Consider the following 227,904-nt stretch of genomic DNA (forward strand, 5'->3'; position numbering starts at 1 on the left):
ACACACCCAACCATAAGATGCACCTAGTTTTTAGAGGAGGAAAACAAGAAAAAAAATATTCTGAATCAAATGTTGTACTAAACTATTTAATAAACATAGGGGCAATGGGAGTTGTAGTTCAACAACATCTGGTTGAGAAAGGCTGAATTATGAGAGGTGGGGCTTACCTGCCCCCCCCCCAATATTTTATTCAAGTTGGAAGAGGGAAGGAGGGGAGGGAGAGCTCACATTTGTGTGTGCCTGTGGCATGTAAGCGGTTCTGCTTGCTCAACAGTCAGCTGGGACAAGGGGCGGAAGGGGCTGCCGTCCGTCCCTCCCGCCTTGCTGTAAAGCAAGCATGTAAGCGACTCTCCCTTTGCTTGCTTTACAGCTAGCCACGGAGGAGGGAAGGAAGGGAAGCCATGGCTCCCGTCCGTCCCTCCGTGGCATTCGCTTCATAAGACGCACAGACATTTCCCCTTTTTAGGAAGAAAAAAGTGCATCTTATGGAGCGAAAAATATGATAATTTGCTGTTTGTATCCAGGCTCATCCCTTGTGTAAGAGAGAGACACTCCTCTATTTCTGGACTGCTAGCTTTTATGGAGGCAGTAAATCTGTGTCAGGGCTTTGCTACTTCAGATCGGGGGGTGGGGTGTCACATGACTGAATTATCTGTATCTTCTGGCACACAGAAAATGATGCTGGGGACTGGGGGGAATCTAACCTATCCTTCATTACATACTAGTTTTCTGTCTGGAATTACTGTTTCATAGGGAGGATTCAATCAGAAGATTCCCCACCTGAAATGGTTGAGGCCTACTATCTCTGTGAGACCAAGGCCTCTTATTGCCTAAAACAGGGTTTCCCAAACTTGGGTCTCCAGCTGTTGGACTACAACTCCCATCATCCCTAGCTAGCAGGACCAGTGGTCAGAGATGGTGGGAATTGTGGTCCAAAAGCAGCTGCAGACCCAAGTTTGGGAAACTCTGGCCTAAAAGAATCTGGCCTGGTGTCATTCCCTGTCTACTCTGCTCAGGCCTGGTCATGTTTTAAAGAGCGATACTCTGCCCCGTCCTCTACCACCCCAAATCCAAATTACTGATCAATTTTTATTATACTAGAGCCGTGAAAATATAATCTAGATGAGAAATTTGTAGAAATCAGCATTTTGGATAAGTGTATTTTAAATACAACTTTTCTACTTTTGCTCACTTGACTATACTCGGGAGGTAATAAGAAGTTTAGGTAGGAAATCTTGAAATGTAGCCATGGCTGACAACAATTACCACAAAAGCTACGATTGGAGTTTTGTTGCTCTTGGACCATGGAAGTGAAAGGTCATCCAAGTAAGATAACATGTCCTGTAGCAATTTCAGATAATTAGGCTACCATCCTGATCCCACCTGCCTGGGAGTAAGACCCATTCAATGCAATTGGAGTTTCTTCCTAGTAGACATGGTTAGGATTGTACTGTTACTCCAGCTTTCACACTTCTTGTCTACTTTGCTCCTCAGGGTGGCTGTGGGAGAGATGTAAGTGTACAAGCATTAAATCCTGCCTCTAAACATCTTTTTATAAGCGGTTTGTCAAAACTTTGTCACACTGAATTTTTCTATCCTTAGACTAAGAAAACGGATAGTAGCCCAATATATTTGACACGGCATTTTGCCGGTGGTGCAATCCAAACCAAGCAGGTAGACATTTGAGCAGGAAATTAAAACACAAATCATCATTACCTCAACTCTGGTTAGATCAAATGTATTCCTTTTTTAAAAAGACTCAGTTAAAATATGGTGACCTTGGACAACTAATGAGGATAATTGGAAACCACTTATTGAATAGTTGTGGATTCTGAACTCTCTGCGTTTACTGGGCAGCCTGCATCTCTAGCCTTGTGGATCCATCACAGCATGCATAATTCAGGAAGGGCCTTTTCCAGGAAAAGCATCTCCTCTGTTTGTACAAGCAGTTCAGGCACACATGATGCATCACAACTAGCAGGAAATCAGCAGAGCCTGCCTAATCCCTCACTGCCTGTGGGTCTCCCTTACCTGTATTACATGGAGCCTTTATACTGTGAATGTAATTTGAAACAGCTGTAATCCAGCATTTGTGGACAGAGTAATCCTAGTATTTGGCCCTTCGATTTCCAAATGTGTGAAACTAATGTATTGGGACACGGTGTTGGAACGATTACTGGTGGAGGTAACTCTGAAATGCAATGAGAGAGCAGCATAGTTTTCTCTGAAGACAGACTCTTTTCCTGTAGGTTTCATTAGACAATTTAAAATCTTGAGAGCTCTGCAAAAGAGACTTTCTTTCAATAGTTATCTTTTGGGTGTTTCAGTTCAGAAAGTTCTTCAGGGTATCCTTCAGTGCAATATACATTGGAAGTGATTACGGTGTGGTATTTTGGAACCCCTTGTAGTATTTCTGGAATTTCTTTTGTGTGTGTGAAATGTTTTTATCTAATGGAATAAGACACAACACATACAAATATTTCTGGAACGTGACAGGAGTAAGGGATTTTACCAGGGGCTTCTGGGGGTAGTTAATGGTGGAAGAGGTGCAATGAAGCCTACACACTGGGAAAAGGGTGTCCTTCCCATCAGCTACTCAAAGCCTTATTATGAAGTTATTGGCCAGAAATGCAAAGGCTTGATTTTGCCCATGGTAGGTAGGTACTAGCAACGATAAGTAGGGGTTTAAATAGGATTCGGTAAATACTTGAGAAATTACTAAATCCCATTCAAGTATGGTATTTTGATAAATCATTTTCCCACAATCAAAGACTTCAACTTTAAAGGTAAGGGGTTGCACTTAATTTATTTCATTTATATTCCAGCTTTCTTCTGTGATGGAATTTAAGCCAGTGTCCATCTGCTTTCCAGCAAGTCTCCCTCCCTCCCTCCCTCTCTCTCTGTCTCTCTATCTCCCTGCCCAGGCACTGATGAGGAGACCCGGATCTGCTTAGTTCTGGTAAGGATGCAGCGCCAAGTACCTTCAGACCTTGATCTGGGGATAGAGAGCAAGTTCTTCCTGATTCATGTGAATGAACACCGTCCCCAAAAGAACAAGGGACTTTGCATTCGTTCTCAAACCTATACGTACTCTCCATCTCCTCTTACCAAGATGCTTTACCAAAGGAAAATGATGGTTGTCGTTGTGTTACATAGAATTGTGCTGAGACAAAGTCATAAACAATTTAAGCTGAAGTAGGAATTCTTAAAAAAAAATGTATATCTGAAATATCAAAAGAAGATCCATGAACCTGTGGCCCTGGGCTAAATTTCTTGCAAGAGGAAAGAACCTGGAGGGAGATAAGGAAGGCAGGAGGGGGGAAATGGAAGCCGGGTGGGAGGAAGTGGGAATGACTGCCCACTGCAAGCAATCAGTTCATATCTCTGCAAGAGCAATCTGTCCTTGTCTATGCAGCTGTTGGCCAGGGAAAGGGGGTGTCATCACACCACTGTTTCTGGCTCTGCTCACTGCAGGTATATGCCCCCTGCTTGCTTAATCCCAGTGGAATGCAGCCCTTGAAAGAAAATAGACTGCTGCAGTCTAAAATAACTAGATGCTTTGCTTCTTTCTTAGCCTAATGCATTCCTGTAGCTATGCAATGCTGGCACATCAGCACCTAATGCCTAAAAGCAACATTCCTTGCTGAATCACAGTGCTGCAGGAATTGCCTCAATGCCTTAGTGTTGGCATGGCATGTTCTGCCACTGAGCACAACTGTTGCTGGAAAATGGAGGAGACGGGAACAGCCACACTAATTATTACTATTAGTTTGTTTAAAAATATGTTGTCTACTGCTCTCCGTTTTGAAATCCCAGGACAGTCCACAATAGCTTAAGACATGGGAATACAATGCAACTGCAATGAAACATTATGGACAAAGCCACATTCAAAGGTTAAAATTCCAGTGCCTGGGTGAATGAAGGAGATTTGCCTGGCAGCTTGAGGATAAGAGGCTCAGACAAGCCTCCAGGAGGGTATTCTACAGTTGCTATTTCACTTATTGTTAATGACAAAATGCATGCAACCAACACACTTCTAAGGAGATCTGACTGAAGAGGTGTGGATCTGCTGCCTCTCCATTCTGTTTTTATCCCTGCGGTTCAGTTGTATATTTATGTGTAGCCCAAGTACAAAACGTTCACTGCACAACTCCTTGTTCTTTCTCAAATCATATTTATAAATTTATATTTATTATAGATAGATCATGTGTGCTTATGCAAATTCCTTTAAATTATTACTGCATTAGAATTATCAACAAGGTAATTTTAAATATATCTGTACTTATTACACTTTACACATATAGTTCACAACCAACTAAATTTCAAGTTACAGTGTGGCTTGTGTGTTAACAAAGATGTGTACATTTGCTCTTAATACAGCTGTTCCCACCAGAATATTTCTCCTCAAAAACAGATTTTAGGGATGTGTGATTTGCAATAGGATCTTCTCAACATCCTATTCTTAGGAAGTGCAGTGCCTCAGTTCCAAATAAAAGTTTAAAGGATATTCTTCTTCAGATTCTAAAAACTTCAAAACAAAGGCAAAATAACCACTGCCTGCCCACCCAAGGGAGTCAAATTTCCACCTGCTTGACAGTCCTGGGAAGGCTTCAATTTCTCTTCTATATTTACTCCGGCGATCAATGGAAAACTCTTATTGGATTTGTGGTGTCTGAGCTTTGGAGGAAAGTAAACCCACATATATCCAAGAGTGGGGATGCTTTGTGTCTGGCCAGAACAAATGGTATTCTTAGTGAAAGAGGCAGGTCATTTTGTTCCCTTGAGTTGGTCCGTATGAGATTCTTCCCACTTCCATTATCAAATGACTCTTGAAATGTTGCTATGTAAGAGGAATTGGACAAGGGATGTTTGTCACCCGTGGTAACTCTTAAAAGGAAGTGTGTGTGTGTGTGTGTGTGTGTGTGTGTGTGTGTGTGTAAGTATGGAAGAACAAGACACTGCTTTGCACCACTGCAGTCGTTGCTAAGCCAGCTTGATAGGTTACCACTTCTTAATGTGTTTGCAAATGTCCAAGTCATTGCATCCCTGTACCTTTCTGCTGCATCTTGCTATTACCCTGTTTTACTTTCTATTAACCTCATCTTCAATGCCTTTTTATTTGGAGTTGTGTTCTTGCATTATGTGGAAGGGAGTGCTGCATTTCTCCTCATCCCCAGAAGCAAGAGATGCAGTACAGCCATCTACTGTATATACATTTGTTCATTTTAGATATCTGCTCCCCCTCCCCATTCCCCAGCCCTTTAAAAAAGAGGCATTCTAACTCTTAGAATGCATTGATAAAAATGGAGGGAGGGGGAGAATTATGGCAGGCCAATCAAGTCTCATAAAGCGACTGAGATGACCCCAAGGATTTTGCTTTTACATCTCTTTGGTTTCTAAACTCCTTTGATAATATTGAGGGATTGGCTCTTAACTATATGAAGGTATTCCTCTCAATGGCCTAAATTATGTCTAGCTGGACCACTTTGTGGAATTGGATGGAGGGGTCAGTGAACAGATCGTTATATCAATTTCCTGCTATTCACTTCCAGCGGTTCTCAACCTGTGGGTCCCCAGATGATGTTGGACTACAAATCCCATCATCTCTGAGCTCTGGCCTTGCTAGCTAGGGGTGATGGGAGTTGTAGTTGAACAACATCTGGGGACCCACAGGTTGAGAAAGGCTGCTTTAAGCTATCTACAGGTGATCATGGGCCCCCGTCCTCAACTGATGGAACAACAGAGGTGGCTATTGGCTGCCATGTTGGCACAATCCAATATGAAGTGACAGCAGGGTGCCAAATTTGGCTGCTTCATCCTGTGAAGGTCCTGTACAATTGGACCCTGAAGCTCAACTAATCAGAAAGGACATTTCCCCCCATCTAGAATTGTTTCCTTAAACAGCCATCACACAGAATCAATGGCTTTGTAGATTATACCACTTGGATAATGGGTGCAGCCATTTTACAGGTGGCTCTGCAATTTCTTACTACTGCGTTGCTGCACGATAAGGCATTACAAACCTAGACCAGGTAATACATTTGTCAAGATTGGTATTTTCAGAGCTCTTCAGCCCAAGCAAGGACTGACGGTCAACTACTGGACAAACCAAAGGCTACTTTTCCATGACCACACCCACTTGCTGAAGCTTAAAGTCTGGTAGGAAATTGCAATGGAAGGACGATTCCCTTTCCTCCTTGCCACCCAGAATGAAACTACACAGAAGGTAGTTGCTAGTTAAGTGCCGCTTGTTCTTTGCACATAAATAGCATTTCCCATAATCTCCCTTTCTTGATGTCAACAAATGACAGTAATAAAGAAACTGAGATAACTGGAGGTCCCTGGGAGCACAGGGGCATGTCTGGGTCTCAGATGATGGACAGTTGAGTAGTGTCTGCCAGATGGCCTTAAAACCTGTGCTTTGGAGCTTGCAGCTTTCTGTGGCTGCCCCCTGCCACACTATGCAAATGGAGAGCACTTGCGCAGGGAAGGGGAGGCACTGGGGTCTGCATAATTCCTTTTGCTCCCTTTCCTTGTGATGAAGCCTCTGTGAAGCTGCCATTGGATCAGAGATGTTAAAAGCTTTGGTTATTCAGCTGCCTGCAAACAGATGTTTCCTCTTCGTGGGCTATGGAAATCTGTGAGCGTGCTTGCTTTCATAACAGCTTTAGAAGAAGTTATATCAGCTGCCTTTATTTGTTTTTTTCAAAGGCACAGGAAGGTGGGAGCTCATTGCCACTTCTGTCTTCACCAATACATTTTCATGGAGATCGATATCCTGTTCACTGAGTCAAACTGCGCCAGCCCAATCAATCTTGGGTGCTGAATCTCACACAGAAGTGAGAGTGATGCACTTTCAATTAATGACATAGATTTTTGTTAATTGCAATCAAACTCTATTTTCTTCCCCTTCTTAATGGCACGTTTGAATGTATTAATACAGCTTTGCCAGGGGGCAGTTTTTCACCACTCAAAACACCCGCTCAGCTGCCAGAAAGATGTAGAACCTTAACCCTTTGCAGTATTGTAACCAAGTCCCTTTGTCTGCCTGTCTCCTCGCCTTCAATTCTGTGCAGGGGTAGCCCTCCATGTCGTTGGACTTCAGCTTCCACCAACTACAGCCAGCAAGATCAATTGTTAGGCATGATGGGAGTTTGAGTCCAGCAACTTTAAGGGTAGCCCTTGAAGTTCCCTGGGTGACCCTTAGAGGCCTGATAGCTGATTGCTTGATTTAGATTTTAAGCTCTGTATAGACATGACCAAATGGCATTAGTAGGTTTTGGGGTTGTTTGTGATTCCACCAAAGAAAACATAAATGGCTTGTTCTACAGAGTGGATTCATACCCCTGTTACGATCATGCAATGAGCAGGACTAGTCCTACCAAGCTGCCTTGGGCAAGGCCAAATTTTCATGAGGTGTTGCCAGGAGGAGTCTTATAACCACAATTCCATGTGTGCCTTATGTTTTGAAGCATAGCTAATGATGATTGTTCGTAAAAGGGATGCTAATAGCTCCAAGGTGCCGTAAGAGGGCAAACTCATATTTATCAAGAGCTTTCAGACCTTCTGATGAAAGCTGCTCCTGGTCTACGTGGGATTTTAGTACTGTACTTTGCTTGCTGCTCCTTCTCGAAACTCAAGGTTAGCACTTTCTCTTCTAGATGTGTTGTATTGCAAAACAGAAACAAAGAAGTGGAAAAGGAGGATCAGAAGAACTGGAGCCGAGGTGTGTTCAGTAGACAAAAGTCCTAGCATTCTGCCTCTTAATGAATTGAGAGTTAATTAGTGACTGCCCTGAGAAGAAGAGGCGATCTGAATTGCAGGCGAAAGGCCTGTGTGGTTAAAAACAAAGCTGCCTGGATGCAAGTGAACTCCAATTGCTAACAGCCTGAGCCTGTCTCGCCAATAGTCAGGGATATCAGGCATAATGGAAGTCGTATCCAGTAATACTTGGAAGAGCTAGAGGTTCCCCACTTCCAGTTCTATTTTTCTAGAAAAAGAGGTGCCAGAGCTCACTATGAACACCTACCTTGTTCTCTTATAATGGTAATGGCGCCCTCCGGCTGAAAAATGCCTTGCCCACTCCAGCACAAAAGCATCAGGATAACTAACAAACTAATACAGTAAATGTCCACTAAAGTTATAAAAACTAACCCAAGCCAAGTAAAAATGGTGATATCATATTATCTAAAGTTGTAAATTATATAAAATCCATAAAGATTTTAAAAAAGAGAGAGGCACCTTCAATATTTCCTAAAAACCTAAATATATGGACTATGACAAGTGGTTCATTTTGGGTGTTCCAAAGCTCGAGCATCACTGTATAAAAAGTCATACTCAGAATCAATGTAGAGTTTAGATCACATTGGTTTTCTAAGAGGAGTTCTTAGTACACTGATTCCCCAATCCAAGACCATAGAACCTTCTGCTTTAGGCTGCCTTGCCTCAAGCACACACTTGTCTAACCATGCTCTAACATAATTCACATTAACAAAAACCAGAGTATACAATAATACAAATCCTAAATATTTTCCAGTCTTGGTCATGCTCAGTTCCAAAGGTAGCCCTGCTTTACTGAAAATGGCCAGCCAGCATGATGAGAGGGCTCTGGCTTGGTAAACCCCCTCTCAGGCACAAAGCTCACTGGATGACCTGAGGTCAAGCATTCCTTCTCAGCCTACCTTATCTCATGAGGTGGTTGTGAGGACAGGAACACCCTGAGTTCCTTGGGGGAATGGTGAGATAAAAATACAGTACACAAGAGGGACATGTCTTCTTCTTCTTCTTTGGCGATTGCTCATAGCCGATTAAGTTTGTCTTCCATAAACACGGTTTTAACAGAGAGTCCATAAGTGACTGTGAAGGCCAATTCTGGATCCACATGTCCTTCCACAGTGGGGACATAGGTTTCCGGGCAGGAACTGATCATGGTGAGGGTTTGCCAAGCATGCCTTCCTCTTAGTGTGTTTCTCCCTTTCGTCCTGAGTTTGAGCGTCTTCAAAGTCCATAGTTCCAGTTATAGATAGGTAGCCGTGTTGGTCTGCCATAGTCAAAACAAAAAAATTCCTTCCAGTAGCACCTTAAAGACTTCATAGTGTGCATGCACACGAAAGCTCATACCAAGAACTAACTTAGTTGGTCTTTAAGGTGCTACTGGAAGGAATTTTTTTGTTCAAAGTCCATGACACCTTTGGTAAAGGCTGTTCTCCAACTGGAGCACTTGCAGACCAGTGTTTCCCAGTTGTCGGTGTTTATACTACATTTTTTAAAGATTTGCCTTGAGAGAGTCTTTAAACCTCTTGTTGACCGCCGGCCTTACGCTTTCCATTTTTAAGTATGTCCTCACTCTCTCACAGGTTCCTGATTGAGGTTCCAGGCAGCTGTTACTTCCTTTTAGATACTGTTACATGCTACCCTAGACCTGTGCAGAGCTTGTGCGAGGTCCAGGGAGGGAGTATTCTTGGCATGACAGCATAAGTCTGTTCAGACAAAATGGCATGGTGCAGTTAATCAAAAACAGGAGGGGAACTTCCTAGGCACCTTGTGGTTGCAGTGGGAAAGTAAAGCCAAGGCTCTGAACTTAAGACTCACTGCAGCTAATTACCATCATGGTAAACTAGCCTTTCCTAACCTGAAGCCATCCAGATGTTTCAACTACAACTCCCATTAAGCCCCAGTAACGTCTGATAAAGCTGCAGCAAGGCATGTTTATGGTGACATTAAAACTGATCCAAAAGTCCCATTTCTGTTGACGTGGCCCATTGTCTTTTTTAATTAGACGGATTAATAAATAAAGAACAGGCTTCTTTGGCATTTTGCCCCCTAATGCCCATGATCTAGCTGCTTCACTTCATTTTATTTCTTATCCATTTGCTCTAAAATGTGTATCTCACCAACTGGACAGGAATGGACCTTGTAGTGGCTTAATTCTTTTTTTAAAAAAAACGACAGGCAAACCGGGACATCCTCATGTTGAGAAACATTTGAAAATATGTGGGCAGTGTCTCCTGATGTCTCTCCTGCTAATTTCCCGGATGGTTATGTTTCAGAAAAACATAGCTAAATACGTGATCTGGCCGTAGTATATCCTCACCCCTCGCTCATCATGCAGAGCACAAGGACCAGGTTAGGCAAGCAGCAAGAATGGATAAATCATATCCGAAAGGTTCATGAAACTAATAAAGAAGATGCATAATTAGAGGAGCTTGGAACGACACAGTCTCTGCATTTTTAAAGGGGGCGTGTGATCAGCCTGACTCCAAGCGGATTGTAGGGGTCTCTTCTTTGCAAGCTTTCTTCCCCAGCCACCTGCTGCCTGCCTCATCCTTGGTGCAGCAACTCTGGGCGAGTTGCCTCCGCTCAAGCTCAGCTTCTGCTAAGCCTGGAGGGGGGGGGGGACAAGGCTGTTTAATGATGCTAGTTATGCCATACACGGCCTTGCTGTTTCTAGGAATAGATATGCTCAGACATCAATTAACATCTAATTGCTGGAATTACTCTTGTTACTCTGCTATAGATGCCACAGAGATCAAACCAGGCCTATTTGCAGTTCTATTTTTAATTTAATGGAACTTCAGCTTTTTCTATCCAGCAAAATATAATATAATATAATATAATAAATAATAAATAACTGACATACCATTCAGAGAATATACAGTTCAGGGATCAGAACGTTCTTAAGAAAATGACATATACAAGATCACGTCTTAATTGTTTGTGCCAAAGGGGAGGTTTGATTGTCTTTGCAGGAACTTTTCTCCACCACTTTGTCCTTGCTCCCCCCCCCCCCCGCACATTATATTCTCTTTTCATCTTTGCCTTGTTTGTCTGTGTGATCTTTACCTCAGAGAGATGGGGTGGAGGGAAAGGAGAAAGGGTCTTGAAATTACTTGCTTAATTCAATGGGTTAGATGCTGCTCCAGTCATCTGTGGGATCACCTTCAGGGAAATGGCTTTTCACAATTTTTTAAAAATTTCATTTGTGTGTGTGTGTGTGTGTGTGTGTGTGTGTGTGTGTGTCTTTAACCTATTGAAGGAGCCAGCTTGGACTCAGAGGTGCAATAAGAAGAAATAAATGTGTGTGAGAGAGGTTAAGTAAATTGAGAAGGGACATCAAGACGCGAGGTGATGTTTTAAGTGCTGGCACAGGGACTATTCTCACCTACAACATTACATGTCCTCCCACTGGGCCTACATTGTCTTCTACCAGCATTAGGCTGCTTTTGGCCATGCCTGGATCACCACAGCTGTAAGGTAGAGCAAACACTCGGTATGCACAAGGTCCCAGGTTCAATTCCAGGCATTTCCAGATACAAGGATCTCAAGTAACAGATGTCTCTTGCAGCCTCAGAGAGCCACGGCCATCAAGAGCAGATCAGATATTGGGAGCTGAGCCAGTGCTCAGTATAAGGGCCACTCTCTATGTTCAACCCACTGCACAAGGCTCAGATAACAGAGACAAACGTCAGCTAGAGGGACCCATGTCTTTCTTTGGACAGATATCAGGTACCTGCCACTTCTCCATGTGAGTCATGGAAATCTCCAAGGACAAATAGAAATTGCTGCTAGGCAAATACATTTCCCACAAAATCACAGTAACTCCCATGGTGCAGAGCAGTGCATTTAGTCTCATGTCTACATGGCGTTCCCATGCACATGGATTTTCCCATTCACTTCAGTGGGAGGGAATTATTATTATTATTATTATTATTATTATTATTATTATTATTATTATTATATTCCGCCTGTTTGGCTGGGTTTCTCCAGCCACTCTGGGCAGCTCACAGAATATATAAAGCATAATAAAAGAAAAGGTAAAGGGACCCCTGACCATTAGGTCCAGTCGTGGACGACTCTGGGGTTGCGGCGCTCATCTCGCTTTAGTGGCCGAGGGAGCCGGCATACAGCTTCCTGGCCATGTGGCCAGCATGACTAAGCTGCTTCTGGAGAACCAGAGCAGCGCACGGAAATGGCATTTACCTTCCCACTGGAGCAGTACCTATTTATCTACTTTGGGTGTGCTTTCAAACTGCTAGGTTGGCAGGATCAGGGACCAAGCAACGGGAGCTCACCCCGTTGTGGGTATTCGAACCGCTGACCTCCTGATCGGCAAGCCCTAGGCTCTGTGGTTTAACCCACAGCGCCACCCACGTTCCATAAAGCATAATACAAGCACATAATACAAGCACATGCATCCCTTTTAGCACATACATCTGAACCCTCTTTTGTGGGCACACTCAAGCCACTCTGGATCACACTTCTCCTGTGCAAAACCCCCGTGAGTTGATTGAGACTGACCTTTAGGAAGGAATGAAATCCAGTATTCTGTGTCTTTGAGATGGCTGTGGGATGTGCAAACTTATCATTTTGGCTCAGCTGCTCCATCTACAGATAGTTTAGCTACCCTGCCACCTGCTTTCCCATTCCCGAGTGGCAGGTGAGACATTTGTATTAGTATATTTATCATAGCAATTTCTTTGGTATTCATCACTAATATGTGAGTGCTTCACTATTATGAAAGATAAAAATGCCTTGTACGTTTCCGTCACCAAGGGCTTCTCTGCTATTATGGCATCACTTATTGTGTTTGTCCTTGTAGTTACTTTGGTGTGTGCCATCCATCTTTTGAGCACGTATGAGGCACTGCAGAGACAGGTAGTGTGTGTGCTCTCACTGTGTGTCTTTGCATCAAGGTGGCCATTTATATTTCCACTCTGAAACTAGCCCTTTGATTTTTCTCTGCATTTCTAAATGTTAACAGGACCTTAGCATTAGCTCAGGTTTCGTTATCATCATAACGTAATGCTCAACACTCAATCATTGTAACGCTCCGCTGGTGAAATGCTATTCCACTGAAGAATGTTTTCAGTATGACAAAAAGTGCTGTGTGGAGTGAAAACTCCACAGTGAGCACTTGAGAATATGTAAGCAGAGCTCACTGAGGCTTGTGTGGATACGATGCACACACAAATGGTTAGCGCAGCTTTGAAAATGCTGGTTGCTTGTTGGGTATATGTGAAAACTGAATGAATGCCCTCCAAAAGGTGGCACATGAAGTCAACAGTGGCTGTACATATTGTACATGTAGACCTTTGCTGAGAGTAGTGGACTGTAACATGGTAGCTCAGCACTGCGTTATGCCTCTGAATACTGGTCGCAGGGAATCACAGGTGGGCAGAAGGTTGTTTCACTCATGACCAGCTTACAGGCTTCCCACAGGCATTTGTGAGAACAGGGTGCTAAACTAGATTGGCCATTGGCTTGATCCAGCAGGCTTGTATTATTATTATTATTATTATTATTATTATTATTATTAGGTTTTATAAACAAGAATAATGTTATACAGACAAGGATACCAAGTTTTCTCATGTCATTTGTATATCACAAAAATAGCAAAATAAATGTGGAAAAATAGCTACAACATGTTTAATTATTAGTGGTCAATGTATAAGTCCTTGGTTTAAGAATTGGTTTAAACAATTAGGAAGAAGAAGAAGAAAAGAAAGGGGGAGAGGGGGAGTGGCAAAGGGGGTGGGGTCGGGTGGTTATGCTTCTATTATTCTACTTAAGTGCGTGTGAGGGGTTGTGTCAGTGTTACTTGTACGGATTCTCTTACTATTCACTTGTTGTATTGCCTTGGTGGTGAGAGAGGTTGGGTGTGGCCACCAGGCTTGTATTCTGTTTTTAATGTATTGGACATTTTCCAAAAGGGTCCTAGAATGTAGGTATGGGAGACTTCCATCCCCATCCCCAAATGAGTGTTGTTTTTTTTAAAAAAATACAATTTGGCTTCTCACCACTGATACCAAAAAAGACCTTTTTCCCTATGGCTTTTAGCCAGTCTCTCTCTCTCTCTCTCTCTCTCTCTCTCTCTCTCTCTCTCTCTCTCTGTGTGTGTGTGTGTGTGTGTTAGAGAGAGAGAAACTCATTCTGATCATGGTGGGTGAATGATGAGAGAAGTATTCCCTCATCCTGTGTACCACCTCCTTCTAAGAATTGCCTCTTCCCCCACCCCAACCCACTGCCCACCCACCTATAATTTTAAACAGAAAAAAATAAGATGTGTAAAATGTCTGGTTTAGCCCTTACTGAGTTTCTTTCATATGTCTGAAAAGGTAGACCCTGTGAAGGCATGAAAGAAGGGAAGTAGGTCAATAGTGCCAGGTGTGATTATAATAGGCAGTTGGTGAAGGTGGCTCCCTGTTTGACACTTAATCCACAAAACAGGAAGCAGTATGGAATAACAGCAACCGTTGTGCAATGTCCATCAGACTCAGCACCCCATCATCATTGGGAACCATTGTTTGACAGCTGCTTTCTTAAGGCTTTTCTTCATTGCACACCACATGCCTAGGAGAAACTGCACATTTAGCTCCTTGTGTGCTGATGATGGAAGTGGTGCCGTTTTCTGGTAGTTTTCTGGTCTTCCTAGTAGTTGCAAGACACTTCCTTTCCTTTTGTTGGGTGCAGAATACGACTGCCCACTCTTTGTTTGTTGAAAGGAATTCTTTCACTCATTTATTTGTCGTTTTATGTCAAATGATGTGAATATAGTCAGATGGCTAATATGCAGGGCTGGTCCAAAACACTTTGTGGCCTGAGGCCACTGCTCCCATTCCTTGTACAGAAACCAACCAGCTGCGGAGTTGAACCTTATTTCAATACTGGAGACAGAGGCTAGCTTACACCCCACTCTGCTCTCCAGCACTTTGCCACACACCCTGCCCCTGTCATCTACTGCCTGAGGCAGCCACCTCACTTCATCTAATGGCTGGACTGGCTGTGCTAATATGACCATGAGGGGGACATTTGGGTTAATTTGGAAGTTGCCAACTTAGTGGCCCTTGGGTGCCATGGTGCCCAGGAAGCCTTCATTGGCACCCTCAGGCAGAAGCCCCAGACTCAGAGTTTTCTTGTTTTAAAAAGTAGGTCTCTAGCCCTCCTAGAAAAAGGGTTATGAAGCAAAATGTGCAGGTACTCTTCTAAGCAATTTCTGTGAAATGTAGCAGCCCAGCTCCTCTCACCTGTCAGTGTTTTTAGCCAATGAGTGAAGTCACAGCTGCGATTGATAAGTGAGTTGTTTGGACATCCGGTGATAGGAATCCCTGGGGTTCTAAAGAGTTGTTTTCCTCTCTTTATTGCACTTCCCCTGCTTCTTTCTTACTTCCTATTCCTTGGATCCACCTGTTTTGTTTTCCTCCCTGATAGGGAGCAGGTGGCAGTCAGCTTCTTGACAAGCCTCTTTTTTTAAAAAAAAAAAGTGTGTTGAGGTAGTGGAAGAAGCACAGGAAACCTTCATTTTGCTGCCTTCTGGCCATGTGGAACACTGGGCAGACAGCTGCTTGAGGAACTTTTGGAAAAGTTGAGGTGAGGAAACAAATGCAGGAATCTTCCCACTCATGCTGTGTTTTGTTTTGCTACCTACTGGTACATGGAGCAGGCAGCTGCTTGGGAGAGGCTTCCATTGAACACAGGGGTGGAGCTGTGAGTGAGAGGGTAGGGCATCCCTTTTTCTTTTCTTTTCTTTTGTTTCTGCTGCTTGCCCCACAGCAGGGATTGCTCCAAGGTTGTCTTTTGGAGGCAGGGGAGAGCTCAGTGGAAATGCAGAAACATTACAAGTATTGTTATTGCCTCCTCATACAGAGTTTTGAGAAGCTTGTAGATGACGTTCCGCCTCAAACTTCACACTACTCTGGGCCAGAATTGTTCAGCTACTACTCCGGTGAGTATTTTCTGTGTGTTTTCATTGTATTTATGTTCATCTTTTTATTCCACAAATGTAGTTTAAAAAACCCATATTGCCAGCATGAATATGTATTTTTATTTCATAGAATCGTATGCATGTGTATGGCTGGCTGTAGCAATTCAAAATTATACCTGGATTCAGTTACCTTTTATTTTCTAGCTCTAAACGACACACTTAAAAAAAAGTGCATAACAGCCAAGACTTAACAGTACATACCAGTATATGGAAAAGAAGAAAGTTTTTCAAACATGTTTTGTTTTAAAAAATAAGAATAGGTTTTTTATTTTCCATATTTGAACCATTTTATGTTCTGGTCCCTTTTCCTCTCATACTCTTTTGGTGGTGGCAGCCATTTCGTGATGGCAGCAGCCATTTTCTGACTAGTGCCTTTAGGACCATCTCAGAATTCCAGGTTGGCAATCACTGGATAATAGATAGTTGTTTTGAGGAGGTTTTGTTATAGAGTTGACTGAAACTCCTCTGTGGAAAGCTGAATTCATATTGAGAGTTACTGAAGGCTAACATGAGGTGGGGTGAATAGGGGGATTTGTGGTTCTCCAGAACAGCATTTAAGCTTTTAGGGCTCTGCTAATGTTTCAGTCACTTTGGAGTGGGTTTCATATGCTACATCCAGGCTTTGTGCAAGAGAATGTCTCTGGGTGACATGTAAACAATTTTGTGCTTATATATATACCTTCAGTAGTAGTGTATACATTAGGACCCAAATATAGACGTTTAACTTTTTTTTAAAAAAAACTGATGCCAGGAAAGTTAATGGTCTCTCCTTTCATTCTTCAAGTACATGACTTTCTGTTGCTTAAAGTGCTCGGTAAGTTGTGTGCCTGAACATCAACAAAAGTGCAAGTTCCATTTCCAGGAAGCAACAATCAGTGCATCTGGACTCAAAGACAAAAATATTTCCATTTGTTAAAATATTGGAGAAAGGTGCTACTTTATTGGTTGTTGTAACGCAGTAACACAAGTAGGATGGCAGATGGGAGAAATCTTCCCCCGACCCCTTTAAAAATGGTGAAAATCAAGGTTTTTCAGAAGGTGAGAAAGGATTGGAAAAGGCAGGAACACTATACTTAGCTCTGTGAGCGCCAGCAATATCTCACAATTAGGAACTTGCAGGAGTTGTGTGCACTGAGAGGCAAGTTGGTTGAGGGGCAGGGTGATGTTAATCATCCTGAAATGCATGCATAGGCAGCCTACTGAACTAACTGAACTTTTGATCTGATTTAGGCTGGCAGGTTTTATGCACTACACATATGACAGGTCTTTAAAAGGCAGAGTGTTCCTTCCTTTTGGCCAAACTAGACCATACACATTAGTTCTGTGTCTGTGTCCTCAATTGCAGGAGAAAGGGTTAACATGTGGGACACCTGTTAAGGATAATGGTTTAATTTTCTGAAACAGGAATGTTTGCTTATGTTGAATTGCTGTGTATTTTTAGCATAGGTTTTTTTCCTTTGACAGAAGCTCTCCTGTGATTGGCTGACTGTGAGTCATATGAGAGAGCTATTCTATTCTGTTGTGACTGTTATTAAAGTAACTGTCATTTTTACTGCTTTCTGTTCTTCTCTCTGTGCGCATGTGAGGGGTAATGGCTGCTGTGAGAGGTTTCTCAAGGTACTGCTGAGGACAATGTGTGTTAGTGTGATCTGTCTGACGTGAAACAGACAGAGGACATCCCTAAATGTTAATAGGGAGAAACCCAGGCATGAGATTGTAAATATATTCTTCTAAGTTATATTTTTGAAAGTAAAGGTTTATTTGGAATATAATATATAATATAAAGTGTCCGGACATTGCATATCATCAAAATTTGATATCTACACACAACAACACCTGATCCAGATTTGGACCGCACGGTGGGTGGTAGGAGACTTTAACCTGAGGTGGGAAAACCCAGACTGTTGCAGGGGGCAAATGAGACCCTTCATGGCCCTTGTATCTCACCCTTGGGCTTCTGCCCAGCCACATCTCTCACTGCCCCTGCTGTGAACTTTCCTCTAATGATTTTATCTGACAGGAACCTGCCATTCAGCTGTGGTAATGCCTCTGGCTTGCCTGGATTAAGTGATGTGTGTCGGTATGTGGCCCCCAGAAGGTCACCCATGAAAGAATATGGTCCTTAATGGGTTTAGGTAAAGGGACCCCTGACCATTAGGTCCAGTCGTGACTGGCTCTGGGGTTGCGGCGCTCATCTCGCTTTACAGCTTCTAGGTCATGTGGCCAGTATGACTAAGCTGGTTCTGGCAAACCAGAGCAGCGCACAGAAACACTATTTACCTTCCCGCCGGAGCGGTACCTATTTATCTACTTGCACTTTGACGTGCTTTCGAATTGCTAGGTTGGCAGGATCACGGACCGAGTAACGGGAGCTCACCCTGTCGCGGGGATTTGAACCGCCAACCTTCTGATCGGCAAGTCCTAGGCTCTGTGGTTTAACCCACAGTGCCACTTGTGTCCCCTCTAATGGGTTTAGTCCATGTTTAATTCCAAACGGAGTCCGTTTTTATGCCTCTAGTCACTTCAAGCTGCACAATATTAATATCTGCAATACTGACAATTTGCATAGGGGCAGGAAGCTTCCATCGAAGCAAATTCTCAGTGCAGGGCTCCCAGCCCAAATCAGTGCCATGGGAAGGGGAGGGGAAAGTGTTGAAGCACACTCTTACACACATCCACAATGCTGGTAATTTATGTTGTTAGAAGAACAACCCTGCATTTAAGAGCACAGATACGGAGCTAGCATACCATCTAGTCTGGCCTTCAGCCACATTTACTTTTACTTAGCTAGTTCCTCTGAATTCTTTCAGGACCTAAGCTTGCTAAACAGAAACAACTTACAACATAGGGAAACTGTTTTTCTGGGACTGTTCTGCTTGAGCCTGAAAGTGTGGGAGGGGGATAGCATAATTGGATGTTGCTCCCAATTAACAATTACTTGCTGTATCACCCATCCCCAACCTCGTGGCCTCTAGATGTTATTGGACTCCCATCAGACCAAGCCAGCATGGCCACTGGTCAGGGATGATGGGCATTGAAGTCTAAAACATCTGGAGGGCATTTGTTTGTGGGAGGCTGTCCTTTTCATAGAAAGCTAGATGTTAAGCGAGAGGGTTCTTGCCTGGCCTTCTGCTAGATTTGCTAACTTTGTACATTGAGGTTTCCCCCACCCCATTCAAATATGCTAGCCCTCTGGAGTGGTATAGCTCCGGAGGAGTATTACTATGTGATGACCTGTCCTGTTTGACCAGGCCTTACTGTAAAGCAAGTGATCATACATCCAAATCTCTGCCCTAAAGGAATGGAAAAAAGAACGAAGGGCTTGCCTTACCTGTGTCCTTCCATTGTGGTTTCTCTGAATTAAAAAGTAATCAACGGTTATGAAAAACCATGATTGGAAAAGCAAAGATAACCACCGATAAGAACTGAGCAAATCACAGGGCAAGAACGCATCTTGTAAATAAATGTAACGACAATGGAATTACTGTCAAATCAAATTATACAAATTACAGGTCGTAAACAGCCTCTCCGAAGCAGCCCAATTGATTACTCAAAATGAAATGAGAAACGCCAAGAGGGAGCTTGCAGCATACTAAGCACCTTCTCATCAAAGACAGGCACCTCATCAACCTCCAGCCAGCAAAACCCATCCCCAACACTGGCTTTTCTGGAGGTCTTGCTAGCAGTCAAATTGCCTAAGCAGCAGCCAACAATTCCCCTTCCAGGGCAGTGACTTCTATGGCCAAGATCCCTCAAATCATGGAGGCAGTAGTGCTTAGATTTAATACAATTTAGATTCTCTGATAACTGGCCAAAGGTCAGCCTGAAACTAAAGATACACTAAGGGTGCTTCTAGCCAATCTGTTTATTGAGCATTTTGCTGATTTGTTTGCAGGAAGATTAGATAATGTTGGCTATTTAATTAGCATTTGTTCTGATTTGTTTGCAGCAAGGTTAGATGACCTTGCATCAAAGTGAGTGTTGTCCCACACTTTTCAGGGCGTTTCCCCACCACTTTCCTTATTGCAAAGAGACTGGCTGTTTGGGGAATTGGGTTTGTTGCACAAGGCCTTACAATCAAGTATAATTTCTCAACCTGAATTTGCTGGTATGTGGTGGACTTCCACCCCAAAATAGCAACAGTCTGGAAATGCTCTAAGGCTTTGTACAGATATGGATGCACATTGATATGTAAGGTGTTTGCTTTTTCACCCAGCTTGGATGTAATGCATTTGGCAGCTGTAGTGGTGAGTTTTGATTCAGTGCTCTACTTTGCTCCTTCCTTCCACGGTGTATGCTTCAAGAAGGCTGTCCCTACTCTACTCTTATTTTTAAGGTGCTCCATGGACATTTATTTGCCTTTCCTGTTGTGTCTGCTACAATATTTTTAATTAGAGAGACCAGGACTTGAACTTGCTACCTTCTCCAAGCAGGGTATATACGCCACCATTCCCAGGAAGAGTGCCTTCCTTTCTCCCCCAGATTATGGGTTTGTCTGGGAATTCAGGAGCTCACACACCAAGATGAGAGATGCTCCTTGAACATGATGGCACTACATAAAGTTTATGATGCTTTGCACATAACTCTAAACCAAATTATTGCTTAGCATGAATATAGAGCAAAAATTGTGGCCACTTCTTCCTCAGTCCTGCTGCCACTGTATTACACAGAGCTAAGCCCTGGTTTGGCTTCCCATTACATGTCAACAGCGTCTCTATTTGCAGCCTCATGGGGAATTAAAAAATACCCATTGTTTGTGGCCTCTTCTCATATATTTATGGGAATGTCTGATGTCCTGGGGCAAAGCACCATTCATTCCAATGGACCAACCTCCACTGTGCACAGGGCTATAGTATCTCAGCAATCTTTACAATCATACCCCTACAGCTCTATATGTGTTGTGCTTTAATTTGACCCCCCCACCCCACCCCAATTCATTTCATGACTATAGGTCCCTGGCTGCTCGTGCCCTCTGGATATGGATGAGAACTTTGCCTTTACAACTTTCAGAGGAGATGAATTCTGCAACTCCCCTAGATAGCTTGTTCAACAGTTTCCGGCAGTTTGAAAGTTTGTTCTCAACCCTAATATTTAATCTAAATTGACCACACCACAACTTAAATCAATTCCTTCTTGTTCTTTGCTCGGCCACACAGCCATTTTCCATCTTCATTATGACAGCTTTTTATTTGAAAAGTGTTATCCTTTCCTCCCTCAATCATGGTTTCATTGAGACTGCACATCCTCACTTCCTTCTCTTGGTAGGACTTATATTCCAGCCAAGAAGCCCGACTACCTCCTCCTCCTGCTGTTGCTTACGACTTTTCATCTGTAAGGATTTCCTATTACCAAGAGCTGTTTGTCACTTGTTTCTCTTTACTCCTAACAGGTTTTATTTATGAAGTCCTGTTTCATCATTACAAATGGCAACACTCCTTGTTTCTCTGACTTTATCTCCTGTCCACAGAGTTGCAATATTGTGATGTCAAGAGGTAACTGAGGAGTCCAGCCTAGTATAAAAGCCAATCCCCACTTCCTCTTGCTGCTGCTTCCCACCCCCACCCCCAGGGAAAACCACTCCTTAGCGCTCAGTCAGAGCAAAGAACAGTTTTTTTTCTTTCTTGTGGATTGCCGCTTGTTCCGAAAGAGCATGTTTTCCCTGGGAAAGGAGCAGAGCAAGCAGAACACCAGAGCCACCTTTCCCAATCTGGTGTCTTCCAGTTGTTGCTGGACTACAACTTCCATTATCCCTAAGCATTGGCTGTGCAGTCAGGGACCGATGGGAGTTGGAGTCCAACTGCATCTGGAGGGTGACAGGTCTGCAGACACATCACTTCTTTTTAAGAGACTTTGAAAAACTTTGAAAGAGGAATGGTTGCTTATGGTATATGTAGCCATGCCTACTTTTCCAGCATGGAATTGCAGGGGGTTGAGGTTGTACAGTATTGGTTTCTCCCAGCCCTGTTCCTTGATAAAACTGGTGGTTTAGACGTTTTCAGAGCCCAAATAAAAACCGATTTCTTTCTTTACTGCTATATTTATCCTCTGTGTTTTTCCCAACTGGGGGAAAAACAAGGTATATTTGGCACCTTATGGGGCAGCAGCTTGCTGCTCCATTTCTAACATTGGACATATTTGTAATTATGGTTTGAATAAAACTGAAAGCATTTTTAGTTTTAAATTACAGCACATAAAGTTTTGTTGTTGTTGTTGTTGTTGTTTAGTCGTTTAGTCGTGTCCGACTCTTCGTGACCCCATGGACCAGAGAACGCCAGGCACCTCTGTCCTCCACTGCCTCCCGCAGTTTGGTCAAACTCATGCTGGTAACCTCGAAAACACTATCCAACCTGTTTGCTAACTAAGTTATACATAAAATATTTTATGTTCTTGACATAGTAAATGTAAGTTTATAACTGATAAGAGAATCCTAAGTAACGTGTATTTTTACTCCCTCCATTTTTCCATTTATTTTCTGGAAATTGTGGTGGGGCAAACATTTCCTATGGCTTCAGTTTTTCCAAAAAAATTACTCCTCTAGGCTAGCCACTATCTCTCAACCAGATGCAAAAGAGAACAGGGCTTACGCATCTTAAGAAGTTGTGTAGAAGAGGGGATTTCAGCAAATGATGTAGTTACCCTATCTCACAGGGTTGCTGAGCTCATAAAACGGGGAACCATAGATGCTGCTCTTTGGCGGGGGGGGGGGAATTGGGGTGTAAATGTAAATAATAAGTGTCAACACTTAATGACCAGGGGGGAAATTAGCTAGCTTTAGGATGCAATCCTCTGTTTCCTGGTGGGTTTCCCCAGGGACCGCAGGATTTTGCAGATCTCCGGCTCCATGGATAACGCCTTGCAGCCATGGTAATCTCTGTGGAGATGACAAAAAGGAGGTGTTCCTTCCTGTACTATGTCTCAGGGGATCAGGCAAAGCTATGGATCTGCCAGATTCAGAGCCCTGCCATTCCTCTAACATGCTTCTGAAATGGAGATGGCCTACTGATTTTGCCTCCCATTGGGATCAATGGGAGGATAAATCTTGAGGTGAGGGAAACGCAACTTCCTGGAAACCCACTTCCATTTCCAGGCTTACTTGGATGCCTTTAAAAGGATTAGACAAAATCCTTGGAGGATAAAGGCTCTCAGTGGCTACTCTGTTGGAGGCAAGCTGCTTCTGAATACCAATTGCTAGGAATCGCAAGCAGAAAGAGTGATGTTGCTCACAGGCTTCCCATGGCCAACCAGCAGAACTAGATGGACCTTTGGTCTGATCCAGTAAGTCTCTTCTTATGCTTTCTTGTTTCTTAAAAGAAGAAAGAAAGTCGAGAAATGCCGCCTTCCCCTTCTCCAATGTGCTTGTGCAATCCCAGCAGGGCTTTGGACTTAGTAGAAAGAAAGGCAAAGGCGGAAGAAACTCCTAATTCCTTTGGACTGCTCTGTTAGAGTGTCTGCCCCTCAGCCGGAAGAAGTCTTGTTCTAAGCACATTTCATAGAGGCCGACTGCCATGGTGTTTACATCAGGTTTCATCTCTTACTTGATGAGGGTCACAGAGCAAACTAATAACACCTAAGTATATGAGGATATTAAATGAACAATGACAGGCTCACTCATCACCCTAGCCTCTTGTCCTAGCCAGGGGTGAAAGGTTCATAAAACTTAAATAGTAACCTAATTGAAGGGGCTTCCCCCCCTCCCATCCCCTCCTTTTTTTGCCTGCCTTCTGCCAAATTTACACTTTTATCTGATGATCTGTAATAGATGCCATTGAAGAAAGCAAGAATTTCTCAGTCACCTTCCCTCATAGTCCAGAGCTTGCATCTCACCTAAATCTCCCTTTTCTGAGTCCAAGACTGGACAGGGTATTATTTAACTCACCTGTTTTATTATTATTTTTTAATAAAATTGTCTTTAAAATGTATGAGACGCATCGTAGAGGACAAGGTGTACCAAAGAAGCAAGTGCAGAGTCAGCTGAAAATGTTTCTAAATGCAATAAATAAGTAACGAGGGGGGAAGAAGAGGGCCTTGGGAGACAGAGAGAGACACAAGGGGGAAGTGTGTGTGTGTGTGTGTGTGTGTGTGTGTGTGTGTGTCAGAGAGACACAGAAAGAGAGAGGCTCTTGCTCATATATCAATTCAGAAACCTCATCTTAGAGGCTGAATGTTCTCCTTTTTGCTACAAGGCCTCATAGAGTTGTGGATAGATGCTGCACACACACCATACATTTAAAGCAAATTTTCCATGCCAAAGAATCCTGGGAACTATAGTTCACCCATCATGAAGCTTCAATTCCCAGCACCCAGGGAAATGTCCCAAAGACATTTTGGCAACTGAGGTGAACCACAAAATGGTGCGCCCCACCCCACCCCGGGAAGAATGGGTAAGCGAAGGTCTACATCAGCAGCAAAGGTAGGAGGAGACCAACAGCACCTCTTATCTGCCAAGAGGATGCTGTAGAGGAAGCCTATGAAGGTGGGCAGATCTGGCCTCCAGTGACTGTGCTGCAGCTGTCACTGCTACCGTGGCGGCAGCAGTGGGCGATGCATTCCTTGGAGGCCAGCTCTGCCGTGCCTGTGGATCTAGCTGCCTGAGGCATTCGCCTCACCTTGCCTCGTGTTGGCCAGCCCTGCTAGCACCCTTAACAAAATACACTTCCCAGGATTCGTGTGTGTGCGTGTGTTTGTACGCTTTAAATGTATGTGGTGTACTTGGCCAGAGAGGGAACGTGGTTTCCTTTTCCATCCATAAGGAAGCCTAAATACTGTCAACTCCAGAATTGGCCCCCTCCTGCTGTTACCCTCTCAATGACTTCAAGTACATGACAGGATGGTAGGCGTAATTCAAGGACTTGCTCAAGCAAAAGGACTGGAGGGGGTAGGGGAGCAGGGCTAGAGAGGTGTGTGGCCTGGGGAGGAGGCAGGGTCTGTGGAGAATACTGAGGACCAGATAAAGCAGCCTGGAGGGATGCATTTGGGGCCTGGGCCTGAAGTTCCCCATCAATGTAGAGAGGGAATCTGAGTACATGGAGCTACTAAGAGAGCCCATAGGATGAGAAATAGAGGAAATGTGAGAATGAGAATAGCTCCCCTTCTAAGTTGCTTCCAAAGCTCCCCACTTCTCCTTAGCACCAAAAGAGAGCACCTATTTGGCAAGTTTAAAATGGTTTACTTACAAACTCTTTGAAGGTCAGATTCATGTGCTTTTCCATAAAGCAGCAAGAAAAGACAGGCAATTTAACTTAGTTTCAAAAGTGGTAAACGTTTCTAAATTACTTATATAGAAACATGAATATGGCTTGCTTAAGTCATGTGTTCTGGGCTTGGGACAACCAGCTCAGATCTCCTTCCTGGTAGGATTCACATGCTGGAAAAAAAGAAAGAACAAAGACTTTGGTGACCTTCCTCCCAAGGTGAGGGGGCGTGACTTAGCTAAGCCTGGTAGGACATCTTATTCTATGGTCTTAACCCCTTCATGCATTAATTAGAGTTAAGCATGTTGGTTGTATGAAGCTGATTTATCCCACAGCCTTTAGTGTGGCTCTGGTGATGCCAGTGCAGTGCAGAACTAGCAGAGAAAATTCACTGCTACAAGATGATGTGATGATGCCCAGTAGTTTAATGCCAAAGTACGCATTACATGCAGAACATGCCTCCCACTCCACAGTGGGAAGAAGGGAATGGGAGAGAGAGAAGCAGAAGGTAGATTACGTGTTCTCTCTCTGGCACTGTTTCTCTGCTACAAATTGACCCTTCCCAAAGCTCTTTTCCAATAGCCATTGGAGTTCTATTGTGCTTGTTTGTGTGTAACATGCACTTTGGCTCTTAAATGGCTTTTTAGAAGAGACAGGTAAACTCTCTGAAGAGAGGTCAATCCATTGCTATTAGCACTAATAGCTAAATGGAAACTCCTTGTATACTTCTGAATAGTGAAGCGGAGGGCAAGTAAAGGTATATAATATAGTTATTGCCTGCATGCCCTTCTTCTGATCAACTAAATGTATCCAGGGAGCCACTGTTGGCTTGGCTAGGGTGATATTTGTCTGATCCAGCAAAGTAGTTCTTTTTAAATAAAGGACATTGTGCTGCACCCATTGGGCTTCTCTGGCACACAGGCAGCATGGAGGACGGATATTGCTTATTGTAAGGGAAAGCAGATAGGATCACCAACCTTTTTGAATCCATGGGCACATTTGGAAACAGTCACGGGTACCAGCACCTCACAACCTATTCTACTGGCTACAATGGAATGCTTCTTTCAAGTTTAATTTTAGAGAGGGGAGGGGACCCTATGAACGCTAGGGAAGACCCCTGCCCGCAGGTGCCATGTTGGTGACCTCCATTTCCTGGCAGCCTAGGCCCATGCCCAGTAGGTTTTGCCATACTTTCCAGGAATAAGGCTGGCACTTCAGCTACAGTAACAGTACAGAGTTGCTGCTAATGAGCGTGGCTGCTTACGTCTCACCAAAAAAAGAGAGGCCGAGCAAAGGCATCAGTTTGCATAATTGGTAATTTATATACACGGTTGCAATTTTAGAAATAATTGCCAAAATTTAAATAGAAACACAAGGGAAGGCCGTGACCAGGTAATCGTGTCCCTGCTCATGGCTGATGGCCCAATTTAAGTTTCCTGCTGGTCTCCTTTATTTGGTTTTTTTAAAAAATCTTTAAACCAGGCTTGGACCAGACAGCCTTGGTCTGTAAAACAGGACATATGCATAGGAATTCAACATCATGCTGTCAAATGTTCTGTCAGTGCAAGCATTTCTGCTTGCCTGATGGAATGTTCTCCCCTTTCCTCCCATGTGTGCTGTTCTGGGGGTTCTCCTGATCCCCCCCCCTAAGTAAAGGAGGTTGCAGGGGGAGAAGAGGGGGGAGCCTCATGGTGCTAGAAGAAGTCATGGCACTCCTGGTAGGATGTTACAGCAGTACCTTGGTTCTCAGACACCTTGGTACTCAAACAACTTGGAACCCAAACACTGCAAACCTGGATGTTACTGTTCTGGTTTGCGAACCTTTTTCGGAAGCCGAAGATGCTCCGTTTTGAGTGTTACGCGTCCGTTTTGAGTGCCACACTTCTGTTTTGAATGTTAACGCTGAGGTCTATCTGTTTTTGCTATTTATTTTGCGTTTTTGCGGCTCTTTTTTGTGACTGTGTGGAACCCAGTTCAGCTACTGATTGATTGATTTGATTGATTGAGCGACTGCAGTACATTGTTTATTGCTTTCATTTTATGGATCATTAGATAGTAAAATTGCTGTTAAATTGCTGTTTTAGGGGTTGTTTTTAAAAGTCTGGAATGGATTAATCCATTTTGCATTATGAAGTTACAGGGAACCAGGCAGAGGGCCTTCTCAGTAGTGGTGCCTGCCCTGTGGAACGCCCTCCCATCAGATGTCAAGGAAATAAACAACTATCTGACTTTTAGAAGACATCTGAAGGCAACCCTGTTTAGGGAAGTTTTTAATGACTGATGTTTTAATGTATTTTTAATATTTTGTTGGAAGCCGCCCAGAGTGGCTGGGGAAACCCAGCCAGATGGGTGGGGTATAAATAATGAATTCTTATTCTTATTATTTTTGTATGGGAAAGCAGCGCACCTTGGTTTTGGAACGCTTTGGTTTTGGAACGGATTTCCGGAACGGATTAAGTTTGAGAACCAAGGTACCACTGTAGTTGAATCTTGCCTAAGACCACCCTACAGCTCATGCCACTCTAGCTTATTCCATTCCATAGGACCAAGGGGCCCAGCTCATGAAAGCAAGAGCTGGCTGTGATTTCTGCAGAAGGGAGCATGGGGTCAAGAGCCTTCTGGTAAAGGAGGAGAATTGTTGCAAACATGCATGTGATACAAAATAAATGGATGTGTCTTGTATTCTGAATCTCTATTTATGGAAAGCTCTGACATCAATGTCGGAAATACTTATTGTACCAGTAAATGATGGAAATGAGGGTGTTCCTTGGTCATTGGCCAAAGGCATCTGGTTTGGTCTTGACAATTAACAAATAAATGTCAGACATATGAATGAGCTGTCACAGAACAACATTTCTGTGTAGGCTGACTTTATGTACTAGTTGTGAGCCGCCGAGTGTTGAAGCAAGTGATATACATGCATGAGTGTGACCAAGCCTTGACCTTCTCACAATGCACAACCGCTTCTTCTGGTGCATTTTCTGTCTGCTACCAGTAGAATGAGTGTATACTAGAATGTCACCTGCAGAAGTTTATGAATGGGTGGACAAAGTCAAAGTGGCTATTCAGCAGAGTATTACCAACCGGTTAACAAGCAGGTCTTTCGCTGCTGCTTTGCTGAAGGGTGGATACCTGAAGGGGCCATTACATGTTTAATTTTCACCTCTTGAGCTCAAACACCCAGCCAGCTTTTTCAGTCACATTGGTGTGGATCTATGGCAGGCTTCAGCTGCTGTGAAGCAGAGGTGGTGCAATTGCTCTTTCATTTCCCCATTAAAAAGTAAAGCAACAAAGCTTTGCTTCAGCTTATTTTTGTCAGCACCTTACAGTGCTCAGGAGATTAATGGGGCTGCTCTGTTATGTTAATACCTGGCTACTCATTAATAGAGCTGTCCCCTTTCCGCACAGGGGGACGATTGATAGTTGAAATTCTGACACTGGCAATAGAAAGCCCTTTTCTTTTGTTCCTCAAGAGGGGAAAGTTTCTAAATAGATTTATTTTACCATGAAAACACAAAAGAGCCTGTGGTGCATTAATTTTTCATATGGAGAGGATATAAACAGGTTGCATGTTTAAATAATTTATTTAGAGTCCTAGAATAGGTAACATCTCTTTTTCCCCACCCCCACCCTCCTCACCTAAGTCATTCATCATTTTGAGGAATAGGTATTTGCCAACTCCCGAGTGGTTTCGGATTGGTGTAGTTTTACAGGCTTGGCTGAGATGCCAGCCAATAAAATTCTTGCCTTCCATCCACTGGAACAGGTTTACACTGGGTGTTGATGTCCCAAGAAGAGATGGATATCTTTAAGACAAGGATGAGAGAAACAACAGCTCCCATCATCCCTGCTGGCAGGGGCTGATAGGAGTTGGAGTCCAAGAGAATTTGGAAGGCTACAAGCTGCCCATTCCTGCTTTAAGATGATGTTGCATAAATAATGGAGTATTTCGTGGCATAAGGCCTCAGCTATATTCTGTGTTCAGAAAGTAGGACATCCATTTGCAAGCCATGCTACCTCATATTTCATTGTTTCTCTTTAGATTGCCTAGATCAGTGGCTTTTTATGTGCCAGTTTAGCCTGTGTGTCCAGAGTCCCCTATCCGGGCAAAACTTGCAAATCCCAGCAGCTTGAACTGCTCAGCGGCAACCAGTCTTGCCATGTCCAGTACTTCTGAGCCAGGCCCAATCATGTGTAACTGAAACATCCAAAGAAGCAATTTTTGAAGAAAGAAAAAGCTGACGCATTCGTGGAAATTGTGATCCGTCTGCAGAAAAACTTAGAAGCACTACGCTCAGCGGAGGAATCAATCCTTTCTTGTAAATAGTTTGTCAAGCACTAATTTGACAGCCTGGGGCAACTGGCCCCACTTCCCTTTGTACCCAGAGAATGCACCTGGCTATAAGGACACCTGCAATTGATGAGCACATAGTCCCAAAGCATGGAGAACATAGTTTTGGGAATAAAAACTTGGAACTACTGTGCTGCTGCTGACTGGCTTAGAAGAAGAGAAGGGAGGGAGGGAGAAGGGAGTGCAGAGATGAACAAAGGTTGTCAAAAGGGCAAGGCAAGCTCTCTTGAAAATTTCGAAAAGAACAAGCACATGTATTTTTCCAAACAAATCTGCTGTCCAGTGAGATCTGTTTACCACCTGCCTTATCTTTGAGTCACAGCTGAAATAACAACATGGGCTTTCAGTCCTGGCAGGTAGCTTCTATCTGACTCATTTAGAGCCAAGGTGACTTGGAAACCAGAGATGTTTGCTATTAAAACACATTAATGCTGTTATCAGCACACGAGGACGTATAACAATGCAGTCTGCCTGGACCAGCTTGGAGTTGATGGGTTGAGAAACAGTTTGAGTAGCTCACCCTTGGGGCAGAAACAGTCACTGGGAGCAGAAAGGAAGGAGGTCTGCGTACTAAGGGCACAATCTAGCACATTTAAGCCCCATTGAGCCTTTCGTTGAAACAGAAGGGACTTTGAAGTGCTGATTTCTCATTTCATTTCATTTCATTTCATTTTTCTTTTCTTTTTTGCTGTATTGGATGAATTGTTAATAACAATAAGCACAATTTAGCATTTCCTTTGTGGTTAAGAAACATTGCTTCACATCCCCCATCTCAGCAATTCTTACAATAATCTTCAGCCTCTAACTATAAAAGTAAGAATGTGCACGTGAAATGGCTAGATGTATTTACTTCTGCCTCTCTTTCCTTCCCCTTCTTCTGTTGTGTCTATGTCATGTGCCAAATTTTAGATAGTATGCTCCTTGAGGCAGGGACCTGCCGTTTTGTACTCTGTAAAGCAGGCTTCCTCAAACTCAGCCCCCCAGATGTTTTTGGCCTACAACTCCCATGAATCCCTAGCTAGCAGGACCCAGTGGTCAGGGAGGATTGGAATTGTAGTCTCAAAACATCTGGAGGGCTGAGTTTGATGAAGCCTGCTGTAAAGTATCACTGACACTGATGATACTATGTAAATAAATAATATTTTATGGTAGGTCCGTCTTTGTAACTTCATGCTACAGTGTGAGGTGGAATGGGATTGAGAAGTAGTAGTTGGTGAAAGCCAAGTCAGTGTATTTATGTGTAAGCTCAGATTTAAATCGGGGGTGACATGTTCACATACACAATAGTTAAGCTAAACAAAATGACCAAGTTTGCACATGCCACTAATACATATGATGGCTTAGTTTGAGTGAAGACCTTTACCCCGTGCTTCCCTGCTGACCCTGCTGCAGCCACACTACCTGAGGCTAAGCCACGTTTGGTGTGTTGTTGCCAGACCCAGGGCTATGGTTTGCCTCACTCCAGACAAACCCATGAGCTGTAACCATGTTATTTTTTTATTATTTGTTTAGCACTTGTGTGGAGGAAGACAGAACACAAGATTGGGTTCAGATGTAACACACAGCTATACCATAGTGCAGCAAGACATGGGGAGGAGCACGGCAGTCACAATCTTCAGTCTGGAAACCTGCTCATTCATGCTAAGCCATGGTTTGACTTAGAGTTGTGTATGAGTTATGTGTTGAGTCCAGGTACATCCGGCTTGCTTCCACTTCCAACGAGAAAACTTTAGTGTCGGCCAGTGGGTCACTCACGTGGTGCACTTCCCCCAGGGAACACAGAAATGATAGCTCCCTATTCTTTTGGTCTGGCTTTTGGTGCAAAGCTGGGAATAGGATAAATGTTTTATATGAATCATGTCCTACCTGTGGGGCTCCTGCAGTTGGACTCTGTGGGAAACAGGATGCTAAACTAGATCTTTTGGTTTGATCCAGCAAAGATCTTACATTCTTATGCAAGAGCTTGTATATTTCCCCCCTGGGACATCCTTCACAATAAATGGCAATAGCCAGTCGCGTAGATTAAATAGTGACTTCACTGATCCCACCAGCCAGTTCTGGAACTTAGAGCAGACTGGCTGTCATTTTACTGAAACATAAGCAGAGCTCAAAATATGATGCCTATCCCTCAGTCATATAAGTGGCAGCCATGTTCCCATTTGTGGGAATATTAATGACACTGGAATCCTAAAGAAGAAGAACTGTGTTATTATAGCAGCATAGCTGACCAGAATGAGCAGAATTGACTTTTTTTCTGTGAGTTCCTTGCTGACCTGAAAATGGTAAAAAAAATACAGCCCTGTATGTATGGCCTTTAGTGCAGCCAATAGGAGACAATTCTCTCCTGCAAAAACGTCTTATTACCTCCAAGTGTATTTGCATATATGGCTTAAGTAAGCAGACAAATATTTTTTGTGTGATCCCATTCTGTACAGCTAGCAAAATCCCACATCCCTGCCTCCCCCACAGCCACTTGTAGATGAATTGCTTCAGCTTTGTCCCTGAAAAAGACCTATTAATTCATTTATCATTAAAGCGGGTGGGGGCTGAGGAGAAATATAGGGTTGGAATCTTCTAACACTCTATCCAAGGAGCTTTGGCTCCCCAACAGGCTGTTGAAGGGATTTTCTCCATCTTCTAAAGAGAACTATGCTGTGTGTACACACAGTGGCAGAGCTGGCACATATAATTAGCTTTCCCCCCTTTCTTTTGCTCGACATTCTTCCTTTTCTGTTCTGCGATATCTCAGGGGATTATATCCTCTCTGACTTTCTCAGTCTTTCCTTCCAGTCTTCTTTGCTGTTAAGGCTGCCAAAGCACCCTGAGAATATTATTTGTTATAAAAAGCTGGGAGTCTCTCCGCTGCATCCCTCACAGGGAAAGGCTAAACCCTTTAGTTAAACCATGTAGAAGCCTGTCTTGGCATTAAATGGCATACAGTATAACAGTAGCCTTCCAACCAAAAGCAGCTGCAAGGCAGCAACCCTGCTTTCAGCCAACACAATGCAACTCTTTTGTTTACTTATTTGGGGGATTTTAATCATTTTTTAAAAAACAACCCACTCATGATATCTGACTTAGATGATTTTTTTAAAAAATGATCAGTTTCAATAAACAGTAGGTCATATAAGGGCATAAAGCCAAGCTGTTCATTAAAGGGGAAATACAATAATCCCAGATAGTCCGTAGTAGTGAAGCTGCCTGGCGAGACTTTCTAGGGAGGGTCTTCCAAAGCTGCTACAAGGCACGAAAGAGCTTGGCTCTTTCTTGTGCTCACCAATCTAACTGATGGTGGCAGATGATCCTCAGAGGAGGACCTCAAGCTGAAATCCTGTAGCATTTTCCTGGAAATAAGTTTGCTTCTGAGTAGAGAAACATCATATCACACTGCCATCTTAACTGATAGGCAAGCTCAGCTCTGTAGATCCTAGGTGAGATACATTATTAGGTACTGTTTAATTTCTGTATTTAATTTTAGTTCGATTTCACTAGCCATTTGGCTGTGACTACCATCTGGAACTGAACTCAAGGTCCAGGAGATAAAAATATGCCATATGGGCATTCTGCATCTAATATGAGCAACGTATGGCAAGCAGAGGTGCTATATGTCTAGCTCTACCTGTTTGTTTTAGAGAGGTGCAGCTTTGGAGTTGCCAGATCCTCACTTGTACTGTAAAATGGACCAGGGCAACCAACTAGGTTGTGTCTGCTGTGCTTCCCATCCTGTTTCTGCCTATAGCTGGTGGGCAGGTGGATGAATGCAGAGGAACACTGTACAGGACACAGGTGGAGAACCTCTGTCCCAGGGGCCAAATTTGGCCCTCCTGTACTCTCTCTTTGGCCTTTGGGACTCTCTTCTGAGCCTCATTCCTCGCTGGCCTTGCTTTCCACCTGCCATGAATGGTTTTGCCTGGCTGGTATGTGCCATTAAGCTCTAATAATGCTTCTTGCTTGCTTGGATTGGGGAGACAGAGAGAGAGGTATGTGAGTAGGAAAACACTAGACTACAAAGGTAAAATTCACATTCCCCCTCCCTACTTTTGTTTCTGGCCCCACCCACCACTGGCATGTGGCCCCTGGAAGGTTGCTCAGAATGGAATGTGGCCCTATAGCTGAAGAAAGATAATTGTGGAGCCCAGGGCAGCAGGGATGCTGGATGTGTTGAATCCCCTCCTGCTGTCCTGCCGCTATTCTCGGTGTGAGCTCCTGGCAGCTTTGCAGTTCTCCCTCCTGCGTTGAAGAAAGAAGACGGTCTATTACCATTGCTGGAATGGAAATATTGCTCTTCCTTGCCAGGCAATATGTAAAATGACAAAGCAGCTGCTTGTAGTAGCTGGTTGCTTATTAATTTTAATAGCTTCTCTTCCTTTCCTTACATGAGGTTATCTGATGGTGTTTTATGTTGGCAGAGAAGGGGGGGGGGGCTATTCAGAGCACCGCCGTCCTTGTAGCCTGAGACATTCTCCCCAGGAGAGAAATGTATGCCAGAGACAAATGTAAACTACATTTTTTGTCTCTAAATATCTGAATACGTGTGTTTGTGTGTGTGTGTTAATGCTTTAGTCATCATAGCTGCTCAGCTACCTCAGCAGCAGTCCATCTTTCTTAAGAGGCAAACCTACCATGAAGCCATGTGAAGCAACCACCTCAGGCAATGGGTTGCAAGCACAGAGCACAGGCGAGTGGGAGACAGTTGGGCCAGCCAAATACATTTTGCTGCCTGAGGTAAAGGACATGATGGCATCCCCATAGAAGAATCACTGGACTGGCAGCTGAATCTCTCACATTAGGCTAGTGCTCTCCATTGCACCCAAGGCAGCAGGCTAGTGTGTGGCGCGGGGCGGGGCTAGGGGAGACGGACGAGGCTGTCTGGTATATGCAGCTCTGTCCTTCAATACAGAACAGCCAGGGTGCTTCTGCCACAGCCCCCCAGCATCTACTGCCTGAGGTAGTTACCTCACTCTGCCTAATGGTAGAGCTGGCCCAGAGAGGCAGAGTAGTCTGAAACCCAATTGCCACTTTCATTCACATTGTCATCACCACTATGAATTATTATGCAGCATTCACCATAAAGTCCTAGGATGGGTTATAGCAACACAAATAATACATTTTCTTAAATAAAAAAGCCATACATATACAGCAAAAATAATACATGAATGTTGGTGGGGGTAGGAATGAGATCACCTCCATCAGCCCCACCTCTCACCCTCTGTGAATTCAGTGGATTTTGTGAAGGCAGCTCTCCACACATAAACTGTATATCCGTTGTTTTTTCATATGCAGGTTGTAGAATAGTGGGTAGACATGGCAGATGACACAGCGATTTCTCCAAAGCCGCTCTTTATTTTGTAAGCTGGAACAGAAAACTGAACAGCAAACAGCTCAGCCGGCCTGCTTTTATAGGCAGCCAGCTGTCAACATTGTAGCAACAACAACCCAGAGTTTCCCGCCTAAAATAACTGACGTGGACCTGAGTGAAAACTATCTACAGACCTGAGTGAAAACTATCTACAGTATCTCCCTGCTGGCCCAGGGTGAACTTCACTACATAACACAGGTGGACCTCTGATCCAGCTTCTTCACTGCAAGGGAGGCTGGATACAAAGAGGGTGGGGCCAGGATCTGTGATCCCATTTCTCCCTCCATGTGTTGAGTGAACACAATATGAAGGGGGGCGTAAGAGGTGACCTATAAACCATAGTCTGCCATACTCTTGCACAGCTCAATCACTGAATCGTATCCCATGTTGACTAATGTGATGGGTGTGTCGACTGGGTTCCCTTCATCTCATGCACCAAAATGTATTGTCCAATGTAGGAATGAAAATCACGGGAGACGAGTAGTAGGTGTCATGTGAGAGGCGTCTGCCGGGGAAGCCCCGGGAACTCTCTTTTATTGAATATTACAAACATTGCCACAGGTGTGGTTGTGGCTGATTGGTTGATACAAACACAAAGAAACTCATTGCCTATTGGTTAATGCAAATGCAAGGCGGGAATTACATGTGAGGGGTGGGAATTACATGTGAACATTAATCACCGGTAGATTAAAGGCTGGGAAACGAGGTTGGGACTAGACAAGCATGAAACCTGACAGCCATGATTGATCATAACATGAAAGAATACAATAATCAAGTTCTATAGATGTGGTCAGCTATGCGTGGAGAACAAGTCACCATGAACTTAAGGTGAACGGAGCGATGAGGGAATGTCTTGGTGTTTGGAGCAAGTTTGTACAGTGTGTGCAGAAACAGAGAGAAGATTATAAGCGAGACTTCCCAGAATGCAAGAGAAAAGAAGCAATACTTCCCATAGTAAGACTTCCCATAAGGCCACAGTTATGTGTAGAAAGAGATGCAATGCTTCCCTATAATGCAACAGTTATGTGCAGAGGGAAAACATATGTGCAGAGGGAAAACTTCCCTTTAGTCCAACTCTGGCATTCACAACATCTGGAGGACATCATATTGGGATAGGGTCTCCTAATTTATTCCAGCTTGCTCCATCCCTATGATTTAGGCTGGAAATCCACGCACACTTGTTGTTGTTTAGTTGTTTAGTCGTGTCCGACTCTTCGTGACCCCATGGACCAGAGCACGCCAGGCACACTTACCTGGGAGTAAATCCCGCTGAACACAATGGGACATAAAAATGAACACACATAGGATTGACTGTTAGGGTTGCTTTCAACAAAACGGTTCAGAATCTAGGAAAATATATTGTTACAGTTTGGCAGGTGGAGGAAGTAGGCTGTGTGTTGAGACCCCTCCAATCCCTGGATCCAGCAAGTGTTAAAATTTATTCAAGGCTTCTAATTATTGGAACAGCCAGGCTAGCTTCCTGATGATATGTGAAGAGAACAAAGTGAGATGGCAAATGGGTGGGGCCCCTTCCTCAACTTGCAGATAGCGAGAAGGACAAAAGCCACAGGTGAGAGTTAAGAGTTCAGTGATGTGACATAGAAGTAAACTAGCAAGCTGAAGAGGGATGTTTGAGAGCAATGGTTGAGTTCTGTTTGAATCCAAGGCTACAACTGTGGGAGAATCAATACACTTTTGAGGTGTTAATGATGTGAGATCAGGTTGTTTATATGGAGTGTGCTTTTTTCCGGGGGGGGGGGCGCAGGGGTACACATACCCCTAAACATCTTTGTACTTTTGTCCACTTCCTGTATTTATTTTTCCCAATTTGAACTATAAAATGTTTATTTTCTTGAGTCAAAATGAGAGTACTCCTAAACATATTTTTTTAAGAAAAAAAGCACTGTATATGGGTAAATAAACCATATGCCATAAAGGCACCACAGTCTCTACTGTGCCTCATTTCAAAAAGGAAAACATGAGCCCTAGGTAAATGCCTGGAGCCCCTGGAATCTCACACTTCTCTGAGATTGGGGTGGCATGCAACAATAAGATGTGCTCAAATCCGATTCCAGGTTAAATTTCTTATACCGTATAAGAAATACTTTGAAAGCTCTTTTTGTAACCACTGGGGAAGCTGCCAGTTTCCAAGGAGTAATTTACTTCATCTTTGCTCCTGCCTGGTTTCCGATGAGGTAGAGATATGTGAACCGAATTCTCTTTCTGCCCTTTGGCAGGATATTACAGCCAACTGGCTTGGAGAGGATCTACATTTACTCACAGTGGCAAATGACAGCATCTGCATTTGCCCTGGGATGCTGCTTAGCCGAACCTCTCTGTCGCTGATATCCTCCTCCAGTGTTGCAGCTGATGTTCAGTTCCTTCCTGCAAAGCCTGACATGCTCAGGCTGTTGTGGGGGAGGGGGGAGAGTAACCTCCAGCTGAGCAGGACATTCAGCTTCCCACCTCACCTTAAATGTCTTCATTGTTTCCTTAGCAAAGCCCCATTACAGCAACTCCAAATCCTATTATAAGAGACATTAGGAAGGAATAGGAACTGAGCCGCAGATAAGTATTTGAAAGGCAGCCGTCATAATCCCTTTGCCTCTAGGTATGAATGAAGAAAAACCCTTCAGCGGCCCAGTTAAGTAAGCACAGTTGTTACTATGCAGCAGCTGCTCTGTATGCAGGGCCAGCCAGGTGTTGTGTACACAGGCGGCTTTCCTTAAAAATTGAATTGTATCAGGTTGTGTGGGTTTTTTTTTTTTAATGTGCTCTGAAATAAGAGATTGTTTAGTGATTCCCACAGTCAAGAAACATAGTTTTGGGTGAAACGTTTCACCTTTTCGTCACTCAGCTTCAACAGCCAACGTATTTTTTTTGCACAGGTGGCAAATTAATGTTTGTCATTTGCTCAGGGCCGTCTCCAAGCCTATGAAGGCCAGAGTAGCTTCACTGGCTTTTAAAACATATCTGTAAGTGCCTGCTTTGAGGTCTTACTGTCCCTTCCATTCCCTGTGCCCAGTGTTTGTTCCTGCATACTTCTTCATCTCAGGGCTCATTAAGCCACTACCTTGCTAAAGCTAAGTAGGGCTAGGTCTGGTCAGTGCCTGGATAGGTGAGCACCCCTAGAAACTACAAGTACAGAACCTGGGGTTCCAGGATGGAAGGAAGGTGGGACATAAACTTAAGGCAAAATAAGCAAATAAATTAAATAATATGTGAAGGTGCCAACTTTCTTCCTTACCAGGGTGGTGGTGGACGGCCTCTGTGTTTGTAACCACTATTATAACGGGCACAAATTCAATAGATGTAAATAACATGATGGGGAAAATACATGTTGGAGGAAAGCTTCATCTCTTTAATGTATTTATTTTGATGTATCCACTTATATCCTGATCCCCAGTTCACATATCTCAAGGTGGCTAACAGAATATCTATAGAACTACAATAATCATTCCTGTGGGTTATCTGTGAGAGGTCTAGTACTGTGGCCCTACCTTATTTATGTACCCCTATGATGTTTTAGTTTATAATTCTGTATTACGTAATGTTTTTATTTCTGACTATCAGTCGAATAAAGGAAATTGATTGATTGAATAATCATTCCTGCTGTTAACATACAGTAACTGTTAGGGAAGAAACAAGGTAATGAATCTATTAGCATCCTAATTTAAATTATTTAGGGTGGACAATCATAGCATTTTAATAATTGAACTTAGCGCATATGGTGTTCTGTATTTACAGGGGGTCACCAACCTCTTTGGACAAGTGGGCTTACTGTATTTTGAATTTTGAGAGTGCTGTGGGCCCAGCCCAATGTCTGTTGGGCAGAGGGCATGGCATAGCACAAAATTAGAGAGTACGGTCATGGTGAAGCTTTCCCCGTAATTGTATTGCCATACTAGAACATGTTTAAACTGTTGGATTTTTTCTAGTGTTAACAGCACTAGAACTCTGTTTTCCCCAGTGCCAAACTTAAACCAAAACATAGGCTGTAGCTCCTATTAACCACAAAGTAATTTATTCCTGAGTGGGCATGTATACAATTGTACTGTAATTTAACTTTACAGTGAACTCTTAATGAGTGCCTAGACTTCAGCTCCTGCACAGCAGGAGACAGGCTTAAGCCTCTTTGGAAACTTTTCATGTTTGCCTTTTGTGATAGAGGGTTTTTGGGGTTTTTTAACATCCACCCACTGTTAGTGTGTAGTACTATTTGCAGAAAATAATTTTTAGGGACTGCTTGATCTCAGACTAATCCACCACGGGAAAGATGTAACCTGGTTGCTAGGGGAAAAGGAAGGGCAAAGTATGGGAATTCCAAGGGCTAGAAAATAAATCAGAAACTGGAAAAGTGCATTAAAGGAGAGAGGAAAACAGCAGGTCTTTAAGACCTAGGGATTCCTATTGCCTTGTATCCAAAGAACTAGCTTATCAATCACTGCTCTGACTTCACTCATTGACTATAAACACTTCCAGGCAGGAGCAGTCAAGCTGACTCATTTCATATAAATTGCTTAGAAGGGTACCTGCACATTTTGCTGCATAACTTTCTTTCTAGGAGGGCTGCAGGCTTAGGGTGGTCCTCAGCTAAGTTTTACAAAGAGTAGGCCCATTGAAATTAATGACTGTGACTCATTTCAATGGGCCTACTCAGAATAAAACTTAGTTGACTTTCATCCATATTTTTATTTTTTTAAATAAAGCTCAGAATGTGGGAGCCCTACCTGGAGGTGCCAGTGAAGGCCTTTGCAGGTGCAACACTGGTGACCCTTGCTCTAAAATAAGTACCGTATTTTTCGCTCTATAAGACGCACTTTTCCCCTCCTAAAAAGTAAGGGGAAATGTGTGTGCGTCTTATGGAGCGAATGCAGGCGGGAGGCTCTGCTCAGCGTTCCCTTTAAAGAGCCACATGGAGCGTGTGTGTGGCTCTTGGGGGCTTTTCCTCAAGGACGGAGAAGGGCTGCCCTTCTCTCTCCTCAGGGAAAAGCCCCCAAGAGCCTCACACACACTCTGTACGCTCTTTAAAGGGAGTGCGGCTCTTGGGGGAGCCTTAGCTGCGCGCAGCCTCTCCTGGGCAGGGGATGATGGCTCTCCTTGCCCAGGAGAGGCTGCGCGCGGCTATCCCATAAGCCAGGACAGCCCGCGGTATCGCTGCGCAGCAATCCCGCTTGCTGTCCTGGCTTCTGGGATTCAGAATATTTTTTTTCTTGTTTTCCTCTTCCAAAAACTAGGTGTGCCTTATGTTCTGGTGCATCTTATAGAGTGAAAAATACGGTGATAATTAAATGTGAACACACAAACAAACACTATCGTTCCCTGCAGAAATGTTGATTCCATTAATTTTCAAGCTCATCAATTAATTCTACCTATTCTCCAAAATAGATCACCCCAAATTCATTCCATTAACTTCCCAGGTCAAGATTTAAATGTCTTCTCCCAAAATTATTTAAGTAACTTCTTTCATCTTCCAAAGTCATTCCTTTTCTCTCCAACTCATTCACTTTTGTTCACAGCATTCAGACTGCCCTCTTGACTACCAGGCCAAATCAACAGACGCTTGCTCATCAGTGCTTTTATTATTAACTGATAAAAAGGTGCTGCTGACTGCTTTTATTATTAAGTGCTGAAGTCCTGCTGCTGAGCGTGATGTGTGCCCTTCTGCAATGCTTTAAGCAGGGCTCCATCCAGATCACGGAAGACCGTCGGTCTTCGGCTGCAGGCAGCAACCAAGTAGCACTATTAATAGCACTATTGGAAATTAATGTGCTAGCAACACAGGAGCTAAAAACGAGGTGAAAGCAGTTTGGGGGCTTACACAGATAAGAATTGCCCGGTTTAAAGTGGAAGGTACTTGGGGAGCCCATGAAATGAAAAGATCTGCAAAAAATTACTTGTCCTGAACATACCATGCATTTAAAGCACCCACCCTAGCCCTCATAATCCTGGGAGCCATAGTTGGTTAAGGCTGCTGGGACAGGTAGCTCTGCGAGGGGTTAATTCCTAGTATTTTTGGATGTGGGTGTGTACTAGTGTTGTTTTAAATAGAAATCAGCTGTAGTGGAGCACTGATACTAGTTTTTCTGGTAGTGTTTGAATTGTGAAATAAACTTAGCTATGAAACCAGGCTGAGTAGGTAGAGGGAGACCAAGGTATGATATACCTAAATTCTAAATCCATGTTCCAGTGAATCCCTGCAGATTAGAAGTGTGGGTGTCTGAAAAAGATATGAGCAGGCTCTGGTAGATTATATTGCTTTAACCATCAATGTCCCACTTTACATGTACTGGAACTGAGCACTTGCCTGGTTTTCTCCCACTTTAGGAAAAGTAGAATACAAACATTAACCACTGTGGGAATAAGATTCTGGACCAGATGGACCATTGGTGTGATCTAGCAGGGTCTCCTTAAGTTCTTAAAAGGGCTGTCCATGAACAAGGACAGAGCCTCCGCAAGCAAGCAACAACATTATGCTTTTGGAAAGTGCCTTTGATGTATGCAGTGTTTATGGATATGCACATGACACATATTCTAGTCCCATTCAATTGGCCAGAATGTCAAGACAGTGTATACTGGTATGGGATCACTGGTTGTTGCAGGTAACTAGGGGTGAACTTTGGTAATATGGCACTCTGAGCAAGGACAAACTTTGGCGCCCTAATTATTTATTTGGCACCCTCCTCCCTCTTGCCTTCCATTCTGCGCATGTTCTCAAGCACCACGTTGATACTTTTTGAACCTCCCCCCTGTACGCTGATTCATCTCCACCTGTAATTAGACCCATAGTAAGCATACATCCCTAGAATATACGGTTCAAGAAGATCAGGGCTGGGAAATGTCTCCTATCTGAGCAGGGCCCAAGACATTGGAGACCTGTAGACATGACAGTACTGGGCAAGATGGCCAGTAGTTTAACTCTGTATAAGGGAACTCTATAACACTGAAAAAATGGTCTGCAGTTGTTGCATCCACTAGAGACTGTGTAGTTCAAGTCATTGTAAGCATGGGGGCTTATGCATCATTGTTCCCTGTGGATTATGCTTCCTGCCCTCTTACTCTTTTTCCATAATAGCCAAAACCAAGAGGGGTCAGTACCGTGACTGCTTTAGGCATTATATGGATTTCAGTAGGTGAGTCCCAGCTCTGAGTACTCATAAGATCATCCCCAGGCCTTACCCTAAGTCTAGCTGTCAAGCATGGTCTCTTTGTAGGAAGCTACCACTTCCTTTTTTCACAGCATGTTTAGTTTTAGATATCCCCCCTTTCCTTTCTTTTTTTCCTGCACTGCTGAAATGGATATTGATCTGGTCTCAGCTTTTGCAGTTCTACCTTCATCTTAGCTCTCTAATCTGGCTTGGTATTTAAGCCATTCATCTCCAGCATGGTATGTATTCAAGGGCTTTGATAGGAAAACAGATAAGAGGTTTTCTTGAAGATTAAGCAAGAAAGTAATGAAATGATCCCGCGGTTACAATGAACTCCAAAGCTTCCCAGGGATTTTTCATGCTAGCTCTTCTCAAGCCACTTTGACCTGGAGTCAAGCAGCAGCAGCTGCAAGTGGCTGCCCAAACTGTGCTAGGAAAAGTTAGACGCTGCCGGCGCCTTCCGTGCTATCTTGTCTTTCACGGAAGCAGCAGCACGTTGATCATATCTGCTGCCGGCGGATACTCCCCATAAATATCAAGGCTACAGGCAAGTGGCTGATGTTGCAACTTCTTTGGAGACATGTCTGATTTAGTGTGTAATATAGCAGAGGTTATGGTGTAACTTTTGTGTGGAACTCCAGGATTTACGGTACATACAGCGCTCTGCAACTTTGCTGCCAAACTCTCTGATTTACGGTGATGCCATTTGTGGTTTGGACTAGCAGAGATGTTTGTTTCAATGAGTCCAGAGCATTTTGGCCACCATTTGGGAAACCAGGGGAGGCTGAATATGAGAAAGGCCTCTGCAGTGGTCTTCAAGCATACAGGTGAAACTCGGAAAATTAGAATATCTTGGAAAAGTTCATTTATTTCAGTAATTCAACTTAAAAGGTGAAACTAATATATGAAATAGACTCATGACATGCAAAGTGAGATATGTCAAGCCTTTTTTTGTTATAACATGACATACAGCTGATGAAAACCCCAAATTAACAATCTCAGAAAATTAGAATATTAAATGAAATCAGCAAAACAAGGATTGCAAATAGAGCAATATTGGACCTCTGAGAAGTAGAAGCATGCATATATACTCAGTACTTGGTTTGGGCCCCTTTTGCATCAATCACTGCCTCAATGCGGCGTGGCATGGATGCTATCAGCCTGTGGCACTGCTGAGGTGTTATGGAAGACCAGGAAGCTTCAATAGCAGCCTTCAGCTCTTCTGCATTGCTCAGTCTCATGTCTCTCATCTTTCTCTTGGCAATACCCCATAGATTCTCTATGAGGTTCAGGTCAGGCGAGTTTGCTGGCCAATCAAGCACAGTAATCCCATGGGTGTTGAACCAGGTTTTGGTACTTTTGGCAGTGTGGGCAGGTGCCAAGGTCCTGCTGGAAAATGAAGTCAGCATCCCCATAAAGCTCGTCTGAGGAAGGAAGCATGAAGTGCTCCAAAATCTCCTGGTAGACAGCTGCGTTGACCCTGGACTTAATGAAGCACAGTGGACCAACACCAACACTTTTCCACGATATTTTAATTTTCCGAGTTTCACCTGTATTGATCTCCAGTAGATGAGAAACCGTGTGCAAAGTTAGGGCTGCTTTAGCTTTTAGTATAATATTTGTACCTCATAATCTCTGAGGCAGATGCAAGCACCTATTTTGGCACATGTACACTGCAAAAAAAAAAAAAAAAACATGCCAGGGAATTGTGTAACTTTTCTTATTTATTGAGAAAATCACTCAGTTCTTTCACATTCAGTTCCAAACCTTTTATGGATCTGTAAAATTCAGTATTTTCATGGGGGGCACAACTGGCTCCCTCAACCCCACTTCCCATAGACAGCCATCACACTCCTCCCCTGTTTTTCCTCCAACTTCCTTCCTTCCATTTATAAAATTATTTATAAGCTGTTCTTTTGGGTACAACTCATCCAAGGTGGCTTCTCTCTCATTAAAAATCACCAAAAAACCAACAAATTTATATAGCAGTGTTTTGACATAGGCCTGGGTTTATTGATTTGTACATTGCTTCCCACTAAGAAAAGCCCAAAGCAATTTACAGCCAAAATAAAAAATACAACAATAAAATAATGGAAACCTTAATAAAACAGATTTAAGAGTACAATCACATCATTGGTGCTCCTCAGATCCCCAGGAAAACAACAATGAATTTTGCCTGGTGTTAATGCAGTGACAAAATTGGTGCCGTGTGAGCCTCCCTGGGGAGAGCATTCTATAAACGGGATAACTGCAGAGAAGACCAGTTAAAGTAATGAAAATAAAAGAGCAAAATAAGTTCCAGCAAAATAGAAATACCATCCATTCTAGAATAGCTTTCTGAAATAATTGTCTTACAATTAAGAACAAGCAGGCCAAATAAATGTGTTTTTAAAATTGGCATATCTTTGATAGAGGATTTCTGCAATATGGGGGCCACAGCAGTAAAGCCCCTGTCTTCTGTGCCTCCCAACCTTACAGGAGGACTTGCACACAGGCAGTGGCGTAGTGTGGGTTATCAGCACCAGGGGCAAGGCAAGTAATTTGCGCCCCCTAACCCATGGATTTGCGCCCCCTAACCTATGGATTTGCGCCCCCTAACCCGTGGATTTCCCTAACCCCCAGATGTTGAGCCCGGTGCGGCCGGCCCCCCCTGCACCCCCCACGCTACGCCACTGCACACAGGGCACCTGAGGCAGATCTTAATGCATTGAGAGGCCCATACAGGCATTAGTAGCCCTCCATATAATTTGGTCCCAAACTGTTTAGATTTATATTTAAAAGTGAAAACCAGCACTTTCCCCTTGTGCTTGGCTTTGTTGTTCTGGTGGAGGCAGTGGGAAAGGGAGGGAGTCTGGTACACTGCTATGGCTGTATAGTAGTAAATACCCATGTAAATAGTGCGGGGGGGGGGGGACCTGATTCTCCATGCATCTGTCATACAAATTACCTGACTCTCCCTTGGCTTTTTGAGGTACCTCTTCAGTCTCCACTAGTGAAGTCTCATTCTGCCTTCAGCCAGCCCCCACCTACTTCCTTTTTTACTTACATCTGGTCTGGAGTGGTGGTGGCATTGAGTGTCCACTTCCTCCTCCTTAGCCATAGTGCTGCCCTTGAGGGACTCAGCAGGAGGATGGGGACAGAATCAGTTGGCTCCATATTCTGTTAGTCTTTCTGCCTTCACACTATCGGCTCCAGTTGCCATCAGCCACCACTGGAGCAAAATAAGAGAAGTTTTCTTGTTCCCAGAAATCAAATACATTGTTATTATGGATTACACAAAGTCGACTACTCAAGGAGTTCATGGAAAAGGTGAGATTGAACCAGGGTCTTTCTGTTGCACCCCTTTTGCTCTTTACTGCCACATTATGCCAGCTTTTCGAAAGGATAGTTGGTCAATGAGAAATATCGTTTTGCTACTCTGTGCTTCTAATTCTACGGACTCTGGGGACAATTAAAAAACAACGACGATACTCTTGGAAAAACATTCCTTACAGTGGATATATAGGGAGTGTTGAAAATGGACATGTAATTCTTTTTTTACTGCATTTGATAAAATGTTCAGTAACATAGCTTTGGATTTCTTTTGAACAAAAGGTCAATTATGGACAGAGGGAAAACTGTCATATCACATGCCTAACCCCTGCTTCAAGTAGCTGTTTCAATAAATTTCAGAGTAACAGCTCATTATTTTCACTCCTTGGTAATTGAGAACCAGGAAACAGAGCAGCTAAACTTGTTTGTTCCTGCCAGAGAAAACTGTTTTAAAACCTTCCCTTTATGCTGGTTTCTTCTCCTTGGTGCGCTGATTCTTCGAGACAGTCTCCCACAGTGCATCTGTTTGTTATTAGGCATTGCAGTGTCTATTGGTGGATCTAAATCCAGTCACATCAGTTTGCCAGATATGATTTCATGTAAAAGACAGGTCCTAATCTATCCTCTTTGTCTTCTGTCAGCTGAATTAAATTGACTGAATGGGAAGGACACAATGATAATCTTTTGTTGGTCAAATCTGGGGTGACTGAACATAGATCCTCACTTTTCCTGCTCAGGCAAACAAGATGATGTAAAATATTGGTGAAGCTGCTGTAGTTCAAAAATATTAGGCTCCAAATAGAAATTTATGGAGGTTGCAGTGCATGCGTTTTTTGAGATGAGTTCCCTTGTCCCTGAAAAAGGTCTTCAGCTCAGACTTTCAACTAAGGATATTATCAAAACAAAAAAATTCCTTCCAGTAGCACCTTAAAGACCAACTAAGTCAGTTCTTGGTATGAGCTTTCGTGTGCATGCACACTTCTTCAGATACACTGAAACAGAAGTTTCCAGACCCTGGAATATTATATTATATTATTCATTCTTAAGATGGCCGCTGCTGTGTTGGTGCATGTTGAAATCGCCTTACATTTTTAAAAATAAGTGACTTGAAAGATTAATTTGGACAGAAATGCCTAAGTTAGAAAAAATGACATTTGCCCCAAGAGCAGGACCTGCATCCTGTATAAGTGACTTGTGTAGCAGTTAGATAGTTTGAACTAGACCTCAGGAGGCTGGCAGCAGGACTAGCAGAGCTATCCCTAAATCTGGGGTCACTTTTTTTGACTTGGACAGCTGTGGGAGTGGAACAGCAGTTAGTGCCCACCAAGGAACAAGGCATCATTGAGCATGAACTACTCAGGAAAAATAGGGAACACGTTATGAGCTTTTTTTGGTGGGGGGTGGAATAGGCTGTATGCATAAGCCCCCTTCTAATTCCTGGATCCAGCATGGATTCGATTCCTGAAATAGCCAGGCTAGCTTCCTTGTGTTGTAATGGCCATCTAAGTATGAGCCAGGGAGAGCAGGTGTCGCTTTGGTCTAAACCACTGAGCCAATTGGGCTTGCTGATCAGAAGGTCGGTGGTTCGAATCTGCATGATGGCGTAAGCTCTCGTTGCTGTGTCCCAGCTTCTGCCAACCTAACAGTTTGAGAGTATACCAGCACAAGTAGATAAATAGGTACCACTGTGGTGGGAAGGTAAACGGCATTTCCATGCGCTCTGGTTTCTGTCACAGTGTTCCATTGCGCCAGAAGCGGTTTAGTCATACTGTCCACATGGCCCAGAAATCTGTGTGCGGACAAACGCCGGACCCCTTGGCCTGAAAGAGAGATGAGCACTGCAACCCCATAGTCGCCTTTGACTGGACCTAACTGTCCAAGAGTCCTTTACCTTTTACCTTATTAAGGTAACAAAGGAAATGGTTCTGTGCCTGACAGCAAATGGGTGAGTCCACCTCCCTCAACTCACTGATAGTTAGAAAGACAAAGGCCAGAGTTGAGGGTTGAGGTGTGTGTAAGATAGAAGCTGGAAACAAGGCAGCAAGCTAGAAAAGCAGGAGGTCAGAGCCAGGCCTAATTTCTGCTAGGATCCAAACCTGTGGCTATGGGAGAAGCAAGACCCTTTTGAGGTGTTGATGCTGTGAGCCCTTCCATCATACACTTGGGTTGCATACATGTGTAAAGAACCCATATTATCATAAAGACACCACAGTCTCCCCTGTGCCTCATTTTGAGGAAACCGAACCCTGAAACAGCTGAAATCTCACACTGCTTGGAGATTGGGGTGGTGTGCATCATAGAGTAGACGTAGGTGGTGTGCTGTCTTTCCGCACTGCCATCCCCACAATGTAATGTCTGCACTTTTTCAAATAATTATGAGCCAATTTCAAACTCTTGTGAAAAAATATTTATTTGCATATAGCATTCTCCAGTGCTGCTTCTAACTGGCAATCCATTTTTTATTTGAGTCAAGGGGAATTCCTGTTTTCAAAACCGATCGTTCTGTCCTAGCGAGGAACGAATACATTTCCCTTTGGATATAAAAGTCGTTCTTGCACACATAAAAAGGACAATTAATGACACAAACACTACCCACCCGCCCCCAAGCATTCAACAACTTGGTGCATGCATAGTAAAACATCGGTTTGGGCCTGCTTTGTGTGGAAACAAGGATGTGACTCAATGGCCACATGCCTGTCATGTGTAATGTGTAGGACAGGGATGCCTCATGTAGTTGTCTTCAGAAGGGGAAGGAAGGACATTCTCCTCCTGTTATCTCATAGTTGGTCGTGACATGGTGGGGTGGACTCCCAAGTGTGGCGCTTTTCTTTCTTCCACATTGCTGAATGGCACCATTACATTTATACAGGAGGAGGAAAGTAAAGGGATGCATTCAGGGACACCACTAGCATGGACACAAGAGACAGTTAAGCAACAAGTGTAGCCTGCTAAAGAGGAACAGAACTGGCTTAAATATACTACTGTATTGTTATTAATTCATTACACAACACATTCTTCCCTTGCAATCATTTTCGATTTTCGTAAAGATCTTCAGGCTGATCGCATGCCGTAAAAAAAATGTCCCAAAATCAATTGTAAAAGGTATGAAAAACACAATATTGCTAATACTTTATTGACTGCGTTATTAAATGTCACACTACTGATGATAATGATCTTCCTTATGGGCTGAATGTGTCACAGTAACCTTCTTCTTGATAGCATCAATGAGCCCACCAAAACGATGCCACGTGATGCAACTCTCTCAAGCAGTTGCACAAACAGAAGTGAGGGATGCTTCTTTGATGTCGCCTATTAGCTTGGGCTTAGAAGCAAGCTGCATCCTGCAATATGCCGTTCAGCCACAAGGGTGAGCCAGCAAGCATTTTCCACCGCATCTTAAACTAGCCAAAATAAAGTCTCTCGCAAGGACAAGCCGTTGCAATAACTCAGCATGCCACTCAGATCCTGAAGTTCTTTAGATGATGAATATTTCCTTAGGCACCTTTGTCTTAGAGCTGTTGGCCAGCGTGAGCTGCAAGCTTTATTGACTGTTATTCTCTTCTGCTGCATCAGCTTTAACCAGGTTTGTGGACACAATCGCTCTCAGCTCTATCAGAATTAATGGCAGAAGGTCAGGCTCTCTCAGCAGGGCAGTTGCCTGATTTGCTCCCTGACTGACTCCACTCCAAAGGACCTATCAGAGAAAAAAGCCATATTGTCCTCTGGGAAACAGGTGCCAAAAAGAACAGATTTGCAATAAGCCATCAGTACTCTGTATTTGACCTTCTGTGAGTAAACCACACGGTCATCCCTTGTGAGTCTTCACTCTCCCATCCTCCCCTCCCTCTCTGAATCTATATTGTAAGCTTCTTGAGGTGGGAACTTCAATTTCATTATTTAACATGGCTCTCTAAAGTGCCATGTACACCAGGGGTAGGGAACCTTAGGCCTGGGGGCCAAATCTGACCCTCCAGGCATCTCTCTCTGGCCTTTGGAACGCTCCCCAGGCCACACCCCTCACTGGTCCCGCTCCACAGCCTCCTTCTTTCCTTTTGCCTTGCTTGAAAATGACTCCCTGAACAGTAATTATGCCTCTTCCTTGCCTTAATGGAGCAATGTACATGGAGGTCTATGTGGCTGGACAGTAGCCTACTGGACATAGACAAAGACAAGGTATTAATTGCCCTACTCACCAATGGCATGTGGCACCCACATGGTTGCCCACTAGAAGATGTGCCTTTGCACCCCCAAGCTCATTGCTTGTCTGGGGGCGGGGAGATAGAGAGAGGTGTGTGAATATGTGCAGAAACCAGCCAACTGTACAAAGGCAAAATGTCCATTTGTTGCACCATTCACTTTCACCTGTAGCCATACCCATCAGTGCATATGTGGCCCTCAGAAGGTTATCCGGAAGGGAATGCAGCTGAAAAAGTTGCCATTCCCTGATGTACATTGAAGTGGCTACAGTCATAATAAATAGCATCCCCAAACTGTATCCAGTTGTGCCTTTCCACTGAGGGAAAATTCTTTGGTCCATCAGAAACTGTTAGTGGAAGGGAGGGGAGGAAGGGGTGGGGATCTTTGCTAATCCTATTTCCCTCTGAAATCTCCCGAGTCCACTCCACCCCAAATCACCTCTAAATGGACCCTTTAAAGTCGTGTGGCAGCTGGTGCAGGGGAATGCAGGAGAAAGGAGGAATTTGCTAGCATCATTTCTCTTTTTGCACCCTCTTTGCACTTATGGAAGCTGAATTAAACAGCATTCCACCAATTGATAACAGCAATAGCACCCTGTTTTCAAAGGGTTGCCTCTAGTTCTGAAAACATTGCACTCCTATACAACATGGGACTATTTTCATGGGCATTTGGCATGGGCCCTGTATAGGTGGTTCTCTGTCAGGTTTATCTGGCTGCCATAACAGCACTGGGTGGCTGGCTGGCCTACTTACCCCTTTTAACTTCCCAGGATGACACTAGGACAGGGGCGTTGTAAGCACATAAGAGCCCTGCTGGATCAGACCAAAGGCATATCTAGACCAGCATCCTGTACTCACAATACCCACCAGATGCCCATGGCAAGCCTGCAAGCAGGACCTGAGCGCAACAGCTGTGATTCCCAGAAACCGGTATTCAGAGGCCCTGGTGGTGAGTGCGCATTGACAGTCTGATCCTCCATGAATTTGTACAGTCTTCTTTTAAAGCCATCCAGGTTGGTGCTCATCGCTGCATCTTATGGGACTGAATTTCATGGCGTAGTGTAGGAAATTAAAAGAGAGGCTAGATCAGGTGGACCCAGGACAGGTATTAGCAGTGGCCCCTGCTTTAAAAAGCCAGGGCCCTGGCAGCTGTCCACGGATGTCAGGTGCTGAGGCCTGTTCTGTTAGTCTTTGCAGGTCGCCATATTGGAAACTCAGAGTACGCTTGTACCAAAGTTCTAAGGAGATAGACACAACCTAATAGGCATGTATGCATTTTTATAGCACATGGGAATTGCTCCCAGTTGTCTTGTTCTGGTGTTTGCCAAATAGCCTGAGCTTTGTTTTTTCCAGCTGCTTTATAGGGGCCAGACAAGGCATTTTGTTACAGAAGCTAACAGGGCTAGCACTTGAAGCTTCCTTCAACACTGTCCATAGCACACTGCCCTCAGCAACCTTGCTTAGAGGTCAAAGGGCTGGTCACATTGCATACACAGTTCTAGGCTTCAACATCTCTCCAACGTAATGGGGGAGCCAGTCCTAGTCTCTCCTGATAAACACTTCTAAGCAGGCGCTGAGAAAGGCTGGACAGAGGTATCTGCAATTAATGAAGGAGTAAAGAAATCGGCTCAGGGTGCATCATCTTTCAATACAAGAAGCCTTCTGTTCTCTCTCTGGTGTTTATGCAGCTTTTGCTGCTCAGATATTCAGCTTTTAAAACCCTCAGCAATTTAACACAAAACCTCTGATGCATCTCTAATGAGCGAGTATAATTAGACGAACCAGGCTCACAACACTGTTCTGCGAAGGATTGTCTCCACGACAAACCTTTGAAAGGCAAAAGACAAACCCCACCGGAATACACAAAAGCAGCAGCTACAAAATACCATATGGGGATAGTGATGCTGAATATATCAAAGAAATCAAGAGAGAGAAAATATATCTCGGAAGGAGTCAACATATGGCAAGCATCAGGCAACCTGAGAGAATGTTTATTCTGTGACCTGTGTAAGAAGCACAACAATAATGCTGGATGTGGGGGGCAGGGAGGGTGTGGTGTGTGTGTGTGGGGGGGAATCAGTTTACACAGAAGTGGAAGGAGGAGGCACTCCTCACATATCTCCTGCACAGAAAAGCAACCTATGGAAGATGACAAAAGAGCTACCCATGGTGCTTTAGCTGCCTCTGACTCAGCTGTGGCTCCTGAAAATGTGTGCTAAATTTCAGAATACTATTTTTTATCAGTGACATTCATTCAGACAGAGAATCTGTCGCATCGTGGCCTTCATTAATTATACAAGACAACAGAATATTTTGCGTATCCTCACACCCTGCCAACAGGAGTATGTCTGTTCAGGGTTCTGGTTTCCCCAACATTCTGCAAGGCAGCCTTTGCCAATGGGATGCCCTGCAGATGTTGGCTGGGGCTGGTAGGAGGTGTACTCCAGCAATGTCTGAAGGGCACCAGGTGAGCAGCAACCCCTGATGTAATTAGACAATAGACATGCATGTGAAAAAGAGTCCTCAAAAATGGAAGGGGGGCAGTTGTGGGCAGTTTCTACAGGAGCTTGAAGAGATGTTGAAATCCTGTATCAGATTTTAAAGACTGTCTTTCAGCAGAACCCTATATACATAGGCTAGCACTGCTACTGCAGGTGTAGCCAATGTGGGGCCCTCCAGATGTTGGTGGATTACAGCTTCCCTCATCTCTGAACACTGGCCAGGCTGATGAGCCCAATGTCGCCTGGAGGACACTGTGTTTGCTGCTCTGGACCTACTGCAATAATCACTGTAATGCATATTTATGCATATCATCAGGACTGGACCTTCATACCAACCAGGTGCTCAACACTAGTTCCAAGACGCTTTGGACTCTTCTTCAAGCTGAGTTGCTTGATGTACATTAAAAAATACATTCCACTGTATTTTCCCATCAGGCACGAATCACCACCAGAGATCTGATTAACCTGTAGTCCAACACAGTCAGTCAAAGCTTTGCAGTTCCTTCCAGTGAGCCAAAATCGAGGCACGATCCATTTCAGGGTCATTTGGGTTAGTCTGTATCTGCCCCTGCTTTTTCTGCAATGTTCTTGCACAAAATAAATGTATGGCTAACAGTCACCTCTCTCTCTCTCTCTCTCTCTCTCTCTCTCTCTCTCTCTCTCACACACACACACACACACACACACACACACACAAGCTAGCTTCTCTGCTGCCAGTAACTTTAACAGAAGTCCCCAGGGAAATAACCATTAAGCAAACATCTGTGCTTTCCCTATACATCACAATTTCAGCTGCTTTTCAGAGAGGCGGCTGACACAAAGGATCTGCCAGTTTTGCCAAAGCCCAAACTCAGCAGCAGCAGAAACCTTGAGTCAAGAGTGATGCTGCACAACACAGCGTTGCTAAATGGGTTATGAGCATCCGGGTGCAATAGATGTCAATTTTTACAATAAGTATCTCCCCTGAGAAGCTGCTGTAGGATTAGTATTGTCAGCCGTCGAGTGTCATCTGTCTGGGAATGGTACTTAGTATTGTCATCTGTCAAAATGATTAAGTGAGCCAAAATGCTCTGTTTTTAGAGCTTTTATGATAAAAACAAAAATCCATCACACAAAGGGTCTCCTCATCATCTGTGTTGCACTCGGGTAATATGTCTGTGGAAAAGAATGCAAGGAGTTTGAGGGACAAGGCAGGGAAGGGGAGAGGAAAGTGGGCAAAGGGATGTCTCTTCCTTAAGGAAACCAGACGACTCAGCAGGCCTTTTCTTAACGGCCTCAGACTAAAACTCCCATCAGCAAGGATGGGCAATTGGAGTCATTTCCTAAGATTGGACACCCTGACTTGTTAGGAATAAAATTAGCTAGAATGACAGGTCGCAAGTCTTCAAGAGAAGTGTATGTACAGGATCCACCAAGTGACAGGGCTATTCACACTATCGCTTCAGCACAAGATGGCCGATTCATGTCCCCGCTCCTCCACATGCAGCTGTTGCCTGACCTTGGGCTAGTCACACTTCTCTGAAGTCTCTCAGCCTCACTCACCTCACAGAGTGTTTGTTGTGGGGGAGGAAGGGAAGGAGAATGTTAGCCACTTTGAGACTCCTTAGGGTAGTGATAAAGTGGGATATCAAATCCAAACTCATCCTCTTCTTCATTCAGCACACAGGAAGTTGAAAACTGTATAGTGAATAGTGGCGTTCCAAGTTCAATACTATTTGCACACATTAAGTGCCAGTTGGGTCACCAAAAGTGGTTCAGATTACAGTGTGGGTTAGAGAGGACATTCTGCATTGGGGACAACCAACATGGTGCTCTCCAGTTGTTGTTGGACTACATCTCCCATAATCTCTTATCACTGGGCATGCTGGCTGGGGATGATGGGAGTTGGGAGTCCTTGTTCTACAGCATGTAAGCTGTGGGGTGGGTTTATTTGGGGCTTGCCATTGTTGGCACAGTGTTGACTTTCATAGCTGAATCCCAGTATGATGCATTCTGGGGACAGCATGAGAGGTTCAAATCATCACCCCCATCACAGCAGTGATGAGAATGGGAAAGGTCAATGCTTTGAGCCCTATGTGCAGAATACCATAGTGTGTCTTCATTTTCAAGGCTATGAAACATAGCCCACATTATAAAAGTCCCAAATACTTGGGGAAACCCATCTGTTACATGGTGCTGGTAGAAGGGCCTCAGTGCTATGAGAACAAGCCAACAGAATCCTGCTCTCGACAATTTTGAAAAATCTGGTGCTTCTCTGCTCTTATCTTAGCGTTATTTCTCTCTTCCTTGTTGGGAGTGTGGGTTGTGGGGGGGGGAGTGGGGAGGGCTCCTCACATACAATATTTCCTTTTACCACAAGCCTACAAAAACCTGGAGCAGTTGCACTTTAAAGTAACATGACCATCACATCAGGCTCATCCTGAAGCCACAAATGCCTCCTCAACACAAAACTGAGCTAGAGCACTTTCTAAAGAATTGCCTGGCCTAACTGTTTCTTTTGCATTAATAGATGCCTGTCAGGATACAGCTGCCATTAGTGAGATGTATTAGGCTGTGGAACTGTCGCTTTAAGAGGAGTGATGGAAGGCCTGTCCCACAAGACATTGAAACCTGGGAGAAGGCACCCGCAAGGACACATCTTGCACCGTCTCCTTGAGGGAAGGGGTTGGGGGCCCTTTCCCTAATTGGCAATGCATCTTGGCTTCCCAGCCATCAGCTGCCACATGATTTGCAATGGGGTGGATTTTGGACACCCTTCCAGCAGCGCAGCACCAAAAGCAAAGGCATTTTTTGCAAGAGGGGCAGCCTGGTGCACCCCCAGCCCAGCCCAGCCATTACTTAAGACAGACATCTAATATGTTTGGATTATTAAACGGCTTGATACAAGTCATTCTTCAGACTCTGATGCTGACATCAATTATGTTAATTTGTCCCAATGATGCAATGATAATTTAATGCCTCATTAAACCGAATGGACTTATAAAGCTGCCAGTTGAGAGCTTCAACCTTGCCCTGGGCAGTCTTCCACTCTGTTCTTTATATCTATATATTAATAGCAACACATGCACCAGTCTCCACTGTGTTTGTGTCACCCAGGCTGCTGTCATCGTATTTGTTAGTAGCAATATTGAACAGAAATCCAGCATGTCAGTATTTCCCAATAGAAGCTGTGGCAATGACGCTTCCTGTTCCCCTTGCCAGAGGAGGCATCTGTTGGAGCATGCTCAGTAGGTAGCATTCCAGGATGGGCTGGCTGCTTTCAGAAGATGCCAGCAGTCCAGCTTGGCCCAAGGAGAGAGAAAATTTGCCCCAGAAAATTTAGCTAGGCTGGCAGAGTCCCATTAACCTTTAAGTCTGCAGGGATATGCTGGGATCAAGCTATCAATTAGAGGCTCCTTTTAAGGCAATGGAAGTTACTTGTTTTGGGAATGGTTAGATGTTGCTTTGGTTGAATTAACAGGAAAGCTGTATTAAAATTATATTTATTAGTTATTGATAAATATTGTCAGGTGTTTGAATGGTACGTATGTGAAGAGGAGGAGCTTATTAACTTAACGACCCTGGTTGAAAAGCCAGAACTGAACTGAACAGTTCAGCATGGTGTGCTAGACATCCTTGAGAGCAATATTTTGGTATTCATATCATTCCAATATTATACTTTTAATAACCCCTTCACACCGAGGAACCATCCAGAACAGAAGGGAATTGTTCCAGTTACAGATAGTATGTAATTATGTATGTAATTTAATAATTACATACGCGTGCATGCACACGAAAGCTCATACCAAGAACTAACTTAGTTGGTCTTTAAGGTGCTACTTGAAGGATTTTTTTTTTTGTTTTGAGAAGGGAATTGTTTAGCTAGATTGTAAGTTGCCAGTCCAACCTGTTCTGGACCAGAACATGCAGGGGGGAGGGAGGGGTTTTGCCTTCACATGTAGACCTGTGGCTGCCCACTCTGCACTATGGGATGCTAGACTAGATTCACCAATGACCTAATCCATCTGAACTCTCTTTATATTTCTTATCTTTAAAGGCCAGGGAGAACCATATTCTACACTCTGGCCTGATAACGGTGGCAGTCTTTTCTTTCTTTCTTTTTGCAGGCTCATAAATCAGTCAACCACTAGTTCTCAAGAAGGAAAACACCTTCAGGACAATAAAGTGCTGTAGTTAGTGCTGCACATTCCAGACCAATAAAATAAAATAAAAATAAAAATGTCTTAGGGACAAACTAGATCCTTGAATTTTACCCCCCTTTTCCTTTGATTAAAAATTGCCATCAGAGGGCAAGGATGATTTAGAGCACAGGGAGGGGTGGGTGGGTGAGGGTTAACCCTTTGTATGGGCTGGCACCAACTTTGATGAGTTTTCAGCACCTTTTATGGTGATTTGACTATGTGGACTAGATTTGGTTTGCTGCTGTTGCTGATCTTGTGCAATTTTATCTGCCGTTTTATTATGTGGCAGTTCTGTTTTAAAGTTCTAAAATTTATTAAATTGTGTATTTTTAATAATTACATACATAAATATGCCAGACCCATTTCCTCTCTGCTATTACTGCCTGTGGGCCACTGTGTGCACAAGTGGATCTTCCTGTCTGTAAGATTTCTGTGCCTTGTATTGTATTGAAGGGCAGCCACATTCTCTTGCCAGAGAAGATGCTAGCTTTGTAGCAGTCTCCCAGAAGCTGCAGTGAACTAAATTAAGTATGTGTCGCTCCCTTTAACGTCACCATTTGAGTTAAATTTTGTTCCAAACTGGAAGGTAAAATTGTGCTTTTGAGTAGCTCTGCCCCTTCAACCTTTCTAAGCAGCATTCAAATGACAGGATGTGATAGTGTTCTAAGATTCAAGCAGCCACCTGCTTAAAATAAATAGTTTTGCCCTTTGGAATTACAAACAAGCAATAAAAGAGTGCTTTGTGTTGGAATATAAAGCTGATGTCTCATCACAAGACTGCTTGGTCATACTTCCTCGTCAAGACTGTATTCCCCCAATTAGCCAATCTATCAGCTCTCATTTCATTTAAATGTGCAGGGCAGGATTCACCTAATGAATCTCACTAGTGGAAACCCTGCACTAGGACTTTTGCTTGTGCAATGGGAGTCCCCCCCCCCACTGCTTTTGTGGGATCAAGAGAACCAACAGTAAAATGCTTGTGCTGATGGAACGTTAGCACAACAATGAATTCACCCCACAGATTCCACCACAAGGGAATTTCCAGGTCTGCTGTCCATGAATTGGAGGGCAGTGAGAATGGCAACAAGGGGGCAAAGCTAGCACATTCTTCTCTGCTGCCTTCTCATATAATAATAATAATAATAATAATAATAATAATAATAATAATAATTTATTATTTATACCCCGCCCATCTGGCTGGGCCTCCCAAGCCACTCTGGGCGGCTTCCATAAAAGCCAAAAATACAATAAAATATCACACGTTAAAAACTTCCCTGAACAGGGCTGCCTTAAGATGTCTTCTGAATGTCAGGTAGTTGTTTATCGCTTTGACATCTGCTGGAAGGGCGTTACACAGGGTGGGCGCCACTACCGAGAAAGCCCTCTGCCTGGTTCCCTGTAGCTTTGCTTCTCGCAATGAGGGAACCGCCAGAAGGCCCTCGGCGCTGAACCTCAGCGTCCGGGCAGAATGATGGGGGTGGAGACGCTCCTTCAGGTATACTGGACCAAGGCCGTTTAGGGCTTTAAAGGTCAGCACCAACACTTTGAATTGTGCTCGGAAACATACTGGGAGCCAATGTAGGTCTTTCAAGACCGGTGTTATATGGTCTCGGCGGCCGCTCCCAGTCACCAGTCTAGCTGCTGCATTCTGGATTAGTTGTAGTTTCCGAGTCACCTTCAAAGGTAGCCCCACGTAGAGTGCATTGCAGTAGTCCAAGCGGGAGATAACCAGAGCATGCACCACACTGGCAAGACAGTCCGCAGGCAGATAGGGTCTCAGCCTACGTACCAGATGGAGCTGGTAAACAGCTGCCCTGGACACAGATTTGACCTGTGCCTCCATGGACAGCTGTGAGTCCAAAATGACTCCCAGGCTGCGCACCTGGTCCTTCAGGGGCACAGTTACCCCATTCAGGACCAGGGAATCCTCCACACCTGCCCGCCTCCTGTCCCCCAGAAACAGTACTTCTGTCTTGTCAGGATTCAACCTCAATCTGTTAGCCGCCATCCATCCTCCAACCGCCTCCAGACACTCACACAGGACCTTCACTGCCCTCACTGGTTCTGATTTAAAAGAGAGGTAGAGCTGGGTATCATCCGCATACTGATGAACACCCAGCCCAAACCTCCTGATGATCTCTCCCAGCGGCACAGATATATAATAACACTATAGTGTCTGGAGAGGGCTGACTAGCTATGCCAGATTCATATCAAGACAGAATTCCATAATTAAAACAGCAATGTCAATCCCCGGCAGCATTTCTAAACACATTCCTGCTTTTCTCAAAACAAAAAAAAAATCCTTCCAGTAGCACCTTAAAGACCAACTAAGTCAGTTCTTGGTATGAGCTTTCGTGTGCATGCACACTTCTTCAGATACACTGAAACAGAAGTTTCCAGACCCTTCTATATAGTGAGAAGGTGGGGAGGGGTATTACTCAGAAGGATGGTGGGAATGGGTGGTTGGCAGATAGCTGTGATGAGCCTGTTGACGACTCTTAACGACTGCAATAGGTCTTACAGGGAGAAGCAAGGGGTGAAAAGGTGAAAAATGGCTTTGTCATGTATAATGAGATAAGAATCCAAGGTCTTTGTTCAGGCCAGGTTTCTCCATGGTTTTAAGTTTGGTGATAAGTTGTAATTCAGCAGCTTCTCTTTCCAGTCTATTTCTGAAATTCCTTTGTAGTAAAACAGCTACTTTGAGATCTTGTATAGAATGTCCTGGGAGATTGAAGTGTTCTCCTACTGGTTTCTCTGTCTTGTGATTCCTGATGTCCGATTTATGTCCGTTTATTCTTTGGCGTAAGGTCTGGCCTGTTTGTCCAATATAGAGAGCTGAAGGACACTGTTGGCATTTGATGGCATACACAATGTTAGACGATGAGCAATTAAATAGTCCCGAGATGGTATGTGTGATGTTGTTGGGGCCAGTAATGGTGTTGTCCGGGTGTATGTGGCAGCAAAGTTGGCATCTGGGTTTATTGCAGGCTCTGGTGCCAGTGTCCGTGTTAGGTCTGGTTGTAGTATTATTGTGGGTTAGGAGTTGTTTAAGACTGGGTGGCTGTCTGTAGGCAATGAAAGGTCTTCCTCCAGAGCTTGAGAAAGAGAACTGTCATTGTCCAGGAGAGGTTGTAGATCTCTGATGATACGTTGTACTGTTTTAACTTGGGAGCTGTATGTGATGACTAGAGGTGTTCTGTTATTTTCTTTTTTGGGTCTGTCTTGCAGCAAGTTCTCTCTGGGTATCAGTCTGGCTCTGTTGATCTGTTGTCTAACTTCATCTGTTGGGTATTTTAGTTGTAAAAAGGTTTGCTGTAGATCTCTTAGGTGAGAGTCTCTGTCTGTAGAATTGGAACAGATGCGGCTGTAACGTAGTGCCTGGCTATATACAATGGACTGTTTGGTATGTTTGGGATGGTAGCTAGAGGCATGTAGATATGTTTGTCGGTCAGTTGGTTTACGGTATAAGGTGGTGTCTATGTGCCCATCCTGTATTTTTATAGTAGTGTCCAAAAAAATGTATTTCTTGCATAGATTGATTCATAGTTAGGTTGATTGTGGGGTGAAAATCATTGAATTTCTGGTGGAAGGTGTTCAGGGTCTGTTGACCATGTGTCCAGATGATAAAAATATCGTCAATGTATCGCAGGTACAAGAGAGGTTTGAGTGGGTAGGAGTTTAGGAAACGTTGTTCTAAATCTGCCATGAAGATGTTGGCATACTGTGGGGCCATGCGGGTGCCCATGGCTGTGCCGCTGATCTGAAGGAACAGGTCATCACCGAATTTGAAGTTGTTGTGGGTAAGGACAAATTGGCAGAGTTTGGTGGCAAAGTCCGCTGTGGTTTTATCTGAAATGGTGTTCCTTATAGCTTGTAAACCATCGTTGTGTGGGATGTTGGTATACAGAGATTCCACATCCATAGTAGCTAGTATAGTATTGTTGGGAAGATTATTTAAAGATTGTATTTTCCTCAGATTATTTAAAGATTGTATTTTCCTGCTTTTCTGTTAGCCAAACGCACTTTCCTCGGTTGTGGAGGCCAGGGTCAGAGCAAAACAGTGCCCTGTTCAAGGTGGGTGGCTCTGCTGCCCCTGAGTCGTCCTCTCCCTTCCATGCTGCCTTGCCTCCCTGCTTACCCATAAACTCTTTAGCTATTAGTTGGAAATTATCACAACTAATTTCAAACCAGAACTTCTAGCCACAGAAGCAAAGCAGTAGTAGTCATAACGGTACTGTTCCTGGCTACCTTGCCCAGAATGCTTCACTGTGAGGAAGGAGTCTTCTTTCCTCAGAGCAACACAGCATGGAGGGGGAGGACGAAAGGCGCATAAGAGTTTTGCAGGATGGGTAGCCAGAGGTATAGCAAGTGGCAAAGGTGGAGCTGATCTGCCTCCGTGTGTCTAAAGATAGGCCTGTACTGACTGATGCATTTAGAACTTTCCCCCTTTTTCCTGCCATATATTTACCATTCTGCAAAGCCCTCAGGGAGTAAAAGGGGCAATGAAAGCACAGATATATTCCACCTTCTGATAGCGGTACTTAAAATTCTGTATTAGAACAAAGGCCTTGACTTTGGTAGGGACTTCTGCCCTACCAAATGGTAGCATATGGCATCATTTGTGTGCGCTGGTTGTTAAAAAGACAGGCAGAGAGAAAGATCAGGAGTTAAGCACAAAATATCAAGTTTATTCCTAAAACCACAGCCACATCATCTATACAAGGTGCACACCTAATTTCCACCATGTGATATATATATATTACCTTGCATTACATATTACAATGCAAAGAAACCTCATATGAAATAAATGCAAAGAATATAATATCTTTTCCACATTTGCTCATAACATTGTTCGTTCTGGCAGTGATTCGGGACTTCAGTGGTCTCTTTCTGCTCCCCGCCTCCCAAAAAACCAGAGAATGATCATTCCCATTTCCAAATTTTGTTATTCATCCTTTTTTATTTGTTTTTATGAGAAACTGTTACAGATTTTGGTAGCATGCTTAGATTGTCTCATACCAGCACAGCAGCCCTGCATATTTTCATCTGAACACCAGCAGACATTACAAAGGGACAATTTTGAGGGTGTCATCTGTGGAACTTTTCCACTTCCTAAAAGTTCATAAGAATTGCAGGGTAACTAGTTGCTTAGTAGAGCTATCTCTGCTGGTGAAGAATGCTCAAAGCAGCACGTTTCAAAATAGAGAGGTCCACTGACTTACATGAACATTCTCTAAGGCCAGACAAGAGAAGGGGAAAAGAACAGAAAGACCCACAATACAGAACCAATCAATCTAGCCAGTCAAAATGGCTGGTGATGCAGATAATGCTATAGTACAAAATAGGTCAGCAATGTAATCACAGCATGCTGTAGGGAGAAGTGTTCTTACACAATAGGCACAGTTAATTACAGATGCACAGCTCTTTTAAATAGCCAGGCATTGAGGACTAATGCGGCAATTTGTAAATGGTTTTCAGTTAAAGATGGCACCAGTACAGTGATTTTGTTTTAAAATAGAAAGGAATCTGGGGAGGCGGGACACAAGGGGCTATGCTTCTTGAATTGCAAAGTGCCAGCTGAAAAAGGCACCACTAAAATGGTAGATGATGACAGGATGAGCCTACAGTTGCATCACGTTTATCTGCACAGTTAATTACTTAAACTAATGGCATTACAGAGAGCTCAAGTGGTGTCTGAAGAGCAAAAAAGGTTCTCTCATCATCCAAGTATTTGAGTTGCAGCCCATCTGTGTTCACAATGTGATCTGAGGTAGTTTAGAGTAGGTAAAGTGAACCAATTTATTATACAAGGGGGAAGCAGGAAGCAGAGTCAATGCAAAAAGTCATGACTTGGTAAGTAGTCTGAGGTGAGCAGGGAAAGGCAGAAAGTATCTGCTGGAGGTCAGGAATGAGAACCACTGATAGAGGTTAAGCGGAGAACTCTGTATGGCCCACTGGAACTGACTAAGGACTATGATCAGAGTGTACATCAGACATGTCTGAATACGTTAAGGAATGATGGTAGGGCAAAGTAGGGAAGGAGATCATATTGTAGAGCTGGAGAAAGCACAGTGGGAAAAGAAACAGAACTGAAATGATCGAGGGAATGGAGTTTCTTAAAAGCTGGGAAATTTTAAGGACAGGGTTGAGAAACAATGCTGTTGGACTGAAACGTCCATTATCCTTGAACATGGCCTTGAGGCTGGATTGTTGGGAGTTAGAATTCAACAATGTTTGAAGGGGCCACAGCTTCATAGCCAAAGTACCACACTCATTACATATAGTATGTACAAAATGCACGAACTTCAGCTGAGGGGCAGGTTTGTGTTCAGGAGTGACAACAGGGAAACAACCCCAAACTTCCAAGTATGCAACAAGGATATGGGACTTCATAGATCAGAAAAAAGACAAGTAAGAGGTGACTTGATAGATGCTTATAAAATTATGCATGGCATAGAGAAGGTAGATAGAGAAAAGTTTTTCTCCCTCTTTCATAACACTACAACTCGTGGACATCCAGTGAAGCTAAATGTTGGAAGATTCAGGAAAGATAAAAGAAAGTCCTTCACGCAGCACACAGTTAAACTATGGAACTTGCTCCCACATGAGGCAGTGATGACCACCAACCTGGCTGGCCTTAAAATAGGATTAGAAAAAATCATGAAGGATAAGGCCACCAATGGCTACTATGCTCTGCCTCTATGGCCAGAGGCAGTAAAGCTGAGTATCGGATGCTGGAAACTCCAGGAGGGATAGTGCTCTTGTGCCTGAATCCTGCTTGCAGGTTTTCCACAGGCATCTGGTTGGCCACGGAGGGAACAGGATGCTGGACTAGATAGGCCGTTGTTGGCCTGATCCAGTGGCCCCTAATTTGTGACACTCTCCCCAGAGGCGCACCTAGCATATTAATTGTACAGCTTTTGCCCTGTGGTGAAGATGCATCTCTTTACCTTGGTCTTTGACAGTTAAGGCATTTCTCTTTTGTGGGACCCACTTCTTTTGCTGAATATATACTGTTGGGTTCCACTTGAAGCTCTTTTACTTGTTTTTATAATTGTAATGGTTTTATTTGTTTCTGTAACTGCATTATATGGTTGTAAGCTGCCCTGTGACCTTATGATGGAGCGTGAATGAGAAATCTTGCAAACAAACAAACAAATGCTCAGCGCAATTCCCATTCCCCAAATTGCTTTACTCCAAGGCAGCTTTAAGAGAAGCCCATTGGAATACTGTAGTGGAAGAAAAGATGCTGGATGCAGTTCTTTATAATGCACCCCCCCAGTCTGATACTGCATAGATCTTCAGCTAATTATGTATAATTCACTGGTTTGTGGATGAGAAATCAAAAGCACAGGGCAGGGCAGGATGCAACCTGAAGGTTGACAGGGGCTCAATTGATGGCAGAGTGAGCAAAGATTCAGTACTAATCATATTTAGCTTTGAGTATTTCTGGTAAAAGTTTTCCTTTTAATTAGGAGGCACAGGACAGATACACTACCCAAGTGTAGGACAGACAGCTGGAGAGCCAAATTTCCATAATGTTATCATCTTTCAGAAAAGCAAATAGGAAATGTGATCAAACGCTGAAGGTAGAGCAGGTGGAGCGAAGGAGGACAAGAATGTGAGCAATAAGTGTGGAAAGGGAAAATGAGAAGCAGTTAGGTGTGGGGACAGACTGATAAGAGAGCGTTCTGGGAGTTCGGGAACATTATGCTAATACAATTCTCCAGGGCTCTAGACACACTTTCATTGCTGTCCTTTTTATAACACAGTGTAGATTATTCAGATCCATAAATTAATGGTAGGATGGACAAGAATGCATAACTAAGCTTTGTGACTTGTTAAACAGCCTGGGTGCGCTTTCTAAACTATAAATGTCACCATGCCACATAGGATGAAAAGAGGAACCTGTTAACTAGAAGAATTCTTTTCAGGATATATTAGGTCCTAGCCACATTGAAATCAATATAGTTCATCTTTACCAACAGTCCTGCCACCATACACACTTCATTTTGTCAATACAAGGAAAATAATTGGTCTAAATTCTGGATTTGCTAGCACTGTCCCTGTTACTACAACTAAATAAAATGCCAGATCCAGTTGTTGGGTTCCGTCTCTCTGACTTGTTAGAATGGGGGCAGGGGATAGGTTAGCCTTTAGATGTTGTTGGACTCATCTCCCACCAGCCCCAGAAAGGCCAATGATAAAGGATGGTGAGAACTGGAATCTAGAAAGGCATAGAGTCGGTATATTTGCATGAGCATGACTGAAAAAAATAGAATCCAGGGCAGGGGTTGCACTCCTCACAAGACACTTTGGCCACAGGAAAAAGGCCGAATGATTTCTTGAGCACACTTTAATGTTTCCCCTATAAAAAGGGACGCTGCTGCATGCCCCTCAGAGTGGTAGCATGGCTGGCCCAGTAAAGTGGGATGGGTGTGTGTTTGCAATGCATTTCTGAGAGCAGACTACACTTGTCCTTGACAGGTGCTCATTCCGTTTCCTCCTTTCTGTTGATTTGATGGCATTTCACCAGTACAGTCGTACCTCGGAAGTCGAACGGAATCCATTCCGGAAGTCCATTCGACTTCCAAAACGTTTGAGAACCAAGGCGTGGCTTCCGATTGGCTGCAGGAAGCTACTGCAGCCAGTCGGGTTCCAAAAAATGTTTGCAAACCAGAACAATCACTTCTGGGTTTGTGGTGTTTGGAAGCCAAGACATTTGTCTTGCAAGGTGTTTTACTTCCGAGGTATGATTGTATTCTATTTTGAATTTCTGAGTTGTGCTAGCAGCATTTGAACAAACTTTCTCCCTTTGAGACTCCAGAATAGCTACTTTGTATGCCTAGCTTTTCATCATTACACATCTATTTTCATCCTATTGGCATAGAGCAGGACCAACCCCAAACATTCTGCTGCCTGGTGCAGAGCATAAGTTGATGCACCAGCACTGCCCTGCTCTAATTCCGAGTGCATGATATAGAAGACTAGACAAGTCATTGAGGCAGAAAATTCTGTAAGGCTCCTGGCAGGCAACAACAACAGTAACAAACCAAATAACTGTTTCCTACCCTTTTCGTGACACTTCAGGTCGGCTGCCTGAAACAATCACCGCACTCTGCCTAGTGATAGGGCTAGCACAGACTCAAAAGCAGGTTTTCAAGCTTGTTTCAAAGCAATCCTTGTGTAACCAATTAATTATAAGGTTTTAAGATGCTAGCTTAAAAAAATTCAAAGGGTTTTCAAAGCACATCCTCCCCAATGGCATTGAATGGGATCTTGCAAAATCCATTTACCAACATGGTAATTTAAATACTAGATAATTATAATAAGTATTGGTGGCAGCTCAAGGGAGAGGTCAAAAGTGGGGTTTTTTAATAGCGTCACTACCCGCTAAGCATTGCTTCTGGCTCTTTGCTCCTTTACCTCTTAACCAAGCTAGAAGAGCCCTCCCTTCTCTCCCCCACCGTCATGGTTTTTAGTCACCAGCTATAGTATTTCATCTGATGTAATCTGAACTGTTGACCCCAGACCTCTCCAGTAATGGACACAACTCAGTGATCTGATAGCTATAAATAACACACTTAAAAACTGATATAGAATGGAAATGTGGCTATTGCTGGATACACAGTAGGATAATAATGATTAATGTCAGCATGGAACCTTTCAAAAGCATACCATTTCTTTATGAGTTACCCTTAGCCATTGCTCACATATGTTAGAGAAATAAAATATGAGAAGTAATTAATTCTGAGTGACGTATAAGTGAACTGCCATGTGATGAAATTTGTAGTCATCGTGTGGAAACATGGCAAGAATTTCCACGGTCCCACCAGAGATCCAACACATTGCAGCTGTCAGTTTGCATTCATTCTGTTAATAATTTTTAAAGCCTCTTTTCCTACTGGGATGTTTTACAATTAAAGTTTTAAAAAAGCTAAATCCTCCCCTAGGATACCACACAATTCTTACTCAACAGATTTGCAAGATGCCCTTTGATAATGTCATTTAAGATTATTTTCTGAAGATATAAGCTGTGATCCAAAGAATTGAGCTGTGCCTGTGACGAACCCAGGCAGAAATGCACTTGCTGTTTCTGTTCTCCTACCAAAGATGAGCCACTGTTCAGTTGAAAAAGTACATGGCTTCTTCAGCAGTGGAAACTGTTGGAACAGAAATAGCTAGGCACGTTCCAGATTTGAATAAGAACGTATCACTCAGGATCACAGCCATAGACGCTATTTTCTCAGATACACAAAATGGTTACTTAGAAGCTGTAACGTTTGCAACACATTTCACAGCACACACCATGCTTGCTTCTAATGTGCTCCCCTTGAAACTCTTGTACTGAGTTGGTCTGCACAACACAGGAAGCCAATCTGTGGCTTAGCAAGACAGTGGGACTCTGTGGGCTCCCCAGGGAGGATATTTCTCTAACTTTTTTTTCCTCTTTGGTTCTTTTTATTGCTGTGACATACTGAGCTAAGCCAAGGTTTGGTTTAGTGTGCCTTCTGCTCCATGACCTATTGCTAAGTTCTTTCCGTACTAACCGTAAGTTGTAGCAAAGGTATTTCCTATAGTTACAGGTCATGGTTATAGAACCATGTGTATCTGAAGAAGTGTGCATGCACACGAAAGCTCATACCAAGAACTGACTTAGTTGGTCTTTAAGGTGCTACTGGAAGGAATTTTTTTGGTGATGGTTATAGAAGTTAGACCTTACACATGACCCCAGGTTCAGATGACATACTAAGTCAAACCTTGGCTTAGCTGCTGTTTTAATAAGCCTAGGGAGGAGCAAAGCAGCTGTGATCTGCTCCTCAGCAGTCAGCAAGTAGTTATTATTTCATTATTTATTAAATTTATATACCACCCTTCATCATAAGATCTCAGGGTGGTTTGGCTTACTGCATTGTGCAACCCTGGTCAGTGTCTGTCTGCATTTTGTGCTACTTCACATGCAGCAAATATTCAGAACACTGCAGGCTTCGCATCAAACAGAAATAATTGGTGCAAGTCAAACAGTAATGTCCACATGCATAATGTAACTTTTACTATTGGGCTCCAGTTACTCTGGATTATTTTTGAATATTCTTCCTAAAAGCTTTGCACCAGGACACACTGGTGAACCAGTTATAGGTACCGATTTTGAAACTATTTTGCTTTAGCATTTATAATCATGTTAATTGCCAATTATAATGGGTGTGAAATTTTGGACCCATCACAATTAATTGCATGTCGCCCAGTGAAATTAATAAGGTCAAGATTTCCCTCTAGATTAATGAGAGCCTTGAAAAGTCATTAGCATCTGCGTAATGTAAAAGGCCAGTAAGGAATTTCTCACTACCCAAATCCTCTGAAAACTGAAAATTTGCATTTCTAAGAATGTGGCAATGCTGTGGCAATAGGGTTGCCTTATATACATATAAACGCATAAGCACTTTCAGAAATAGCATTTGACTGTCTTAGGAAAATTGCATGGCTGCTACATCTCCATGAAATATACTAAACTGTCTTTAAACCAAATACATGGAAATGTTATTTACAATCTGGTTCAGGATAGTTAACATATACTAATTTGGTGATTTTGGGAAGGGACAAGGTGGCATTACTTAAATGTCCTGTTGCTACTGGACATCGATGCACATATCTGTCTTCACAATGGATGTGGTCAGCCTACAGAGGGACAGACAGTATTTTGCTGTGCAAACTATGCATCTTAACACTGTAATATATTCCTTCTTGCATTTCTAGGTTTGTACTAAAGCACTGGGCTGGGAATTCAGGAGATTGCAGAGCAGTCAGCATACCTAATTGCTCTTTAAATTGTACCGTTTATTTTTCTCTTTAAAAGCAACCAAATCTGTATACTACCCCTACAGGTTTAACAGAAAACTAAACAAACCTTTCAGAAGCACCTTGTTGTGATAGTTTGACTATGACTTCACAAAAGAATTGAGTACTCTGCTCAGTTTCCTAGCAGTTTTAAGACAGTAAAGACCGCTTACTGTTATGGCTCGGGAGCAGCAGCTGTGGCCTGGCTGAGCCATCAGAGGTCAGGGGTTGGGTGGTCTCCTGCTTCCAGTGCAGCCAACGGATGACGTTGGCTCCTCTGTTGGCCACTAGGGTGGTTGGGATTTACCCAGGAACTTTAAACTAGCCTATCATGTCCAAGCAAGGGGGTGGGGTTACAAGTGCAGATCTGACTGGCTTGTCTTCAGCCAGGTCTGCCACTAGAACACAAATCCCCAAAACAGCTTCCTGGAGGGATGTGTGTCAAGGAGGCTGTCCTTAACCCAAGATGCCTAGGGATTTTTGTCAGGTATTTCTAGGGGATACTGCAAGCAACACAGCTGAAAATTCCACACAAGGAGAGATAAAATAGGAAAACAACTTAAGTCACAGCAGTGTGTATGTGTTTCTTCTGTGAAAAACTCATATCTAATTACTACACAGTTTTAAAGCATGGGTGGGATGTGGTTAAAAAGCAGCTTAAGGAGTCTGTGTTAAGATACACATGCTACTTTGTGGATGGAGGCTACAAAAAGCTTTATAGCTACAAATGCAGTATAGTTGTATTGTTTCCATGTCCTGATGAGGAATACATTCAAATTTCTAACTGAAGAAAAAATATTAAAAATTAAAACATAAAATACACACTAGGTAAAGGTAAAGGTACCCCTGCCCGTACGGGCCAGTCTTGCCAGACTCTGGGGTTGTGCGCCCATCTCACTCAAGAGGCCAGGGGCCAGCGCTGTCCGGAGACACTTCCGGGTCACGTGGCCAGCGTGACATCGCTGCTCTGGCGAGCCAGAGCCGCACACGGAAACGCCGTTTACCTTCCCGCTGGTAAGCGGTCCCTATTTATCTACTTGCACCCGGAGGTGATTTCGAACTGCTAGGTTGGCAGGCAAAATACACACTAGTGACACTCAAAATTGAAAACGAACTGTCAAAAGCTTCTTTGTGAATCCCGGACCTCTCCAAATTTATTTTTGTAATCTCTGCTCTAATAGGTTTCCATTGTAATGCCCAAAAGATTTTTTTGTGCCTCCCCAAAATATCCTTAAAAAATATTAACAATATTAATATTAATATTAATATTAATAATAATAATAATAATAATAATAATAATAATAATAATAATAATTTTACTGATTGCTCCCACAGACCCCTGGCTGTGATTGAACAATGTGCTTTTTTTTTTTAACTTTTCAGCTGCCAACACTTGACATGGAATCCTAGAGGGTCAGGGTTCAGCCCTAAATTGTTGAGCCACGCCGGATTATGGTATGGAATTACAGATGACAATTTATATATAGATTTTGTTGGTTGTTAGAAAAATGAGCTAACAGCATGAGTCACTATAAGTGTGTAACTTCTATATCAGCTATATCAGTGGGGGAAACATTGGAATTTTTCTTACTATGAATTTCTGTTTTAAGATGCCTTCTGGAGGTCATTCCCGAGGTTAAGGAATGCTTTCTGGAAGACTCTTAAAAAAGAGGTTTGTCTCAAATACTTGGAAATATGGTATCAACATCCTTCATAGGGAGCTTGACGAAGTATATCATTATCAAAGAGGGGGCTAAAAGGCAGGAGAAACAGTATGCAGAATTGTATTTACTGCCTAGAAGATTAAGCTGTTATCAGTTATGATTTATTTGAATTCTTGCATTGTCTTTAAAAAGTTATTAATAGCCTTTCAATCAAGCTCTTGATTTATTTAGAACTTTAATAACAACAACACACAACTGAGTGAAGCAAAGGGCAAAGTCAAAAACTAAAGTATTATAAGGTTGATATAATAGATGGTAAGGTTGATCTTATTGCTTACTGTTCACAACAGTGATCCAAACATTTCACCACCCCCATTCCAAAGTGGGGAACTCTGGCACTCTCCTCAGTTTACCCGCATGTGCTATAAACTGACTGTTTGAAAAGAGAGATCAAAAACAAGTTATGGGCAATCTAGATTATCTCCATTCAAAATAAGAACAGACACAAGGCTACTTAAAGGTGAGGCTGCACTTCTTCACTGCTCAACACCTTTTATCAACAATAATAATTTATTTGGGCAGGAAGAGACCATTCACATTCTCTCCCAGATCTTATTTTTCTGTTCTCCAACTGCAGTTCATCTACAAGCTATGTTAGCTGATGCCTTCTAGCCAATATATCTAGAGCTTCCTACATATCCAACAATCAGAGCAGCACTAGAGTAAGAGTTGGAAATCCTGTGGAACAAGAGTGAAATAAATGAAGGTTTTCACGATAGCTACAGAGTACCTCCAGGCCCTTTGCCCTGGCAGAAGCATCTGATGCTTTCTTCACTTGATAGGTTAGCCATCTTCAAATATCTCAAGGGTTGATACATGGAAGATGCAGCAAGCTTGTTTTCTCCTGCTCCAAGAGGGTGGACTCGAACCAATGGATTCAAGTTACAAGAAAGGAGATTCCGACTAAACATCAGGAAGAACTTTCTGACACTAAGAGCTGTTCAACTGTCAAACAGAGGTTTTTAAGCAGAGGTTGGATGGTCACCCATCATGGATGCTTTAGTTGAGATTGCTTTAGTTGGACTTAATGACCCTTGGAGTCCCTTCCAGCTATACATTTCTATGATTCATTTGCCAATCTCCTGATTTCCTCCAAAGGTTGGTCACTGTGTACCTGCACTTCACTTCACACTGCAGTACTCTGGCAAGCTTGGTTTAGATAATGGCAGATGAAATACCAAAAGCAAGAAAAACTGAAGATGAGTCATGGCCAACTTAGAAGTCATTTTCTTTTACTGCTTTGCAGCCACAATGCTGTCTATTCCTTCCCACATTTATTACAAACAGCATTCAGTAGAATGCAAGCACTTAAGCTTAAGCACTGTGACAACAATGTTATTTATAGGACACCATGGTCAAAGCAAACAATTTGCATCAAACTATATTACACCACTTAAAAAAACAACAACCACAAGTTGACAATAATAATATTCTCCAAAGTCACATACTTCATGACAAATGCATCTTTCCCCCCCTAATTAGATGGGTCGATGGCATTGACATGTGTGCGTAAATGCATAGCCTCTTTCACTCCAGGAAATGCAGCAGGATGTAAAACAATTGAATGTGAGGAATGCTGCATGTGAACACATTCCGAATAATCAAACAAATAATCTGATTAAGTTACAAAGGATAGCTACTACTGAGTTGTAAATTACTTAACACACATACCAAATCCAACTATAAAAGTCAAATCTGTATTTATGGAGATTATGTGAAAAGCTTCTTAGAAGTGGGTTTTTTAAAATCCCTAATGGAATAGTATAATCTTTTTAAACAAAACAAAACAAAAAACCTTTACTATAAATTGCCAGGATTGTACCACCGGCTCTGATTAATACCAAAGCCAGCTGAAATGTTGATCAGATAGATTTCTGTTTTCCAAAGCACAAAAAAAGATGTTGGAAATCAGTTGATGTAGAAATTAAAGAATGATTTAGTAATTTCTAAAGTAGCCAATAATTGTTCCTGCACCTGAGAACCTGATGGATAGTTTTATATGGGAGTAAAAAGTGACAATTTTGTTATTCATATCAAATAGTCAGAATTCCAATACAGCATCCTTGGACTGCATTGTTTTATGCACGACCTCCTTAAGGGTTTTTCCTTGTCGAATGGAGTCATTATCACATTGCCTACCACTATTAGGTATATTTAAATGATACAGAATGATAAACAAGAAAGCATTTCAAGAAAAAAGGAAAATGATAAGCGAATAATATAGGTATATCAATACATACACCCACAGACTTCCCTATGAGGAAAGTTTGGAGCATTTGGGACTTTCTAGTTTAGAGGAAAGGTGAGTAAGGTGTGACTTGATAGAAATTTATAAAATTATGCTTGACATGGAGAAAGTAGATAGTAGTTTTTTCTCCCTTGTAGCACTACAACTTGTGGACATTCAGTGAAGTTCAATGTGGGAAAATTCAGGGCAGAGTATTTTTTCACACAGCACGAAGTTGAAGTATGGAACTTGGTCCCACAGGAGGCAGTGATGACCACCAGCTTGGATGGCTTTAAACAAGGATTGGACAACTTCATGGAGGGTAAGGCTATCAACTTGCTACAATGGCTATTGTTCTGCTTCCACTGTCAGAGGCAGCATGTCTCTGAATACCAGTTGCTGAGAATCATGGGTGGGCAGAGTGCTGCTGCACTCATGTCCCATTAGTGGACTTCCTACAGGCATCTGGCTGACCACTATGAGAACAGGGTGCTGGACTAGAGGGGCCAATGGCCTGATCCAGCAGGCTCTTATGTTCTTAGACTTTGAAAATGGCTCGCAATTTACAAAGAAATGTGGATCAAGAATAAATTAAATAAAAATATGGTTTCTGTACACATTATCTTCCATAAACATTCTAAGGAAAGACCCATTTCCTAGGAAGTACCTTCTGCAGGCACATGTAATTATCTCTTTTCCATACTGTTCACATGGTATGTTTATGTTACAATTGGGCTCGGCTTTTTGTTGGTTTGTTTCCTTCGATTCAACCTGATTTGGTTCAGTTAAAGAGGTAGGGTGTAAATAGGAGAGTTGGTGAAAACTGAAAGCCTATTTCTTTCCCTTGGAGAACATCCTGATTTGAACAAAAGGGAAAGTGTGAAGCCACCCCTCAAGTCTTTGGGCGGCCTTTTCCACTTGAACATCTCCAGCCGCCAAGTACGGTCCCCTCTGTCCATTCAGAGAACAAGAGGTGCCTACAACAAGAAGATGGTGAACAATTTTATCATGGCACTGGGGTCGTAAATACTTTTATTCATGCTCTTTATAGGCTTGGTGAGCTCATGGGTGTGAAGTGGATCCTGGGAGAGAGTGCACAGAGCTGGCACTCGACGCTCGAGGTGGACGGGATGCCAGCTGCTGCCCACTTGTGCATATGTCTTCCTCGCAGCCTTCCTCCTTGTGGGCAGCAGTTTGAGCTGGGCACTCAAAATGTACACAATGAAACACCTGAAAAACAGAACAAAACAAGAGAATGTCAACCAATAAAATGGGAACACAGGGTAGTATAGTTAGAACTAAACGACCTTCTAAATGGAGCTTAGAGAAGTTGCTCATGATAAAGGACCACAAATTTATTCATGCCTTCATGTAAGCCCCACTAAATATCGAACATGGCACTCCAATTTCATCTATGCTGAATACTACTTTGTTTCAAGGATAAATTTAAAGCCCTAAATGACCAGGAACTATAGAAAAATGGTCTTTGCCCATCAAATTCAGCTTGATCCTTAAGATTGTCTCATGGAGCTCTTCTACTCAGTTTCCTTATCAGCATCAAAAGGGTGGAAAGAAGGGATGGGGCCTTTTCTGTGGTGACATAGAGACAATGCAACACCCTGTCTGCCAGGTGCCATGACTGATTGCCTTTTGATGAGCAGCTATGACATCTTCTGGCAAGCTTTCACAACTATTCCTTGCTAAAATTATTTTGTGACCGCTTCTGTTTTTGTATTCTCTCTAAAAAATTTTTTTCTTGTCTTAGTTCATTTATGGATTTTTTTTTATAAGGTTTCACACATTGCTTTAACTTGTTTGTTATGCTTGCAGACTTTATTTATTTATTTCAGCATGGTTCAGCGTCGAATAGTGCTGAAATAGAACAAATCACCACTCTAGCAGGTAAATCCCGTAGACAGGCTTGTTCTTATGAACAGCACTAGGCTGCAAAAGGTATAGTTCTGCATTTCACAGCTTTGTGTTTATAGCCCGTTAAAAAACAAACACCATAGAAAGATAAATATTGTGTGATGGCTTTCGCTTATAAGCATTTATATTTGATAACTTTAAATATGAGGTACTCTGCTTAGAATCAGAGACTGCAAAAACTCTTTGTTTCTCAGATGAAGGTACCAACTACATTCAAAGAAACACTCATGCACCTTAAAAATCAAGCTAGTTTATAAAGCAGAAAACAGTTTAGTGATTTCAAAAGTATAAGAAGATTCCACCTAATTCTTATTTTTAAAAGTTACAAGGAATGCTCTCTTGTGCATAAATTCTGGAACAAGCCTCTGCATCTAAATGATTTTAAAAATCCTTTTAAAAGTGTTTTATGAAGTTGTAACATTATTATTTTTGTAAGGTTTTGTCTCTGAAAGATTTAAGCTTATAGAACTATTAGGAGGAAAAACTGTTATAATTAAACATTAAAAGTAAGATACAATAATTGATCCATGTGCCAAAGTTGGCCCGTGAGGTCAGAGGAGATAACAATCTGGCCCACAAGGCCAAAAGGGCCCCACCCCTGATTTAAAGCAAGCCCTACTTTCTACATATGGTGTGTGGGGCCTGAGAGGAAGCACACATTTCTGAACTCAGATCACATACAGGTGAAGGGGCAGAAATACTGTCTGAACTGGCCCACATGCTTGTAGCTCAACTTTACAAAAGAAAAGATACTGCTTTTGCTTATTGTTCAAAGGGTTTTAATGTTATAGTATGCAAAACCAAAGCAAATATACAATACTAATATGAATAATTCAGATGATAACTGCTCTGTAACATTCTTCTGTAAAAATTATAATATAAAAAAATGCTCCTCTGTGTTGATTTGATAGCTATTGTCAATTAACTATGCTGAGTGACACTAGCAATGAATAAATAATAACGGTGAAGTTTTTTAAGATAAAGCTTTTGCCGTGACCACTATTTTTTACTTTATTTGTATTTACTTTATTTCTTCAGATTTTTAAAAATCTTTTTCCAAACCTTCTTTTACATTGACTGGAAACTCTTATGATTTCACTTAGCTTTATCCAGGCCCTGTTATCTCTCTGGGAGTGAAAAGGCTAAAAACAAGTTACTGACATACCATTGATTTATACAAGACTATTAGAATATTCTCCCTCCTCCACCACAGCCTAGAATTCGATTAGCCTTTTAGAGAGTCACAGTACACTGAGCAGATATCTTCAGTGAATTGTCTACCTCAGCCCCTGGATTTTCTTTGGATAATTCAGTCCCCACAGTATGTATGAAACCAATGCAACTTCAGTCACTATGTTCTTTGAATTTTTAAAAATATTTTGTGGCAAGCATGGTCTCTGGATATGCAAAACGACCTGAAGGCTTGAAAGCTTATTTAAGTGGCATTTGACGGCCAGTGGATTCCCAGAAATGTGTTCTCTGACTTGGGGATGAAGGAAACAGTTTCGTAGTTTGAATTTAAGAAGAAAGAGGCTGATGGGAATGTGTAACTGCTAGGTTTTCTAAAATAAAAACTAAATAACTGGCATTGGGGGGGGGGGAGAGATCCTTTCACTGTAAACAGTGTGATGGCATCCAATTCCAACTGGGATTGCAGAGGGGTGAAGGGTTAAAGTTCACCAAAAAAATTATCTGGACCAGTCTAAAACCTGGGTCAAAAAGTCGAAGTAAATAGATAGAAGATGCGAAGAACAATTACATATTTAATTGGTTGTTATATAAATGGGAGGAAAGAGGTAGGGGATTGGATGTGTGTGTGTATATATATATATATATATATATATATGGGGTGAGGAAAGGAAGAAAACAAACTAGCTAACTAATCAACAAAAGACAAACAAACAAAGGGGGAGGGTAATATGAGAGACTGGAGGTTAAAATCGGGAGCTGAAGTAAGGAGTCCAATTGATATTTTAAAATAAATTTATATTATGGTATATTTATAATAGTGGGACGCAGGTGGTGCTGTGGGTAAAACCTCAGTGCCTAGGTCTTGCCGATTGTATGGTCGGCGGTTCGAATCCCCGCGGCAGGGTGAGCTCCCGTCTTTTGGTCCCAGCTCCTGCCCACCTAGCAGTTCGAAAGCACCCCTAAGTGCAAGTAGATAAATAGGTACCGCTTTATAGCGGGAAGGTAAACAGCGTTTCCGTGTGCTGCGCTGGTGCCGGCTCGCCAGAGCAGCTTTGTCACGCTGGCCACATGACCCGGAAGTGTCTCCGGACAGCGCTGGCCCCCGGCCTCTTGAGTGAGATGGGCGCACAACCCTAGAGTCGGACACGACTGGCCCGTACGGGCAGGGGTACCTTTACCCTTTACCTATATTTATAATCTAAAAAGGATCAAAGGTCAAACTCTGGGGTCAATTCAGTGTTAAAAATAATGAGGAAGAGAAATAAAAATGCAAAAAATCCAACAGCGTAGACCTGAGGGTGCTTCAAAACACGGCAGCAAAAGAGACAGGCTCATGGGTCTCTGTTATATGAGGGAGATGGCAACGATCTCAGGGAGCGAAGTTTGTGTAGCCTACTCTCCCTAACACAGCAGTGGCAATGGAATGGCAACGTCGCAAATGGTTCCCTGTTCAGCAGGCGACCACCATTTTAATGGTGATGGCCATTTTGCTGCACCGGAAGTCCCCTCTTGTTTGCTTTCTAAAGGATCCTCAGCTGTCCCTTCACTATTTTCTTGGAGAGATCTATCTATATTTATATGATAGCTTTTCCTGCAATTGTCAGGGTGATTTCCACATTTGCACATGTGCTGCTGTGATGCTTTGATTAAAGGCACTTCTCACAATACTGCAATTATTTGAATTATTTGTACTTTCCATCCCCCCCAGCAACAGCTGTTGCCATTTTTTCAGTTACCATGATCAGCAACACAATGGGGGGGGGGGGGGGAGACACACAAAACAAAACACCAGAACAGCCCCAAAACCAACCCCTGAATTTAGTTACTGGATCAATTGACAATAATACATTACTTTCTGGGGAAGGCAATGTAATTGAGTACACCCCTGATATCAGAAGTCAAATCTGAGTGGCTCTGTTATGTTATAGCATCATTACACTCACTGTTGTTATTGTCCCAAACAGCATCTTCCATTAAATGCTTCTCAAAGTAATAAAAGTTATGTATCATATACACAATAAAATAGAATCATACAAGGACAAAGTACCAGAATAAAAAAATCGGAACACATGTGCTGCAAAGTCAGGGTATTAAGAGACAGTGCTACCAACTATAACTGAAGACACCAGGTAGAACTACAAAAGAACAATACCAAGCAAACATTTTCAAATATGTAAAATGATCTGGGGATCTATTTTGGGTGCAGGATAAAGGTGTCTGTACAGAGCTTCCATGAAGAGAATGCCTTCGCTATCCATTTCCATGGAAGGAACCATTTCATGCATGTATTTGCTTGAACAGTTTAAATACCTTAACTGAAGGACTGTATGTTTGCGTGTCCCCATATGCCTTCATCTGGGGACTGACAGCCAAAAAGGAAAATGACTGTTAAGGTATTACTAGATGAACCCTGCAAACACGGAAGAAAATGGGAAATATGTGCTGCTTTGCTGTGTGTGTTATTAACATAGATTTTGGTTGAAGCAGATCAGGAGAACAAGATGGGTTTTAGCTTAATTAGAGGATGCAAGTAACATTTTAGAAAACTGCAAGGGAAATCAAACAGAAACAAAAGAAGGTAAAGATTGGATGCGCTAAGTGGTACATGTGACAAGCAAAATAAGAATGGAACAATCTACACTCTGTGTTATAACAGAATCCAAAAGGAAATGTACAAGTGAGATGCCATCAACAAGCATGCCAAAGGTTAGATGAGAGGGATAAAGCACAGATGGTGAAGAAAAGGAACATTTTGTAAGCAGTTAAGAAAAGTAATGAAAACTAGTTTTAAAACAGTTGAGGAAGTAGAGGCTACTACAGAAGGCAGCATTAGCTTGAAAAGGTAGCATGAGGGGATTTTTATAAGCACCATAAAATATTGCTAAAAACATAATGCATTCTTTATTTCACCATTCACAAAGAAAGATGAGAGGCAGATGGTAGAAGTAGACAGACTTCTCCCAAAGGAGGCTGATAAAATGCTGAAGGAAATCAAAATCATGCTGAGCAAGTGATCAAGAAATCAAAACATCCAAAGACTAACAAAAATTTCAGAGTCACACTGGATAAAGAGCTTAAACACCAGAGGAACAGGAAATGATTAATATTCCACAAACACTGTCAAACTTTTTGGAAAGCAGAAATGCACAGTTAATAGCTATAATTAAATAGGATCCAGGATTTTTTAAAATTAGCCTTTGAGATACCTTATTCAAAAAGACAGGTGGCAACCAGACTACTATTAGACAGAGAGGAAAAATATGAAGAAACAGAAGCTTGTTAACGGCTAGCAATTAGCACTTCTTCAAATATGATTGGCACTACAAAGTCAATCCACACAAACTATTGCATGATGAAGCCAGAGGACACAAAAAAACAAATAAACCAACCCTGCTTCCTCTGCTTTACCCATCATATGTATTCTTGCAGTTCTGAAATAACAGGATGAAAAATGTGTCCAAATGCACCCCTAGAACATTCAGAAATACCACAGAATGCTGGGACAGCTACTGGTAGGAATGAATCTGGTTTCTTGCATTAAGTGTGCTGAATGTAGGAATCCTCACTTTAACAGCCTCTAGTTGCTCCCCATGTTAAATAAAGATGGAGTTGATTTCTGAGAGGGAAAACAAGTGATACTGAATGGTAAAGTTCATTATTGCGCAGGAAAAGACCTAAACTCCTCATTTAATTTAAACTGCCCCTCTAAGTTTGGGGCAACTTGGCAAACAGCTGGCATAGTGTTACAAAAGTTAAAGTTCAGGTATTATGCCAATACTAATGCACTAAGCAACAGATGACTCCTCGCTGTACAGCAGATACTTTAAAATATCCCATTAACTCTAGTGGCTCTAGCAGCGTGAAGAGAATGTTGTCTGAAAACACTGGACACAGGTGAGATTAGAAGAGCAAGTATAACACCCACAACTTTGGAAAAGAAAGGAATGTAATAGATGCATAGCCAGAGCTTACAGATATCACACTATGGGCACATGGGAAGTCCCAGTTGATATGCTTTTGAATAGCAATGGCATGATGTCTGTTTCTGCCCTGAGCTGCATAACTGGCATACTTTTTTCCATCACAAGGTTTGGGCTGACTAAGGATCATGCCCCACCTTAAATCATAGTTGCAAAAATATCTAGCATTTAAATTTGCGGTAGTACCTTCTATGGAGGACAGCCAGTACTTTAATAAGGGCCTCTGAAATACAAGACCTAATACAAACCAGCCTGTATAAAATAGACTGAAGCACAAGTTAAGTAAAAGCCTCTACCTGTGGACTTCCCTTAGCTTAGGCAAAATACTGGACTAATTAGGCCTTTGGTTTGACTCAACAGAGCTCTTAAGTTCCCCTTTCCTTCTTGGGCCTGGCACATGTTAAATGTTACCATGTCACGTAGTCAGGTCCCGGGAACCACTTTTTCCATGGATTCATTCCACAGTTCATAAATAAGATGGGCAGAGCCAATCATACATATCTTTAACATGAAATCATAGACTCTGGATTCTGCCCACAGACTATTTGTGTCAAAGGCCTGCACCTTTGACACTACCTACAGGGAGGTTGTAGACCTTTAAATGGTACAGCTTCAGCATGGGATGTACCTACATGCCTCCCATGACATAGATGTAATGGTTAAAAAGTAAGCCTACGATTTCATCTGGAACAAGAGAGCAGTGTGTTATTTGCGGAACTTTGCATGAAAAATGTTTCAAAATATTACATGGGTATCATTGCACTTTTGAAACACTGAGAATATCATCGTATCACTCAAAAGGCCATTAGGGCTTAATTTCACCACTAATAGCAGATTATGAGAGCACTTTCCCTAGCAGCGGGCTATCCTGTAATTGTCTACTATGCATTTAGTTGCATATTCACTCAAGCATTTGATAATGATCACTGCTGGCGACAGGCTGCTGAACTCAAAATGGAACACTATTCTGGTTTACTATGATCCTAATTACTACAAACTGTAAATACAGGCAGATATTGTATTTAGTTAAATCAAGTATGGAGGGGAGGGGCGCAAAGGAAAAACATCCCATAATAAGCATTTTGTGAAGCATCCTTGGTACTGAATAAACCTTGTAGCAGCAGTAAGCACTGATTAGGTTAAAAAATGTATACCTTTGAATCTGTAACGAGTTTATTACTTTAGCCCAGGAAACAGCATAGAAACTGGTTGAGAATCAAACAATGAATGGTTAATACCATCCAAGGCCATCACCAAGTTTAATTTATGGACTTATTTATAATTTCCCATTGTATGAAATATGTATGCAGGAGCATGTAATATCTTTGGCTTTAGAGACATTAATCTGCCCACATTTAAGCTTCTAACAGGTTAAAGTGCTGCCTTGGTTCTCTGGTGGCAGGCGGGTGCGGGGTGGGGTGGGTGAGACTCAACACATACAGTTTAAAGGGATGAATAATTTACCTACCTGCATTTGTGGCTTCTATTTTAATGGAGCTATTATTTATTCTGTGAAATGACATGATTCACTTTTTACAAGATTAAAATATATCAGCTCTCTTTCAGTAAAAAGATCTTCTAATGTGACTGACAGGGATATAAATATGCTAACCTACATCAAGAACTTGGCTCTAATCTCCAAGAAAACTCAGCAACATGACCAGATTTTTTAAAATAAAAAAGCAGTTTTATACATTTCTTCGCCAGGCTCTTGAGACCACAGCTTCATTTCAGTTTTTTGCTTTCTCTCTCTTATTCTTCGCCTAGGGTGTATGCTGATATTGGTGTCTGTAGGCTTAGAAGTGAAAATAGGATGGCAAGCACTGGGCCTTGTGTTCCCTAAGTGCCTCTTACGTTTAAGTCAAACCCTGGCTGCAAGTAAGTAACAACTGATGCAACAGGAAAAAGCAACCATCCTACTCAAGGGATGCAGTCCTACAAAGATATGTATGCCCAATTGCTTAGATAGCTGATGAAATGAAAATGAGCAACAAAATGCAACGACTTGTCCTTTAGTGGTACCAGCAGGACAAAAGAAAGATTAAAAGATCACCCACAGCCAAGAAGTGTAAAAAAAAGGTTTAGAAAATAGGAACATGTCACGAAGAGAATATAATGCAAGGATATAGGAAATATTTACTCTCCTGAGCAACTTTTGCATTCAGAGTTACCTATAGTTTCAGGTAACTCATACTAATCGATTAGTAGAGCCTGTGCAGTGTGATAGCTGGACTATATAATATTTTGACCAAGTAGATCAAAGTACAAACCCTAACTTAGCCAAAAACCTCACTGGATAACTTCAGATAACCACCTCTCACTTTATTCTAGGCATCTACCTGAACCTTAAGATCTTCTTCAGAAGCCATTCCGTGAGTGCTTCCACCAAATGAAATGAGCTAAATAAACAGCAGGGAGAGGGCCTTTTCAGTAGTGGCAGTTGCAGAGGGGGCATCACCACTTCATACATCCCCACTGGCTGGCAACCAGGATTTGGATTGCACCCTAAGTTAATAAATAAATAAGCTACCCCTGCCTGCCGCACTCTAAAGCAGGGGTGCACCACCTGTGGCCCTCCAGGTGTTGTTGGACTATACCTCCCATCATCCCTGATCACCGGCTATGCTGCTTGGGGCTGATGGGAGTTGTAGTCCAGAAACATCTGGAGGGCCACAGGTGGTGCACCCCTGCTTTAAAGGAATCACTAACTGGCTAGAATCTTTGTATTCAACACTGTGGGTTAAATTAGTCTCTCTCTCTCTCTCTCTCTCTCTCTCTCTCTCTCTCTCACACACACACACACACACACACACACACTTTTAAAGAAAATAAGGACTAATTGTGTTTTCCTCATTTATGGACCAATTGCAGTGCATTAGCATCATGTGATCATTTTTAGAAAGGTGCACAAAGTTCTAACTGTATCCTCAAGCAGCACTCAACAATGCACTAGTGAAGGCCAATGTAACACGGTAATGATAAATTTAAACACATGACTTCAAAGAAACAGTTATGGGCACCAATAAATTCCCCGTTTAGTGAGTTAGAGGACGTATTCTGTCATCTTTACGAAGCTATCCCAACAAAAGAACAACGTTAACCTTTGGCAGCCTTGAATACGGAAAACTGGGTGACGTTATACATCATCTTAGCATCAATCAGAGAGCAGACCTTCATCTATTATGTTACCTCATTAGCTGTGTTGTGAGTTCCAACAATTCTGATAAAAGATGCTGCTTGTCTGTCAAAAGTTATTACTTGCCAAGATCTGCAAGAGAAATCAGAAGCACAAAGAAAATTAACAATCACACTAACAGCACAATCATAACTTTGTTTACTACGTACCCTACTGAATTCAGTGGGGCTTACTCTTGGGACTGGTCATGTTGTTCAGAGGCCTGATTATCGTCTTCCAAAGCAACTTCTCTATTCCCAACTTAAGAATGGAAAGGAAAAAGCCAGTGGACAACAAAAGAGGTTTAAAGACACTTTCAAGGCAGATCTAAATAAAATGAAGTGTAAGCATGGTTAATTGGGAAACACTGGCCTGAGGGCGCTCCTATTGGAGAATAGCCTCTACCAAAGGTGTCATGGAATTGGAGGAGCATGAACTCAGGATGAAAGGGGAAAACGAGCTAAGAGGAAGGCACGTTTGGCAAATCCTCACTGTGAACAACTCCCACCCAGAAACCTATTTCTCCACTATAGAAGGATGTGTATATCCAGAATTGGCCTCCACAGTCACTTACAGACACATTGTTAACACCATATTCATGGAAGACAATCTTAGTCAGCTACGAGTGATTGCCAAAGAAGAAGAGAAGACTCCTGGGTAAGTGTGGTTAGGATTTCAGTGCATAGTCAAACTACGGAATGTGCTCCCACAAGATGCAATGATGCCAACAAAGAGAGGATTAGACAAATTTATGGAGGATAGGGCTAGCAGTTGCTGTGCTCCGCCTATATTGCCAGATACAGTATGCCTCTGAATACCAGTTGCTAGGAAACACAAATGGGGAAAGTGCTGTTGCTTCTGAGCTTGTTGGCCACTGTGAAAACAGGTTGTTGGACTAAATGGTCTGTGGCCTGATCCAGCAGGGCTCTCTTTATGTGCTTATCAGGACAGACGAAAGAAAATTGTTTGAGATGCGTGCTTTTTTTAATTCAAAGAGAAAAACAAAGCAATTAGGGCATTTCCCTTCTAATAGTGATTTAATTACATGTTTACATATTGATATTCAGTATGCTTTTTAATTTATTCAGTGTCTGAGTCACCTTTATATGGGATACTCAAGGAGACTTACAAACGTAAAAAAATACAAAAGAAGAAGGTAAAATCCTTAGAACAGTTTAAAAATTGAGCAATATGGCAGCACTTCATGCTACGTGACATTATTCTACAACTAGTAGGCTGGGACACAAGTGAGAAGCGCTTGACCTCAGTTGAGCCAGTGCCATCGCCACTTTCTTTTTATAGTTCTTTAACTTACAAAACAACAAAAGAAAAGAAACAAACTACCAGATTCAAAGGAGGACATGGAGTTTTGCTTCTCTAATACTTGTACTGCAGAGGCAATTTCAGAAAGTGCGCCTTTTCTTACCCCACAGAGAAGGCTGCACTTGTTGAAATTGGCACTTCTCTATAACTGCTAAAGAGGCAGGAGCCCTGCTGTCCTCCACTGTATCTGGTCATCTGAGAGGGACATTGTGGAAAATAATAAACAGGGCCCTATGTTGTGAGGCTCCAGAAACATCTGGCTGGCTGCTAGGAAGCAGGATGCTATACTAGATGGATTTTTATCTGGTCCAAAACTCAATGCTTTAAGATTTTTGTACAGTTTTTAAAGGAAGGGAGGAAAACTGTAGTTTAAGTGGATTACAGTATGCTTTAGTTTTAATAATTAATTTTATTTGTATGCACCTTTCCATAGTTAAAACCATACTCAATACGGCTTACAACATGAAAAGATGTGCATAATTACAAACATAACAAAAGTAGTCATAAATAATAAAATTCATCAAAAAGTAAACAACCAAACTGAACATTTCCCACATAAATCTAAAAATATATAAAAATAAATATACAAAAAATTAATACCAACAACAATCCTTCTCCCAAGTGTAATTTCTTACACTATAAAAGGGCCACATTATTTCTAACGCTGTGCCGTATCTGTAGGTCATATGTAAGCAAGGCAAAGGGACGCGGGTGGTGCTGTGGGTAAAACTAGGACTTGCCGATCGCATGGTCGGCGGTTCAAATCCCCGCGGCGGGGTGAGCTCCCGTCGTTGAGTCCCAGCTCCTGCCCACCTAGCAGTTCGAAAGCACCCTTAAAAGTACAAGTAGATAATTAGGTACTGCTTTATAGCTGGAAGGTAAACAGCGTTTCCGTGTGCTGCGCTGGTGCAGGATCGCCAGAGCAGCTTCGTCACGCTGGCCACATGATCCGGAGGTGTCCTCGGACAGCGCTGGCCCCCGGCCTCTTAAGTGAGATGGGCACACAACCCTAGAGTCGGACACGACTGGCCCGTATGGGCAGGGGTACCTTTACCTTAAGCAAGACAATTTGATGACCCATTTATTATCACCAAACAGGACACAGAAATAAAATCTGGATGTCTTCATATAACAGCATTCCTTCATTTCTTTGGACTAATGCTTTATCAGATTAGTGTTTTTCCCTCTTGAACTCGACTTGAACATCAGATTTAAAAAAGCACCAAACTGACCTCTTACAAACTAGATTACAGCAACAAAGAATAAAAGAAACGATTAAAAAAACACCCAGGTAAGATGACCTTCTGGATAAGGGGTTAAAAATTCAGATTACATCACAAAAGCATTTAGAATAGCCTTGTATACTATAAATTAGCAGAAAGGAAAGCACCAGAACAACACCTGTCTATTACAATTGCTGTATAATTTGAGCAGAAGTATCGACCTGTTACAGAGCTTAAATAATGTTTTAGTTGATCCAGGTGAACTTGTTCCATTAGTTGAGCATCACTCTTTACTCATTTAAATCAATTCTTATGGGCTGCATTGAATGATGGCTCTGCCTTAGCAGAAAGTGCTTACAGTCACACAAGTCAGCAGCACCTGGTTTCTGCCCATCCTCTCTATTTACTGCAGTCCTCTTTGCTGTGCCCCTTTCTGCTCTGGAGGGTCCCACAACCCTCCCAAGTAGCTGAGCTTTTATGAGTAGAAGGGTCAACAAACACTGCACAAATGGAAGAGCTTTCCACAAAGGCACAGCTTCCCTGCATATAACCCAATGCAATCCACCTCATTCTAAAGTTATTTACACCAGCTTTAAGAAGACATTCTCCGGTAATTTTGGTAGTCTTACTGCTTTTTTAGGTAAGACTTGAGCAGGTTTGCTAGAGAAGCATCTGAGAATATGGCATTTTCTCTGCAAAAAAAATGTAGAAACAGCTGCTAATTTAAAAAGCCTAACTTGCAAGTGACTTTTCTGATATGGTTACTGCCACAGTCTTGTTTTCCTGCATTAGTTTCCATTGCTTGCACAAAAAAGCCATGTTAATTCAGGGGTCCCTAAGACACAAATAAGACTGTGCCCATTGGCTCTGACTAAGAGAGTTTTAGCTTTCATTGCAGATCTCCACCCATGAAGAGAATAAGCAATGAAGGCTGTCATCTGTCATATTAAGTGAAGACTTGAATGTGTCAGCAGAAGGATACAACTGACATTAAGAGGCTTTGATCAAATGGAGTATCTTTACTGAATATCGCAATGATAACCCTTTAGAAGTTTGCCTCCTGCAGTTGACCTTACAACTGCCTCCATCATTTGATGAGGAACACTGCAATCTTCTTCTGAATCTTGCATATGTCATGGCAACGAATGCAAGGCTGTGATTTTGAGGACAAGGATGCAAATTTTACTATGGGATTATATTGATTGTGTATTTGCTATACACAATATCTATAAGACACCCGCACACACTCCAGAAGTATTTACTCGTATTGCTTTTGGACTAGGAGATTATAACTTCTAACTGGGAGACTGGAAAATTCAGACAACTGACATCTAGCATTCAGGGACCAGTTGTGAGCTCTGGTGAGGCCTGATGAATTGAATTCAACAGGAAATGTTACAAATAAAAGATGGAACATTCTCCTAACTTTAAGAGTTTCTGCTCTGTGCTACTTTGGTCCAGGAATATTCATTAACAATTAGAAATAGTTGCTGGACTTAGTAAAAGCAATCTGATAGATAATAACAGATTATTATAACCTGCAACAGGTCCAAGGAAAATACATAGCAAGTTAAGGGTGGGGAGAAATCAAACATACTTCCACAGGTTCTAACAAGTAGCTTTGTTACCATGGCTTACCATTCACACAGTACTCTGCTGAAATTGCCCCTGGAAGCTGTTAAGTGGATATTTTCTCACTCCAGCATCACAACATGAATTACTGCTAGAAAACGAACCCAATTTTCTTGCGGCAGTAATTTTTTATTTTTAGTAATGCCAAGAAATCTCAGCAAGGACCATTGGCCCTCCTGAGTAAGAGGATATAAATGAATGGAAGACTAAGAAAGAAATATAGCACTGATACATATACACAAAAACACAGGCATTATAATTTGGGGGGGGGAGAATATAATCATTGCTTCCAGCTGAGGCTTACATCTTGAAGAAAAGGCCTGGTACCAGCAGCCTATACTTAGGCTTGCATGAGGGTCCTCAAGCTGAAAGGCAACAGTGCATGCTGCTTGGCCAGCAAAGTCCCCTGGTGCCACAGCTTCATCTCTTAAAAGAAATTAGCCTTGTTATAGCCCTAGGGGTCTTATTTAATACTCCATATCTCACCTCAGCCATCCCCTCCCAACTTTCTCGTTCTGCCTGAGTCCCCCAAGGAGAGCTGTAATTGATGATTAGCATTCCAAAGCCATGCTTGCATCCTGTGAGCCCGTCATATTTAATTACATTTTAACTATATTCGTCTTCAATAATAGCCTGAACATAATTTAGATAATTATCTCACGCTCTCTCATTCTCAGAGTCTGTCTGTTCCAGAGCTTCCTGCGACGAATATTGCTTTCTCTGCTCAAACACATAAACAGACTCTTGGGCTAAGTACTTTCATCTTTCCAACAGCAACAGCTGTCACTAAGAAACTCAGTAGCTTTGAGCATCCCACAGTCAATTCAAAGACAAGTTTTCATCCTTCTTCTTGCTCCTTTATTTTGGAGGCAGAGGGAAGGGAAAATACATTATTATCCAGGATACAAATTGCCTATATTACAGGCACCCCCCTCCCACTTACACATGGGTTCTGTTCCTGGTGCCCACACAGGAGCTGAAATCGTGTAAAATGGGGAGCAACCTCTAAAAAGCCTCTAAATGCTCATTTTGTCCTGCTCTCCAATCCCCCCCCCCCACTCAACTCTCCCTTCAACCAGAGTTGAAGCGCTGGGGCCAGTAGGAGGATGAAGGATGTACAGGAAAGCACTTGGTACTGCTGGGCTATCCCACACATCAGCTCTTACGCAGGGAGGCTGAGCAGCCGAAACAAAACCCCATTGCACCTCCAGTGTCTTAGGGGCTTCCTCTGCCCTCACTGATGTCCTCCTCAGCCCCAAGGAATCTTCAGGTCTCTCCTGCCACTTCCTGGTATGATTCCATTTACTTATTTCTTGGCACTGCAGGTGCATAGAACACACATAATGGGGGGGGGGGATGCCTGTATAATGTTCTACTTTTCTTCCATCCTTAAAGTAATAGCCATTGTTAGAACATGTCTTTGTCTACATCTGTACAGTTAACACATATGTATATCAAATGTTATCTGTTAGGTCCTTGGTGTACCATGGCAAAAAACTGGATTTTCTAAGTGTGGGGAATGGCAACAAGACAATAAACTAGAGTTTAAAGCAATCAAATACACAATATATTACAAAAATAAGATTCAGCTCATAGGCGGCATTCAGATTAGACTGACAACTATATGTTGTCTATAGGAGGCTATAGGCGGCAGGAGATCAGGGGCAATAGCATGAGAAGTGGGGGGGGAGAATCAATGTGTGGGTGGTGTAGAAAGGTTGATAACATATAATTCGATGGGAGGAAATAGATGCCAGTTAGACATGTGGGGTTAAGGAGAAGGGAGTCAAATGTAAACAACACATTGCTTGAATTGGTGTGAGGAATCTTACTTGGAGAGTTAGAGAAGCAAGTACCTAAACAAAATGAGAGGGCAAAAGGTGATGATGCACAAAATCTGAAATGGCAAATAGGAGGTAGAAGCGTGGACCAACCTGTAGGGATTGCGGCAGGAGATGTGTGTGCTGTGTGCTAGAAATTGTATGCCAGCTGCCGAACTTGAAATGGTGAGGCAACCAGGTGGAGGAAGGGATGAGCAGCTAGCAGAAAGGGCTAGAGGCCTTGCTTTTCTGGGTGTTCCTGTATACAATGGTGCCCCGGGTTACCTATGCTTCAGGCTACATACGTTTCAGATTACAGACTTCGCTAACCCAGAAATAGTACCTCGGGTTAAGAACTTTGCTTCAGGATGAGAACAGAAATTGTGCTCCAGCGGCGCGGCGGCAGCAGGAGGCCCCATTAGCTAAAGTGGTGCTTCAGGTTAAGAACAGTTTCAGATTATGAACGGACCTCTGGAATGAATTAAGTTCTTAACCCGAGGTACCACTGTAATAGCTTTTTTTACCATTTCCCCAATTCTGCCCCACCACTACTGAGAATACTTGCAGTTGGGAAGTTCTCAAGAGTGGTTGGCAGCCACAGTGGAGAATTCAGCATCCCAGAAATTAGATAAATGCTTGAGAAAGTTATCTCCCAAAGTAACAAACAGAAGCTCATGAACTGAATTTGGTTCTCATATAAGAAAATAATACATTTATCTTGATTATTTGAAAACAACCAAAACTCTGAGTTCACATGGGAGGGGGTGGAATAATTGCTCTGGAAAACTGAAATAATGTAATTTGTGCTATAGCTATGGCGAGGGAGGGGAGCATTATCACAGCTGCTATAGTGACAGTCGAAGTACATCCACAAACCCTCGTATGAGAACAGCATCTGGGGAAAAACTAAAGCCACAGAAGATACATGAGTTTAAAACATGAAACACTGATACATGCAAGATATTGTCACTTACAATTTTATAATTAGGCATTATTTATAATCTTTATGATAAATAAATATGAATTAGATACTAACTGCTATACTTCATTCAAATTAAGTTAAAATAGTGTTGCTGAGTTATTGTATTTATAATGATTATATTCCACTGGATCATAATTATATTCTCATTGTGGTGTATTTGATTATTAACCTGGCATGCCATGGGAGTTGAGCTGGTGACAAGGATTGGTATTTTCTATGTAAAGGTAAAGGTACCCCTGACCATTAGGTCCAGTCGCGGACGACTCTGGGGTTGCGCGCTCATCTCGCTCTACAGTGGCACCTCGGGTTATATACGCTTCAGGTTACAGATTCTGTTAACCCAGAAATATTACCTTGGGTTAAGAACTTTGCTTCAGGATGAGAACAGAAATCGTGCAGCAGCGGCGCGGCAGCAGCGGGAGGCCCCATTAACTAAAGTGGTGCTTCAGGTTAAGAACAGTTTCAGGTTAAGAACGAACCTCTGGAACGAATTAAGTACTTAATCCGAGGTACCACTGTATAGGCCGAGGGAGCTGGTGTTTGTCCACACACAGCTTCCAGGTCATGTGGCCAGCATGACTAAGCCACTTCTGGGTACTAATCTATAATTAATCTGATTAAGGAAATATGAAGATGAGATGACACTGGATAACTTATGGGTTTGATCAGGCTTTTAAATAAATAAACAAATAAATAATGTAACATAAAATACTGAAATGAATCTTTCTTTTTGATGTATGTGTGGATTAATTTAATTATTGTTCTCACTGATTACAGATCAAGATGATAATATATAATCCAGATATGTGTTTTTATATATAAGCACACATACACATATATCTACATATACAGAAAGATAACAGTTACAGATAGGTAGCCGTGTTGGTCTGCCACAGTCAAAACAAAAAAAATTCCTTCCAGTAGCACCTTATGGTCAACAGACCCTGGACACCTTCCACCAGAAATTCAATGATTTTCACCCCACAATCAACCTAACAATGAATCAATCTATGCAAGAAATACATTTTTTGGACACTACTATAAAAATACAGGATGGGCGCATAGACACCACCTTATACCGTAAACCAACTGACCGACAAACATATCTACATGCCTCTAGCTACCATCCCAAACATACCAAACAGTCCATTGTATATAGCCAGGCACTACGTTACTGCTGCATCTGTTCCAATTCTACAGACAGAGACTCTCACCTAAGAGATCTACAGCAAACCTTTTTAGAACTAAAATACCCAGCAGATGAAACAGATGGTATCTGAAGAAGTGTGCATGCACACGAAAGCTCATACCAAGAACTGACTTAGTTGGTCTTTAAGGTGCTACTGGAAGGAATTTTTTTTGTTTTGACTATGGCAGACCAACACGGCTACCTATCTGTAACCAGCAGATGAAGTTAGACAACAGATCAACAGAGCCAGACTGATACCCAGAGAGAACTTGCTGCAAGACAGACCCAAAAAAGAAAATAACAGAACACCTCTAGTCATCACATACAGCTCCCAAGTTAAAACAGTACAACGCATCATCAGAGATCTACAACCTCTCCTGGACAATGACAGTTCTCTTTCTCAAGCTCTGGGAGGAAGACCTTTCATTGCCTACAGACAGCCACCCAATCTTAAACAACTCCTAACCCACAATAATACTACAACCAGACCTAACACGGACACTGGCACCAGAGCCTGCAATAAACCCAGATGCCAACTTTGCTGCCACATACACCCGGACAACACCATTACTGGCCCCAACAACATCACACATACCATCTCGGGACTATTTAATTGCTCATCGTCTAACATTGTGTATGCCATCAAATGCCAACAGTGTCCTTCAGCTCTCTATATTGGACAAACAGGCCAGACCTTACGCCAAAGAATAAACGGACATAAATCGGACATCAGGAATCACAAGACAGAGAAACCAGTAGGAGAACACTTCAATCTCCCAGGACATTCTATACAAGATCTCAAAGTAGCTGTTTTACTACAAAGGAATTTCAGAAATAGACTGGAAAGAGAAGCTGCTGAATTGCAACTTATCACCAAACTTAAAACCATGGAGAGACCTGGTCTGAACAAAGACCTTGGATTCTTATCTCATTATTCATGACAAAGCCATTTTTCACCTTCTCACCCCTTGCTTTTTCCTGTAAGACCTATTGCAGTCGTTAAGAGTCGTCAACAGGCTCATCACAGCTATCTGCCAATCACCCATTCCCACCACCCTTCTGAGTAATACCCCTCCCCACCTTCTCACTATATAGAAGGGTCTGGAAACTTCTGTTTCAGTGTTCTGAAGAAGTGTGCATGCACACGAAAGCTCATACCAAGAACTAACTTAGTTGGTCTTTAAGGTGCTACTGGAAGAAAGATAACATATTTTTTTTACAAGAGCTCCGTACATGATCAGTCCATTTTTTAAAAACAACAACAATTTTTTAGGATTTCCTAAAATTTATTTATTTATATTAGATTTATATAGCAATGATTTTAGCAAATACTAGCAAATAATTCTCTATAGCAAGATTACTTTGTTTGACACACCTGTAAGGTAACAGCTTAAAAGCATATGGGAGGGTTGGGGGAGAGCAATTACCACATTTTAAGTAATATGAAAAAGGATGGATGCAAAGCTGTCTTTCAATGAACAGAAAGGCTCCACTCATTTGTAAAATAGACAAATAATACAGTGGAGGCTATTCCCTCTTCTGCCCACTGGTAATTCCCAACACTGTTCTGGAGGATTCCATAACCTCTGGAGCAGGTTTTAGGGGGCACAGGAAATTGGTGGGTGAGCTGGTGAAAACTGCCACTTCCCTCCACTCATAAATAATGTGGCTCCAAACCATTTCCACTAAAACGAGGGAGAGGGCAGTAAGACCATTAAGTTTAGGGTATAAAATTACCTAACTGCACCACTGGATGACAGTCAAACCATATATTTTGGAAAGCAGCCGGAATACATATATTGATCTCCCTTTTGAGCTGTTAAGAGAAACTGGAAAATGTTGTCTAATGGGAACATAAATATACATTTTATTGATGTGACAATGAACTAATATGACTCCCTGTACTAATTAAAAATACAGAACAGAAGATCATAAATGATAATAAAGGTAACTAAAGATGCATAATCAGTGTTCTGAAGAAAATGTAATATGAACAAGCATCTCACATTGTTAGAGGTGTTATACTTACATGACTGGCTTATGCATCAATTATTAAGATAGTTGCTTAACAAAAACAAAAACCTAAAGAGAAATATTCAGTTCCCAAATGACTCCAAGTGTTAAACATGCCAACAACTGTGGCATTCCAATAAATGTTACTTCTTCCGTCTCTGGCAATGAAACCAGCATAGCAAAATCTCTGCCTATATATTCTCGGAGGAGTTAGCAATTAGTCTTTCTTGGACTAATTTATTTTTAATACATTTCTATCAGATTCATGCATGGAAGCGGCTGTTTCTCTTTAAAATACTCAGAACAACATAGGGAAGTAATTTACTTAAAATGAAAGAACAAATAGGCAGCTAAATAATTACAGCTGAGGTATCTGTTCACCTAGGCATTTACTATGCATTTGTGTAGCAAATAATATCATGGTCTGTGGAGATCTTGATGTTACCCTGGGCCCTAGTTTTTAAAGGTTTTCAATGAGAAATGTCTGCTTAGAAACTTGAACTCTTGCTAGATACAGACAAAAATATTCAATGTCAGATTCCCGACTATCAATCAGGTACTGATTAATGTATTTTTATACAGCATCATTAAAATATATGGAACTTTAAAACATAAATAAAACAAACCAATCACTGTCCCAAGTGTCTAACATTGGGGAAGATAAGAGAGGGAGGAAAGGGTAAGTTTAGATTTCATTGCATTTATTTATTTGATTATCCACTTTGTAAACTGACCTGCATCACATCAGTGTGATCCCAGGCCATTTTCCAATGATGAACAAAATCCAATGATACATAAAATTAAAAACAACCCTATTAATATAAGCAAACAACAGAACAGCAGCAGCAGCAGCAGAACAATAAAGCCCCAAAGTGGTTAATAATCTGATCCAGCTGGCAATGAGGGGGAAAGCAAAGACTTTCAGAAAAGGGAAGCTTGGGCAGAGAGCACTGCAGGCAAATAAATTGGGCTCCCTTTTCCTTCAGGCCTTCATGGAATCATAGAACTGTAGAGCTGGAAGGGACTTCAAGGGCAATCCAGTCCAACCCCCAGCAATGCATGAATCCTGTCCCTCGGTGGGCTTGAACCACCAACCTTTTGGTTAACAGCCAGACACACTGATCTGTTCAGAACTTGCAATGCACCAAGCCAGAGAGAGGAAGACCACCAGCCAGGGATTGTGCTCCATCAGGGGCTTGCTTCTAAGGCAAGCAGAAAAACAGGAGCCCATGCTGGGCCACTGCACCTAACAGTGTTTGGTTTAGTGAGTCAAAGGTTGTGTGGGTGTAACTTTAACTTTTGTCTAAGTTGTTGTGCTAATGTTTTACAGAAGAAAAACTCTTACAGAAACGCTCCCTCTTTAATTCCTGCATCTCCCATCTCCTCATAAGATATCTCTCATAATTTGCACATGGATTCAAAGCTAAATGTTTACATTTTTGTAAAAAGAGGGAACCTACAATCATCAATAACGTACTTTTTTGTGTGAAACTGCCACAAAGTTTTATGGCGCATGATTTACAACAGAAATAAAACGTGGAACTGATAGTGCATATTTATTACAACGGAAAATCCAACATAAAAGATTTAATGAAGTCTATACTGACTTCCCTGGCATTTTTTAGAAAGCTGCTCATGTAATAATAATGATGACACCATTTTAAAATGGTGTTTTGATTAATTCAGGAAAGAGAAAAATGTGTAAAACACAAAACTCATAATGAACAAAATTTATACACCCAAATATCAGGACCTTTTGATACTAAATGTTTTACAATTATAACTTGGACCTTTGAAATTGGGAGCATCTTGGAAAAACCATGGTTTTACACAAACATAAATACATGTATGAAATCTTAAATAAATTTAATAATGTAACCCTGGAAATAATACAATTCATCACATTTTCTGCCACAAGAACTCAAACAAATCAATTATCTGAGCATATATGCAAATACAAATACAGTGGTACCTCAGGTTACATATGCTTCAGGTTACATGCGCTTCAGGTTACAGACTCCGCTAACCCATAAATAGTGCTTCAGGTTAAGAACTTTGCTTCAGGTTGAGAACAGAAATCGTGCTCTGGCGGCGTGGTGGCAGCAGGAGGTCCCATTAGCTAAAGTGGTGCTTCAGGTTAAGAACAGTTTCAGGTTAAGAATGAACCTCTGGAACGAATTAAGTACTTAACCCGAGGTACCACTGTACAGCAGTATAAAATAGTCATCCACCTTGTGCTTCAGTTGAGTCTCTTTCCTGAGAGTAAGCCATTGTGAAGAAACTGGAGCTTACTTCCATGTACAGGATTGTGTGGTAAAACTAAACTAATTGCTCAGACTAAGTAACTGGTTTCAAATTTTGCAGGTTTAGAGGGGGCAGTACCCTCCCACCCTTTGACCAGTTTCCATGTCTGTGGTCTGCTGAGAATGACATCATGCATGTCAAGTCAGAACAGTGAGAGAACTGTTATGGCAGCTCTCCTTCAGAGGCTCAATGATGCTCATGTCAAGTTATCTTCTGAAAGTGATCTGTTTTAATACACCATGTATTACTGTATTTTGATGCCATTACCCTATTAGAGGCAGATGGGGCGCGTCAACCTGGGAAGGTAGCTGATCTTGGAGAAAGCAAACTCTGATCCTAAACCTCTGCTGCCTTGTGGGATCTCTTCATGAGAAGAAAAGGCTAAGGCAGTGGTTTTTTTTCAAAGGGCCAAATTTGATGAAGTGAAGGACCATGAGGGCCGACCAAAGGGACAACCATAGTTGTTGACCTTTTTTTAGGGTTGAAGTTGTTGAGGTTTTTTTTTAGGATTTTAACCCAGGAAATAAACTGCCACAGAAGCCAGATTAAACCAACCGGCAGACCGGATTAGGCCCCTAAAATGGACTTTGGACATGCCTGGGCTAAGGAGTAAACCCTACACAAATCCAGAGTGGAATCCCTAAGAAAGCTGGACGGCACCTTATATGCCTCCTTCCAGCAAAGATGGCACCAAACGTATTGCCCTGCTTTCCTTTGAGCCACATCAGCGAGGCCAAGAGCAGAGTCTTGTCACCTGGGCAGACCAGGACCTCTATATACACACCCCAGAGAGGTCACTTCACTTTTGGAAGTGCACTCCATTGTCTCTTGAGACAGACAAATGCTGCTGCCGCCAACAACAACACTATTGGCCTTTGAGGATAAGCCAGGTAGAAATATAAATACTGAACCATGTTGCTTTTTAGTCTTTCGTTAACTTGTTGCTCATTTCCCCTCATGCAGCCAGCAAAAAAAAAAAAAGTAAAAAAAAATATTAGGGAGAGTTCTTCCTCATTTATCTGCAACTAGGGTAAGTAACACACGATTGTTATAAATCTAGCCCAAGTGATCTCCACTACAATTAAAACAAAAGATATAGTTGCCACAAAATGAGCTGACTGACAGCATTTTAGATGGACCTACCCCACCCTTTTAATCAGTCTCCTTTGTTGTTTTGCCAGGCTACATGTTATTTATCAATACTTTCTTTTACATTCCCTTGGGGTGCTATTCCATAGCCTGGCCATAAAAACTTCACAGTGAGAGCAACTGCCCCTCCATTACTGTTGGTAGCATCTAATTGATATGTCAAACCACTAAGGAATGCAGTAAATTGTAGCACCGCCTCCAAATGGAAAATAAACAAGTCAAAAGATAAACAAGCACCTGAATTTTGCAAAATGTGTAACACTGTAGTTTGTTAATGATTCATACCCAAGCACTGGTTAACCTAAACTTAGGAAAGACGACAACTCAGTTTATGATACAATTTTCATCAAGACTGAACGGCACAAATGGTGACCCGAGGAAGCATTCTTGGGACTGCACCAGAGCCCTGAACATTTCTTCCCATAACTTCATACAACCTTAGTTTAACATCTTTTTTATGCCCACACAGGTATGTCTGGTGGTATGTCACATATGTTTGGGTTAAATATATGAACACGACACCTTATGTTCACCAAACCTATGTGCTTATGTGCTGACATAACAAATCTTGGGGCTACTGCAGCTACTAAAAAGCTTTTGGTCCCTAAATAAACCTCCCTTCTCTTACACAACTATCCCCACCCCCCTTTCCAAGGGGCACAAATGATTGTCACCTTGCTCATTCTATCCCCTCAGCAACCCTGTGAAGACAGTGTGAGGCACCAAAATTACACATAGTGAATACTAACTAGTTTGGAGAATTCAAAATGGTTTTGAAATTGGCTCAAACTGTGTTAATCATGGAAAACAGAAAGTGTGGATATAATTATTTGAAGGCATTCCTGTTTGTCCAGGCCTTTGATGGCTTATAGATAACACTGAAATTAGTAAATGTGAGAGTATCTGCTTTTAGATGTTTCCAGATGTTCTAAATGTTTTAGATATATTTAAATCATCTAAAAACCATTTAAAACTGTTTCATTTTCATTTTATTTTAAACTGTATTGTTTTTCCATTGAAAGGGAAATACATACATGGGAGGGCACAGAATGTAGGGGGCGAATGTGCAGTCCTTACAGTAGACTACAACTTCCCTCAGCCCCAGCCAGCATTGGCACTAAGCTGAGGAAGGAAGGCCTAACAGATGCGAATGCGAAAGCACTTTGAGGATGTCACCACACCCCGATGTAGAAACTTTTCCCCATTTTGGAAGAGGCTGTAGTTCGAATATACAATTTTCTGAACCGCAATAAAAAGGATATACATTGAACTGGAAGGCTATGGATAAAGGGGAAAAAATGATTTAGAGTCCAAGGTATGAGAAAAGATTAAAAACTAAATAGTGCCTTCAATTTGTTAAGCTGGTGGGAGGAACAGGATGAATGTCTATAAGTTCAATATTTCAAGAGTGTGAATTCAAAAGGGAAGAGGGACTGCTGGAGATGCAAAGGAAAATAGTGAACTGCAATAAGGTGAAGGGGGAAAATCTACTAATGACAGCTATCTTTTAAATTATGGAATAGTTTCCCACGGGAAGTAGTGAAAGCCATATCGTCTGAGACATATGAAACTGGACTGACAATAAAACTCTAGAAAATATACTGTAAGGAATAATCTCAGAATAAACCCACAGGGAAAAGTTGAAGACCTAATAATTCTTTTACTTCTCTGATTTCTATGATTCATGTATTTAATTTGTCCTGGTAAAACCTACCTAGAATGAATCAATAGTTTAATATTGTGTAAGTTTTACTACATTTTGCCAGACAGGTGGATGGTGGTAGGAAAGCCGCGGAAATTACACAACAGCAGTTAGTAAAACAGAGTGCAAATAATGTCCTAATTAGAACAAATACTGTTTAATGAAATGCAAGGCCTTGCCTAAAAGATTTCAGAGCTTTCATTTGATATTGAGGACAGACTTTGAATGAAAAATCTACCTAGCATTTGCTCTTTGGACAGCTGCTGCTAAAAATGATGTTAAATAAAATGTAACCATTACCATAACATTTAACATCCAACATTCACATTTGAACACCGCCTCCAATAAACTGAAAGGTAGCCCTACTGGATTGTTAATATGTGGAGCTGATTTTTGAGAAAAGAAGGTACACTCTTTGGAACGAAGTCCTAATAGATGCTGATGAAATTCAAAGATGTATAATTAAAGATGCCCTACTCATATTATGCTACTTCTGTCCAATTCCATACAGAAGTTCTTCCACAGTCAGATAAATGAATTATGTCTCTACTCTAACTTTCAGGTACTATTCTGGTGGCTGGCTCATTTTGCTTTACAAAAGGGGGTCAGGGTTTTTTCCATGCTGACATTGGGATAAAAGGTTTCAGCTTTTGAAATTATGGGGATGATACCTAACTTTGAAGGTAATTGTTATTCTGAAAAATTGGGTCATTTCAGATTTAATGCACATAAATGAATCCCATTGTTCATGCATTTCCTTGCATGCTCTGTATGATGATAATTGGTTTAGAGAATGGTTTAGAGAAACCATTGTATGGATTAGACCAGTTCCTGAAGAATATGGTTACTAAGTATGATGGTTATGCATTTCATTCAGCATAAGAGGCACTATGCTGGAGGACATGATTGGGAGAGTGCTATTGTGCTTACGTTCTGCTTCCAGTCAACCACCGTGAGAGTAGAATGCTTGAATAGATGGGCCTTTGGTCTGATTCATCAAGGGTCATCTTGTTTTCCTGGTTGCTGCTACATCTGAACTGTCAAACTTTGACTGCATGTGTCCTATATAAACCAGGAGCATGCAAGCGAACGATTCATTCATGGGCTTGGCCTTTCATCCTGAACTGACTGCATGGGATCAGAGCATATGAGCATCAGAGCATATCAATCAATTAAATGGATATAGCTATTGATTGTAAAAAGCACAGGTATGTTGTAGTATTAAGTAGAATGAAATGAAGGTGAGTTGAACGTTAAGGAAATTGAAGAACTACGAATGCAGATCTTCTCTGTAGTGAACTGTTCCCCCAAAAAGTGTCTTCCTCTTCACTTCTAAGAACAGAAAATACCCTTTGGGAGTATATGGTTTAACTGAGTGTTTTTTAATGTAGGAAGAGAGAATTTAAGTGTGCCTGTCCCTTGAGCCTGGAAGATGGATGATTTGCTGTACTTGAATTTATTTCATGCACATTTCTCTAATTTTCTACCACTGAGGAAGACTAGCAAGCTGAAATGCATCCAGCAATTGAGGCTTTGATGAGAGAGTTCTACAGTGACAATTCTGCTTACCGGTACATGTTAAAATAATAAATGTGTAGCTTGCCATTTCTGCATCAGTAGAGTTCTGAGTTGACAGCCTTAATCTATCTTAGTCTGACATATAACAATTTACAACATTGTATTTTATATGTATTTAACTTTTTAAAGAATATTTTTAAGGGTGTATTTTGATTTTTAAAAAGACACACACATTCTCTGCATTTTATGTTCTGTGTATAGTGCATGGTTTTTGTTGTTGTTAAGAACTTATTTACCTGGTATTGGCAAAAATATTTAGAACATTTAAGTGATGACACATGCATTTTCCACTCATTTTTTGCTCAGAACTATGTAGTAGTCTGTGCAGTCTATGGGAATAATACAATCTCAGGTAACTGTTAGAATATTTTTATATATATAAGCTGGCAAAAATAAACTGATTACAGTAAAATATATTTTTTATTACCTTTGGATTCTTAATGTATTGAGATGTTCAAATATCATGGATGGTGCTGATGAGAAAGTTGATCGAGAATATAACGTACTTACTTCTGATTAGAAAGTTTGTTTTAAAAGTTTGGGTATTTATTATGCATTTTTGAAAAGCCATAAAATAAATAAAGCGTGCTTACTCATGATTGAGGAAAACAGAAATTGGTCTTTGGAAAGTCTCAAAATATGGATTTAAAATTCCTGACCATTTGAACAATGTATTCAGATTCCTTATTATTGGTCTAATTTATTCCCTACCTTTATGAAAATTGCTCATCTCTGTGAAATGTTAAACAGGCAAGTAAAACCAAAAGCTTCACTTAGCTCAAATAATAATAATAATAATAATAATAATAATAATAATAATAATAATTCTTTATGTTTGCAGAGATGAGCAATTTCCCATGAAACCAGCTCCAGGGCTGCGCCCATTTGCATGGAGCCATGAAAGATTATTATATTTTTTTATAATGACATATTTGAAGTGAGACCAAAAAACCTCAATTCCCTCCAAGTATATATCTTAATATACTTTAATAAACTATATGCCTTTACATTATAGAAAACTCCCTAAAATATGTCATTTCTTTTATAGTTTTACAGACTTGGTTGAACATCCATTGTCCTAATGGTCTTGCATCTCTTTACTTGAGTTCTATGTATGTAGGAATTGATGCCTCTAAGTTATGCATGTTAATAATTTATTCCTAGTGAAGGAAGTTGTATGAAATTAGATTCTCATGCAACCTTAACAATGACAGTTGCTTTTAAAATGCCTATAAAAGTTGAGGAAAGGTACTATAGTCAGACATACTAAATACAGGTATTACACCACTCAGAAAAACATTTTAACATTTGGGACCTCACTATGGGTATTCAGGTTCACAAACCCTATAATTTACATTGGTTAACATTTATAAATATCAAAAGAACAAACAGAAGATAAAAGGTTTTCAAAGAGATCACCTAATGTTGCAAATGTAAAGCGTCAATTACTCCTCTAGATGGATGTTTCAACTACAGTTTGTGGGATCTTTTAATTTTCTACAGGTGACATTTAGTAGCAAGAAGTACCACAAAACTAAATAATAAAAAGCAATTTGGTTGACTTTTGAAGCAAAGCTGTCTGTTTTTTTTTAAAGAGTACAAATGCTAACCTTTCACAAGTGTAACTATGCATTTAATTGGGCACCCACATTTAGTCAAAAGATCTGCTTGCTTAATTATGATTTATTGAAGGAGCTTTCATTGTAATGGTCATCACTTATAAACAAAATTACTGGAGGGGGACAAATGAACATGAAAACCATGCATTGTGCTGATATTTAAAATAAAATTAAATGAGAAAAATCAGCTTCACTAAAAAGACATCAATTCCAGAGATCTAAGACAGGGTTGCTTTTCTTACATAGATGTAAAAAGATTAGGAACCTGCTAGTAACTGTAGCTTTAAAGTGTGCACACACATGGCAATATATATCTGCTTCCATTTTCACATGTAATATGCAATATGTACATAGGTTTTCTACATCTAGTGAATACCCACATCAGAAGATCAATCCCTTATCCCAGCTACTTCTTGGGCATGAGAATCTATGGATGCAAGCACACCTTTCACATTCACAAAGGAAAACACATGCACTTCAATGGGGTTTAATCCAATATAAAGTACAGACACAGGTGTGAATGTATGTCTCAGCAAACCCAACTCTTTCTTGAGAAAACACTTCATTTGGTGTTCAATTTTCCCTTTGTTTTCTTAAAAACTCATACAACATGTACCATTGGCGATGAATGCTTTGGCAAGAATTGGCTGGGCTGCCGTAATGTGCAGATGCCCATTGACAAGAGTTGCTCTGATCCTAAACAGGAGCTGGGCAGTAGATAGGCCAAAGAAAATAGGGCGGGGGTGGGGGGGAGATCACAGGAGTAAGAAAGCTATAGAATGGAATCTAAGAGGGGAGAGAATAGATAGAAAACTACATATGGCCAGGAACTGTGAAGGCAAATAATGTTCAGGTTTACGTATTGATTTGAAATAACCAGTTACATATTTCATTCTAATTATTTTTCAAGGCATTTTTCTTTCCACTATAGGAATAGAGCTAACTGTGAACCTCTACGGTTCTCACTAATAGTCCAGCACTCACTATAAGAAAGTTAATTGAAAAGAATTCTCCCTGTAGTTATGAGGAAAAATGCACCTCTCCCAGAACACTGATTTAAGGCTGGTATTTGATGCGAAGACACACTTTTAGTGCATGATATTTGGGCCTGTCAACTCTCTTTTCTCTGTAGAATATCAAGATTAATAATCCTATAGCACAGAAGGCAAATCATGTTTTGAAATTAAATCCATTCTATGGCTTTCTGTCTCTCTCTACACATGCACACACACACAACAGCAAGTCTTCTTTGAAATTCTCAAATAAAAATGTAAAATGTAACTATACATATAGTCTCAGAACAGTCACAGGTAGCAGCCTCTCTGTGAACCAAGAAATCTTCTATGTAAAAAAAAACAACAAACCAACTTCTTTTAATATATAGAAAAGCTTCACATCCCTAAGGGCCATTGGGCATCTGTACAAACATAGCAAATTTTCATAAATATGACAAAAGTACAAAGAATGTCACACACAGAAATACATCTCCTACAGTCTAGGATAAGCCAACTTTAAAAGGATAGCCCATTTTCTCTTTCTCCAGTATCAGTACTTGATAGGCCAGATTATTATATTACTTTGTTATAATTTATTCAATTTATTAGCTGCCTTACAGAGTGGACTCAAGGTGACCTACATCCAAGTTTTTTTGAAAAATGAAAAAACACACATAGAGTCCTCAACAAGAAACATCGCACCACTGTCGACAAATAATGGAAAAATCATCACCAACAAGCAAGTCAATTATCAAATGCTCAGCTGACATAATAGTGAGTCATCATATACCACCAAACGCCTGGAAGCAAAGGAAGGTTTCAAAAGATAAACAGAAAAAGTAAGCTTAGCCAGGGGCAGGGGAGACAAGAGAACAAAACATGTTTCTGAGCGTTCTCTGTCTGGATGCCCATGTGTGCCCCCCACATGTGTGTTTTCTCTTCCTTTCTAAATTTCTGCATGTTTTGGTTTTCCCTCTTTGAGCCTGTGACTGTTTCTCTCACTCTGAGGCTGTCTGTGTTTATGTATTCTTTGGGTCTGGGAGAGAGAGAGGGAGAGAGCAGGAACGAATGCACGCAGAGAGCACGTCCATTGTTTCTGGCAGGGCACACCTCCAGCGGCAGCCATTTTGTGAGAACCCGTCTTCTCACTCCAGCCATTTCGTGGTGCTGCTCACAACACAGTTTGAAAATTTCAAGTGTCCCCGCAGACCCAAAAAGGTTGGGGATTCTTGCTCCAGGAACTCATATGCCGATCAGTGGACCACTGGACTTGATTGATCATATGTAGCCAAATCCCGTAAGACAACAGAGCAGCTCAGTATGCAATTAACAGTATGCGTTTCATAGCAGAACAAACAAAAAACTTCAAAGACCAACCTTTAAACTGACAGTAATGTTTCCTGATTGTTCATAGTGTCTTAGGCAGATGCTCATTTAAAGAATTAATCATAGCAGCAATCTGAGCCCTACTAACTGCATTTTTTTAGCCTTTAATCCAAGTTCTAGACTCTTCATCCGCAAAATCTTTTAACAAGCATACATGTCTATTGTTCAAGCTTAACAAACCAAAGCAAACTTATCAGAAATATTTGCCCTTTAGACAGAACAGAACATGAATCGATTTCATTACTGTCATACTGCGTGGTAAACAGAAGTTAGCCAGAAAGCAGGGTTTTGTAAAGCCTATATGAAGCATTTAAAATGACAATTATACAATCACTGTGCATTAATTGGCTTCCATTTAAGGAGGACAGAAAGCTTTCCTGTGAAGATAATAAACATACCATCATTTCCATTGCCAGCCTTTTGAGACTGAGTAAAAAGAGGAGTTTAGAAATAGCCTGTCACTTCAGGCTTTGAGTACTAAATTATTAATTTACACAAAATACTACATTAAAATACCATTAAATCGACCAAAGGCAGCAGAAGCAGACTTGAAAAGAAGTTTTCACACTTGGTTAGACTATCAAATGCAGTCTATGACATGTAAACTGAATTCCATTTACTTTTACTCCCTCCTTCTCTGCATTATTTTCTTTGCCACTCTCACTTGATCAGAGAGGCTTGTTGAAGTTTGTGTTTGCTACCTTCGGTCTGTCTTATTTTTCCTGCTGTGAACTAGCTAGTTGGGACTTTGCAATCATTCTTCATGCTATAAATTCCTGACATGAACAAGGGATTAGATCTTCAATGCAAGATTAGGCACACAGGAATTGGCAAGGAAGGAGACTGCCATTATCCAAGCACATATGAAACAGCAACAGAAGCACTACAAAACATCAGCAGAAGCAGACTGCTTTTGGTCAAATAATTCACTTTTCAAGTTGGAGTCACTAGAAGAATCTTCTTTTTAAGCTAGGATTCCATGCTTCTTTATGTAACAAATGTCAAAATTAATTCTGAATTGGCCTATCAAAGTGGTTCCCTCAATTTATGAGATATTAAAGCAGTATATTAATATCCTTTTGGGGTAAATTAGGTTGGGCGGGGAGACCAACTGTAACAGACCAATTCCACAGCTGCAGAAATACAGTTGTTTCATGGTATTGGTGTTTTAGTTGGTTCTGGTATTGTCCTATGATTGGTTTTATTGTTGTTTCACTGTGAATACTGCACTGTAATTTGCCCTGGGACCCTTAAAAATGAAGGGTGGAATAGAAATACAGCAAATAAAGAAATAAAATATTGTTTTGTTTCTCCAGCTCTTCCTGTCACAGTTAAAGCAATCTCCTAACCATGGAAAGTGGTGTAAAACTGCTGGGCACTGCAAAGTGAAATTCCTACCCAGTCTCTTATCATCAGTAATGTTTCATTTTTTTTATTAAAGTAATATACTGTTACATGCCACCCCAATCTCCAAGCGGAGCAAGATTCCAGGGATTGCAGGAGCTTAGCCAGGGTTCAGTTTCCTTAGAATGAGGGGCAGCAGAGACTGTAGTATCTTTAGGATAAATGGTTTATGCACACATAGACACAATCTGAGTGTAAAATGGAGGTGCTTTAACACCTTGAAAGGTCTCGATTCTACATTAGTCACAGCATGTCTCTGGTTCTTAGCTTCTCAGTCTGTAGCCAGCTTCCAGCCAGATGATGAAGGCCTACCCATTAGCTTGTGGTGACAGTTTGGGCCAACAATTTTAACTGTTCGGGCCAACAATCACTGCCTAGACAAAGGGACTAATGACTGTACTTAGGTGGCAAGCAAAGGAACTTTTTCAGCTAGTTCAACAACAGAATCCTCCATTCAATTTTAACCTGGCTGGAGCCATTTGATTTTAATCCTTCCTGGATCCTCCCTGCAAACTCTGCCCTCCTTTTTGTTTCGGATGGTTAGTCATGTACAAGCATTCTATAAGATTTGAAAGGGATAGAAGAAATATTAAACTCACTTGCAGGAAACCTTTGTTCTGTCAGCCACCATAGTCCACTGCTGCTGGTTAGTGGAAACTTCAATGTAATAGCTGTAGCTTCTGTCATCACAATCCCAGAGAAGTAACCTGCATGAGCAGAAACAGTAAGAATTCAGTGATAACAAACCCACCAACCAACCAACCAACCAACCAACCAACCATGGAATACATAATTTATTTCTACAATCTTTCCTGCTACCCTGTGTTAACTGCTTGTCTTGGAATGTGTCTCTAATAATCAGCAGTTTGAATTCTGTATTTGTATTTTAACCTTAGTTAAAAGGGGGACATTTTGGGCATAAGTAGGCATAAAAGTAAACTATACTATAATTCCAGATCCTTACTTCCTGAAAATTCTTCTTTATCAACTATTTCTTTGTTATTTTTATTTAGGTTTAAAACAGCCTTATCCAGCCTGGTGGCTCCATATATTTTGAGCTATAACTCCTAACAGTCCCAGTGCTAGCTGGGGTGATGAGTTACAGTACAAAAACATCTGGAGGACACCATTTTGAAGAAGCCTGCTTTAAAGCTGCAGGTAGGAGCAGAATTCTGGGAATACATATTTTTCTGGCATGCCTGATAATTTGGCTTTCAATAATTATCCCACTTTAAACTTTCTAAGCAATCTATAATATATTGTCAATTAGAGCATTTATTTGCAATTCATCTAAATTATTCTTAATTTATGTAAAAATCAATCCATGTGGAAAACTAGTTCAGTCGGCAAGTGTGAATATGATTGCACTGCCAAAGTGAAGGTCAGCCTCTGTTTCACAGGCCAACAAAAACTGTACTTATTTATCTATTTTGGTATTTTTATACCACCTTTCAGGGCCAAAGGCAGTATCAAGGTAGTTCAGAGTCAAAATCATAAAAACAAAAGATAAGACAATTAAAGTATACAACACAGAGGACAAGGAGGAAGAAGCAGGAACAGTTAAAGTCTAATTAAAAGCAACTTCAAATAGCAATGTATTTAAGGGCTGTTTGAACACAATCAGGAAAGGAGCCTGGCACACATCCCATGGGAGGGGGTTACAATGTGATGTAGCCACTACTGAAAGGTTCTGTGGTTGCTAACCAGATGATTCTTAATTGTGGGCCTGTGAGAAGGGTCTCTGTGGCCAATGTCAAGGCCTGGGCAGATCTGGGTACGTTTTCTTCAGATAGCAAGGCCCCAAACCAGTGAATGCATGAAAGGCAGCAGTCCAGAAATACGCTGGTAATCAACACAGCTAGTTACAGAATAAATGTTTTATGGTCTGATTACTTTATCTCACAAGCAACCAGGCAGCTGCATTGCAGACCAGCTGAAGCTTCTGAACTTTACAGGCAGTCCCACACAGATTGTGTTATGGTAGATTAATGTGGATGTAACTATGGCATGAATGACAGTAGCCAAGTCTGCTTCCTCCAAATAAGGTGGCTGCTGGCAAATCAGCTGAAGCAGAACTCCTGACAACAGAAGTGCTGCCTGAAGACTTGAAAGGAAAATAGAACTGTCCTTACTTGGTGTCAAGGATATCGGCATACACAAAAAGGTGCCCCCACTTTTTTAAAAATCACATTAAATAGAAATGATGTAATAGAAATAGAAATTCACACCAAATGGACAAAAGAGTAGAAAAATAAGTAGAAATGGAAGTGACTATAAGCATGCATAATTATTTAAGCCTCTTCCACAGATCTTCATAAAGATGTGAATTAGCCAATTTATAGCAAGAAAACCTTCACATGGTCCTCCAATACAGACTTCCTAGTTAGTGCTCATCTTGAAAGTATACAAAATGCATGGTTATATTACATATCTTCAATCACCTATTCTATCGATTTTTCTTTAGGATCAATGAACTGCTTTTATAAATTGATTACCAAATGTGATTTTGCTTACATCTTTTACAAATGTTTTGGCTGGCTGCATACCATTGATTAGCAGGATTTGAGTTTATAGCAACAAATTGCTCTCTTTGCTGCTATTTTGATACAAAATTCAATAGCAACTATGGTTTTCAAAAGCTTTGTCTTTGCTATTGGAGCAAGAAGTAACTGGAAGCAGAGCCAGAAGACTGCATTTACTTTGCTTAAAATAATTGCTCTCTCATCAGTCTAGAAAGAAAGTTTTTAAACTGCTGCAGCGTTCTAATTGGAAAGCCTGCATTATGCATGTTATGGCAAGCTACATTGTGCTGATTGTGATTTTTAACTTCTGCTCTTTTCCTTAAGGGTTTAATTTACTACCAGGTCCAGAGTTAAAAGGCCTATGCCTTGGTGCTTATTCAGTTAAATGGCACTGACTAGAAAGTGTAAAATTGACCTGCATTGCTTGCGTTTTGCACTGTTGTTGTGGAAAGCCTACCCTTCTACAACACAATTACTGAACATAATTATTGCAATTTTCATAATTTAGTCTCCCTTTTGGGGGGGAAAGTGGCACACACAATAATTATGATACAAACATAATAGACAATGATGGCATTTGATGATTTCTATGGAATCCCTAGGGATTCTTCCACATGAAACCAAAGATTAATTGGGTAGCCAACTCCCCTGATTTATATAACATTTTAGATTCCTAAGAACATGGAGTAGTATTCAATGAAATTTTGTTCAGACCCACTGAGGTTAATTCACCTAACATACTTATGTTTATTAATTTCTGCACTATGAAATACTATACTGCATCATCTGTCCAGAATATCCTGCCATTCAGTTACAATGCATAATTTCCAGATGCACAATAGCCTTTTTGAGAAGAGGGAACCAAAATTGTGCACAGTATTTTAAGGGTGTTTAGCCATAGATTTGTATAAAGCTATGACTATACTGACAGCTTCAATTTTGATTCATTTCTTTAAAATCCCTAGCAACAAATTAGCTTTTTTTACGGCGCACACACACTGACTTTGCAGTGTTTATGTTGAATTATGATTCCTCCCACCCATCAACATGCATCACTTTACAGTTTCACTGAACCTCATTTGCCATTTTGTTGTTCATTCACCGAGTTTAGAAAGATTCTTCTGAAACTCTTCTCGATGTGCTTTTATTTTCACCACTGGGAATAATTTCTCTTTATTTTAAAAAACCAAAACCACCTAATTTTATAACAATATGTAGAAAAATTAAGAAAGACAAGGAGGCGGGAAAACAACATTATACAAAACCAAACCAAACCAAACCGTAGCTACAAAAAAACACAAACCCCAAACCTATCTTTCGAAATATGTGTTCTGATACCCTGCTCCTCCCAAAACAAATTGGTTTCCACCAGTTGTTAAGGATTAAAGATATGAACTCTGCTCCATTTAAACCAAAAAGCAGGTTGGCTTGAACTAAAGGTGAAGCTGACCGCTAGCTTTGGAACAAATATTTTGTAATATTCTGCTTTCACATGTTAACTGCAATCTTCTAGGATGGGGAAGATATTGTTTGCAGGCTGATGCTAAAGGGCAAACATTTTTATTTATAAAGGTTGAGGAATGTTGAAACTAGTTTTTCTTTTCCATTGTGAATTTGGGAAAGTTAAAGTTGTACCTTGTGTACTGAATGTTTTGCATAAATGTTATTGCATTCTGATTGAGCTTAAAGACCCTTGTGACTCTCATGAGAGCAGGTGTACTAAGAGCTCGAAATAATGGAACTTTTGGGGAATCTAAAGTTGTTGTTTTTTTAATTTCACAACCACCTCTTTACATTGAATTGCATTTGCCATTTTACCAGCCACTTCGGAGAGATCCTTTCAGAACTCTTCACAATTTCTATTTATTTCAACCACACTGAACAATTTAGGATCAGCAGCAAACTTGGCCACTTCACTGCTCTAATTCTAAATCATTTATGAAGAAGTTGGGGAAGTCCACTGTCAACATCCTTCCACTGGGAGACCTGTCCATTTATTCCTATTCTCTGTTTCTTGTTTCATAACCAGTGTTCCACAAAATGACTTCTTTTATGCCATGATTTTATTTTTATTTTTTAAAGATATTTATTGAAATTTTCAAAGAAGAAAAAAGGAGAAAAAAATTTAAAAAGGAAAAGAAACACTCCACATTTACAAGCCTTATTTTCAATAACTTATTTCCATGACTTCCCCACGCCTCCCCTTCTTGTATTCCAATTCCAATTTTTAGTTCAACAAGTTCTTATCCCCAATTTTTAATCTTATTATATATAGTTCATTATTATATTTAGTTCATTTTATATAATCAATTTTAACTTATAAACATCAGTCTTTATACGTCAGTACCCATTCTTAAAATCTTTTTCTAAGGTCGACCCCAATTCCCTTCCACGAATTCCCCAATTTTTATACTAATAACAAAACAAAATAAAAAACAAAAACAAAATATAATTGTACACCCTTTGGATTCCCAAACCTCACCCCCCCCTTTCCCGGTTTCGATCCCCAACAAATATCCGTCGGTCTAACTGCTTATCAGCCTGGAGACCTCACATCCGAGGCTCTTAATTCTCTCTCAACTCCTCTCTGCCGGGTTTTTTTTATAGTCCTTTATATTAAACACCAAGTCTCGGAGAAGCTCTGTCCCAATAATGTCCATTTTTCTTCCAGCCAGACCTCCATATTTAAGAGTGAAGCCCAAATCTTGTTTCTTGCTTCTTTTAAGTCCAAATGCTCCAAAAGCTCCAGCTTCCACCTTGGTCAAATTTGTAATCCATAGGTCTTCAGATCTCCACATAAGGAGATCTCTCAATTCTTCATTCTTCAGTTCAAACCAGATTTTCATGATCCAGATCTTATTTTCCTCTATGTCCATCTTAACAGGCCTCTGGCTCTCCTTAATCATCTGCGGCATTGTAGCTCCTCCTTCCTTTCCCTCCAGATCATCATGTATCTCTTTCTCCACTTTCTCAGATTTTTTGTTCAGCTACAAAAACTTTTTGTTCAGCTGCAAAGACTTGAGTCAAGTCCCTTCCAGATTCAGTAAGTTTATTTACTGTTTCATTCAGTGTCGTAACATTTGTAGCCAAAACATCACTTTGCTTTTGTAACTTTCCCAAGAGAAAGAAAACCCTATCCAGTTCAGTCAGTATTTTTCCACTTGCAGCCATTCTTGTAATGTCCCTGAACCCCCTCTAGAGGGATTCTAGTTACTTAGTATTCGTTCCAGTTCCAACCCAAAAGTCCAATTAACTTGTTCTTCTTTGTTTTCAACAATTTATAACCAGATTGCAACAAATCTAACCAGCAGAGACACCAGAAACAAAGTTCTCTTTTCTTCCCAACTTTGACAGCTAGTTTGACAGCTGTCAAAATCTTCTATGTCTCTTCAACAGGCTCTCTCACGGATCACTCCCGGGTCCTGGGGGGGGGGGTGACACTTCCGCTCTCAAAATTAACTCTTATCCTCCAGCAAAGATCACTTATACTGCCAAAACGTGAAATTAATTGCTTTTATCCACTAAAGAAGAGGATGTTCTCTCAACCACAGTTATCTAGTCCTTGCTTTAAATTGTTTACAAGGCAGGGAGACGGACTTCCTCTTTGCGCCTTCCCCGATCGTGCCTAATCCAAAGAAAATTTTTACTTTTAGTCCAAATGTTCAAAGAAAGAAGTCAGCGCTCTCCAACCATGGCATGCGGCTTCACTCCGTAGGGGAAGCAGTCGACTCTCAGCACCGCGCCGCTCCCCGTCCCCCGTTCCGAAGCCTTTAAAAAGGCTCCTTCGCGGGTCGGGGGGGTACAAATGGTGCCCGCCGAGTCACCAGGTCCACAGGCTTCCGCGCCTGTGGTTTCTGAGGGTCCCCACGTCGCCGCCGCAGGACCCGTCCCCTACTGAGTCGATTCCCTCCGGAGCTCGGAGGGAATCCGCCATTAGACGATGGCGCTAACCCGGAAGTCTCCTTTTATGCCATGATTTTATGCCTGTTTGATTCTTTGATTGTTGTTAGCCGCCCTGATCCCGGCTTCGGCTGGGGAGGGCGGGATATAAATAAAATTTATTATTATTTATTATTATTATGACTGCTAAGCGTATTCAGGAGTCTTTGATGAGGTACTTTTGTCAAAAGCTTTTTGAAACTGGATTAATGTTTTGGAAGAACAACAACAGAAATAGCTGTTGATAATAGTGATGAGAAGACTCAATGACAGAAGGTGGTCCATGGAGGAAGTCTGGAACCAAGGGCCCTCTAAAACCTACAGCCAGCATTTCACTTTTTTATCAGTAGATATTCAGACACCCTGAAGAGTGCAAATCTGGCCAGCCGCCCTGGTCAGTTTCCTGCTTCTGATACACATTTAAAGACATATTTATTGTTGGATTAATGTTTTTAGCAATCTGCTCCTCTACCCCCCCCCCCTTTTGAACAAATGTTTATTGCCTTCTACAGCTTCCTTAAATCTGTTCAATAACCATGCAGGCATACTCTTGCACTCAATGGTACCTTTCTTAATCTGAGGAAATCTCCTAACTTTTAAATTTAGGAAGCAATGCAGTATATTTCCATAAATATTTTTATAGGCCATCTGAGAGCTAACAAGCAGGACTTTTCTTAAATTTATGAATGGTCTTTATCATGCCTATATCAAATGACAGCAGCATGTCACCAAAGAAACTGAAAAACTCGCTGCTTCTACATTAGATTTAAAATGCAATTCAACTACACATCTTTCTCTTACCAAAATAAAAGTGTAACTTTTTCTATAGACCGCATACAGCCTTCTTAGAAGAATATTTAAGTTTTCTTTAATGTATTCCTTTATTCCTATTGAAGATATCTTGTTTACTTTCAACTGCTGATAAAAACATTATTTCTGCAAAAATTATTTCACCCTGCACTACCAGCAGCCTCATTTCCCCCCTTTAATGATGCTGTTGGTTGATAGCTATGAGATAAGCATAAACCCTGTTAGGTTCTGGTAAAATATTCACTAATTCAGAAGCCTGCTTACCTAAAGGGCATGACATTCAATAATAAACTGCCCTCCACATCTCTAAAACCTTTGACACTGTCTGGGGTTAAGATAGGCTGGTCAAAACAAGCTTTACAAAAGCTGTTCCAGAACCCTTTGCTTAAGCCTGGCTGTTAATAATATTAATAAGTCATCATTTCAGAAGCAAAAATAAAAGGCTTCTGAAGGAAAACTAAAGTTCTCATTAGTGCTGACTTCCTGCAAATTAAAAATTTAGAGCTGATTCAGTCAGAATTCCCAAAGGCATCGTTGCACACTTGGTCAGAAGAAAGACTCAGCTATCTGAAATTCTGCTTTCTCACCCACTATCTTTCTACGTAGCTGTAAAAGTCTTTTGGTGCCTCTAAGCAAGATTGTAGCTAACTTGCTTATTAAAAATATCTGTCAACTTAAGGGCAGAATCTTAGATGTGTGATGAGATAAACACAGATATAAATCATTGTAACACTTTTTAATTACAAGTATGGATAAAAGCAAAAACATATGTATTTCCCCTCCAAGGAATCTATTATTTTCCCCCAAGAGAATACTTTTTATCATTACGGGACTTTGTAGTTTCCTGTTGGAGAAACTGGACATGGAGGAAGGGCTTAATTTTCTTCATGAGCACAAATCATCCCATGTATGAGATAAGCCAACAGGTGCATGGTCAGCCAAGCCAGTTGCTATGGCAATGGCCCAGTGCCATCTATATAAGTGGTTAAGGCATGTCAGTCAATGAGTCCCTCTGTAAGTCGGAGTCTTTTTTCCGTTTTGAAGCTGGAACAACAGAGATACTTTGTAATTGTATATATCTGTATCTGCATCTCCAAAGCTTACAAACTATATGTATATCAACGTCTGGAACTGTATTACTAAAGCCTAATCTTCTACAGTAGTAAACTATTTTGGATCTTAAGTTGCCTGTGTGTGGTGGCTGGAACTGTGGGTAACTTTTGCTGTGTGGGCATCTCCCCTCAGATTCCCAATACATTTCCTCGGTTCAAATATTCAAGGCTAGTAAGAAGGTACAGTAAGATGCTAGTAAGAAGGCTAGTAAATTCTAGAAGTTTCTTTGCAAACAGGTTCTGTGGACACACTTGAATTCTGTATAGTGCAGGATGAACTACAGTGGTACCTCAGGTTACATACGCTTCAGTTTACATACGCTTCAGGTTACAGACTCTGCTAACCCAGAAATAGCACCTTGGGTTAAGAACTTTGCTTCAGGATGAGAACAGAAATCGTGCTTTGGCAGCGCAGCGGCAGCAGGAGACCCCATTAGCCTCTAAGTGCTTCAGGTGGTGCTTCAGGTTAAGAACAGTTTTGGGTTAAGAACGGACCTCTGGAACGAATTAAATTCTTAACCCGAGGTACCACCGTATTGCTATCGAACATTATCTAGAGCCACACAGAGCGCTAAGTGCTGTCCACAGTGCTGAAGCCTATATTAAGTTGATTCAAAACACACAACTGTGGATGAGAATAGCTAAAAATGCAGTAAGGTAAAATGTGCTATCACTCCTAAAATGTCTCAGTGTAACAGGATAAAGAGTTTTATAGTAACGTAATGACTATGTAAATTAGAGTGAACTTCATGAGATTTAGTTTACTTGTTTATTTCATAGAATTTACATGTAAACATTCCACGTAACTATGTAGGCTTGTCTAAACAAACATGTTCTTAGAAGGCACCTGTACAGTTAAAGAACCTGCCTGATGTGAAAAGGCACAGAGTCCCAAATTGTGGGTGCTGCCACACCAAAATATTATTATTATTATTTACAAATACAGAACGAGTATTGTGTGGCAGTTTGGCAGACTGAAGAAGTCAATTGGGCATCTATAGGGTAAGGCAAGATGTTTGAGGTGTTATCCTCTGCTGACAAGTATTCATGCATATGGGGACAAAATAGCAACTTCCAGGTCAGCAACATGTGGCCTGGTTGATTGAACTGTTACCTTTCTGTTTTTTCAATGCTGACCCACCTAAACCCCTGAAGGGAATTTAAAAAGAGGTAAATTGTACTTTTTTGCACAAGCCAACAGTAGCCCAACTGAAGTTTCTTATTTGCCTCTCCATGATACCATCTGAATAATTAGAAACTAAAGAAAAATACATGTTGCACAGAATTCAGTCTGCATGAACTGCCCTTTCAGACTACCACAAAATGCCTCTCAGGTGCCAGTATAAATATTCACTAGTGCACTTTGGGCACAAGGGCCACATTTCATGCCACATACTAATCCTTCAAATGTATTCTGAGCAAGGTACCGCAGCAAACATTAATGAGTAGGCTAGGTTGTGCTGTGCTGGATACACTAGGATAGAAAGAGAATGTTTAAGTGAAGGAGGCAGAACTGCACACATCACAGGGAAAAAACAGTTTAGGGCAATGCTGTTTCTGCTACAAAGGCTTCTTATATTAGAAGAAAATGTTAAATTAGCCTTCGTTAGTCAATCTTGCCCTCTGGGCTGTAGGAAGAAATGCTGAGTGAACTTGAAGTTCATCCGGCTCACTTCCTGCAATATCCAGAATATTAAACATTTGCCTCAGAAGCATCAACCTTGCTAGAAGTCCATTAATTGAAATAGGTAGCAATGAGTGTAATAAAAATTTGATTGCACCACCTTACATTTTAGTAAGAATCTCAGAGCCTAGCACTCTAGGGGGAGAATATGTATCCATTAAAAATAGAGAAGAGGAGTTTCGCTTTAAAATGGGGCAGTCACAGAATTAATCTTCCTTGGCTCATAACCCCAGGTCTAGACTCTGTTATCCATTGAGTACAGAACTTCTGCTCCCTCCCCCATATGGGATGTGTGTGTGTAGATTATTATATACATTGCTTTCGTAGATTTTCACGGGTACAGGAATGCAGGTTTTGGTGTCCTCGGGTGTCTTCCCGTGTAAAAGTTGGGGTGTCTAGGCGACGTTTCGACGAGGTCTCACTCGTCATCTTCAGGCTGGTGCTTTCGGCTTCTTGTTACTGGAACAGAGCGGGATCTCAATGTTTGAGTTCCTATAAATACTGTAGAGGGGGTGTGGTGTCTAGCCTCCAATGTTCTGGGCAGAGAGGAAGTTCCCAGGCTAGTGTGCCTTTTCTTCTTTTGTTCCTTAATTACTTGAGAGATACCTTGAGTGATTTCTTGAGTGATATCCTGAGTACCACTTAGGTGGGTCATTAGGTGTGGATTAGTTGCTAAAGTCTTTGTGTCTTGACCTCTTGAACTTTGTGAAGAGTTTTCCTGAGAAGATGGCTGTATTGCACTTAGTTGTGCTTTGGCTTGGCTTCGTGTATAGGGGCGAGCTGTGGTTTTGTGGCTTGTGTCAGCCAGATCTGTGTAGGGATTGCAGGGGGGTGCAGCATCCGGAGGTGCCACCATGGATTGGCTACTGGATGGTGTCAGTAATTCATCTGTGGGGAGGGTCTGGGTTTGGGTCTGGTGTGGTTGATTGGTGTTGGCGTTCTGTGTGCCTCTGGATCTGGTGTCAGTTTTTGTGGGGAGGGCTAATTTCCAGATGTCTGGCAAGCGGGATGTGTCTAATCCAGAGGCACACAGAACGCCAACACCAATCAACCACACCAGACCCAAACCCAGACCCTCCCCACAGATGAATTACTGACACCATCCAGTAGCCAATCCATGGTGGCACCTCCGGATGCTGCACCCCCCTGCAATCCCTACACAGATCTGGCTGACACAAGCCACAAAACCACAGCTCGCCCCTATACACGAAGCCAAGCCAAAGCACAACTAAGTGCAATACAGCCATCTTCTCAGGAAAACTCTTCACAAAGTTCAAGAGGTCAAGACACAAAGACTTTAGCAACTAATCCACACCTAATGACCCACCTAAGTGGTACTCAGGATATCACTCAAGAAATCACTCAAGGTATCTCTCAAGTAATTAAGGAACAAAAGAAGAAAAGGCACACTAGCCTGGGAACTTCCTCTCTGCCCAGAACATTGGAGGCTAGACACCACACCCCCTCTACAGTATTTATAGGAACTCAAACATTGAGATCCCGCTCTGTTCCAGTAACAAGAAGCCGAAAGCACCAGCCTGAAGATGACGAGTGAGACCTCGTCGAAACGTCGCCTAGACACCCCAACTTTTACACGGGAAGACACCCGAGGACACCAAAACCTGTATTATATACATTATACATATATATATAGAGGATTGTAAGTGCTCTTGATTAGCTGATAGTTGGCAGTTCTATCCTTTTCTTATATTTCACAAGGTTTCCCTGTAGAACTAGAAATGCTACGTATTTCACTGTGGCCCTACATTATATATTATGTCTTTGTTTTTATTATAATTATTTGCATTTCTGATACATTCCCATATCAACAAGATATAAACAAAAGCGGTACGAAAAGAGAAGAATCTCTGAAATTAAGAAAGAAGGGAGGAAAGTCCATAAATAAACAGAAATCCAAAAGACATTCCTTAACTGGCTTCCCATCCTCTCCTTCCATGGTTCCTTTTTTCTCCTCTTTTTCTCACGTTTTCTTGGTTCATCCCATCTATCAGAACTCCTTATATAAACTTTGACTATTTCCTACACTGCTGAGAATCTTGCCATACTGCTAGGTTGATTGTCTGTTTATAATACTTTTTCATATACTCAAAAAAATATTTCCAGTCCTCTTTATACCCTTTGTCATTTTGGTTTCTGATTCTAGTGGTCATCCCTGCTGGCTCTGCATATTGTAACAGTTTGATATGCCATTCTTCTTTTGTTGGTGCCTTTTCCATTTTTGCACTAGTAACACACATGCTGCATATAGGAACAAATGTCTCTCTTTTTTGGTGACTTCAGCATTGTTTCTGGGTTTTTTGAAAAGGATTTTTAAAGCCTTTTAAAAAAGTTCATTATATAATGTGTCTTTGGGGTCATCAGGACAATTATTATATGCATAATAAAACAAAACAATAATTCTCCTCCCATGAACACATTTAAAAAGCCATAGAATGTTAATCAGCTGAACGCTTGAAGAGAAATGTTTTCGTCTGGTGCCTAAAGATATGTCATGACGGTGCCAGGTGAGCCTACCTGGGGAGGGCATTCCACAAACAGGGAGACACCACAGAAAAGACCCATTATTGTGTTGTGTCATGCTATGGACCTCTCATGGATAAGGCACACAAAGAAGGACCTCAGGTGGTGATTGCAGGGTCTGGGTCGGTTCATAAGGAAAGAGGCAGGCCTTGAGATACTGCAGTCCTGAGTCACTTAAGACTTTAAAGGTCAAAATAAGCATTTTGAATTGGGCCAAGAAACTAATTGGCAGCCAGTGCAATCGGGCCAGGATCAGTGTAATATGCTCAAACTGTCTTGCCCCGGTCAAAGTTTTGGAACAGTCTTCAGAGGCAGTCTTAGGTATAATGCACTGCAGTAATGTAACCTCAAGGTTGCCAGAGCACAGACAACAGACATTAGGTTATCCCAGTCAAGATAGGGGTGCAGCAGGGCCACCAGCCAAAGCTGATGAAAGGCACTCCATGCCACTCAGGCCACCTGAGCCTCCAGTGACAGCAAAGGATCCAGAAGGACCTTCAAGCTACGTACCCACTCCTTCAGAGTGTGTGTAACCCCATCAACAGTGGGCAACTTCCCATCTATCCTGTCTAGGGATTAACACTGGGGCCTACTAACAGGGTTATCTGGATTGAGCTTCAGCTTCTTGGCTCTCATCCAGTCCATTACAGTCATACCTCAGGATAAATACGCTTCAGGGTATTTTCGGGTTGTGCTCCATGGCGACCTGGAAGTAACGGAGCATGTTACTTCTGGGTTTCGCCGCTTGGGCATGTGCAGACGGTCAAAATGACATCAGGTTCATGCACGGAAGCGGCAAAACGCGACCCGCGCATGCGCGTCTTACGTTCTGTTCAGGATGCGAACGGGGCTCTGGAATAGATCCCGTTCGCATCCCGAGGTACCACTGTACTGAGGCAAGACAATGGTCCAGCGCATCCACTGCCACACCTGCAGATGTAAAGGAAAAGTAGAGATGTGTGTCACCAGCATATTGCTGACAGCCTACTCCAAAACTCTGAATAACCCCACTCTGGTTTCATGTAGTAAAGCACAGGGGATAAAACTGCACCCTGTGAAACGCCACACTGAAGGCTCCCAGGTGGTCAGCAAATTTTTTCAGCAGGGGGCCGGTCCACTGTCCCTCAGACCTTGTGGGGGGCTGGACAATATTTTTGGGGGAGGGGGAAATGAGCCCCACAAATAACCCTGAGATGCATTTTAAATAAAAGCACACATTCTACTCATGTAAAAACACCAGGCAGGCCCCACAAATAAGCCAGAGATGCATTTTAAATAAAAGGACACATTCTACTCAGGTGAAACACGCTGATTCCTGGACCGTCCATGGGCCGGATTTAGAAGGCGATTGGGTCAGATCCGGCCCCCGGGGCTTAGTTTGCCTACCCATGCTCCATGGGGCCAAAGAGTACTCTCCCTGCCTCACTCTCTAGGAACGACCAAGTAGGATCAGAACTATGATGTCCAGCATTATTTATCTGAAAAAGGAGATGCTATGCAAGCCCTGGACCAGTGCCTGGACTTGGTGACTGTTTGGATGAGGGCCAACAAACTGGCAAGATGAAGGGATTGTGGGTGAGTGGTTCCCAGATCTGGATAACTGATCAATCGATATATGGGGCTGCCCCATAGCTAGTGAAAAATGCAGTAGTTCACTACTCACTGGAACAGAATATTGGCATCATGTTACACCACAGCCGGAAGAATGGCAATGGTGATGGTACTGGTGTACAAGTTCATGGTGATGGTACTGGTGTACAAAGCTCTTGAGGGCAGGGTACTTAAAAGATTCCTAATCCTTTATATACCCAACTGATCACTGCAGTCTATAGGAGTCCATATTGTATGGCATAAGAACTGGGCTTTTAACACAGTGGCACCTACTTTGGAAATTCCGGCCATCACATATCAGACTGGCACAGTCTATTTGGCAGCTGTGGAAGATTTTCCTTCTTCAACAAGCCTTTTAAGTGGAGTTCTACGTCTGTATTGGACTTGAAACTGTTTTTATATACATTTTTTATTGTTGATGTTTTTATTGTTAAAGCGCTTTGATACATTTTTGGGAAGCAAATTCTAAAAAACAAAATTGCTGGATTGTTTGTTTCTGAGGACCGCAACACAGAGCTATTGTGAGGAGGTTCAGTGCTGAAAAAAACACAAGAATAATGTGTTTTGAATACTTTAAATGGATGAAAATGTAACATTAAGCTGCCACTGAAAAATCCCACTAGAATTTTGACAAGTTTGTTATTCTTATTTTAGCAACACATTTGGTGGATTTAGATTTTTAAAAATAGACACATTAAAACAATACAGTGGTACCTTGGTTTAAGAACAGATCAGTTTAAGAACAATTCGATTTACAAACTCCGCAAAACCAGAAATAGTCTTGGTTTGACAACTTTACCATCCGAAAGGTGGAAGGGCACCGGCGGTGGGAGGCCTCATTAGGGAAATCGCGCCTTGGTTTAAGAACGGTTTTGGTTTAAGAACAGACTTCAGGAATGGATTAAGTTCATAAACCAAGGTACCACTGTACTAGTAGGTCTCTGTAAAGAGATATGTATAGGGCCCAATTTACAATGTGTGGTGTTTTTAGATATACATAAAAATCTTTTGTAATACCTTTCGTGCAGAACAAATGTAATACATTTTTTACTGATTTACTCTAGTAATTATATTCAGCATGAAAAAAAACTTACATATGGTACATACCAAGCAAGAATAGTATTTTGAGAGAATAAACTTATACTACAATGGCAGCTTCTGTTGTGCATGTTGCCAGGAGTTTATTTTCCAAGTAGCTTGCTAATATTACAGGGATATTGTGAGGATAAAGTTAACCCCGTCACATCTTTGGAGCAAGTGTGAAATAAAGGTGTGGTGTGTAATTAAATACACAGTATTATAGATAGGGGACGCGGGTGGTGCTGTGGGTAAAACCTCAGCACCTAGGACTTGCCGATCGCTTGGTCGGCGGTTCGAATCCCCGCGACGGGATGCGCTCCCGTTGCTCGGTCCCAGCGCCTGCCAACCTAGCAGTTTGAAAGCACCTCCGGGTGCAAGTAGATAAATAGGGACCGCTTACCAGCGGGAAGGTAAACAGTGTTTCCGTGTGCTGCGCTGGTTCGCCAGATGCAGCTTGTCACGCTGGCCACATGACCCAGAAGTGTCTGCGGACAGCGCTGGCTCCCGGTCTATAGAGTTTGGTATGTACCATATGTAGGTTTTATGAAATGTGTAAGTTTTATAATATAATTGTCCAGAAGATAATAGCTGTAATTCACACAATTTAGATTTTTTTAAATATAACTGTTTCCAAGTTTGAAATGGGACTTTTTGCGATAACTGTGAATGAAAAACAGAGACAGTTGCCTGGTCACCTCTAAAAAGCTAATGCGTCATCTGAATGATAAAAAATCTATGTGTGAAAATCATAAAAATATCACTTTAAAGAAAAGTACTTCAATATACCGTATTTTTCGTCCCATAGGACGCTCCGTCCCATAGGACGCACCTAGTTTTTTGGGGGGGAAATAAAGGAAAAATTTTTTTCCTTTATTTCCCCCCCAAAAGCAGGTCGGGGAAACCAAACCAGGTCGAGGAAGGGCGCTGCACCTCCCTGAGCTTGTGGGGCTGGCCGATGTCTGCCTCAGGCGGCAGGCTGCTATCCGCAGCGTGGGGAGCCCTGCGGGGAACCCCTGCAGGGCTCCCCACACTGCGGATGTCTGTCCGGCGCGCGGGGCGCTCTGCTTCAGGGTGCTCCGCCCGCCGGGCGGCAGGCTGCTATCTGCAGCGTGGGGAACCCTGCGGGGAACCCCTGCAGGACTCCCCACGCTGCGGATGTCTGTCCGGCGCACGGGGCACTCTGCTTCAGGGCGCCCCACCCGCCAGGCGGCAGGCTGCTATCCGCAGCGTGGGGAGCCCTGCGGGGAACCCCTGCAGGGCTCCCCACGCTGCGGATGTCTGTCCGGCGCGCGGGGCGCTCTGCTTCAGGGCGCCCCACCCGCCGGGAGGCAGGCTGCTATCCGCAGCGTGGGGAACCCTGCGGGGAACCCCTGCAGGACTCCCCACGCTGCGGATGTCTGTCCGGCGCGCGGGGCGCTCTGCTTCAGGGCGCCCCACCCGCCGGGAGGCAGGCTGCTATCCGCAGCGTGGGGAACCCTGCGGGGAACCCCTGCAGGACTCCCCACGCTGCGGATGTCTGTCCGGCGCGCGGGGCGCTCTGCTTCAGGGCGCCCCACCCGCCGGGAGGCAGGCTGCTATCCGCAGCGTGGGGAACCCTGCGGGGAACCCCTGCAGGACTCCCCACGCTGCGGATGTCTGTCCGGCGCACGGGGCGCTCTGCTTCAGGACGCCCCACCCGCCGGGCGGCAGGCTGCTATCCGCAGCGTGGGGACCCCTGCGGGGAACCCCTGCAGGGCTCCCCACGCTGCGGATGTCTGTCCGGCGCGCGGGGCGCTCTGCTTCATGGCGCCCCACCCGCCGGGAGGCAGGCTGCTATCCGCAGCGTGGGGAACCCTGCGGGGAACCCCTGCAGGACTCCCCACGCTGCGGATGTCTGTCCGGCGCGCGGGGCACTCTGCTTCAGGGCGCTCCGCCCACCCGGCGGCAGGCTGCTATCCGTAGTGTGGGGAGCCCTGCAGGGCTCCCCACGCTGCGGATGTCTGTCCGGCGCGCGGGGCGCTCTGCTTCAGGGCGCCCGACGCTCCGGGAAGCAGGCTGCTATCCGCAGCCTAGACATCCCTGCCGGACCTCCTGCAGGGCTGCCCGGGCTGCGGATGTGCTCCCGAAGCGCCGGGCGCTCTGCTTTCAGGGCGCCCGACGCTCCGGGAAGCAGGCTGCTATCCGCAGCCTAGACAGCCCTGCTGGACCTCCTGCAGGGCTGCCCGGGCTGCGGATGTGCTCCCGAAGCGCCGGGCGCTCTGCTTTCAGGGCGCCCGACGCTCCAGGAAGCAGGCTGCTATCCGCAGCCTAGACATCCCTGCCGGACCTCCTGCAGGGCTGCCCGGGCTACGATGTGCTCCCGAAGCGCCGGGCGCTCTGCTTTCAGGGCGCCCGACGCTCCAGGAAGCAGGCTGCTATCCGCAGCCTAGACAGCCCTGCCGGACCTCCTGCAGGGCTGCCCAGGCTGCGGATGTGCTCCCGAAGCGCCGGGCGCTCTGCTTTCAGGGCGCCCGACGCTCCAGGAAGCAGGCTGCTATCCGCAGCCTAGACATCCCTGCCTGACCTCCTGCAGGGCTGCCCAGGCTGCGGATGTCTTCCTGAAGCCTGGAGAGCGAGAGGGGTCGGTGCGCACCCACCCCTCTCGCTCTCCAAGCTTCAGCGAAAGCCTGCATTCGCCCCATAGGACGCACCCAGATTTCCCCTTCATTTTTGGAGGGGAAAAAGTGCGTCTTATGGGGCGAAAAATACGGTATACATTTGGGGGGGCGTAGAATAAAATATTAAGATAACTTACATTGAAGGTCACTTGATAACTTTTAGTGATCAATAGAAGATACATTTGGATCTCCTCAGAATCCTGCAGTTAACTGTGAAGCCCAATCTGTGCTGTGCAACAGATGCAGGAGAAGCCAAAGTTCCACTATGTATGGACAGTAAGTTGCTAGGGTGACATGTGAGTCTAGATGCACCACACAAGTGAGATGCATTTGTTTTAGCAGCATTGATCAGTACTCCCTGGAGACTCTAACACCACTAGATTATAATAATTCAAATCCCTAAACAATGTGGTAGGCTTTTCTCGGCAATTCTTTTATCAATACATCTGGTATAGTAGTGAAATATATCTGTTGTCAGGACCAACAATATAAAGACTGCAAAGCCTTTTGCAACGAAAGTTGCTCTCTAACTATAAGCAAACCTGAGGAGTTAATCTATACTAATGAAGTAAGGAAGGGGAGGAGGGAGTACATTGCCTGAGAGCTTTGTTTGGAGGGTGTTGGTGGTAAAACTGATTATATGCGAATATATTTACTTTCAAATATAGAAGGTATTTCAGAAATAAAAAAGAACTTCCCTGTGACAAAATGAACCTGTATGTCACTAGTAGCTGCCATATCCAGTTACCAAGGAGGTCAATGATCTACTTGTAAGCCATAAATGCCTGTCTGTGAAGTTTCACTCTCACTAATCCCTGCAAGTGTAGGGAGATCTGCAGTTTCATCCAACTGCACTGATGCACTGTAATTTCAGATATCTTTTCTTTTTCATTTTGTCATATGTGGCATGTCAACACTTCCCAAAAGCACACAGGAAAAAGCCAAAACAGTACAGCCTCCTTGAAAAGAGTATACCTTATTTTATCCCTCACTTATGAAAGTGTCTTGATACCAAAAGCGTAAGGGACAGAGAAAAGCATTACTAAATGCAAGGATTTTGCAAATGCTTTGATTTAAAACAACAAAACAATTGTTATAAGCTTTGGCTTTGAAATACCTTATCCTCGGAGGGGCCACTAGGGGCGCATCAGAAGATGGCTGACAATAACATCTCTCCGACCCACACAAGGTAATTTGGAGGCTGTGATGGGAGTAAATAGCCTCCCTACCCCCCACAGGATTGTGGGTGGGGGGACTGCCCTTGCCTGCTGTGCCCTATACCATCCCCGAATTTGTGGGGATGGGGGCACTAGGCACAATGCCCTCCTGTGGGATTTCGGCGCTCCAGGACGCCGTCTCTGATCCACACCACTGGCTGCAAGAACTTCAAAAGAAACAATTTGGATGAAGCGAATGCACATATTTCAAGGAAGGAGGGGGAGTAAAGACTGCTAACAGAGGAGATCTCTGATAAAACAAGACGAGTCGGAGGAACAAGTATAAATCATGAGAAGATACGCCAAGACTCGGTATGGCAAAGGGACTGATGGGGGAGGGGAAAAAAACTTTCTTTCCTTTATGGTATGGCAAAGGGACTGATGGGGGAGGGAAAAAAAACTTTCCTTTCTTTCCTTTATCCCCCCCCCCTCACAAGTCAGAAATGTCATTTTAAGGACTTAAGCTGTGGATTTAAGGCTGTATGGAGATAAACTTTCGAACCAAAGCATGTTTTAAGAAGAGCGTGGAATGTATAAGGGCTTTGGAATGACGCAGTTAAAAATACCGTCGCCATATTGGGAAGTTCTGTCGGAGGACTTAAGTCTGGGAGGAGAAATAGAGAAATAGAGCTGTTTTTATATTGTGGGTGAAACTCCTCAGAGGGGCTTAAGAATGACAGTTCTGTAATTAATGATGGAAAGAGCGATGTTATCTATGAAGGCAATGATATATGGAAACCATCTCGATTTGAGGATTGGAAGAACGGAAAAATTCACACAGGATTATTATTGGTGTTTATCGGCTTAAGGAGACTATCAGAAGAGATCATAAAGAAAAAAGAGAAAATATATGAACAAGATGTGATGTGGAAACAGCAAGATAAGACTGGATAGAATTATGAACTTTGTTTGGACTGATTTGGACATTAACGCAGTAGCAAGAAGATGATCAGAATCCCCCTTCGGATCTTGAGATATGGGTCCCCTCAACAAAATTTAAAATTCGGCTTTGTAATTTGGAATTTATGTGATGTGATTTGATTTGATTGGCCGGTTAATAAAAATTATTTTTTTTAAAAAATGAAATACCTTATCCCCATCATGAGCCCAAAGGAAAGCATTTGATTATTTAACCTGAAACAAGCCATCTGCACATTTGCGCAGTATTATTATTTATAAAGCTTCATAAGTGTCTCCTAATTTTATAATATACTGTTTTTAAAGTGTTCTGAGCTGCTTAGGAAGCCTTGTTGAAAGATGGGCTAAGACTTTTAAAAAATAAATACATTCACTAAGCATTTGAAAAAATGAATTGTGAGGAATTAAAATAAGGATCTGATCTTATAAAAAGGATATTGACTCATATCGTAGCTTATTTTACAGAATGTCTGTCCTGGATGCATTTTCTGGTGTCTTATTTTTGTTTTGTTTTTTAAATACAAAATATTACATGCATGGGGAATCCTTCTGAAGATCTCGTTTGGAGTTAAGGATTTTGGAATTATCCAAAGCTCTTGCCATGTTTCTTTGATAATGCATCTTGAATAGTTCAACTTACATTTATAGTAAGCATGTAGTAAGTATGAATTATGTAGTGCATTATTTGGCCTTTACTTCAAGGAGCTCAGAGCAGTGTACTTGCTCTGACTGCAGTGTTACCCTCACAATAACCCTGTAAGGCAGGTAGGGGGAAATCTCAGGCCTAGAGGCCAAATGTATCCTTCCAAGCCTCTCTATCTGGCTCCTGAAATTCTCCCCAGCCCCCCCCCAACTCCACCCCACTGGTCATGCTTCACACCCTCTTTGAGTGCATTTGCTTGGCTGGAATGTGCCTTGAACTCTGTTGATTCCTCTTGCTTCCTTGGATGGAGGGCGGAGAAGGATATGTGTGTAAAAACTAACCTATGACACACACACAAAACGTATTCACCGTTCTGCCCAGTTTTGCCTCTGCCCCCATTGCACTACTGGCCCATGGCGCCCAGAAAGAAAAGGCTTCTCTACCCATGCGGGTGGCGCTGTGGTCTAAACCACTGAGCCTAGGGCTTGCTGATCAGAAGGTAACAGTTCGAGTCCCCACAATGTGCTGAGCTCCTGTTGCTCTGTCCCAGCTCCTGCCAACCTAGCAGTTCGAAAGCACATCAGTGCAAGTAGATAAATAGGTACCGATCTGGCGGGAAGGTAAACAGCGTTTCCGTGCGCTGCTCTGGTTTCGCCAGAAGCGGCTTAGTCGTGCTGGCCACATGACCCGGAAAAACTGCGGACACACGCCGTCTCCCTCGGCCTGTAAAGCAAGATGAGCGCCACAACCCCAGAGTCGTCTGTGACTGGACTTAGCTTTCAGGGGTCATTTACCTTTAGCTTTTATATTTTTACCCTTGCTGTTACTATTTCTCCATCTAAGATCACATGGTAAAATTCATGGCCTTGAATCCATGTTTCCTTGGTCTAACACCAACATTCTATCCAATATACTCATTGCCCCATAAGCCTCATAGTTGAGGAGGTAAACTGGAGAAAATATCTGTCTATTTTAAGAAAACACAGAATTAGCCAGACAACAGACATTGAAAATGGCACTAATTGAATCTTCTAAGCCTATGATTTCCAACTACATCAAGCAATAAAAAAACTGAATTAGGTAGATTAACAGAGGCATGTTTGGGGGCTATGCATATTGTGATGAATATGCAGAAATAGTAAAATAATAATAATAATAATAATAATAATAATAATAATAATAATAATAATATCTATAGCACTCTGTTTCTGATGCAATCCCCAACAACAATTTATGTCACTATTTTAATATTAAATGTGCATCATGATTTGTTTTTCAAGTTATGTTTTGATTGCTATTGCGACACAAGAATATTCCCATAGCAAGGAAAAGCAACTGACCTTTATACATTACACACACACACACACACACACACACACACACCCCCTTTTATTTATTTAACTTAAAAAGATAACATAGCAAAAGATTTATAAATAAAATACACCATCCTCTATCTTAACAACTAACACATGGTGTTGTTTCAGATGCTGCTTAAAGAAACTGAAGCTGTATATGGAAGGTATCCAGGAGGCATGAATTTTCCCCTTAGTGAACTAGCTTTTTATAAAAAAGAAATCTTACCGAATTGATCCAATCATGTAAGGTTGTGCCAACTGCACTACGATAGCACCACTGCCTAGCTGATGGCATGTATACCCAGAATCCCAGTCATAGTTCTTTGTGTCTCCATTCAGCAAGGCATTGCGACTTCGGCTGACGCCCTCAATCACACTGGCACAGTCTGCAACCGTTGCAACGTTCTCAGTGGGAACTGAAAATTAAAATACGAAAGAGATCAAAAGCAGGCACAAACAACCATCCATTTCTATTTCTGGGGAAGAATAAAAATAAGCAGGAACACATGGGCTGATGATTCAGAGCATAGATTAATAATGAATAAGAATGGGAGAACTGTCTGAACCAGGGCAGGCCAGAGAACCTTTAACTCCAAAGCAGCCCTAGAACAAAATTATGGATTGCAAATAAGTATTTAGAAAGGTTAATATCATAGCAATTGTTTTGCTGAAAGCAGACAACCTCAACAGTAGGATCAACATGGAATTGTGGACCAGGACAGGAATGGCAATGCACTTTTTTCTTTTGGTTGTTGGCACCTGTCTGTCTTGAGAGACAATGGAGTGCACCTCTAGGGGTGAAGTGAATCCACTGTGTTAGCAGCACCAAAGTGGAAAACGCCCTGGGGGTGCCTGCAAGCCCCCAGAATTCTGAGCATCTCCCTTCTCTTCCAGTGTGCTTCTAGCGACATATACCAGATGGTATATGCACACTACATTTCTGGCATAACACAGCAAGAAGCGTGAGACATCGCAGAGCTAATCTACTATTTATTTACACACTATGTACAGACAAAAGCATAATGGTGTCCGTTCTCTCCAGCTCCGAGAGAACAACAAGCACAAGTAAAAGTGAAAATACATTACAAAGTACATACAGTAAGACTGCCTTCCGTTTCCCACACTCTTCTCAGACAGGTATGTGATTTACACCAATCACAAATGCAGCATCAGAGGAGCGAAATAGCTAACACTCTCCAGGGTGAAGGCCTGGGTGGTGTGTATGAAGGTCCTGGGCTACCCAGATGATGACTCCCTTTTGGCCTCACCAAAGGAAACCAGAGTAATATTTTTTGGCACCAGCTTGGCTGCAGGAGTTGCCAGAAGCAGGCGTACAAGATGCCAACCAACCTTTTAACGAACTCCTAATGCACAGTGACTAAAAAAAAGCAGTGGTACTGGCAATAAAGAAGCTACAGCATTGGGCAGTATTGTTTTCACTGTTGATCCAGGAACACAACACTTGCCGCTTTAGAACTGGTGGACTCCACATAATAATTTAAACTGCCTAGTGAACCTTCCTTTGCAAACTGTTTTAGGCGATCCTGGTTGCAATCTCTTCAAGTGGGCCTGAGTGCTGGAAGATCACTTGCTAACACTACAGTTTTCCCCAGGCCTACTTATGCCATTCAGTTGTGGTTTCAGATAAGTTGAGGGACTCTTGAAGGCAGCACAGATTCTTATGAATCTTTAATTCTGAGTGCAAGGGCAGAGCTCAGGGATGATGGGAGTTGTAGTCCAACAACATCTGGGACCCACAGGTTGAGAACCACTGATGTAGTCCAAAGCCCTGCAATGCAGGGATATGCAGCTGTCCCATACAGGGATCAAACCTGCAACCTTGGCATCAGCACTGTCCTCTTACCAACTGAGCAATCCAAGCTGGAGGAGGCTCACTGGACTCTCTGTGTAAATGTGTAATAGGTGTTTTCAAGTGCTTCAGCTGAAGTTCAAGAATCATAGAATTGCAGAGTTGTTAGCGACCCCAAGGGTCATCTAGGCCAGCCCCCTGAAATGCAGGAATCCAACCTCTACTTAAAAACCTCCAAGGAAAGCTAGTCCACAACCTCCTGAAGGAGCAGACATTATTTTCATGACTTTTATTCCTGCTTCATGTGTTGCAGTCACGATCATCATGGAAGCTGTCCACTACATGAGTCCTTTTGTCTGATGTTACTATAAAGTACACCAACATTATATGTGTGTCTTTCCAAAATGTTTTCAACCATGGAGAACTTGAAGCTAATGCTTCACAAATCCCTAATTACACAAGCAACTAGGAAATGGTTAATGCTGTGAATCCTTTAGTACTGAGACCTGAATTATGTTGCTATAGTCTGACATAAGCCGACAGTGAAGAAAAAGTTACCGTACTTGGGTCTACCACCTTTCCTGGTAGACAAATGTCTCCCTTACAAAAATGTTTTGTCCCCAAACACCTAGATAGTTCCACTGTTTTTCTCCTGATCCATCCTCAGACCTATTTTGCATTTTGCTCCTGCAGACTTTAAATAAATAAATATATCTACATTTCCTCATATTCATCTCTTTCTTGCCTCTCTCTGATCCTTCTCTTCCCTCTCGTAATTCCTCCCAATTCATTTTATTCTATTGCATAAAGTGTTTATGTATTTATTTTTTAAAAGTCTCAGCCCATCTTTCAACAACAAGGCTCCCTAAGCAGCGCAGAACAATTTAAAAACTGTATACAATAAAATCAAAACACGCTTATGGAGCTTTATAAATAATAATATCGCTCAAATGTACAGATGGCTTGTTTCAGGTTAAATAATCAAATGCTTCCCTTCGGGTTCATAATGGGGATAAGGTATTTCAAAGCTTTGTAACAATTGTTTTGTTGCTGTTTTATATCAAAGCATTTGCAACCAATATTTTCTTAGCCCATCAAGATTTAGCACTCTGGAATTTTTGTAGTATTCAGTAGCTAGTATATATTTTAGGACGTTATTCACAAATTAATTTATTCCAATTTACTGATGTGCATATTGGTTTTAAGGATGTGTTCTTGAAATCTGGTTTAATGTTTATTTATTATATAATCCATTTCAACACAAAATGCTATTTATTTATTCATTTACCAAAGCAATTGTTCAACTTGCCATTCTCTAATAAAGTTCTTGATATATACTGTATTAATGATTTTGTACTGTTTTGCACACTGGGAAATTAGACAGCAATCAAATAATTGCAATGTACAGAAAGTACCATGTTGTTTCGGCTCCCAAGGGAAAGCTGCCACTCCCCATTCTGAATGTTCATTATCGTCTTTCATACCCGCCTGATAAATTTATTTAAAACACCATCTGGAAGGGACTTTGCTCTGTGCTGCATTTTCAGTCTTTTGGTTCCCTTCTCTTATCCCTGAGGAATTTCTGCCTCAATTTGTGTCACTTTGTTTATAAAAGTGGACTGCCAAAACCAACAGTATCTTGTTTCTATGTTTTTCTGCATTTTTTCTTCTGTCCTTCAACTAGCTAAGTAATGCGTGCTGCAAGAGAAAAGAAAAACAAGAATGGGATACAAGGGTGAAAATTACTGTTCTCATTCTTTGTGCACGTAACAGTTCTGCCCAAGTTTAGCATATTGTTGCCATAGAATGTAAAATGATACATGCTAACAAAATGCAGACATTCTGGAAGCAAGCAGAATTTTAAAATGGACCAAGGCAGAAACAGCAGCGGAAACCACAGGGGGTGAGGGAGAAGGATATGATTTGTGTGTTACTCTTCCTGACTCTTATCCTGTAACAGGTTATGGCCAACAGATTGCCAATATATTTGATTTTGACACAAAAAAAAGTTTTAAAAGGCAGTGTTATTTCCAGGACATGACCTAAAGACTATCTATATTAACTATACTTGAAGATAAGATGACATGTAATTTTACTGTCTCCGATGATACCTGATGAAAAACGAGTGAAGGGAAAAATTGTGCTCAGGCATATATCTTCTCCTGAGTATTTTCCACCTTAGTTTCTTTCTAATATGACTACTTTTTAAAAGTCAGGGGATGTTATTTGACTCAGGATCACTGGCGTTACGACTGCTAAACCCAATTTGAAGGTATCTCCTCACTATTATTCAGCCATACACAAAGAGAACCCCAATGGCAGTACTTATTCCTTCTAACAAATTACGAAATGTTAAAGTAGAGCACTATTGTTATTTTTTTATGTCTGTGGGCCAAAATAGATGCAACAGAGACAACCATGTTTGTTGATTCATATGCTAGTCTAATCCACACATACAAAAAAACCAAAAACATGAAAAGCAGCATGCAGGTTAGGGGATCTGAACCTTCATCCCCTTCATTTTAGGAACATTGTAAGCTGCTTTTCGCCAAGTCTGCTCATTTATACATCTAGTGAATATTAGTTTTTCACGTTAAAGTAAGACATAAACACTGCTCTTTGGTTTACGCATAAACAGGGATACACATGCACAAGAAACATTATTTTCCTATCATGTCTAGTTTGACCATGTCTTGGCAATAAAATCCATGCTGCCTTTGGAAGTAGCGATGGGAGTTTATCCTAGACTCTTGAGTTACTGAAATGGAGTACAAAGGCAGTCCTATTAGTCCTTAAGAAAACTTCCAAATGCCACAGTTGAACAGTACCTTTAATCTCAGATTTCTGCATTCTTAGGGAAGTAAACAAAAGATCAGTTTAGGTAGCATCAATACATTTACCACAAAGCAGTCTGAGGAAAGTCTGTCTGCCATTGAGTATGTTGTAGCAACTTTAGGGATAGGTGCATCCATTTCTGGCTCTGTGAGATATAGATTAAGTGCCAAGTATGGCTTCCTGGCTCCCAGTCATACATTCAAGTCACTCTGATGATATGAGAGTGGGTCCCATCCTCACTTTTTTTTTTTTTTTTTTTTTTGCCTGCTGTAGGTCTACAGACTTAAACCAGAGATGTGTCTGAGATTTTTTATTTTTTTTAAAGGAAGTTAATAAGGAAGTTAAGTGACTATGACAAACATAACATGGGTGGAAATGAGAAATGACTGGAACAAACAAAATGACATCAAGCTCCAACTGAAATACTACTGGAAGCGGAGCTGTGGATAAACTATTACAGTTCAAGAACATAATTCAGCCAGGCAAAGTCATTCAAGGAAAGCAGGGCCAAGAAGAGGGAGAGTCTGGGCAGAGTCCTGTAGGCCAGACAGAGAGATCTGGAGGGTTGCATTTGTGCCCCTGGGCATGAGGTTCCCCATTCCTGCAGTACAAAATTACTACTACTACTACTACTACTAATTTACTATTTATACCCCACCCATCTGGCTGGGTTTCCCAGAAAGCTGGTAAAGTACAGTCACCAAGATTTTAAGCGATTTCCCCTTCTTTAAGCCTCAAGTCAATTATGATCTCATTATGTGTCTTTTGACAAGCCTATTCCCCGAATCTCATTCCTACCTGCAATGTGGATATAATAATCCTGGACTTTCCATAAGAATTAAAAGAAAAAAGAAAAAATTGAAATAATTTCATAATATGTACAATCATTAAATATAAATGCTATGTTCCACCTGCCCCCGCCAGCCCAACAATAAATGTAGTACATTCATGCTGTTATTGTATATTTTGTTGCATTAAAAGAAAATGTAAAGTGCCCTGGATATTGGAATTAAACAATATAAATGTCCAGTGTTACTGTTTACTAGTATGGAGGTTTCGAATCTGAGAATGTACAAGTGGAAATTAATGAACTACTCAGTGAGGAACCTTCTTTCAAAAGCTACAGGTGCTTTAAAGGCCTCTGAGATCAGCTTTTGTTACTGGTCTGGAAAAAAGAAATCAAATATGAACTAGGAAGACAGGTCTGTAGATCCAGAGAAAAAATGTATAGCAGTAAATAAAACTGGCCATGTATCTCATATTCACTGTAGTCCCAGCACTATTTAGATGGTCTTAAAATTTTCATAATTTCCTAAGGGTATGCTTACTGAAAAGCCGACAGCTGTTGCTAGGAAAACCTGTGCAAATTTAAAAGACAGCTAACCTTTAAAGGGGAAAGAAATAACAGGGTGGCAATGGCTTTCATGCAGAAAAGACATTAAACTGGACAAGGGAACAGCACCTTCTGGATGCCTCACTAAGTGAAAGGCACAGTAATATTTCACAACACCAAGGTGTACTGCTAAGAAATTGATTTGACTTTTTCCCTTTGCTAGATGTTTAAATGATTTTTATAATAACTGCCACTGAGCAAGAGACAAATGAATGATTATTTATTCATCTTCTCCCTTACCCGACATTTTAAACAATTTCTCCTAAGGCACAAGAGGATGCACAAATAAGGGTACAGTGATTCATCGTTCGGGGAAGCATTCCCTAGAGGATAACCAAGGACATCCAATTTTTTATCTCCATCGCCTGCTCTGCACCCATTACTCACTGTTTTGTCCCTTGGAGTGTTATGAAGTAGTACAAAGATGGGACAATAAACTGAAAGCAACCTGGAAAGATAGAGATGCACACAGTTCTGTATATAAGGGGGGTGGGGAACGTTGCTAAGAAATAGTTCCAACAACCAAAACCCTCAAGGCAGCATAAGAAACTTACTGAACCTTTGTGCTTCTATAGGACTTCCTTTTTTGGTTCCTTTTTTGGAAGAGCAACCAGTAACACAGAATTCTAGAAGGTACGGTAATTTATAAGCAGCACCCAGTCTCTTTTTTTCACTAACACAAATTGGACAGCTGTGAGACGTTAGTGAAGCACAGCTGATGTTTTCATTCACCAATCTTTGGGAAAGGTTCCTGGCCACCATCTCCAGGCACAACATGCCTTCTTGCGCTACAATAATTAGTACTGTAGGGGATACTCACACTCAGGCAAGTAAATATGCCAGTCTAATTCTCCAATCATACAAGTGGAAGACTATGGCAGCACAAGTATAGTAAAATATTTATTTAGAGAGATAAGGGACAATATAAAACAATAATCAATAATAAACAGATAATAATTATGTGTATGGATAGGCTTCCTTTAAAAAAAAAAGTGTTTAGCAGACATCTAAAACAGTATAGCAATAGTGCCTGGGAGTTGCCAAAGCATATAAGTCTGTCTTTCTGTGTGGCTGCATCAAGCAGATGCAGAAAAGACATTATATGGCACTTGTGAAGGTACCAGTTCTGCAGATCAAAGAGGTTGAGTAGGCACGTAAGACAAGCCTTAAAAGTAAAATTGCTCAGGCTGCTGTACAACATGATACCCTGTTCCTTTGTGTCCTTTTTATGTCTGAGAAGTAAGTGGCACAACTTCCTATGGACCTTCCTATGGAACTTCCTTCATAATAATAGGCTTCACAGTACTGACAAGAATGGAAAAATAGACTCCTTGGCACAAAAAGTGCTCATCTGCTTACCCCAAGCCAGCTGCCCACATATCTGTCCAGTGCCAGGCATGGGTGGGGAAAAACTCAGAAGCCATTTCAGGGGAAAGGAGATAGAAAGACTGTGACCAAACAGAGCAATGTTTCCCCTGGTGTGCACTCGGTTTCCCCTTACCTCCCACACAATGTTTGATATGTAAAATGCATATGACAGGGATCAAATATTTTATTTTAGGGATTGACATTCTGCTTCTCAGAAAATCTCAAACATCACTGCATATTAAAATCTTTAGTGTTGAAAACCCATTCCTTGTTTATTACCAGATGTGGGGCTGGTGATTACGAATATTCTGTCATTACATAACACACTCTAAATATGCTGAAAACCACTCTTTTTCATATCTCCAAGAGTTGAGCCCTGATACTGAATAGTGATTTGAAGTCTCTCATCTGATTCAAATTAAGCTCTGCCTTCAGAGAATTCAGAAATAAAGGGAAATTTTGAGACTGGGCTATGTTGTTTCAGCAGCAGCAGCAGCAGCACGCGCCCCCCACCCCCATGTCATGACTTTCTGAGGCTCAGCATAAGAACTGTGAACAAGTATCTAGCTGGCTAAGAAAACTTGTTTATTTTGATTTGAATTATAAAAGTACACCTCAGACTCAGATTTGTAAATAAGTCTCTGGCTGCATGTCATTAAAGCATTAATATAATCATATTGTTTTTCTTTCTTCACCATTCTAACTTCATATTAAATACAATATTTATGCCATTCTGCACAAGTGACTCATCTAATGCATTCTTTATGTGTGACTGTTGAACAAAAAGTAACCAGTTGCAAACAATGAAGAAAATTATACCCTTAGCTCTAAAACTACATTGCAGAGTATTTCATATGCTATTTACTCAGTAATATCACTTAATTTAATATTAAAAATAAGACTTGAATGCGTATGTCACCATAACCCAAAATAGTCTAATTTGGCTCATTACTACAATGAGGTCGCATTTATCTGCTCTGAAGACACTATTGAGAGGACTTCTGCATACTGTAGTTTAAAAATACTGTTTCCAGTATCAATGGTATTGTCTCAGTTAGGGGCCCAACTTAGACGTCATGGTAAACTATACCTAATGGTTTACTGTGAACCTTGTTTTTCTAGGCTCTTTTTCCCCCTCCTTGCTAGCATATGGAGGAAAGAAACTGCAATCTTTGACATAATGTTATGACTGAACCAGGGATATTGGCTTGTTTTGCTCCAACAATCACGATTTATAAGGCAACAAATTGTGGTTACAGGCTATAGTTTCTTGAGAGTGAAACAAACCATAATCCCTGGTTCAGATTAAATACTATGCCAGAGATTGTGCTTTGTTTATTCCACATGCTAGCAAGGAAGAGAAGAACAGACTAGAAAAGTGTAATCACAGTATATCATTAACTATGGTTTACAATAGTTTGTGTGAACTAACCACAATTTAGGGGTGCTGTTTACAGCAGTAGTCACATATAACCCATAATGTCTGGTTTCAACCTAAGTATACAATTTTCTTCTGCCAAATGTTAGGATTTATGCAAAGGGTTTGTCTTAGATGAACCATATATGTTTGCCTGTTCACCTTTGAATAATGAGTTAAATGCTGAACAGCAATTCTTGGACAAGGCTTATAGTGGCGTGTCACTGTATTATTTGGTAAATGTCAGAAAATAGCAGGTAATGACTTGTCTTGATAACATTGCATGTAAGACGCAGCAACATAAAATTGCTATTATCAATCCTTCATTTTTATTACTTGTTTGCACAGCTTCTAATCTTCAGTATACAGGAATGACCATTATGTAGATGCTATAGCAAGGTAATATAATACATCTGACAAATGATCCCCATATATATGTACAGTTACTTGATCCAACTGAAAATGACTAAAAAAGAGAGATTAAATAATGTAGCCTGTGAAGTCTTTCATTGACCTGGTTTGTTTGAAGAATTAGCTGAATAACAGATTCATTCTCTATCATAGGTGGCTTTCAAAGTGAAATTTAAACAACTGACATTCTAAAAAAGCTAAGCATTGCTGATGAGCAAACCAATATTAAACCAATATTTATTTGGTTTCGTAACAAGAAAGGTGCTAATTTTATAAGCATACTTTTTGGAGATACAAAATGACCATCTCTCTCTTGGACCTTGGCTGCATTGGTATTCAGAGGTGCTTACCGATGTCATTTGTGATGCCCCACAAATGGTTAAGTAGGGGCTAAACAAAATAAGCTTAACAATTTTGAGCACAGTCTACAATAGAGATCAACTGTACTTCTGCAGTTGACCTGAGAGAACGCAGTTGGGTTGGGGGAATGCTGTTGCGAACTGTTACTGCCTTAAAACCCTGTGCTGTCTTCTGGATATGTCTGCTCTCTTCTGCTTAACTTGTATATATGTATGAACAAGCAGATTTTACCAAGACATCAAAGGTTCTAGTATTTTGAGTATCTGTGAAAGGGTTGAAAGAGCTGCCCACAGGACTACAGCACTACTCATCGCCAGAAATCAGAGGAGAGGGAGTAACTTATAAGAGCTGTGGTATGGATATGACCTAACTTTTTAATAAGCATTTACATAGCCTACTATGTGATTACCATGCTTTGCCGAGGGGGGGTCAGGGTAAATTTCCTCAGCACGTTATTAATATAAACTCATTATTCTGCTTTACCCATTGCAATATATCCACCATTAGTTCTGGACCCAGTTTTTCTGGTCATACATTAGTACACTTATTCCTATTTTAGACTGAACTTTTCTTTAACAGAACAAAAATCTAAACAGACATAAAACTATGACATACTTGGTGCCCAGGTTTACCAAAGTCACTCACAAGACAAGATGCAACATAGGCTGCTTGTACATTTTACTATACAGTTGTAAAATACTACCATTCTGTTTATTTATTCCCCTCTCCCCATCTTGCCCCTATTTACTGTAACCCAATTACTTTTAAAATTTCTACTTTCTTTGATATATCCTAATGGTTTAAACAAAAAATAAATTAGCATATTCTTTTGTTATTTCTTTAAGTTCTGCTTCGGGGAATTTGTAATATAATCTGCATATATTAACTGTTTTATTAACTGGTTTTGTTCTACCATATGTGTGCACACATGCAAAGAATTTTAAACTTCTGTTCCAATGTCATTTTGTCACAAGTTGGTGGGTAAGCAAAGGGTCTAAGCCATGTGGGGTTATTTTGACTACTGCTTTCAGAGTTGTTGTCTTCCTTCCATCTTCAAGGTTTAGAATTCTGCCACAATAGGCCAAAATTCTCTTTATTCCCTGAAATCACATTCTCACAGTGATACATATACTCTAGGTGAAAAAGACTGGGATTGGAGGAAGTTTGTCACTAATGAAACACATGCTGTTTTCTTCTGAAGGGAAGATGGATATCAACTAAGAATGCACCAGAAAGCTAGTTCTGAGCTTACGCAAGATCACCAGGGATAATATAATTTACAATACTAACAAGTAAAAATAATGCCTGGTTCCTTGTAACTTCACTTTTAGCAGTGAGGAAACTGCCAGAGGGCCCTCGGAGCTGGACATCAATGTCCAAGCTAAATCATGGTGGTGGAGACGTTCCTTCAGGTATACAGGATTTCTTTGTTATTATGTTATGGATGAAGGGTGGTATAGAATTTTAATTAATCATCACCATCATCTGGTTGGCCATTTTAAGAACAGAATGCTGGGCTAGATGGGCCACTGGTCTGATCTAAGCAGGCTTTTATATTTGGAATAGTGATATGTTCAGTATCTCCAACTCCTATAGCACACAACTGAACACAAACCTGAGAAGTCCCATCTCCCTCAATCAATGGTGGTTAAAGAAATATTTGATATTTTCCTGTGTTAATAAAGAAGGTGAAGTTTCAAGAAGCTAAAACAATTGTTAAAGCTCACAGAATGCTTGAAGAATACCTTGAAGTAAGGTACTTAAAATCAAGTCACATTTTTATACACTATTTATTAGTCAATAAAAAAGGAAGTTGCTCTGATAATCACCAGGGCAGAATTCAAATATATTTTAGACATGGCTACATGGCATTTAAACACTCGGTTTTTCCCATAGATAATGGCACACTTTTAATATATTGTTATTCTTAACAAAATCCAACACTGCTTTTGAAAGGGTATCTCACCATTTAATGTTTGCTATAAACGAAACATTTAAGACTTTACAACCTTAAGCTGCAGAGGTTTTGCAATATCAGGATTTTGCACCTATAAAGGAAACAGTTATTGTGCACTGAACGTGATTGCTCTCATTCAAGTCAGCAAACACAGAAAGCCAGTCCAGGGCTGCTATTAGAAACTAAGGGTCTTTAACAGCACTGGACAACCTTGAAAAGAAATTATGATTAAGAACCTGATTTATCTGAGAGTCTGAATTGATGATCTGTTACATCAGCAAATAATTATTTATGATGAGGAGCAATGATTACTGAGCCAGCAAAGCACCACAAATTCTAATCTTCCACACTGATGTCACAAAGCAGCCTAGGAAGTCCACATATGCCCTTTTGGCAATTACTACCTAGCACAATATAGTTATTGGTATAAGGCCAATAACTGATGCTAGGCCTATTCTGATTTCTGCTACCTTAGAATCATAGAATTTGTAGAGTTGGAAGAGATCCTGAGGGTCATCAAGTCCAACCCCTTGCACTGCAGGAATCTTCAGCTGTCACATACAGGGATAAAACCTGCAACCTTGGCATTATCATGAACCATGCTCTAACCAACTGAGCTATCCAAGCCCTTGTTTAAATCAAAATGGGGGGGGGGGAGTACATGGAGCTACTGTGATCATCCATACTCCCCTCCCCACTTATTCTTTTACAAAGAAAGCAAACACCTGAATGAGGCTATGGTGTGTCATAATATCATACAGACCCTGGAAAAGTCCTGCACACTGAAGGCATCAGACATTTGGACTTTTTTCATAATGGGAACTGCAATTAAATGGCGGCATATAATTGAACACTCCACCCCACTAGACACACAGCAATTCTATTAAAACACTATAATGAGTTGAAGAGTTGGCATAAATTTATATTCTGCTTTCATGGCTAACATTTGCATTATTTGCTCTGTTATTAGCACTTACCTATCAGACCTTTCTCAAGTGTGAAGGTTTTGTTGGTGAACATGCATTCAAAAGCCACGATATGGAAAACTTTGTTCACTGTGTTGTGTGTTCCAACTATTCTGATGTACCTACAAAGGAAGAAATAATGCAGAAGTTGAGAAAATGTGGAAAGTCTACGTCACGCCTTGGAATAGCAATTATGCTAGAAGTAACTATGTTAAGCATCAGTTTTAATTATCTCCTCTGGGTGAAGGCACCTTTATTTGGGGCCATTGCAATTCTCAATCCCCAGAGGTTTGCTGAAAAAATAGATTTGGGGTAGAAAATATCCCACCAAGTGGAAAGCAGTCTAACACCCACCCCAGAGCCGCCTGACCTGCACTAAAGTGGTATTAGAAGAGATATAAATGAATAGTTAGGGGGAGCAGTAGCTGGAGCCTTTTTCCCCATTCAACCTGAATAAATGTAGCAGGCTTATTCTTTAAAAAACACACACAACATGATTGCATTTGATTTCCAAGCAAACAAAAACTGAAGGCTATTTAATTCAACACCATTAACATGTCCATTATACATCCACACTTCAAAACTACAAAACCCCTACAAAACCCAGGCTTCCATTTTTCACTGAAGACATATTATTCAGTAGGTTTTCATCATAATGAAAGGTTTTATACATCAAAGACAAACTCAATAAATCAATCCTCCTCACCTGCAAAAATGAACCTCTGTCTTTTGTCATGCCCTTATTCACATTCCACATTATCACTTGAAACACACAATGGCTTCTATGGTTTGAATCCAGTTCCATGTAGTTCACAGAGGGAGGGATTGCTGCCACCCCACCCAACCTCAACTAGAAATATTTGTGTCACATTGTATCTTGCTTTGGTGGTGGATGGGGGGGGGGGGAAGAGGGCTCCCAAGCTTCAGGAGCAGATTTTATAGTGTGCAGAAAAAGTATAGGCTGGAATATGTTGGAAAATACACACATGATCCTTTGGATCTCAGCCCTAGCTGTTAAACTCTTACTTAAAGTTATTTGAGCATTTTTTGTTTAACAAAGATACCTGTGAACTTCACTCCTGGCTGCACAGCTTGCAATTCTTAATACTTCGGCAAAGTCAGATGGAACACTTCTTGCTAACAGTGGCCTATTCACCCTTTGTATTACCTCTGAGACATCACCTTCTATAAACAAGCATTAACCTTGAATCAATCTGTTCCCCTCATTCTCTAAAGGGAGAGCGAGAGTTCAAAGGTTAATGAACAGCTGAAGCTACTAATAAAAGTTCTGGAAAATCCCAAGTGGAGTACAACATGCCATCTCTGCTGAGCTCGAAAAGATAACTAACAAAAATCATTTGAATAGAATATCCTGTCATCCAAAGTGAAAGAAGAAGCATTATTAAATTAACAAGTTTCTATTCATCAAATGTGACATGTTAAGAGCAATTTCCCAGCTCTTCCACATAATCCTCCATTAAAGATGATATAACTTTTAACTTCAGGGCTGTTTATCATGCTAGCAATGTTTAAAACCTTAGCTTAACTAAAAATGAAATCTTCTGATGGAAATTTAGGAGGTTTTCAGCCACATTTTTATCTACTCAGTTTTCTGTGGGTATTTGGGGACATTTTCTACACTCCATAACGTTTTAAAGGTGAGTGGTAGGTAGCGATAGCTTGAGATACGCTACTCTGTTTTATAAAAGTTCACTCTCATCAATTAGCAAGTTCTGCAACTGGAATGGAAAAAATATATTTTCAAAATTCACCAGCTTTATATTTTCACTGGGGCCTTCCTGTGTCCATTGTGAAGCTGGCTGTGATTTTGTTTTGCTCCTTTTCTTTTAGTCATCACTACTCGGGTTTTAAAAAAACACATAAACTCTGCTTACCACCAAGTTTATTTCATGCATTTATTTAAACAATTCATATACCATGGTCTCCAAGCAGTGATTCTCTAATTTATCAGTTTTGTTTTAATTATCTTTGAGGAAGCTTGTTTCTGTGGCACGGTTTCAACTCCCAATAAAATTATTCCTTTTTTGCTCCAAAGACTAAACACATTATGGCAAAAATTGCATTTTTATATACAGTTTGGAAGCAAAGGAATACAGCAAGAACTTTGTGAAAACTTTGAAGAAGCAAAGTCCAAATTCAGGGAAAAATCAAATTAAAAAATTATTCTTACAGTAAACTTTCTAGGCTGCCATTCCAAAGGGAAATTACTCAAGGTGGAATACAAGAGTAACCCTCCATGCCTGACAGAACATTCAAACTCTGCAATGCACATGGCTATCATAAGGTTACTTTCAGCCAAATCCAAACCAGTTTACTCTCCTGTATTTCAATGGCACCCAAATGGCTTAAATACACTGCTTTGTCTTGGTATTTTAATATTTTGTTGGAAGCCACCCAGAGCGGCTGGGGAAACCCAACCAGATGGGCGGGGTATAAATAAATTATTATTATTATTATTATTATTATTATTATTATTATTATTATTAAATAAATTGTGATCCAATGTCACTTCTCTTTTAGGAATCGAACAGGCACAGTTCTCACAAACCATAGATAAAGAGCTAGATCTATGTCTTGTCTGTACCACCTCAAGCTGCAGCAGAGAAATTATATTATGGAGTACTTACCTATGAAAAAAAAATATATGCTCAGAGCGCTAGCATACAAGGCAAGAAGAGTGGAAAAGCATGCAAGTCCCTCTAGCTGTCTAACCTGTAGCTTTGGTTGTGCATCTGTTGTGGGCCAAAGCCCCCCCCCCCCGACCTGCTGCAGTTAGGAGCAGACTCACTGTAGGAGGGAGGTCTGGGAGAGGATGTCTTGCCCAAAGGCCCTCCAAAATCTACAGCCAGCTTTATATAGAAGGTTTGCTTTCACAAGTTGTCTGAAAGCATCTTTTTTATATTGAATAACTGAAACTCGGGATATGACATGCAATGGCACTTCAACAGAGAAAGTATGTGGGGTCTTGCAATAGTGATCAGGGACAGGCAACAGAGGCGTATTTAGGGGAGCACAACCAGTTCAGTTGCAGTGAGTGCGGAGCCTCGGGGGCTCAGTAGGGGATACGACAACTATTATTTAGAATGGAGCATGAGATGTGGGGGGGGGTTGCTGAGACCCCAAGGTCCACCACTGCAGGGGTCCACCACTGCAGGGATCCACCAGCCTGCAGGCTTTATCCAACCTATCAAGCATTTCAGAATGGCACATTAGCCCCCAGACCCATTTTACTGATGGCAGCATCACTGCCACCAAAAAGAAGAACCAAACTTTTGAACAAAGTGAGGCCACTAGGTATCTTTTCTAGTGCTGTTCTAGTCCCCACCTGTATTTTGGCTGCAGCAGAGTACAGCTGGGACCATTTGGACCCTTTCTGAATGTCCTAATGTTTTACTTCTGGTGTTTTGGGGTATCAGAGCAAGCTGGCAGTCAACACAGGGAGCGATTTCTGCTTGGCTCCTGCTCATATTCTTCTCCCTACAATGAGAAATGGTCTCCTCAAGTGTATAAAAGGAACTGCAGAGAGCACAAAGTGAGAGGAGGAGAAAAGGGCAGTGTGTGTGAGTGAGAGTGTGGATGGGTAAGCCTGCTCACCACTAAAATGCAACCCTCAGTGGATTGAAAATGAGGGAATGTGGCCCTTGAGTTTTAAAAGGTTTCCCAACCCTATTTTGTATACTATTAGTGCATTCTATATTTATATCAATATCTATGTGCCTCTGCCTATCCAACTTCTAATTGTTTCAAGTAATATACGACAGAATAATGAGTTCCTTGTTTCATTTTTCATATTAAAAGGACTTGTGAAATAGAAGGTACACACACATACGCACAGAGACTGAAGCAGGAGATGAGGCTGATGGTAGGTAGTACCATAAGAAATACCTGTAATTATACTCTATTATATTGTCATTTATAAAACACCTCAAATAGCTAGGTGATGACCAAAGGAAAGATAAATAAGTTCTGTCCTCTGGCTATAGGAATATTTTAATTAGATAGTCATGACACAGTTGTGTAATTCAGAAGTATGGCTCCATTAAGTGAGATCTAAAACATCTAAAAGATGTGGACTTGAGAAATTAAGGAACCCAGAGAAACATTCCTCTACCCTGCAGCATTGCCCCAAGAGGCAGCATTTGATAAATTACTGTCTACAAGGATTACTGTCAGACAACAAATAATAAAGTAGCTTAATAGCAATTGTATGGTTATAGAAAACAGTGCAAGAAGACCTAATTGGTTTAAAGCCTTCTGTTCCAGGTCATGGCACAGGGCCAATGACAGCTCATGTCACACTTCATAAAAATCATATCTGAATGGAAGGCCAAAATTTTAGATGTGTGCCTCTCCCTGCCCCCTACCAATGTTTCCCTTTAAAAGTCATTTTTAAAATGCAAAGTCAGCCCGATCCTCCAAACTGATAAGGGCACAGAAGACAACCGTCTTTATCCAAACTCTCAGGGGGTACTGCTAGAAAGAGAGTGTGGTTATTTTTCAGTATCTCTAAGGTCCTCCAGAGCAACTCAAGCAGATGGAAGATAATTAAACCTTAAACAGGGCTGAAGATGGCAGATACACAACAGATTGTCCACCTCTGATGAGAATCAAAGTTTTGGCAAGAGTACTAAAGCAACCTATCTACGATTTCCAGTTTCAGTCATTTTCCTTCAACAATCAGGTTTGTTTTCATACATGTGTTTCAGAGTTATGAAGGAATGGTAATGGTAACAAGTGAACATTTACTGTTGCTTTTCAAATGAAGGTAGATTAGGATGATTAATACATTAATACATGCACTTTTCTTGCAAAATACATTTAATTTGCTTCATTGCTGTCCATCAGCAAATTATTCATTATCTCATATATATTCAAACTCTATCCCATACTTAGGGAACCATTAGAAGTCCTACTCTAATGCTCTAATCCTAAACAAACATGCTAGGGAGTAAGTTTGTTGAACAAAGTGGGATTTACTTCCAACTAAAGCATGCATGGGATTACACTTCAAGACTGTGTATGGGGTTTGTATTCATTTTTAGGTTAAAGAGTTTGTACTGATATGTATACATATTGTTTTTAATCCCTCAACAAGCTCAGGAGAAGTGGAAGGAGAACTGCTTAACCTGCTTTGTTAGGCTTGCTAGGAGCAATCCTTAACACATCAGGTCAAGAGTCTGCTATGGAACAGGGAACAAGGAATATTTCCAATGTGGATTATTTCAGATTTTATCCATTGCTGCTTGTAAGCTTTATTCAGTTCCTAAGTCAAAGCTAAGGAAAAATCAAAGCAGAACAAATGTTTTGCACAGATTTGTTCAACTGTACATTTCTCGGTATCCCTGGAAGTCTTCTATTTGGAAAACTTTGTTATATATTTTTCAGTATAAGCCAAATCATGTACTAATGGAACTGACAAGGATTCCCTGCTAAACCTCTCCATAGGACATACAAGGCTTATTTCTCATAAAAATTGCTTGCACATAAGCATTCATAAGAATTCAGGATTTACTAAGTATTAAACCTAGAGGTTCAGCAGTGTTACTTCAGCATGGCTGCTACGCTCTACTTAATCAACACATTTGTCTCAGCATTGTCATCTCATAACCTGCAGACATGGAGTCAAAATAGCTATGCTTACTTATCTGCAACTAAAAATTAATTATCACATTTGCTGTTTACTTGGAGAGTAATAAGGCAGCTGCCAAACAGATTTCTTTTCTATAAATCTGTGTTTTTACAAAGCTAGGTTTCATGTCAATAGTGCTGTCACTAGAAGTTTGCTTGCTCAACGGTTTGGCCCAGTATGAGAGTGCATAGCATATAATTTCACCTTTTTCCTGTCCCTCTTTTTTGCACAGGGATGAATATGAATCTGTACTGCATTGTTTTTCTGTCCCACAGGCTGCAGCAAATTTATGTGTCCACAAACACTAATGGATATGGGTTCCCTACTTTGAGAGAATCATAGAGTTGAAAGGGACTGCAAGGATCATCTAGTCCAACTCCTGCAATAGAGGAATATTTTGCCCAATGTGGGCTCAAATCCACAACCCTATGATTAAGAGTCTCATGCTCTACCAACTGAGCTATGACAGCTGAATTAGAATTACATTACGATACCCAAATAAATATTTTTAATTGATACACAAGTCTTCAAACTGACAACCAACCTCCAGAAGTTGTTGGACAACAACTGCAACAATTCTAACCAGCATGGCCAACAGCAAAGGGTGATAGAAACTGTTGTAGCTAGAGGTCATCAGTTGTAGTCATAAATTATACACATACACAGTCATGAGAAAAACTGAAAAAACGTAAATGAAGATAAAGACAATACTCAAAGAATGGTATTCAACTAAATTTTACTCAGAGTTGACCCACTTCAATTAAAGACTGTAACTTAAGTTATGTTCATTAATTTCAATGGGTGCACTCTGAGTAAAACTTAGTTGAATGTTTCCCATAGACCCTAAAAACTACAGGCCTAGCCCACAAACTTTAAAACACAGCCAGACTGTTTATTCGCATGACTATTCCCCTGAGAGCACCACCTACAAGGGGAGAGTGGATCTGGGCACAGTTACCCCCTTCTAGACAGGATTATCGGGAGATGTTTATGTGGGGCTGTCTCTGAAGACTATTAGGAAATTTAAATTGGAGCAGAACACATTGGCATGTTTAGAATCAGGCTATTTTTTGTGGAGTATGCATCTCAACTGTTACAAAGGCTTCTGATCTGTTTCTGGGCCCAAAGTGTGCACCACCAATACTGAAGAGGCTGTGATGAAGTCAGCATCTCCAGTGGGTAAATGGGGTGGTATCCAATGATGTCTGCAAACAAACAAAACTGATGCTAATGTATACAGTGGGACCTCTCCTGCTCCATGCAATTTCCCACTTCTACGCTAGAGAGTCCCCCAACCATTTAGAGTAGATTTTGGGGGTCTGCAGTGAGCTGCAGGGGGCAGAAGCAGAAGTAATGATGCTTCTATGATATTGGATTTCATTCATAATGAGCAACATTCAACACCCTGGGTGGTTTGCTGGTTCAACAAGGAAAAATGTACAGTCACAATTATATGATAACAGCTCAAGAGTATTTCACACTAGTGATCAGCTATAATAAAGCTCTCTAACCAGCTAACAGATAGATATATTGCTCTGTTATTCTTACAGCAGTTAAGATTATTTAAACACTATTTCTACAACAACTTATTTTACCACTGAACAACTTGTACTACTGTCACAACAAAGAACTAATTGTACTCTAAGAACCCATCCGTTTCCTACAACAAAAGCTCTCTGCAGTTTGCTTCCCTTATTTTCTCTCTCAGGGTGAGCACAGCTTTCAGCCTTAATCATGCATTTGTCCATGTGGTAGGAATTTATTCTATAAATTCTATAAATAATTAGATCTGCAACCTTAACAATTTACTCCAGCACCCTGGCTTTATGAATTGCATTTTCAACTCAAGACTATAAATTAAAGTCTGTTTTTTCACTCAGCCCAACTGGAAAACAAAAACAAAAAACAAAAGTCAATGCCTGACAATAAAAACCTAATCTTCTTCCAAGTGAAATCAAATGGATTCTGAGTGTATGGAACATTTTCGTAATGGACAAACTAGCTATGTCTGAATGATAAATTCAAGCAATATGCAGTTCTATTTAACCATCAGACTCAACGGCCTCAGATCAACCAGCTACACTGAAAAACTTTGTTCTACTGCAATTTTAAAGAACAGCATAAATGATGGCGATTTCCAGGGAATTCATGATGGTTGCAGGAAGATGATACTTAAGCTTCCCCCAAATTTTCTGTGTTACCTGGTAGAATGCAGAGCTCTGCCTTCAATTCAATGATGTATCCTAATTGCCTGTTACAGTTTCTGAAATGATAAGCTCCCCTTGGGTACTTTATTGCCTTTTTAATATAGTGTGGGAGCATGCAGGTTGAGCTTAAGGCACAATAACTAGATCTGGGTTTCTCTGGTCTGAATCCCTATGCAAGAATAAAGTTTCCTGCAAATAAAAAAAAATGTAGTCTTTCCCAGCAAATAAAAAAGTTTATCCTTGAAATATAATTTATGACACGTTGACAGAAAATGCAATTACTGTATGTGAACTGAAATTTCTACTCTCCAATGTTCCTGACATATAACTACAGTTTTAGAATATTTTTTACCATATATGTAATGAGATGATGACGACAACAACAAGAATTTATAGTTGCCTCAGCCATGCCGGGCACCTTGCAACAAATTATAAAACCACAATAAAACATAAAACATTAAAAACTTCCCTATACAGGGCTGCCTTCAGATGTCTTCTAAAAGTCAGGTAGATGTTTATTTCCTTTCTGATGGGAGTGAATTCCACAGAGCAGCCCAGACAATACTGTGAAGGCCCCTTTGCCTAGTTCCCTGTAACCTCACTTCTTGCAATGAGGGAACTACCAGAAGGCCTCAGAGCTGGATCTCAGTATCCAGGATGAATGATGGAGCCACCTCCTTCAGATATACAGGGATGAGGCCATTTAGTCTGGAAGCTGCATTCAAGATTAGCGGTAGTTTCAGAGTCGCCTTCCAAGGTTGCCCCACATAGAGCACCTTCTCACCTACACACTAGGCTCACCTGTCCTACAATTCATGTGTGGGGGAAACTTTTGAAGAGACTGTTATAAACATAAAACCCATCATGCATAGGTTTGAAGACAATCTGTATCACACACAGAAGTTATTCATCAGATCTGGGCATACTCACATCAGATTTCACATGTACATCCCATTCAAACGTAATGTCAAGGCTGTACTTTTGCTCATGTCCAAGGCAGGACTAAAAGGCATGATTATGCTATCCTCTGCAAATGGGGAAAGTATAATCTCATCAAGCCTATTATAAATCCACAGGATTACCAAATTAATCATAATTTTTGTTTGAACAAAAGGTTCTTGTCAATTCAGGATTTAACACAATGATTTGGTTAAGTATAGACACAACATTTTCTGACCTATTAACCACAGCAGCACCCCTCAAACTTGTATGCTTCTCTGAGATCATTCCACTTGAATTCTCCCATCCCTATGCTTTTCAGTGATATCTATGGTTGCTGTTTACTTTTGCATCAAGGGCACTAAATATATTTAGCTTTAAACTAAAGCCTGAATTGAAGAAAATGTGGGTAGTATTTATCATTCTTTGTGAGAGACAAAGGTGCCATAGTATACTGATCTGCTCTACACAAGCAGCACATCAGTGCAGTAACAGGAAAGAATATTGTGGAACCTTAGAGATTAGCAGATTTTTTTCTCCCATAACTCCGAAAATTATTCCTAGATAGAATTCATCACTTCAAATTGGGGGATCACATGTTTGAATGTTTTCTTCGAACCCCATAGCACAAAGGAAGCAAACCTGTCAAAGAGAAAGCTAGACTACAGCCCTTCTCTCTGGAAATTCCCTTTCTCCCAGCAGGGCGAACAGTTTTACTATCTGATCTGTTGTTTGTGTAGTCTAGTTCTCATATCCACAAGGAAATGGGGAGGTGAGGGGGCTTGAGGAGAGAGAAATAAAATCTGCTGGGCAAATCACATTCTATTCCCATGAGAAGTCACAGAGACTTCAGAAGCGATTTTCCTTTCACAACATTTCCTGTATCTATAGCAACCTATTTCTATAGACAACTGCAGCTACCTTTCATTTTCCTAATAAACTGAAAGGCTTTTTAATGTCTATTATTTCTGTTTGTGTAGCTGACTTATTTGATGTGAACAACTACCATTACACTGTGTACCACAGATTCAGTTATCCACATTATGAAATCCACGTAATATCACAACTCAAAGCAGGGGGTTTCTTCTGAACAGGACAATCTTGTGGGCACCTTAAAGATGAAATAATTTATTACAGCATAACCTTTTGTGAACATCAGATACACATGTACATAAAAGGTGTGTGTGTGTTGAAAGCTGGAGCTAAATGGCAATGAAATACAAAAAGTAGTTGTAACAATTTAATTTGGGCTTAAATGCATCCATCCAACTTCTACATTTTCTCCCTTGACACCCATATGTGTGTGATTGTGTGTGAGAGATGCAAACTGAGGATTGTACATGTATCTAACAAAGTAGACTCTAGTCCATGAAAACATATTCTATAATGCATTTATTAATATTAAAGGTGGGACAAGACTCTCTGTTGCTTTTGCAGCAACAAGTTAACATGGCTACCAATCTGGAAAAGACAGGATTGGAGTTTCCATAATATGTGTCTGTAACTCTGTGAATGATAATGGATCAGTACAAGTGTACTAAAACTGCCACGCTTAAAAGGCAAGAAGGGAAACAGGTATGTGTATACTCTGCTGCAACAACTTACCGTTTTATCTTGTTATCTAGCTCACTAAAAGCAAGTGTAATTTGACAAAATGGCTAATGCCACAGATAAATAAATCTGAAGGGGGGGGGGTCGAACTGTTTCCAAGCTTCTTCTTCCATTTGAACTTTTAAAGCTACTATTACTACACAGCTGACATGCCTCAGACTATTCAGAACTATTCCCATTCTGATAATTACTGTCCTTAGCTTACAAAGCTGTTTCTGCCACAGAAACACTCTTCAGTTTGTACAGACGAGCAGGCATTAAAAGGCAATTCTGCATTTGTCTTTCAATAGGAAAGGAAATCGTGTCATTCAGCACAACCTAAGATTCTAATTCTTGACAGATCTGTCAAATGCATGATCCTTACCGCCTACACAGCTGAATCAACACTTACATAGCAAAATAGGGGTGGGAAAAGAAGGGGGTTACTATAAAAGGGTTGGAAAAAACTAATACAGAAAGCAGATATGCACCTTTCAGGAAAGCTACAGTCTTTGTTTTACTACAATGGACATCTGTGCCATGCAAATATTAGCAGCTTACAAAGCTGAACAATTACTGAAGCTGCTAAATTTACTATTAAGACTAAAAATCAGGATGCTTTCTGTTTAAAATCACTTGAGGCTACTTTTCACTGATTCCCTCAACCCTTCATGTCTTATTACTCATGAATTGACAAGCCGCGCAGTAATTTTAAACTATCAAACTTTATGATTCATCAGAAGCAGCTGACTGCATCGTAACTTGATTTCAGATATATTTAGAAGGGGATTCTTAGAAAGCATAACGTGAGGAGATATGTGTTTAGCAGTGGATAGAAATTAGATATAAGTTTACAGAATGCCATGAGATACCCCCCAAAATAAAATAATCTATTTGGATTTAAATCAATATGGGCACAATCATAATACAAGAAGAGCCCCCTTTCCATGCAATACTGCATAGCACAAATATAGTGCAATTCTAATCTTTAGTGTAGTAGAAGAATCACAACAAGCTGGGAGTGAAATCTAAGTAAAATAAGTAAAGGGCTATTCTAAGATGTGAGATCTTCGGATAAAGGGGGTATACAAATTTAATTAAATAATAGCTGATAAAGAAGGGAGAAATAGAGCTGGGTGTAATACCCATACTGGTGACACCATACTCCAAACCAGGGGTCAGCAACCTTTTTCAGCAGTAGGCTGGTCCACCATCCCTCATTTAAAAAATGAACAAATTCCTATGACCCACAAATAACCCAGAGATGCATTTTAAATAAAAGCACACATTCTACTCATGTAAAAACACGCTGATTCCTGGACCGTCTGCGGGACAGATTTAGAAGGCGATTGGGCCGCATCCAGCCTCCAAGCCTTAGGTTGCCCACCCCTGCTGCAAACCCTGACTGTTTCCAACAGATATTTATGAATGAGGAAAATAAGTATGTTAGGGGGAAAGTATTTGTTGTTCTTGTTTAGTCGTTTAGTTGTGTCCAACTCTTCGTGACCCCCATGGACCAGAGCACGTCAGGCACTCCTGTCTTCCACTGCCTCCCGCAGTTTGGTCAAACTCATGTTGGTAGCTTCGAGAACACTGTCCAACCATCTCGTCCTCTGTCGTCCCCTTCTCCTTGTGCTCTTCATCTTTCTCAACATCAGAGTCTTTCCCAGAAAGTCTTCTCTTCTCATGTGGTGGCCAAAGTATTGGAGCCTCAGCTTCAGGATGTGTCCTTCCAGTGAGCACTCAGGGCTGATTTCCTTCAGAATGGATAGGTTTTCTGGAATGCTCTAGCTTTCTCCACAATCCAGCACATGTTTGCAATTTCGTCTCTGGTTCCTCTGCCCCTTCGAAATCCAGCTTGCACTTCTGGGAGTTCTCGGTCCACATATTGCTTGAGCCTTCCTTGTAGACTTTTAAGCATAACCTTGCTAGCGTGTGAAATAAGTGCAATTGTGCGGTAGTTGGAGCATTGTTTGGCACTGCCCTTCTTTGGGATTGGGATGTAGACTGATCTTCTCCAATCCTCTGGCCACTGGTGAGTTTTCCAAACTTGCTGGCATATTCAGTGTAGCACCTTAACAGCATCCTGTTAAAATTTTTTATAGTTCAGCTGGAATATCATCACTTCCACTAGCCTTGTTATTAGCAGTGCTTTCTAAGGCCCATTTGACTTCACTCTCTAGGATGTCTGGCTCAAGGTCAACAACCACACCACCTGGGGTATACGAGAAATCCATATGTTTCTGGTATAATTCCTATGTGTATTCTTGCCACCTCTTCTTGATGTCTTCTGCTTCTGTTAGGTCCTTTCCACTTTTGTCCTTTATTATGGTAATCTTTGTATGAAATGTTCATTTCATATCTCCAAATTTCTTGAACAGATCTCTAGTTTTTCCCATTCTGTTGTTTTCCTCTATTTCTTTGCATTGCTCGTTTAAGAAGGCCCTCTTGTCTCTCCTTGCTATTTTTTTGAAATCTGCATTCAATTTCTTGTTTCTTTCACTATCTCCCTCACATTTTGCTTGCCTTCTCTCTCCCGCTATTTGTAAGGCCTCGTTGGACAGCCACTTTGCTTTCTTGCATTTCCTTTGCATTGGGATGGTTTTAGTTGCTGCCTCCTGTATAATGTTACAAGCCTCCATCCATAGTTCTTCAGGCACTCCTTCCACCAAATCTAAATCTAAATGTTTATGAATGAGGAAAATAAGTATGTTAGGGAAAAATTATACTATCAGTAAATAAAAATTCTAGAACGTTAAAAGGAATCCAGAAGATTTAAGATGGGTTCTAAAGAGTTCAACCCAAAGCACTGCTAACCCACAGTACCATCAGTGCAAGGACTACTAACCGAGTTACTGAGCCTCCATTTCATCAGACACTTCATTTTCCAGACTGATGCACAATGTAGAAAACTGCACTTATAGCACAGTAGCCACACTTTGGAAGTGTATATGCCTTGGTCCATGTTCAGGGGGGCAGCCCCCCAGAGGTGGAGCTAGCTGCTCTGACACCCAGAGCAGTGCACATGCTGTGCACTCAGGGGTGGGTGGTGGGGCTAGCCGCCCGCGGGAGTGGGCCGAGTGTCCCAGGAGGGCGCTGCCTGCGGTAAGCATTCAAGGGGGGGCGGGGCGGCAATGTCACCCCCTTCAGCGATGACACCTGGGGCAGCCCGCACCCACTGCACCCCCTTCCTCCGCCAGTGCAGCCCCCCCTCACCTTTGCACCCAACCCTCTGACCAGGCTGTAGTATTTTGTTTGGGTGAAGGAAGCCACCAACAGCTTCCCATACTCACAGTGTATAGTAATGCATAGGAACAGTACTTGATTAGAGACAGAGGCTGTTAGCACACCAAGTTGGAGGGGAGGAAATGAAAGAAAGAGAAAATATGGAGGAATGCGAGAGGAGGAAAGAAGGCAAATGGGATAGACCAAGGGAGATAAAAAAGGATAAGTGCCTGAAGCTGCCATTGCTCCTTCCCAAACCCCATATCCCTTGTCACCTGCGAGCCACAGGAAGCCTCTGCTAACTAATTCCACAATGATGGTTGCCTGCTGTGATTCAAAAGTCCAAGTGGGCATTGGGCAGCTGCCCTGGAACTGGAGAACTTGTGTGTGTCCCCTAGGGTAGGGAAGGAGGTGAGTGAGTAAAGAGGGAAGGAGGGAGGGATGGGAGATCCAGAGGGAATGGCCAGGAGAAGTATTGATGGAAATTAGAAACTTAAATACGAAGGGTGGTATTGAACTGAGTTTTACTCAGAGGAGACATATTAAAATAAATGGACCTAACTTAGTCACGGTCATTAATTTCAAAGGGTTTACTCTGATTAAACCTTAGCTGAATACCATCCAAAGGTTAATAAAAATTTTGGGAGACGGAATCTGTTATAGGAGAAGTGAACGCAAAAGAGGCAATATGGATGGATGAAAGAAACTGACATTTTGTGGGGTACAATTAAAAAAGAACATCAACACAGTGAAGGAATTTAGCCATTTGGAAAGAGCCATTATCAAAATGTCACTAACTGCTGGCTGATTGTGCCAAATTCCTCCAAAAATGGGCAAAATGTGAATTCTACTAAGCAAGTTTTTATCAGCTCATAGTCTCTTTGTAGAGCAGTTGATGATAGCATCTGAATCACTCTAGAAATATGGTACAAGAATAAGAATGCTAGAATGCACCTCTCCATACCATTGCCTTGAACAGGAGCTGAATGTTAAATAAATAGCATGTTCTGGAAAACATCATGACTCAGGCTCTTCTGAGATCCCTGTGCAAAGAGATAGCATTCCATGGTTGGCATATCTCACTTACTAGCGTAAAAACTTAGTAAAAGTTTTAAAAGGTATATAGATAATGGCAGGATATAGATAATCATTAATGCATTTTTAAAATCCTAAAGCTGCAACTGAATTCTCTTTGGCAGACTTATTCCACTGCTAAAATCAGCTGGATGGGTCTTTTCGTACAGAAGTCCCGATGAACACTTTGAGAACCACAAAAAGAAACAAAGCACTGGTAAGACTGCAGAGCTATAAATGCATCCTACTATCCTTCTTCATGTGATTCAGATGAAAAATCAAGTAATCCCATTAAGCATAATTCTGCCCAGAGACAATTTCCAAAAGCCAGTTAGCAAATTGCCGAAGACAATGAAGCACCACATAATCCTATCTACTAATCTGTAGGTGAGTGCAGTTGGAGATAAAAGACATAAATGTAATGTGTTGTATCACCAAATTTGTGATGACCAATATGAAATAATTCATATCCTAATTATTTAAACAGATACAGAAACACGTTCATCTCTTCTTGTTGCTTTTGCTTGTTATTGAGGTTGATAAAGACAAAAACAAAAAAGCCCGGCTGAAAAGAACAAATCTTCCAATCTTTTTTCCACCCAACTTTCCTTAAAGGAAAGACAATTTGAGTAACTTAAGTCTTCTATATCCTATATAACTATAATAGTGGGAACATAATTCTTCTTCTAAAACCTGGCCATCAATATTTTTGCTGCTACTGAAAAACGGAAAATAATTTCAACCTTGGAATGGTCTCTAATGCAACCAAGAAGCCTTTTATGCAGCTACATACCACTGTAGTCATACTGAGTTATAGTATCAATATGAGTGCTATATGCATTTTATATAGCAGTTCTTCAGCTATCTTTTAATATTTTCATACCAGTTTAAAATAACAAAATATTCCTGAGAGTCTAGCAGTAATGCACAGTAGTCTGCCATTTGACAGAAACAAGGCCTGAAAGGTGTCTGAGTTGCAGAAATAACTCATTTTTCCTTTTCTTTTCTTTTACACCTAGTGTAGGAAATCATGAAGAGTAAAAGCATTATTTTTTAATGGGAACTCCTATAAAGATTACTATGTATTCTATAAAACCCTAAACAGGTTGGGCACTTCATTCATTCATTCATTCATTCAGCCCTATATCCGAGGACCACAATATACAAACAATATACAATATAAAAACACAAAAATACATACTATAGTAACAAACAAAAACTATGCCCCACCCTCCTCTCTCACACACAGTTTAAAAGGCCTTCGATTGTTTAATTAGTCAAAGGCCTAGGAAAAGAGAAACGTTTCTTCCTGGTGCAGAAACCTCAGAAAAGGCCCATTCTTGAGTTTCCACCCCCTGGACCACTTGGGGAGGGGCCACATGAAGCAGGGCCCCAGATCATGATTGCAGGGTCTGGGTCGATTAATATGGAAAGAAGTGGTCCTTGAGGTATTGCAGTCCTGAGTCATTTAAGACTTTACAGATCAAAACCAACACTTTGAATTCGGGCTGGAAATTGATCAGCAGCCAGTGCAGTTGGGCCAGGATTGCTCAAACCATCTTGCCCTGATGAGCAACTCGGCTGATTAATTCTGCACCAGCTAAAGTTTCTGAACCATATTCAGAAGCAGCTCCGTGTATAACACAATGCAGTAATCTAATCTACAGGTTACTAGAGCATAAACAGTTAGGCTACCCTTTTCCAGACAGGAGCACACCTGGGCCACCATCCCGCTCTGTGCCACTGAGGCCACCTGAGCCTCAACTGACAGCAAAGACAACTGCATTGTTTTATAATGTTGTTACCTATCCTTTGGCATTGCAGAGGGTTCAACTAGATGACCCTTGGACTCCTTTCCAATTCTAGGATTCTAGGATTCTATGAACCCCGGTATAAAAACATGGCCAACTTCATCCAAAGAGAATCCTTAAGCAAAATATTAATACAAGCATTTTTCTTGTTAAAAAGGACTTCATGGCATGTCAAGACAGCCAGTCATTTTTTATAAAGGACATTTGAGGTTTAGAAGTTAAAGAATGTTTAAAATAATAACAAAAAAACCCAAACAGCTTCCCCCCCCCCCCCAGAGTATTACCCTCCTGTATATTACATTATTTGCTGTGGTGCATATGCTTTGAATGAGTTTGACATTTTCTGGTGGCTTGAACAAACTTCTAGTGCGTTCATAAAACTTCTCAACAGATCATATAGGAGGTGATATGAATAGGTCTGTTAACTAGGGCTGGATCCAAAAGCACATTTCCTCATGAGGAAGGCATCTCCTATACATGGAAAAGCTGTTTAAATCTTGCATTAAGATCTTGGCACAGCAAAAGTGAAATGACTTTGAAAGATGTACTTCCAATTGCATGAGAACTAATATAAAATCCTGACAATTATGGTACTGAGTGAATTCTTGTGCAGGTACCTGAAGAATATCAGTGGCGGCAGTTGTCCTTCCATTCATGTTCTTAGGATACAATTCAATAAATCAAGGTTTACAGAAAACATAAAAATAATTTTATATGCAGCCGAAAGTCTAAACCTATGGCTTTAAACTAGTTTTGTTTCACTGGCACCAACAATCAAGCTTAAATTCAAGTACTTATGTTTAATTGGAATGTGAATTGTAGTATTAATGAGTTACACTGGATTTGAAATGCTGATGTTAGTTTTTTTCTCTTCTGAAACTTGCTGCTTCAAGCTTGAACAACATCTTACCATTTATATCAGCGGAAAAAAGAAAGTGGTAAAAACCTACCCGAAGTACAGAGTGAAACAAGAACTAAATGCATTTGTAAGAATAGTGGACTCCAGAGGTAGCATGCATTATCCACTGAATGAACTAGAGCCAAGATCCATTAAATATAATATGAAACTTCATTCCTAGAGAAGTCAAGTAAGCTTTAACCTTAAAATGTACATGATATCATAGTATAAAATCAATCCTTTTCAAAGCTTTGAATTTCATTGCCTCATGGGGGAAAAATTCCAGCTTCCCACTCTCAGCAAAAAATACCCTGGATACTAAAATACACATTTTCTACAGTATCATTTACTTTGCTTTCAAGTATAAGGGCTTACTAACTTGCATTATATTTTGTAAACTATGCAACATAGTCACTAGCTAACAGCTAATTACTGCTGCCCTCCAAAGAGGACACAGCCAGCAAATGTCATTTATTTTTTAAAGGTTATTAATCAGGAGTGGACAATGCACCAGATTCAATAGAGCCACAGGGTCAGTTATTTTTAAATCCTACTGTATTTTATGGAAGGAAAGAAAGGTGGTAAAGGAAACCATAAATTCACATTAGGAACAAACTCACATTACCTGCAACAAATAATTCTAGTTATTTTTAACAAGAACAGCTTTTCTCCTCACCAGGGACTCATTTGAATAGTCTCTGAAACATAGAACCACATTCTCCCCAAGCTCAGATGCTATCAACCAAACTGTTTGTGTAAATTTATTATCTGTGACAAACACAGTTTAAGAAGATGACAGATTTTCACATTAAGCAGTAAAATAACGCTTAACATTGGAAATTTGTATAACAATTTGAGAGTAAAAAGCATTATTATAATCTCTCAACTCTTCTGCCCACCCGTCTTCCCAATGACCTTCCATAAGAAACCTAATTCTTAAGTCATGCAAAGCTAAAGCCTGTTTTTCAATTTATCCAAGATTTGCTCACCTGAAGAAAATTAGTGAAATTATAGCATTCTACATCACAGGCTACCATTATCAAACTAAAGTGAAAGTGGACAACTAACCAAACTATTTCATTTCATTGCACAATGTGTGGAAGAGACAAAGAATATATATTTTAAATAATTTTGACCATGCCTAGGTCCTTTGCTACCATCTCTCATTTTTAAATTAAGCACACACTTCTGCTGGGTACAAGCCTGTCCTTGGCCACAATTTAGGTGATACAAAACAGAGCCTCTTTACCCAAAGGTGCAATAAAGCCTCAGTGAACTGAATTATAATTTCATGTTCCCCACTAATGGAACCCTTTCTAACATTTACCAAAAACCATTTAGTAACCTTCATAATAAATGCAGCTCAGTCCCTACAAGCCCATCTGTTACCAAAAGTACTTGGGAAAGGCAGCAACTTCCATTTTTTGCTTGATCTCCAGGCATCAAACAACAGCATTTCTATTTGATAGCATCAGTGTGCAAATTTTAAACACTTAGAAATGTTTCAAGTGCCATTTCACTAATTGATGTTGTTTCTGGAAAAAGCTTACATGTGATCTCCCCTGTTGTCAGAAGTAGTAATATATGCTTGAAGAAGACCTCCAAATTATCCTAGCTCTATGCGTCAGAGTCATCAAGATAGACCCTTCATAATCACTGCCGGGGGGGGGGGCAGGGGGAGCCATGACTAATGAGATAGGAAAAGCTCAGAGCAGACATCTTGCAAGCAAACTAGGCATCCAAAGCAGAATTTTTACCCAGAAAGCAGTTCAATGGGTAGAAAGCATTGTTAAAAGAAGAACTGATATATATGTAGAACATGCTACAGAGAGAGAAAAATAAGCATAGCTTCTTAGAAGTGAAGTCTTACTATACTAATATTTTAAAATATTTGAGGGTTTCTGCAAGCACTTGGGAAAGGAATGATGCAGTAAAAATTGTGCACTTGGACTTCCCATAAATCTTTGGCATATAAAATTGAACAACACACGTGTATGATATCATAAATGGATTATATTGTCCTTGACTACCTCACTAATTACTTCTGACTCCAGGTCATTTATGAACAAGTAACACTGGAATTTTCATCTTAGAGCTATTCAGTTTACTTGTGATTATACTAGGAAATATTTTAGGGTCCAAAAACTCACTAAAATGTGCTATATTATTGGAAGACAACATATTTATGGTTCGTATCCAACATTAGTTGTAATCAGAGTAGACTCATTCAAATTAAGTGGCATTGCTAACTTAGTTACATTAATTTCTGTGGGTTTACTCCATGTATAACTTTGTTGAATACAATCAAATGTTAGGAATGTGGAATGCCAATTTAATTAAAGTTTAAAACTGACAAGGCCATGTTAGGAAGGAATGAAGCATTGAAACTAAAATGATGGCATGGCTTCAAATCAGGGATTTTACTAGTTGCTTTGGAAAACTGTCTATAATATGGAAACCACATAAAACATAGAGAGAACTGGAAAATGTAGTTAGACCCATTGGTCATTCTAGATCAGGCATTTGAGAAACATCATCTTTTCTGTACCTAATGCTTATAGGGACCACAAAGGTTATTCTAGCCAGCTCACAGACCTATAGACATATGAAGATCAAGGAAGATCTACACATTCATTACAAATGTCAGTATATAATGTTGCAGGGTATAACATGATGCTGTAGAATGTGATTCATTAGGAGTTTGTTGATCACTGGGTTTTTACTGGATTGCATTCAAGATTTTGCCAGTAAAAATTCACTGGCTGATATCGATACACAGCTTTTAGATATCTCTAAATACATTTATACACTGCTTTCAAAAATTGCAAAAACATCTAAGTGGGATATACAAGTCTGTCAGATCACAGGCTGTGGATAAACTGGTATGAAAAGTGGTTGCCTTGAAGGTATCCAGGGCTTTAATCACCAGCCCCACTCAGTTTGGTGCCATCTGCAAATTTGAGCACCCCCTCTATTCTCTTCCCCAAGCCATGTTAAAGATGGGACCTTCGGGCACACAACTATTTCAGGATATTTTTGACAGGTAATAGCAATTGTGGGCTTATTTTTGATGCTGGATTACCAGATACTGCAGTAAAACATTAGGAGATGGTTACTTCCACCACACCCTGTTATAGTGAGTTTCCTAGCTACATCTGGCTGTTTGTCTAGTGCTGGCTAGACTGATCTTTACTTTTGGGATATTTAACAAGGTAATAAGGTAGTTATGTGGTTCTCAAAATAGCAGCGTTCCCAGTTGATAAATTATGTTACGATAACATGTTTAGGAGACAGAACATCTAAACACCATTTAAACACCACTGCGTACATTCTTAGTAAGAACCAGGGAAGGCTTCTTTTCTTCACTGAGAAACATTTCAGATCCTTTTACAAGACATTTTCTTGATGTCCTGCTGCGCACAATCTGGCAACAAAGAAAACGTCACATGCAGCTAAAAATGATTTTTTAAAAAAGAATCTCATGCAAATGATGTGTTTGTAACTTTGGAGCTGGCTTAAAGCTTAGGAAGAGGAGGAGATGGCAGCATCATTCTCAGAAGTTACCCAGAGCTATTGTTTGATTGGGATAAATAATGGTGAACAGATTGAAGTGATGAAGGTAAAGAGTAGTAGGCTAATGTGCGTATGGGTTGGGGGTCACACACAGAAACAGATTTGAAAGGGGGGTGCAAGGGAGTGAATGAGAAGTGTATTAACTTAGGGGTGCTGGGGAGGCAACCACCTGAGATTTGGAAGGGTGGCAGTGGGTCATGTGAGGGACAGCAGAATATCCAACAGCAGGAGTCATGTCTCAATAATTTTAATTTTTTAAAAGTCTTATTCACCTTAGGATTTGCAATGTTGCTGAACCTTGAAATGTTCAAAAATAATCCTACTTAAATCATATATTCAGTCTGTCCAAACAGAAGCTGTGCAGCTTTTAGATACTGGAATGCCCCCCAGATAATTTCAGAAAAAGTTGATAAAAAAGACAGCGACTCAGAATACTTGGCAAACTCTTGCGATGACAATTTTGAAAGAAAATGTATATAATCTGATTCATTCAGATACAGTGCTTACTTTCTCTACAATATCAGTTCTTATAGCCTAGCATTCTTATTATACTGTATCTGTTTTCTGATGGTTATCATCATTAGTGCTACTCTGCATCTTAAATAAATTGCATAAGTAGAATTAAAATTGTTGCCATGTCTGCATATTTTCCTTAAGATCCTTATTTGTTTACACCACGTTTTGACTGTTACCCCAGAGATGATCCCAAAACACTGAGATAAAGCAACCTTTACAGGAATCTTATCTGGCAACCAATTCAAATTAGGAGCCTGAACTTCACCTTCATCAACATATCAGAACAATTTATCTGTGTCATACATATTTTATAGTCATCCTAGTATTTTTACTTTTATTCCACATAGGAAATTCCAAATTTAAACCTGTCCCTTGTTCAGATCAACAAATGGGCAAACAATGTAGAGATTCTACACATTATATTCAATTACCTAAGACAAACCTTAGCAGCAAACTGTACACATTACCTATTATTTCATTCCAAAAGATTATTGATCATAGAGTTGAAGGAGACTCACAGGCTATCCCATTCAAACCCGTTTGATGAAAGAAATAAAGAGCTACAGCAAGACGTTTAAAATGTAGTTAAGTATTTCTGTAAAAAATACAATGTGCATGGAAAATCCCATATACTAAGTAATTGCTCTAGCAGAACAACTTACATAAGTACAACAAAACATCCCATTCAGTGCCCCTACAGAATAACCCTCCAAATAAACTCCAGAGAGTTGGGGGGAGGGAGTCAAGAGTAGATTTGGGGTGACAGAGAGAGGAGAGTGAGGGGAAAGTTCCATTCTGCTCATGGAAATCATTTTGCTCACACAATGACTTAGTTGGATACAACCCTAGAACATCCCAGAGACAGAACGAAGAAGCTACAAATGATGCTGACCTTGATTTCTGATTTTGTGTATAGAAAGAAACAAACAGTTCATTCCAACCAGAATATCTGTTTCCCTTACAGGAATGCAGTTTTTATTCATTTCAAAGTCTCTGGCCTTTTTACACAAACTTCTTTTTTTTTTTTAAAGAAGCCAGCAACTCTGTGTAATTGCCTTAGCAATGCCAGAACAGCGTCTGATCCTAATAGGTCAGCATTGATCACTCTAAACCAATTGGTTCCTTCATTAGAGGGAAACAAGAATATAAAATAGGCAGGTGGTTGTTGCACAGGTAGGTGGACTGCATTCCCTCTTAACTCACTTTCCCCTCATTAACAAGCAGCTGATCGATCTAGCGCCTGCTCAGAATCCCCAAAAACTATTAATCATGTTTGATGCTTAAAAAAAAAAAACCTGGTCAAAGTAAAGAGTATTTCATACTTTATATTCCGAATTCTATCTGCAGACCCTTCTCCCGCTTCCATTTCTTCAAAAACCACTTGTTTTTCTCACATTTCATTTTGCAGGAACAATGGGGGGAAATCCCAATTAGCTCAGTTATTCCTAAGTAAGAAGCTTTGGATCCGGACACTTCATTCCAGGTACTTCAGTATATTGAGCAAGCTAATGAGGGACAGAGGGTAAAAAGGGATAAGCGGAGGGCAGGAACAGGAGAAGAACACCAAAGGGAAGAAAGTAGAGAAGGTACAGAAGATCAAAAGTTAAAGAAAGCGCCACAGAGAAAATCAATGGTGGGAAACTGTGATGTGGAAGTCCTGCTGTTCTAGTTTAGCATGCATATACATTTTAAAGAAAAGGTACGGTTTTATGGAGAAATAAATATTGTCCACTTTCCATTTCACACTATTAGGGAAGGGAAAACTGAACTTTATACTTCTATCCCACCCTTTATAGACCTTTAACTGAGTTCAGTGGTGAACCTTTCTGTGATTTTGTTTTCTTATTCCTGTCTGCAAGAGAGGCTGGCATCAACAGAACAGGTTTCTTACCAAATGAGCTGATATTATATATATCTATAAAACAAAGCTATTCAAAGTTCTGAAGTCTGCAAGAATTGTGAATGCTTAGCTCTGTACTATTTCTAGAGGGCAAACAACTGCAGATAATGTCTGAAAACAAGCATGAAAATGGCACCCATAAAACCTTTCAGTGCTTCTTCGTCCCCCCCCAAAAAAAACTTATGCTTGGAATGTAACAAAACATTATGAAATGTGCCTCACAGATCTCTCCAAGGCTATATTGGATGAACAGAAAGAAAATGAGAGAGAAGAAAACATATTTTAAAATATTTAGCAATATAAAAATGCTTTTTCTTTTTCCCATTTCATAATGCCTCCTTCATATTATAAACGTATAAAGTGGCAGCAGAAAATGGTAAATAGCTTTAGCTTCTGAGATCAAGAATGTATATGAACTGACTGAACATAAAATCCAGTGTTTGTTTGGTGTGTTTTTTTAATGCTTTTAACTGCCAGTCTATAGCCAGTGACTTTCAATCTTCAGTTTCTCAAATTGCTGCATTTAGAGGATACAGAGGGTCAAACAAAATGTTGAGCTTTATGGTGTTCATGGAAGTCAATAATAATAATAATAATAATAATAATAATAATAATAATAATAGTACCCCGCCCATCTCACTGGGTTACCCCAGCCACTCTGGGCGGCTTCCAGCATATATAAAAACATAGTAAAACATTAAACCTTAAAAAGCTTCCTTATACAGGGCTGCCTTCAGATGTTTCCTAAATATTGTATAATTACTCATCTCTTTAACATGTGATGGGAGGGAGTTCCACAGGGTGGGTGCCACTACCGAGAAGCCCCTCTGCCAGGTTCCCTGTAGCTTCACCTGTAGTGTGGGAACTGCCAGAAGGCCCTCAGTGCTAAATCTCAGTGTTTGGGCTGAATGATGGGGGTGGAGACGCTCTTTCAGGTATACAGGGCCGAGGCCATTAGGGCTTTAAAGGTCAGCACCAACACTTGGAATTGTGCTTGGAAATATATGGGGAGTCAATGTTATGTCTTTCAGGATCAGTGTTATATGGTCTTGGTGGCCACTCCCAGACATCAGTCTAGCTGCTGCATTCTGAATTAATTATAGTTTCCGAGTTCACCTTCAAAGGCAGCCCCATGTAGAGTGAATTACAGTAGTCCAAGTGGGAGATAACTAGAGCATGCACCACTCTGGCGAGACAGTCCGCGGGCAGGTAGGGTCTCAGCCTGCGTACCAGATGGAGCTGGTAGACAGCTGCCCTGGACACAGAATTAACCTGACTCTGTGGACAGCTGTGAGTCCAAAATGACTCCCAGGCTGTGCACCTGGTGCTTCAGAAGCAGTTACCCCATTCAGGACCAGGGAGTCCCCCACACCTGCCCACACCTAACACAGAAACACCCCCCCCCCAATAATATATTATTAAGGCTTTTTGTAATATAGTAAGATATAAGAAACTAATTTAAATCAAAACAAAAACAGAGAAAGAAAGAAAAAGAAAACACAGAGCCCTCTCTCAAAGGTAGATCCCAGTCCTCGTCTCACACAGAAGGGGGTGGGCCCTCCCAGTTCTCACATGGGACCTTCCCTTTCTTCTCCCAGCCTCTCACCCTGGGAGATCTTCCCATCCCTGTTTCTCACACAGGATCCTTCAGCAGCCAGCAGTCACCTTCATGTGTGTACAATCCCTTCAGTGACCCAGGGTAGAGGACATCAAAAGAAACAAAACAGAAGCAAGAGCGAAGAATTTTGATCCACCTACCTTCCCCCCACCTCTCTCCCACAAGCACACAGACCTACATAGAATTGTGTGTAGGCATCTCTTGTCAGGTATAAGCTGACAACCAATCTAGAAACTATCCTCAGGTCCTTCACTCTGAAAATGCTAGCAAGGTAAATGCATTAACAGGTGCCTTTAAAAAGAAGCTGTATCAACCTTTCACTAACACATTGCATTCATCTTCAAAAGGATGAACGAGTCTTATTTAAAAGTTAAATATGGTTCCCTTGACAGCAATAGCTTCTGAGTAGGAAACAAATCTTATAATTATGTCACAGCTGCTTCATAAAATTGCTTTTCTGCTTCCTTGTACCTGGTGCCATTGACCTGGGTATAAACATTATAGGAAGGGGGGCAATCAAGAGGATGTAGAAGCATCCAAAAATAAGTTGGGGTGTAATACACACTAATAGTTTCCTTACTTTTGTTATCAAAATTCAAGAGACTGGGTCAATTCAGATAAACTGCCAAAGCATGATTTGGAGCATAAGAAATGACTCTCATGCTTGCGCGCTTCCTCATCTTTTCATATATTCTAATTTTCTCACTTCCTGACATGGGGTGGGGGGTGGGAGCAGGGAAGCAGCAATTCTGGCTTGGTTTGCACAAACTGATTTGTCAGATATTAACATTATGTCAAATTACAGCTCTAGTCTCACAATCTTTATGGTCACAGAATCAACTTTTGAAGGTGAGAGTAAGATTGACCACACCTTTGCTAGGTCTCCGGATTACATTGTCGGGTTTACATTCATATAACTGGACACCCAGAGCAGTCCCATTCTCAGCTTCCTTTGAATCTGGAAAGGGCGAGTAGCCAATTCTGCCTTCCCCTCCGTACGTTAAGTCTACATATCCTTGAAAAGGTGAGAATAAGGCTTATGTTTTGATTAAGTTGAAGAAAGCAAGCCTGAAGCTCATTTCTTATCCCCCGCCTGTCTAACTGACGGGTTCTATTTCTCCATTTTGCTTGCAAGGCTACAAAAGTAATGCTTTGTTCACTTGTTACTTTCAAGGAGTAAATCTGAACCCAGTAATAATCATGGGTGCTAGAACCCATCATTCATCAAATGGAGTAAACCAGTGAATCATTATGGTGTACAAAGTTTATTCAAATAAAAGATTTCTAAAAATCTGCAAACGAACATCTTCTTTCAATCCAGGAACAGACTGAGGGATTAGATAAATTCTACAATAACTGCAATTCACAACTGTTCATTATTTTCTCTGCACAGTACGGCATGGGGGATGCAAGGCCTAATACAATTTAAGGGGTGAAATCTTGCTTCAGAAAGCAACAACTAAATAGGCCTATGTATGTTTTGCAAGATCTGTCTAGTCTTCCTCCAATAGAAAAGATCCATTATGTGCATGCACACAATACATATACACCCCACAACTTGGCTCCCCCTTTTCCCTAGCAAACATCAGGAACATCTTCAACTCTGCTTTCCTTGTGGATAGGGAATTGTGTGTGCAACCTTGCGCAATCCCTGTTTAACCCTTTGTGTGTTCAGGTGAATGTTTCGATTGTGTCAGTATCGTTCATGATTGTGTTCAGCTTGGTTTGTGCCAGACTCTAGCAAGGTGAAATTCTCTCAGTAATTGTCAATTCTACTCAAGCTGAACTGAATCAATGTTATTAATTTCTTTCCCTCTAATTTGCATATCACAATTATATTTGAGTGAAAGCTAAAATTAAATATAAAGACACTTAAATAGACAATTAAATATATCAAGACTTAATAGGCACTATTACAATTAAAGGATTATAATCATTTGAATTACTGGTCTTCCTATTTTGACGACGGTCTTGCTATGCTTCTAAAATTGTTTAGCCTACATTTCACTGAAGTTAAGGAATTGAACTACCACATAGCAACATTTTCTATTTCCATTCTGTTCACTTATTCTCTCACCTAACCCATAATGCACCAAAAGGCCTCAATTTTCTGCAATCTATTTCAAGTTTTAAAAGAACAGAGCCATTACTTACTGTCTTTGCAGAAATCCCATTTACTCAGACGAATAAATGTGAGCAACAAGATTAAAATACTATAAACCAACTGTCTTTAAATAAAAGCTAATCAATACATGTAGTAAATAGCAGAACTGAGTGATTCTGAAGAACTTCAGTTAATACTTTAACAAACTGGGGAAATAAGTCCCATTAATTAAATGCTGCAGAATTTGGGAGAATATTAACAACCTTTCACCTAAGCTCAGCTAATGCCAGTAACTGGATCGGTGACAGAATTAGGCCTTAAGGGAGTTCTCAATCATAGAATTGTAGAGTTGGACGGGAACCTGAGGGTCATCTAGTCTATCTCCCTGCTATGCAGGAATCTCAACGAAAACATCCATGACAGATGGTCATCCAACCTCTGCTTAAAAACCTCCAATGAAGGAGAGTCCACCACTTTCCAAAGGAGTCCATTCTACTGTCAAACAGCTCTGATCATCAGAAAATTCTTCCTGGTGTTTAGTTGGAATCCTGTGGCACCCACTTGTCACTGTTTTCCAGGATTATGAGGAACCATTAGTGAGCACTCTTTGGGTTTGGTCAGTCAGCCAGCTACAAATCCACCTAACAGTTACCTCGTCCAGCCCACGTTTTACCAGCTTCTTGGCAAGAATGTCATGTGGGACTATGTCAAAAGCCATACTGAAATCAAGATACACTGCACCAACAGTATTCCCCTGATCCACCAAGCTTGTAACTCCATCAAAAAAAGAGAGAGAGGTTCGTCTGGCATGATGAATCTCATGCTGGGTCTTAGTAATCACAGCAATCTTTTTTAAGCGCTCACAGACTGGCCATTTAACTATGTGTTCTTGTACCTTTTCTGGTATCCACATCAAGTTGACCAGTCGGTAGTTATCTGGGTCTTGTTTTTTTGGTTTTTGAAGATGGGGGCATTTTTTCACCTCTAGTCTGCAGGGTCCTCACCTGTTCTCCAAGAATCTTCAAAGATTATAAACAGGCTCTTGAGATTACATCCACAAACTCCTTTAGTAACCTTGGGTGCAGTTCACCAGGCGCTGGAGATATGAATTCACTTAAAGTAGCTAGTGGTTCCCTGACTACCCCTATTCCTATCTGGGGCTGCAGCTCCCTCCTTGCATTGTTTATTCTGTTATCACCAGGTTGGACACTGCTTTCCTTTTGGATGAAGACAGAAGCAAAGTAGGTGTTGAGCACTTCCGCTTTCTTTCTGTCACCCAATAGCATTTCTTCTCTTCCTCCATGCAGAGGACCTACTACTTGCTTGTTGCTTTGATCATAGCCAGATAAACTTTTTAAAAATGAGTTTATTAGTATCAGTTAAAGGAGTTGTTGCCTTTTATCAGGATGTCTGAAAACATCCTGGAAGCCTCCAATATGCAGTGCTTAGTTGTACAAACATTAAGCATAGAAACTACTAGCAGACACCTATACTGATGAACAGTCCGTACCACCATCTCACTGCTATTCTGAGTTATGCTGTGCTGATTCAGAGGTGGATTTATTAATGTATATACACTGTTTTCTTGCTAACAGGTCCTCTGAATCAAGTAACTTTTTATTATGCTGTCCCTTTGGAAGTAGTCTGAAAAATATTAATAGCATTAGTTATATTTTGACCTATAAAACGTGAACAGCAGCTTCTTCTCAGTATGCACAACCACCAAGGGACAGAGAACAACCAACTGCTAAATCGGGAAAAGTATTGCACTCTCTGTGCATTCAATTGTTCATAGCTTTGTGTAGAAGGCAAAGTTATGGGAGGATATTAGAAATGTTTATGAAACTATCTCCCTTTGGATTCCTTCACAGATTTTTGGGATCTGAATTACCTAATCTTTGTCTGAGAGTGTGTTAGCAAGTCAGCATTCTTCTCAAAAGATTCTGGGACTTTGTTCATAGTCCTGCACATCTTTTCCCTCCCCTTTACAGATTGCCTATGCACAGATGTCCATATCTATATTCCTTACATCAAAGATGGGGACTCTGGTCCTTTAGACACTGTGGACTCACTCTTGCTCCCCCTCCTCTGCCACTCCTGGTAATCATACCCTTCTCTGCTCTGTGTGTGCATGTGCAAGCGCAGGAGAGAGAAAAAGAGAAATAGAAAATGCTAAGTGCCACGCTTGGCTCTGCTCCCATCCACTACCAGCATGTGGCTGCTGACAGATTGCGCCTGAGAGAATGAGGCCTTCAACATAAATAAGATTCCACACCCCTGGCTTAAATAATAATGTCATGTGAACTCTTTAAGTGATCAAAAAACTTCTTCTTATGTGCTGTTTTAATTAACTCACACTAAGAAGCTCTAAGGAGGGTAGGGGAAAGAGATATATATTTTTTTATAATATTTTTTATTGAGTTTAAGAAATACAGAAAAAAGAATAAAGGATAGATGTAAGAAAATAGAATAGAAGAATAACAAATTTCCATGTTCTTTTTTCCTCAAATCTAAAGGACTTCCCCGCATCCTCCAAACCCTGCATTCTGTCATATAAAACATCAGCAATTTGTTAACTTATTTCAAAACTTATTGTATCTTCCATTTTATCATGTTCCCTGATTTCAAATATACTGTAACCCAATTCTTGTACGTTTTGTATTAAACACAATAAAGTTGTTTCATTATTTTACCTCTAAATTCTTGTGTCTTAATTTTCATTTCATTAACTTACATTTGCTGAAGCTAGAGTTTCCTAAAAGGTGCATTTTTTTTTAACATTCATACAGCTTATAGTGTTTTTTCAAATAGACCTTAAATTTTTTCCAGTCCTCCTCAATTGTTTCTTCTCCCAAGTCTCGGATTCTGCCAGTCATTTCGGCCAATTCCATATAGTCCATCAACTGCGATTGCCATTCCTCCAGCGTGGGTAAATCTTGTGTCTTCCAATATTTTGCAATCAGGATCCTTGCTGCTGTGGTAGCATACATAAAAAAGGTTCTATCCTTCTTAAACACTCTCTGGTCCACCATGCCCAGAAGGAAGGCCTCTGGTTTCTTAGGTAAGGTAAATCTCAGTACCTTTTTTTAGTTCATTATGGATCATTTCCCAGAAGGCCTTCACTTTCGGGCAGGTCCACCAGAGATGAAAGAATGTCCCTTCCGCCTCTCTACATTTCCAACATTTGTTGTCGGACAGATGGTATATCTTAGCTAGCTTGACTGGGGTCATGTACCACCGGTATACCATTTTCATAATATTTTCCTTCAAGGCAGTGCATGCCGTAAATTTCAAACCGGTGTTCCATAACCTTTCCCAGTCTACAAACATAATGTTGTGCCCCACATCCTGCGCCCATTTTATCATGGCGGATTTGACTGTCTCATCCTGTGTATTCCACTTAAGCAGCAAGTTATACATTCTCGAAAGTAGTTTATTTTTTGGCTCTAACAATTCAGTCTCTAGTTTCGATTTTTCCACCTGGAATCCAACCTTTTTATCTATTTTAAAGACCTCCTGAATTTGCGCATAGTGCAACCAATCTCGCATCTTGGTTTTCAGTTTTTCCAAGCTCAGCAACCTCCAATTGTCTCCAATTTTTTCGATTATTTCCCAATATTTAGGCCAATGGGCCTCCATGTTAAGTCTCTTACGTGCCTTGGCCTCCACCGGTGAGAGCCACCTCGGAGTCTTACTCTCCAATAAGTCTTTATATTTTGTCCAGACCATCAAAATTGCTCTTCTGACAATATGATTTTTAAACAATTTGTGCACTTTAACCTTGTCATACCACAAATATGCATGCCACCCAAACGCATTATCAAACCCTTCCAGATCTAGGACATCAGTGTTCTCCAATAAAATCCAATCTTTCAACCAGCAGAAGGCTGCAGATTCATAATATAACCTCAAGTCTGGCAGGGCAAATCCCCCTCTTTCTTTCGCATCAGTTAATATTTTAAACTTTATTCGGGGCTTTTTGCCCTGCCAAACAAACTTGGAAATATCCTTCTGCCACTTTCCAAAACATTCCACCTTGTCCACGATCTGTAGGGCCTGAAACAAAAATAACATTTTCGGCAATACATTCATCTTTACAGCAGCTATTCGGCCTAACAAGGAAAGTTTCAATCTTGACCATGTTTCCAAATCTCTTTTGATTTCTGACCAACATTTCTCGTAGTTATCTTTAAACAAATTCAAATTTTTGGAGGTCAGATACACCCCTAGGTATTTTACTTTTTTAACCACATTCAGTTCCGTTTCTTTAGAGAACTCATCTGTTTCTGTGACTGTCAAATTTTTTGCTAAAACTTTAGTTTTTTGCTTATTTAACTTAAACCCCGCCACCCGACCAAAGTCAGAAATTAATTCTAACACTCTTTTAGTGCTGGAGACTGGTTCCTGTAATGTTAATACCAGGTCATCTGCAAATGCTTTCAATTTATATTGTTTCACTCCGACCTCAATTCCTTGGACCAACCGGTCCTTTCTAATCATGTTTAGCAACACCTCCAGAACTGAGATGAACAATAGGGGGGATAGGGGGCACCCCTGACGTGTCCCTTTTTCAATTTTAAACTCCTCTGTCACCACATTGTTTACTATCAATTTAGCTTTTTGTTCTGAATAGATTGCTTCTATACCATTTTCAAACCCCCGCCCCACTCCCATCCCTTCCAAATTTTTCTTCATGAACATCCAAGAAATATTATCAAAGGCCTTCTCTGCATCAATAAAAATTAAGACCGCTCTGGTGTTAAGATTTGTTTGTAGAAGTTCCAAAATATCAATAATGTTTCTTGTATTGTCAAACAAATGCCTACCAGGGAGAAAGCCAGCCTGGTCCTTATGGATCACTTCATTTAATACTTTTTAAAATCTACTTGCCAGGATATCTGCAAAAATTTTGTAATCCACATTTAGGAGTGAGATGGGGCGGTAGTTCTTAAGCTGAGTCTTTTCAGTTTCTAGTTTAGGTATCAATGTGATGAAAGCTTCTTTCCACGTTTCCGGTGCCTTCCTTCCCTCCATGATCTGGTTACAAACCTCCATCAAGGGTTGTATCAAATAATCCTTTAAAACTTTGTAATATTTGGAGGTTAGACCATCAGGGCCTGGAGACTTGCCCAATTGAAGATTCTGAATGGCACTTTCAATTTCTTGCTGTGTGATGTTGCAATTCAGGTTTGTTCTCATTTCCTGGGGTATTTTTTGTAATCCATTAGTTTTAAGAAATTGATCCACCTCGGAAGCTTTTTGCGGCCCTTGTGAGTAGAGTTCTTTGAAATATCTCTGGAAACACTTTCTAATTTCCTCAGGTTTCTGAACCATTCTCCCTTCAATCTCTAGATTTGTAACTGTATTAAGCTTTTGTCTCTTTTTCAACTGCCAAGCTAGCAGTTTCCCACACTTATTCGCTGATTCAAAGGATCTTTGTTTCATTTGTTTAATTTTCCATTCCACCTCTTGATTTATCAATTTCGAATATTGCGCCTGGAAAAATTTCACTTCTCTTAGCACATCCTTCGACTTAGGCCTAGATCTTAATTTTTTCTCTCCTTCTCTTATTTTCTCCAATATCTTCTCCTTCTTTTCATTCCAGAGCCTTTTCTTAATCGTATTTTGTTGTATTAGAAACCCTCTCATGACTGCCTTGCTTGCGTCCCAGATTATTCTTTTTTCCACGGTGGTATTCAAATTTATCTCAAAATAGTCCTTTAAAGTTTTTTGGGCCTTCTTAACAATCTCCTGATCTCTTAATATAGTGTCATTCATTTTCCATCTAAAGGATCCGGTTGTATTTAGTCTCAGTTCCACTTTCAAAGCATTATGGTCGGAGCAAGTTTTTGGGCAGATTTCCACTTTTCTAGTCTTAGGTGCCAGTCCTCTAGTTGTCCATATTTGGTCAATTCGTGTCCATGTCAGATGAGCTTCAGAAAAGAAAGTTCCTTCTTTCCCTAGAGGGTTCTTAACCCTCCATATGTCAATTAAGTCCATATTGTCAGTCATTTCAAAAAAGGTTTTAGGTAGTCTGCCATCTTTCGATATGTTGGCACTTTGTGACTTATCCATATTTACAGACACAACCCCATTCATATCACCCAACATAATGATGTTATTGTAGTCCAAGTAATCCAGCATAGTCTCATGCAGCTTCCTGAAAAATTCCGATTTTTCCTCATTTGGAGCATATATTCCTAATATCAAAATTTTTTCTCCTTGTGTCTGTATTTCAATCGCCAAAATTCGGCCATGTTCATCTTTAAATAAAAATTTCGGTGACAGGCTCTCCTTTGCATATATCACCACTCCTCTTTTCTTAACTTTATCCGAAGAAATAAATTCTTGGCCTAGTCTTTTATTAATTAGCACTTTTCTGTGGAGCCTTGTCACATGTGTTTCTTGTAGGCACATAACGTCCAATTGTTCCTTTTTCAAAATGTGAAAAATTTTTCTTCTTTTTTCCGGGGAATTTCCGCCATTTATGTTCCAACTAAGCAGCTGCAGAGACATCCTGATTCAATTGACAAGTCCTACAATGGGGTGTCTAAGTTTCCCTCCGATCCCGGAGGTGGTAGTACTGGTCCAGATCCAGGTGGTGTGACTTTTGAAGGTGGTCCCGGTGGTGGTGGAGGCCAAGAAGCTACAGCTCCTTTTTGCAGGTCCTCCTCGTGGTCGTATAGGAACTTCTGCTGGTCTTCAGGTGATTTAATTTTTATTTTCCTTCCTTTGTAAGTAAATGAAAGTCCGTGTGGAAACTCCCACCTATAAGGAATTCCGTTGTGTCTCAACAATTTAGTCAAATCTATATAGGTAGTCCTAAGTTCCAAGAGATATTTGGGTATATCTCTGTAAATTTCAGCCTTTTTGCCTTCTATCTCCAAAGATTTCTTGAAATGTAGGCCTAATATCTTATCCCTCTCTTCTCTTGATCTCAGAATAACTAAGCAGTCTCTGGACTTGTCTTTCTTTACAGATCTTCCCAGTCTAAAGGCTGTCACAATTTTAAAGTCCTTTTCTTCCTCAATTCCCCAGAATTTGGAGAACAAAAGTGTCAGAAATCCCTCTAGGTTGTCTTTCTCCAGTTCCGGGATAGCCCTTATCCTGAGATTATTTTCTTTACTTTTCAATTCAACCAATGACAGGTAGGCTTGTTGTTCCCCTACCTGTCTTTTCAGAGGCCTTACTTCCCCTTTAATTTCATCAACCTTTATATTCGCCTGTTCTGCTTTTTGATTGGCTTCCACAGCTAATTTGTAGTTTTCAGCCGTAGCTCCTTGCAGTTTTTCAATCGCCTGGGTGTGCTGCGAAACCTGTTCAGTTAATCTGCCAATAGAGGATGTAGCTTGGTCAATTTTTGATGTTTGATTATCCACTTTTTGATTTAAAACTGCCAGTTGTTCCAAAATTTGTTTCAAAACTGTTTCAGATCCTCCAGTTGCCATATCTTCTGTAGCAGGCTATACAAATTCCACCTCCTGTGCTGTCAGCACAGTTGGGACGGATGATCTGCGATGATGAGTTAAAGTTGTTTGCATAAGTTGCCCAGATTTTTTCTCTTTTTCTTTATCTTTGGCTTTAGCTGCTCTTGTTCTCCCTGAGCCGCTCATTCCACACCTGCCTCTGTTCAAGGTCAAATGATCTTTTGTCCCATAAGAAAGACGAGTCCAAAGTATAAACAATTAAACCACAAAGAATTTCAATAAAGTTCAATTCCCAGGCCACTATACTTCCACAATCCTCTAGGGGGAGTATTTCAAAATTTCAAAGAAGGAAGGAACTATTTTCTGCCATTGAAGTTCCTATATTCCCCATGTTAAATTTTTGTAATTCCAATGCACAAAAGGAAGGTTTCCAAAGCTTCCAGTTTCTTAAACTCCAGCCACAAGGTGTCAAAGGAGGTCCCAGCAACAATGTTAAACGTTAATATCTCAGTCCATGCAACAGTTTAAGCCTCTGCTACAATGTCGTCAGTTTGACAGCAGTTTGACAGTTCTCTTCTAAACACTGGCAGCCCGATGACGGGGTTACCCCTTTTAATTCCGTTTAGCTCAAAAATAGGGGGACAGTTCCAAAAGGCAAAAGTCCATAAATTTCACAATTCTTTTCCTTTTCTCCTCAAAGATATACAGTCTATCAATGCACTCTTTCTTCCACTTTTACAGTCCCTTTTAATCACTTCAGCTCGCTTCAGAGCCCTTGCTTTGGTCTAATTAGCAGAGTCGGGAGGCGGACTTCCTGTTACTCGCCTCCCGTTTTCAGCCGAATTTCTCCAATTTGGTTAAAAATTTAAACCCCTTACTCACGGGTATGTTGCTCCAATTTCGTTGTTTTCAAGAAGAAAGGTCGGCGCTCATCAGCAGCAGCAGCGCGGCTTTGCGTCCACGAAAAGAGCGATGAACTCACAGTGCCGCTCCCCCTTTCACGTTCCGGAGCCTCTTACGAGGCTCCTTCTCCGCTTCTGGGGGGGCTCAAGGCGCCCGCCGAGTCCCACGGCCGCAGGCTCGCTCTGCCTGCGGTTTTTCTTGATGGGTCTCCGCTTTGCCGTAGCGGACGACCCTTTTTCGCGGAGCCCCTCTTCACAGCGCGAAGAGGACCACCATTGCTGTTTCGCGCCGCCTCCGGAAGTCGGGGAAAGAGATATAAAGAGAAAACTTCTGGGGATCCAGCAAACCCAAAATAAAGTTTAGAAAATTTCAAACTTAAAACTGGAGGCACTGGCTGAGGAACAGGGGGACGGGGGGAGTGCACCACCCCCAGCACCATCAGGGAGGGGGATACCATCACGGCCGCACCCCCAACATGTGCTGTGCATACCTCCACCGCACTGGGCACCACGCCCCCGCAGGCAACGTGCCATGGCCCCCCCCGGACATACGGCAGCCATGCCCCTGCCTGCTCTCCGCCCCCGGTGCCAGAGCATGCAACTTTGCCAGTGACTAGAGGGCAGCAAATCTGAAGTACAAAAAACCCTACGTGGGAAGGGGGACATCCGCACAGTCCTAGAAAATAGTTCAAAAGGCACGCCCTCAGAAGACTTACTCAGAGATTTATATAACATTTATATCCCAAGTCTCCATTTTTCATGTAAGAGAGAGTTTGCAAGGATGAGTACAAGTGACACAATGTAAAAAACAAAACAGATAGCAAAATATGCTTAAGTTCCAGTACTTGAACTCTCATGTATTGATTGAGCTAACTGGTTACACTTCTCCCCACTCACTCCTTGACATTGGAGGTGTAAGTCAAAATTAAGGGGAAGAATTTGCTGAACTAATATAACAGAAATTGGAATACAGAGAGGGGAGGTATGGGGAAGTCGGGAAAGTAAGGTATAAGAAAAAAAGGGAATGAAATTATACTTGTTCTTTTTTTGTCTTGTTTTTCTTTTGTCTGTTTTTTCATCATTGTCATGTTTTGTTTTTATATAACTATTGAAAAACTTAATAAAATTCTTTAAAAAAAAGACATTGGAGGTGTAAGTGACTCATGGGGAAAAACTCTAGTGGATAAAATTATTCATGTCTATGGTGAGTTGCAGTTCTATAACCAGAATCAATGCAGAACTTGAAGGATGGCATGAGGCAGGCAAAAATAAAATTTGCAGTAGAACCATTTATAGATATTGCACTTGTCCCCACCTAAACCAAAGCGAGGAGCAGAATATTTCTGGGTACGGAGGAGCTAGGAAGAGGAGAGCTTTCCTTCATCCATAACAGATGGAATATCAGTGTTAAATGAAAGCCCATCAGCAAATGACTTATAACCAGCCTGCTATGCAAACCATTTGACCAGAAACCAGTCCTAGCCAGGTCTCATTGAAGACCAAATCCACTCTAGAGCTCCACAGATCAACCTTCCACAAAAATATTAATAAGCAAGTTATAACATACAATGCATATAAATTATTCAGTAACTATACTAACATGAAAAAGAGGTGCTTTCTGCTAATAGAATTAATTATGTATTTAATCTTCTCATTCACCATAACTTGACATGTGACACCTGCAAATTCCTGTTTAAGAAATATGGGTTGCATTTGTTTAGCGGGGAAGCATGTAATAGGACTCTGACAAAGCCACAGATCATTTCTGAAGAGCAGATTTGGGTAAAACAATAAATTAGAAAGCACTTTACACCAACAAGGGTTCACCTCTGGCAGGCTAGTTATATAGTTTAATCTTAGTTATGTAGTTGAATCTTACAAGTTATATAGTTGAATCTTACTAGTTATATACCGTATTTTTTACACCATAACACTCACTTTTTTCCTCCTAGAAAGTAAGGGGAAATGTCTGTGCGTGTTATGGAGCGAATGCTTGCGGGTGGCGGGGGGATCTGCTGCAGTCGTGAGCAGAGGATCCATGGTTCCCCTTCCTTCCCTCCTCCATGGTTACAAGGCATGGATCCACATGGATCCTCAGGATTTTTGCATTGAGCTACTCCAAACTCACTGTCAGATCACATGTCTGTGGCCACAGCATGAACCACAAAAATGATATATCCACTATTTCGTTTAGAATATTTTTTTTCTTGTTTTCCTCCTCTAAAAACTATGTGCGTGTTATAGAGCGAAAAATACGGTAGTTTAATCTTAGCTGTTAGGTAGATTTGCAGCTGGTTGACTGGCTGAACCCAAAGAGTGCTCACTAATGATTTCTCAACATCCTGGAAAAAAGTGACAAGTGAGGTGCCACAGGGTTCTGTCCTGGGCCTGTTGTTGTTCAACGTCTTTATAAAACTTCGATGGAGGAATTGAGGGGATGGTCATCAAATTTGCAGATGACACCAAACAGGGAGGGGAGTAGCTTGTTTTAACAAAGCATATTTCAGGTTAGTCATACTTTGTCTAGGTTTGGATGTCAAAAGCTAAACTAATATGGAAGCAAATGCTTTCAAACTCATGCCTGCCTAATGTTATGAGGATGAGCCACAGCAAGCCTGGGCTCATGCTGCTCCCTTCTGCCCTCCAGAGCTAGAAAAGGGGAAAGACAGCCCCCTTACTACTTCTCTCCCTTTCCAAATAAAAATACCTTCCAGTGACAGAAAAAGTATTCTCTGGTGGGGGTGGGGATTCTGTTTTCAGCTGCCATGCTGCCCTACTGAATTTCATTAGTCCTAGCACCTCGAGGAAGGCTCATTATGGAGAAGATACACAGTCTCCAGTTCCAAGAAGTTTTATAGTTAAGTGAAAGGGATTCTAGCTCCTCCAACAATCCTCAGCAGAAAAAAAATATATTTTTGTTTCCAGCTAGCTATTTCTGCAGGAAGTAATGATGAGTTCTTCTCCTTTATCAGAGTTTACAAGCTGACAAGCCAAGCTGACTGAGCTAAAATGAGAGACCGTCTAGACTGAATTCATCAGAAATGGAGATATTCAATATTTCAGAAGTTCTGGAAAATGTGGACAGGTTCTGCTTGTCAACATTCCCACCGTCTTATTCTCCTTTGCATTTGATTTAAAGCTCAAAAAAAGTTATGAAGAAGATTTTATGTAAATTACCAGAGAAGAGGCTGCAATGAACCTGTCAGTGATAGTTTCCCTTCCATTCTTTCACAAGTTATGCTTTATGGGGAAACAAGAGATAATATTTCAACAAAGCCTGCTGCATTTTCTTCACCTCTATGCACCTTACAAATTCTCAAGAGAAATTTTAAGGACATACCTGAACACTTTTTACTATTGAACATTTTCTATGCATTTCATAGTACATTCTTACACAAAACATCAACTAAGAGGGCAGCACCACTCACTGTATGTAACTCTTTAAAAACATGGCCTGGAACAAATCTGTAAGCCCAACATGGAGATTTAAAGCAACTGTTCATGAAGAAAATAAAAATGTCTAAACAGCTGAAAAACTTTTCTTCCTTCTGGAAGCAATTTTTAGGCAGGTTACACCTTCCACTACCACAACTCTAGTTTGTTGTCAAGACTTGCTTTCAATCTGGGCTTTTGCCTAAGTATGGTACTGTTTGAGTTTTTCTACTGCTATCTTAAAATGATTAATGGGAATTGGTGAAGAGAAGACTATCTTAAGCTAATGGGGGTTGGTCATTTACTACTTGATCCCTGGGATTGTGCCTGGCCTGAGACTGTGGATGGGCCTTAATCCTGTGTTTCCCAACCTTGGGCCTCCAGCTGTTTTTGGACTACAACTCCCATCATCCCTAGCTAGCAAGACCAGTGGTCAGGGATGATGGGAATTGTAGTTCAAAAACAGCTGGAGGCCCAAGGTTGGGAAACACTGCGGCTTAATCTATCACACACTCCCCTGTGCTCCTCCATAGCTTGTCCAATGTGGGTAAAAATTAACAACTGAGTTGGACCGACTAGTTTTATTTTGCACACCTGTGTTCACATCAACTTCTGCCACTCACAAGAAAGATGCAGGAAGGAATGAAGAAACTCTTCTGAGCTCACCCTAAATACAATCTCAGGGGCTACATAATTAATGAATAGGTGCTTGGTGCTACGTGCTACAATGGTGGCTATTGATGTACATAAGAGAACCCATCCTGTGGGAAAAAACAATGTTTCAAAGTGGAAATGCAAAAAATATATATTGAATGAGCTAGGAAACAATATAGACACAGTACAAATGGCCAAGTTCCCAGCACATTCTCCCATCTACCAGATGGGACTTTACTTGGATGAACCAAGGTGTACCATGGGTGTTATTAGTCCTTGTAGCCCAATTAGTGAAGGAAAACATATCTAGCATATTTCACTGATGAGTCACCTTATTACTTTCCACAGCATTTTAGATGATGAAGTGGCACTGAGTAACCTTCACTTACTACATGATCTGGCTACAAATTAAGGGAATTTAATTACTTGCCCACAAAACCATCAGAGCAGATGCCAAGGTGTATTGGATTTAACAAAAGTTTTCCACCTTTTTCAGTCCATATGTTCTCACAACTTTCACCTTGTTGAGCAGACCGCTTTTATATAGTGTTATTTAGATGTTCCCTTGGGTTGTTTTTCTTTCCTGAATCCATCAAGAGCATAAAGCTGAATGTGCACAAGTTATGTTGTAAGTATATAGTAAGTTGTGGACTTACTATATAGGAGAATTATCTTGGAGCTTATTCCAGGAGGTATTGTCAGTGGTACCCCATTTCCACATTCTTTTAAGCTCTGCAGACTGCTTGTATCATAAGTCATCATCCACATGTGTATTTTTTGACACCAAATGTATTGTATTCACATTTATAAAGGTCAACAATTGCTCAAATTTGATAAAATTTACCTACATCTAACCCACTATCCTATTTTCTTGTGCAGCTATAACAAAAGGGAATTTGCAGTTTATATGGTTTAATTTAAACTGAGAAACAAAGTAATTCTCTTTCAGTTTTTGTACTATGAGCAGAGGTCTAATGACAAAACTTTCCTCTTTCACTCCTTTCCCCTACAATGCCCCTCCCCCAGCAACCCTCCAAAGTAGATTTTGGGGCAGGACTGAAGGCAGAAGGCAGAAGAGGAGGAACTCCTATTGGCACATACAGGGTGCTACAATTGGATATCTTCCATGTTGCTGAATTGCATGTCCCTGAATTGCAGGGACCATTTTGAAGTGGTCCCTAATATTTCATTTATGAACAACATGAATCTGTGCAAGCTTGTAGATGAATCGTTCAACGAATACAGGGTTAGATTGAAGTCTACCTGGCCATCAAACTATACACAAATAATTCTCACTCATTTATTTCACCTTTTAAAGGGTGGGCATTTTGTCTGAAAAGTTCCCACCTCAAACAATCTAACAAAAATGTCACTAGGTAGCAGTAAAGTCACATTTAATTATATGATTCACCCCATTTTCTTTAATATGCAATGAATAAAGCTGTAAATTGGGGGGGGGCACATTTCCCACAATTTCTTCCATTAAATTCCCTCTTTTTAAAAGCTTTGTTTCAGCATTGAAGGGTTTGTGGTTTTTATGACAATAGCTATTTATTTTATTTCCCACTAACAATGCTCAAGAAATTGACTGGGTGCAAACTCACTTGATCCACAATTCCTGGACAAATGTGTAGAATGGGATGTAATTCTCCATTGCAAACTGCACTACTACACACCAAATTTTATGAGACAATCTGCTGGCTATGTTCTTCTTCAGATGACCTTCTGAAATTGTAAGGCTTCATAGGTTTTTCACAGCTCCGAGGTCACAGAGGTGTGGCCAAGTTATTCTGGCTTTCTCTCCAGCCTCCTCTGTACTGTGGACACGTAAGCATTGCAGTTTTACAAACAACACCTAACTAAACTACAAAAGTGTGCTATTTTGTTTCAGAAGTGGTCCCTGCTGTCACAATTTCTAATATGGGTTCATGCCAAAGAAACTGTACATTCCATGGAGACTTCTCCCTGTTAAGTATGTTCAGGATTGCAGCCTGAATTGGTTAACCTTAAAGGTTCCACACAGGACTGTTAACAATGGACTCCTTAAATGTCCAGACCCATGGGAAAAGGTTATTCCCCTCCCACAGCTTATGCACTTCAACATCTTTCCAGAATGTGGAAAAAAGGAAGGTACAGGAATATTAAGAAGACTTGATCCTAAAGACCAAGGTTTGAATCAGCCAAGAAACTCCAGGTACGACCTTGGGCCAGTCACTGTCTGCCAGTCTAACCTACCTCATAGGATTGTTGTAAGGATAACAGATGAGGGGAAGGAGACCATAAATGCCACCTTGAGCTCCTCAGAGCAAAGTTGGAACATATATAAATGTAATGCTGATGAATAAGAAATGAACAAAAAAACTAAACAAAATTTAGTTGTATATAACCTTCTTCAGTGGGTTATACGTTTGTGCATGCAGCTTGGCTAAAAGTTAGTGTGATGGGATAATGAGCTGCTTGTGCGTAAAAGCTTGATCCCTCTGGGGTTTGGCTGGTCACCCAAACCTAGGCACTAACGGAGCCCCCCAAAGCATGACTCCGTCAGTCGCTGGTAGAATCCGACAGTGGGCGTCTACGGAACTTACTCCAACATAAAAGTTGTTTGACGGACATGCGCCTCCTGGACTCTCTGCGTGACAGCTTCCGGCGAGGGGTGGGGGTTTCTAAAGGGGGTCTTGTTATCTCCTCACTGTTCTCACTAGAAGTATCCCAGAGCCTCTCCCCCGATTCCCTTTCCGCTGGAACTCCTGCTCTCCCCCTACTGGTTCCTTCTTCTGCTGTAGAGTCTCTCCTATTCTCCTGGAGCCTCTCCACCACCTGTCCCTCCGATGGCAGTTCCCTGACAGTTAGGTTCTTGTGGACTAATCCAAGTCTTGCAAGCAAACAGATTTCAAGGAATTGAAACTTTAAACCCTTAAACTTATCAAGGGTTCCTCAATGAGAGCAGTAAGAGTAGACTTTCCTGAACTATAGTTTGCCCTCTTCTATTAATCTTTTACAGAAGTGCACCCTAAGCTGCACTCAAATCCCCAGGAACAGCTGTGAGGCCCAACAGGTCTGCCTAGTATATAAGTACATACTGAATGAGCCTAATGCAGATACAACAGTAACATTTTAAAGATGGTTTTGTGTTTGCTCTATGGTGTATCACTACTGTATGCTGGTATGAGTTTTAGGTTCTTCTGGCATATAAACAGCACTGAAAATCTTACGTGGTATAGCAGCAAGTTGGCGGCTGATGTCCAAGAACAAATCAAAGCAAGACTTGATGAAACTTCTTGTTTAAATTTCTTATTAACAGATGTCATTACTTTCTAATGTTGTTTTATCTTATGAACAGATATCATTACTTTCTAATGTTGTTTTATGATTACAAGGTAATGTTGTATGCTTAGCAGGTTATGTTTTATGCAGAGGAACTGAATTTTTTATAGTACTGCCTGACATTTTCAGAAGGTAAAATTAAAATTCTTTGGTTTTCCAAAAACAGTTTACATGCTTTTTAATCAAACACAGATTTATCAAGCTAAATGTTGTCAATTCACAAAAAATGATAGCAGATTTGAATTCGTCATACCCAAAAACATATTTTAAGACGCCCCCTCTAAAGAAATTTGCAAAAATTAAGTTTCACTCCCTGAAGTGATACACTTAAAGACATGCTTAATTTGAAAAATCCATATTTTAGGGAAGCAGCATGCAGATAAAGCAAGACTTCCCTTTTGAGTGCCAGTTCTCCAGCTAAAGCATTTTGAAAACAGCACTGCCGAGACATAGATCCCACAAAGAAGAATCCATAAAACCTTGTGCAACATTAGAGAGAAAGAACTGTTAAAATATACTTGACTAAATCACAAGAATTTGACAGTCCTGTATTATTTATTAAATGCAGAATTCAAAAGAAGTGTTGAATCAGTTTGCAATTTTATCATCCAAATTACCAGCAAAGGGTCGATGTCACTGTCTCCCACTAGTTAAATGCCAATAACATAAAGGGGCATAGAGAATGAGAATAGGTAGAAATATTTCCATACAGAACAAAAACAACCTCATTTTGCTGTCATAAATGCTGACAATTTCTTCTTAATGTTAAGAAAAAATAGTGTTAAAGAAGTGTCAAGCCAGACGTTATAGCACACATGATGGCTTCACATGGAAAGAGCAGTAAGCCTTTCTAATAGATTTTTCTGCATCAATGCAAATACGGCAACTAATGATATGAAAATATTATTACTGAACTGCAGTTCTTCTTCTGGCCTTTCGAAACCTTTTCTTTCTTAATTGAGTTTAAGCTGCTTTGTGGACTAGAAGAAATGTTACAAACAGACTTGTCAATAATGACAAGGGAAAACGAAGCTTAGTGACAACTTCTGAAAGCCTCCGAGAATGCAGGTACATTGCTCACGGATAGCCTTAGGAGTCAATCAACAAAGCTTAGCAGTGCTTCATTATGGAACATATCTCCCTGCCAACTTGTCCTAAGGAAACTGCACAAATTCCACTACTCTAGTAGTAATATTTAGCAGCATTTGGAGTCATAGCACTGCATTTGCATTTATATCAACCTCTCACTCAACCCTGAAGTCAGCATGAAACAGCAACAGCAACAGATATATCAAGAGATTCACAAAGAGCCATCTTAGCTCGTATATACTGAAAAAAGGTCAGCCCCCACTGTTCCCTACATAATATTATGTATCTTTGGGCATGTGATTATTATGGCACCTCAGGGAAGGGGGAGCAGGAGGATACAACCCCCGAAGAGAAGAGGGTACTTAAATGAAAGCCACCTTGAGCCTGTATGATAGGATGGGATATATATCTACAGAAAGGCATTTGCTAATTTTCAGTTTGCAAGTAGCAAAATCTTATCTACAGTTGTTATTTTCAATGTAATCCCAACATTTATTGAAGCTGCATAATTAACATAAAACAAAGAGAACAATTGTTTCCAATATGCCTTTCTTTTCTTTTCCCACAGTATGAAATGTGGAGCTGACCTTGAAAATGTCAAGAGATAAGGCCTCCAGGCAGAGGATAAAGCAGTGGATATTCTTCTCATATCATCTGTTTTTGTAATACAAATCAAGCAGGGATACAAGCAAAACAAAAATAAATGTTTGCAGTTTTCTGACTTTCTGCACTGTGTTTGGTTTAAAATCAGAACAGTCCACATTCCCATCTAGGAATAGTCTTCAGATGGCTCTAAGTAAAAATTTCTAAACAAAATACTGATTTTTGAAGGATTACAATTACTGAATTCAAAATAATCTGGCAAATGATTTTTTAAAATTATTATTCAGATACATTGCTTAGGCGGTATGTTATATGCTGTGATGTTGAAATTGACTAAAAAATCATTACAAAGGATGGTATCCGAAGAAGTCATCCAGTTAAATGCATTGACTTTTGCCTGTGAAATAGGAGTTCCTCTTTCCCATGTCCCCTCAAAATTTGTTCTGGAGGCTCCCCCAACTCTACAAAGCAGATTTAGGGTGACAGGTGAAGAGAGGAGGTCCTGTTGCACAGGTAAAAACCCTTTCACTAAAAGGACGTATTCACTGGATACAACTCAAGATCATTATCTTTAAATTAGGCATCCAAGCTTTCCTGCCATTCTTCTTCAACCCCAGAAGTTTCTTTATGCAACTACATTTTGCATTTTCAGGGAGCTCAGGTCTATACTGAACTGTTACCCCTCAATTTCCTAAATCAGTACAACTGATTTCATCCATGAGGTCTACAAGTCGATAAAAAGGGTAAACATGTTGGGTATCATTTGGAAAGGGAGTGAAAATGAAACTGTCAACCCCACAGATCTATTTGGAACATAGGGATCTGCCTTATATTGAAGTCAGACCTTTTGTATTTATCACATTTATCTCACCTCTTTCCTCCAAGGAGCTCTGAGCAACATGCACGGTTCTTCCACCACCATTTTATCTCACAATCCTGTGAAGCAAGTTATGCAGCAAGACAGTGACTGTCCCAAGGTCATCCAATGGCTGAGCAGGCATTTGAACCTGGGCCTTCCTAGTTCTACTCTATCACTAACCACTAAACCACACTAGGCCTAAATCGCTTTCTATACTATGGTTCTATGGTGTGTCCATTTACTACAGTGTGAAAAGGTATTCCAAGTTTTTGTTTTTAATGAGGAGGGGTTGGAAAAACAGTCAGACATTTAAACATCCTCCTCTACCTGCAGCCCAGAAACATTAGTGTTACGTTGTGGGTGAACATATCCAACGACACAGCGATTCTTCAAACAGCTCTTGTTTATTCAGAGGCCAGAACAGAACTGAACTGAAGGGCTCAGTCAGCCTGCTTATATAGAGCTCCAGTACAACGTTATTGTAGCAACTTTCTAAAACTATCCAATCACTGAACATCACTTTCAATTCTTCATTTGCATAACTATCTACAGTATCCCCCTGCTGGCCCAGGGTGAGAACGTCAGTACATAACAATTACCACAGCTGTAAGCGCTCTGCAAAAGGTGCAAAGTGGAATAATAAGCACAGTTCTGGTAATTGCCATATATACATAGCTCCTTTCTAGTTCATCTGGAATTATGTAAGCAGCCCCAGGCCATGTGGGAAAGAGCCTAGGCCCTAGCCAGTGTAACCATACCAATTCAATCCCCGATAAACTGAAGAGACAATGGCATGAAGCAGTGCTGCAGCATGGGCTCTTCCGCTCTGTCCTGGAGCTTCTCAAATTACCCTAATGGCACAGGATGGAGCAGCACTGCAGCAGCTTCCACATCAGCCCTTCCCTGCCTGGTGACCTTCAGATGTTTTGGACTAAATCTCCCACGATGCCTAACTATTGGCATGATGCCTGGGAATGATGGGAGTTAGTCCAAAATATCTGGAGGGCACCAGGTTGGGGAAGATACATCCAAAGTAAGAAGAGATTCTCAGATGACAGTGTAGGGTTTACAGTTGCAGCTAGGAACACAGGGTTGCTACAGGAGAGAGACTACTGGACCAATAAGAGGCAAGCTTTCCCACTTCCCCTGCCTACGACCCTTTATGACACACCTGCTCCTGCTCTCTCTGACATCTTTCCGGGAACTGCCCTTTTGCCTTTCGGCAATAATATGAATGCATTTTTTGTTGAAATGCTAAGATTTCATTTTAATTTTTTGTATGTTGTAAGATATTATGTTTTTGCTTGAGTTATCTTTTGCATTATCTTTTATGAGCTGCCTTGGGGGTTGTTTTTGGTGGAAAGGCAGCACAGAAATAAACTTCAGCATAACGCGGTGCCTTCAGAATTAATTCTAAATTAGTATAAAGTTTGATATTTGAGAGATAATTATGTAACTTAATGAAGAATATTCATCCTTGATGAAACCACGAGAAAACAGTATGCAATGTTTACACCCTTAGAGAAATGATATGGAAGGAGTTGTTACTACAAGGTATTTTAAATACAGAAAACAGACAATTAATTCTACCTTGGTGAAATAGGCCAAGAAGCAAGCTTTCATAAGAATCTGTTGCTCAGGCTGCAGGCTGTAGTAACTGATTAATGTCTTATTCTCAAATTTAAAGATAGATAATGTGCAACTGGAATCAGTCATCTGTCTTTTCTTTTCATAGGTAAACAAACAGGGTTGAGGCTGGAAGTGGAGTTTGAGGGCTGCAAAGAAAATATATCCCCCCCAAAAAACTACCCCCACCCCACCCTGAGAAGACTGCATGGGTGGCAGGCTACTTTAAGTATGAGTTATACCTACACTTAAGAGAGATGCGCCACTGAGAGTTGAATTTCACACAAAGTGGACAGGGTGTCTAGAGTAAGAAACCATGGGCAAATATGTGGAGATTCTAAAATATTAGTCTTTGGGCTGGATGACAGGTCTAACGGGAACCAGAAGTTTTTATAAAGGTCACAATTTTACTAACAATGCAAAACAAGCCCATTAAAAGCTCAAATGTTCATATTGGTTAAAGGCTCTTCATAGATATATTTATGACACTTTCAAAACATAAATTATGCAGGTGCTTCTCTCTGAATCAGAAAATGTTAAGTAGGGACTCTTGCAAGTACATTGTGCTAAACCTGAACTGAAGTTATGAGCTAAAATGGGCATTCTACCAATGCTGCCCCAACCACAAAGCTGAGAGAGATAGTGTGAGGTAGGTGTAGGGGTGTGTGTGTGTGTGTGTGTGTGTGTGTGTGTGTACACACATATATAGTTCAGGCCCAGCTTGAGCATGGTTGGGCAAATCCCTGGCCCACTGTGGACGACAATGTCTTCTTTCTTTGGTAATGATCCAGTGCTGTAAAGAGTAGCACCTGGTGAAGCATCTGATCACCACTAGCCTAATTCGAACGACATCACCTTCCTTACCTCCAATGGCTTTGCGTCTTGCCCATGCTGTACATACTGGGGTGAGGTCCAGAGGCACAGGCACAAGGAAGATGTTGGCAGCTGCCTCACTCAGCACTTCTGCTTACAGCACATCACTGGGCTCAGGAAGTACTGGGTGCTTGGATATGTGAAGCATTAAATGCTGCCACCTGTCTCCGCTCCAATAAGGTTGGAGGCGTGGCTCCAAGAAGTCCATGGCCCTATCAAACCTGCTATCAGCCCTGCACGTTACACTTACCCATCCCTCCCTCTATTGCCCCAGTCCCTGGACAAATTTCAGAGAAATGTTCCTTGGGGCAAGGACTCTTCTTTATGCCACACTATAAAGTCCCATTACATCAGGGGTAGCTAACCTGTGGATCTCAATCAGCTCAAGTCAGCATTGCCAGGGATGATGGAAGTCACAGTCCAGTAACATCTGGAGAGTCAAAGGTTAGTTACCCCTGATTTATGCTGACTATGGTTTAGAAAAGCTCAACTTTTTGAAAACGATCATAGCTCCTTTTAGATAGCTTTATTATTATATGACAGCTACAACATTGACTATCAGGCTCTAATGCTGAGCATTCACATGATGGGGGATTCCCAGCACTGGATAAATCAAAACTTTATTCTGCCGGTTTGGCAGTATCAGCTTATCCACCAACACATACATTTTTTGCATCCACAAATCCTCACTTAACAAGAAAAGAAGATTAAAAGCTGAAATAGGAGACATCAGCTTACAAAAAAGAAAATGAATTCAAATAGGCAATGGTCAAGAGCGAATGACAGTATGATCTTAAAAGAATAACTTCAAAGCATTGACTGCTTTCAGAATTTATGCTCATTTTGTCATAAGTCTGATTATGGTGCAAAAAAGAAATCAGTTGAAACTTTTCAGTTGAATTGGCCATATTACTGTAATTAATACTAAAACAATGTTAACAGTAAATTATTTTTGTCTAGTTAAATAATGGATTATAAATGTTATCATAAATTACTCTATATTAAACTTTTAACTAATGTACTATAAAGTCATTACTGTCATTCAAACAAGTGTCCACATTTAAAGACTGCATGTTAAGCATAGACTGATCTGGCATTATATAATATACATCTTTTATCTGCTTACTGGGAACACAAAACGGAGCTTTTACTTCTGAATCAGAAAAGGTTTGAAGAGACACAGCACACTCTAGTGGCCAAATGTGTTTAAAACTTGTGGCTTGCACACAGTAGAAATAATTTAGCATTATTATATTAGCCTATGAAATAAATAAATAAATGGTTTCCGTAGTTTTGTTACCCTGAAATGGGTTCTTTTTTAAAAAAACAAAAACAAAATATATTTCTGAGTGCAATATCAACATCAAGATGTATTTCACATTCTACAAACAGGTCAATATTTTTGTCTCAACCCAATATTCTGTCACTTTTCTCCATATCTTGAATGGAATCTCTATTCACAAGCTTAGCCTCTGCCACACACAAAGGAACAAACCAACCACAGACACAAAGTTGAACTTATTTTTCAGTTTGCAAGCCCACCTTCAAGTTCATGTCTAGTTTTGAAATCAGAGTTTCAGGTCACGCAGGTCAGGTACAGATACAACTATGGTTTGCAAATTAGAACCAATCTTGTCAGCACGAACTCAATCCCTTCTCTTGCACAAACACCTCCCATCCTTCCCTTATTTGCATTAACCATAGTAGGTGCACCAGTACAGAACTTGGTTAAGGCTAAGCATAATTAGTACTACTACCAGAATTTAAAATCAGGCTTTGAAATGGTATTACTAAATCTGACTTCAACAGAATGTGGTTAGCATTAATCACACTTCATTTGTGTGCTACATCATGGCTTGAGAAAACAAGGGAAATGAGGAAGTAAATCAAGTGAGTGCCAATTCTGAAGGCTGGCTCTCAGTTTTTAAGCCAGGGGAACCCTGAACCAAACTTGATAGACATAATCACATTCACCCTTTCCATCTCTCCTTTACAATAACTAATCTACTTAGATACTTAGTAAATAGGACTGCCATACATCCGGATTTTCCTGGACATTGCAGGGCGGATATGAAATGAGGGGGCAATTTTTGTCCAGGATCTTAGGCAAGCCAACTGAAAAAGCTCAATAACTGGTGTCCTGGTTTTTACTTTTTTGAAAGATGGCAACCCTAAAAATACTGAGCTAAAATATATTTAATGGTTTTAGTCTAATCTTCTAAGTGCTCTGCTGGCACAGCTGAAGCATGGCAGTCTTAGCATGTATCACACTACTTCCCACTAAATATTTGAAGAGAGCTGAACTCTGGTTGATATTTATCTCAGCAATGTTATATTTGCTTTTAAATTATTATTATTACAATGCAGCAAGCAACACACGTGGAATACCGTGGATTCTGTAATTTAGACTCAGGTTCAAATCCCACTTTTTAAAATCTTCTACAAACTTTGGTTGGTGGTAGTTCCTGTTAGTATGGTCATGCTAAGTCAGATGTTACTTCTTCCTTGTGGCTGCATCCTCAAGGAAATTCCACACTGAGGTTTTCTGAGTGTTTGAATAAGCCCCATGAATCATAAAAAACACCACTCTCCTCTGATGCCAACTTTAATAGCACAGCAGCAAAGCATAAAAAGAAGAGCAATTAATATGCCACAACAATTCCTGATCAATGTGCAATATAAATACAGGAGCTTTTATCCTCAAGCCTCCTATACTCCATTCTATGTGATAATGCAAATAGTCGAGGTTCAGCCAAAAAAGAGAAAGGTGTCAAAGAGAGAGATAGAAACCCTTTCCTTAGCCTTTAATGAGGTCTCCAGAGCCAAAGGCAAACCAATAACAAATTGTACTTTCAACATATTGAGAAAGGGCGGGGAGGAGAAGAGAGCCAGAGAACCCTGGAGCTTGTCATCTGAAATTAATTGAATTTATCCATGCCAAGAAAACAGTGGTAATAAACCCTCCCCATCTAAATTAAGGTTTTTACACCATGAGGGGGGAAAATTCAAAATTTATGGCAGTAATTTCATCTGGGTTTTTCAAGAAGTGCTTGCTGATTTTCTTGCACACAGTAGAAAAATCCCGCAGGAGCAATGCAAGGAGCAATAAGGCAGACTTAAAAAGATACTATTTAATTTCTCACTCCTCCCCTTCCGTTTCTTGAGCTGAATATTAATTCTCCCATTGAAACATGCTTTCATTGTATCTGGTAACATTTCAAATTCAGTAAACCTAACTATTTTTATGGATCATAGTATTTGTAAATTTGCTTGACATTATCATTACAAAATGCATTGTAAATGCTTACAAAAGCTATGTTCCCTACAGAACAAATGGCTCTGCATTTGAAAACTTCAACACATACAACCATTTTCCCTACAAGGATTTATACCTTCCATTTTCCGTGTTACTGAACCAGAACCGTCCTTGAATTCCACTGGTAAGCCAACTGAAATAACTAGTTGAAAGACCTACTTTGCCTGTTTATATGGTTTGGCAATCCAATCTGGTGAGAATTTCCACATTTAATGTACCAAAGAGCTTTACAATCTTCTTCACTAATTCTTTCAACTAGCATAGTTAGGTAATTAATGATCCCAGGTGTAACCTATTTGTACAAGCAGTTACATAGCCTTGTTCATTTTAAAGTTGAATGCTAAGATGTTTGATCCCACAACCACACACTAGACAAGAACCATCATTACAGAAAGAAAAGTATCAGCATTATTTGACCCAAATGATACTGAATATCCCACATATCAAAATTGGGAAATTGGGGGCATTAAGCTGTTGCCAACAATGTGTGGTATCCAATCAATGCTTGTCATACTCAAAGAAGACCCAATGAACGGCTAATTTAGGCTCCTTAATTTCAACTGTACGCTGAGTAGAATTAGATACCACCCCCAGTTTTTAGACTTGGTTTGTTGTGAGTTAAAAACAGGCAACAAATATGCCATTTTCTCATGCTCATTTTTTCTTCTCTCCTTATCTTGATATTTGTGTTTTGCACAAGAGTTCCTGGTTCCTAGCTCTGAGGCTGATGCTTGTGGTCAGAAGCCTATTGAACCTGAGGATGGCTGTAGGAGACCATTGAACTGGATCCTACAGCATCAGGTTTTACAAAACCAGAGCCAGGCAACTAATTAGTATGCCTCCCATACTACTTCACCATGCGAAAGACACATGGGTTGCACCGGGAGGAGGGACATGGGACAAAAGTGAAGTGCCCACCTTCAGACCAGAAGACTGATCCTTTAAGAATCTGCATGGGGGGAGGAACAGACAAATGGACTAGAGACAAAGGTTCAAAATGCCTCAGTTCACCTCCTATCCTTATCAGAGCAAGCTGCTCACAAGCAGCTTTCCTTGCCACAACAACCAACTTTTCTTCCCGCATCCTGTGGAGTTGTCCAGACCAGGAGAGATTTGTGCAGTCACTTCCAAATTACCAACCAACCAACCAACCTAGTCCATATCCAATTACATTATTATAACTTGAATAGTAGGCTTCTTTCACATCATCATGATTTACGAACTATTCTGTTCTGAAATGTTCATAAGATTTTTTTTTGGGGGGGGGGTAATAAAAAAATTATTTTCACTTGCTCGTTTATATTGTTTTAATGTTTTTAGTGTACATGGCTTTGCCCTCCTTAGTGAGGACGAAAGAGGTAGGTATAAATTATTTTAAAGAAATAAATAAATCACCAACCAACTTAATGAAACTATTTCACCACCAAGGACAAGTCTAGTTAACTGCAAGAAGCACACAAGCACTCAATTACTCTTAGTTTCTGGTTTCTTACCACATTTCAGAATTGTATACAGATTTCTAGTCAATTATTTTGAGACAGTCAGAATACACCGCTGCTTTTGCCTGTGGAAAGCATGGATTTTAACGAGGAAATTGCATGTGTGGAATTAAGCAAAAAGAAACCCAGAGCTATTTCAAAAATGCCATGAAAATGAAAGAAAAGAACTACCATAGAGTAGCTTACTTTCCATTTTGACCTTACCAAACCATCACAGAGCTTCATACACGAAAACATGCTGTGGTTATCTGTTCCTCTGTTGACCTCTATATACCCTTTAGTGATGCAGCCATTTCTATACATTACAAAGCAGAAGCATACAGGTTTCTAGGCAGAATCTACCATGGATCATTAGGTATTTTATATCAGTTCTACATCTAGTTCTAATCTGTTTGTGCCATCATGGATTTAGCTCACAAATACAGCATGAACAAAAATATTCTCAAAATACATTTAGCCCAGTTATGCCTTTAAGAGGCAAAGAAAGTAATTTTCCAGTTTTAGCGATGCTTCTAGAAATCTGTCTAAAGGATTAATCTGCAGCTATTCAGCTGCAGAACATTACTTCTATGCCACAGACTTTGTATATGAACTATTAAATCTATTAGATCAATAGCAATTCCTCCCACCTACTATTAAGGAAGTGATTTAATGAGCACTGCATTTTCATCCTGGAAAAGGACCATTTCAGGGAACATGGTGCAGTATGAATATATACAACATTCTGATCTATCATGACAATTATACAGAAACATGAAGTATGAAATGCTTCAAAATAAAAAGGTCACAAGACTGTTTAAAAAGATAAGCATTAATGATCTGAAAAAAGGAGAGGCCAGTGAAATTTAGCTTAATACAGCCATATGAATACAGGAAGGTACCTTATACTTAGGTGACGCCATTTGCCTATCTGGCTCAGTACACTGACTGGCAGCAGCTCTCCAGGATGTCAGACAGGAGACGACTTCTTCTCTACCTGGAGATACCATTAATTCACTTTGGAACCTTATGCATGCAAAACATGGGCTCCAGCCTCACGTTGGGCAAAACATTCCTGCATTGCAAGGGGTTGGACTAGATGACCCTTGGGGACGCTTCCAACTCTACAAGTCTGTGATTCTACTACTGAACTGCAGTCCGTGCTCAAAGCTACAGTCTTCACAATACAGTCGTACCTTGGATCTCAAGGGCCTTGGCTCCCAAACAAATCGGCTCCCGAACAATCAAAACCCGGAAGTGAGTGTTCCGGTTTTCAAACGTTCTTTTGGAAGCTGAACGTCCAATGGGGCTTCCGACTGGCTGCAAGAGCTTCCTGCAGCCAATCAGAAGCCAAGCTTTGGTTTCTGAACATTTTGGAAGTCGAACGGACTTCCAGAATGGATTCTGTTCGACTTCTAAGGTACGGCTGTATGGTCAAGATGCTTCAAGGACTGCAGCCAAACTACATGTTCTCTCCATCCTTGTCCCATTGTGGCTTATTAGAACTAGCCAAAACAAACTGATTAAGTCCCAAGGATTGGCCAATGCCTCACTGTGGGATAGGATGGCTCCAGATGCCTTGAAAGTGTTATGATATGAGTACTACGCAGCTGCGAACAAGCAGTTCGATGTTTACATCACATGATGGGTCTAAGCATGGGACAGGATGTTCCAGGCGATTCTCAGGGTCTTGTTCGTTGTGTAACATGAGACCTTCCTGTTGTTTGTGTCCAGGAGGATTGAGTCAGTTGCTCGGAGGTTTCTGAGTGAGCAGACATGCTTTTTGTACAGTGCACAGTCAGGAATAAAGTAGAAATGAAATAGACTATTTTCTGACTGTTTTCTTTCTCCTGCTGTTATGCAAGGGCGAAGGGGGTGTGCACCTTTCCTCAGGGAGGTGTCGCTTATCCAAGACCTCCCTGGTCTGCCAGGATGCCAGCCAGGGTAGGTCACCGGAGACAGGCCCCGACAAGCCTGGGAAAAGGAGCCAGCCTTACCCAAGGGGGCCAGTTTCCAACAGAAATAGGTTGCCACATGCCCCTTCCTTAAAGACCCTTCCTGGACTATGAGGTTTTGTTGAGCAACTACTGCCCAATTGTCAACATTCCTTCTTAGCCAAGGTACTTGTGAGTTGTGGCCTTGCAACTTCAGATCTACTTGGATAAAGCTGATTATCTTGATCCATTTCAGTTACAGATTCCAGCCTGGCTTTGGAACTAAGAAAGATTTGTTCCTCTGGTTGATTACTTGCTTCAGAAGAGAAACAGGGATAATGTGATACCACAAACTGTGATATCCTCATCTGAGGAACTCTTTTGCCACTGATATCTGTGTTACAGTGATCAGAGTACAGTGAAAAAAATATTTATAAATATTTCAAATATTTAACAATTAATAAAATAAATGTGAATATCTTCTCGTGAGATAGCTGCATTCAGCTGTTGCAACAAAAACAACAGTGTGTCTTGGGAAAATTTATAATAGTATGAAGCTGTTTGAAATACAGCTAGTCAGGGTCTATGTTACGCAATCTATACATCTTGAGGTGATAAAGACTGAACAGTAATATACCGTGGAACCTAGTGTTACGGACGGGATCCATTCCGGAGGCCCGTCCATAACACGTAACTGACGAAAGCCGAAGCGCCACATCTGTACACACACAACGTGATTTAGCGCTTCTGCGCATGCGGCGAATCCCGGAAGTGGTGTGGGACCCAACACGAAAAGCAAGTAACCTGAAGCAGATGCAACATGAGGTATGACGGTATACAGTTTGACTTTACAAATATGCTCAATTTGCATGTTATATTTTGAACATGCTTTCTGAGGTTTTTCAGAATGTGTGGCAAACGGTGTCAAAACAGAAGGCTGGGAAGTTAAAAATGTACTAAAAACAATTAAGAATAAGAAAGGGAACGGCTAGGTAGCTGTTTGGAATACTGTAGAATTTCTAAGGGAAAGACATGTAGCCATGAAGACGTAAAGTAGCGGTAGCTAACCTGTGTCCATCCTGATATTGCTGGACTACAACTCTCCTCATCCCTGACCACTGGTCATGCTGGCTGGGGATGATGGGGGGTTATAGTCCAGCAACACCTGGAGGGCCTCTATTGTTACAAAAAACTGTGCCGCCCACACAAAACACACTACCAATTTCCCTGGAAACATAATACAAAGGAAACAAGAGCTTTAAATGCTGTTTTTCTCCCGCAAGGGATTTCTGTTTCTTTATTAGCTAGGATGATTCTTTAATTGTGGTAGGCGTTGTTGTTGATTCTTACCCATCTCAGAGCCCAATAAGTCTTGGAATATGGATAGTCATCATGCAACATTCATTTCTTTTCACAGGCTCAAAGGAATTCAATTTAGCCCACACTTATAAGAAAGAAGAATGTCCTTATTTACAAGGCAGTTTATTTCAGTACATTGGCTTGAATCCAAAAGTTCTCTTCCATTGACAGATGAATGAAACCTTTACATCCAACCCACTGTTTATATTGCTGCTCTTTCTGAATTAAAATTTGGGATTATACCCAGATTTTCCTGCTTTAATTTCTGGGAGCTGTGTTGGAATGGTTTTGGGAGAGCAGGATATGCATTTATTAAACAAACATTCCTGCCTCAAGTTGCCTACAATTGAAATTTCAAATTGTACAAAAATGACAAGGATGGAAGAAAGTTAGAGAAGGATAAACAGGTGGAGAATATGCATTTCATTCACTTACATTTGTTTCTTTTTAGAGATTTATACTTCACATTGCACAGCAAGTCTCTCCCAAGATGGCTTTCAAGTGTGGTTAAAACGTAATAAAATAAGAAATATACAATACTCACAAAAAGCATGGCTAGAAATCTGGAAAGGTTTTTTTTTTAGTACAGGGCACATCTGAATCTGGGCCAAGCTAACTGCACCTAGTTCCCATCAAAATAAAATGACATGTAAGTCATGACTAACTTCTCACACTGGTTGCAATGAGACCAAGGTTCAGTCAATCTTGTGTAGCTGACCCACTCCACTGACCTGACCTGAATTAAAGAAGAGCAAAGACAGCAGGAGGGGAGGGTGTCTTAGCACAAATAATAAAGTGATCATTATCCATGCAATTCCAACTATTTCAAAAGATTACAGGCACAATTCACTGGCCTTGGTACCTGTGTAAGCCATGAGTGATTTTTTCCTTTATGGCTGTCGAACAATATGGTATTTTTCCTTTGAAAGGCTTAACTTGTTACACACAGTCAGCTTTGTAAGTATAACACTTTTTGCTCCCAGAACTGAAACAGTGATCCTGCTTGCCTTCAAAGCTTTATCAACTTCCCTGTTGGTTAAACATATGCTATTCCCTTTGCAGCCCCTTGTGGTTCCTCACAGATCTATTGTCTAACATGCTTCTGAAAATAACCCCCCCCCCCAAAAAAAAAGGACTCTGAATTAACTCTAAGGACAAACAGAATATCACTTCAAAGGCTTGGGTTACAAAATTTCTGATAACTCACCCTAATATTGCAGTGTCATATTGTTGATCATGGATCACTATGGCCGCTTTCCACACGAGACAAATTATATAGGAATTATGTAATAGAATGATCTTGCCTGGAATTGGGCCTCTAGCAACAGAGGCCCAATTCACACACAATGGTCTAGATCAGCATTTCCCAACCTTGGGTTTCCAGCTGTTTTTGGACTACAACTCCTATGATCCCCAGCTAGCAAGGCCAGTGGTCAAGGATGATGGGAATTGTCATCCAAAAACAGCTGGAGACCCAAGGTTGGAAAACACTGGTCTAGATTAATGCTTGAAACATACTCCACTGAGGACCATTCATATGGACAAGTCAAGTGGTTGCCATTTTCCTGATCTCTAAAGAGTGTCTTCTACCAAGAAGATCTGGGTTTTCACCTACTTCCACACAAGAAGAGGCTTTCTTTGTAGTAAACATACAATGTCACATAAATGTGCCCTCATAAGGTGTTTGGTACAGTGCCAGTCTAAAAATATTGTAAAGAATGAACAGACTCTCTGTGCAAATGATTAATTCTACACATTTCTGTGTAAATTACATAAGGTTTTTTTTGTTTTTGTTACAATCCAATTTTTAACCTCAACTTAGCATTTAATATATCAACAGTAGCCAAGGAAGAACTAACATTCTTTTTTTATTTATCTACAGTATGTCGATCCCCAGTAAGGGATAAAATACTTTTATAGTTTTTCGTTTCAAGCAAGAGTGAATTATTTCAATTTCATTCATTTTCACTCCACAAAAATAGTATAGATTTGCTATGCTGAAACAATTCATTTTCCTTTCATTTACACACTTATCTGTGGAAGCAGGATGAAATACAGCTAAGGAGCTCTCTCTCTTTTCAGGTGGTTATGTATGCTTTGTAATTTACTAGAAATTGAAATCATCTGTAATAATTTCTTCCAGTCCCTCATTCTGCTAGAATCTATTCTGCCAAGGTTTCCTAATCAGGTCTGAAGCACATTTATCTTCAAACTTTCTGTTAAGTTTTAGAAAGAGTTAGAACACAGTATCTATTTGTTTTAGTTGTACCCTGACTTTAATCATCAATAATAGGAAATATAATCACGAACACAGATTATAAAGGAATGACAATACATGCAGGTGAATGTTTAAGCCAAGTGAGGTATCTGCTCTGCCTCTCATCAAACTTTACATTTGCATCATGGGAGCTGGAAAAGGAGAGGCAGCCCTTAGATTTAATACTGAGTAATGCATAGGATCTGGCTACATTTAATTTCCAAAAAATAGATCAAGTCTTCAAATACACCAGGAGGAATAAACCAACCAAGGACAAGTTAGGACCTTTAGATGTCCAAGAAGAGAGGTACAGATGCAACCCTATAAAAGTTTAATCAGAATGAAGTCCTATGCTCAGTGCTTCTTTTTTAAAAAAATGAACATTTGGAGTTAAATATAAATGAAATATTTATAGCAATGTACAAAATACTGAATGCCTACATCTGAACTATTGCTCCAGGAGAAGGCATCTGAAAGTTATATAAATTATAAGATGTGACAAGGATAAACTTTAAGAAGTAATGAAAAACAAGTTATAAGGTCAAATGGCATTAACCTGACAACTCCTTAAAGATTTAAGTGTGAAACTGCTTTTAAAAATTGATTGTTTATTAACTCTGTATACTGCTCTTCATCCGAAGATCACAAAGCAGTTAACAACAAAAAATACAAAATGAGAACACAAAATACATAATAAATAATAATAAAACCAGTAGCAAACCAATAACCCCCAGGACTCCAAGGTATGTCAAATGGTCAGCCCAGAATCACCATAGCCAAAGTATCTCTTTAATTAATGAGCCATAGTCAGTACAGACATAAAAACTAGAATGCACCAAAAAGGAGGCAAAAGAAGGAGAAGCGAGTTCAATTCACACTTAACAGGATATCATGCTTTCCTGCTATGTGGATGACTTGTGGTGAGCTTTTGCAGACCAAGCAGAGGAGATCAGAAGTTTTTGCCTCCAAATTTCAAACGACAATACCCTATTACCTACCAATTTAAGAATCTGTTGTTTGTTTAAGCCAGGAATGTGGAATCTGTGGATGCTAATGAACTCCCATTAGCCTTAGCCAGCATGGCCAGTGGGGTAGGAGTTGGAGCCCAACAACATCTAGAGGGCCACAGGTTCCACAACCCTGTAGTAGATCAGTATTTTTTTTAAGTCCTGCACTAATTCAGTAATTGAAGAAGTGTGCATGCACACGAAAGCTCATACCAAGAACTGACTTAGTTGGTCTTTAAGGTGCTACTGGAAGGAATTTTTTTTGTTTTCAGTAATTGAAAGTATTCTGTGTCAATTTCTAAAAACAATAATGTGCGCATAGTATGAATCAGGAATTATGTCCACACATAAGGTTGTTTACAATCATTCAAAACCACAACTGCGTTAAGAAGATCATTATCAGATTCTCATTCACATTCATTATTGTAGCTGGAAGCAGTGTGAGACTTAATGAGTTTTGTTTTCCAAAGAGCATGCTCCTAGGATATCATGATGCAACCGACCCCCAAATATTTGGGATGTATGAGTCAAATCAAAAGCTTTGTTGATAAGCAGAACTCACACTGTAACACCCCGAGAAAAATGAGCTCAAACATAAAAGGCCAGATTTATTCCTGGTGCTATGTGACTAACTGCAACTCAATCATACCAGCGATAAAAGCAAGTCCAATGGCAGTTGACAGCTGGCTCGAAAAATTTTGGCTCCTAAAACTGAAAAAATATACATCAATATTCTTTTCATTTTGTGCTGGAAGTATGAATATGCATAAGCACCAAGAAATGGTATCATTATCTGTTTTGCACTTCAAGTGTGAATTTAAGTGGGGTACAGTTTGTTTCAGAAATATATCAACAAACTACAATCATCTGCTTAGAAATATGGGCATACATGGATACTTTATGCAGTGACATTAGATTAATTCAACAGATGGCAGTCACTGATCAACAAACTGAAATAAACCAAAACGTTCTGGATAAATCCAGAACAAAAAAGATACTATAGGGGGTAAAAGTAGACAGATTTGAACAGCTAATCCTGGCTGCAAAAATATTACTGAGAGAACACGTGCAGCGCCTTTGGGCAGGGGGGAACCTCAAGCAATGACAGTCTTTTAGCAATCACTTTTATAACCTTGTGGGGTGTATAACCAACTTGCAAACCTATGACATACTGCAGAATTATTAATATTCGCAATGTGTGAATTCTTCAAGCAGTTTGGTAATTAGTCCTCAAAGTCGCTACAAAAAGCAACAATTAGATAGTACAGTGGTACCTCGGGTTACAAACACTTTGGGTTACAGACTCTGCTAACCCGGAAGTAGTACCTCAGGTTAAGAACTTTACTTCAGGATGAGAACAGAAATCGCGCGGCAGGTACCATTAGCTAAAGCGGTACCTCAGGTTAAGAAAGGTTTCTGGTTAAGAATGGACCTCCAAAATGAATTAAGTTCATAACCAGAGGTACCACTGTGCAGTCATACCTCAGGATAAATATGCTTCAGGATAAGTATTTTTGGGTTGCGCTCTGCGGCAACCGAGAAGTAATGGAGCGCGTTACTTCCGGGTTTCACTGCTCGCGCATGCACAGATGGGTCAAAATGACGTCACGCGCACGTGCAGTCGCGTCTTACGTTCTATTCAGGATACGAACGGGGCTCTGGAACGGATCCCATTCGCATCCCGAGGTACCACTGTACTGCAGGAGGTGGTGACTACCATCACTTCACCCTCCCACAAAAGCCGGCTGATGAAAAAGCATATCCTGTCAGTGCAAGATGCACCTCAGAACGGGACACTGCAGAGAAGGTCTCTCATGCGTCATTGCTAGGCGGAGCCAAAATGACAAGATATCAGAAATTTGCTACCCTTTATAGGAAGCTCCCAGCACCAAATACCAACATTATTTCATTTTGTCGGGCGAAACAGCTTTCCCATAGGAGGTGGAGAAATGCAAGTTTCTAGATATACAGAAGCAGGATCTTCTCCTACCTGTGGACAAGAGATTAAAGGAGTCACAGCTGCACACATTGCAAAAGTTCAATACTCCAAGGACCACCTCACCCCATATAAACCAACCCAGACCCTGCAATCATCATCTGAGGCCCTTCTTTGTGGGCCTCTTCCACGAGAGGTCCAGAGAACGGCAACATGGACCTTTTCTGCAGTGGCTCCCCCTTGTGGCGTGTTCTCCCCAGGGAGACTCGCTTGGTGCCTTCATGACATATCTTTAGGTATCAAGAAAAACATTCATTTTCCCCCAGGCCTTTGGCTAATTAAATAATCTATGGCCTGTTATGCAGCAAGGTGGTTATTGTTTTTGTTTGTTTGCATTTTTGTATTTTTTATTTTGTAAACCGCCTTGTGATCTTTGAATGAAGGGAAGCATAGACATTTATTTAAACATTTAAATATATAAATAAATAAATAGAATCTATCTGCATGCAGTGTTTACAAATATTAGGTAATAACCCTCCACAATAAAAACAATCTATTAAACTGCAACCATTATTGGTCAACAGTCTCATAATGTCATGAGTGTGTTCAGTTCAGAAAGACACACAGCCACACTGTCTGAATCGTAAAGAGTAAGTGAACAGCATGCAACAAAGACATCTTGCGTGAACAAAGGATATCAGTCCACTTAAAATTTGTTCTAAAACCAGATTTTAAATTTGTTTATGAATCCATACATTACACCAACTAGTCTGTGTTTCGAAATTCTAACAGTTAATAGTTTACAAAATTAAGAGACTGCAGTTTATAATAACAGAGAAAAAGCACACCACTTAGAATCTCGGCACAAGGGGCCCACCAAACTGGATCAATGGATTTTCACCTTTCCTAGGCTTACAGGACTAAACAGTTCAATATCAGTCAAATATTTTCACAACAATGCCATGGGTTGTTGTAGAGCAGGACCTCCATTTTCATAGTGGAAGATTAATTTTCAGCTGGTAAACAGTCTGGCGCATTGCCCAGTGTCTGGGGATCAATACACAAAACAGACTTTGCTTCTCTGTCAAGCTAACTGTGTGTCAATCCCAATTCTAAGAGTCTTTGCTCTCTTATGAGAGTGGATAAGAAAAAAGCAGCCCTTTGAGCTGGGAGGAGTTCTTGGTGTCAGCTTTATTGATTACGATCAGAGCCCATGGAAAACTCTTCTTTTTATATCAGCAAGTGTGAAACAAAATCGTTAGTTCAGATTATAGCTACAAATCATGATCAAACACACAAAAGAGTGGACATAAAAGATCTGATCAGGGAATACACTTCTTAGCCAAGGCCTTAGCTTGGCCATTTGCCAATGTCTCTGTACATTCTACATTTTTACCCAGATGCCTATGTTTTTGAAACTATAGTCTGGGTCTATTTGCATAGCCGTCTTTCCTGTCTACACAGACTTTTCACAAAACCCTAAAATTACAAGAAGCTCATGTGAACTAAAATAGGTGAAAGAGAAAGTCTCTTGCTTTCTCATTTATGCCTTCAATCCTCAACTTCAATTGATTTCCATCTCATTTCATAAACAGAGAGGCCAAAACACAATACGTTACAAGGATAGAAAAATAAGAGAATGTGATTTTAAGAAGGATGCAGATTTAACACACTCCCAATAAGTCACCAATTTCTAAGATTTACTCTGGAAAACAGCCAAGGAAATCACCAGTTTAAGAAAGTTATGCTTTAGTGACACCACGTGGCTATATGCCAATTTGCCATCTGCCCAGAACACTAAGCACATTAAGGAAAATCTAAATCCTAACTAAATTTCTTGCCATCTTGTGGGATAGATGAAGCAACATTAAAACACAGTAAGAAATAAATCAGTAAGAGTGTATAGGGGACTAGATGATTTACGATTTAAGAAGCACATTTGTCACTTGCATAATCAAACCTAATATTATAGAAGAAACTGACAATGTGTCTTACACTAGCATATGTTTCCTATTTCTGTCACTTTGAGAAGATAATTACCAACCAAATTAATACTTACTATCGGAATGTAACAACTAGGTTCGGAAATTTACACAGAATGATGCAAGATAAATAACACCAAAATGGTAGGACCACTGGAGACTTTTGTCTATTTTCTAAATTAGCTGGCTCAACCACATATTCGCTGAAGGAGGAGGGTGCCCAGAGAGAAAGATTTCTGTCAAGTTGATCACCGGTATTTTATAATTAACTGTTTTGTGCACTTTGCATAAGAAGAAACATGAGTTGGAGAGCCCGGTAGATTACTTTATGCTCCAGTGTTGAACTACCTGTGCTGGTCCAGGGGGGAGGTTACCGTGGGGCGAGGTCCAGGGCCTGAGTTGAGGGATGGCAGACAGTCCTCCTCGGGCAAAGCGGGGTCCACAGCGAGAAGCCGGGCAAGGACAGGAACTCTGGGGGAAACAGGACTGGATGCTGGCCGAAACAGCTCATCAACGACGTTGCTCCCGCAACCTGGGACCGGGCTGACTGGCCTTTAGCTTCTCTGAGGCCAGGGGCGGTCCCGGCCCCCAGGAGACCCGCCTTTCCTGGCCTTAAGGCGAGCACTCCTCCTGGGAGAAACCAGTTCCCTTCGCCTCTCTGCCCTGAGCCTCTGCAGTTCAGGAGAGGCTGAAGGGTTACTGGGCCCAGGGGGAGACTCACCTGTAGGCACTGAGTCCTCAACCACCTCTGGAGCCAGAGTGGATTCACCTGGTGCCTGCTCCTGAGGATCCGGCACAGGTGCAGGCGCTTCAGAATCAAGGCCCTGCCCCAGTTCAGCCGGCCCTGGAGGCGGGGACTCCTGTGCAGGCTGGGATTCCTCCGGTTCAGCCTCTGAATCGGATTCCCAGGCCATCACACCACCAATAAAAGCCAACTACTGTACACTTTCAGTGCTGCTCACAACTATTTTGCTTTGAATGCGTGTTTGTCTTGTCTGAACTATTGATTATCTGAATAGCTCTTTGTCGCAGAGCTATCAGAAAAGACAAGGATGATCTTCTGAAAAATTTTAGCATTTAATCAAAACAGTTAGGCACTTTTAGAGAAGGATTATAAGCACAAGGTTACATCTCAGCGTAATATATGAGACTCTTCAATTCATTAGCATGCCAGTGTGACAGTTTAATCCTTCTCACACCAGCTTAATGGAAAATTTGTGCATTTTGTTTAAAACAAACCTCCTGCAACTATGATATTTGCTAGCTTTCATAGCTGTGGAAAGACTTGGAAAAAACCAGCATTATCATATTCTACTTATAAAAGTATTACTATAGTTGTTTTATTATTATTTTATTACCTTGTCCTTCATCCCCAAAAGCACCCCCAAGTGACTTCCAAATTAAAGCAATGGTAATTTTAAACTACTTACAACAATTATTATTTAGTGTTTTTATAGTGTTTATGTGGGAAGCTAAAATATGATTTTAATAATAATAATAATAATAATAATAATAATAATAATAATAATAAACAACTGGTGTCCTTTCACATGGAGTAAATGACAGGGCACGACCAGGAAATACAACAAAGAGTAAATACAACAAAGAGTCTTCAGTTTTATTTTTGTCCTGAAGGTTTACCATGCAAGACCATAACCCAGTCAGTAAGTGAGCTTGAAAGTTTAAAATAGCTGAAGCTTTTGCTTCAGATACAAAACATGAAAATGGAATAAGCTACAAAGAGATTGTATAAGGAAGAAAGGTATTAAATATTGTTATCACCCCATTTCCCAGTTTAATACAAGCCCAAGTTAAATATGTAGTGGATCAACAACTAATTCAAAATACTGACAGACAAAATAATCAAATCTGCTTTAAACAGCATCCCTAGTTTGGATCCAGAGAAAAGCAGAGGCTGGCAGAAGCTGACTTACCTACCCCGCTCCATCCCCCCATAGTTCCTTCCATGAGCAGAAAGCAGCTCTGGAACCAACCCACTGACAACTAACAGGTTACCAACACATATATAAGCAAGCAGTTCAGCCTACTTTAAGACTCCGTTGAAATGCACTAGGCACAGAACACAATAATAGCATCAACAGTTCAGAAACTAATTTGGATTTTTCAAAATGCTATTCAAAACCAATTTCAGGCTGTAATAATGGCTACAATATATTGCAAGTAATGCAACGAATGACTGATTAGGCCAACTAAATCAGTCTGTATTTACTGCAAAATTTCTGGCATACATTTAAATATTAATAAACTAGAATAGTTTGCAGACTGTGTGGAACAAGCTCTTTCAGTATGACTTTGTGATAATGTTCATATGAAGTTGGTATTGTTTTGTGAAGCCTGAATCAAGAAATTGGGAGAAATAAAACAGGGAGCACAAGAGTCTATAACCAGGAAAACTCAATGCATCATCAGGAACATATCCCCCCCCGCAAACATCATCAAATTAAAGGAATCTGTACACTTTCCTAGCTGAGCTCAACTTGCCTCTCAATTTCCATAGATGATATTTGCATACAACAATAATTCAACATGCCACCATACTTTACCAGCATTTCAATGCAGCCTTGTATTTAACTCTTTGTCTGGTAGCTACTGGCATCTTGGAATTCCATGCTGACTGCACCATTTTTGGCCACTTGGTAGAATGCAATATTTTAGTAACCTGCTAAGCGGCTAGCAGCACACATCTCCATGCTCCTCACCTCTTATTTAGGTTAGTAAATAATTTTGTAGGTGAGTAATTTTTATTAATGCTTTTAACAACCATGCTTTTCCAGCGTAGCAGATCTTTCCCATCATCAGTGGTAGCCAACATGATGCCCTCCAGGCAGGGCTGTGCAGAGTGAGGGGCAGTCAGGTCTTGGAGGGCTAAACTGGCTGGCAGGCCCCACCAGGGACCAGCTGCATTTTTGTTTGAGTTTATAACTTTATTCTGACAATATGGCTGCCCTGGGCCTCAGACAAGTTCCTCATGGGCCTGCCTCCAGTTACTGTTGGGACTACAACTTCCATTATCCCTGGTCATTTGACACCATGACTGGGGCAGATGCAAACTGGAGTCCAACAACACCTGGAACTACTCCTATCTTTCACCATCATCAAGTACAGAATACTTTTTTCACTTCTTAAATAGCAAACTGATACCCTTGTGTTCATGCCCTCCTTTATTCAGTCCAAAGCATCCCTTTGCAGAGTTCATGACACAAAGTATTGACCCAAATTATCTTCTTTAAGATAAACTTCAATTACAGCAGCTACGGCAAAGATGCAAGTCCCTAATATGCAAGCAGAAAGAGCTTAAATGAGAAAGAGCAATACTTCCTTTGTGCTCCATGGGGAACTGTGCTGGGTGCTCCAGAGTAGACCAGGCTCCAGAGTGGAGCCAATCCCTGTTGGAAGCATGGCTTGCCTTCAGCACTAAAATTAAACTGTGTCAGGGACATGCCCTTCCATCTCTTTGGTCCCATTCCCGAAGAAAAGCAATGCAAAGACATTCAAAACTGTATGGTCTGTATTGTAAGGATAAAGAAAAAAGCCTGGACAACAAAATAAATATTGGGTGAATTTCTCCTCAAAAACCTCAGCAGAAGAGATGCAACTCTATTCCTTTGCATCTCCAACTGCCCCTGAACTACTGCATTCCCAAAAGCTATCCCTTGCTGGATGAACAACTTGTTGCGTTGGAATGTAATTCAAATTTAAGTTTATGAGAAAAGAAATATAAGGATTACTCATCCTTGGTTTCTTACAAGATACTTACCTTTTCCTTTTGAAAAACTAAACTTTGTATTATGTTTTTAAGGCTACTGCTTATTTGAATTGCTATCCTTAACCCCATGAGGACTTCAAAGGAAAGAGCCGAGAACTGCAATCCCTGAAGTGATTCATGCTACTTTCTGAATCTCTCATAGTTTTACCCCCTGGAAATTTTATTTCTTGATACTTGGGACAAGCTTGTTATACACACACACACACACACACACACACACTGAATTAGAACAAGATGTAAAAAATACTATGTGAACCTCTGCAGGATCTTATATATACCAAAGGGGGAAAAGATATCCCCCCCCCCCAAAAAAAAAGTGGCCAGGGAATGGGAGGAAAAACAAAGTAATGCTTTTCAAATCAGAGATCATCTCACATACTATCACCGCCTCAACTGCAATCCCTGTAATACTGCAGAAATTTACTGAAGGGGAAAATGACATTTTCATTTAATATTATGATGCTAAATTGCAGCTGCCTGAATAATAAAAAGAGTACCTTCTACAGGTGAAACAAAGTGATGCAGTCCAAAATTGTACTTGATTCTCTGGAAGGGCCTACCTTTAATATTTTTTTATTTTTAACAAGAAGTGCTTAAAACAGGTTTATAAGTTAGATAACTACATGCTAAGCAATTTTATTATCAATGGGTGGTATCCAATGGGAGTCAAACTCAGAGCCGGTCTATTCAAACTATTACTAACATATATCACATATAATGGTAAACTGCAATTAACTGGTGAGCATTCAAGAAAAAATCTAAATTTTTCCTTCTTGGCTTTTCAGCATCACTTTTCCAAAACTTAAGGACAACATTCATAATTGATTGGGGTTATAAAATACTTACAAAGCCAAGTTGTTCTCTACAATGCCTACAATATACACAAAAAGCTATCATGCTTAGGACTTGAAGACGACCAGGTAGATAAACAAACTAGCAGAAAAAGGATTGCATATAAAAGGGGGGAGGATTAACAGTTTTTCAAGCCTACAGTTTGCCTCTCATTATCACACAGCTATCTCAACCACTGGAATTTGACATCTAACTCTAAGCAATCAAATCGGAACAACTGAGATACAGACAATAATACCAAACTGCATAGATGTGATCAAATTGTGCACTAACCTGCAGACACGGGCAGGAAAATACAGCTTCTGCCAAGATCGACAGAGATATCTGGAGTGGTCGATTACACGGATCCAGTCTAGCTCGTCCATGGACACCTCAATATAATAGGAGTAAGACCTTTGAACAGCAAATTAATTAATTGAAACACTGAAATTATCAATGCACCATCTTTATACAGTATACCTTATGTATCCTAGTGACTGACTATGTTAAGGTCACATGAACTCCACTAGACAACATAAAGCCAAATATTCAATAAATTACACCTTTAGTGGCAATATAACAAAGCATTAGCTTTTAATGTAACCAAGACTACAGTTCTTACACATATTTGCATGACAGGTACATCTCAAAACTGAAATATAATTGCATGCTAAAAATACTTTGAGATCTTTTTAATGGCAAAATTCACAATCGCAACAAAATGAAGTAGTCTTCCTTCAGACATGATGGAACATTAAATGCAGACATTTAACACACCTAAAGTCATAAAAAAGTAATTTGTATTCCTATTGCATAGGCTAAATTTAAACCTGAACCATAGTAGTCATTCCTGCTACAACATCAGCAAAGCAGCTTAGGAAAGATTTAGCAGCCTATAAACATCAGCACAGAATAAAGTGAGACTGAAAAGGGAGGTTTATTTTGTGTTATATACCATTTTCCATCAGTTTTTGGTCAACAACTCTCAACTCTATTACACCACCTATTTTAATCCACTATATTATATACATCTCTCTGCTATCTTATTTTACAAATTAATCATTCTGCTCTATTAGAAGCTTGCAATTTGCAACAGTATCATTGTTTTTCTTATACTTGATGCTGCTATTACTATTAATATGTGTCCTTGACCAAATCCTATTGCCCACAGGGTTAGGCTGTAGGATTTGGTCAGTGGGCTTAACGTATTTTTCGCTCTATAAGATGCACCATACCAGTTTTTGGAGGAGGAAAACAAGAAACAAAAATATTCTGAATCCCAGAAGATAGAACAGAAAGAGGGATCCTTGCTTTCGCTGTGCAGCGATCCCTCTAGCTGTTCTGGCTTCTGGGATAGCCGCGCAGCCTGCATTTGCTCCATAAGACGCACACACATTTCCCCTTACTTTTTAGGAGGGAAAAAGTGTGTCTTATAGAGCGAAAACTACAGTAATTATCACTTGTCATGGGCGACTTTAACAACTCAAGTTGCTCTGCTCTGCAACTTGAGAAGATCTCTGTCAAAAGCAATTAGCTTCCCTGGAAGGAGCTGATCCCAGCAGGCTGTGCATTTGGTGCCAAATTTAAGAGACATTGAATGTAAACTCCGCTTGCCTAAAAATAATTGGGACCATAATTAATGTTTTCCATTCTTTCTTTGCAATCACAGCTTTAACTGCCCCAGACACCTGAAATCATACATGACATCAGGTGAAGGGGGGTAGGTGTAGCTTGGGGGTAAGGCCAAATAAAGACTCCCATTAGGTCTGCAAACTAGTGGTTTCCCAGTGCTTTGTTAAAGTAATTATATTAATGTATAGATGTGAACCTGTAGTAGCCTAAGAAAAGGCATGGTTGGTAAACTGAGTATGACTTGGAACTCACCTGCTATCACGATCCCATAGCAGTATACGTATATGATTAATTATCGATGGCTGACCCAATTTAATTTCAATACCAGAACGGCAGTCATCATCAATGGGGTGTCGGGAAAATCCATGATCCAAATCATAATTCTGTGTGTCTCCATCTAACAAAGCAGATTTCAATTCCCCTTTCACTACCTGGGCTCCATATTTCATAGTGGCAATGTTCTCACCTGGTACTGGAAGAATGGGAATAAAAATGATGTTTTAAAATTATGCTCTTCTTGCACATTATGCTCTTTATTTACAAAAATGTGGAAACAAATGATATTAAAAAGTCATGCAGAAAACAGAAGGTATCTAAAAGGATGACATTACAAAGTGTCTAGTGACTGGTTAAAGGCACTGTCCTGTCATTAAGAAGATAAGGTGAACCTTGCTGGGTCAGGCCAGTGGTCCATTCAGTCCAGCATCCTATTCTCACATTTGGCCAGCCAGATGCCTATGGGAACCCTACAAGCAGGACCCCCTACGTGTATATGTGTGTGTAGAGATTTGCTTATTTTCACCAAAACAACAATTCAACACAAGGTACTTATGATTAACTCACATTGGAAGCAATAAAATGGGACACGGTCAGGAATATCACATGTCCCATTAATTTTAAGTGGACTTGGTCATAGCTAATTTCTACTGGGCTGTGTCCAAAGTGTTCAAAAATATTTCTATTACTGGTAAACTTTATATTTATATAAGACGCACAAAATACTAATTCCTTTGGAAAACAACATCATTTAAAAAGTGGCTCAAGAGTACCACTGCAGATTTGCAGCCTCCTCGTGACAGTCAGTTTAGAGGAGGGCAGTAGGGAAGGCATTAATTTATTATGACTTGTAACTGTCTAAATTTAAGGAGGTGCAATATTTCTGATATATTCAGGATAGAATGAATTTTAGGAATCTTTAGGGACAAGTGTGTTTTTAAGCAAGTAACCAAAGTTCCCACAAGCAGGACACTCACACTACTGCTATTTCCCCTCATCTCCTCCCTCTTGCCAACTTCTTTTGTGCCTGTTCAGCAGTGCCTCCAGAACAGAGTATACTGTGTCATGAGGATGGGTTACAACATGAGTGAAGAAATACTCAAAACCAAGTATGAACAATGTTTCCCTCCCTACTCCATGGCACAAGCCACACTGTTCACCATCACCCTCAACTTCTGGAGAGACAAAGAAAAATATTGGTTGCACAGGTGGTCTTCTACTCTTGCAACCTTTGAATACAACACAGTAGATCTGAGTGTTTTGCCATTCAACCAATTTGCTGTAAACAAAATAACCTTATACAACCTTGTGAACACTTATATAGCTTTGTATTTCTGTTAGTAAACATTTACTCAGCATCAATAGTTCGCTAAGGAAGTTTTTAATTATAAGAAAACATATAGGGTCATTTCCCTGGAAATACGGAGGCTTACTTAACATGCCCCTATAGTTGAGGTCCATATCCCGACTTTCAGATCGAACTTTAATAGCATCCAAAATGGCATCAGGCGACAGCAATCCAGAAGGCCTTACAACATTTAAGAGCTCTGTCAAACTCATCAGTGGCAAGCGCACTGCCTGCATGATTTCCGCATGATTTTCCTTTGGGTTGTGTTTACACCAGTTCATCAAAGCTTGGAAAATATCCTTCTCAGGTGCTGCAAATGAATCCCTCAGTACAATACTGAGAAGGGCTGGCTAAGAAACAAGGAAAGATTAATGTAAATACAATTTGAAAACCAAACACAGCTGGACTCCCTGGCATCCCACAGTTCACACACACAAGTGGCCACTGGAGCCACCTTTCATCACAAGTTTGCTTATCACAAACCTTACTTTTATTTACCATAGAAACTATTATGTCCACAATGAAATTCTGATCCTAGGGTAGTTTACAAAAGGTTAACTAAAACAACCCATAAAATAAAGCCCAATAAGTAAAAATTCAAAGATCATTACAATATTAAATACAACATTAATTCATAATAACCCTCACACTTTAAATAATCTGATCAATTCCACCAAAGGCCCAGGTCAACAAATGTGTCTTAAACTGGAGCCAGAAGCCCAATAATATAGTGGGCATCAATGCCTTCAGAGGGAGAGAAGCCTACAGGGCAGGGTCCCACTACAAGAAGCCCTTATCCCATGTCTTCACCAAGCGACCCGAACCCACCACCACAGATCTAGGTCCAGATGGCACAAGATATGATTGAAGAAACTTCTCACAAGTATGTGGGAAGAGGAGAGGGTAGGGGAAGCACACAACATCTTTCTCAACAATTCAGGAAAGCTAACGTTATTTATTGACTAGTATTCACCATTCTTTACTCATATCTGATATATAACTTATAAGATATGGGTAAAACTTCGCAGCCAAAGATGCAGACTTATGATCAAAGTTTCCCCACTAAAAAAATCAGCAAATTCTAAATAAAGCACTGTGATAATATTTGTAATCTGACTAAAAGGTAGGGCCTACCCTATATATACAGTAAGCCCACAACTTATGTGTATTTATCTGGTGTGCATTCAGCTTTGTGTGCTTGCAAAATAAAAATTACAAATTAAGAAGAAGGTTAAAAGGGAGCAGATACTGGGAAGTAAAAAGACTTTCAAAATCCCACCTACCATTGAATGCAATGTGTTTTGACTATATGTGATTTTGGCTTTAGGAATGATCCCTGAAATATAACCCCTGTGAAGTTTGCAGGCTTACTGTGCCCTAATTTAGACAGAACCACAAACACCAAAAATGTAAGAGCACAGTGCAATGGTATCAAAAGCAGAGAACAGAAGAACATAATACTAGCACATTTTCTTATCTTCTGGGCACCTTCAGCATCAGGTGTATGAAATGTCTCTTTAAACAGATGAAACTACATTTGAAGATGCTTGTTTCCTATACTAAACAATATATTCAAAGTTATCTCCTAAGAGAGTGTTAGGCAGAGCTGTGTTCAAAGAATCAACAATATAGCATCATCTTCAGAACAGCTTCAAAACAGCTTCAGACTTTTAGGTAAAAGGTAAAGGTACCCCTGCCCGTACGGGCCAGTCTTGACAGACTCTGGGGTTGTGCGCCCATCTCACTTAAGAGGCCAGGGGCCAGCGCTGTCCGGAGACACTTCCGGGTCACGTGGCCAGCGTGACAAAGCTGCATCTGGCGAGCCAGAGCCGCACACGGAAACACCGTTTACCTTCCCGCTGGTAAGCGGTCCCTATTTATCTACTTGCACCTGGAGGTGCTTTCGAACTGCTAGGTTGGCAGGCGCTGGGACCGAGCAGCGGGAGCGCACCCCGCCGCAGGGATTCGAACCGCCGACCTTTCGATCGGCAAGTCCTAGGCGCTGAGGCTTTAACCCACAGCGCCACCTGTGTCCCACTTCAGACTTTTACTACATGTTAAAAATCAAGGTTTGAGTGCTAACCTTAGCCACCTTACAAGGATGCAGAATGACTTACAAACCTACATGATATTAATTATTAACCTGTCTCCTTGGGCTTCTCCTTTAATTTTCGGCAACATATTGATTCTTTTCTGATCTAATCAAGTCTTTTGTATAATTGACTTTTCCATTAAGAAAAGGTTCTAAGAATCACTGCACTGCATCTAATTCTGTTACCACAATCAGTGGATTTGTCAATTTTATCTCTCCTCTTTTTACAATATATATATTAAGGCTAGGCAGCATTATAAACAGTGATATTATACTAGTAAGCAAAGAATAACCAACTGCTGATTACCAACTTTACCTTTATTTATCATGGAGACAATTATGTTAATAATTAAATTTCCAGGAGGGGGCAGAAATTCTTTTACTGTGGAAGTTATTGTGTGTCCCAGAGGTTTCATTCAATATAAAGGTAGCTTGTTTCCAGCCCCCAAAGTCTGCTTTGTTCTTCTCCTCCAGATGTTATTGGACTGCAACTCCCATAATCATTTACCATTTGCCATGCTGTCTGGGGCTGATGGGAGTTGTAGTCCAATAACATATGCAGGGCACCATGTTGTCTACCACTGACACAGTATAGCAACTCTACCTTCCAAACATGAGAGCTATTTTCAGGTATTGTCTTCATGTTTTCAAAAACAGTTCTGTGAAGGGGACAGAGTGGTTGAGGCACAGCCAAAACAGTTGTGATGGTCCGATGGGGAAGACTGACATTTATGTGGTAGAGAAAGGTGTATACACGGGAAAAGGTATTCACAAGCAGTGAAGAATCCCCATGGACTCCGATTGGAAGCCCACAGGAAGATCACAAAAAAAAAATTGGTGGAAGTACTACTGTCTCCCCTCTGATCTGAGTCTTGGTACTATCCCAAAGAACTCCAACCAAGCTTCATCCAAGATATACAGAAAATGGGGAAAAAACTACACATGGAATAGAACATTGCACTCCATGAATACTGGAATGATTTTTGGGTCCTATTTCCAAAAACATTTACACAAACATAAAAAATAAAATTGGGAGTGTTATTTTTTAACTGAAAGCTTAAAAAACTGATACATACCTTAGAAAGTGACAGAAAACCTTCACTGGAGAGCACCTCTTGAGCATTTCTGTCCATAAACATGCAGCACATACATGTAAGTTTGGGAAGCAAATACAGACTAGCAACATCGTAAGTCATGCAAACGTTCTGAATGTTAAGGATGGTGCAAAGATACTCAGAGGTGGAATCTTCCAGTTCTGGGAATCCGTATTTATGCGCTAAACTCAGGAAGTCTAATAGGACCTCCTCCTTCTCATCTCTTAATGTGGCACGGCCTGTGTAAATATATTTTAACAACATTGTAAAGGCCTCTGCAGTGGTGTCTTGGAGAGGGATTTCTGCTTCAGGCTGAGATTCACGCATTCCGCCATATAATAATGCTCTGTACAAAAGGAGAAAGAAACAATGTAAAAAAACTTGTATTCTGGTAAGAGAGACCTTAAGTAAGACTTGAAGCATATACTGTAGAATATGGCACACACAACTGTCAATAATTTCATTTGCAAGTTAAATCTATGCAATTTTAAGGAAATTATAGCTGGTCCTTAAAGTTAGAAACTATGACCTTAGCTTTGAATTTGAGCACTTGCTATGAGATATTAGAACAAACATTCAAGAGTTCAACTGAAATTTACTAACAACAGATTATCAGAAGCAACTGCACAAAAGGAAGTGAACAAATTGTTTCATTCAACAATTGCAACAGAGTGTCCGGTAAAACATCAAATGGAAGGTGCAGTATCTATCGTATTTACCATGATGTTCTTGGAAGTCAATAACATTATACTATCAGCAGTGCTTTCCTGAACTTTACCCATAGAAATCAGTTGGTCACTCATTTTATATCATTTTGATAAGGGTAGCAGTATACTGAAAACCGAACAGGTAAACAGAGTATGCTGTTGTATACTATTTTACATCATCACACATATGATTATGTGGAGGAAGAGAGAAGGTAGAGCTTATTTTCTTCTAAGCTATATATTCTGAGATTACTGTAATCAACCACCAGCAGTATATTTGGGAGGGAGATTCAAACTCTAAATATTTTCAAAAACCAACTGAAAGCAGAGAGAGTCTATCAGACCTCTTAACTGCTGCCAATCAGTAGTAAGCGTCTGATATGCGCCAACAAAGCTGATCTTACGGTTTGGCCAAGTCCATGCAGAAGAGGCAGTTATTCAGGTAACACTCTGCCATTCCACTATCATCAGAAAACATCAGCTGAAATCAACCTTAAGAACTATATCTGCTCAAATACACACACAAAAAGAAATATTGGGTGCTACCCAGCTGTGGCTGCCCATGAGCAGAACAGACTTCTACTCACACAGTGGTATGGGGGAACACTCCAGTGTGGATTTGGTGAGTGTATGGCATCTGCAATATGGAGAGGGAGGAGAGGAAGCAGAAGTCTGCTTGTGGAACACTGGATTTCATCCAACGTAAATTTCTTTTTAAGATAATCTTACTATGAGATTTTAGATCTTTCTAAAAATAGATAATGAATAGAAATTTGTCTGGGATTTTATCAGGGACTTAACCATAAACTATGGTTAAGGCAATCGCACCTACCCAAAAGGAGAATAGATTAAGGTTCAGTAAGAAAATTTCAAATTGCTTGCCTAAATTTCATCTACCACCAGGCAGAACACAAAGCAAATGTTGGGAGGTGGAGTGGGTTGAAAGGAAGACAGAGTTGCTTTTCACAACTGTAGGAGAAAGCATAAAACTCTATTTCAAAAGATAAGCAAGGAACAAATAAAATGTGAAATCTCACATCCAACGACATAATTCTATCTCACGTTGTATGAAATGTAATACATTTTACCGCACTTCATAGTAACAATGTTTCCTGGGGGAAAGCATGTATAGTGTGTGAATATCCTGAATTTTAGGACTTTAACAACCAACATCCATTCTGGGTACCTATGCAGTGAAGGTCAAGATATGACAGCATAATATAAGTATTATCTCACAGTTAAAAACAGTGTACCATAATAGGTGTTCAGAAAGCTCACATGCACTGAGCAGATGAAATCAGTTTACTTTTAGTAGTTTCTATTTTATCTTGCTTAACCAGAAGCTCTAAGTATATCTGATAAGAAGTAAGAAGTTATACCTCACCTGAAATATTGGCACCTCGCTGCCAGAATCACTCTGTGTGCAGGAAAACGTTTCTTTTCCACTATAAAGGTAACATCACTATACTCCTCCCCATTCATCAGAACACCAACATGATCGGACAGAATGTGAACATGGTCTATTTCACCTACTGCTGTGTAGGGACGGAGTGGATGGCTGTTACTCATCTTGCAGGAGGGTGATATATCCTACACCTATAAAAATAAAGCATAAATAATATGAAAGAGGGACTCTCCTCTAAAAGTTATTTTAAAGTTAAGTGATGTACATGGAACCATCCTTTCATCAACTGATTGATACAAACATTGTTTGGCTACAGGAAAATCCCAGGTTTAATGAAAGCAGATGTCAGAATGTAACACTGCCAATCTAACTGCTCCAAATAAACAAGCCCTTATAAAGCAAATTAGAAGAAAATCATTATGTTGTAGGGTTTCCACACAGTCAGCCAACTCACTAATTATAATGCTCTGTACAAGTTAAAATTGATTCTGTAACCAGGGCAAATCAATTAGGAACCATATAGCAGTGCTCAAATTAAATATTGAAATCTACACCAAGAGTTTTCATCCATAATTAGCGAGAATATTAGTATTTATGACCTATTCTCACAGGAGCCTGATTAACTCTCCAAAACTGAGATCACAGTGATTTTCAATTATTAATATAGGAAGCCTTTTCAACGAATCATGTTTTATAAGACAGATATACTATTAAGTCCTTGAAAAGCTCTCCCGGGAAAGTATCAATGCCCAGTGTGCTTTCAGACTGAAGAGGCTTTTGTGGAAAGATAAACCTTCTGCTCTTTACTTGCAAAGCCTAAAAGACTTCTCAAGGGGAGACATGGCATTTGCAAAACATATGCTTTAGCTACTTCGCTCAGTTCATGATACCCACACGGTGCATAATTTGAAGCTTCTTTTATTTTTAGCACCCACTTTGGGGAGGATAGAGTACCATGCACATTTAAATAAATTATAAAGTTTTGGAACATCTAGAATAGCTATTTAAATATTTTTCTCTCATACCTTGTATTTCTTCATTACACAAAAATTGTGTGTATGAGAGAGCGAGTGTGTGAAAACAATAGATTTTAACTTTTTAATATGGCTTTTACTATATTGTACATGCAACTAGAGCCAATGTTCATGTGGAAGATGAGGTTTCTGGCAACCCCTGCACTTGCAGGGATAGAAACTGAAGGCAAAACAGTAATAGGGGTTCTAAAAATACCAGGTGAAACCGTTTTCAGAAAATTAATCTAAGTGATACAAAATATACCAAACATTTTTAGAGTCAACTATTTCAAGAGCTACTAAAAAGCCAAACACACTTTGCCCTGTTCTCTAACTTTGCAGCGATGCCAGTACTTGAGAGGTGAGCTCTACCCACTTCCAGACTCACTAGAGCCAAGAGTTCAGCAGATGGCCGTTCATCTTTCAGCCACTTCTCAATCTGACTGTTGTGAAATCTGAATTGCTATTTCTCAGAAACTACAAATGGTTCAGAATGCAACCACAGAATGTTCACTGGGATGAGCCACAGGGAAGCTGTCTTTCCTTTGAATTCAATCACACATCTACGTTGCCGGAGGAAAACTTGTGGCTCTTCAAATGTTGCTGGACTAAAACTCCCCATTTTTCCTCCCAACACTGGCCAGCTGACTAAGGTTGTTGAGAGCTGAAATCCAACACCACTAGGAGAACCACAAGTATCCCACCCCTACTTTTATAACTTCCTCAGGAGCCCAACTCTAGATCACAGGAGAGGGCTACCCAAGACAGGGTACTAGAAGATCTGTTCCCTGCTTTGCAGGCCTTTTCCCACATGGCCTGGGAGTGTGGGGCCTGGACTGATTCCAGCTGCAAAACTTGAAGCTGCTGAACAGATTATTGGGCTGAGATGTTTGGGGGTTTTGCTGTTGTTGTGGAGGGGGGCTGCTGCTGTTGATTTTTTGTATCTTCATTTTAGATATTGATAAAACAAAAAAAATTCCTTCCAGTAGCACCTTAAAGACCAACTAAGTTAGTTCTTGGTATGAGCTTACGTGTGCATGCACACGTAAGCTCATACCAAGAACTAACTTAGTTGGTCTTTAAGGTGCTACTGGAAGGAATTTTATTTTGTTTTGACTATGGCAGACCAACACGGCTACCTATCTGTAATTAGATATTGATGTAATTTATGTGGAAATCATTCAGTTTGGTTGTGTATTTTTTAATATTTAATTGATTATGGCTATTATTATTATTATTACTGTAATACCCCAACCATTTGGCTGGGTTTCCCCAACCACTCTGGGAGGCTTACAACATCTCTAAAAAACATAATAAAAACATCAAGCATGTTGTAGTTTTGTATTTTTTCATGTTGTAAGCTGCCTTGAGCATGGTTTGAATTGTGGAAAGGCAGTATACAAATAAAATTATGTATGCATGTATGTATGCATGTCTTTCCAAATGTGACAAAAGGACTGTGCAACTCCTCCCCTTCTACCCAGGAAGGTTGATGCCAAATTAACACTACACTTTTTCATAAGCCTTGGCTGCTTTTGGTAAGTTTTTCTGCTGTTTATTGCAGGAATTTTTAGTTGGCTTTCATTGTTTTTGTTTAATGCATTTTTGTTGTTTTAATGTGTATCTGTGAGTCCCCTTTCCAAATTTCCTGGTTCAAAAGGCAGAATATAAGTTTTTAATAACTAAGAACCAGTGTTGCACAATGAATACCATGCTGGATGTGAACTGAGGAAGATCTGGATTTAAATTCCTACTCAAGGCATGAAGCAGATACCTTGATCCAGTTTATCTCCACCACTCAAACATGCATTCCTCTCCCCTAACTCACAGGTAATTCTGAGGCTAAGATGAATAGCTCAGTGCAAAATACCTTGAGGTCCTTGGGAGAAGGAAAAGATATAAACGTAAATTGAATTTTAAATACACATATATACAGAATAAAATTAAATCAGATTCATGTTGAGCTGTCCAAAGGTATTTGTGGAACAGAATTTGTGTCATGTCAGCAAGTAGGAACAGCAAATCTTACAGGATAAACTATTGAACAACAGGAAAATGACTTAGAGCACAGCTTTCAAAACTGTATCACGACACATTAGTGTGTCAGCTACAATGTGTAGGTGTGCCGTGCAAACACTCCCCACACTCCTCCTGAGGCTGGAAAGAGGTTAGTTTAACCTCCGGTTTGCTAGTAAAATTGAATTAAGGTAAAGTGACCCCTGACCATTAGGTCCAGTCGTGACTGACTCTGGGGTTGCGGCGCTCATCTCGCTTTATTGGCCGAGGGAGCCGGCGTACAGCTTTCCGGGTCATGTGGCCAGCATGGCTTCTGGCGAACCAGAGCAGTGCACGGAAACGCCGTTTACCTTCCTGCCGGAGCGGTACCTATTTATCTACTTGCACTTTGACATGCTTTTGAACTGCTAGGCTGGCAGGAGCAGGGACTGAGCAACAGGAGCTCACCCCGTCGCGGGGATTTGAACAGCCAACCTTCTGATCAGCAAGCCCTAGGCTCTGTGGTTTAACCCACAGTGCCACCCGCATCCCTCTAAAATTGAATTACTGGGTCGCAAAATGATGCATGTCTAAAAAGTGTGTCACCAACATGAAAAGTTTGGAAAACTCTGAGTTTGTGTAACTGAGGATTTTAAGTGTGCATGACTAAGGCAGGGTTGTTGTGGAGGTGTGTGTCAGCAGCACTGGGCAGCTGCCCAAGGTCTCAGGAGGGCCCACCAGCACTACCTGATGCACTACTCAAGGATAGTGTAGCTGTCTGAGCAGGAGGAAGTTCCAGAGCTCCACAACTTGAGTTGGGAAAGCAATAGGGATCATTGTAGCTTCGGTCCCTAAGCACTGCCATGTGCCCTGGTCTGAAAAGCACCTGATGAGTACCAGAGGCCAAAACAAAACTAAGTATTATAATCATAAGTGCAGAAAGTACTATAAAAGGGAGTGGCACCTTTGAAAGACTTCTGTCTGCTTTTATTTTCGTTTCTTTGACTCATTTTAATTGCCAAGCCCTGTTTGTCTGTTTCGGTCTATCTAGTTACTGCAAAAAGGAGAGTTCATGCAGCATAGTGCCTAAAATAACTGAAGAAGTTCAAATCTACCTCCACCCTAACCTCACTTGCTGATTTTAAGCCTGTATCTGCCACCTGGAAAGAATCATGTTGATCTACCTTACAGAAGATATTAGGCCCAAAACATACCATGCAGGCAGTCCAAATGCAATTGCTAAGTTAAACCATAGGTACTTAACCTGGATTTATTATGTTGTTCAGCATTCTGAACAAAAAGTTCTATACAAGATTTCTTTGAGGATAAAATGAACAGAGAAAGAACCAATGAATACTGCTTTGAGTGTATAGCTATTTTTAAATGTCCATTTAGAGCTCAGGGTTATGAATGGGTCAGAAATTTTCAATTTATTTAATTTAAATATTTATAAACCACACTTTCATATACAATATCACAAAGGCAACATACAGACTAAAAGCACATACAGAAAAACAAGAAAAACATCAAATTGATGATCGTTTATACAGGAGGAGGGAGTGCTTGGTTTGTTTCTTCACGCAAGTCATTAAGCTTTACACAAGTTGTAAATCTAAATAAAAAAGTGCATGCAATGATAATTCTGTTACGGCAAAGAGTCCATATGCACTGTGTTCACATATGCATATGAAAAACTGTCATGACAGCTTGGATTCAAATGCAACAAAAGGAAGACAAGCAATTAAGAGATTCAAAATGGTAATTATGTAAATAACTCCTTTCAGAAACTATTATAATAACCAAATTATTACAAATCAGTCTTATACATGGAAAACAAGAAACCTGTACAAATAACTGAAACAGATGCAAAGTAGATGCCACTAAATATACAACCGGAATACATGAAAGATGGCGTTCTAATGAAAATTACACAGGTGCTCTACAGCTGGTAACTTTGGGTCTATTTGTAAAATATCTGAGATTGTGGCTTTCAGAATTGAAATCTCTGCACAACCTGGAAAATGGAACACCACATTGTAAGTATCTACGATTTCCAAGATAGAAACACTGACAGGTGGAGGTAATGACAACAACAAAATTACAAATTCACTACTCTGATGCAGTTTCAATGCATCCAGACTGAAGCAATTTGTGCACAATTTGTAGTATAGTTACTTACAATGATCGTGTTGACACACTAAACCACAGTTAAGCATTGTGTGGATGAGCTGGAACAAATTCAAGCATGTCCTGTACTGCCTTCTTGCCCTCCTAATTTAGTTTCACTTTTATATCTTGGTTTGTCATTGCACTTCTAGACAGTTATAGAAAAAGCAGAAAGCCCTGCTCCATACTGAAGTTGGTAACAGAAGCAATAAGGAATCTGTGCAAGCAAAACATTAGTTTCAAAAAGTTTTATTTAAAAAAATATATTAAACCATCCTCCACCCAGTGGGTTCCAATAAGCACAATTCAAAGTGTTGGTGCTGACCTTTAAAGCCCTAAACGGCCTCAGCCCTGTATACCGGAAGGAGTGTCTCCACCTCTGTCATTCAGCCAGGACACTGAAATCCAGCACCAAGGGCCTTCTGGCAGTTCCCTCACTGTGAGAAGTGAAGTTACAGGGAACGAGGCAGAGGGCCTTCTCGGTCGTGGTGCCCACCCTGTGGAACGCCCTCCCATCAGATGTCAAGGAGAAAACTAAATCTACAACCTTTCGAAAGGTTCCCTATATAGGGAAGTTTTCTAATGTTTCATGTTTTGTTACATTTTATATATGGCTGAGGCAACCCAGTCAGATGGATGGGGTACAAATAAAATAATAATAATAATTACTATTATTAACAAACACATAATATAACAAGACACTACAGCATCTTCATACAAGTTATAGGACTGGGGAGCCAACGGTCGAAATCATCTCTCAGCTATGAGCATCACTTGGTTACCCTGGACCAGTCTCTCAGTCTAAGCCTATCACACAGTGATGTTACAACAGAGAGGAGCCTATATGCAGTCTTGAGCTCCTTGGAGGAAAAATGGGATATAAATATAGCAAATAAAAATAAATAATATAAAACCAAAAGCTCAGCTGATTAAAAACGGCTTAACCTTATGCCAAAAAGATTGTAGCTACGGTGCCAGTCAAACCTCCCTGAAGAGAGCATTCCAAAGTCCAGGAGCCACCACAGAAAAGCCTCTCCAGCAACTAGCACAGATACAATTCCCAACCCAAGAACAACACTGTTCTTGTGGTACTTTTCTTTTACTGTACTATTTTTTGTTGGTAGTCACCCAGAGTGGCTGGGGCAACCCAGTCAGATGAGTGGCACATATATATAATCATTATTATCATTATCATTAGCACAAACCGCAAGGAGGGAAAAGGGTCTAAGTCTGCAATCCTACCCACGGCTATGCAGAAGCAAGCCCTTCCTTGGCAAACCCCGGGAGCCTACTGCTAATTTTTTGTCAGCACCCGAAGAAAGCAGCTACAGGCAGCTAGAACCGCACCCAATTCCTGTTAAAAATAAAAAGTAAAGGTTTGGGCTTCAAAGACAGGTGTCCAGAGCATCCTCAGATAAGAGGCCTGCCTGTCGCTGTGAAAACCCTCAAAAGCATACTTTCTCACCCACAAGAAGGGTCCAAGAAGACCTGCCCCGTATCCGGGAGGCGGGGAGGACTGCAAGGTCAGGGGCAGCCCCGCCACCTCGTGCAACGCCAGGTGCGCCCACCCACCGCACCGCCCATCTTGTCGCGAGGCCACCGTGGGCCGCGAGCGAAAGGCAGGCGGCGCGTCCACCGCCCACAATCCCGGCCTTACGTTTCTCTGCCTCTTTCCCCAACGACCCCAATAGAGAGAAACGCACCAATACCCAGGGAATGGGCAGGCTCCCACCCCGCCCCACTTCCCCAAGCACCGGACCGGTGGGGGGTGGGGCGGCGGGGAAGGGGAGGGAAACCGGGCCCCGCACCTCAAGGGTCCCCCCACCCGCCGGCCCGAGCGAGACGGCGCAGGGCGCAGGCAGCCCAGTCCAGCCCCCTCATCCCTCCGCCACACTTACCGGGCTGGCGAGCTCGAGCGCGGCCCCCTCCCCCCTCCTACACCGGCTGTCGCGTCCGCGCGTCGGCCGGCGTGCTGACGTCACCTAGCAACGACGCTCCCGCCGGCCCTGCGCGCTGACGTCCGTAGCAGAGCGCAGGAGTGCTTCAGCGAGATACTAAAAAGGCTAGAAGGGTTGCGCGGGGATCCTTCATACCTGGTTGGGCCAAAGACACAAACTTACGTGGAGATTCAGTTCTGGAAAAAGTGTATAGATGGTTTCCAAACACTCAGTCTGTTTCCATTTATTTACTTATAGCTATGTGTTTTCCTGGGATACTTTTTTATTTTATTTTTAATAATCTTTATTAATTTAAATTACACACATTTACAAAGAATTTACAATCTCATACTACAAAAAGAAAATTAAAGAAAAAACAAGAAAAAAGAAAAGAAAATACAGAAGAAAGAAGAAACAGCAGATTTACGTGCATTTTTTAAAAAAAGTTTTCCTGGGATACTTTTAAAAAATAAAATAAAATAAGGATTTTGGCAGAATGGCAGAGGCCTAAGAGCCTCTGCTCTACAGGGAGCTGGTTTCAGGCCCCAGAACAACTTGCATTGCAAAATTTCTGCAAACATAGCATGAAGGCTGCCAGCACCAACCCGGCCTTGTGGGAATTCCTTGCAGATGATTGCAGTGCATGGAAACTGGCGGTCATGTCCTGTAGCCACAGCAGTGACCAGAGGAGGAGGCACCACCAGGAAGAGCGCAGAAAGGACAATCGCCATGGTGCATCTACCAGACGCCATCATATCTCGTTTTCGCCATGGCCTCCTCTATAACTCTCTTAACAGCCTTCACCCATGAAAGCACACACTTCCATTGTCTCCTGAGACAGACACCTGCCAACCCTACATGAAAACACACACACACACAAAACAAAACAAAAAAAACACTGTCAGAAAGTGAATGTAGAAGCCAAAGCGGCTATGGACTTGGGCCTCTGCCATTCTGACAAAATTCTTATTAAATAGCCACAAGAAAACTTCTAGTTAAATCTTTATGGCCAAGAAAAGAGGCCCAAATGCCAAATATTCACTTGGGAGTTTTAACAAACAAGTGGGTTTTCTTATTGAATGGCAGAAGAGCCTGCTTCCAGAAATGTGTAACACGACAGATATGGAAAGGCCCTACTGTAGCCTAGGACCAAAGCCTAAAGGCACCCCGCCCGCTGAGAGATGTTATCATAGCTTTTGCTGACTGTTCTATGAGGATCTAATGAGAGCAACAAGGACAAATATGAGGAAAAACAAGTTATGTTTTTACAAGTTCTGAGCACTGAAAAACCCTAAAAACATTCAAACCAGCAATTGAATTACTCACAGCAGCTGGTATAAAACACAAGCAGGGCATCCTTTTTTCTAATCCTTGAAACTGATGGCATGCAAACCAGAGCTACCTCCCCAAAGGGCATGAGCATGACACACATATTTACTTTATTGAACCTGTCTATCCTGGGGGGAGGGGGAGGAAATCAAAGAAAAGAGATACTGGTGACACTGGCCTGTGGGAAGACAGTCCCAGTAGCATCACCAAGAAGACGTTTGGGCACAAGCATAGGTGCTAACTCTAAGAGGCCAAGACCCTTTTGGTCCCCCAAAATTTGGGCTGAGCCACCCCAGCCTCCACTGCAGCTGCTGCTGCTGTGTGAAAGCAAAGGTAAGGCTCCCGCTTCCCCACCTACCTCCTCCTCTTCTGGGGCGCCCTCCCTCCTCTCCTCCCTTCTGGCAGCCTTGGCATGGACCCATGAGCCCCTTGCCACTGTGGGGACTTAACCGCTATCACTGCTGGCATCTAGGCGAGCAGATGAGAGGGCAGTGTGCAGGCTGGGGCTGCTGTCATCCCTGGTCTCAGCCTCTAAGCTCCAGCCCAAGCCCAAGCCCCACCTCCCTTGCCCAGCTGCTGGAGCCTCAGAAGTGCCCAGTGAGGGCATGTAAGCTTTCCACATCAGCCTATTCATGTTTAAATGCAGAAAGGCACATACAATCACGGGCCCATTTGAGTATAAAATTAAAATTGTTTTCACGGTGGCCCACATCTTATAAAAATTAGGCCAGAGAGAGAAGTGAAATGCATTTCAATTTATGTTAGCTGGTGTGTGTTCAGTGATCTCTCCCTTCTGGGTAAGATGGTCCTCAGTGTTGGCAGTAGGGAAAATGAAGGTACCCTCGTTTGTTATACAGAGACCCTCATTCAGAACATCTAGCCCAGTACAAACTCTGCCCCCTCTAGTTCAGTTTGTACTTGAGTTTCGTTTTCAGTCTCTGCAATACCCTCCTTTCACTAACACCACAGAATACTGGAGACCTAACCCCCCCACCTGCAAAGAAGCAAAATAAATCTTTAAAACACTTAGCCCGGGCTAAATTAATTAAGGCCCCTTCATAAATGGCATGTCCTACCTTTCCTGCGTCACCAACTGCACTCCATTTTACTTCTAAACTTGAAAGTGAATGTATGCACCACAAGTCATAAAGTACTGGACATGTGAAAGCTTTCCAGCAGCAGGAACGTCTCCAAGTTCAAATATAGCACTAAGCCAGTGTAGAAGCTCAGTGCAAGTACACACTCAAATATGCAAACACTTTCCTTCTAACTCGGGCATTCGCAGCTTGTGACCCAACATGCAGCAGCTACATATACAGCAATCTGCCAGGTGCCTGTCACTCTCACACACAACCAGTTTTACAATTCCAGATGGCAACAAAAACTATGTTCCTGTCTTCTGTATATTTCTCATCTGCTAAGAGATTAAACAGACATGTCATGTGAAATTTAGGAGTGACTCTTTTATGAATCCTAGTTTGCGATTACTTCTCTGCACATTAGAAGCTTCTTTCTTCATTAGACAGATGAAGGCTTCTCCCTAACAATGTTAGGAAGCAAGTCCATGAGGCAGCATACCAAAAATAATTTTTATTCCAACTCTAAATGGGCTGTACTCAACTAACTCCTACTTAGAGTGGACCAACTATAATTAAGGAACCTTAATCATGCCCATTAACTTCAAGGGGTCTACTCTTGAGTAGGACTAGCTCTAAAAACCACCCAGTATATCCATAAACATGCAGATATGTCCATTTATTTACATGCGCACACTCTATGAAAGTATTGATGTATTTTAAAACATTAAAGCATTTATTCTATCAATCTCATTCTTGCTACTGAGGCTCTCCATAGCAGAGCTATAGTTTTTTCTGATAAGTCTAATGGATCCCATATTGAAATTGATCCAGACACCCCTTTAAAGAGCTTCCCTGTCTCAACCTGTCAGCTACATAACACCTAACTCATGGCCAGTGTGGTGTAGTGCTTAAGAGCGGTGGAATTGTAATCTGGTGAACCGGGTTCGCTTCCCCGCTCCTCCATATGCAGCTGCTGGGTGACCTTGGGCCAGTCACACTTCTCTGAAGTCTCTCAGCCCCACTCACCTCACAGAGTGTTTGTTGTGGGGGAGGAAGGGAAAGGAGAATTTTAGCCGCTTTGAGACTCCTTCAGGTAGTGATAAAGCAGGATATCAAATCCAAACTCCTCCTCCTCCTCCTCCTCCTCCTCCTCCTCCTCCTCCTCCTCCTCCTCCTCCTTCTTCTTCTTCTTCTTCTTCTTCTTCTTCTTCTTCTTCTTCTTCTTCTTCTCCTCCTCCTCCTCCTCCTCCTCCTCCTCCTCCTCCTCCTCAACTTACAACCCCTTAGGCTGAATCACTTTTAACTTTACTCCTTTGGTGAACAGATCTAATTAATGACCTCAGTAAAATGTCCCACTTAGCACACAACCCCTGGAAGTGTGGATGGGAGAGATTCTGATGGGTTTCCACCATCAAGTACAAACAATCTTATTTCACAGGTATTTGGGGTGAACCAGTGAAACTAGCTTTGAATGACTGTTAATGGACATACATTTTTGTAATGGCTATATTACATAGACAAATCTATGTACATAACAAAATGTCTGATTCCCCTTAAACAATATTTTAATATCCAAAGGTCTTCCATATTCTCAGAACAAGTCTTTTGGCTCAGCTGATGGGGCCTCTCTCTCTTATTATTTTTATTCTTGCACGGTGTTATCTAAAACACAACCAAAGGTTGTGGATTTTGGTGGATTTGCAAAAAATTCCAGAGCCAGGGCTGATATAGCCAATTGACACTCTTAATCAATAAATCTCAGGTCAAGCCACATCTGCACTACCTAAAAAAACCCCTACATAATGTCACTTGAGTTAACCCTTAGAAACAGATGCAACAAATCCAGCACTTCTACAACAGGCACACACACTTTGGTCAACATCATGGCAATACTAAAGTAGACAAACAATTCAAAAAATGAGGTAGATCTTACTTGTGAAACATTAATGTGATTGAACTGCCTATCCTACTGCTATCACAATTAATGTACAGTAGTTATATTTGAAGTGCAAACACTAAAGCAATGGGCAAAAGTCAAGTGAATTTAACACAAATCCAGGGAGCTAATGCAAATGCTAGCTTAAGAGAAAGCTTTCTCCTCACAAGTCATTAATTAATTGCAATGGACACTAGATTTTCAGACTTCAGTATTAAGCAGCAAAACAAAACTTACAAAAAAATCTGCATTGAAGAAATCACACACTAATTGACTTACAACAGTGGTCACATAGAAGCTGCTGAAAAAACAACCATTAATTCCATAGGTGCTTCAGATATATTGAATTGGATATCAGTGGCACCGTCCTAGGCATGTTTACTCAGAAATAAGTTCAGCCATGTTCATTAGGATGAATTCTCTAGCCAGTGTTTAGGATTTCAGCCTAAAGGCTCTTCACTGGCTGTGACCCACTGTATGTGCAGTGTTTGCAAATGACCTAAGCAGCAGCCACGGCAGTGTGCAATTAATATGCTCTTAGATACTAATTGCACTAGCTGCTTATAGTACCTAAGCAGATCAGCAGTTTTCAGTGGCCTCACAGTGGCTGCAACTGGTCAGTCATTTAAATGGACCCTGGTGCTCCAAAAGAAAATTACAGTTGGCTTAGGTAAAGCTATTCATAAATGTTTTAAGTTATTATTCTCTTTCAGTGTAGAAATTCTTTGGGGTGTACAATAAAGAGGCTTGACTTTAGAAAACTGTGGACCAACGTCCTTTTGCTCTTAGCAACTGTAGGTAGTCTACATGCACTGCGGTTTTCAGACAGGGCTCTAAAAACTATGACATGATACAGCACCTAAGAAAGCACAACTGTTATGTAATTATTAGTTCCAAGTCTTTTCCCGAAAGATTCAATAGCTTCCACTGCTAACAGTGAGATACTAATTGCTCATTTCCATGTTTCGACAATCTCCATTTTTAGCTAAATGGGGGGGGGGGTGACTGAGTGAAGCTATAGGTTGTGTTAGCCACATCTGTTATCTTCACAATTATGCAGCCTACACACTAACACTGAAAAAGCAAGTGTATTTTAGATTAATGATTTCCCTTCCCATTTGAGTGCTCTACCCATGATTAAAGCAAATACA

At 41.1% G+C, this 227,904-nt stretch overlaps 1 protein-coding gene and 3 long non-coding RNA genes across 8 annotated transcripts; 2 read left to right on the top strand and 2 right to left on the bottom strand.

Moving 5' to 3' along the window:
- Positions 1–14,489: 14,489 nt before the first annotated feature.
- On the top strand, positions 14,490–73,033 carry LOC310841595. The gene is made up of 2 exons (XR_014562576.1): positions 14,490–15,721; positions 69,218–73,033. It is a non-coding gene; the product is annotated as an uncharacterized lncRNA (long non-coding RNA).
- On the bottom strand, positions 69,717–227,066 carry BTBD9 (BTB domain containing 9). Of its 5 annotated transcripts, none has more exons than XM_083732478.1 (11): positions 226,991–227,066; positions 215,278–215,489; positions 213,169–213,532; positions 210,086–210,350; positions 208,629–208,848; positions 207,039–207,158; positions 138,976–139,085; positions 126,674–126,863; positions 104,979–105,086; positions 82,075–82,153; positions 69,717–73,015 (listed from the first exon to the last, which is right to left on the bottom strand). In XM_083732478.1, the coding sequence occupies exons 2-11, from the start codon at positions 215,460–215,462 to the stop codon at positions 72,848–72,850; spliced, it is 1,809 nt and encodes a 602-aa protein (XP_083588604.1). In that variant the 5' UTR covers positions 215,463–215,489; positions 226,991–227,066; the 3' UTR covers positions 69,717–72,847. The 5 variants fall into 5 exon arrangements, with proteins under 5 accessions (XP_083588604.1, XP_083588602.1, XP_083588601.1 ...); XM_083732476.1 differs by lacking the exon at positions 226,991–227,066 and adding an exon at positions 224,815–224,902; XM_083732475.1 differs by lacking the exon at positions 226,991–227,066 and adding an exon at positions 222,371–222,477.
- On the top strand, positions 153,801–183,576 carry LOC310841681. Its single transcript, XR_014562686.1, has 4 exons — positions 153,801–153,865; positions 180,596–180,677; positions 182,770–182,875; positions 183,465–183,576. It is a non-coding gene; the product is annotated as an uncharacterized lncRNA (long non-coding RNA).
- On the bottom strand, positions 187,462–199,023 carry LOC310841684. Its single transcript, XR_014562689.1, has 2 exons — positions 198,858–199,023; positions 187,462–195,680 (listed from the first exon to the last, which is right to left on the bottom strand). It is a non-coding gene; the product is annotated as an uncharacterized lncRNA (long non-coding RNA).
- Positions 227,067–227,904: the final 838 nt, after the last annotated feature.

This window comes from Podarcis gaigeae, assembly GCF_964106915.1.
Source record: "Podarcis gaigeae genome assembly, chromosome: 3".
NCBI lineage: Eukaryota > Metazoa > Chordata > Lepidosauria > Squamata > Lacertidae > Podarcis > Podarcis gaigeae.

What these genes read in the sequence shown, in the direction of transcription:
- BTBD9 (XM_083732478.1), bottom strand. Translation starts at nt 215,462, where the DNA reads ATGAGTAACAGCCATCCACTCCGTCCCTACACAGCAGTAGGTGAAATA. An exon ending in CAACTATAGGGGCATGTTAA is followed by an intron (nt 208,849 to 210,085) that starts GTAAGCCTCCGT and finishes CCATTCTTCCAG; the next exon opens with TACCAGGTGAGAACATTGCC. An exon ending in TACATGATTGGATCAATTCG is followed by an intron (nt 105,087 to 126,673) that starts GTAAGATTTCTT and finishes CTGCTCATGCAG; the next exon opens with GTTACTTCTCTGGGATTGTG.